This window comes from Dryobates pubescens, chromosome 26 (assembly GCF_014839835.1).
Source record: "Dryobates pubescens isolate bDryPub1 chromosome 26, bDryPub1.pri, whole genome shotgun sequence".
Taxonomy (NCBI): Eukaryota; Metazoa; Chordata; class Aves; order Piciformes; family Picidae; genus Dryobates; species Dryobates pubescens.
The window spans coordinates 7,184,001-7,472,358 of NC_071637.1; the positions used below are offsets into that span (position 1 = coordinate 7,184,001).

Here is a 288,358-nt window from a genome sequence, read left to right on the forward strand (position 1 = left end):
AAATCACTATTACTTACTTTATCAAAAAAATTTTCCCTGATTTTTTCTTTTTTTTTTTCTTCTTTTTACACTTGTGCTGATGGCAAACATGAATGATCACTGAAACACAGAGATTATGTTAAGACTCTTTTCTTTGAGATTTCTCGTTGCTGCTTTATGGCATCAGAAAGCCACAGACGGAGTCAGTATTTAAAGCTTATCTGATGGAAAGCCACTTTACTTTTTCTGTGATGATTCAATCTTAACTAGTATCTCAGCAACACATCGGTTCCTGTAAGTACACTTGTATTTACTATGGCCAAATCCTAAAGTCCTTCGCCAGGCAGAGATCCCACTCAGAGGAAGGGTGGTTTTAGCTGAGTGAAGGCAGAGTCAAAGCTAACAAACCTCAGGAATTGGCCCTATGTAAATACTCTGGAGGGTATCATCTGCATGCAGAGGTGCCTTGGACTTGTTTTGAGTCCCTCCCACGTCACTCTTTGCATGGCACGAGGTCTCTTTCTTTGCCGGTGGGCTAATTCATGAGGTGGTGGCTCAGGTCTTACTCACACCTTTCCCAGGGTCTGGCCTTGCTGGGATGCAAAGACCACTTCTGAGCGGGTACCTGGGGCTATGTCCCACCGACGGGGATAGGGTTGGCTGAGCAGAGCAAACTCCAACGCGTGTACAGTTTTGTGCCAAGGACAGACCTAACAAAGCTATCATTGTAACCCATAATAGTTCCTAAAACATATATGTGCTTATTGCTTTTGTCCGTACATGCTGCTGCATTCACTATTAGGGATTACAGACAGAAGTACTGCACAGCTCGGACGGACAGACATTTACATTCAGGACTAACCACCGGCTTGGTTTTTTACCATAGGAAGGAACAAAACGCAGCGGACTCGAGCGGCCTGGGGTCCTTCTCCCACCTGTGCTCCTCCACTCCCGTGTCCCGTGTCTCAACACGTCCCCAGACCCGCTGCCTGCACATCGTTACATGCCCCAGCAGGTGCTCAGAAATCGGCCAGGAAATGCTCGTTGACAGAGTTATTTACAATGGAGTTTTACAGTAGAAACAGAGACTGACATAAAGGATCATCAGCACAGGTAGCACAGGACAGGTTGTGACTTGCTACAGGCGTGTAACAAATCACGGTCACGACAGGAGGCACAAATCAAAATAGTGCTTGGTTAAAGTGCTTGATTGTTACACTCTGCTATCCTACTCCAGCATCGCAACAACAACAACAACAAAACGTCAACGGAAAGTGCTCTTCCCCGGCTCCGAGATTAAAAACCAAAGACAAATCATTTCCTACACAATTTGACATAACTTTATTGAAACAAGAATATTTTAAAAACCTAGGCTGGTGGCTGCTAGTTCTGGTCATTTAAAATGGTCAGATCTCTTTTTTTTTTCTTTTTTTTTTTCTTTTTCTTTCTCTTTTTTTTTAAATATTTTTTTCTTTTTTTTTTTAATTTTTTTTACTTTTTAAATTTTTTTGTTTTATTTTTTCCTTTAAAAATGAATGGATGTTACTAAAACATCAGGCCTGCTTCTCCTGCCTCTCGCAGCACTCTGCAGGAGCCACTCCTGCCCGACCTCCTGGCACAGAGAGCAGGGCCAGGCCGGGGCCGGGTCGCTAACGAATCCCTCTTTTTGCATATTTATGTAACACTTGCATATCTTTCACCGCCCCATGCGGGCACAAAAAGCTTCAGACCAACCGGTTCCTCTCCTACACCAAGGGTAAGACTTTGGCCGACACCAGGAACCGGTGTGCAGGCAGGAAGGGGAGGCCCTGGGAGCCATCCCGGTACCGCTGGCCCCTCAGGGGCCAGCCGCAGCACTGTCCCCGTGGGGCAGGGCAGTGAGCATTGCCCTTCTGCAGAAGGGTAGGGCGAGAGCCAAGCTCTCTTTCCAGCCCTGCGCTCCCTGGTACTGGCAAGGGGGTCTGGCTGCAATGCTTCCGGAGGGTCCTGCTTCTGCATGGCTCCTTCACACCTTCCCAGCATGGGCTGTGGATCCCCTGAGGGTCCACGCACTGGCCCTGGGGCAGGTATCGATTCTTAGCAGAGGGTAAGTGCAAGTTTCACTATGTCCTAGGGGATGTCTGGATTTAGATACAAGTGGTGCAACTCACCCTGCTGATATTTCAAAAGAAAACGTCAGGTCCTACGGGATATCGCATTGTTAAACACACACAGAGCGTTTTCCTAATTGGTTTCCCTAGACTGTTTTAAATGGTTTTTGCTTGGGTTTTCCAATAAAGCAAGTGTTCCCTGTTACCTTTAGCCATAATATCCATCAGAGAGAGCTGTAGATGGGGAACAGCTGCCCTGAAGCAGTAAGCATTGTGTTTTAGATAGCTTTATACCAACCCCAGCAATTTATTCCAGAGTTCAAATCTGGCTGCCTTGGCATCCTTTATGGAACTAACGCAAATCAGATGTTAATATTTCCAAAAGGAGCTCTAGCGTTCAAGGGGAATGGATGGATATTTGGTCACATTGGCTTCACTGGACAACATGAAAGGAGATCAATGTGTGATCATGATTTGCAATCCTTAATTTTTGACTGATGTGGGCAATGTCTTTAGAGTTGTTTCAGAGAAGGACATTTTCACAAACCCACACTGGACCTCCCCCAGACTTTTAGAAACAGGTGGCTTATTTCAGCCAAGTTCATGCCATGCAGAAGCTCTTTTTTGTGTTTTGTTTTTTTTTTTCATGTTTTTTTTTCATTTGTGTTGACTGTAAAGACATTCCTTTAAACTTTCAGTAAGTTCTTTTGGAGCCCATCTCAGATGCTTTGATCATGTGTGTTAGCATGTCCTCCGCTGCCTGGTAATACATGGACTTCTGGGGAAATGTGATTTTCTAGTCTGACAGTCTCCTGATTGCCCTGGGTTCTTCCAGTGATACCTTCCATAGAGTAAATGCAGTTTTGTCCTATCAGCTTAGGGGAGGTGGGTAAAGCAGCAGCTTCTAGATGGTTCTTCTCTGTTCTATAAACATTGTCCTTTTGCTTTAGATAGCCACTGCTTGTAACATTGTACTTGGGACTCAAATTTCCGGGCGGACTTGAATCATAAACCAGCTGACCTTCATCGTCAGTGTCAGCATCTATGTATTTGTGTATACCAGCATCATGGAAGTTGAAAGCTATGGCTGTCTGCGTCTCTGGTGACTTTGGGGGTGTTCTCGCACTCGCAGTTGTGTAGATGGAGGTTTCTGGGCTCATGAGAGATCTGTCAGAGAGTAAGGAAGTATCTGTGGCAGCAGCAGCAGCTCCTCTGCCCTTGAGAGGGTCTGAATATAGTCTCAGTACATTTGAGGCTGGTCCTAACGTGCTGGTGTCCTCTTCCATGAAGTTGACTTTCAGAGATCTTAGTTTTAAAGGGTTACTGGCCTTTATGGAGCTTTTGGGACTATCTATGAAAAAAGCAGAGCGGTGGCTGCCTTCGGAGCTTGGGTTCATTTCCACAAACCTGGCACCGCTTCCCTCTGGCCTGCTCTGCTCTTGAATCACGTTAATGCCACTTTTGCAGGGAAGGGTAGAGAGCGGGCTGTGGGAAAACCTCCCAGAGTCAGGGAACTCTGCTGCACAGCTTATGAAGCTGTCGATGCTGGACATGCTCCTCATGTCTATGATCCCATCAGTGTGAGTTGTCAGCAAGGGCACCATAGGGCCAGGAAGAGCTTCCATTTCTAGCTCTTCCTTTTGCTTTCCAGATTGACTTGATTCTTTAGTATTAAGGTTTGGCTGCGACTGAGTCTTTGCCATTTTGTTATACATGTCCTCTAGCTGTTGGACATTCAGGTGCTGGGGACTTGAGGATGACCTAGCTTTTTCTGGAGATCCTTGCTCCTTAGTTTCAAAAGATTTACTAGAGCTAGTTTCAGAAAGCGTTCTCTTGGTCCATTTCCATTTGCTGGGAGATAAATGATTGTCCTGAACTTTATCCTTTTTGGCTATGCTTTCTCCATTCTTCTCAACCACAATGTCCATGAGCTCTATACTACGGGCAAACGCGTCCTTCATGTTCATGGAAACAATGCTGCCATTTCGTTTTGCTCGTTCAAGAGCTTCCCTGCGCTTAATGGCTTTCTCTTGCCTTTTCTGCTCCTTGTAGAACTCAGAGAAATTATTGACAATAATTGGGATGGGAAGAGCAATCACCAGCACTCCAGCAATGCAGCACAGTCCTCCTACTATTTTACCTAAAAGTGTTTTGGGGTAGATGTCTCCATAGCCTACAGTTGTCATGGTGATCGTTGCCCACCAGAAAGAGGCTGGGATGCTCTTGAATTTTGTATCATCCTCATCCTTTTCTGCAAAAAACACTAAACTGGAAAAGATCATAATGCCCATGGCCAAAAACAGGATGAGTAATCCAAGCTCATTGTAACTCCTCCTCAGTGTAAACCCCAAGGACTGCAAACCCGTTGAGTGCCGGGCAAGCTTTAGAATCCGGAGTATCCTCATAATCCGAAATATTTGGACCACTCGTCGTACATTTTGGAACTGAAGTACACTTTTATTGGATTCTGTGAGGAAGATAGTGACATAGTATGGTAAGATAGCGAGCAAATCAATAGCATTCAGCGGGCCTTTGAAAAACTTCCATTTCTTAGGAGAGGATAGGAACCGCAAGAGGTATTCCATTGTAAACCATGCAATGCACACCGCTTCCACGTGGGCAAGTTGGGGGTTATCTGTGGTCTGCCCGAATTCATCCACGCCTTGTAGTTCAGGAAGTGTGTTAAGGGACAAGGCAATTGTAGATAGTACAATAAACATGATGGAAATGATTGCCAAAATCTGGAAAGGAAAGAGAAAACAGTGAGTTTGTCTCAGCATATATTCCACCATCTATCATCGCCATTCACGCATGGCTGTGCCTCCACTTCCACGTTTCACAACAAATTCTGCTCCTAGCACACAGGAGCCAGATAAACAGTGCATCCTGAGGTGATTTTATTTTGGAAGCTGCTTTATTTATGACAGATGCAGAGATGAAGCATCTACTTCAACTCCTGTGCCTTCATCTCTGTGTAGTCAAGGAACGTGTACCAAGCAGCTAGGATGGCAGGAAGGCTGTGAAGCAGTTCACAGCGGGAGCTTTTGATTAACTACTAATTAGGTGCCCGGCAAAGCCCATCTGGACAGCAGGCTCTGAAATCTAAGCAGGAGGGAATGCAATTGTGAATGCAAGATTCGATCAGAGCGATGTCCTCCATTTAATGCACAGTTACATTTGTAATTTGGGGTGTCTATGGCTAATTACAGAGACGTGTGTGTAATTCTACTACATGTAAGCCTACAAGTAATACGCTCTTTTTTAATGACTCATCTCTAATTTGAAACTTGGCAGCTGTGAAGCACATGAGAACTTCACCAAATCTTCTAAAATGTTTTGAGCTCTGAGCTAATCTGTATATGACCAACTGACCATCCCAGCTCCTCCTCACAGGGAAAGAGCAAACTCATCCAGGCAAATCAGGCTGCACAACACTAAGACAGTCACAGCAGGCACGTCCAACCACTGGAGACCTCATCCATCACCCGAAATCAGCGCTTGGGCTAAAGAGTGCAATGACAGCAGACAGGTCTGCAGTGAGCAGCCTCTCTGAAAACCCACATAAATCTCATCAGACCCTGGGCCACTGACTTTATGCAGAGCTAGAAAGCGTGACAGTCCCGATCAGTGTGTTTGCAGCTTTCAGATGGCGTAGGCAGGCTGTCCTTCCATACCTGTTTTATATAGACATTCGTGCTACCCTTTCCAGCTTTCCCTAATTGCATCCTCCTTTAAAGTCATGTTAGGGGTTTTTTAGAGCTGACAGACAATTAGAGGAGTGGTTGGGTTTTTTCCTGCTAGTGAATTCTTTCCCTAGTGTATTAATTGGGTGGGATTATATCTAGTCTCTTAGGCTACTGCCAAAACACAGCACTGATTTCAAAACAGGCGTACATGTGACTAATATTTTATGTATTCATTTCAGTGTGAGCTGGTCCCTTCTGTTTGCTTTTTTCCTGCTTGATAGAAAAGCAGCATGAAATCAATTGCAATGTATGTGCATGATGACTAGATACACAATATCAAACAATGAATTATCAAACGTATGACAAGAGTTCTACATCATGAACTGCAAATCTGACACACTCCCTCCTTGCCCCTATAACTAGATTTTAGATTTCCTCACAGTGACCTTTCTCAGCCAGCCTCACAGTACCAGAATATCCACAGTTATTGTGTGGGCTCCTGGAAAAATAAATTCCTGCAGGATTTCTCTTCAGCCAAGCCCAGCACAGATATCCTACTGGTAAAGAAATATCAGACTTCTGAACATTTATCCCTGCACAGACAGTCACTGTGGAACAAGCCTTGCTGCTGTAGAAAAAACATGCAGATCCAATGTGGTTCAGAAACACTGTGGTCTTCTCAAGAACAGCCTCACCTCTTCTCAAAAGCTAAAGGGCAGAAATAGTCTACAAAGGCTAGAAGCATCACTTGAAAGTAAATCTACATAGCAAGCTTAAGCTATGGCTTGGGGAGAAAAGCCCATGCACCTTCAAAACAACCTGAATGTAAGGCAAAAGTTTCAATCTTGAAATGTTGATTGCAAGAAGTGTTTTAAAATCCACTTGCTGTTAAGGAAATCCCAAATCAGTGGAATAAAAACCATTTACCCTTTAACTCACCAAAATATACCATGTACCTTTGATTTGTACATGGCACTGCAGACCTAGCAAATTAAGCTGAAGAGTGAGATTTGACTGGTAACAAAAGATACCTCCATTGAACATTCTGGTTTCATCTTCTAAATAGGATTAAATGGAAGAAGTGAAAGGTGTAAATAGCATCCAGGGCAGTGCTCTACTGCCTGCAGTTTTGGAATAGCCTCACTTCCAGTTACTAAATTCTTTCTAGGAAAATTGCTGGGAAGATTCCTTTTCCTTTTCAAACAGGTGGCCTAAAAAAAAAAAAGTTTGTTGTTTTCTGTGTTGTGCTGTGCACCCTTAGATCACTAGAGAACTTTTCACCTCCTCCTTATTACCTTCCTCTTCCATAAATTTGCTGCTGAAATATGAACAACCCCGCAACAACTTGTGCAATGGGGAATTCGACTCGTTGAGAGACTTCTCAGGTCAATGAGCCAAAGAAGCTGTGGGAAGGACTTGGGGGGTGCCAAAGTGTAGGAAGAACCACGGGATGAAGAGAAGCAGAGAGGGTTGCAACAAAAAGTGCTTGAACTGGTGGCTTCAAACTTAAAAGAATAAAACAGAAGTCAAATGTCTCACTGTGAAGTGGGGAGAAATTCTGAAGTTAACTGCTGCTGCCTGCTTGATTGTTTCAAAAGACCATCTCTGAAGACCAAGTAATACCCTTGAGAAGCATGGAGCCTGATTTCCTTTCCTAGAAAGCTATTTTAGTGGTTTTGCTATCGTTTCTTTGTTTACAACCCAACATTTCTGAAGGTGTTTGGGATGCTTTCAATGGTAATTTCAATTATTTTTCTTTTCTTCTTAGTTTTATCTCTGCCCACTATACACAGAAGGGCTTATTTGTAGACTTAGATGTACCTCATGTGTTTTATCTCCTTCACTTTCAGTGTAAATATTAACACTCCATCTTTATTCAGTGGATGGCATCCAGCAGCAGTAATTGGTGTCAAACCTTCTGTTTCCTTTGATATACCTTCCTGCTTTGAAGATCAAGGCAATGCCAGATGAGCATAAATTTTAAAACTGGGAGATCTGAGGGTAGAATTTGGTTTTGGTTTAGGAGATTTTAGCCATGGAGCTAAGCAATAAACAGAGAGAGACATTTATCATTTCTCCTGCAAGTTGCAGCAAGACGTCACCTGTGCTCCTGAGATACAGATTTTCCCCTTTATTGACCTACTGCAATCATACATCTTTGGCAATCTTGTCAGGCTAAGAAAAATGTCTGAATGTGAGTTGACTGTCCTCAGGTATTCAAAGCGCTTTTCAGTAGGAAAAGTGCAAATAACTGGGAGCTGAAATATCTCTAAAGTGTACCTTGTGCTGGTAGCATCCACCATCTATCAGGAAACAATCAAGGAATGGTTGTCCACAGCAAACTGGATCCAGCTGCTGCTGTCAGGCATTAGCACTGCATCCAGTAGCACAAGGCTCTGACCCAATGTATTTACAGTCTGGGATCTCAGATTATAGAAATCACTCTCTGTCTGTCTACTGAGGTTTCCTGTCTTGGCCTTATGGAACATCTAAGCTTGGCAGCTTTCATATTTTCCACTGTCATTAGTGAGAGACAGAAAGATGAAGGAAAGAAAGCCTCTAAAGATGCTCTGTGTGACAGGCAGTCTTTTCATTTGATTTTTGCCCATTTCATCTTCCTTTCTTCTTGAAGGCTCACCTCTCTTTAACAAGAAAAGCCAATGGGACAAGTTCAGACTTGAGCAAGAACTCCCTTTGCAGAGAATGAGGTTCCAGCTGCAGCAGGTCCTACAAAACACACAGCTAAAACAATGGACAAGCTTGTTGCCTAAATTTTGGAGGCGCAGGAAAAGATTTGGTGGAACAAAACGATGAAATGCCTGGCCTGAGGACAGACCTCGTTGGTGGCAGGGATAGGTGAGGGAACCTATGTCCTTCCAGTGCCACATCCATGACAGCCAGTCTCCACTGTCCTTATGTGTGGTCCATAAGAACTAATAACAGGACCCCAGAAGGTTAGGTCTTACTGGGCAGGTTTTCACAACAGAGCATCACAGACCCTCCTTAAACTACTCATGAAGCTGACACGGTCTAAGATTAGGTTTTCCTGGCAGAACATTCAGACCACTTCTACCAAGAGCTTGCATGAGAGATGCCCTGTAGTTCTCTTCCTCTTTGCTTTTGTATTTACACTTACATTTCACCTGTAGAAACACACCATAAATTGTGACATTGCCCACTAGCCCAGGTGTCTTGCAGAGGGTACTGGATGGACTCCTAATGGCAGCGCTGGCTTGTAGTGCAAGTCTCAGTATGTATGGGCAGGATTCCAGAAAATACTTCTCCTCCACTAAATGGACTGTTTCACAAAGATTTTTATTGAGTGAATCTCTGGATTGCTGCTCTGCTTCATTTGTGGAAGCTACATAACCCAAGGACAGGCAGGGCAAGGTCTGAATGAATTTAAAGCAGTGATTAGCATGATTGTACTTACATGCTGGTTATTATACATGCAAATGAGACAAGCAAGCTGATTATGTGAGTAAGTGTAGCCAGTTTGTGTGCAACTGCTGCTTTCTGAGGCAGGATGAATGTACCATGCTTGCAAGCCATTAATCCCCACCTCCTCCAAAATCTCACCAAAAACTAGGCAGGCCACCTCTACTTTTCAGGAGATATCTACCTGCACTTGGCCTGAATCTGCTCACTGGGTAAGAGTGGCCCCAGGGGTTCATCCTTTGTCTTAACAAAGTCTGTGCTCATCCTTGTGAAGAAGAGGGGTCTACAAAGGAGTTGGTCTGTTTGGAATTCTCCTGTCTCTCTCTTGAGCTTGTGGTAGCAGCAGTTTGTGACCTCAAAAATGTGCATGCCACCCCCTAGACACAATGAAGTTTGAGACAGCAGGGACTATAAGGACAAGTGCAGAGTCCTGCATCTGGGGAGGAATAAAACCAGGCTCCAGTACAGACTGGGGGTCATTTTGATGAAAAGCAGCCCCATAGAGAAAGACCTCGGAGTCCTAGAAGACAAGAAGTTCTCCATGGGAGAGCAATGTGCCCTTTTGACCAAGAGGGCCAACAGCATGCTGGGACGCATTAAGAAAAGTGTGTCCAGCAGGTCTGGGGAGGTTCTCCTTCCCCTCTGCCCTGGTGGGACCACACCTGAAGTACTGTGTCCAGTTTGGGGGTGTGCAATTCAAGAGAGACAGGGATCTGCTGGAGAGTCCCATGGAGAGCCACAAGGATGATTGTGGGACTTGAACATCTTTCCTTTGAAGAAAGACTGAGAGAACTGGGGCTGTTTAGTCTGGAGAGAAGGCGGCTGAGAGGAGATCTTATCAATGTCTATAAATATCTGAGGGGTGGGTGTCAGGATGAAAGCTGCCAGGCTCTTTTTGGTTGTGCCCAGTGATAGGACAAGGAACAACAGGTACAAGCTAGGATACAGGAGGTTCCACCTCAACATGGGAGACATCTCTTTAAAGTAAGGGTGATGGAGCTCTGGAACAGGCTGCCCAGGGAGGTTGTGGAGTCTCTTTCTCTGGAGACTTTCAAAACCCACCTGGATGTGTTTCTGTGCAGCCTGCCCTAGGTGATCCTGCTCTGGCAGGAGGGTTGGACTCAATGATCTCTGGGAGGTCCCTTCCAATCCCTAACATTTTGTGATTCTGTGATTTAAGTTTGGTGATATTTATTGCTTGATTATCTGTTCCTTGCACTGCTAAAGACCCTGACTAAGGTCAAGGCATAAGGCCAGAGGCTGTTAAAAGTAATGAGGACTGGCTGCCCAAATCCCATAGATGGCTCTAAAGTCTCAGGGTAAGCATCTGAGATCTATCTGCTCATGGCAACATGCCCTATACTTTTTCTGTCTTCATGCTCAGTAATGAAGCTGATATAGCAAGGAGAAGGGGTGGTGTGTGGGAGAGAGTAGGAGGGTGTTTGAATATAGATTCAATATTCTTGGAAATACGATGAGGAAATTGTTATGTAATCAAGAAGTTCAATAATGGTTTTGTCTAATGTGCTTTTTTAGCTCCATCAAGGCCTGCAAAATAAACTTGGCATCAGGACTAGGTTTCATTCATATGCTCCATTTACTAAGGGATTTTTCCTGCAGCCCCCCCCTACTTCCCCCAGCAAACAATATACTTTGAGTCAGACTGTCCAGCTCCACCCTGCCATGCCTATGCCAGCCTCTGTCTCCCCAGGCTCTGAGAAGCAGAGAGCCCAGTGTATTTTGAGCTATATCCCACGTGCTGCATGGTGCAGAAACAGATGGAGAGTTCCTTAATCTCCTCCCCATTTCATTCTGCACGGGAATAACATCTCCTGCTTATGGCAGCTATACATGTCTGTGGTATTTATTGACAGGGACCTGTTTAAGGAAACTTCTCTTCACTAGAAAATGTCTATTTATTCATCATCTGAAAGGGCTTGCAGAACGTGGTCACTTCTCATATGGTTCTGACCTTTTGGCTTGCAGGCTGCTTCTTGTAGAAACTGTTGAGGCTATAACGAAAGGTAACACAATGTTAAGGACAAATGTGGGGATAAGGTTGCAAGGAAAATACAGAGAACCTTTAATCTGCTTTTTTTTTATGTGGAAGGATGCTAAGATAAAATGTAAGACCTTGAACCTCCAAACCCCCTAAGTCCCACTGATTCCTATGAATTACAGAACTATGCTCAAGAGTTCCCCATGGTCTGGCACTTCTGCATCCTGCCCAAAAGGGGTCCTCGAGACTTGTTTGCACCAGGAGATCGGTGCTCTGGAGGGGTAGAACCCTGCACAGACCGGCTCGCTCACACCCCTGTGATGTCCCCAGTGACTGTGTCCATAGTCTGTGAGAATGTAAACTCCTGTGCTCTTTGTAAGAGCACTGCATGGTATAAAATCCACAAAACCAAAATAAAGATAAAAACATTTATATTTTGCTTTGGAAATACGTGAGATCATAATTTTGACATATCCTGGAAAAGCCCAGATGGAGTGATGGTTAATTATTTGATTTCAGTTATAGCTGCAATAATTGTATCTGTTGAGAGAGTAAGTCTATTTGGCTTAAAAGGGGATACAATACTTCTGCTGATTATCTGTCAGTGCTTAGTTTGCCTACAGGCACCCAGATAGCTGCAGCTACGACTGCTGCTGACTAAGCTGAAGTGGGCAGAAAAGTAGCCTTCAGGCATGGCTGCCTGTGAATTCCTTAATGCTGTTCAGAAGATGTTTAGCTGTCAGAGAGCTATCAGTCTGCATTAAATGATAAATGGTGTCAGTCTTCCTTCTGAGCAAAGCCCAGATGCAAATGGTGTGCTGGAAAAGAAAATTCTAAATGAATGAAAATACTGAAAAGGCAAACTTCAAAGGCATACACTGCCTTCAGACGTCAGCACAGTGAGAGTGCTCAAGAGAAGACAAGAGGGGAGCATCTGTCCTATTTCTGCTGCTGCTAGCATGGGGGAAATCAAAAAAGAAAACAAACACATGGCACATGGAAGCTCAAGATTCACATTTTTCCCCTGCCCTGGCCTTCTGCCCAGGGAGGCTGCTGCCCCAGCAAGCAGCACTGCTGTGAGGTATTCAGCCCTGTCAGCACCAGACAGACACAAACTGTTTGCTTGTCCTCCCTGTTTGGCTGTGCAGAGAAACCATACTGCTGTCCTCATGCTATGGCAGCATGCTCTGCTCAGGCTTCACATGTCAGAAGGTGATCTGTGCTCCCAAGCAAGGCTCCAGCCATCCTAGCACCTGCTCTCCCCAGCTCCCTGCTATTCTAGTCTTCCTTGTAAGCACTCCTCCCATCATCCTTCTCTTCTTTCCTGACCCACTACATCTCATCTTGCTTGCACATTCCTACCTTTTTTGTGGTGCAAATGCTGGTCTTGGAGCACAGAAGCTGGAATGGCAGTGCTGCACTCAAGAGCCTGGTCTTTCCCTGGCTGACAACTAAAGAGTTAGATCCCAATGGTGAACCTCCCACACAACACACAGAACATCCCACTTGCTCCTCAACCCTCTGCACTACAGCAAGTCATTAACTGTTACCAAGTCAGGCTCCAGACCACCTACACTGACAAAACCTTCCCATCAGCTCGCTGTTCCCCTTTCAGGTACCTGTCCCATTCCTGATATCTGCTTTGCTTTTGAGTAAACAATGGTTTGGATTCAGAAAGGAAAAGAGAGAGAAAAAAGGGGGGGAATGCCTCTTAACCCTCAGCACTGGTGAACAACTGAGAACTGCAAGATGCTTTTGTGTACCAGGGAAGAAAATGCTTGTGATCAATTCCCAGTGCCTCAAGCAGTCTGCTCTGCCTCAGACACTATTTACAGGGGATGCTGAGCTTAAAGTGTTGCTGTCTGCTGAAGTAGTTGTGGGAGGGGTTTTCTGTAATGGTTAAATTCAATCAGGAATGTGCCAAGATAGCATGAAATCAACTAAATGTAATTAAGCAAAAACTATTAGCTTGATTGCTAAACCAGCCTTTCTCTCATGAATATGCACAAAATAATTGATATTAATTCTTTTCAAATCTGAGGCACATTAGTCCTGCATATTATAGTGTGGAATTTTTTGGAAGACTAAACCAGTTCCACTGCTGCTTTCTCACCAGAAGGTAAGCTCAGTTTTGCTGCAGGGAGATTTACCTAGTCATTGATACCATACCAGGCTGCCACATAGTGAGGAAAGCAGAAGAGAGCTCAAGTGATGTTTTTGTCTGCAAAACTGGTGACCTGTTTAACATTTCTTCCAGAAATGTATTGGGAGAAGTGGCAAATCCAGCTACCAGCATCAGCCACACTAATGACATTATGAAGGGACAGGGAAACCTACAGGCACAGTAAATCCCTATAGATAGAGAGGCAGTGGCAGTATCCTCTACCTGCTAATGTGTTTGCTGCTAGCATGGTCCTTACCTGAGTGTCTGGGCATTTCAAGAGGCTGTTCCTTTGGGCTGACTCTAACTTACTGTGACTGTTGCACCTGGGTCCTTCTGCAGGTTACAGAAGGTTACTCTAATGTGTTTCAGAGGGATTTTTGTTCCATTCATGCTTGGAACTGGGAACAACGGCACAGATTTTGTGCTGACACATTTCTGCTGCCTCACAAGCTGGGGGAGATGTACTCCGTTAGGGAGACAAATCCTCCTGTTCCATGAGTGCAGCCTTTGTCTGGGCTGCACAGCCCCAGAGTTTGCCCATACCTTTCCGGCCTGTAAGAGGAGCTTTGCTGTCATGTGTTGCACTGCTGAGAAAGCCCTGGGCTCACACAAGGGATTACAGCTGTTAAATTTTTATTCCTTGCAAGTAGCCTGCAAAGAAATTTAATACCAGCACCCTTCTTATTACAAAAGTGACACATGAAGCCTGCAGGAAAAAATCTCTGCAAGATCCCTTCAAGCTCTCAGCACCTTCCCAGTTTTTAGTCCTTTATTCTTGCTAAAACTTCTTACTTTCCTGATCAGCTTCTCTGCTTTTCATCACACCCACGCTTGTCTTTGTGCTAGGGCAGGCAGACCTGGTATCAGACAGAAGGACTTTGATGCAGGGACATGTCCACACGTGGGTCCACCCTTCTGATGCCTGGGTTCCCAAGGCTTTTCTCTAACTACAGCAGAGCACAGAGCCCTTGCTGAGGGCTTTGGCACAAAGTGAATGAAGTGTTTTAATCTCAAGCACAGATGGTTCTTCCCTTTGTAAGCACTAAACACTGGATTAGATATCACATATTTAATAAATAGCAACAACTGTATACAAACTGTGTACAAAAGCAGCTAAAAGCTAATCCTTGGCAATTAATCATTCATATGAGGCCACAGTAAGCACTAAGCAGAGACAGTGGAGGGTGAATCTGTTTGAACACAAAAGAAAAGGCAGCTGTACATCAGCATTTCAACAAGAGAGTTTGATCTCAGCTCAGTAAGACAATTTTGACTATAAATATAGAGGATGAAACTCAAGTGTGGAGATGTGTGTTTGCTTCTTTGTTAGGGTTTGGGTCTTTTTTTTTTTTTTCCCTGGTTGTGTTTTGGTTTTGTTTATTTTTAAACTCTATTGAGCTCAGAAAAAGCTCAAGCTCTTTGAAGTGTGGGCTTGCAATCTGGGAACACTCACTCCCATGCTCACTGACTTCTGGACGTTGACACAGCCATAAACCTTTCCAAACTACAAGAAACAAATGCCTGTTCCAGATAGCCCTTGGCTTTCTGACAGCTTTGAAATCCCTTCTGATAGCCTTTCCTATGTCACTGCACCCCAGCATGCTCCCAGCAGACACTGCCCAGGCAGGACACCAATGAGATACACATCACACACTGAAGCTGCTTCCTTCTCTCATCCTCTCCTCAGCACAGACCTCTGAGATCACCCCACTACTGTCACCCTCCTTGGGTGGTCACAAGCAGCAGAGACTCATTTATGTTGTAGTACCTGAGAAGTACACTTGCAGCAAAAAAAAGAATAAAGTGAAAAACAAAACCACCACCACCAACGTAAAACACGCCCAAAAAAATCACCAACTGAAAAGAGGGGAATACAAATAAAGCCACTCGAGCCATTTCAACAGGGAGCAGATCTGTGTTTTGTACTGTTTCTTGATGAGTTTTGACTGCTAGGTTAGTTTTATTGTTTGCCTGATTGCTTTTGCCTTTTACCCTAATGAAAGTCAGCTGAAACTGATTGGAAAATGCAGGCGTGCTGCCTTTTAGTGAATGTTTATTGAGGAGAGAAGAGGGGAGGAAGGAAGCGTCCCTGTAAATGGCAGCTGAACGGTGCCAAGTGGTACATCATGTTTTAATCCATATGAAGAACAGCAATGACCAGCACTGAAAATTAGGGGAAATGACGGGCTTTAGCTCATTTTTGAGTTACCTTTTCTTCTGATTTGGGGTTTCTGCATTAATATAGGATGATACTATGCTATATACTGGCTGGCAGAAATTAATCTCATCACGATGTAGCTCTTTGAGAGGCTGAGCCTTCCTGAGCTCTTAATTTGAGCTGATTTGACTGCCTCATTATCATACCAGCAGATTTTGGAATAGCAAAGTTGAACCTTACTTGAACTTGTTGGCTGCATTAACTGTTTTTCTTTCTCCTCCCCACCTCCAGCCATGAATAATAATACCCTCTATCACTTTTTTTTTCCCCCTTATCCTACCGAGGCCTCCTAGTAACTGTTTGCTAAACAAACACACGTTAACGTGGTGCGTTGGGAGAGAAGCATATTAAAGAGCCCGAGTTTTGTTTGCCAAAGATAGAATGTGATGTGCTGGGAAACTCGGGGTTTTCTGCGAGGCACGTGGGGCTGTTATCTCACACGTGGAGCAGGCTGCGAGCACAGCTTTGGGGTTTGCAAAACACACACCGCCAGTGGACTGCAGCCAGGCCACTTTATTTTTGCGTGTCTCTGCTCTGAAATGTCACTGCAGTTCAGCAGAGCTCATCTGGGCTCGCTGGTTTGCTCTCAGAGCGTGGCTCTGCTCCACTCACCCTGCTGTAGTTCCCGAGGTGCAGCGAGGAAACAGCTCTGGTTTGGACGCGTCAGTTAAGGCTCTGCTTGGCCAGCAGAACCTGGCCCTCTAAAGACATCCTGGCTGTGGCACGTCTGACGGTCCCTGCAGCAGAGACATTCCTCCCTTCCATCTGCAAGGACTTTCTTTGGAAAGAGAGAGCGGGTCTGCAGAGGCCGTGCCCCGGGAACAGTCCGTGCAATGCAGTGCAAGGTCAGACGGAAGCCACCCCGTGGGTTCCTTTAGCCGCTGTCTCCCATCAGGCCGCATTATCCCTAACGAGCTCTGGCAGACGCTTCAGCTCTCTGCTCTTCCATCAAGACAAACTGGTAAGACCCACCTTCCTGAGGGCAGGGCTTAACCCTTTCCTCATTTACTCGCTTCCCCGTGGGGCAGCACAGATGTTAACTGGGACCTGAACACCGCGTACACATTGATCGCGGTACTGCGAAATGCTGATTGCTGAGCTGGGGGATTTAACCTTTTCCTATGGTCTGCTGGAGCTCTGCATGTCTGCAGAAATGGGCATCTCTTCCTGTGCTGCCTTTTGGCCTCAGCATGAGTGTAGCACAAAATGCCAAAAATCCCCAACAGAGTTAAGATTTGCAGAAGATCCCAGGCCCTTTCTAGATACCAAACCATGACTTTTCAATGCATGCAATATCCAGCATCTCTCAGTGACAACACTTGTGGCAATCATCTTCTGCCTGTTGCAAACTGCTGGACCTGATTTGGTAAGAAATTGCTCAGCACAGTTGGGAAGGAGACACAGGGGAAATCCAGCCCAAGGAGAAGGCCAATGCAGAGTGGGCAAAAAAAAATCCACCCTAAGCTGGGAGTCACTTAAAAAGGCAAAATACTAAGGTAAAAACCTCTCAGCATGCCAGGGCCATAAGTTTATAGGAATTACCAAGGGCTCTAGGAATAACCTTTCAGTGGTTGAAATGTAGCACAGATGTGAATGAGAGTCTCTGGCTGCTGAGGGCTCTCTGTGCACTCTGTGGAATGAGCTGGCAATTCCCAAGGCAGTTCCTAGTGGCCAGGCTCATCAGAGGAGCTCATATTGGGTTATTGTTTTCCTTCATTTCTTAGAGAGGAGAAGGCATCCTGAGGGTAGCAATACTGGAGCTGTGTGTCCCAATTAACCTGCTGCAGTTGGGGGTCAATCTGCTCTGTCCTGTATCTCCTTCTGAGGGCACAAAGCGTGTCTGTTCCCATGGCCACTCTCCCCTGGGAAAGAGGAAGGAATAAAGGTGCTGCTCTATTGATGAGACAGTCCTGCTTTATGGTGCTGCCCTTCCTGCAGCCTGCCTGAATGGGCTGTCCTTTTTTTTCCTCTTTCTCTCTCATTTTTCTGTCAATTGATTGCTCACAGCCAGAGGTTATTATTGGCTTCAAAAGCTTCATTTGCTCATTCCTGAACTGTTCATCTTCTGGCTTCTTTCTGCTTCTGGAGGCCAGATCTGAGTCCCACAGTCATTAGGCCATTTTGGGTTTGACCTTGAGAGCTTCCTTTGCTCACCCCATCACAGGAAAAGACCCTTTGATCACTCAGACACAACTTAAAAAAAAAAATCCAATGGCAGGAGATGATTATTTCAGTGGTAGGTAGAAATAAACTGGAACTAAACCATTTTCAGCCAGGTTTAAAGAATCCCAGTGCCTCGGCAGTGTCCTGCTCACTGCAGAGCTGGGGGGCTCTGGCAGCATCCTGGCATCCCTACACACACCAAAAACTTGCTTCAGTTCTGCAAAGGAGCGGCCATTGTGCACTGGTCACAGCTACGGAAGAATTCATGGGTTTCAAGAGGCAGTTGTATAATTTGCATGAAAACTACAGCCTGTTCCCAAAGAGTTTCCACCTGGACTGGAAAGTCCCCAAATGGTAACTTTCAGTGAGTGGCCACTGAAAGCACAAGGGGAGAAAAGTGGTGAATCCTGAGCTTCTGTACCATACTGTTCATCTTTGCCCTGCCCAGCTGGGTAGCCATGGGGAAGAAAGTGCAGTGGCAAAAATGCTTTACAGAAAACAATAATTTTCTTAATTTCACACCTTGGATTTACCTTCCTGCAATATTCCAGAGAATAAGCTTGTTCTCTGCAGAGGTTTCCTAACAAAGTCTCATGAGATTAAAATATTTGCTGTGAGATTTTTAGTGTCTTCAGGGCAGAAACATCTTTATGAGGCTATTAAATAGTTGGTGGGCTTGTTTTGGAAATGGATACTTAGAGTATAAGATCAGCAAGATAAGGAGCAGCCACTTGCCATGGGCAGGCAGGAAGCTGGACATAGGTTCTCCGTATTTCTGGGGTGTATAAGTCAAACTTGGCGCTGCTACTACTGTGGCTAAGCTTGACTGAAGATGTGTGACTTGGGTCTGTGAGTGGGTTAGCTCATTTCCTCTAAGGCTTTGTACCTTTGCAGAAGAAATAAATAATGCTCAGTTCTGGATGGTCTCATCCTGTGCTGCTGTAAATGTGCCAGCACAGGCTCCCAGCCAGAAGCTCTTAATGGGAGCCCCAGACAAACCAGGCTGTGTTGACTGTGCCTGCAGCCCCATGGAAGACATAGGTGAGAGACACACTCTGTGGAGGGCTGGACTTAAGCATCAGCCTCCCTGGTTTAGGACCAGCAATTACAGAGGCCAACTGAGGAAAAACACTGAGCAGAAACTAGAAGGCACAGAAAGAAGTTGTTCTCTTGTGGGACACGGGCAGGGACAGCTGTGTGAGATGGTGTTCTGAGGAAGAGCTGGTTTCTTCAGTCAGTCTCATTGATGAACTTTGTCAGGGAAGAGTTTGAAACTTCCCCCTTTTTAAAAGGTATTTTAAGGAAGGTTTAAGATATAAAATAAAAAAAAAAAGTTCAGGGTTAAAGAGATTGAAAGGAGAAGTCTTGGTAGAAATAATTAACATTTAAAATGAGAATGCAATGCAAAGAAGAAAAGAATGAAAAAGTAGCTTTGTTTCCCACCCTTCTATAAAAGCAGGCAGCTTCTGTGTGCTTTACAGTGTTTGTGTAGTGAGCCCCCACACATCACCTATTCATCTCCATGCACAGAGACATGTCTGGAGGAGAAATGCAGTTACAAGATCCTGCTGCTTGCTGAGGTCAGTGGCAGAAATCCCTTGTTTCAGTAGGACACTGCTACACCAAAGGTCTGTCCTTCCATGCTATTTGCCAAAATACAATATGAAGTCATCTTCTTACCAAGAGGGATGCAAACACTGCATCCTGCATTTGCCCACTGGTGAGGCAGCTGCTGCCTGCCCGCCTTGCTGCCGTGCTCTTGTTGCCAGCCCTGTGAAGGGAGGCTTGAAAGCTTCCCATTTAAATTCTGGCTTTGGGCAAGTTGGATACCAAAACAGACAAAAATTGGGCATTCTGGCTGAAATCTTGCTCCTGGAAGTGTGTATTAAAGCTGCACTAAGAGGTGACACTATTGAAAGCTAAATAAAACCCCCATGAACACTTTGTCAGCAGGGCAGGAGGCAGATGGCTCCTATTTAAAGATGTCCTAATCAAGCCCAGCACCTTCTACACCTCTCACTTTTGTCCCAAAATCCAGTTAAACCACTAAGCTAACAAGGATCCCAGTTACCAAAGAGAGAGGTAATGAAGATACAAAAGGAAGACAATTAGCTGGCAAGGCCATGCTCCTGGATTGTGTCAGAGCTCCATGGGGGAGCTCTGCAATGCCAACAGTTTACCTTTCAAATCTCTCAAACAAAACAGCTCTTGAAAATTGCTAAAATATTATTAACACAAACACAACACAGCAGCAGGGTCACTGCATCATGGTGACAGCAGTGGCTGAATCTCCCCTCTGACAGCAGCCTCTGACAGCTGCGCTGAAGGGTTTTACTCTGAGCACACCTGAGTGCAGAGTGTGGGACACTCCCCCCACCCCACCCCTCTTTCTCCACACCATCCTACTCCTATGAATAGAAGATCATCAGCCTTGCTCATACACTGAGCGTGCTGCTATCACAATCTCAGAAAAAGTCCCTTAAACAGAGGCTTTTCAAAGATGGTAATGTGATGACATGGACCCCTATCACTTAGTTGCAAACTCTCCTCTCTGCACCAAAAAATAATTCCCAAAGAAACAAGCTTGACTCTGGTGCGGGACCGTGCTCAGTCCCTATGAAAGGCAGCCAAGAAGGAGGGGTCTGCCTGGAAGGAAGGATCTATAGTGTCTGTTCCAGGGCTCAAGTGCTCCTTCCAAGACCTTTCCCTCCAGATTTGGATGCTCAAAGGAGTCCAGGTTGGACTCTACATCCTTCTCCAAAGTTGCTGTTTGCAAGAAGCAGTTGCAGCCAGGCTCCCTCTATGTGAAGATGGTGGAAAACACGGAAGAAGTAAGAAATGTGGAGGGAACTAAACAGTTACTCAAAGGAAAATATCAAGCATTCCCACTGAAGAAAATTCTACAGAAGGGAAAAACAACAATCACTAACTTTGTGTTTGCAGCACCATGCCTGCTGCTTTGAAACCAGGATCTAGCTGGTGTTATTTTTGGGAATTTAAACCAGATTCTTGCTATCACCATCTCAATGTTCTTGGCTTTGTTGCTATTCCTCTGTTTTATTATTCTGAATAAAATAAGTCTATTAGTGTTTGGTTTTTTTGGCAGGGAAATGGCTGCATGAGCATTGAGTGGATGGACTCCAGGTGGCACAGTGGCTCAATGCATGAGTCCCTTCCTTCCCCTAGCCAGGTTCAATGTCACAGGGATTTCCCTCCCACAGAACAGGAGTTTGATAGGCTCTCAGGGTGCATCCATGCATTAAGCACTGGTGCTGATCTCCAGGCCTGTGGTCAAATCCTGCTAAATGATTTGTGCAGCCTGGATGCAGTGCTGGGGCCAAGGAAAAGGGGTGCACATGTAAAGGCACCTAAATGCACATTCCAGCTGGCTCTGGTTTACCCCACCCCTACCTTCAAGAGTGTCTGTGGCATGAGATTTGGATTTCATTAAAAAAATACACCTTTTATTATACTGCCAAGGTTAAAACTTTCCCCAGCCTCCACATGCACTGCTGCTCTGGGTGAACAGATGTGCTTGGTGTAAAGAGACCTCAGCAGCAGATGTGACTATCCCAAACACAGGCTATGAACCAACCTAGCTTCAACAAGCTGTTCTTGGGATCACCTGGTAATATCCTGACAAGGAGCCAGGTAGATCCCCTCCCTCCTGATCACTTTCTTTGAAGCATTGATTAGTTACCTGCTGGCACAGCGAGGACTGGTGCTGTTCCACGCTTTGCTTCCCAGAACTCTGTAATTGCCCCTTGAAAACCCTACACTCAACAGGTACCCAGATCATTTACCAGCCGAGTTTTGATGCCTATATTTAAAAGGGTGACCCTCGTTTGAGAAAGCTTTTTGGGGGGTGGGGGGGCAATCTATAATTTGAAACAGTTTAAACATATTTTTAAGTAACCCTGTAAAATAACGTGCTGCCAGGCAAGAGCTTGGGGTTAAATTATACCCCTAGGAAAATCGCAGCATGCAAAGGCGGCTGCTAGAAGTTGACAGAACCTTAATTATGGCAGCCCAAGTAGGCAATATGGCAGCAGTACAATCAAGACTGGGAAAACCTGTGCTTCAAGCCCCCTGCTTAATCCTGCCTGCCTTGTGACTGTCCTGCTTCAGAGCTGTTCTGCTGGTGCGGGCTGCAAGCCCTGAACCACGTTTTCAAGGGAAACGGCTTCAGAATAACCAAGTGCCTGTGCTTGCTGGGGGAGGCTTCTGGGCTTTTTCTCTTCCTAGTTCAGGCTGCTTCAAAAAATAAACATAGAAACTGCTCTGCACAGTGTTTCCTGACACAAAGCCACCGCTCTGCTCTGTTGCTTTGCGACAGCGGCACCGTAAAATATACGTTCTTTGTGCTGCTCTCTTCTGACATCTGCGGCTTGCGACATAAAAGTCAACATATTCCCCCCCTCATCCCTCTCCCACATCATCTCCTACAGAGCCAGGAGTACAAAACCACTAAGCCTTGCTACTAATGGCCTAAACAAATGATTTAATCACAGTGATGTAAAAGGAGTGAGGAGACTGTAGGATGGAAAAAATGCTGGATAGACAGTAAGAGTAATGAGCTACTGAGTAAACGCAGGCGTTTGCTAACAGGCAGGACGTGGCAGAGCTGACATGTGTATTGAAAGGGACATAAAAACATAGACAAAACAATAGCCTGGGTTGGCCGTAGCTTCAATTACGCAGTGGAAACTTTTCCTCTCAAGGCAAAGGCAAAAAGCATAGAAGGCTCTGTGCTTGGTAGTACAGTCAGCATCGTGACTGAGGATGCAGAACGCCTGTACCCCAGCACGCCTGGCCCCTGCAGCTGTCGTGTCAGGCTGTCTCGTGAGCACTTTTGCAACAAGTTTCCCAGGGCTCTGTGAGATAAGCCAGAATCGCTGTTCACACAAGGGAAAGTGAGGGCAGACAATTTCTTAGACATCTCAGTGTGGCTGCTGGCACTGAAGCAGCAGGCTGGGTGCACAGGAGCCTGTCTGCATTGTTTGTGCTGGCCACTACTTGCAAGGTAGCTCTGAAAGCAAATTCAAGTTCCTCTGCAAATTGAAGCCCTACTTGAGCTATCTGTGTAAAGCAGAGGGTGCCCCTAATTCACAGCTCTGGCTGGCACATGGGACATACCTGTGTGAAGAAAAGCTCCCAACTCACACCATGGTGGAGTTAGGGTAGCATGAAGAAGTGGGTGCTGGGTGATGCTTCCAGGCACCACACCTGTCCCAAGGCTGGGATGAGACATCTGGTCCCTGAGCCAGGCTGGGTACCACTTGGTGAGAGTCAAGTGACACAGCTCCTGGGGCTGCTTAACATATGGTGTGTTCCAAGTGTGAGCACTGGGCGTTCTTCTTCAAAACACTAGCTGCTCCAGGTGAGAGCAGCAGTGCTGGGGAGGAGAGGGCAGCTCAGGGACATGAGCATGTGTGCCTGGTTTCACTCTGGAATGGCTAATGAGGAAAGTCTGCATTTTCGTCTGCCTGCTCTTACTGGAGAAACCTCTTGGAAATTCCTGGTGGTACATGCAGAAATTCATGAAGCAAAAAGACTGAGTCATCTGTTTCAAACTGTCATAGCAGCTTCCCCTGTCAATCTGTGGGACCCACTCAATTCTCATCAATTTTCTCCATTTTGGGGGAGTTGTGAAAAATAAATACAATCATTGTGGCTGTGTGGTTATAACATATACTCAAACTGCAGTTATTTGGCCAAATTCTTCTGTGCCTGTACCCCAAGTTGGGCTTTATATAATCCAGGCAGTAACCCCAGACGCAGTCAAAGAACTTGGTCTGATTGCATTGCTGCTATGCCCTGGACAGATTTACCACAGCTCAGTGCTCTGTAGTAGCTTAGCAGGGCTAACCCCCCCCAAGAATTTAGTTATTAATGTCATTTTCCATTGAGATAGTGTGTGAAATCAATCTATCATGCCAAATCTACAAGTTTCAAACTGTATACATAAGGTATATTAAGGGATTTGAAAAGCTTAGGAATAGCTCCTAAGTGTCTGTGTGTATGTATAAGCACTGATTGTTTTATCTGTGAATTACCTGCTGCTGTGCAGAAAAGGCAAAGATAAGGAAACCGGCCTGAATTGGCCTTGTGGGAACTGCAATAGTGGGATTTTTTGCAGCTGACTTCTGCCTCTGCTTCTCAGGGTGATGTGACAGTATCACAGAGGGTTGCTGCTCTCCAGAGCCAGGGAAGCCAGAGGAATACCCGTTGCCTTACACTAGCTGGCTTTTCTCTCCATGTTCAGCACTGTGCCTCTCAGGTCATTGCTCTTGGAATGTGCCTGGGCTGTGGCCAGGGCTAGGCTGTGTTCCCCCAGTGCTCCCAGCTCCTTGCATCAACCCTGCAGACACACTGCCATCCAGGAGCCTTGTTCCCTGTCCTGTCACACCCCGTGTCACCCAGCCAGCTGATGTCTCCTGGTAATCAAAGTGTCCCCAGCATTTCTGCTGCCTGCCTCCTCCTCTAAGCCCTCCCCGCAGCACTGGTCACCTCTGCATTACACAAATGCATTTAAAAAATACTGAGCTAAACTGCTGCAGTGACAGAGCCTGAGGGGAGAAGCTGTTTGCTTACAGTGGGAGCTAGGGGTGCTGTTGGTATGTCTGCTTCAGGTTGGTGCTGCTGGGGTGTTTGAGTGCAGGGGGATAGCCCTTCCTATGTCTTCAGCTCCATGGGCACAGCAACTCCAAAGAAGGATGAGGGCTGCAGAGCCAAGGGAAGCTCTTGGCTACCAGAGCCCACCTTGCCCACCATGCTGTAGCTCATCCAGCTGCTGGGGCTGCCATCTGCACGACCAGGCAGATGGGTTTCCTGACTGGCAGATCTTTTAAGAGTAATTTGAACAGCCTGAGTGAGAGGTCAGGACTGGGAGCTCTTAAAATCCATCTTGTATCAGTGCAGACTGCTCCTCCTTGTGTCATAGATAACCACCAGGGTTTGTAGCTGTTCCTGATCAGTGACAAAGTGTCAGACTCAGTGTGGCATCACTCCTGAAGGACCAGTGGGGCTCTGGCTCTCTTAGGCAGTAGCCCAGGAGTCTTGTCTCTGCTCCTGATAAGACCTGCTGAGGAATTAGCCATTCACACAGGAGCACAGCCCTGCTCTCCATGTGTGACTTGCTGAACATCCCACAGGACAGCAGCCATCCCAGCACCGCCGGGCAGCCGTGCTCCACGGTGCCACGTGAGCAGGCGAGGCTCAGCAGGGCATACCTGGCTGAAGGCACCTGGGCTTTAGTCCCAGGATTAGCATCAGGATGAGCACTAAGAAGGGAAGCAAGGGTTGCAAAGGCATGATCACTCCATTAGTGGCAAAGCACAGTGCTCCTGGCACAGCGAAACATGTGCTGCTGCAAAGTGTTTTCCTGGGCTGGTCCCAGCAAAGCCGCACAAAGAAGGAGACCTCTCCCCAAGCCCTCCTCGCGTGTGGAACTGGCAGGTTATAAAAAGCATCCTCTGAAAAGATTTTCCTGCCGGGTATAGGCCCATTACGAGGACTTCCTGGCTTACATGGCTGTATATAGCAGCAGCAATCCTATTATGCTTATCCTAAACTGTCCTCCACCGAGCAGTGAAATGAACTTTACAGAACACTGGAAGCTTAATTAAGCCTCCAAGCCTGCTGCGAGCAGCACAGCTCTGCCTCTCTGCAGCCACACCGCCCTGCTATCACAGAAAACACAAACACTACACCTGTACCACACACACAGCAAAGGCACCTTCCCATCTCCATTCAGCTTGTTCTCAGTAAATTCAAGGCAAGTTCTTTGTAGGAAGAGTTGTCCTACTAACTCTTTATCACTGAGAGCCCAAATCCATGACCGTGTACATATGGCAATAACTCTGCTCCTGCAAATAGCGGTGCTGAGGCTGAAGGCTGCTTGCTCATACACTTCTGTGTTTTCATTGCACAGCTGTGAGGATAAACAAGAATGGTCCTGATAAGCCAGGCCCTGAGCCTGGCCTTTCTGGAGGGGCTTTGCAGGTCTCTAAAGAAGCAATATTACACCTACAGCTAGAGAAAAGGGTTGCAGCAGCCCCAGTGGACCATTTTTGCTGATCATCATCATGAGCCTTCAGAGCACCCACACAGACTGGACAGCTGAACGGGCTGTGCCATGGGTGTTAAGGCAGGTTTGGATGGCCTAGCCTTTGTGTTTCAGCTGTATGAGGTTGGCTGGCAACATTCATGTTTCTCCCCTAACACTTTTTCACTCTGTTCACACTTGACAGTCTGAATTGCTTCGGAAAAAGCTGAATGCCAATGAAGCTCCTGGGCAGAAACCAAAGAGATGAGCAAGAGCTGCAGCTGGAAAAGGGCTGTATGAGTGATAATCCTGAAATCTTAATATTGCTAAATAATATCTTAAATATTGCTTTAAAAAGCCACACCACCACTCACAACCCAGCACACAGCACATCTCTGACTGCCAGAGCGTTCTGTCTGTGCAATGCCTGACCAGCCCTAAACAGGACAAGGCCTGACCCGAGGATGTCACAGCACATCACAGCACCTCACAAGAGGTGCTGGTATCACCCAGAGCATGGCCAGTGTGGCCACTAAACACATATTCCTGTGACCTTCTGAGACCTTCCTCATTCCTTTACCTAATTGGGGGGCACCTCTGAGGTTTAGCTCTAGAAATTAATATCTTCACATGCTTGCTTTTTTGGTGCAACAGACTGAGACAGGCTAAATATTTTGTGTTCTTGTCTTGCCCAGCTGGTAACCCAGATACTATTAGTGAAGCACAACTGGGTCATGTGAATTAATATTAGCATCTGCGTTAGCTGCTTTATTTACAGCACTGTAGCTGTCAAAAGTTGTAGGTAGCTTAAAAGGAATATGGTTTATTCATGTTGACACTAGCAGTAAAATAGCTAGATGAAGGAAGGCTGACTCCTCAGGACCATGAGGCCAGGCAGGGCCCGGGGCAAGCACATGGCCAAGGTGGGCAAATGCCCAGTGAGTGGTCTGCACAGTGTGGGGAAAGGGGGGCAGCTCATCCTGAGTCACACGGACCAGTAAAAATCTTGGCCACCAACCCAGCCAAACAGTGTCCACCTGTTTTCCATATTACCCAGAACCAGAGTTAAGTGCTGTTGGAAAAACAGAGGATGGAAGGACCCTGGTTTTCCAAAGATGCCTGCTTCAGGCTGGCCCTGTCAGCATCAGGGAAGGGATGGAAAGAGCTTGGGAACTACCAGGGCAGTGCAACATTGCAGCAAATATCTCCCTGAATTCCCTTAACTGTCATGGCTTATCAATGTACCACACAGCTCATACAGATCACTGCCTGTCCCAGCCACCTGCACCAGGAATGCAACTGCTGCCTGCTGAAGAGCCCAGTTATCAGTGAGCTAACCAAAGCGGAGATGACTTCCTCCCACACAGGCCTGAAGAAATTGTCTTAATCCCCTTACATTCCCCTCTCAGTTGCTATGTGGATAAATTCTTAAGCCATGGTATCACAATGAAGGCAACATCTCTTTTTTAAAAAAGTGAGCTAGTAAAAGCAGAGCTCCAGGAACCAGGTGGTCCTGGAGCCAGAGGTATTGTTCTCTGTTGGATTTTGATACTACCAGCTGCTGAGTTTCTCTTTGCCTTCAGGAAACATAAGCAGCCATCTGGAAGCTTCTTCAACACACCAAAACTGCAGCTACAGTTGTGCTCGATAAACAAGAGAAAGTAAAACTCTCCCTAGGATCAAGCACAGGAATGCTACCCTGAACCCATGGCAGGTCTAACCTCCCAGTAACCACCAGTATGCTGGTGAGAAGAGAAAGTGTGGCTGAAGCACACACTTTAGAATCAGAGGGCCAAGTCCTACTCACTGAGCATTGCTGGCTGTTGTCTGGCCCATGCACTGACCTCCAGCAGCCAGCTTCAGTGTAAACATTCCCAGAGTACAAACCCCAGTGAAAGACAGTAGCTTTCTCTGACTGTGTTGAACATGGTGGGATGTTGCTAGTGCTTTGGGTTATACTGGTCTAATTATGTTGATGATGAGCAGAGAAGAGGCAGGAGCAGTCTGTTCTTGGTCCCACCACTTGCCCCAACGTGGTGCTGTTCTGAGTAGCAGTGCCTGCCTGTCAATGCATGGACAGCACCGTGCACTCTGCATTTCCCTGAGGAAAGCACCCAGACCCAACCAAAGGGTGTCTGCTCTACCACCTCATCCCTGCTCAGACTTTCACCACCCAGAAGAGTCCACTGTGCATATCCAGTGGCAGGAATTTATCCCTAGAGGCTCTGAGCACCGAGACACATGGTAGAAGGTAATAGCTATTTGCACACAATCAAGAGTGATTAACTTTGAGAATACATCATACCCTGAAACCTCTGTGATTTTTCACCCAGAGCTGCAGAATGCTTTGTGTTTTCAGCTCAGCCTTCAGCTCCAGTCTAATTTTTAAGACTGATTCCCACCATCCTTCCCTGCCACACAAAACCCAGATGCTTTCAATCAGTGTGATTGCTCTGAACCTGACCAGGTCAGAAATATTACATCCACATTTGTGACAATGTGATCATTTATCAAAACAGAAACATTCTGGGAACAAGAGCTGGGTTCCTATGGGCTGTTTTAAAAAGTACCTGCATATTTTTTTGCATGTGCAGAGTGCTCCCTTTCAACAACATTTGATGAAATGCTCTCTTTTGAGCTCAAAATGCCTCCTTTCCTTAGGCTGGTTAATTAATTTTAAACAAAATAGGGGTGGTTTTGAAATATCCTGGTCTGAAATTACTAAGATAAAGTATCATGAATACTTAGGCACAAAATGTAGGAGCTGGGGCAAGAAAAATTTCAAAGTATTAAGAACTATTTCAGATAAGAAAACTATTTCCTGCACCTCCCCACTCTACTACCTGTGCCTTAAGGAGGTCTGGCTCATTCCCTGCTTGGAACTCCTCTGCTGGGTGGTTTGATACCCTTTCTAAAGGGACAAGACACTATCATTAATGTATCTAGAGATGCAACTTCTGGGATGACACCCAGCACATATCAGCTTTTCTTACTGCATTTGCTGATGAAAAGTCACATTTTTGCAAGCAGCCTTCAGGGACAGGAAAGAATTTCAATGAAACTTCTAAGTTTCACACAAATTAGCATCTCCCCCTTCAAACTCTGCAGCCTTATACCCAGATGTGTGACACCACACTGTGACAGACCTGCTGGGTTTTTACTAGAGCTCCATCCTCATCCCTGCTGTAGCATTTTCATGGAAGCCCACTGTCCTGGCCAGATGGTGTCTCATTTTTCCTTCAGTAATAGGAAAAGACAAGGCTTTTTTCTCTTAATCAGCTTCTGGCTCCATAGGTGTTCCCCCACCAGTTATTTCCAGCAGTAATCACAGCATTAGCCTCTTCTTGCCTCACACTAAATCTAGACAATTCCCTTCCAGGTCTGTATTAGCTTTGCTCTTTGATCTCCAAGGGAATCAAAAAATAATTATTAAATTGGTTGTGGGGGTTTTTTTTGCTGGCAGGTTTAACAACTCTCTGCCTGGCCCTTTAGATGCCATCCTGCCAGCTGTCAGTTACACTTTGCACAGGCAGATCCATAAATATTAACTCACCTTGTCTACAAATCTCACAAAGGAATTTTTAGGGGATGATTTGTTGGTGTGGGCTGCACAGCCCTTGCCAGCAAAGCCCTGTGAGCTGACTCTTGTACAGGTGGTTATAAAGACAGCTTCTGAGTTACCACCTTTATCTCTCATTGTAGCACTGACATTGCTTGGAAGAGGAAAGCCCAGTGATTCTGGAGTTAGTATGACTTGTGTTGTTTGTAGAAATACATCAGTGTAAGACACCCTGTAAACAACCTGCTCCTCATCTTCCCAGATATCCCACCCCAGGCCCCTCAGTCCTCTTCACACCAAACTGAATTTCCATGAATAAGAAAGGCTCCCAGAGACTGAGAAGTTGATGCTTCACTGAATCCCCTCTCACAAGCCCTCAAGATTACACAGACACTTATCCCAGCATTAAAATCTCCCAAGAATACAAAGTGAATGAATCTGCAAGATGGGAATAACAGCAAATACTTCTGATTGGAGCTGGATTGTTTTCTCTGCATTGCAGCTATGGGCTGCAATGGTTCACGGGCTGCTCTTCTTGTCCTGAGATCCATGGGAAGGGAAGTGCAGGGAGAAGAGAAAAATATATGAAGAACTGGTGGAAAAACAGTCACTCTAGCTGGTTATTTTTGACCAAGAGCTCTGAGCATCTGCTGGCTTTCTTTTTGCTAACTGTACTTTTTAATTTTGGCAGGGATGCCTGGAGCCCAGGAGAGGAATGCATGGTATATATAATTATAAATCAAAATATAATATAATAAGTAAAATGAGCAGGGAAAAACACCACTCATTAACTGCTTATGCCATCTACCTAATAGTTCCAGGTTGTGAGTCACCACTCGAATTAAAGAGGTGCAGCAAAGTGGCAGAGGGCCAGCTCTGCAAAGGTAGTTGTGCTCTGACTTCTGCCTTGGCACCTACCTCTTGGTGAAGTCCACGGCTCCCAGAGTTGGCTTAATCCCCCCAGGGACCCTGAGCTCAGCATTGTGGCTGGGCTTGCAGAAACCTCCGCGCTGGCCTGTACATCTCCTGCATTCTATAAGCAAAGAGTTAAATGCCTGAGAAATAGGATCACAGACCTGACTAGAGGTCAGCCTAAAAGAGCAAAAGCTACCCTGGGCTGGGGCAGCGCTAAACAACACCGTAAAAGGCGAATGGGAACTTTCAGGAGATGGACACCTACAGCAGGGCAGTTGTGTCCCATAGGAAAAACGTAAGAAAGAGGAGATACTGCTGTGGGACAGAGGAGCTAGTTCAAGCTGTACCCTATATGCTGCTGGGCTGGAGCAAGCCTTGCAGGAGGGAAACACTCTGATGGTGCTGCTGAGCTTTAGCTTTAGGAAGCTTCCAGGAGCAGAGTGGCTCTTCAGAAAAAACATGTGCCAGTGTTTTTTGTAAGTGACCACTTAAGGCACTAGAGAATGCATATGTGAGAGTGAGAGTGACAAGGATGCAGATGCAAGAGGTTCCTGCTGCTAACCTTAATGCCCTGAACACAGGACAAATTTGCATGAAGATAATGCAGAGGAACTTGGGTGTGGTCTTTCACATGTACAGCAGCAAATGTTACCCTACTTGCAGTTAAGTGCTCTCCTACCACATCTGCACACACACTTGCACACTGAGCTGCAACACCAATGCAAAGCCACCAGCCAAGGGCTCGACTTTCTCCAAGACCCCTGTGTCCCTGGAACACCCTCAAGAGGTGCTTATGAACTTTAAAAAACCCAGAAGTGCAAAATAATTTAGTGCTGCTTCACTAAGAGATGTCAGGATCCCATAATAATAACTCATGATGATTTCATAACAACTTTAAGCCAGACAGTTTCCATCCTGCTGTCAAGGCCATGTGTCCTTGGCTTTGAACCACCTTTTTCCCACTGGAATTTAGCCACCCCTGCACTGGGACACACTGGGTTTTTAATCCTGTAAATGACAGCATCAATCCTGGCCTCAGGGGCTTCCTGCAAGTGAGGGACTTGCTGCAGGATCTTTCAGTTCTGCTTCCAGACAATTAAATATTCCCAGCAAGCTGTTAAGTTTTGAAAAATGAGCTCTGCTTCGGTCATCATTACTTAAATGGAGTGGATGGCAGAAGGTAGGCACCTGAAACCTTACTAAAAACCCCAGCCAAAAGGTGTGAATATTTCATTCCTCTACTAGAGCAGCAGCTCCAGGGTGTGACAACATGCTGACCACATGTAGTCCTGCTGCCGTGACTGGCCAGAAACAGGAACAAAAGCCATTTTGTGGCACATCTTTCTTCATGGCACTCTAGAAAAGCTCTTGAGCTTTTTTGAAACACTAGCAACAGCCTGAGAAGACTTAAAATATGTCCTTCTCAGGGGTTTTTGTTCCTAAAGTGCTTCCCATTTCTTATGTTTGGGAATGGCAATAACAACGATTAAAGCCCGTAAATCTCGGGGCGAGGCTCTGAACCACCTTGCGTGTGGTTTAAATGAGGCAGATTTGTTTATGGTATATTAAGGGCACTGGGAGGTTGGAGCATTTTTACCAGCTGTTCCTTGTGTTTCTTTTTGGCAGCTCTTAAGGTGTCATTGTTATTCCCAAGATATCTTGAGATGGCTCTCGGAAGCCCAAGGAATGGCAGCCAGGCACTTGGGCAGCCTCCCGGGAGGGTTCATGTTGCCTTGAACACTCTGTTGTGTTTGCTAAAGGAAAATCCCCTCACTTTGCTGTGCCTAGGAGTTTGAGAAGTCTGCAGGTCAGGAAGTTCCTCTCATTGAATGCAAGATGCATAGATAAGGTGAAAGATCATTAAAAAAAATAATATTATTTTTATCATGTTAAAGCTTCTCACTAGAAGCTTTTGAATTGTTGAGACAAAGCTGTTAACTGTGATGCTGGAAATACAGCTCCTTGCCCTTGGGCTGATCCTGGACAGAAGATCTCACTCACAGCATACCTAGGTCATGATGATTGCCTTTTACAGTTTCTCTTTCTGATACTTTTATTCAATTTTGCTTTCCTCTGCAGGAAATTAGCTGCTAAGCTTCTTGGTCTCTCACTCCTTTTATCTGATGTGGGATGGACCTTTGTGGTCCTGAAGATATGCAGGTTGTAGTCTAGGTGTTTCCTTTCTTGCACACTAAATTAACTTCTGCAAAAAAAAAAAATGCTGGAGAGCTTTTTGTGGTTTGTTAATGTATTTGTTTTTTCTTGATTGATGATGCTTCCAGGGAATGGAATGGAATGGAATAGAATAGAATAGGAGTAGAGTAGAATAGAATAGAATAGAATAGAATAGAATAGGAGTAGAGTAGAATAGGAGTAGAGTAGAATAGAATAGAATAGAAGAATAGACTAGAATAGAATAGAATAGAATAGAATAGAATAGAATAGAATAGAATGGAATAGAATGGAATAGAATAGAATAAGCCAGGTTGGAAGAGAGCTTCAAGATAATTGCATCCAACCCATCATCCAACACCATCTAATGAACTAAACCATGGCACCAAGTGCCCCATCAAGTCTCCTCCTAAGCACCTCCAATGAATGTGATATGTTCACTTGCAAACCCTGTTAAGAAACGCCAAGGAGTTAAAATTAACTCAGGTACTGCTGATGATCCTGTTGAAGGAGTACCTGCTCTTGACACTTTCAAACTTGATGACAGGCAAAAGGGCCCTTTGCAAGGCACCAGGATAATCAGAGTTTTCATTACATTGATCAAGAGACTGGAAACCAAAAGTCTTTAGTGTGTCAATAGACGGAACTTATCTCAGCCACAATTTAGGTCGATGAAGTCATCAGTTCCACTACTTTACAGAACAAGATTTTTAAACCCTGTAATTATTAAAGGTTTTTTAAAATTTTGTTTTAAGCTGTAGTCTCTCAAGTGGCTCTTACCAAAGAAAATAGAGCACAAATTAGTATGAATTGGTGCCTTGACACAACTGTTTAATTTGCACTTAGACTGCTAAAGAGTCAGATGCAAATCTTACTTGGCCAGACATGGTGCTACATCCAGACTGACTAGTTCAGTGTGTACCAGATACTGCTGAGTCAGAACTGAAGATGTAGGATAGGTACCAAATGAGAGAGGGATCAGGGAAGGGGGGGCATCGATGGTGGTGTGCCCAAGGGGGATCAAGTCACAGCCAGGAGGGAAAAATGACACTTGCTGGTAAAGCACAAGAAGGGGAATTAGGCAGTCTGGGCCCTCTTCCTAATTATGGCACTTTGGATTTGTTCTGTGACCTTGGGTAAATAATTTATTCTCTTTGTGCACAGTTTCCCCATCTGTAAAAGAAGGTTAATAGCTTTTGCTCAAAAAGGTTGGCTTTTCTTGGCTTGAGAGAAGGTATGAGTCAGGGCAGTCTTCGACTCACAGCAAGCCTGTGATGTGCTAAGAGACACCACCCAGGTAAAAAGTGCAGACAATGACTATTGCTTTTACCTGAGCTTCCTGTTAACCACAGCTCTAGCAATGGTGCAAAGCTGACTGGGGGAGCTGCCCACACTGGGAGCAGCAGGAGCTGCCAGGGGTATGTCTCCGGGTCACACAGGGTGTGAGTGTAGACCAGTTAGCCCTGCTGTGGGTCTGGAGTTTTGTTTCACAGAAGAGCAATGTGAGGTGGAGCACAATGAGTTCTGACAGCTTTAGGAGCACAGGTTGAGGAACAGCTGCATCTTGCACTATGGGTGAGAAGCTGCAGCTTCCCCTGACTACCTGCACTTCCATCCCTCATCTTGAAATCCATACTGCTATGTTGGAAACCAAGCAGGAGGCACAATATTGTAATTCTTTTAGGTTTTTCCCAATCTGCCCAGAATGCATCGTAGAAACTTGCCTTGGAATCTTGCTACATGGCTGAGGGCCATGCAGGCACCCACCAAATACAGCAATTTGGGGCTGATCACGTTTCAATCCCTTTTTCTCCTGAGGCTGTCATTCCCAACGTACAACACTCCTTCCTAGTCTGAGCACCGCAGCTCCCTACAGAGCCTTCCTGTCTGCTTGAGAGCTTTGGTAAACCAGTACCTGAAATGGATTTGGCAAATCCACGAGCAGCCATTTTTACTGTACCCCAGCCCAGAGAAACTGCTCATCTCAGTAACACAAAAGTCATGCAGTGGCATGTGGGATATTGATACACATTCCAGTGACTTGCAGTTGAGGAATGAATTGAGCACATTTCTGTATTTCTATGAATACTCAGCATTTTCACCAGCAAGCCAGAAAAGAGAATTTATCTTCCAATAATAAGAAACTCTTTTATGACAAGCTATAACTGCTGACATTGTGTGCAACTTTGTATTCACCTCTTATCTCCCAGAACACTGGCAATGTACAGAGTCTTTTTCATAGTAAGTCCCAGCAGAACACTAACAACAAATTCACTGCACTACTTGCCCTGCTATTTCTTGGTAGTGTGAAAATGCAGAGCCCAACTCATTCACAGTGTGCTAGTGCTGACCTGAATCTCTGTGAAGTTGCTTACTTTCATTTCGGTGCTCAATAAAAGTCCACAAGCCCTAATGCTGTCGTGGCACAGAGTCATCAGCCTCTGGCATCCTTGCTCTCACTATACAGAGAAGTGGGACCCAGACGCAAGGGAGCTGTTCTGGTAGGGTCTGACAGCAGCAGGGGATCTGTCTCCAGTGCAGTGTTCTCTGTGCTCTGTTTGCTGAGTGTGATGAAATAACCGCTCTGTGTCCCTGGAGGCCATAGTTTTATGCACTGCTAAGGTGACTAATAAACCAGCCTGGAGAACAGATGGGTTCTCCTGGCCACATAACAATGAACAGCATCCACATATTTTTAGTGAATTGCTTAGATTTCTATATCTTTTATAAAAAAGAAGCTATGTGCTGCTATAAAGCAGCTCACATTTTAGGAATTTCCTCTCATAGATGTCATTCCCAATGGTTAATAACTCATCCAAGTGTGACTTGAGTAGCCCACATCATCAATATTAAATGTGACATTTACTATCAAGAGCAAAGTTTTGGGGTTGCTGCCAGCCCCACTCACTGTGCTGTAAATATTTTGATCATTGAACAGGAAGAAGAAGGAGCTGATCAGCCTGTGCTCACACCCAGCACCAGCGGGGAGTTAATGGCTGTTTTCACAGAGCCCCAAGTGGCTCAGCAATCGCAGCCTTGGCAGGAGCATCCTCAGGCTGGCGGAGCCAACAGTGAGTAACGAGCCTGTGACCCTCTGTCCAGGCTGGTGCCCTGTGCTGCGAGGCTGTGCTATTGCTGATGGGCACATGGGGGAGAGATGGAGACATTCCTCCTGGGCTTTAACTGTGCTGCAACAGTTCAGTCAGTCCTGCAAATGATTGCACTAAATGGAACACTGAGCACAACCTGGGAACCGAGGACTCCTAGTGCCCTGGGAAAGACCACATGGCCCACCACAGCATCCAGTTTCCAACAAGTCCCTTGAATGGGACCAGCAACACATCACCTTTCCTCCTGGAGACCAGCCAAAGTCTGGCAAATGATTCATACAATGATTTGACTGTCTCATGATGTTTTACACACATGGTTCTCTCCAGCCTGGAATGGCAGTTGTCTGGAATGTCTAGAACTCAGTTAAATCCTATGCATTCATTTCTGTCCACATCTGTTTACTATGCAATAGTGTTGCTATAGCTACTTTACAATTGGATCTGCTTGTTGCAGTGTGATCTCTGCTAAAGAGTACACAAAGGATACAAAACCAAGAAGCTGCTGTTGTTTAAAACATTTTGTGCTTATCCTTGTCCCACAGAAATGACACTGCAGAGTTTGAGAGAAGACCCTGGTGAAAGACATTCACATTAGAGGTTTGTCTTTGTATTTCACCCTTTCAAAGTAAAACTAAGCTGGGCGCTGATGAAGTGAGGACTACCCTATAGCTCCTTCTGCTGTAATGCAGTGAGGGGCTTGCTCTGTTTCTGCTGTGTCCACCACAAGGTTTAGGAAGACTTATAGAATCATAGAATGGTTTGGGTTGAAAATGACCTCCAAAGGTCATCTAGTCCAACCCCTGTGCAGTAAGCAGGGACATCTTCTATTAGATCAGAGCCCTGTTGAACCTTACCTTGAATATCTCCAAGGATGGGGCTTCAACCACTTCCCTGGGCAACCTGTTCCAGTGTTCCACTACCCTCATGGTAAAAAACTTTCTCCTAGTGTCCAACCTAAATCTCCTCTTCTGTAATTTAAAACCATTGCCCCTCATCCTATCACTACAGGTCTTTGTACAAACAGTCCCTTTCCAGCCTTCTTGTAGGCCCCCCTCAGGTACTGGAAGGCTGCTATTACGGCTGCAACCTCCCCTCAGATGCACCAACTCTGGTTATTAGCAGCACAGGCCTGGGGCCAGCCTATCCATTGCTGATGTGCTTCTCCTTTCCTGAGGAGCTGGGCAGAGAGGGATGGAAAGCTTTCCTGCAGTGAGGAGACATGAATCTCAGGCACTTAGGCAGCCCAGGGGTGCTACTGTACTGCAGCCCCTGCTTTTCCACTGTTCCTTAATTTAACAAAAACCCCAAACCAGTTATTTCTGCTTTTTCAGGTCAGAGCAAGGGCTGTGTCTTTTGTCTGCTGCCTGTCTTGTCCAGCTCCAGCAAACCTTAGGTAGGGCAGAGAAGCCCTTGTTCCGGTGGGGAGGTGTGGATGCAATGAGCCAATAATGGATCGTTCAGCTGTGAATGGGCTGGAAGTCTGAAAACCACAATTTTGACTTGACCCAAAATCTTTTTTTTTCTGCTCAAAAGAAAAAAATATGTGGTTTGCTCTGGGTTACCAAACTTAAGACTCTTTGAAAGACTTGTCCTCAGAAAAGTTATCCTGTCACTATTGCAGCAAAAAGAGGGGAACCATTTAATTTAGAGTATGTTGCAACAAACGAGTTCCTCTCAGAACAGCCCAAATGAAACATTTACCCATCCCTGAATCACACTTCTCATTGATGCAGCCTGAACTGTTCCCCATGGCTGCGAGTTGTGCAATGTCCCCTCACCGCCTGAGAAGGAATATTTTGGCAGCTACATTATTTGCTACAAAATACTTTGCTCAGCCACAGCAGCAAGGAAACACCAAGGAAATACTGGTAAAGAGTGTGGGGTTTTTCATAGAATCATAGAATCAATAAGGTTGGAAAAGACCTCAAAGATCATCAAGTCCAACCTGTCACCACAGACCTCATGACCATGGCACCAAGTGCCAGGTCCAATCCCCTCTTGAACACCTTCAGGGATGGTGACTCTACCACCTCCCTGGGCAGCACATTCCAATGCCTAACAACTCTCTCTGTGAAGAACTTTCTCCTCACCTCCAGCCTAAACTTCCCCTGGTGCAGCTTGAGACTGTGTCCTCTTGTTCTGGTGCTGGTTGCCTGGGAGAAGAGACCAGCCCCTGCCTGGCTACAACCTCCCTCAGGTAACTGTTGACAGCAATAAGGTCTCCCCTGAGCCTCCTCTTCTCCAGGCTAAACAATCCCAGCTCCCTCAGCCTCTCCTCATAGGGTTTATGCTCGAGGCCTCTCCCCAGCCTCGTTGCCCTTCTCTGGACACGTTCAAGAGTCTCTGTTGTTGTTTGGTTTGTTTGGGTTTGTTTGTTTGCTTGTTTGTTTTACTTTCAGAGTCCATTATTTCAAGAGGAATTTTTGGAAAAATACCAGCCATGTTTCCCTGAATGTGACCCTGTAACTAGACACAAGCAGTAAGTCTGGAAGGTCTCATTACTACGGAATGGCGCTGTATAATAAAGGCTGCAAATACCAGAGAGCTTCATTACTCCCATTATCATCTTCTATCATTGTTTAATTGTGTGTATCAATTTTTAATAAAGAAACTTCATGTGGTTATGAATTAGGCCACACTGAGAGGGACTTTCACTGATTGCAGAAACACAGCCAGGCCAGCTGGGTCATCCAGCTACAGAAGAAAGGTGGAGCAGGATTGAGGATCTGTGTTATTCTGGTCTGCATGATGAACACAAACACTTGTTAAACTTTACTCAGTGTCACTTAATGTTATTAGTCCTCCTGGACCAGAGTGGTTTTACTGCTCCTCCAAATAATGACGAATGGTGCAGCTGGACACAGCTGAGCTATTCACGCCAGTGATAATTGCTGCACAATGATATTAAAGAAGCATTCACCAAAAACTTCCCCAGTTAATGATGTTTAATTCATTATTAAATGCAGCTCATTACTGTTCGAAAGAAGGCCATTTAGCAGCCCTCAGCTTAGCTAATATTGCTGAATGTCTTGCAGTGGGCAGACAGCAGGGGGGAAGACACGTTTTAAGAATGCATTTTCACTTCAGGATAAACCCAGAAAATCTTCTGGCAGTGTTTTGAAAGAATGTTTGACACCATCCAAATCTCCTGTTTCCCTATGAAATTGGAGCAGTCACTTGTTTGTCCTTGGAACTAACATCTCCTTGATATGAGATGCTGGAGGTGTCATTTCATTGCAAGAAAGCCTCCTTACTCAGCCCTTGTTCCCCTCCTGCTTCCCACCGGCACTCCAGCTGCAGCATGTGAGCACCTTCTTCCTCGCCACTCATCTACCGGGGCTCTCCCAGCAGGCATCGATGCGCCTGCTCTCCTGGCTGCTCTTACCGAAAGGGCAGACCCAAGGAAGGTGCAGTCCCCACCCCGGGGGAGGTCTAAGCCTCTTATACAAGGCAGCCTGCCTGCTGCGCCTGGACTCGGGGTTGCAGGATGTTGGTATCATTGAGGTGCTGAAGGTGAGGCCAGATGGTGCTCCACTTTCGAAGCTCATTAGGGAAAGGTGTTTGGTGACTCATGTCTAATACTGTGTTAATGTTTCTCCAAACCCTCAGGTACAATTCCCAATGCCTCTCCCAGGTAGACCCTTTTGGTCTACAGACCTCATACTGCCCAGAGCAAGACTTGCGCTAGTAGGTCAGCCAGAGACCTCCTAAATAAGACCTGAAACTGGAGATAGAAAACATCAAGATGAGGGAAGGAAAGCTGTAAACTCCTTGAGTAATCTGTCCTGGAGTCTCTGTTGTCTCAAGGCACATCCCAATATCATAAAATGTCACTATCCATTAATCAGAGAATTGACTTAATGGTTGAGATTGCAGGAGGTACAAACCACCTTCTTGGGGTGACCTTCAGGGGCTCTTCTGACAAACAGATGTGCTAAGGGTGCTACCTCCCTTGCACAGCCCATCTCAAGATGCTTGCAGGCAAAGCATGGCCTCAAATCAGTTACTGCTGTAGAAGTAAACAGCAGCTTCCCCACCGATGCACGCCGAGCTGCACACCATATGTTTACCACAGAGCCTTTCCTAGATATTGTACAAACATTGCTTAATTAAACAGCAGATAATTCTCCTGAAAGGGCTGAACAGCACCATTCTCATCAACATTTACACACGCAGAACGAGGATGGGATGACTGGCCTGCGTTTGCACCAGGTTGTGTGTGCCCCTACTGATGCCCAACCCTGGGGATGGTGGGAATGGCACCTGGCTCCCAGCACCCTCTCCTGGCCACCTGCACCCTTACATCCCCTTCATTTAATTTTCCCCCTTCTGGAATTGGGAGCATTACCCAAGGACTTCCTGCATGACAAGATGAGACACCTGAGTAAGGAGATGCAAATGCTCCTACTCCAAGTGGTATGAAGGAACAGGAGAGCCATGGGCCCCACATGACCTGAAAAAAAAAAATGTTGGTTTGAATTATTTTCTCTCATTTTTTCCTTCTGATCCTCTCAGAACCAAGACTCTGGAAAGAACTAGTGTGAGGAAATGTCTAGCTCCAGTACAGAAAAGCTAAACCACTTTTATCCAGATAATAACATTACCAGGTCAGCAGCGAATCAGTGCTGAAAACATGAGCCTGTGTGGACCAGGAGCATGCCAGTCCTCTTCTCTGTAATGGCCCTCAGATGCCACATCACATAAAAGAGTATTTTGCTCAGAGGGGAATGGGGAGGAGGATTAATCAGTTCAAGGGACATTGCTTAGGACCTGCAAGTGGGACCAATTATTCTCCCTGTGATGCTCTTCAGCTGCTTGGACCTTGCTTTGCCCATGGCTTGGGGTGGAGCACGAGCTGTGCCTGGAGCATTACCCACAGATAATGTTCTTGCAAAGGCTGGAGTAAAAGCCACCACAAACCATCCCATCTACCACCTCTTGCTGGTGTTGCTCTCAGCTTTCTCACCAAACTCCTGGGTGCTGCAGTTGCTTTGGGAAGTAGAAACGCAGCTAAACCAAACAAAACAACTGCCAGCCAGTACCATGAACAGTGAATCAATTTAGACTAGGCTAGGCTAGACTAGAGGTAGATTGAGTGGTTTGTAAGACAATTACCCAAAACTGCTCTACAGGAGGACCAGAGACAGTGGGAAATAACTGGGCTGTATGGAAAAGACCATTTTACCTGGTGTGATCACAGAATCATAGAATCAATAAGGTTGGAAAAGACCTCAGAGATCATCAAATCCAACCTATTACCTAATACCTAACACTTCATGACTCACTAAAGCATGGCTTCAATGGCTCCAATCCCCTCTTGAACACCTCCAGGGACAGTGACTCCACCACCTCCCTGGGCAGCACATTCCAATGGCCAATTACTCTTTCTGTGAAGAACTTTCTCCTCACCTCCAGCCTAAACTTGAGACTGTGTCCTCGTTGCTGGTTGCCTGGGAGAAGAGACCAACCCCCTCCTGGCTACAACCTGCTTTCAGGTACTTGTAGACAGCAAGAAGGTCTCCCCTGAGCTTCCTCTTCTCCAGGCTAAACAATCCCAGCTCCCTCAGCCTCTCCTCATAGGGCTTGTGCTTGAGACCTCTCACCAGCCTCTTTGCTCTTCTCTGGACAGAGCACTCAGCTCAGTTTGTTACTCAACCCTCTTCAGATAACCACAAACCTGAAAGCCAAGGGAACCAAGGTGCCAAATTCCTCCAAGGAGATATCTCAGCTAAAAAAAAAATGAGCTAAAAAATTGTATAGGGTAATATCAGGTTATAAAACTGGCCCTTGATTTGCCCTGGTTTAATTAAGATAATGAGAAGTGTAGGATGATGAGCTATGGCTCCAGACAGGAGGGAAAAGAGGAAAAAAAAAGAAAGAAAAAGGCTGAAGAGCAATTACATTTGGAACAGAGAAGAGCCTACAGAGTTAGGGGCTTGGGAACAGGCTGTGACGAAGGGGATGTCTACAGGAGATTTATTGGTACCAAAAATAGAGCAAGGCAGGACTGGGTGGCTGGAGAAGTTCAGTGAAGCAGAGCCTTCTCTGTCCGGAAGGCAGGTGCCAGTCCAGCCTGCCAGTCCTCTCCAGTGCTGTCTGATGGGTGGAGGAAAGTCTAGCTGGCTCTCAGCATGTGTTGTGTCCTCACAAACACAATCACAAGCCTGACTGACCTGGCAGCCAGGTCTCTGCAGAAGGGCTGCTCCCCGTTTGCTAGCGCCAGGGCTGCTCGCAAACCTTCCCCAGTTTTAATGCTCAGTTTCCAGCAGTGGGGTTGCCAGCTGAAGGAAACCCCTGCGCACATGCTGCACGTTAGCAGTCCCATCAGTCTCTGACAAATAGCTAGAGCGTGTGTTTGAGTCTCACAGATTTCAGTGGGACTTCTGTGGACCCAAGCTGAAGCATCTGTTCCAAGTGCTTTGCTGAATTGAGCTGAGCCACTCCCCGTACCCAGACACATATGAGAACGTTTCTTCCTTAATGCAAAGTGCTGGGAAATCCTGGGTAAGAGTTGGTCTTACTGTGAGGCAATATTAGCTCTGCTAGCTCTGGATCAAACCCAGAAGAGGTTCAGTACTTTCTGGTTTAAATATAGTTTGTCCTTCCCTGAGTCTACCACTGTGTCTTATTTCTGTCTCATTTAGGAGCCCTCCATGATATAACTTGAATAAAAATGTCCATTAGAGAGAGCACTGAGTTCATTAGTGATGCTTCCTTCATAGCATTAATGATAATAACAATAGCAACAGTGACACCCACCACTACCACCCTGGCACCAGATCCTCTGTGTCTGGATTTACTGTTTTGCAGCAAATGCCTCATTTTTGCTTCTTCTCTACTCTCACTTCCACACCTTGCCTTGTAGAAAGAGACCCCTGAACCACAGAGCTGCCCTGTCCCTGCAGCATCGTTTTGACAGCAGCTGAAAACTGTATTGTAGGAAATCCAGATCCTGTGCTCAGTGGGACAGAGGGGAAGCTCCAAATGTGGTTTTGTGTGTATGCTATACAATTCACCAGCACCATAATTAACCTGGATCACTTAGTTTCACGAGAACTCCTTCAGCAGGGTAATTATGCTTAACAGTGATCAAATAGGGTCTGACTTCAGCATTAGATGAGCAGCCACAGAGAGAAGTGGCAGCAACAGGAGTGAAGAAGAGTTTAGGCTAGAGACAGCTGGTCAATATTTGGGTGACTTGAGACTCATTAGATACCTCCTTAATAAATATGTATTTAATTTTAATTCCATTGTGTCTAACCCACTTTTCTCTTGTATTCTAATGTGTTTCTAAGCAGTTTTTATAGGTTGAGTCCCAAGAGCCATCATTTATTGACATTACTTCATAAATCTTTAAAAGGGCAAGAGAGACAGACTTAATCAGAACGAATAATTTCCCCTTTGTTTGGACTTGTTTAAAATCAGTTGCTTGCTACTTGATGCAATTTAAGTGACTAATTATGACTTGATATTCTCCCCTCCCTATTCCTTTGATTCACAATCAGTGCTTTAGCTAAGGAATTTACCATGCTCAGAGTACCGCTAAAGACTTGGTCTTCTCTATGAATAGTCCTATTTATGCAAGTGCCCCATGGGCTTCAGAGAACATCAGACTGATGAATTCACAAATGATTTACCTGACAAATAGAATAGAATAGAATAGAATAGAATAGAATAGAATAGAATAGAGCAGGTTGGAAGAGACCTTCAAGATCATTGCATCCAACCTGTCATCCAACACCATCTAATCAACTAAACCATGCAACCAAGCACCCTATCAAGTCTCCTCCTAAACACCTCCAATGATGTTCACTCCACCACCTCCCTGGGCAGCCCATTCCAATGGGCAATCACTCTCTCTGTGTAGAATTTCTTCCTGACCTCCAGCCTAAACCTGCCCTGGTGCAACATGAGACTGTGTCCTCTTGTTCTGGTGCTGGTTGCCTGGGAGAAGAGACCAACCCCCCCTTGTCTACAACCTCCCTCCAGGTAGTTGCAGAGAGCAAGAAGGTCTCCCCTGAGCCTCCTCTTCTCCAGGCCAAGCAACCCCAGCTCCCTCAGCCTCTCCTCACAGGGCTTGTGCTTCAAACCCCTCACCAACTTTGCTGCCCTTCTCTGGACACCCTCTCCCTGCACCCCATCCTTGCAACCTGCCTGGGAGTCAATTAGAAATTTCTCACTTATTCATTATTCAGAATTACTTGCAAATTTTTCTCAGTAGATAGTTTTTGCCCTAAACACTGAGTAGCTGCAATGTGTGTGAGCACACTTTGTGCTCTCTTGGCCCAGCTTCTGGAGATATGTGGTTACTTTCAGCCTGTAAATGGAGTGATTTTTGTACCTAACCAGCACAGGAGCAATGGAGAATTTTACTTTCTGACATAGAAAATGACAGCTAATTCTGCATTATCTTCAATTATTTATCTAGGAGCCCACTTTGAAGTATTTTAGGCAAGGGTTACATAAGAGGGAAGTATTGTTATTCCTTCACGTGCCCTCCTTTTCCTGGGACAGTGCTCCTGGCTCCCGCCTGCTCAGCGACTGCAGGCGTAGGCAGCTATTTTAACTTCTGCTGCTCCTGGGCGCAGGGAGGGATCTGTGCTGCAGGAACAGTCCCAGATGCTGATGGGGAAGGAGGATTCACTTGAGTACAAAGTGCTTCTCTCCCCCTACCCTCTGCCTTTGCACCCTCTCACCGGGATACCCAGGACAGGGAAATTCCCCGGGCTTCCCTGCTCTGACAAGTTGACACAACAGATGCTGAGCTGCTCTGAGCACTGCTTTTAAATGGCAGTGAACTGAGCTTGTGGAGTTCTGTGACTCACAGCCTTGGGCAGGTACAGGGGCTGGTCATCCCCTGGGAAGAGTGATAGCCAAGGGTTGAGGTGCTCAGACATGCGCCAAGAATCTGGTGGTGTGGAGAGGTTGCAAGCAGCACCAGGGGCTGCACCAGCAAAGGCACCCAGCACCTGGTGGGGGCTTAAGGATACCCCAGAGAAGAGCCCAGTATCAGAGCGTGTGTGGGCAGGTGACAGTGCATCATGACTGCCCAGTGTTGCAATATCTGGGATGCTTGAACCCCAGCAAAGGCTCTACTGGAGCAAGCAGCTGCAAGCAGCTGTGAGGCCAAGGGAGATGCATATGTGAGTGGTGAAGAGAAGCTTTGTATTTGTCAGAAGATTGGATCATTATCTGACAATGAATTCTGGGCAGCTACTTACTCCTTTCTGTGGAGGGTTTTTCCACTCTTTGGGCTCAATGTTATATGTAAACAGAATTGATTTAGGTCCTGAGAAGTTCCTCAGCAAAGGAACAGAACAAAGCTCTGCAGAGGAAGGTTTGTCAGGACACATACTGGTTCTCCTTGAGCAAGGGACCCTTTTCATGGAGCTCTGGTGGCTAAGAGAGCTTCATCTAATTTAAATGAAATGACTCCCTCTTTTTCTCTCTCTGACCTCTGGTCCTTGCTGGTTGCCATGGAAAATGGGCAGATGAAACTGAGAAAGAATTTAAAGGAGAACTTAACTAGATAGAAATTGTAACCGTAGAGCCTTGTTCATCAGCTTAGTTCTTTGGTGGCCTGGCTATTAAATAATTGAACAGTGGTATTGATAAAGCATAGGTTACAAATCAACCTTAGCAATGGGTCAGGTGAAAGAAGGCAGCCTGGCAAATGGCACTTTGATCCATGACAGTATCCGCTCTGTGTGGAGATCAATGTGTCTCAGCCTGTGCTTAAAGGGGTGTCAGTGTCTTCTGGTTACATCCCCACCAGCCCTTCTGCTGTCACTTGTTCCTGCCAGATGAAAGGCTGGACTGAGGGTAGTGACAGCAATTTGAACCAGGTGAGCTGGGTGCCAGAGAAGAGGAAGGAGGTCTGGAGGACTTATTAACATGTGTATGGGGCTGGGAGTTTCCCTCTTCATTTTATGGCCTCTCTGACCCTATCTCCACTTAGCAACATCAGGAGGGGGAAAAAAAAAAAGGCAGCAAGCAAAGTAGGTATCTATTATGCATAAATAACCTTGTTGCCATGGCAGCACCAGTATCTGCAAGCATTGAGAGTATCGGGAGCTTGTAGGTAAATGAGAACTAACATGCCGCTCACAAAATAAATGTTCTGGGTTAACCAGGTGAAGAAGAGCTCAAGTCATCTGCCAAAGGGCAAGGGGCTGGACAGATGTGTTTTCTTTTTTAAAGAGATTTCTGAGCACAATAGCTGTTTCATCACTCTGCCTGTGGAAAGAAGCAGCCTCGGAGGCGCAGGCTCGGCTGTGGAGCAGGCAGGGTGCACGCAGCAGTGACAGAGCAGATGCAGCACGGTGCCATCCATCACCGTGCTTTGACTGTCTGCAGCTCACTGCAGTGCCTGTCATGTCCTGTCTCCGTGGCTGCTGTAGAGCTGGTCAGCAATCGAGGAGCTAATATTCCTGAAAGATTTGGCACATTTCCCAAGTGCCATTTTTGACTTTCATGAATGAACAGTGAATGGTGACTCACCCACACAGTGAGAGCCAAGCTGTAAGCACAGACCTGGGGGGGGTCAAGTTTGGCCCATACCAACAGAGATGGGTTACACAATGGATCATCCCAGTGGTCTAAATCATGATCCTCTCTTAGAAAAACAAGAAACAGATGAGGCCTTTAAATTTCTTCCTTTTGTTTGCAGTTAGCTGCCTCTTGCTTTTCAAGATCCCGTGGAAGGGGACAAAAGGGAGTGAGTGCTGTGAGAAAACAGGAGTGGAAGAACTGGATTTTTGCAGAATATTCATCTTTAAGAGAATTGCAAGGTGGAAGTTGTAGCTAGGTTTTGTGTGTATGTCTGTGTGCTTTATCAAATCCTAAACCTCCGAGCACCAAGACAGGCCAGGAGAACTCAGAAATGCTTCTCTGCCTGGTGCACAGCCTTGCTGAGTCCTGAGGTGCTTTCTTTGCACAGGTGATCCAGTGTTTTTAAAGTCTAATCAGCAATGATTTTGGATTAGGCTCTTCCAGCAAGTGGAGGTCCTCTGTCAGCTCAGGTGACAATTCAGCACCCAAACTACTCTGGGGTTAGGTTTCCTTTGTCTTCCATACACAGCCCTTCTCCAGACACATGCCTAATAAGCTTAATGTCCCAGGTGAATACTTCAAGAAACCTGATCAACCATTCCACTTTGGCAGCAATAGGTCTGGTATCAACCAAAACCTGGGAGACCTCCTTTCTCATAAATAATAAGCAAAAAAGCAAGGACAAAGCACAACAGAGGCTCCCCTTCATCTTTTAAGTATTGTTTCAGGGACTTCTTCTCTGGAGTATTTTTTGAGGAGGAGTTGCAAGTACTCAGTACAACTGAGATTAATGGCTTTGGTTTTATCCCAGAAATGTATTGCTCAACCTCAGGTTTGTGCTTCTGGAAAATTATTTCTCTATTAAGGAGATCTTTGTGACATGCCTTCCCCGTGCCCCTGCTCCCTGTTCTTGTGACTGTTTCTATGCCCATCATGTCCAGTACTGGTGAACTGGGCCAGTGCCTGCTTCCAAATTTACTTTTAAAAAGCATTTAGCTCTGCATGGTCACTGGTGCCAATGCAAATCTCTGCTGGTGCCAGATAGAGGAGAGAGGTGAAGAGGTCGTTCCTGTCCCAGATCTACCCCAGCCCCTTCCTGTGCTCACTTCACTGTGTCTCAAAAAATCCTTTGTGGGAGGGGAGCCTCCGTGTAAGCTGAGCCCTGAAAGTGACCCCTCTGATGTGAACTGATGACTCCAATTTTTCCATTTAGAGTACTGTGAAAGAAAAGTTCCCTCACTGCCTGCTTCTGCCCTCCAAGGAACAACTCCAAAAATGTTCCACAGACCCTCTGTAGATCCCACTTTGGGAGTTCCTAGTGTAACTAGGATATATCCCCAGGGAAAAAACAGAGGCTTTTTTGCTAAAACATTTTTTTCTCCTTACATAAAACTGCTTTGCTGCTGAAGTTTCAAACACAAAGTGAATCTATCTCTTAAGCCATTAACTCTTCCTTGCATCTCTTTATTTTTTCAACTCTCTCTTTAAAACCCAGATTCTGAAAGAAAGTTACCCCTTGGCCTAAAACCTTCTGGATTCAGAATCACTGATTCAGAGTCACAGTGTGCCTCAACAGCCAGGATGTGGACGTGTCTCCCGGCCACCCCTTACCATACCCAGGTTCCTGCCCAACCCACACTGAGACATATCCCCAAGACATAACCCCCAAGACATAACCCCCCACAACTCTCTGTCAGACAGAATGATTTTTGAATGCTACAGTGAATGAAGGGCTCTGCAAATCTTCCTGGAGATGACAGAGTGTATCACCCTGACTGAACAAGGCACTCAGACTTATCCATCCCATGGAGATGTTCTGCTCATTCCTTTTCCTTTCTGGAGGGTGGATCCTCACTCATAAACTACTAAGGAAACTTTCTATGTTCACCTATTTGAGACAGAAATAATTGCACTGACTTAATCATGAAATCTCCAGCGTGGTTTTTCCAACATCAATATCTCCTTATATAGTAACCTTATTATAGCCAGAGATAAGTGACCCACTGCAGTACTGGCCTTGTTTAGGTTTCTCAGTAAGTATAAGAAGATTACTATATACATCTTATTTCTGCTGAGATAAGCAGCTTAGACAATATGACTAAGGGTCACTCCATACAGTAGCTCTATGTAATTCTATACAATTTTCTGGTGTGCAATGAAGTGAGGTAAAGGTTTCCAGTATGCAGCTTCAAGTCTTTGCCATTAACTGAGCAGTTCCACACTAAGACTAGAGATGCTGAGAGGTATAAATTTTGTTTCCCATAGGAAATATGGACATTCTGACATTGGCTGCACAGATGGTGTTGGATGATGGGTTGGACATGATGATCTTGAAGGTCTCTTCCAACCTGGTCTGGTCTATTCTATTCTATTCTATTCTACTCTACTCTACTCTCTTCTGTTCTATTCTATTCTAATTTTTCTGAGAATGTAACAGTTTTCAGATCAATTAAAACATTGTAGGGAAACTGAAAAATTTGGTTCCACTCATGGCCTTAAACCCCACTGTGTTACCTGCATGACAGAAAATGAGATGGATCTTGGAAAGAAAATTAATTCCCAAACTCAAAGTTGTATCCTCTCAACTTCATCAAATGCAGTACCTCTCTTACTGTTTTCTTCTGCAACACACATCTCTGCTGATATCCTCTCTCTAGAACAGACAGGTTAAACATCTCATTGTCTAGGTAACTCAGTGCTCAGGCAGGGAGCAGTCCCCAGGATGGGCTGGCTCTCAAGCAAGCCTCTGTTTCCCAGCAGGGCTGGCCAAACTCAATATAGGCTAGCACTCTGTCAGCACACTGTGACTGCAGACCCAAAATGCCAGAGGTGTCAAGAATTTTAGCAAATGACAAGCTTCGGTGGAAATGACCTGGCCAGCTTGGAGAGTTTAGGTGGCAAGAACTGCTGATTCCCTGGTGGGTAGCTGCCAGTGTGACTAACCTATCTTGTGCCCCCATAATCCCACTTCATGGGGCTCTGTGGGGCTGTTGTGCTGGGTGTGAGATATGGCAGCCCCAGCACTGAGAGGTTGTGGGTGCAAAGCCCCATGGACTCGGACTTAGAGCAGACCTGAGACCTGCTTCTTTGTGAGCTACATCAGCCCAAACTATGCCCCAAGCATGGAACCACAAGACTTCACAAAAACAGTGCAAACCTTGCTCTTCACATAGAATCATAGAATCAATAAGGTTGGAAGAAACCTCAAAGATCATCAAGTCCAACCTGTCACCACAGACCTCATGACTACTAAACCATGGCACCAAGTGCCACATCCAATCCCCTCTTGAACACCTCCAGGGATGGTGACTCCACCACCTCCCTGGGCAGCACATTCCAATGCCTAACAACTCTCTCTGTGAAGAACTTTCTCCTCACCTCCAGCCTAAACTTCCCCTGGTGCAGCTTGAGACTGTCCTCTTATTCTGGTGCTGGTTGCCTGGGAGAAGAGACCAACCCCCTCCTGGCTACAACCTCCCTTCAGGTAGTTGTAGACAGCAATAAGATCTCCCCTGAGCCTCCTCTTCTCCAGGCTAAACAATCCCAGCTCACTCAGCCTCTCATTGTAGGGCTTGTGCTTCAGGCCTCTCACTTGCCTCCACAGGGTTGGCAGAGGCTGATGTTCAGCTGTTCACTGGAGCAGAAGGTCTGGGCAGGGAGTATGCCCTCCTCCACGCTCTCCAGAGTTCACCTGAAAAAGAGTAGCCACTAACTACTGCATTTCCCCTCCTTGACTGCGGTGTTAATGCTGCAGGTTTGAGAGTACTTCAGAGCTGTGCTTTTACCACCTGGTGAGGTTTCCAGTCTGCAGTCAAGAGGCATCAGAAACAGGTCATAATGCCATTTACTGCGTTCCCCAGGGGAAAAAACCACCACAATATTAAGGAATTCAATAACGCAGCTTGGGGCTGAAGCAAGGCTAACTCCCCTGTGGTCTGATTTTGTGGACACTTGAAAATGTCAAGGTTTGGGTTTCAAAAGGAGAGTCTGGGGTATTATTGTCCTAATTGAGGGATTCCCTCACATCCTTTAACTGAGGTAGAAGAGCCACAGAAGTGGTTTTGGTTATAATGGCTGCAACTATTGCGCTCCTCTCTACACACCTGTTCTGACCCTTGAAATCCACTGCACCCCCACATCCAGGCAAGTGCAGGTGTAAAGAGCAATACAGGTACTTAATGAACAGCCCAGTTCACAAGCCAGGCAACACCTATTCAATATGTAACCAGTTAAAAATGTACCCTAGGTCATACACAAACAGATACTGATGGGAAAAGCTGCATCTCCAGAAGCACAGAAGGAGAGTTTTCTTCTCTACTTCTCACTTGCTGTGTGCATGAAGACTGAACCAGGAGTACTGAACACTTGATCCCCAGCAGATTTTGGTTATGAAGAGTCTAGCTTGGTGAGCATCTGTAGGAGCCCAACAGAGATGCCTCCAAAAGAGCCCTTCCTTGCATTGCCTGAGGGTGTGCTGGTGAGACCAGAGCCATGATCTGCCAACACATAACATTTCCACTGGTCAGAAGTCCAAAATCTCTTCTGCCTGGAAATCTCTCCTTTACAGAGTGGAGCATGATGGAGCATTTCAGGGCCCTATGTTTGTGCTCCTCACTTGCCAGTGAATGAACTACCAGACATGCATTGCTACACCCAAAGGAGGAGATGACAATCCAGAGAAAGAAATGCAGAAACATATTAAGAGACATGATGCCAGAGAAGACCACCTCAGCACTATCAGTGTAAGAAACTTCCCCTCCAGCCCATGTTAAACTGCTGTCCCTGGCAAAGGTGCTGACCTGTCCCTAGGAAGAACTCATGCAGTCCTGTGGAGCCCTGGAAATCCCTCTGTCCCCTGGGCCAGCCAAGTTACAGAGAGTTCAAGCTGCAGAGTGCCAGGCAGGGGAAAATGTTTTGGGGCAAGCTAGTGGAATATTGAGATTTCTTCTGCTATTTATTAGCAGAAGGACAGCTCTCCCTCAACTCCCAGAAGCACAGCCTGATACAGTTCTGCCCTTCCAAAGATGCTTCTTTTTCCTGACAACAAAACAAAAATCCTTTGAGACATGAGCTTTCCTGTGGTCCTGAGAGAGAACTGCAGGTCAAGCGCAGATCTTATTTGGCCATTAAGATACTGATGTCCCATTGACTTTGCTGGCTGAGCTTCCTACAGAGAAAAGCCCTCCTCAGCTGGGTCCATCAGCAGATTCTGCCTCAGGGACATGGGCTAGGTGATCTTCCAAAGTGGCCATGACCTACAGGAAGGAAATGGTGTGGGTTTTTTCTGTGAGTTGAAGATGAGGTCTCCATCTGATTCTTTGCAACCCATTTCACACAAGCCCTTATACCACTTGCTCTAACTGTTTCCCATTAGCCTGCCACTTTTGCAGGGAGTAGATGTTGCCAAACAACAAGGACTGAGCAGATCAGACAGTCTGAACTCCTTGCTTATCCCCACGGCTCCTGTCAGCAGGATCTGGAAGCAGGATGCAAGCTGCCAATGCAGCCTTTGCAAGGCACAGGACACCTTTGGTGTCTCTCACAGTGAACATCTCTGCAGCTCAGTCAGTCCCCAGTATCAGTACACACATCATGTATCGTTCCAAACAGATTCCTTTTGAAGCCAAGAGCTTAATTGTGACCTACTTTTTTGTTACCAACTTACAGAAGTTTTTGCAAGGCCTTTGAAATCCAGGATGCTAAGTGGCTCCATGAAGGAGAAGGAAACACTTTTCTTCTTCCTCCCTTCCCTTGCCCCAAGGATGACTTTTATTCTAAGTGTTGTGTATATCAACATCTCCTTCCATAAATCAATTATTAATGCTGATCAGGCCTAACACACTTTGTCTCTTTGCAGCCTCGCTGAGTTGAGATGGGAATCACAGAGAGGTAGGAGCATTAGTAGTATGGATACATGTCAAATAGAGATCCACCTAAAATCACATAGCTTCAACTCTCAATCAGAAGAGATGGGGGGGAAGTGAAGGGGCCACAGCTCTCTCCTACTGTACACCTCTTTTCTGCACGTGTCTCTTAAAGGACCATCATCTGCCTCAAATTCTTCTGACCTGTTGATCGTTGGACATCCATAGTCAGCACCATGCCTGGGTTTGGGGAGGGAAAGCCCATGGCAGCTCATTCTTCATGGGAAGGGGTGGTTGTCATTGAAAGGGAGTAAGAAAGGGGAAAGGAGATCATGTTTTCTCAATGCTCTTATCTAAAACAAACCCTTAATAAGGATTGGGATGAGCCTGGATAGAAGGGAGGGTTACCTGCGATACAGTGAAAAGCTGGTGGCAGGTGGTGGGCTGCTGGAGATGGGGGCTCAGCTGTCCCTAGGCAGTGCTGACATGGGCCATCATCCTCTGTTCCAGAGAGCAGGCACATGTGCTTGCTGCCATGCCAGGCTGCCACTGCCAGCTGGTGTCTGCCTGGGCAGACAGTGCTAGCTGCCCTCTCTTAACCTTGTAGAAAAGGCTGGATAATTTACTTGGCTAATAATGACAAATATTGCTTTGGTCAAGCAGGGTCAGGGATTCAAGTGAACTCAAACCCCAAAGACAAGAACATGATGTAGTAGCACTCATCTGACACTTTCCTTCCCTGCTGGCCAGGACCCTCAGTTCACAGAATCACAGAATCACCAAGGTTGGAAGAGACCTCAAAGATCATCAAGTCCAGCCTGTCACCACAGACCTCATCCCACCACTGTCAGTCTTCTTATATTTGAGTTCCCATGGCTTGAAGGTTTTTTGGGAAAAGGTAAAAAATCCATCTTTTTTAGGTAGAAAGATGGCCTCCCTCCTTTCTCTAAAGAGAGCAAAGCCAGAGGACATTATAGCATGCTCTACTCTGCAGGAGAGCCCACGAAATGCAGGAGTGCTGGAAGACATCTCCATTGACAAAGTGTTTTCCTTACAAACAGTGTGGATGGGAGTGGGGATAGAGGAAATTTGCAGGTTACTCCACAGGGTGCCAGCCATTCTGGACCAAACCTATCCCTGAGCCTTGGATATATAATACCAGGGGTGTCAGGAGAAGGCACTGGGATGAAGTCTGTGTCCAGCACAAGAGGGTCAGATTTTTGTCTTCCACCTCTGCAATACTGATAGTTATGACTGACCTCAGCCAAACAGAGGTAGCTCTTTCAAAGGCTCCTGGGAAAAGCCATGCCATATCCAACACAAGAAAGAGAGAGAGGTTTACAGCACTGTTAGTGGGGCACAAATGAGAACTGTTATCCTCACCCCTTCCTCATATGCTCTCAAAGAAGCATAGAAATGGGGAATTAAAGGATTGAAAACTCACCAGGTATTAGGGCTACAAAAATACTGCTGGTGCATGTTGGTTTGCTGCAGGCTAGGTAAGAGTGGTCAGTGCAGGGCAATGGTGGAGCATGGAGTGGAGACCATCCCCTGGGCTCAGGGTCTATCAGCGATTCCAGCTTCCCAGGGAAGCTGCTATACTGACTGGAGCCCCAATATACCAGGAACCATCAGTCATGGCAGAAATTCCTCTCTGAGGGCTTGGAGAACTCAGAAGTGCCATTATTCCCTGCACTTAAAATGACTGGTAATCAAAAGCCTTGTTTGGAAAGTCCCATTTGTGCCTCACACAACCCTAGGCTCTGATGTATACTAAAATCTCACTTTAATTATGCATGAAATGTACGTCTTTGGCTTTTAGGGACAGAGGAAACAGTTTTGTCTTGGGAATAACTGAGAATTATTTTGGCCTGGAGTCAAGAACACACAGCTCAGTTTTTGTTCATTTCGGTTGGTTTTGGGTTACTTTCTGAGTGCAGGCAGCTGTTCGACGATGGCCCATTTCCTGCAGAAAAGAAAGTTACTGTGTTCTGGCAAATCCTCTCAATGCACCATTTCAAAAGCAAGCACTGGAATGCCCGTTTCCCCAGCCCCAGGGCTGCCCCTCGCAGGTCTCAGGTGACCACATAGTCCCTTTCTTAGCTGTGCTCCTCCCCTCTGCACCTGAAATCCCAGCTGTGAATCCTTCAACACTCCTAGACACCTAAGTAGCTTTTAAACAGTTGGCTAAGGAGCTTGGGAAAAGGTTGCAAATCACATAAGTACCTTAGAAAAATGTTGCTTCTCAGTTTCTGCTGGTGTGGGTGCCCTCGGCACTGACCTGCAAGCCCTGACTGACAGCGTGCCCCAGTACTTGCATATATTTGCAGAGCTGTTGTTTGAGCTGAGCTGAGCAGGGTGTCTGTCTGGGGACACAGCAGTTTCCTGCACTCACAGCTTAATTTCAGATGCTGCTGACTTCCCTCCTCACTCTGCACATCCAACCAGTGGGCATCAGACCTGCCTCTGAGATGCTGCCTCAGAGATACCCACCACCCAGCACAGAGACACGGAGCTCTTCCTCTGCCCTCAGACATATGGAAATTATGGAGGGAAAATCGCTAAACACATGGATTCAGATTCCAGCTTAATCCCATTCCTGCTCTCTCAGCTCCATGCTGGCTGCTTTACCTCTCCCTTTGGTCGTCCTCACAAAACCCAGCTGAGATGGATGTGTCTGCTCTCCCCTCATACTCCCTTTACTCTTTCTTTTCTTCTGTGGCATTCATCTCTCCCACACACTGCTCACTAATCCAAATCTGTGCTCACCCCTGTGCCTGTGAAGGCCAGTGCCTGACATGCCATGGCAGTTCTGAGATGTCTGTCCCTCAGAGAGCTGGCATTATCCCTTCTTGCAGGGCTAAGACACAGCACAGGGCTCAGCACTTCTGTCTGCCCCAGGTCACTCAGGTCAGTCTGTGTGTGTGCCAGCTCTGGGCTTCCCTCCTCACTGCTCTAGGTGACAAAAAGGGCATTTGGTGACCTTTTGGTTCATGCCAGCTTTTTACGGAGGAAAAATTTTGGCCTCTTCTAAACCTCCCTCCTCTTGCAGGGGGCCCAAAGCACAGCTGGTGTCTCAAACCCACAGTCTGGCTGACTGTGTTCATGGATAATTTGGGGAATGTGGCCGGAGATGAGGTCTTTTCCGCTGCCTGCAGTGCCTGGCAGGGCAGGCAGTTGGGCTGAATGTGGCACTGGGAGGGCTGTGGAGCAATGTGGCGTGATGAGGATGGGGAATACAGAGCTGGGAGGGGTGCTGGGTGTGCATGGCCATGGATTCATCCCAGCTCTGTTTCTGATGGATGACATTCCAGTTTCCTAGCCTTTAACATGTGGCAAGAAGGAACTGCATGCAGCACAGCACTGAGGGAGAGATATGCCCCCTCTCAGGCACTGGGCTCTAGTGTGGATTTTGCTTTTCCCCTAACTCTACAGTGCAGTCTCTTAAGAGGGGAACACTAAAAATCATAATAATTGTTATAGCCCAGGGCCCTTGTAATCATGTGGCTGCATTCTGATCCCTCCCTCCATCCCAGGCAGCATCTGGACAATTCCTGAGGGTTTTGGTGAGAGGTGACTCAGAGTGGGGTGCTTCTTCCTCAAAACCTAGCCCCGAGCAAGCGGGCAGCCATGCCGCAAGACCCCATCCTGCTCTTGGAGCAGGCTGAACAGAGCCCAAGTGCCGCTGTGCTCTGCGGCAGGCATCTTGCTCACGATCTTGCTCTCGACTCCAGGAGTATCCCAAGAGCTGCCTATTTCCAGATTATGCTTCCAAGGAAGAGCAAACAATGCAGAGCTGCCATGATATATTTAACGATGAATCACTCTCTTAAAAATTATCAGCTGTGAAAGGCTTTCACCACTCTGGGGATAATGCAATGATGTATTTCATGTGAATCAGTGCGGAGCGTATCCATAGCAACCCCATCCTTGCAGTTTGCCAACAGTTGGGGTAACCAGCCTGGAAGAGTTGCAGAAAATAAACCTGCATTTGATGAGTTTTTAAAGGAAAAATCAGGCCTGCTTTGCATCACAAGTGGCTCGTCTGTATGCTCAGCTTAGGCTTGGTTGGTTGGTATGTCGCGAGGCCTTCAGCGGGCGCCACTACCCCAGGAGCTAACTTAGCGTCTCCCTGCAGCATCCTTCCTCCTTCCTTGGCAGCCCTGACTCCTCACACACATGGCTGAATGGCCAAGGGCTGGACCCAGGGCCTGCAGCAGCCACAGGCACACGGGGACAGGCACAGGCGTGTGAGCCAGGCGTGATGCTCAGAAATCAGCTCCTGATTTAGCAGCCTGCCTCCTCCTCTCAGCAGAGGCACAGGCACCGCAGGGCACACACTCATAAGGCTACAGGCAGCCAAGCAGGCAAACAGACACTAAACCCACCCTGCGGGCATTGATGAAGGCAATGCAGATCCCACCACAGGTGCAGCATTTCTGCCTCTTAGTGATTTGAAAGCATCTGAAATGCATGAGATGTGCTCAGAGCCTTGTTTCCAGTGGGTGCTCTGGAACCTCAGGCATTTGGGAAGAGAGCAGGAAGCACCTGTATCACCATGGGGATTTGATCCCCAGGATGCTTTTTTACAGCAGGCTCAGCAAATGCCCTATCATGTTCCCCAGACTGCTGTGAGATCCAAGAGGGTGGTTCATGAAAAAACACTGTCCCTGCCTGCCAGAAGCATCAGGGCAAGACAGAAATGCCCCATACAAATGTGAAGTTATAACAAGCAGCCTCTTGCATTGCTCAGGAGTTGAATTTTGAAGACCATAAAGTGCTGGGGAAGTCTCAAAGGAAAAATATATCCCAGTTTGCTCTATGAGTGTAGCACAGGTGTTAGGCTGTTCCTGGTTCAGTATGAACCCTATGGAAAGGGGAAAAGTGTAATTGGTCCATATGATAGCAGGATTTTAATGAAGTTGCCTCCTGCAAAGGGGTGCCAAGGCCTTTTCCACACTCATCAGGTCACTCTGGGGTCTGCGTCTGTCTCAAGGAACAAAAAAGTAGAGAAGGGCAAGTTCCTTTAGGGAATAGAATAGAATAGAATAGAATAGAATAGAATAGAATAGAATAGACCAGGTTGGAAAAGACCTTTGAGATCATCAAGTCCAACCTATCACCCAACACCATCTAATCAACTAAACCATGACACCAAGCACCCCATCCAGTCTCTTCTTAAACACTTCCAGTGATGGTGACTCCACCACCTCCCTGGGCAGCCCATTCCAATGGCCAATCTCTCTTTCTGTGAAGAACTTCTTCCTAACATCCAGCCTAAACCTCCCCTGATGCAGTTTGAGACTGTGTCCTCTTGTTCTGATGCTGGTTGCCTGGGAGAAGAGATCAACCCCCACCTAGCTACAACCACCCTTCAGGTAGTTGTAGACAGCAATAAGGTCTCCTCTGAGCCTCCTCCTCTCCAGGCTAAGCAACCCCAGCTCCCTCTGGTGCAGATCTCTGGGTGCTAGTGGTCTGTGTTGGAAGTGCCTCTCTTTGAATTCAGATCAGGACTGCTCAGGAATGGGGGAGCAGCAGGGCTAGACCACCTCCATGGAACGCTCAGCCCACCTTTCAAGCCCAGCCCATTCCTGGTTTTCTGGAGCCCTGGGGACATGTGAACTCTGCTGAGATTTGCTCAGTCTGGATACCTAGTGGGTTTTATGCCTGGTGTTTGAGGCCTGAAAACCTAGCCTGAGGCAGCACAAAGCACGATTTCCCCCTCTGTATTATATGGTAAGTGACTCCAGCCTGTCGTTATTTTCCTCTAAAGTATTATGAAAGACTAAACACTCCAAGCAAATGGCATCCATTCACTGCACACCAAAGGCCACCAGCAGTGCTAATAAAAATTCTAATTGCAAGAGGATAGCTATCAATCTCTCTGACTCATGCTAAGGAAGATGCTGAAATGGCACTCATTCCCATCTCCCCAGCACTCTCCTGCAACCATAGTGCTTTATGATAACAGCTATAAAGCACATGCAGTTCCTCATATGTTTTCTAATTCCACTGAAATTTTCCTATAAAAAACAAGGAGAAAACAAAGGGGGAAAGGATGTAAGGATGAAAAATGGCAGAGACAAAAAAAAAGAGAGAAAATTGGGTAAGGGAAGGAAGGGAAAGAATTTGGCTTCTGCCACCTAAGACTTTCCAGTCTTCCAATGAATTAGAAGCAAGTGTTTATCCCTTTCTCCATGTTTCATCTCTCCAGAACTCCACCACCATGTCCCTAGATCAGCCCAGTTGCCATGCCTAGCCCCTCTCCTGGAGGCCACCTCTGCCTACTCAGCAGACACAAGCCACTCGGCTACAAGCAGTGCTCAGGAGAACCAGTCTTTGTGCCACGAGGAGAATTTCCATGATGCTGGGATATATCCCAAAAAACACCAACCCAGCTCAGGGAAGTAAATTTAAGGATGTATCCATTATCATATTAATCCTCTTACTAACTTCCAGCCCAAAGAGTTTTGTCTTGGCTCAGAGCTCATGAGCCCATTCCCTTCATCAGCAGCGCTACCTTGCTCTTGGCCAGGATGAGACAGTACAGCCTCAGAGAACAAATGTGCGCAAAATCCAATTTTCTGCTGGATCAACCTTAATTGCAAATCAATAGTTGATTTCTGTATTGTTTTGTAGGGAACTTAGACACTGACTAGGATGAAGTTATGTACAAGTCATGGTGCTGATGGTGATGGGAGCCTGCTGGGTCAGGAGGGCTGAATGGGTCCAGGTACTCAAAGGTGTGAAACACTTTCTATGGGCAGTCACTGACACTCCTGCTGCAACTCGAGTATGGAGATGATTAATTACCCTGCAGTACCACAGAGAGGTTGGTTGTAACTGAAATATGTGAAATGACACTGAGATTTACTGGGAAGCACAGATCCATCTATCCCCTCAACCACCTGCCTGCCCCTGGTAGCTCACCTAGTAAACTGGTTAGTTGTCAGCAGTGCCTGGACTAGCAGTGTTTGTCTAGAGAAGGGAGAGGTTGTAAGTATTCAGACGAACCTGGGTGATGCTTGTTTCACAGAATCATATAATAGAGTCAGAGAACCATTAAGGCTGGAAAAGAAGACTAAGATCACCAAGTCCAACAGTCAAACCAACATCACCAGTCACACTAAACTATGTACCCAATCACAGAACCACAGAACCATTCAGGCTGGAAAACACCCTTGGGATTATCAAGTCTTATTTATAACCCTACTCTACAAAGTTCACCCCTAAACTACATACCCAAGCACCACATCTAAATGACCTTTAAACACATCCAAGGCTGGTGACTCAACCACCTCCCTGGGCAGCTCATTCCAGTGCCTGACCACTCTTCATGTGAAAAAAACCTTTCCTAATGTCCAGTCTAAACCTACCCAATTGCAGCTGGAGGCTGCTCCTTCTTGTTGTCTCACTAATTACCTGTGAGAAGAGACCAGCACCAACCTCTCCACAATGTCCTTTCAGGTAGTTGGAGAGAGTTCCATGTCTACATATTTTTGGAACACCTCCAGGAATGGTGACTCCATATAGGACTAAGATGACATCTCTGCACTCTCCTGTAACTGCATGTTGGCCAAGGAACCTGCAGCCTCTAGGTAGGCTGTGGAGAAGTTCCTTCATACCCGCTGCCTGCCTCATGCTGGGCGAGGTTGTGGGCTCCTCTTCCTCCCAGATGTTTCAGCCTGCCAGTTCCCATCTGTTCTCCCTCCCAGTAAGACCTGAGTATCAGCATCTCTCTGCTGTTGCCCATGTTTTATTGATAAAAACTTTGCTGCTCCCTTTGGCAGATGCCTCTAGAAGCTTGGCTCACAAAGAAGTGTCTCACTGTTCTTAGTTTCATTTCAACCTGGTTTCTGTCCATATCATCTCCATGCAAGCCCACTGCATCCTGAGCTGGCCTTTGTCTGCCAGCTGGGATTGGTTATACTAATGCCCACCATCTAGATCCACTGAAATCACTCTTAATTAACAGGCTCTGCAAAGCACTGCCTCTTGTTAGCGTCCTGCAAACGCACAATGTCCCTCATGTCCAAAAGGATGTATTTTCCTTACCTACATCTGCCAAGAACTATTTCAGACTTCTTTGAAGAAAAAAATAAATCTTGATGTATAATACAGGCCCAGACACCCAAGCTCATACGAAGCAATAAAACTTCCCCATCCTCCCCTAGAGCAGCAGCCCTTTCCTGAAGAGGCAGGAAATGCCTCACGCTGCAATGCACATGTGCTTAACAGGGGTAAGATCAATGGATCTCTACCATGCACAGTAGAATGAACAGAGGCTTCTTTCAGAGGCCAAGACAAATGTGTACTTTCTGAGGCCCCAGCCTGCCATTAGGCTGGCTAGTACAGCTGATATCAGCAATAAAATAAGATTTGACTGATTTTAAGCAGACTCAGCAAAGCACATCACAGTGCAATATTGAGACCTGAGATGCTATTTTCAGTGGTGTGTTCTTCTCCTATTCATGCCATCAGTGAATATGCAGCATGCAACCAGGCAAGCCACAGAGGGGAGGTTAAAAATACTTTTTCTGAATACATAGCCCTAAACAGTGGAAACTGAATTTCATCCTCTCTGGAGAAATTCTGATAACAGGATTTTCAGGAGGGGACTCTTCCTTTGGAAGCTGCTACCCATTGTCCAGGTCTTACCTTTCATTGCTTGCATTTTGCAGCACCAAGAGGCATCTGTGGCAAATAAAAATTGACCATTGCCCCAGTTATATCCATGACATTTTATCTTCCAGCAGTTAAATTACTTTATTAATGTCCTATTAATAAATAATCCATTACTCTTGACTGTCTGCTTTCTTCTAGATACCCTGAAATCTGTACTTTTACCTTGGCTGAGAACAGACTCCTCATGTTCTCAATTCTTGGCCACCTGGTTAAGCCCTCAGCCTCCTATTAGAGTAGATGTGACATCAGCTAACAGAAAAGCTCAACAATATCCTCTTACTGCATTGCCTTAGTGGTCTGCACTGATGGCTGCCAAAGACAGTCATGGATAAATCCCAAATGATCACTTTTCTTTAAAATCCCTCTGATTTTATTTCTTTCCTGGACTGTGTATGCAGCAGCATGTTCTGGTGTAGTTTTTAAGATGGCTTTTGCAATCAGTCTTAGTTTCTGCTATGGACCAGTTGGGAACAGCTGACCAGAGCCTGAGGATGCTCTGAAGGAATACAACCTGGGGATCCTCTCCCTCGTTGTCATTGTCATCTAAAGCCAACATTCTCACAACTTTTCTAAATCCTTATTCTGCTAGAGGTCTGGCAGCTACAGAATTATCCATTTCCTTGAAAACCAATTTAGGAAGGGAACGATTGTGATAGGCGACAGGATAATATTGTCCTGGTTTGTTGGGATTTATGTTTGGAAGCGATAGGAGCTGAGTTACAAACAAGGTAAAGCAGAAAACCAGAAAGAAATGTGAACATAAATTTACATGGTTGGTATGACAACAGGGATGTTTTGTTTAGATAAGGCTGAAGGGCCTTGAGGGGAGAATGAAAGAAAACACACAGTCTGAAAAAATGCAAATCTGGAATGGCTTCCCCAAGATAGATGAGGACTTATTAATAATTTACTTCAGAGAGGAGATGAGGTTGGCACACAGGAGAATTAACCTGAGAATCATAGTTCTCAGTGAGCTGAAATCAAATGGTAAACACACATCATGATTACATCACAGCTCCAGCTGGGAGGGGTATTTAATTATTAATTGTTCATCATATGAACAAGTAAATTTACTCTGCCTTCCTTAACAGTGTTTGAGAGATGAAGATCTACAGTCCCTCAGCATCATTTACACTCAGTCCTGAAAGTTCTCCCCAGGTCCATCTTCAAGTCTGTATCTGCCAAGAACCTTCAGGAAACCCCATCTTTGTGTGAAAAGCTTTGGAGCTCTCCTGTTTGTCCCAGAGGGGCACAAACTGAGGGGAAACTCACTGCAGCCCCAGTCCCACCCTGGCAGCGCAAGACAAAAATTTGGTTTATTATTTATGGTGACTTCTGTTTGAAAGCTCCTGCAGACATAAAGCAGCAGGACTCCCCAGGAGCAGCTGCCATCTTCCAACAGGGTACTTTCTTGATGAGAAATCCCTGTTCCCTGCCCAGAATACAAGCAACTGAGTCTGGTGGGGTGGTGGAGAAAGCCATGAGAGCAAAGTCAGCCTGGCATGGCTAGGCTCAGCTGCAATAAACCCAACATGGAAGTGAACACTCCCTTTTCCTCCTCAACTGCAGCACTCTCTGGCTTGTGTCTCCCTCAAACAACCAAGCCAGTTATAAGGTCGCTGCACACTCAGCCCTTTAATGTGTTATATGAACTGCTTGGAAACAGTGCAGGAGCCGTTATCCTCTCCCCTGACTGCAGACACAAAGTCAGATGGAGCTGTCACTGCAGGAGTGCCCCTGCACCCCATGAGCTGGGCTGTCCCACAGCAATCCAGATGGGGACTGGAAACCTCCACAAGGCAATGGAGCTGTACAGAGCAGACAGCAGCTGGGAAAAGTGATTAGCAGAGATCTGTGGAGCATGTGAAGTGGAAATAATAGCACATAGCAGTTCAGCTTGAACCAAGAGCCAGCCAGTGGCAGCATTGAAAATGCATTTCCAAGATTGTTCAGTGTTTCTATGCACAGTGAAGGAAACACAACCACCTAGGTATGCGCCGATAAGCCCTGCCAGTGTTCCTCCCAAAGGCTCTTCTGATGGGGGTAAGAGGGACAAACAGCAACAGAGAAAATCTGCACATTTCCCACTCAGATACTCCCTAGTTTTATACACAACAGAGAGCATTCAGGTCTCCAAACTCAACAGGCAGGGTGCTGCATTTGTCTTTACCTTAGCAAAGCCAATAAGAACAAATCTGGTTTATGGAAACTTGTGAGAGTCTGGAGAGCTGCTGGGTTTGTTTTCTTTGGAGCAACAGAAAAGGGACTGTGAGATAATGTGCCTCGATAATGTTGAATTGTTTCAGTTTGATGCTTTGTTCTAAAGCTGCAATCCACTGTTAAAGACTCAACAGCAGATGTACCTTATACTCTTCTACACTCACATTTTGTAGCTTGCGTTTTCATCTAACTCGGAAGCCAAAATGACACAAATTGAAATGATCAAATCAAAGGGAAACATTTTTACCTTAGCAAAATGAAACACCTTTGATGTTATTGAAACTAAACAAGAAAGTCAAAATGATTTGACATTTCCCATGAAACACTTAGTCAGTACTGACGTGCTTCTGCAAAACATTTCTAATTGGAGGAGGAGGGTCTGGGGAAGCCCCTCACCACCCCAGCTTCAACTTTCCCATTGCTTCAGCACCAGCTCCTGCCTCCTGCTCCCTTTCTGGGTGCAGCTGCTTGCTGGAAAACCATCATGATGGTGCAAAATGGCTCAGGTTTGCCAGCCAGGACTGATTCTGGAGGTCATGTAGGGCTGTCTGTCATTCCTCCAAGGGTGCTTTAGCTCCCAAAGACCTTGCAGAGGAGGAGGGTGTGTGGCCAGTGCAGCTCAGGGAATTCCACAGACCTGAACTACCAGCGGGAAGGTAGCACATGGGTTTGGGAGGTTGGGGTTTGCATGACCCTGGTCCAAGCTCCACTGAGGAGCAGGATGTCTCTGTGGACATCGATGCTCTCTCTATTGGCACAAACAGGCACTCAAGTGTCTCAGCACTTTCCCATTTTCCCACTTTCCCTTTTCATGCTCTGCCCCATCTACCCCTCAACAGAAGTCTCTTAGATACCTGTAGGGATGAATTGGGGATTAATCACTTCCATTGCTACAGGCATCATCTGGAGAGGTTGCAGGCATTAATAGAAAGCTTACAGAGACCTTTATGCAGTGACTTATATGATTCAACTCAGAATTACCCTTCATCTATATCATCACATACTCTGGTTTAAGAAAGAACATTATCCTTTGTAAAATCCTACAAGGGTTTTATATGAGAGACTTAAGAAAGGACACAAAGAACTGCATATTCCACCTGATTCATTCAGTACTTGATAATTGCCTTAATAAAAAAATCACAAAACAAGAGAATAAAGTCCAAAGTGGAAAATACTAAAAGTATTCTAAGGAGGAGAACTCTTAAACCATGGGTTTTGTGGTTGGACTTCAGGGAACATGTGTTTACCACCTGTTTGCAGAGCAGTGTCTGAGCCAACCAATTATTTAAATATCAAAACAGAGACATCATCTGTGACTCAATTAAACTGTTGCTCTACCTTTGCAACCTGACACAATCTCCCACTTGCTCTGGGGCTCTTTCTCTATCTGGCTGCTAAAGAAACAGCCCAGCCAAAAGTAATTTGCTGTGTCCCTTCCAGCCAATTCACCCACAGGAGAGGAAAATCTGTTTAATCACAATCCTTTCACACAGCCTGCAGTGTCTGTCTGGAGCCACCCCAGGGTCCAGCTTGGCCATGCTCAGGTGTTGGAGGACAACAGCAGTGACAGAGGACATCACAATGCCAGCCGGTGACAACCTCTGCATCCCAGTGGGACACAGCAGGGTTCAAGGTCTGTTTTCTGTTCCTGCCAGCTGCTTGCTGCACAGCAAGTCCAAGCAATGGAGGCCACAGCTCTCCTCCTCACAGATAACAGGAGCTCCCCATCTCCCTCTTCTCCTGGGCAGGATACAGCATTAAAATTGCATCTCATTCCATACATAGAAGCAGAAAGACCCAAAAATGTCACCCACTTGAGCACACAGCCTTTGCAAACTCATCTGGCAGGTTCCTGGTTTATCAAAGCTCTCATTCCCTCTGCCCTTGCAGCAATTAAACAGGCTAAGCCCACAGAGCCTTAACTAATAGACCAGAGAGCCTGGTGACATTGTCTGGGTCAGGAGCAGAGGACAGCAGCTCTAGCAGCACAGGAAGTGAAGCAGTGATGGTGTGAGAAGAGAAGGTCTGAGTGCTTGCTCAATGGAGGTGGTTATGTCTGGTGCAGAGAGGCCAGAGATGCTGGTACCTCACTTCAGATGGCTGGAAGAACCTCCCTCTGCCCAAAGCAGAACTGCAAGTTTGTGCTGAGGTGGGGCTTTGTACCTAGGTAGGAGTCAACTCCGAAATGTCCTTCACAAAGATGAGTTCCTGATGTGAACAGGCAAAATAGTTCACACCTGTGCTCAGGTGTCACAGGCTTCATAGGGCAGACGTAGAGAACGGACCAGGAGCAGGTTTCTCTTGTTCCAGCAGTTTCTAGGCCTAATGAAGCCTTGGACATGTCAGTAGCAGCCATGGTAAGGTTAAATAAGGACCTGTCTCACTGTTGACTTGAAAAGAGAGCTTTCAGACTACTGCTTTGACATGGTAATGACACATCAATATTACAACACTGTTTGTTTGAGGATACACATGAGACAATATGATCTCAGGAGCTAACATTAGCTTGTAATAGAAGCTAACCTGAAGCTATAAAACCATGTGACAAAACAATGTCTCAAAATAAAATAGAAGACCTCTATGAAAACAAGCAAACTTTTGAACAATAGGACCATGGTTTCCCAATGAAAGCACAGTAAGTGCATGGAAAGGCTCAGCTGCTGGAGGGGTACAGGGCAAACTGCCCATGCTGAATTTCCTAAGCTTTACCATCAGCCTTCTGAAGACACAAATTGTCCACCATCCTCATGTTGGATGCAGCAAGAGCAAAGTTTGAAGGGTAGAAGGAGGCAGACTCTTCTCTGCAGAGCAGCATCATCTGAATTCACTAAAAGTGCTGAGTGGGAGACAAAACCACATCAACAGTCACCATATAACGCCATTTGATAGACTGTGGGAAGGAGACCTGACCCAAGAGTCTCAAATATTTATGGCATGGATCTATTCAGCATTCAGACCCAAACGACCAACCTTCAGCTTAGTACCTCCTGTGCACTTATTTTTATCATGTTTGTTCTGATTGTTTCCTCACTGCCAAGTATTTGCTGGGGGCAAATAGCTATTTATTCCTCTTTACTGCCACCAGGACCTAATCTATACCTTAGCAGTTTCCTCCCAGCTCTTGTATCAAGAGATGCAGCTTAGTCACTGAGATCCTCAGGTTTGTCTGGGTTTGCAGGTGCCTCAATGCATTGCAACTCAGATTTATCTAGACTTACTGCTTTGAGGAAAGCAGAGCATTTTGTGCCTGACAGATTCATCTGAGTTTTTACTTCAAACATTTTGCAGGATAAACTCATGGCAGACTTGGATTATACAACTAGAAACACAGTCAGAGGAAGAGCCTACAAATATTAAACACGTCTGGATCTAATCCCTTCTTTAGAGCATTATTCTGGGCTCTAAAACAGCCCTTGGAAGGACCTGAAAAGGGTCAAGCCCTTCTTCGTCCCCTCTTGTGGGTCTCCTTACTCCAGTTGTCCCTGAGAAGCAGGGTGTAAGGGTGGGGAAGGGGTCAGGGTCAGACCTGCCCTTCCTTGCATGCCTGCAGCTGAACAGCTCAAGGAAGCATCACATTTGTGACTTGATTTTGCAGTGGGTGTCTGAGAGACTGTCAGGGTTTGGTGTGCCCAGGGCCTTCACAATATATTGACTTCTTCCATCAGACCCACTCTCCTGCTAAGGAAGTTGACTAAATTGGGATTTTTCTGATTCTTCCTTTCTCAGAGAGCATGCCTCAGGTTTTTAATGTCTTCAGAGGTCCAGAGGAACTTCTCATACCCATAGTTTCCCCATCTGTAGAAAATGATGATAGCTGTCCTGTCTGAAAGCCTGATGGGATTCCCTGAAGGCTGCATGTGCAGGACTAACCCCCACTGACTGATGCAACACTTCAGGATCCTCAGCCCCCTCCCTCAAACATATTAATCAGAATTAGAACCACAAGCTGCTGTAGTGCTCCTGGTTATGATTAATGACTTCTGTAGCACTTCTCATTTCTAATGCCAAAATACTGCAGAGGGGACTAGGGGAAGTTCAATTTGACAGAAAGAGAATTCTATCCTGTAGCACAGGAGCTGCACAGCAATTAGGACACAGGTTAAAACCCCCAACTTTCACAACTTGATTCCTAGGGACTTTGGCACTGTCTCATATTACTTGTCCATGGATCAAGTAATTTGGCAATAAACCAGTCCCTTCTAACTAAATCAAAAGTGTGCTGATGTTTGGAAAAAGTTCAAGGGGGAGGGAGTGGGGCAATGCCTACAACCATTATTTTTCAAATCCCTTTGTCCTGCAGAACTGGCTGATCTGAACTGAGTCACTATACTTATACATGTTGTTCTCAAAGCTTTTCAGAGCTGTGATTGAAAAATAGGAACACTGGAAACCTTGTGGGGGAAAAAAAAATGATATTCCCTATTTGAAGAGACCATTTTAGACAGGTTTAAAAGAGGAAAAAAAAAGAAGGTGATGATCTATTGGGCATCTTTCTAAAAGGAACTGTTAAATGCTGGAGCTAAGAGCCTGGCTCCAGACCACTTAAGGTAGTTGAAAGCAAATTCACTACAGAGCTTGGGATAAGGTCTGAAGTGATTCTCTTATTTCCACGAGACCAAATGGGACCAACTGTACTGCAGTCAACAGATAAAGGGTAGAGCAAATGGGTATGAGATTGAGGTCAGAGTCAGCCCCTAAAAATCATTGTTAGGTAACAAGCCATGCTGGTTTTGGTACTTCATTTAACGATACATGAACTATGGGGGTGTGGGAGTAGCAAATGAGTATCTGAAAAAGCCAATATTCAAATGAAAACATTTCACAAAGATAAAGATTCTTTTCCTTTCTTTGAGAAAGCTAAAAAAAAACAACAAAAAAGAACAGGGAAATATCCAGAATAATTAGCCCAAACAATGCCATTGATTCTAAGCAGAAAAAGAGACTTATTTTGCTTGGATCCCTGGAGTAGGATGAGAACATTTTATCCTGTGCAGTATAGAGATTTTCCTTGTTTACATGTTGCACATTGTATGCTCCTCTCCTAACAAGCAGCAGTCATGCCAGTCCTTCAGCAGAGCCTAGCCCAAGCGTTCATATTCTATTCAGCACTGTTTTAGAGCCAAAATGCTGTAAATAATCTACCACTCAAACTTATTATTATCCTGACTGCCAAAACCAGCTGCTTTTGCTGCTTAGCATCCCCTCACAAAGGAAACACATTGTTTCTCCCAGTTTTAGGTCCCCTCTCATACACTGGTGAAAGCAGGAATAGCTCTTCTGAAGCTAGTGGAGCAGTAGAGATGTAAGCTTGGGGCATGTAAGAGGAAATTTATTGCTGTCATGTTGTATCTGTTTCCATAACTCCCCCAGCCCCTCAACCAAATATGTGCTCCACTTGTGCTGAGAGCTGTACAACGTGTAATCCTTGCAGCATCCTGACTCAAGACTAGCCTGTTTTGTTTTCTCTTTGGTTTATTCTGCTTATGTGGGAGCTCCTGTGAAGCCGGGGGCATGAATACATTGCACGATGCTACTCAGACCTTGAGGAATGACTTGGGCTTGGAAAAGATGATGAAGAGCCAGGCTGTCTGAAATAGGATGCTTTTTATTATCTTGTTAGCTGCTGGCATGATCAACTCGCCCTCAGACAGAAGGTGAGGAGATGAGATTTACCTCTTTAAAAGAAGATTTGTGTCTTATCCAAAAATCTGCAGTGCAATATCTGTTGTATTCAAGAGCTCGATATTTCATGCACCTTGCAAAAGAGAGGTGGATACAATATGTGGGGAGTGGAGAGCACGCTGCAAGCTCCTTTCCACACAAAGTTGGGTGGGTTTTTTTTTTCATCGGCTCAGCTTTGCCTGCTCTTCACGCATGACAACTGTTCACAAAACAACAGGGTCCTGGGTAACAGGATTAGAAACTGGAAGCTGTGAGATGAGCTAAGCTTCAGCCTTGCTGCATGAAAACAGTCTCTGAGCTCAGAAGAAGACTGGCTGGAGTAGGAGGAAGAGACAACTTTTGGAGAAATGCAGGGGAAGTCCTGGAGGGCCTGCGCCCTGAGGAGACAGGAGATGGGGCTTTATTTCTTGCAGGCTTTGAAGACCTAGTGAATGGCCCCTATTGGTTGGCATTTTCATGTCTTACTGGGGAACCTCACTGAACAGGCTGCTGGGTGACAGGGCATGGTCAGGCTGGTTGCCACTGAAAGGAACACCGTGCTGTGGGTCACTCTGAGAGTGCCCATGGTATCTGTTCGTGCCACACAGGCAATGTGATCTGTCAGTTGTGACTGCTGGGAAGAGTGGCATGAGAAGCTCTGCAGAGCTGAGGATGGAAGGTGAGTGTGGTGCCTGAGCAAACCCAATCCAGGTGTGCCAGACCCACCCACCAGACCATATGACAGGTCAGCATGCAGCACTGTCCCTCTGTTACATCCAGAACACATTTGGTTTGGGAGGCTCCCAGAGCTCCAGCAGCTTTTGCACTGAGTGATGAGATATTAAATTTATCAACAGAGGGAGAGGAAGTGCTGGCATCCTTTCAGTCTGCCTGCCTCTCTCTACTGCAGTGATGCTCTCTTGCAGAACATGAGCAGCTTCTCACACCTGCTGCTTAATGCATTTTCCACGTGTGTTTATCATACTGATTGCCATTTATGTGCCTGAAATGCAAGAATTTTTGCTTTCTCAACTATTTATCTCACTTCAGAATGCCTGGAGGTAGTCCCCCAGGCACATACACAACACTGGTCACATGCTGTGTCAACTGGACATTTAAAAGATACAGGGCAAGATCTGTTAGACAAGCAAGGATTGTTTTTCTGTAGCATCAGCTCCTCACTTCAAACAGAGGTAGAAACAGGGGGATTAATGCTTGACAACATCAGTTCACCTGTGTTCTGATCAGAAGAGCTACTATAAGGTCACAAACCAGGTCTAACACCCTATATTGTTCCTAGAAATGATGGAAGGTAACATATAGATGGTATTCATCTAGCTCACCAAAGCGCACCTGGAACACACCCATGTAACACCACAACCAAGGGTGTCTGTAGCAATGCCTCTTTACTGTGCTCATTCATTCTCACCTCCATTAAGAAGTAATTTTGCTTATTTGATGGCTTTCCAGCCATACCAGAGCTCTTCATGTGAGAACACAGTTCCAGCCATTAAGTAGGATTTTAGCAGAGGTTTTAAATGGGACCTCCTGAATATATTGCTGTTTTCACAAATTTTACTTAGACTAGAATAGAATAGAATGGAATAGAATGGAATAGAATAGAATAGAATAGAATTGAATTGAATTGAATTAACCAGGTTGGAAAAGACCTTTGAGATCATTGAGTCCAACCCGTCACCCAGCACCATCTAATCAACTAAACCATGGCACCAAGTGCCTCATCCAGTCTCTTCTTAAACACCTCCAGTGATGGTGACTCCACCACCTCCCTGGGCAGCACATTCCAATAGCCAAACCCTCTTTCTATGAAGAACTTCTTCCTAACATCCAGCCTAGACCTCCCCTGGCACAGCTTGAGACTGTGTCCGCTGGCTAACCTGACACACCTAGGCTGGTAGAGCTCAGAACATCTAGAGTGCTTAGACAGAGCCTGGAGGCTCTTGGTTCATACCTGTGAAAGCAATCACAGCACAGCATCAGCAGATGAAAAACAACTCTCCCTGGTGACCTTTTGGCATTGCTGCCTATTTGTTGCATCCTTCGAATGATAACCCTTGCAGTATTTGCTGCTGTGCTGGTTTTCCTGGGTTTTGAAATGCAACCCTGAAAGCTGCCAGGGATCCCTCTCCAGACTTGCCCTTTGCATAAGCAGCAGCAGCAGGCAGGGAAACAGCCCCAACACAGTGCACCCACCCACGGAGGCACAGGTTGGAAGTCTGCTCTGCAGTATCTTCATTGCCTTTATTATCCACATTAACTACATTGAAGAGAAGCCTAAGCCATGCTGCGGTCCCCATGGAAACAGGTCCGAAGAGCTTTGGTTGATTATTAATCAAGGTATATGAACACCCTCTCTCTTCCAAAGGTCCTGAGCCCCGGGAGCAGATGAACCTACAGCAAGACACATCCCCAGGATGGTGTAGCCTGGGGCTGTCATGGGATGTTACTTGCTTTTCCCACAAGGGATGGAAAACAGGAAACCTCCTCAAGTCTGCATCAAGCTCCTACTCTTTTTATACCACCTTATGCCATAATGAGATTGTTTAGAGACATTGTCTCCTTGGTATTGGTCCTTGAAGGCCAGTGGTGGCACTTCCAAGGCTGGTATTTGGGATGACAAAGTACTTGCAAACAGGGGTGAATCATTTCCCTAAGGACACCTTCAGACTTGCTGCAATGTATTCAGAGGGAGAAAATGTTCTGCCTTTGACCTTGACAGTCTTTTAGCATCCCTGAAGTTCACCCATAAGACATGCAGACAAACAAGGCAGTTCTACTTGCATCCTTTGCTCTAGCAGTTACTAATGCTCACAGTACAAAGCAAACAAAAATCCTAGTGCAAATGGCCTGCACATGAAGAGTTGGGGGTCTGTGTGAAAGCACAATGAGGAAGGGGCTTTAGAAGACTCAGAGCCCCTTATCTTTGAAGTAGATGACAACCACCAAGGAACTGCACTGGTGGGAAACAGATGCCCCCCTCCTCCACCCTCACCCAGTTCCTGGACTAAATTTGCACAGGAGAGCGATGGGAAAGTTATTTCCAAATTAGAAGATAAAAGTAAAAGAATTAAAAACTTCCTAGAAGCAGGACAATTCAATTCATGTCTAGAACTCAAGAATACATTGTTCAGTTTAAAAATGTGTTAACTTGTAATATTAATTTTTATCACACATGTAGTTGAAGTTTCATTACGAAAGTTGGTTTGAATCCCACAGAAAGATCTCACTGCAAAGCTTCTCTTAAACTCCTGTTTCAAACTTGCTTCAAAGAAGAAAGCCCTGAAAACTGACACTTTCCTGTATGCAGCTTTTGCAGTCAGCTTCTAACATAAATATTTTGCCAGGAAGTTCACAAACAGCATTTCTACAGCATCAGATTGTTCCCAGATCTTAAAATAGGAGACTTTGGGGTTATCAATCCCAAAGTCTTTCTTGGCCATGAACTCGTTTTTTCTTAAAGGAAAAGGAGACTGCCATCCCCATGAGCACTTTCCCTCTGTGGTGACCTAGCTCTGAGCTCATGTTGAGCAGTGGGAGCCTTTGCTCTCTCTTCTTCAGGAATTGTGGTGTTGGACTCTCTTCCATGGGAACAGAGAAAAGCAGCCACTGTCCTCTAGGATCCATCACTCACCAAAGAGAAAGGTGCTGCAGCCAGGAGGTGACAGCCACTTCCAGGGTGCCACACATGCCACCACACAGCCACGTTGCTCCCTGCATGGGTCCTTACTCTCCAGCACAGCTGTGTGGGAAGGCACTTCTAAACTTCCCAGACAAATGCTTTCTCTCATGGGAACCCTCCACCTTCAGCAACAGGCAGGACCAGCAAGTGTGCAGTGGCCTCAGTGCTGCTGGGAAACATTTGCCACTTGCTGTCTGCTCTGCCAGAGGTTCTCTAGTATGGGAACTGAAAATCATAGGGCTCAACACCAGTAGAGATGGAACTGGAAGCTTTTTGCCAGTTCTGTCCATTTAAAAATGGAGAGCTTCCTCTCCAGGCATGGCAGTGTCTGTCTGGAACCCCTGATTCCCTGAGGTCTCTTCCTATCTACCATATTTGTGAGCCAAGGAACTAAATGGTCTCTCTAGCATGCCCTTCTAAAAGTGAAAGCAGTAGATTTTCCTTCTCCATTGTCCCATATTTCTTCTCTCTCAACACAAAGGTTGCTCTGACATCAGCTCCTTCTTCCCTCTGTCACTTTTGGGACTAGCTACAATCAGTTATGCTCACGAGATGCCACAAACTGTATACACAAGCTGCCACAGAAATATGCAGTTAGAGTAGATCTACACCATACATGGTTATGAGCCCTGGCAGTTACAGGACAGGGAAGCTTCTGAACTCAAACCCAGGTCATGGGCAGAAGAACTGAAAGAGGAGCACAGAGCAGCCAGGCAGCACCAAAACAGCAGAGCCCAGTGTGCTCTCTGCCAAGGCAGCAGACAAGGACTTTGAATGGCTTGGGAACGCGGTGGGATCTCATTGTTAGCTTGCAGTTCTGTTCTTTTGTGTCTTTGGGGACCCTAAATGTTACAAGATGGCAAAGTCACTGATCACATTCCTCCCCTGGGAGTTTCACAAGCTTTAAATGTCTAAAGCAAACAATACAAATGGAGCAGCAATTATCTGCTGGAAGTTTCCTTTTCTGTCTTGCATTAAACAAACTCTTTTTTCTTTCCATCTGTTCCGGAAGATTCAGGCTCTCCAGACTGCACTGGAGAGAGCTGCATCCCTCCACCCACAGCTGCATCATGGCCACTAAGTGATGTAACCATGGTGTCACATGGAGCCCTGGAGCAGCCACCATAATGTTGCACAATGAACAACAGGATTGGGATTTAAGACCTAAAATTTCCCTCCAAAGTCTTCCCAGCAACACAAACAACTTCTCTGAGCCACTGTAAGTTCTTTAAGCAATGACACTGAAATTAAGACCATGACAGGACACTTAAAAGAAAAAAAATATCAGTTAATTCCTAGGAGTTAGAGCTTCTCCCTCAAGCTCAAAAATGCCTGCTCAGAATTAAAAGCACAGTTCCTGGATCTGTCCTGCAGCCAAACTCAAACAGAAATTTCTTGACTTCTGAACAGTGACTTTGTTTTGCACAGGTTCTAGTGAAAGTCTGAGTTAGGGGCATTTTGACAAAGAAAAGAAAAAGACCTTCATCATCCCCTTCTGGGCCACATATGGAAACCTGAGTGGGTTTGTGTGCATGCTAAGATCAGGGTCAGAACAGGTCTGTCTGAGTTTTCTATTTTTAGTCAAAAGCTTTACAAAATAACTCGGTGCCAGCAACTCCCATAGCCTTCTTTGCATGGAAAGGCCAATGACCTCTTAGCCAGCTGGAAAATGAAAACATCTAGGGTCCTTCTGACCTCATTCTTCTCTGGCAGAAGAAAAAAGGCAGAGGAGAGGAGAGGAGAGGAGATGTAAACCAATGACTGAGGATGCCCTCTCTCAGCAGCCCTACCCTCTTTCCAAACAGCTCCTGACTTCAGCCAGGCTCCAGCTCTTCACAGCAGCTTCAGCACAACGTGAAATACCAGGCTTAATCCTCAGAGACAGCAGCTGAAATAACTGGAGGTCAGAAAGCTCAATCCTGCTAGTATGTTTTAGTCTTTCAGAGGATTAGGAAGTTTTCCATAGAAAGAAAAGGTTATGCATGAGCTCCTGTTTCGGCCCAAATCAAGGTGCCCTGGTTCCTCCTCACCATCCTCTGCTCTGCTCCGCAGGGAGCCACGATCAAACACACAAGCCAAGAAACAACAAAATATCCAGACACTTAATTTCTAGTTGGACTAATAGATATGGGCTGTTAGGCATTTGCATCTGAATTAGGAACCTCGGAGCCTTTGGAAACTGGACTGAAGTTTTTGTTTTCTCCTTAACGAAGCAGAAAGCCCGTGGCATCATCACAAGAACAAATCACGTGGAGGCTGGCTATTTTCCACATCGCTGCCTTATCCCTTGGGCACTAACAACTTTGAAAATTCATGGGAAAACACACACACACAAGATGACTTGAGGCTAAAATCTCTGGCCTGAAAGAAAACACAGTGGTGAATGATGATCTCAACATGAAATTAATGACCTGAGAATATTTTTGACTTTTCTTGCCATGATGATGAATTTGTAGAAGAACTAATAAAGATAGTGAATAAGTGGTTAATGTTCCCCTGCAGATGATCACAGTCTATTACTATTATTACTATGTTATTATCATAACGATTCAGAGACTGGCAGGGAAAAATCTGATTAGCAGCCCCAAATCTCTTGGAGGTGAACGTCACTTTTGTGTTCCTCTGGAAGTGTCTCGTCTTTGGAGTCCTCTCACAGTGACTGCTGCCCGAGAGCGTCTCCAAAAAAGCACCCCTTCTCGTTTGCCTGTGTTGCCTTGAGAAAACAAAAATAGGCATTTCTGTGGGCAGCTTCCCTTCTGAGGAGGCACAAGCCCACAGGCTCTTGCCAGGGCACGTTGGGAAGCTGTGGTGGTGCTTTTCAGCCCTATACATCGGGGAAGGAGAGCCTCTTTGCACCTACCAGGATTTTAAGTGGGAAGTGGGACTAAAATGCTTCATAGCAGCAAAGTTTCCAGAACTTGACTCCTAGCTCAGAACCTTCCTCAGCACAGCTCAGCTGTCCTTCCCAAAATACAGTGTGTGTAGAGCACACTTTGCTCTGTCTGAACAGCTTCACTGCTCTGTTTTTCCTTCTAAAACATGCACAGTCTAAGGTCATTTTTCTTTAAATACCTCAGCCTGTTCTGGGAGGGATGCAAGGCAGACACAGAGGCCAGTTCTCTTCTCACCTTTTTGCCATGATAGCGTTCAGTCTGCTGTTGAGTGGGACTCTTTCAGGTTAGGCATTAACCATGCCAGTATCTGAGTTTTGCACATGTGGGAACTGATGCACAGGATGATTACTTTCTAAAACAATATAGTCAGTTTTGTGCAGAATGACAAGAATTTTGTTGAATGTGATCTTGAGTCTCTTAGATCAATGCCTTGGCTGACATCTCCTTCCCTGGCTTTTCCTGTCCTCACATAGCCTCTCCACCAGCCTTGCTTACTCAAATTGGAGCAACCAAGAGAGATGCATCCAGAAGCCTCTGTGTATTCAAACAGGTAATCCAATGGCCAGGGCAGACAGAAAATATTTCCACTGCTGCCAACAGCCAGAAGAGCACAAGGGAACTGAGAGCTGCAGAGAGCCAAAAGCGGCAGGGTCCCCAGGGAGGCACAACTGTCCTCTGACTTCACAGCTCTCAGTGTTGGATGGGATAGACTTGATCACCACACACAAAACTACAGACATGAAGCACATTGAAGTAAAGGCTCTGATACCGCTGCCTTAATTTCTCCTGCTCCATTACCCTCCCATTAAACCCAAATGGTGTCTGACACATCTCTCTGCAGCCCGTGTCCCCACACAGCTGGCCAGCCTGTCTTGTGTAAGTGAGCAGATGGACTCTTGCTTTATACTGCTTGACTTACTCAATGACCAGAGATGTATTTGCTATATTGTCCCCAGGACTCTGTTTGTTACATTAAAACCAAGCAAGAAATAATACTCGCAGCAAAATAAAACACAGCTGATCTTTGGTGCTCCAGAGATTTTAACTCAGTGGGACTGTCTACAACAGCTGACCATAAAATGTTACATTAAAATCAGATTATATTACAAGACTGCATGCTACAGGCCTAAGAGCAAGAGATAAAAAGGCAGCTGTAATTTTAGCAATCTTGTCCATAAGGTTAAAGCACACACCAGCGCTCCACAGGCTCTGGCTGAGCATGATGCATATTTTACAGCCATCTTTTTATTGACTGTAATTTATACCCTGAAGCATTATTGCCTCTGTATGAAAAGAGCAATTTTGTTTTCCAGTGAGCAAACAGCTATCCAGAAGGCACCCAAGTCCTCCAGAGAGAGGCTCAGGCAACAAAAATATTTAACACAGAATAAAGAATTGCTGCTGGGCCAACACAGACGATGACCACTCTTGCCAGGGACCTTTACTGGGCAACATAAATGAGATGTTTCAGTCTGATGTAGCAACCTGACAGCCTGCTGCTTGAATGTGTCCTGTCTGAGGGGACAGAAATCTCACTTTCCTTGTAAAAAAGGATGCATTCTCTACAAAGCATTAGCTCTGCACTGCTGCTGGCTGCCATGTAGGATGGCAGACCTGCAAACAGTCACACTTGCTGTCCTGAGAAAGCCCCTGGCAGGCCAGGAGTGCTGCTTCCCTTCTCTTCCTCCTCCCTCTTCCCACCCAAGACATCCTTTGACCACACACAGGGCTCAGGCTCCACACTATTTCCCATAAGTCTTGTGAAGCAAGGTGGAAATCAATCTCTTGTGTATATAACCACCACAGGGTGACAGGAGAACATCTGTAAGGGGATTCTCACCATGTTTCCAAATGATAACTTTGGTGGCAGTGAAAGGTAACAGAATTCTGCAGAACCCAAGTCAACCTTTCTTTGCCCCCTAAGGCCCCACATAAAATTGGATTTGTCCAGCCCTAAGAAGCCATCTGAGCTTTTACTAATAAAGAGGTGAAGAACTTTCTTTCCAAACACTCTTTCACCAAAATGTGCCTAATTTATCCACATTTTACTGCTGCAGTTGCAGAACAGAATAGCCTTTGCCTGTGCATTGCCAGTAATTGCATAGGAACATTAGCATAGTCTATGCATTAAAGAACATCTTAATATTTAGTGGTAAAAATAGTATCAGCTCTGTGGCTGGTACAAATGAATGGCTGCAGAGCTCTCACAGTTTACTTCCAGGAAGGTTAGGTCTGTAATTTCTAACCAATCAACATCTTTTCAGTTGACAAATGTGAGCTGATCTGTATCATGGTGCCTGGGGAGGCTGAAAATAGATTTTGCAAATATGTTTCTGGGTGCGGAGGTGGTTCATGCAAGTGAAGCAAGAGATAGGGAGAGAAAAGATGGACACATTTTGGTTCCCAGGGCTGCATTTGAGTCTCTCTCTCTCTCTCATCTGCCTATGCTCATTAATCGGTCCAGAAAGGAAACTCTGATCCTATTCACAGAGTGCACAACTTGTACAGAGAACAGAGGACGGAGTCTGTGAGTGACAGTGCTCCAAATCCATGCAAAAGAATACAGCAGAAACACTACCTCAAGTGTCCTACTATGTGACACCATCAGATAAAAGAGCAGGCACTTGTGCCAGATTCTTATTTCTAATGGAGCCTATGTGATTTTCCAAGCTGCATTGACTATGTTTTTCAGTCTAGAGGCTAGCAGAGGGAAATGGTTAGGAAAAAAAATTGGCATCGATTCTTGTATTTATAAATGTGGAAAAGGTAGAGAAGAGCACTGCTTAGGTTCCATACACACTCCAAAACTAGGCTTAGTCAGATTCTTGTGGTCTGGCTAACCACAGGTCTTCATTCTGGCTCAAAACACTGGGTCCTGGAGAGCCAGAGCTTGTGATGTCTACAGGCACAGGGATGAGAAGAAGGCTTTACCTCCTGTGGTATCTGATCACCAGCACCACAGCAGAGCTTCTCAAGGCAGGACAAACGCCACCCTTGGGAGAATGAGGATGGAGAGCCCAAATGCAGGCCACAGTCAGTTACCAATTCAGTGTCCAGTTGCAGCCCTGTATTTAATGCATATCTCAAATCTGCTGCTCTTAAAATCTGGCATTAAAAGTAGCCTAACCTTCACCCAACTCAAATGGAAATTGGAAGTTGGATTGTTTTTCAGTTGGAAGACAGTTTGAGGATGTTAATCTCTACTGCCACTTAATACTTCTGTTATTCTCAGTGTTTTCAGTTCTTATAAAGAAAAACAGACACTTCACTGACTTGCTCATTCATTGCAGGAAGAACAATATCTGAGAGCTCAGAAAAATGTTCAAGAGCAGCTTACACAAAGAGCTGTAACAGCTGGAGTGAAACCATTACTTGTCCAAAACTAGAATTTGCTACAACTGTAAGGTTTTTCTTTCTGGCAAACTATAGTAAAATCATTGCATAATAAATTACTTACAACTGACCTATTTTTATTTAGAGCAAGCAGAGGAAAATTATCTGCAAATGAGCTGGAGGAGGGGCTCAGAGGATGTCTAATACAGCTACAGAAAGCTGAGCCCATTGAAGAAGAGATACAGGAGGAGGATGGTTAGCCTGTGTCTCAGGGATGGAGACAGTCTTCACTTCAGAAGGAAGAGGAGGAGGATCTGAGGATATAATTTCACAAACAATGGCATGAAAAGAACCTAACTGAGTAGAGTTTGCATGGAAGAATTAGGTTGTCCTGTGCACAGCTTTGATTTGTTGAAATTTCAGTGGGTGGCTTCCAACTCTCCAGTCCATGGACCCATAAATGAAAGGGCAATGTCATGTGTCTGTAAGTCCTATAAAGCAGGCACAAAAAGGTTCTGAGAGGGCCTGGACCCTTGGCTGGAAATGCAATGGAAATCATTGGGTGAGCAAGGCAGGAAGCTGTTGGTGAAGCACACGCTACTATGACCTGCCCGGGCTCCCCAGGGATGGCTTACATGCAGTGAGGAGAGGACTCAGGGCAGTGAGGAGATGCTTTCCTGGGGGGTAGTGAGCAGGTCTGTCTCTAGCCAGCACCCTCCATACATGCCATGAAGGTCAGTGGATGACAAGACAGCAGGTGCACTGCGTGTTACAGACTGCTGCCCTCATGCCACCATCTAGGTGAATCAGAGCCTGAGGGACCCACTAAACACTCAGATCATGAGACTGGTACAAACACAGTTTTCTCAGGATCTTTATCTGCTTTCTGCTTTTTTAACCTTCAGATTTTGCAACTTAAGACTTTTTTTTTTTCCCTGAATGCAGGACCTTAGACTCTTTTCTTCTTTTAAATGAAGCTGAAACCACTATGTACTCCCAGCTTTCGCATGGGAGGCTGTAAAGAGAGCATGACCAAGGGACCAGACAGATTGCCCTGAAGTACTTAGTCCATCTGTACACAGCCACTCTAGTGTAAAGTGTTTGTTTGGCACAGTTCAATAGATTATTCCTTAGCTGTAAAGTACCCACCTACTTGCTGCTGAAATTATGCAGAGAGAAGCAAGCTGAAACAGGTTCTGGAGTTATCTGCCAGGGACATCCATGCAAGTTTATAAGTTTTATGATCCTAAACGACCGCAGACTGTTCTGTCTCTAAAGGACATCTACAGAGTGAATCACAGTATGTTCTCAAAGAAAGCAGAAATTTTGTGCCTGTTTTTTCCTGCTACTTGAACTAATATAGAATCTGAATGAACTTTTGACAAGTATCTTAAAATTGCTGTGTTATGCACCAGCATCCACTGCTGCCTTCTAACTTGGCTTTCCTCAAACTCAAAGTTGCAATCCCGTTAAAGTCAAGGTAAAAATCCCCACTTCAAAGACAGGCCTTGCATCCTTTGGACTCATTCTGCTAATGTGATAGAAACAGATGCAATAGGAGAGGGCAGGAAATATTTTGCTCCAAGAAATACATCCCAATGGGAAATATCCTTTTCAAATACTGAAATCCTCCAAGAAGTAAAAAATTCTATCCAAACCTTGTCCCTTGCAAAACCCTCCTGTTTCATGGTTGCAGCTACTTACCTGACATGCCTCCAGTTCCCTTTGAGTTTTTGTTGTGAGCAAAGTTTTCTAGAAAACCCTTTTCCCGTGGAAGCACTGCAGTTTTGAGGGTTTGTTTTGTTTTTTTTTTTTTCTGATTGATGATAGACATGCATAAAGGGGGAAGGCAGGAGAGCAGGCAAATGCATTTCCATTCCCTCCATTGCCACATAGCCACGTGCTCCCATGCGCCAAGGCTGTGGCCATGTTAACAGCAAGGGATTAACTCACACAACGAGAAGCAGCAGAACACAAGCTGTAGTATCTGACAGAAGATGACAGAAGATGACACAGGTTGTCACAAGAAGGCTATATCAAACAGCCAGAGAAAAGAAATAACAAGAGACACTTTACAGCTGTCCAGACCGAGGTTTGGAGGCATAGCTGTTTGTGCATTGTAGAGGCAAAAGCTCTTCATCAGGTCTTGTGCAGAATGCATATCCTTCTGTTAAGGCAAAACTGCACCAGAATTAGATGTGTTCTTCTCTGGAGCGTCTTTCTGCTCCTGTGTATTTATAGCCTCTTTCAATCCAGATAACGTGGCTGACAAAGCAGGACTGATTTGATTAGCATGTAAATAAAGGCTCATTGCTGCTCCTAGCTTGTCTGTCATGGTTATGTTTTGATGGGATTTCTGTCTGCCTTTCCTATTTACATCTACGTCCTGTTTGCTGAGATCCTGAGCCTGAGTCTTGGGAAGGCCTCAGGTCTCCAGGAGCTGCTGGCTGGAGCCTCCTCAGGTGGCAGCACCATAAGGCACACTTTGAACCATCTAAGTAGAGATCCAGGACCAAGTTCCCAGTGGTCCATTATCAGCATCAAGCGTGTGGTTGTGCTCAGCATTTCCCCATGTTGGTCTTAATTAGCCTGGTGGAGACTAGGCAGGGATTGGCCAAGCCAAAAGAATTGCATGGAAACTAAGTGCTCCAGGACACAGTCAGGTTTAGGAATCTCCTGAAAGGATACTAAATCCCTTGGCTTATTTTACCCAGGTACCTGTGAACACCTGGGCACCACAGAGGCAGCCAGCTCTCAAAGGTGCATCTAACCAAGCTGGTCTCAGCAAGGAGTGACTAAGGAAATGTCTTTCTGACATGGAGGTATGCCTTGGCTTTCAGACCACAAGACCATAAACTACTGAATAATCTACTGCCTGCTACCCATAAGGCTGGTTTGATAGTATCTGTGTGCTGCAGCTGATGTTGAAACAGCCTAAAAGCCAGCTGTGTCCCAGCTCAGTCAGTCCCATCCACAAAAAGCTGGTGAACAGCTCCAGCTGGTCATGCCCAGTTTATGCTGGGGACATGCAGTGACTTCTGGCCATGCTTTCCCTTCCACTGGCAGGCAAGATCTCTCTGTTCTTTTGCTCAGCCTCAGTTCTGAGTAGAATTCCTCAGCAAAGAGCAAAAGGTCCCAGCTGGAGCATTTGGCAATTGATTCTGACCTGGCTGTAGGAACAGGGTCCCATCAAAGCCATTCTGCATCTCCCTCCTCATCAAGGAGCTGCAAATCCTGGTATATTTGAATCTAATTTTCAAGCAAAGCTTATGGGAGAAGGGAAGAATCCAACCACATTCCACTGAATGCTGGCCATGCAATTGCATGTGTCTCTGGGAACAGAGCAATAGAAGCCACAGATGGAGAGGTGCCAGATTGAACAGTTCAAGTAATGGTTAAATACAGGCTCCCTAGAATTAAACAAACAAATGCACTTTCCAAATCAATTCTACCACTCCCATGTCACTTGCAGAGAGGGGGCTGCTCTCAGCCACTTGAGTGAGGAAGGACAAATCTGCAGGATTTTGTTCTAAAGGTAACAGCAACAGGACTGAATCCTGACAGTGAAAGATGGTTCACAATAACATGTTAACAGGAGACATCTTCCCAGTAAATAGAAGTGGCAGAAATCCACAATACCAAGTAACAGACTGCAAGCTAAAATTGATCATCAGACAAATTGCTACTATCAAAACAGGACTTAAAAATAAACAGAGAAACTGCCTTGCAAAACTAACAAAAGAGTTACTTGGTGAAGGGTTTGGTTTGTATGTGTAGGGTTGTGTATGTAGGCATTAATATGTGCACTCATGTGGGCAGGAGACCCTGTGTGTGCAGACATGCCCACATCTTCACAAGCACAGGTGGAGCAGGTTGCCCAGAGAAGCTGTGGACACTTCATCCCTGGAAGTATTCAAGACCAGGCTGGGTGAGGATTTGAGCAACCTGGTCTAGTCAGAGGCGTCCCTGTCCATGGAAGGGGCATTGAAAACAGATGATTTATAAGGTCCCTTCCAGCTCAAGCCATGATTGATTGTATGTACATGTATTGATGGATTAGAGATCTTCTGCTTTCCTCAAAATAACCATACCCTCAGGGGTGTGCAGGGATGCTCACACAAACCTCCAGCAGCACAGTCTCTAAGAGAGCCTCAGGCCCAGTGTTGGACTGAACAGAAGGTGTCATGCCATGTCCCCAGGAGGATGGACAGCGCTGCCCTCTGCTAGGACAAACCCTGCTTTCCACAGAGAGGATGCAGGAGATACAACAGGGATTCCTTGTCTTTCCTCTGCTCAGAGTAGACCACATTTTTGCCATGCCATGTGGCTGCTCATAGGGTGCTCCCTTTGCTTCTTGAGCTGAAAATCTCTGTTCCGCCTATAAAAGCCCAGGGAACTCAGGTGGCTGGTCTGGAAGGCTCAGCCCCAGCAGAGCCCTGCTGGGCCCCTTGAGTCCAAAATCTGAAAGTACCTTTGTCTAGCTGTGCCAGGCAAGGAGAATAATTACAGTTGTATGCTGCTAAGAGAGGTCTCTATCTCTCAGCCAAGACACCACACTGATGGGCTCCCTGGAATTGGATGTGTACTCAGTCATCAGAGCAAAGAGGCAGATTAGGAAGAACAGAACTTCTGATCCAAACAGAAAGGAGGAAGTTACATTTTTGAAGTTTGCCACAAACCAAAAATGCAGAAAGGTTTTGATAGAGCAATGCAAAAGCAGCTTGTGTCACTGTCTTGGAGCAGCCAAGGGAATACACATGCTGCACGTTCACACCCCTCGCCTCTGAAAACACAGCAGAAAGGACTCATCCTTGTGCAGAGAAGAAAGAAGAAAGTTCAAAAAACATCAGTTTAAATGATGTCTCACTAAAATCTCACAAAGCTGTGAGATGGAAGAGTATTCTGCATTTGAAAATGACTGCTTTACCATCCCTGAGGAGGACCCAGTGTTGGGGTACCCCTGGCCCTTCTGTGCACTGCTGACTCCTCAGGTGGCCTTGGCAAAGCAGTCACTGGGTGCCCAGTCCCCACCCCGAGGTGGGATTATGGCATTTCTGCAGATAAACAGGTTCCATCACAGGCAGCTGGCAGTAACCACACTCATGGACAGGGATCAGGAGCCACCCTGCCCTGCCTTCCTCAGCTGCTGAAGGTTGCTCTGGCTGTATTTGCATTTTAACCTACTTGGAGAACTTCCTCATTGTTATTACTGTCAACCAAGCAAAGATGGCACCTTGGAGGCACACTCTGTGGAAATTTATGGGATTTTTAATCTCTGAATGGAAGCAGAGCAAAGGCAGCAAGTGTCTCTTTTGGGACTGCTCCCTGCCTGGGTGCAGGATTGGAGCTGTGCCTTGCACCCTGCTGTGGATGAATGCTTCTGCTTCAGCAGGTTTCAGCACTGAGGCTCCTGCAGCACGAGCCCTTCGAAACTCTAGATGCCAACAAATTTTATTATGAGATAAATGCCAATGTATCCAATGAATCTCTCTGTTTGTGGCAGTGGGGTTAGGCTGCAGGCTGACAGCCTGCACGCTTGGATTGTATTATCCAAAGGAAGCACCAGCCAAAGACTGTCTAATGTCATTTTCCCTCATTAGGAGGTTATTAGTAATTCCACTCGCAGGGCTGTACTGCCTGCTGCATCCTGACACTCAGCAGCATTTCAGGGGATGGCATTTTCTACTCTTGTTTATAGGAAAAGGGGAAAGATAAGGATCACAAGATAAAGAGCACAAATGCAACCTGTGGTCTGGGCAGGGGAGCGTTCATGTCTGCGTTTCTCATGTGGTGCTTGAATCAAGGTTTCATGATGGTATGACTTCATCAACAGGTATGCCTCTGCTTTGGGGGTGGATGTATAGAGGTGAGGGGAGGAATCACACACACATACCTCTAGCTGTCAGTGACTGCCCCTACACAGCACTGGCATGCAGCACACCAGGGTTATCATTCCTGAATCACAGAATTGCCTTGGCTGGAAAAGACCTTTAAGACCAGAGTTCAACCATTATTGAGCTACCAGGTCTGGTGCTAAACCATGTCCCTCAGGACCACATCTCTGTGTCTTCTAAACACCTCCAGGGATGGGGATTCAACTCCCTCCCTCCCTGTGGAGTCTCTTCCAGTAGTTGAGAACCCTTTCAGTGAAGAAGTTTCTTCTAATTTCCAACCTAAACCTCCTCTGGTGCAACTTGAGTGATGTGAAGGCACTGAGCCCCAGCAGTAACACCTCTGAATGCAGAGAAGTGCATGTGTCTCCGTGGTGGAGTATGTCCCCTGAGCTCAGCAGGACTCAGTCCTGCCCACCCCACTCTGTCCCAGTTGGCAGTGCCAGCAGCACCAGCACAACACTGCAGCTGCCCAAACAGCCCCTGAAAAGCAACAGGGGCATGACTGCAGCTGGGGACCGACAGAGCCATGTGGGCAGGAACCAGAATTGCCAGCTGCAGGAAATCCTGATTATTATAGGTTTAGATAATAAAATCCTTCTGCCTTGCAAGAAAAGGGAAAAAAAGCCTGGCTTCTTGAGATTTCCTATGGAATGAAGTTCAAGAGAAAGCTGACTCACTGAAACACTGTGCTTAAACAAGATTGATCCATATGATATGAATATTAACTCTAATAAGGAAATTACAGTTAAATATAACATCTGTATTTAACATTAAACAAAACAAGACCATTAGTTCATTTGGGCTATTCCAGGGGGGAATTCAGACAAAATTAACATGGCCCACAAAGCATCTTAATTTCAACATGACTGAACTGTTGTGGCTCTGCTAGCAGATTTCTGAACAAAACCAAAGTTTACAGCCCAAGTTACATGACTTCAACAGTAAAATCATTTCTCCAGGGGCACAGCCCCGCACTAACAAAACCCTGGACAAGATCCGAGCAGCTCTGAAGCCCGGGGCTGTTCCCAGCCAGCGGAGCACAGTTCCTGCTCCTGCTTTGCTGCCCTGCAGCCTCCTGCTGACTTGAAAGCATGTAGCAAACCACCATTTTAAGGCAAACATCATCCAAGTTGTCTCAAGAATCTTTCTTTTTGCTCTCTTCTCAAGGGACCAGCATCGCTAATGACTTTGGTGTTTTGAAACCCTCCTTTCAAATGCCACCTCTTCTTCCCCTCAGCAGAGATCTGACAGAGCTGCTGCAAACATCACAGGACACAAAGCAGGACAGTGATTCTTTGGGCAGACACGCCTCAGTCTCTCTTATAACATATTAGCTATTTTTATCCATTACAGAGGGCTAAAAAAAGATTATTTTTTTTTTCTTAAGAAGTACTTCAGGGAAAACAAGGCTCTGCACTGAAACCTTCAGTAATTTCTGAGCAGTTCATCCCCCACAAGTGCTCAACACCCACTAGCTCCTTCCCCTTGCCTGCCCCCTACCACCATTAGCGGGGAGAAGCGGGGGGACAGCTAGTGGGTGTCTATTTGCCTGTCCCCACACCTCAGGGCTGCTCCTCTAGCCACTGCACTACCAGTGTGCCCCAGTGCTGCTTGCCATTTTTGGCAGTCAAGCCCAGAAATATGCAGCAGACATAAATAATTCCTTTTTTGAATTTGGTCAAGAGGACAGAGTGCTGGCTGCTGCCAGCAGCACCGTGCTTAGCTGGCTGGGGCACGGGCAGGCAGGGGCTGATGGGCACCCCCGGGCTGCAGGGCACAAGGGCACCCTGCTGCCCTCACCCCCAAAAGCAGAGGGGTTCTCCTGAGCTGTCAACTACCCACCCTTTCAAGGACAAAGGAGAGGAAAGCAGAGATCTGGTGGCAGCCCTGAGACAGGACATGCCTTTAATACTAATGAGGCAGGATCTCACTGTAGTTCATGCAGGGGAAGTTTTTAATGGAGGGTTCTGGACCCTGGAGTACCTGGTGACTGTCTCAGGGTGGCTGCTGAGGAGCTTGGCCCTGCCAGGTCTCCCCATGTGCTGCTGGTAGTACACCTGTTCTCTGCAATGCGTGCTGGACAGCAAGGGCCCTGCTTCTGCTCAACCTTTTCCTGAAAGCCAACAGTCTGTGTGAAATGCACTGCCTGATCTGTTCATTTCTTACAGAAAGCCAGGTGAAAGTGTGGACTGGAAGGTCCTGTGCAGAGCAGCACCACCAGGACAGGAGCCGCTCCCCAGCTGTCTCCTGTACTCTGCCCAGGCTGCCCAGAGGGGTGGTGTGCTGGAAAAGTGCCCAAAGAGAGTGAATTCCTCTTGCCCCAATCCAACATGTATTATGCACCTGGATGCTGCCATCCACTTGGTCCTTGGCTTCTCCACTGCTGCTGCCTGCCAAGAGGCTGAAGATTACAGGCAGAGACTCACTTAGGGAAATAACCATTCCTCATACACGTAATGACATGGCTGACTCTCAGAGTGGCATTTAAAAGCACTCTCAGGCTCTAAGCTTCTGCAAGACACATTCCCCCTTTCCAAGACTGCTGATGCTCTTCCCCAAACAGCTCTAAACCCTATGAGCTTGGTCCTCCTTGGCCCCTTACAACTCCCCATGCCCATCAGAAAATGCCAACACACGAAACAGATCCCCTCTCCCAGGGCTCTCAGTCCAGAGAATCCTGACTCAGCCACACAGCACCAGGACAGGATGATAATGAGGTGCTGGCACTGCATTTCATAACTCATAACAGTGTTAGAGTGACAGATAATTGCAACACATCTGATTCTGCCTTCCTTCAGCATGTCCCAGTTGGGCTGATTTTACTCTGACCAGGACTTACAGGCTCTTGTCCAACAGCAGGAACCCTAAAACAATGCTCTGAAAAGTTCCCATTGTGTGTCTGGTATCAAAATCCCTGGTAACATCTTTGCTTTTGCCAGCCAGACTGGCTTGGTATGAGAGCAGCTGCTTGCATAGATGGAAGGCAACAGTGTCTGACGTGACACTGATTCTTAACCCAGGATCTGTCACATCCAGACTGAACAGAGAAATCACAAAAATAGGGGGAAAAGCAAGCAGGAGACGTGTTTTCAGGTCAGGATGCCTGTTCTCATGATCAGTGGACACAGCCCCACTTGGTGAATCAGGGCACCAATATGATGTGAAGATCTGTCACCAGAAAAGAGAATAGTCCAGTGCTGGTCTTTGCTGTGTTAAGGACAATGCTTATATACGTTCAGATCCTCCCTGTCTGCTCATTTACTCACTTCTCTAGACTCTTGTAGACAGTCATCTCACCAGACCTGACAGCCCTGTGCACTTTCTCCCTACCCCATTTCAAATCCACTGACAACTGCCCCATGTCCAGACTGTGACCAGCCATCCACACCAAACAAGCACCTCCTACGGTAGAAGAAAAGGATGGTAAACCTCAAAGCCCATTCCAATTCCCTTCCCAATTAAGCAGATCCCTGTAGTGAGTCAAGGTAGCTTCATTCCCCATATCTACTTCATGACTGCAAAGCAAATCCATGCACTGAGCAATCCATTAAAACTGAGGAATGCTGTAGGCTGGGCAAAACTACCCTTGAACAGGGTTCAAGGAAGTGTTTACAACATGCAAGGCACTCTGCCCTCTTGGCCAGGAGGACAGGGACACCTGGCAGCCTTGGTTAGGGGGCAGCTTTCGCAGGAGGTCCTCTGCCCACTGCCAGGGTTCCACAGCCCAGCAGGGCTGTGCCACCAGTAAAGAGCTTACAGGATCCTGGTCTTGCATCAGAAAGGTCTTAACCTGAGTCTTTAAAACTGGCCTGTGACCATGTCTCATAGTGAGAAATAGCCTGCCCTCTTGAAATGCCTCAGGATTTCATTAGTTGACTAAAAGCCTGTCCAGCAGAGCCCTTAGCACTGAGACAGCTGCTTTATGCCAGTATTTACTGCAGCTCTCCAACTGCAAGAAAAACAAAGCAAAACAAAAAGCTGAAATATTCTCCTGGTGCCCTGAAAACAAAACACTCCAGAGTTTTGGCACCACAGGCTGATCCTTAGTAGGTGGAGATTTGCATTGACTCCAGCTGAGCTTTGCTCTTTGACATCAGCACAAGAACTCGCCTGCGTCTGCAAATACCATGCTTATGCAATGCCACTAAATACATTCCCTTGCTGCTACTCACACCAGCTTGTAAATACAGCCCTGCACACCACGGGGCTTGCACAAATGCTCTCCGTGAGGGAGCAGGGATGTGCTGGAGAAGCAGGATCCCTTTTGTTTGGTCCAACAGCACTGTGCATATTGACAGATGGGAGTCCCTGCAATTTTGCTCCCGTAATAAACAGTGTGGCCCATTCTCTGCAACAGGACTCAAGAGGGTTTTTCTGCCTCCCAGCTGGCAATTTTTGATGAGCTGCAGGTCTCCTCTGCCTGAGGAGGGGCTGAGCTTTCCCCTGTACCAGCCCTCAGGGAAAAATCTCAAGTTTACTCACTGTGGGTGGAAAAATATTTACTGGAGGGCCCGGTTTAATGAATAATGAGGGGATAAAAGGGCTGCAGCAACCCCAGTAAATCTGTTCCATGCTCAGCACTTCCTCTTTTCATGGTAATCTCTGCTGGCGCTGGGTGCCAGTGGCACTGTCACACTGCTTTGCCTTCCGTGCAAAGCACACGTGATGTGTGGGCTGCCTCTGCAATAGAGGGGATCATTCAGAGCTGCTGGAGGGGAGGGATGCTCACAGCCCCTTCCACCACCACGCAGACTGGGGCTTTCCCAGCCATGGGGTCCAGCCCAACTTCTCTCCAAAGGGAGCGATGGCCTCACATAGCTCAGTGTGACAGCTGCATCCCCAGCCCTTTCCAGCCCCTGCCTGCTGATAGCTCTGAAAACTGAAGCTGGCAGATAGCCACAAACAAAATAGGGTCCACTAACTGCCCTGCAGGCTTTGCAGGCTCTAAATGAGCGAGGTGTCTGGATTTTCCTTCTTGTGCTTTTAAAGTGTCCCCAGTCACAGCTTGCAGTTCCAGCAGAGGGAATCAGCTGCCATGGAAACCTTGCAAATGCCCTTTTCTACCAGTGCTGCCTAACACACAGCTGAAGAGCCTTCCCTCCCCAAGACACACAACTCTGAAATTACCCCTGCTCTCCCTCGTGGGATCCTCTGCGCTCCTGCAATGGAAAGATAAATAGTTTGGAAACCTGTTGTGAGCAAATTCACTGCAAATGAGGCTGGGCACAGAAGGATCATAAGCCAGAAATTCAAAGAAATCCAGACATATGCTGCTGTGTTTCAACGTTGTCCTGGGCTAACAAATTTCCTTCAATGACATCTGCTGCCACAAAGGTATTTCCTGGCGCTATGAGTCTTGCAGGGACAAAAGCAACATTTCCATCTCTTTGCAGTTAGACCACGGTTCAAATAATCTCCCACCCACACCTCTCATTAGGGCATCACAAAGCACTGTCAGTAAGTCACCAGTTGCTCAGCTGAATAAGGCCAATGGGCAAAGGGAGGCATGAGATTGTGCTCAGAAAGTGCAGACCAAAGCAGTGGGAGGCAGGAGCCCTCAAAGCCTAAAGCTTCTTTGCTGCTGGTGACAGCATGGGCTTGAAAGAGTTTGGAGAGCACCCTGAAACACAAGGGCAAGAGAAACCCAACATGCTACCCAGTCTTGCTGAAAATGCTCACGTTAATGATGCAGCTTGACACGTACTGGCCCGTGAACATCACTGAAGAAAAATCAGTAAATGCTTAATCTGCCTGAGGTCCTAGGGAAAGTCACCAAGTGAATACCTTTTGGTACCCAGAAGCTTTTCAGAATCTGACCCAGGGCTAGGACCTCAGCTTGCCAACAACAGAGGTGCCATCCTGTCTTCCCATCGCCTGCTCTAGGCATACAAAACAGTTCTCTCAAGGTGTGGGAAAGGGAGTCCGAAATGCAAACACCCAAACCTTCTCTTGGGCCCTGGAAGAACCTCCTGATGGAATCTTTGCTGCCAGAACCACGCTCTCACACTAGCCACCCTGACTTGTACACTGAATGTCGCAGCTTATTTGTGGGTTTAACAAGTTTCGCAGGGGCATGAAGGAAGGAGAGCAGATAAGGTCTGTGCAAGTTAACTGAAACAGCCATCAAGGGAAATTTTGACAGACTGATAGCAACTAAATGCAATTCTTGCCACAAGAGTTATCAGACAGCTTAAAGATTAATGAACAGTACCAGCCTCTGGGAACAAGGCCTCCAGAGCTGTAGAACTCTCCCAGAAGACAGTGTGCCATGTCCAAGGTGTGCCCAGACAGCAAAACCCAGGGCATAGGTGGGAAAGGAGCAATGGCTACAAAAATACCCTACGAGTCATTCACTGCATGGCTTAGCTTGAGGTTTCTTCTACTTGATATTCTGGTCATTTGACTTGCCTGCTTCCTTGATGAGAGGAGGGAGGATTGCACAAGCCAGCTAGAAATTATTTTGACTGAACAACGCATCAGTGTTGCCAGAGCACATTGCAGGCAAAGATGAGAGGGCTGGAAAGGAGAGGACCAGATTTCATGTTTTGAGGATAGGTGATCAATTTGGATTTTAGCATTTAGCTACAGGGCCACATAGTGCTCTCCATTTACCTTCATCTCACCGCACCAAGGGACCTCACATCTGTGCTCAAACAGCAGTTCAACCCTGACCATCAGAATCATAGAATCATAGAATCAGTCAGGGTTAGAAGGGACCACAAGGATCATCTAGTTCCAACCCCCCTGCCATGGGCAGGGACACCCCACACTAGATCAGGCTGGCCAGAGCCTCGTCCAGCCTGGCCTTAAACACCTCCAGGGACGGCGCCCCAACCACCTCCCTGGACAACCCATTCCAGGGCTTCACCACTCTCATAGTGAAGAACTTCCTCCTCACCTCCAGCCTGAATCTCCCCACCTCCAGCTTCATTCCATTCCCCCTAGTCCTATCACTACCTGAGATCCTGAGAAGTCCCTCCCCAGCCTTCTTGTAAGCCCCCTTCAGATACTGGAGGTAGAAGAAGGAATCCTGCATCATCAACGCATCAGCTTGGGGTACACCTTGTCATCCACTGCTTTGTTCACTTGTTGTGCTTGGTTAATCTGTCTTTAATCACTGAAATTATCCAGCATCCAAGGGAGATGCCATTTATATGCTTTAATTGCCAAGATCCTACCAGTATTTGTGGCTGCAAAACTCCTGTGCTGTCAGTCAGGGATGGTTCCTTGTTGCAAGATAACAACATGAAATTTTGCTATACAGAAAGAGAAACCTGGTATAAGATTGGCATCTAATTACCAGGAGAAATCAAGAAGCTGCTACTATCTTTATCAAAACACAGTACAACATGTCTGAGTGATACCACTGACATATAGAATAACCAAGTCTTAGTGCCCAGGTTTGCCCTAGTGCTCCCTGGCATTTTGCCTAATTATCACAGCATGGCCCAAGTTTGCATGTCCTGGAAATCTGCTCAGCTACAAGGAATCGTTTCCCTTTCTGTACCTGAGAAAAGCAATTAGCAGCATCTCCCATCCCACCTCCCACAGGCAGCACTCCACCCAAAATCTCTCTGTCTCTCAGAGCAGAGCCCATTCATATGTTTTCTTAGGTTTCTATCCTTTCCCCTGCAGATTTTTCCATGCAGTAGGCTGCAGTACCCTCCCTCTCTGTCTCCATGGCTGCTGAAGAACTGAAGGCTGCCTCAGGGCTCAGCTCCTCTTGCTGTCAGGAGAGGGGCACCCCTGCTCTGATCAGATCCCACATGGTCCCGGGTTATTTTGGCCTCTCAATGTGCAAGCCAAACCTACCAAACATCTTCAGGGCTGGTCAAATGAGAAGCCATTTGGGAAACCCTTGTGGGCACCTAGAAATATCAGGAATTCGGGTGGGCTTGCTTTTCTGCCTTTTTCTAACCTTCAAATCTTTGTGTTTAATCAGTTGTGATCCCAGCACTGCATGACCAGCAGACCTGGGTCACCATCACCCATGGCTGTAAATGGCTTCAACATTCACCTTCCAGCCAGCAGTGTGCTCACTGAGCTTGAACTGAGTAAATAAGGCCCCTCAGGAATGTATCCTTTTTCCTCACAAGGATTGCTTGAATGGACATAGTTTGACCTCTCTCCTTAAGGCCTCCGTGTGTTGGCAGTAAAGAAAATTGCAACAAATCCATGGCCTGAAGTTAGACTTCTTCTAGACTCAGTTTCAGCCAGGGACTGATTTCTGTCTCTTTTCTTTCTCTTTTGTAGGTGCCTTTTTAGTTCCTTCACTTCACACTGTAGCTCCTCTTGGTTAGCAAGCTCTAAATGGCCAAAGGTCTCTTGCCTCTCCAGTTCTAGGGGAAAGTCTGCCACAACTGCCTCTGCTTTAGGCACTGCTGGGAAGCTTTGTACTCCTCTCCCCAGCACAAACTTCATCTCTGCCTGCAAGACATCTTTCAGCCTCTCTGTGAATCTTCCAGATGCTCCTTTAGCTCTTTTTCTTTTTCTTTTTTTTCTTTTCCTTTTAGTACTTTGTCTTTTTATTAGAATTTGCTCTAATCTTATTTTAATTCCTTTTTGCAAAGTCTCTAGCTGCTTTGTGTCAACTTTAATTCCTTTTGCAAGATCTCCAACTCTTGCTTTAAGCCTTCACTTTGTCTCCTGCCCTACAGTCCTGGGTTCTGTGCATGGCTTGGTTATTTGCTCCTTCAGATTCAGCGGTGATATCAGCTCACAGCTTCTTCCTTTGAAACTGGCTCCTGCTTCTGATAGCCACTTTTATCCCCATTTGGGTTGGGGCCCCACTAGATCACGCAATTAATAGGAAAAATTTACACAGGGTTTGGGCATTTCTCTGATGAAATCCTACTTGTTTATGCAGAATGAACAGCCCTGGCTCCCTGAAAAGAAACAGGAGTGAAGTTCCCTTTCTTTTAACTCCAGGCACATGTCAGCCAAGATTTAATCCTGCTAACTGCTCCTTTTAAACTTTTCTGGGATAAGCGACCCCAGGATGCCTCTCCAGTTTTCTTCCCCTTCCTGACTCTGTTTCTCCAGCCTTTATTCTCTTCTTGCCCAGACTGATAAAAAATCATCAAACAGCTGCCTGGAGGTCCTTTCCTCAAGCACTACCAGATGAAGCAAGAAGATGAGGAGCAGATTTTAGAGGCAGAAAATCATGAGGTCAGATCCTACTGACCCTGCAGATCCCACTAGTCTGGGGTGAGTCACTTCTTCCTTTTGAATCATATTTCTCCCATCTCCAAAACAAGGGTATGACAAAGCCTCATTTTGCTCCAGTTTGGATGGAAATCACAGCCTTTGTAAAGGAAGAACCTGCTTAGCATGTACAGTTGGCTGTGCTGGAGCATGTCTGGTCCACATGTGGACCATTCCCATCCACTGTCAAGATCTTGAGATCTTTCTCTAAAGCCAGGATCTCCAAACAACATCCCAGGTTGCCTCTGCTCCCTTTACCTTGGAAATGGCTGGGGGTGTGCTATCAGCCATTCTATAACTTTCTGAGGTTTGTGAGGGGGAAACAGGAGAGGAGGAGAGAGCTTGTTTTTCTGCTTGTCAAGTTTTGGAACTGAAACCAGCAGTAATAAGAATCGCACTGTCTGAAGGAAAGACAAGTTTCCACTGTTGATAAGACCTTAAAAGACAATTGTTTATTCAAAGTAACTCAAGGTCACAGAGATGTCCAGCTTGAGAGGACTAATATTTTTCTTCCCCTTCAGGATTTTGCATCTGAAGTTGCTCAAAGAAATGAAGCAGGACGGTATGTGCACGTGGCTCCTGCTGATAGTGGGAGGGCCAAGGAGGGCTGGGGTCTGAAGAAAAGCAGAAGCTTTCTGTGAAAGACTACAGATTCGGGTAGCACAGAAAGGTCAGCCCTCCCTCCCAGCAAGAGCAAACCTCAGAGGCAGCCAGAGGATTTCACAGTCTCTTCTAGTTTGGGGGAAAATTCTATCTCTACCTTTTGAGTAAGGAGGATTTAAAGGCTGGGTTTTCCTCACTCCCAACAGTGTATGTCCCAGGATCCTCACAGTGGCAGGTGGCTGGGCACTGCCATTCCTGCCAGGGCTGGACATGGCCAGGGTGAGGAAGGAATGCTCTACAGTCCTCAGAAGAATTTCTGAGCAGCCAGGAACACATTGTTCTTGTGAGCTCATGTTTTGCCCATTTGCATTTAGGACATGAATACTCAGGTAGATTCTTTGCACAAGCTGCTCCACTGATCTCCACTATTTGATGCTCTTTTGGAAGATGCAGAGTGTTCCTCCCACCCCTGCCTGCCCTGGCACTGAACACAGCTCTGCCAAGCCATTTGTGCTGACAGCTCCAACTGGGTCCCACATCTAGTTTGACAAGAGAGGCTTTTGAAGGTCTGTAAAAGTCCCACATCTACAAAGCTGGCACCTCCGTGGCAGGAGGGAGAAACGTTGAAGAAGTCATGTGGCAAAAAGAAAGTCTGAGCCTTTTTATTGGAGGAGACTCTGCCTGAAGCATTGGAATGAGAAGGTGCTTGGAGAGAGCTTTGAAATTCAGAAGTTGATTGTTAGCACAAGCAGAGTGAATTCTCATGTTGTAATTGAAAAGGCAAATCTGTCAAATCTCTTTGGATTTATGGCTGCTGGAAACCACCTCCCAACTATTTTCTAAATTGATTATCACCAAAGTCAAAAGAAAGCTCTCTCTGCAGAGACTTTGCTGTAGAAGAAAAGCACAGGACTTGGAATTCAATTTTGCTTTTGTTTTCTCAGGGATTATGTGACTAATATTTTTTTTTTGCCTAGTCTGGTACAACAGAAATTGACTGAAACCAATGCCATGGGAAACAGAAGAATCAGGCTTGTAGAGGTTAACTTATAATCTTCCATTGTTCTTTCCTTCATGCATTTGCAGGCTTCTGATCATGTGCTCAACAGACCCATGACTTAGTAATTTCTCAGAGCCTTCTTTGCAGATTAAATACCTTTTCAATTCAGCCTTTCCATGATGCAGAAAGAAACTCTTGAAAAAACTGGCACAAACCAAGCAGCCTGATGCAGTGAGCAGATGAGATTCCTAACTCCCCTTGGGGACCTCCATGCACAGGCTGCCCATGGTGCCTCCCAATCCCACAGCAGCCTGCTGAGCCCAAGGATATGCCTCTGGGAACACACACTGGCTGTGTTTGGCTCTGCTTTTTTTTGAGTGTGCAGATCTGATCACTCAACCTGTGTTGATTTTCATTGGGAAGGACATGACCCCAGCACAGGGCTGTTACTTCAAGCATGTCAGTCAAAGGCAGAAAAGAACCATTCTGTGACAGGTCCCCAGTTGTTGGATGATAATTGAGAGTGATAATTAAAAATTATGGAGCAATGCAGTCTCTCAGAGGTGTTGCATATGTTTGTTGAATGACTCCAGACTGGAAATAGTGCTGTATTCTCTTGCCAAAAAACATTTGTGATTTTGGAGCTGGCTTTTGGCTATGACTGGTCAAATACCCATATCCATATAAATCTGTGCTTGCAGCTCCAAACAGCTCTATGCAGGCACAGTAGGAACAGTCTAGTTTATGAAGAGAGCCCATATGCTAGGAACTGGTCAGCAAGTATCTGACACCAAAACCATACACTCAAACCCATATATGCACTATGTGGTTATGACATTAGGCACCACCACAAAACATTTCCCTTTCTAAAATGCTTAGAAGATGACCAAAAGAACCCAAATTCAAATGACTTGAAACTTAAGGATGGTAGAATTGCACAGAAGGGAATGCACAAACATTTTCTTCTGAGTTCATGATGCTTTGTACTCTGAAGCCTCAGGGTGGCAGGGTCTAATGGAGAGGGACCTTTGTTGTCAGGTATGTCAAGAGGACATACATCACCATGGTCATTGAAGACCACCCACTCCCAGCCAGAGCATCTTACTCATCCTAACACACACTTGGCACAACACTGCATGCTACCCACAGGCCCAGAAGCACAGCTCATCCCTGACTGTGCCTTTCTGGAGGAGGCTGGGGACCTGGACCGTGGCTGGTGCTAGTCATAGGGTGCCAAGATCCTGTCCTGCCACCTCCAGACAGCTGCAGACCAGGGCTGCCCCCAAGGCTGCCAGCACAGCCTCAGCCACAGTCTTCCATTTTGGTGCATGAGGGGGAATTAGAAAACCTTGCAGATGACACGAGTGTGGTTTGCATCTCTGTTCTATCATATCCAGTGCTGTCTGGAGATATCAAAAATGTGTTCATGGCACATTCTAGCCTGGAAACAGCAACTGCTTCATTTTCCAGCTCTAACAGCTTTGACCTCTCCCAGCCCTTCATACACTCCTGAGACTCATACTTTCCTTGGGATCACAGTGGGCTTGTGCTTTTCAGCCTCATGTGATTAATAAATTATGCCCTACAGATATTTAAGCAGCTCATGTTTATTTTTCCATCAATAGAAAGAGAATGTTTATTTAATCTGGGAGCCCTATTTTCCATTGTGTGAATTTAACATTCAAAACAAAAATTTTAGATATTAGGTGATTTATTAGCCTCTGCTAAAAATAGCTCAGCCCATTCTCACCAGCAAACTTCTAGTTTTGCTCTTAGCAGCATCATAGAATACATATAGAATACATAGAATAAACCAGGTTGGAAGAGACCTTCAAGATCACCGCGTCCAACCCATCAACCAATCAAACACCACCCAAACAACTAACCCACGGCACCAAGCACCCCATCAAGTCTCCTCCTGAAAACCTCCAGTGATGGCGACTCCACCACCTCTCCAGGTAGCCCATTCCATTGTGCAATCACTCTTTCTGTATAGAACTTTTTCCTAACATCTAGCCAGCAAAGCAATGGTTGAAAGAGGAATCAAAGCCAGTGGTTACTGGCAAACACACTTGTGAACATTTAGGCACCTTGACATTATGTCCAACTCTGCTCTGATGTGGCACTGTGAATGCTGTGGACCTCCCAGGCACCAAGACTGCCACAGAAACATGAACCATTTTTTGTTCAGGCTGTACTAACTTGCAGCACAAGGTGTCTAACTCCAGCTACTGCTAAGTTTGGTGCACACACCTCCTAACTGGACCTTCATTTCTGGACCACAGCTTCTGAACAAACTTAACTTACTACATGGTTTCCTCCCTTCACAAATCTATAAGGTGCATCACAGAAACTGTATCCTGTCCTAGCCGCTCAGAGCAGCAGTAAGAATAAGGATACAAAGCACTGAGCTACAGCTCCTGTGAACCCCTGCAAAAGCATTTCCAAATTATTGCAAACCTCCCAAACCAACCAAAAAACCCAAAACAAAATGCAACTAAACAACAAAGCAACCCACACCCAGCAAAACATCCTGCTTTTTACTGAAATGCAGTTTTTAGTTGGAAAATGGCTTTGCAGCTGTAGCTAGGGAGCCAGCGATGCTTCCAGGGGCCCTGGGAAAGGACGGCACTGGAATAGCTGATGAGATGCTCTGCTGCCAGCCGGAGGGAACCGTAGGTAAAAGCCCTCTGTGCCGTGTGGAGAAGCTCCCAGCTGCGGGTCCTGCTCTCCTTTAGGCTCAGGGTTCATTTGACAGGGCTCTCTGTGAGCCTGAGCGAGGAGCCCGGCGTCCCTCCTCCTCCTCGGAAGGTTCTGGGAGCCCATGTGCGAGGCAACCCCTCTGCGCTGGGGTGGCTGGGGAGTGTGGTTCCCACCTCTATATAAAGCCTCCGGTTTCCTGTGATGCCGAGCGTGTGGGTGTCAGTGAAATGGATGTTTTCTGTCAGGGATGACAGTACCGGGGTGAGCGTCTGCTTCCCGCAGCGTGGCAGCGCCGCGACGGTGGAGCTGCTCTTGCTGCTGTGCCGCCGGGAGATCCCTTGGGAAGGGATTTGCTTTCCCCTGGCCTGCCGCTGCGCTGTCCCCCTGCTTCCCCCCGAAACGCTGAAGTTGCGTTTCAGCTTAATGAAATGACCCAATTCATGCCGTGCCCCTCTGGTCTTGTTGGCAGAGGCAGGGCAGGGGCAGGGCAGGGGCTTGGCAGGGGCTTGTGTAGCAGCCCGCAGCTGCCCGGCCCTAGGGAGCACAGTGCAAATAGCAATGTCTCCTCAGCACCCACCTGGCCCCGCATCACACATCCTTGCACCATTGCTCTGGATAAAGAGCAAAACACAACTGGTATTTACAAGGCAAGGAAAGTCTCTAAGGTTAAGGCTTAGGGGATAAACCACAAAAAGCAAATAAGCCAGTCTGCTGGCAGGCTGGGCAGAGCCCAAAGCAGGGAGAAAGAACCTCAGCTCTACCTCACAGCAGCCTCAAACTCAACAGGAGGGTCCTAAAAAAAAAGAAAAAAATCCATTTGTTTGGGTGCCTAGGTGAGGGAAATGGGTGGCAGGCTCCTCTCAGGGCTGTTCATCTGTGATTAACCTGTCTGGACACTAATGGCTCCCATCCTGCTACCTCCAAAAATCCACCTCCACTGACACTGGCTCCATTTGCCTGACCATATCAGTGGCAGAGCCTCCTTCCCACAGAGGACAGGGCAGGGTCTGTTCCCTCTCCACCGCGCTGTGACATGCCGAGTCAGACCCTGTGAGGGGAGGGGACTACAGGCCAGGGCCATCCCATCACCCTGCACAAGGACCCTCCTGAGGTGGGCAACTCGAGCGCACAGACTCTCTCAATCCCTGCCTTCCGGAATACGTCAGAAAAGTATAATTAAGGAGCCCTCCCCTTCTGGTGGAAGTCTGCTTGTGTCAACAGAGAGACGGGAGTATTTAGCAGACTTCTTTTTCCGTCCTGCTAATTTTAGTCCCTTATATAACATTTCTTTTCAATACAACCCAGTTTCTGTATCCCACTGACGGAACGGCACTTTGCATTTGTCTTACACCAGTGCCTAAAATACTCCCCAGAGCCCCAGGGCTGGCTCTGTGCTCCCCACCAGACACACGGCCAGCTCTGCCCACAGCAGTCTGAGATTTAAATAGATCAGCATGCAGGGGGATGTGAAGGCAAAAGGGGCAATGATGCTCTAGTTGAGCACCAGCAAAGGAAGGCGTAAAAGTCAGCTCCCCCCCCATGCAATCCTGGGATCCTGACTCCAGGCACCCCATACAAAAACCAGCAGAGCAGAGGGTTGCTAGTGTGACACCTCCCCAGCCTCCACATGCTAATGCCTGAACCTCACAGAGCGGCAGGGGTTGGAAGGGACCGCTGGAGATCTAGTCCAACCCCCTGCTAAAGCCTCCCGGTGAGCCCTGAAGCTCCACGTGTAGACTCTTCAGCTTTTAGCCCTTAGTGCAAATTCTCTCAGCCTCTTTTCCTCCTCTGCCTCCAGCTGTCATCTTTGACAGGAAGTGGTTCTTACCTTCCGAAGTAAACCTCAAAGTTTCATTATGAAGCTCCAGAGCACATCAAAAATACATCAAAATGACTCAAACACCCTTTGACGGACCACATAAAGTTTGCAATTAGCATTTCAAAGCCACGATCAGGCATGGAAGGCAAAAGCAAACAAGGCAGCAGCAGACACCCAAACCTGTCAGTTATCCAACTGAATTTTTTTTTGCAGAGAGCTGGGAGAGCTGCAGACAAAACTGCCCAGAGCCAAACTCATCCCTGCTGTGACACTGTTGAACTCAGTGGTTTTGCACATGTGACAAGTTTTGACTTCTCTACACAGTTTTTCATGTGAAAAGGTTGATCACCCAGCGCTGCACTGCTGGGCAGCCTTGGAGCGTGTTGGTGGTACGCAGCTGCCAGGTCAGCGGTGGTTGGGTCAGTTGACTGGTTAGAAAGTTAGCTCTCACTACTACTAAGGGAAAAACAAGGAGCTGCCTGCAAGCACAGAGAATTCTACGGAGATGCCACTGAAATGACATGTGTAAAAAAGAGTGTCAGCAGTGGGAGCAAAGCGTGGTGATTCCCTGCGCGAGCAGGCTCTTCCCACACTGCGGGTGTGGATCTGTCCCGCAGCTGAGCTGCTCTCCGTGTGAGGAAGCTGCTGGGTTCCCTTTCCCTTCAGCTCCAAATTAGCACGGAGGAAAACGTGGTTATTTACACACACACACCCCTGCATGGCTTTGTCCTTCCCTCTGTATCCAGTCAGGCCTCTGAGCTCAGTAGCCACCAAGGATTTCTAGTGAGGCTTTGAATAGAATCATAGAATCAACAAGGTTGGAAAAGACCTCAAAGATCATCCAGTCCAACCTGTCACCCAAAACCTCATGACTACTAAGCCATGGCTTCAAGTGCCACATCCAAGCCTTTCTTGAACACCTCCAGGGATGGTGACTCCACCACCTCCCTGGGCAGCACATTCCAATGGCCAATTACTCTTTCTGTGAAGAACTTTCTCCTCACCTTCAGCCTAAACTTCCCCTGGCACAGCTTGAGACTGTGTCCTCTTGTTCTGGTGTTGCTTGCCTAGGAGAAGAGACCAACCCCCACCTGGCTACAACCTCCCTTCCGGTAGTTGTAGACAGCAAAAAGGTCTCCCCTGAGCCTCCTCTTCTCCAGGCTAAGCAACCCCAGCTCCCTCAGCCTCTCCTCACAGGGCTGTGCCCCAGACCCTTCCCCAGCCTCGTTGCCCTTCTCTGGACACATTCAAGTGTCTCAATGCCCTTCGTAAATTGAGGAGCCCAGAACTGGGACTCAAGGTGTGGTCTAACCAGTGCTGAGCACAGGGCAGAAGGAATTCCCTGCTCCTGCTGGCCATACTGTTACTGATCCAGGCCAGGATGCCATTGGCCTTCTTGGCCACCTGGGCACACTGCTGGCTCATGTTCAGCTGGCTGTCAACCAGCACCCCCAGGTCCCCAGAAAGAAAGTTCTCTTGTGCACTGCATGGCTATTTCACTTTACAGTAACTAATCTAGGGGACAAGGCGCTAATTTCTGAGTGCTGGGGGCATTTATTTTTTCTTCAGAATAGAAGTTTTGCTGTGAAAACTTCACTCTAATCCAATAGAAAAACAAATCCCTGTGCTCATCCTATTCTAGTGACTGGTTTTAGCACCAGTCGAGAGAGGAAATATTTTCTCTGCAGCACAGTGGTGCGCTCCTCTCCCCTATTTAGGAAAGTAAAATCCTTCTCTCGTTCCCAGCACCTCCTGCAAAGACTTGGCAAGAAGACAGTGTTACCCAGTCTTCATGGAGGTGACCCCTGCCTTTCCTTCTCTTTTCTCCTAAAAGCAACAGTAAAGCTTTGGGCCAGGGTGCCTGAGCAGCACCTCACGAAGTGGGCTCCTACCTTAAAAACTGCCCTAACACAAATAAATTATTCACAGAGTCTAACACTGACCTTGGCAACTGATCCTCTGAACAAAGATGGTGAGTAAAGCCCCGAAGAGGTGGAACCAGCCGTGGTCTTGGTGATCGCATTAGTCAGCGTGAAGGAAATCATCACAATTGCTCCGAGGTGTGAATTCAGCAGAGCTGATTTAAGTGTTGGCAGAAGATTGTTTTCATCATGATCCCGAACCATTTGGCCTTCCCATTGAAAAAATGATACCAAAGAGCATTTTTCTTGCCAGCTACCTGAGTGTCAGCATGCAGTGCCACATCCTGAGCTGGCACCAACCAGCCTAAACCCACCATGCACCACAGGAGTGGAACCACTCCCACCAGCTGAGAAGCTGCACAACAGGTAAAGAGTAAAATGGGGTGGGAAAAAAGGATTAAACAATAATAAGTGCCAAGGTAGTCTTTTTCTTTCACAGTAGCCTACACTTTTGGATTAAAATTATGGATAACATGTTACATATTGCTGTTAGCAACTATAATATTACCACATAAACACTGTAATCCCTAGGTAATCAGCTAGTGGTGGCTCAAGAGGAGTTGGAATGGTTTATAACAGTTTGGGATGACACCAGAGGTCTCTCCAGGAAGAGTCTGAACAGAGTAGTGCCAGCAGCTCAAAACCTATAAGCCATGGAGTAGGAATACAGGCAGCAAATTGGGCATCAGAAGCACTGAGGGAGCTCTTCTCCCTGACCGTGGTGGAAGTACCAGGGTTATTTGGGATGCAGGGCCAGTCTCTGCTCATACAGATGCAAGCCCACAGAGCACTGGAGCACTGCCCCAACCTCCCTCTGTAAGGCTGTCCTTAAGGCCATGGGAATATTAATGATAAGTGCATCATGCCAGTGATTGTGGATTTATCAGCAAGGGCCATTAGCATAAATCTGAAGTTTCCTGACAGACCCTGCCATCACTCCTTCCTGCTCCCATGCTTAAACAGTGAGGATTTGGGAAGCAGTCAATGTTTGCAGGACAGCTTTCCTCAAAACATCTGCTCCTAGCCAACATCAGAAATATCCCTTGGACTCTGGTATGACAATATTTATATTTCTTAAAATCTGCATCTTTAGTTCTTTAAGCCAAAAGTACTTTTGGTGCACAGAGAGTCTCTCCTGTAAAGGCAATCCCCCCTTGTTGCCACCAGCATGATGGAGGGGGTGGACAACAGCATCAAGCTTGCTCCTCACCACAGAGCTGTACTCCAAACATGCTTAAAGTGGATGCCTGGGGGTCACAGGTGGCAGGGACATCCACTCCCCATGCACATCAGCACCATTGCCCAGGTTACACTGCATGTTGCAGTGTCATCACAAACACTTCTGCTGGGCATCTCAGTGCCAGGCAATCTAGCAAGCAGCAGGGCAAAGAGCAGCAGAGGAGCCATGGTGATTTGTTTCTCAGCTGAGAGGTTCTTATTGTGACAACTGAAACACCAGAAATGAATATGACACAGACAGTGTAGTAAACTTAACAGAAAGACTATATCCCTCTGGATATATGTCGTATTTTGAGAGTAATGGTCTAGTCATGAAGTCTGTGGTGACAGGTTGGACTCAATGATCTTTGAGGTCTCTTCCAACCTTGGTGATACTGTGATACTGCAATAAACTGAAGAACGAGGCATTCCTCAGTTTAATTTATCTCCTGTGTTTGCCTGGGGTAGAAATACAAACCCCACAAGCTTTGTTTTCTCATTACCATGTAACCTGCTTCTATGAGAGTTGAGACTGAGGCAGCCCTTGATAACCTTGGTCCCTCAGAAATTTTCAGAAGTACAGACTGTCCACACTTGTTTTCTTCTCTGCCTCTTCAAAGAGATCTCTTGGGAGGGATGAAAGGCCCAAACTGATGCCAGCAAGCTGGTAGTGCCACAAGTGCCCCTCATCTGAAGTTCCCTTACCATGCAGTGACCAATGCACTTGGTTTGCAGATCCTGATTTTTTTAACAAGGATAATACAAGGTTGACCCCAACTCTGATGCTGTTTCTGAGGACTGGAGAGTTAAGTTCCTCCTTCCAACTTTGAGAGGACTCTGGGACACAGTGATTGTGCTGACATCTATCTGATGCTACATGTATCTGTGTTTGCTGAAAGCACCACTTATACCTTAAAGAAAAAGCCAAATGAAGTCCAAGATGCATAGGAGAAAGACTAAGATGTGGTAAAAACAAATCTATAGACAGCCCTTCTGAAACCAGAACTCACATGCTTTCTGAACAAGGCTGTCCTATTCATAACTGTGCTCATTTCCAACTAAAACATCCAGAAATTATGTAGCCCCAAGTGAATGCTTTTGCCAAAATGTTTCAGCTGTTTTCTAACAAACTGATTCTGGGTTCCCTAGGCTCTACTGGTCAGTGCACACAGGCAATCAAACCTCTGTGAGGAACCTGGTTTAAAGTCAGCCTGAGCTGGTAGGGAAGCAAACTCCCTTGCCTGTGGTTTTGAATGAATATTGTCACCTTCTCCCTTTCCTGCTAACACGAAGTTATGAAATCCAAGGCTGTGATGTCAGGATCCCACAGGTTGCAGGGGGAAAACAGCCCATTGACTGACAAAGACTGAAGAATAGGACTGCAGGGCAGAAAAACAGAAAGAGGACAATTTCACAGCAAATGTTTCCAGATTCATGGTTGCAGCCAAACCATTTGTAGGGTGTGTGTGCCTATGCGTGAGGTGTCAGAACTCCCTTGCACTTCCTTGGCTGAGGGAGGAAAATGCAAGCCTGAACACAGCAGTTCGGTATTATGGGGGCTTTATGGGAGCTGACTTCCAGCCTCATGGCTCCTCCAGCCTCTCAGCTAATATTTATAAAGCTCAATTCTTGTGCAGTGATGTGAGAGAGGAGGAATATTAAGCAGAAAGTCCAGAGGAGGGTGGTCCAGAAGAGCAGATCTTACTCGAGGCTAGACATTGGCCACCTTCCCAGCTGCAGTGGGGCACTTGATACAACACAGACAATGAGAGAATCAGAGGCAAAGTTTTAGGCATTAGTTAGGCCACACCTTGAGTTCTGTATCCAGTTCTGGGCTCCTCAATTTAAGAAGGACATTGAGACACTCGAACATGTCCAGAGAAGGGCAATGAGGCTGGGGAGAAGCCTCGAGCACAGCCCTATGAGGAGAGGCTGAGGGAGCTGGGATTGTTTAGCCTGGAGAAGAAGAGGCTCAGGGGAGACCTTTTTGCTCTCTACAACTACCTGAAAGGAGGTTGTAGACAGGTGGTGGTTGGTCTCTTCTCCCAGGCACCCAGCACCAGAACAAGAGGACACAGTCTCAAGCTGTGCCAGGGGAAGTTTAGGCTGGAGGTGAGGAGAAAGTTCTTCACAGAGAGAGTTGTTGGCCATTGGAATGTGCTGCCCAGGGAGGTGGTGGAGTCACCATCCCTGGAGGTGTTCAAAAAAGGCTTGGATGTGGCACTTGGAGCCATGGTTTAGTTAGTCAGGAGGTGTTGGCTGACAGGTTGGACGCGATGATCTCTGAGTTCTTTTCCAACCTTGTTGATTCTATGATTTAATTCAGGCCCTGCATGCAAGTGTGTCTGCAGAGACAGAGAGCAGCCAGGACAAATCCCAGGGCACAGTGGCTGAACTGCCAAACCCGAGTTAAACACTGCCACGTTCTTAGTACTGAAATACTTGGAAACCAAGCCAAGAAAGTGGACTTTAGGGACAGATCAAAGGATAAGGGCATCTCACTCACTTGTTTGCTTTATGGTTTTAGGGGTTTTCCTGCAACCCTGCTAGGAATTGCAGGAGTGGAGTTGTGTTTTAAAGAGGTGAGGACAGGCTGCCCCTCTGGAGGACTCTCCCCTGCTCTGCCTGGAGCCGTATTAACTCTGTCTAAAAGAAGTAGCCGCGTCATGACTCATACTTTCCACTCCCCGTAATCCTTTCTCAGCAGGGTGTCGACTTAAGAGTTTTCCTCTGACTTCACTTTTTATTATAATTTATGCACCTGCTTTGAAAGAGCCTTGAAAAATCTGACAGTGGAGGAAAAAGAAGCCTGTTTCATCTGCCTGATGGACAGCCTGAAACCCCCCCCCCTCCCCCCACCGCCGTGGAATTCTGCATCACCAGGAAAAGAACATCTTCATCTATAGCTTTCTACCAGGCTGTTAGTAATCAAAAATAAACTACTAGAAATCCTTGCTCTGAAGAAAGGCAGAGCTGAAGGGGAAGAAGCAGCGGTTCAGTGGACTCAGAAGCATGCAGCTGACACAAGACAGAGCAGATGCCTTTTTGGAAAGCATGCCAATGAATTATGCACAAGCTCATGCTCTAGGGCCCAGTTCTCATGCCCAGCTCCCAGTAACACCAGCAGCAGCTGTGCTGGGTCCCACATGCTTCCCAGGCCTCCAGAGCCAAGCATGAGGCAGTAGGTACTTCTGTAAAAGGATTTCCATGGGGTTTTGGAAAGGTCAGCAGCTAAACTCTGCATTTTGACATGCCTGTTCTTTTAGGAAAAGTGGCTTTCCCCTTCCCCACAGTCTCTGGGTCTGAACTGGTGAATTCCACCTCTTTAAAGCCACTTGGAGTTGCAGTTTTATTCATAACAGACTATGTCATTGAATCTAAAAATTTGCAGGTGACAGTCTGTAAAACTCTCCATCCAGCCCAGATGGCTCCCCAGATCCACAGTCAATGTGCTTTATGCCTCATAACCTCTCTGCAGCCTGTCCTCAACACCACAATTCAATCTGATCCTCCCTGCCAGTCACCTGCTTTCAGCTGAGTGGTTTCCTCTGCCTGCCTTTTGTTGACACTGGCCACCAACACCTTGTGAAACCAGCATAAAGAATCGTTCCTGGGCTTGACCACCTCCCGCTCTATTTCCAGCTTCCTGCTCTGCTTATTACTGCAGAAGGGAAAATATGAACTGCATCTCCTCACTGGTTTCTGTGAAAGCTCAGTTCATCTCAAAGCACAGCTCTCACTACTCCCATCCCACAACAAAGAGTTTCCAATGAGAGCTACCTCTGTGTGTTCCCACCTGGCTCCACACCAAGCTGATGCCCTCTCCGCTGAGATGCACCCAACCTTCTGTGCAACACTGCCCAGCACATCCCCCTCAAAGAAAATCCTGTTCTAGAACCTTTCCTGCCTCACACAAGACACAGCTGTAAGCTAGGAAGATTTCCTGGGGTTGCTGCTCAGCATTGGTTTGCAGCTCTGTTGGTCAAGCTGTATATTTTCACCATCTCACAGATCACTCCATCAAGAGAAAGAGCAGCAAGTGCACGATGTGCTGGAAAACCAAACAGTTCTGCTGGCTTTCTGGAAGCTTTTCGTAAATAGCTGCATCTGGTTCTAAGTGTACTTTGGTTTACAGTGGTGATAGTATTTACCTGCCTGATGTGGGGCTCTCTGAGGTTGTTAATTAAGACAACATTGATTATGACTGACAGTGCATTTGGGGCTGTTTTGAACATGCGACTGAGCAGTGCCTCTGGGGAAAACTGTTATTTCTCCAGGAATGCAAAGCTAACAAATACATCAATAATAAAGACAGGCCCCCCCTTTTAAAAAAAGCTCAGTTTATCCAATTCATTTCTAGAAAGCCATCTTACCCAGCTGGAAGTATTATAAATGATTCAAAATCGCCAGGGTGTTAAGCTATTTTGGGATATTCCAAACCCAAGTGATAATATCTTGGTACTCCTGTGATGGATTTCTTAAGTGCTAATCCTCCTGCATACCCTCTCATTCTGCAGTCAATGAGTAGCTCTCCTCAGAAAAGCTCAGGAGCCTTTATCATCCATCACCTTGATGGCTGCAAATATCTTTTTAATAGTGCAAACCCCAGGAAATTATTTGCACCTATATAAGAGCATGAAATTTTAAGGATACTCCTTTTCCTGGAACTTCCCTGAATATTAATTACTGGAAGGGGACATGAGGACAGTGGGAAGAGATTTATAAGTTTGCCAGTCAACATTAAGTAATGTCTCCAGGTTACCTTTGACCTTCACCATTCTCAGTTCTGCTGATACAAACACCTTACTCCATAGACATCATCTTGTATCATTGAACAAATGTAAAAGGAGCAGATTTGGTAGTATCTGCACTTCTGTTCCCTTCCCCCAGCTGTGGGGGAAGCATTCACTTGGAAGTCTCAATTATCACCCAGCTGTCAGTGCTATAATTAGACCAGTTAGGTCATTGTGGTGTGTTATTCACCTCAAGTAACAAATAACCTGCCGCTCCACCTACACTGTGTGCACCTTTCCAACAGCTTCCAAGTACGCATGCAGGCTGGCTGCCTGTGCTGTACCACGCAATGAACCTCTGCTGCTTTGAAAAGCCTGGTGTGGACACCAATTGTGGGCTCAGCCTGGGCAGAAGCTCATACCTTCTGCCAAGGGTAAAGGAGAGAGCTTGCTTTGGTTGTTTTTCCTGTAACACAAACCTCAAATTAAAGGCTTCGCTCAAATGCTGCCAAAACTGCTAGCAGTGCTGGGAAGTGGCTCTGTAGGGATGAAGAGATGAAGATAGCCATCAATGTAGAGTTTCCTTAGGCCTTTGCCAGCATGTGAAATGCTGTTTATCAGCCCAGAGCTCTGGACCAGCCCAGCACATGGTTGCTTCTTATATTGTCACATGAGATGCCATAAACCACCAAAGAGCTCTGTAAATGGCAGGAGAAAAACAAACAAGACCAAACCACATGTCTTAGCATTAATTGTGGTATGACATTGATTTCTGAACCCAAAGAACCTTTCTTTTATTGGAGATATCATCATAGGATCATATAATCATAGAATGGACTGGGCTGGAAAAGACTTCCAAAAGTCATCTAGTCCAACCCCCTCCACAGTAAGCAGGGGCATCCTCAACTAGATCAGGTTGCCCCGAGCCCTGTCGAGCCTCACTTTGAGTAAGTGGCAATCAGCCTTGCAGAGCAGCTGTATTGATCAATACAGCTTAAGTCATTCATCAGAAAACCAGATCCCTTTACCTAACTTACTTCTTTACAAAGAAGTCATCTGGCCCATATATCTGCTGTAAAAGTGCCATGTGGCCATGTTATTTTGGGTTAATGTGCAGCAAGGTCCCAGAGCACCTGTGATGGAATCATTTGCTGCAGAGTGCTTCTATTAAGCTTTCGGTCACAAACGCAAGGTAGCCTTTGCTGTCCCCAGTCTCCATGGCGTCAAATGCACAGTTGAGTAAACTGTCTTCCGCAGAGTGCACACAAACACAGCACACTGGGGAGTTAGTGCAGAGCTGCTGTATGGCAAACCCGAGCCCTGGCTTCTTGCAGCCCAATTTCCACACCCAGGCAAGCCTCAGCAAGCTCCCAGCTAAGCCCTTCTCCCTGCCTGAGGTGAGGCAGCCACTTGCTGTTGAGAAAATAACATAATTGCACACCAGGCATTAAGTCTAATGAAACCATATTGATTTTGTTGTTAAGGCCCATGTTTCTAGGAATGCTGGTCTACCAAGATGTGTTTTCCAAACTGTACAGAGGCAGAAATGCAGAAAAATCTCATTAATGATTAAACATATGGCCCAGCAACACAACAGTGTTTGTTCCAAATTCAGATCCTAAAGGTAACATATTTTCATGTGCTCAGCACCTTGCCTCCTACTTGGTGATGAACAGTTTTGAATGGCAGTGGGTCACTGGCCACTAGATGCATCTTTTCTCCTGTACCTCTCCTAACAAAGGTGGGGGAGACAGCTTGCAGTGCCAAAACTCCTCAGTACATGAGCGCTCAGACTGAATGCCTACAGAAAATGGGAAAGGATACTGAGGAGGGAACAGCTGTTGTGTGAGAAGAAGGAAAATTGCTTTATTGTGAGTGGTTTCTGGCTATAGAGCTGAATGATGCTGAGCAGGGGTTTTGTACATGTAGGACTGCCCAAGTGGAAAATCTGTGCCCAAACCCAGCGCTGAAATGATGGCCCCTAGCATCACACCAAATAATTTTCTCTCCCATTCCTGCCTTTTTCTTTAATTCCTTCATTATATTTCAAAGGTTTTTGAAGTGCAGAGTTGCAAAGGAATGCCTAAGAGATGACCAGAGGGTGAGTGATGAGAAATGCCAAGTTTGGGCAGCTTGGAGGGGTGGTAACTCCTGTGGCCACATCTGGATATGAACATCTGGAAGAGGAGGACAACAGAAAATACATCAAGAAGAGAGAATGAAATGGTGGCTTCACTCAGCATTTGAAGACAGGAGATACATAATGGGGCAATAGAATTTATCTTCATCTACTCTCCTGCCTTTTCATAAGCCAAATGTGGCCTTGCTGCCATTTCTGTTGCTAGGAGAGTTTGCCGGTGATAAATCTCTCCCTGACGTTCTTGCCTTTCTGTGTTACCACAGTGCTCTAGATTGCCTCAATCTAGACATCCAGCTCTTCTGTGGCACTGCTCTGCTTCAGAGAGAGCATGAGCACACTTTTAGTCAGCTTTGGTGGGATGTACACATGTTATGAAAGCACACACAGAGAGTGAATCCTACATGTACATGCTTTGCTGAATTCGACTGGAATAAATTAGCAGCAGAGAAATTGTATTCAAAGATCTGGTGTGGGTATTTGCACCTAGACACTACTGTTGTTTCCCATAAATCCCTCACAGATGGGCAGAGAGTAGGAGTCCACTGTCCAATGTCAACAGACAGTGTGGTTTCTCCAGCAACCTCTTCATCTCAGTGTAGGCAGAAACCATGGCAAACATTGACTCTCTTTATGATAATCACTGCACAAAGACTCAGTGCCAGCTACCTAGAGAGGCTTTAGGCATGCTGGGGAGGTGCTGCTCTCCCAAATTTGGCCATTCACTGTCTTTCACTTCCATGCAATCTGCAGGGCAATAGCTTTCCAGCACAGCCTCCCCAGGAAAGCCTCTTTCTCAGAAGACAGCAGACTTTCATGCTTATGGTCTAAAACACAAGCACGCAAGAGTACACTGTCCAGAAGGAAAACAGACCCTAGGATACATATTAATTCCCGGTGGCATGAAGCCCAGGCAAGGTTGCTGCTCCACAGTCAAGCTATAAATCTGTCCAAATAGGATTCTGACTGCATCTGCCTTGTTTATATTACAAAATTTTATGGCCATGTGATTCTTCACCTGGAGAGGAATAGTATCCCTGTACAGCCAGCTAAGGATTGAGATTTATTAGCCGGCGAAAGAGACCTCAATGTTCTCCGCGGGCTGGAGAGCATCTGTGTGTGCTGGCTGCTGGCTGAAGTGCTCCTGGGGCTGGGGGCTTTCCCTGGGGGCACTGCTCAGCTGCTGCCCCAACAGCAGGATCCTGCTCAGGAGCTGCTTTAAAGTTCCTGTAAAATTTTGATCCCTTTCTTTTTCTGGGGAAAAAAATAAAAAGGCTACAGAATAACAGAACAGTTTAAGCTGCCCTGCCTCTACCAGCCTATTGATCTAACTGAGCTTCTGCAAGGGCATCCTGCTCCTTCACCCTGGTGAGAAACCTGGCCCATTGCAAAGCTGCTGTTACATGGATTTCTGCTCTGAGAGGGCTTTTGCTATACAGCTGGGGAGGATATTTCCAAAAAGAGGTTCTCCCTGCTCCATCCCACTCCTTTCCAGCAAGACTGGCTCTGCAGTGCTGCCAGGAGAGAGAATCCAAGTGCTGTGTTCACCAGGGAGAGGAAAGGACTTGATCTGAGTGTGGAATGAAGACAGATGGCTGAATCGGAGAAAATACAGATTCCTTTGCCCGCTACAGCCACAGCTCACAGCTCCTGGGCCCAGCACTGTCTCAGTTAGAGCCACAAAAAGCAAATGAGACTTTAATGGTCACAGAGGATGCTAGGGCTCAGGCTCACGAGGTGCTGCACTGTGGCTTACCAGGTTAGGATGCCAGCTGAAGGAGGTAGCCATCTTTCACCTGCTCTGAGCCCTGGCCAAGTGGGTACAGCACACATCAGATGGGCACCAGCCTGGCTGGGTGGTTTGGCACTGCCTGCATGGGAGGTTTGGTGTGGGAAACCCTTGCCTGTGGCTCAAACCTGACCTGGGAGTTAGGAAAACTACTAGTGTCTCAGCATGCCTCAGTTTCCCTGCCTGCAAAGTGGGCTTAGGCAGACTCCTGCAGAGTGCTCTGGGATCTCCTCAGGGCAAGCACCACAGAAACTGACCAGGGCAGAGAACAGCATCCCCTGGAGATAGGAAGGATCCAATTTCTGCAAGCAGAAGCAAGAAAGCATCCAAAATGACAAGGGGTGGAAAAAAAATGCAAAATGCAGATTGTTGAACATCTGTTCCACAGAAACAATCTCTCCAGGCCTCGTGGATATTGCAGATGCCACATTAACCTCAAGCACTGAAGGATTTTAATTGGAGGAGGAAAATGTCCTTATTATCATAAAAACTTAGCCAGCACACACTGCTGCCCTCCTCGACAAAATGGTCCTTTAATTGCACCACAACTTGCTCCCTCTCTGCTACGTGCTTAACATTGAGCAGATGCTTAAGACATGTTGACTTCAAGGAGACTACTCACATGCTGAATGTTATGTATGTGCTGTTTTCTCACTCTTAGCAAGGTTTTCATTTCACTTCTGTCCAGATCCAATCAAAGGGTCATCTGGATTTGAGCATCACCTATGCCCTATGCAGTGTGGGAGAATCTGTTCTGGTGCTCACTCATAAGAGAGACCTTAAAACAAGGGCAGGGGAAGGCATTCTCCATTCCTTGTTATTATGTGAACGTATAGCTCCAAAAATCTCCATTATGTACTGAGTCCCAAAGGGAAATATTTGAAATAATCCATATTCATTAGAGTTTTTAATCCCTCACACACTAGAATTCAGTGGGCTGCTAATGAAGATGACAATTAGACAGCACTTCACACAAAAAGCAAACCAGAACAGGTGCAGAGGCTGGAGAGCTGCCATACTTGCTCTCTGTTCGTTGGCACAGGGCATCGTTGCTTTACTTAAAATGTACTGAAACAGCCCAATAGTTTAAAGAGTCAGTCTGAAGGGAAAAGAGGTGACATTTAAGATTAATCATTAGCTGTTGACCACCTCAGATACTAAATCAAAAAGGTGACAGCTGGCCAAACTCAGCTTTATCTCTGTTCCTTCTGAAGAACACAAGCAGAAATGATGCTGTACCAGCAGGGCAGTGAAAAGACAGACTGTGTTTGTTTTGCCCCTTGAATGTACAACTACAAGGCAAAGAAGTGATGTCCAAAGGATTTATGTCCTACCAAGATAAGACTGGAAAAAGCAAAGAGAGATTTTGCATCTTTTGCAGACATTGGTCAGAGGCATAAGAGAGGAAAATCCCCTTTTGGAGTCTGTGCAGAAAACTCCCAGCCAGGTCATGACCCCTGATCTGCCAGTATCAGCCATGTCACTGCCCAAGAGACCATCAACTCAGTTTGGAGTTTAATCTCACCTGCGTGGAGGGAAAACAAAGTAGGACAGTATGACACTATGGGGTCATACATTCCATTCAAGGACATCAGGCTAGCTTCTGACTCACTGGACACACCAGAAACACTTTGAGAAGGACTGCAGCAAGGAGGTCAAAGGTAAAGGACTTTTACTGAAAGAAACAGGCTTTTAAAGAAGGGGTTGCAATGTAGAAGGTCATGGGCAGGAAGAGAGAGCCTTTTAACCAGCTTTATGGTCAATTTCCCCCAAAAAAAATGCCAAGGAAAAGAAATATTCCAGCAAGAAGGAGATCAAGTATCAAACAAGGGAGTCACCATCACTGGAAGTGTTTAAGAAGAGACTGGATGGGGTGCTTGGTGCCGTGGTTCAGTTGATTAGATAGTGTTGGGTGATGGGTTGGACTTGATGATCTCAAAGGTCTTTTCCAACCTGGTTAATTATTCTATTCTATTCTATTCTATTCTATTCTATTCTATTCTATTCTATTCTGATAGCAGAGGTTTGAACCGATTGAGGACCTGGTAGAAAAGGATAAAAAAGAAAGAATAAAATTAGGAAGAGACTTGGTGCTTAGTTTCCCTTTGGATAGAGAGTCATTAATTACTGATGAAAAGGACTTGATTTGCTGACCATTTGCTGACACAACTGCACAGTATGCAGTGATACGTCTAAGTTGCACACAATTACCCTGTTTTTCCACACACAGATTAAGTAATTGCTTCCATAAACTGCAAGACACATTTGCGTATCCCAGCTACCTGATTTGCATGCGAAATCACAGCAACTGCCTGTGCCGTCTAGCTCTTCGGCCTGCCTTAGCACACACGTGCCTGCCAAGGTCTGCTCCGCTCGAGACCACAGATTACCTCTGGGTGGAAAGCATCAGCAAGGCACTGATGCACTGCAACTGGCACGGAGTTCCCGGGGGAATGCTTCCCAGCTGCTTTAGGGTTAGTTTATAGCAACAAAATCTGTGATGCAACCAGTGTGGGTGAATTCAGCAGGGACGGCCCAAGCAGTAACTTTCTCTCTACAGCTGCCCCACTCAGTGTTTTGGAGATCACAGTTTCTGTGCAAGAGGAGGATGACCAAACAGATCCTTCAATCTCACACTGCTTTGCACAGCTCAGAGTCCTGCTGAAAAGTGGGATCTCAGTTTAAGTGAACAAGTGGTGGTGAGGGGAGCTGCACTGTTGAGGAGCAGGCAGAGGCATGCCATCCTTCTGCCACTCCTCTTCAGGAAGCAGGACAGTGTGGTTGTGGGCTTAATAATTATAGAAACTAACCCCATACCTTTCTACAGCAGTTTTTGTTTTCTCTGTGAAACATCTTTATTGCTTGTTTTGAGGTAGCATACATAAGCTGTGAGTCAGGACAGTGTCACACTTAGTGCTAGATAAACACCAAACCAAGAGGTGGAACTTCCTACAAAGAGTTTATGAATTAAATAAAGAACATCCATAACTCCTGGAAGTGGCATCCCCATGCCCAAGTTCTCTGGACCATGCAGCAAGTTTTCCAGGAGGCAGGGCAAACTGAACTATTTCACAGTCACTTTACAAGGAGCTCTTAAGAGCATCTTTAAAATAACTACTAAGACAAGTGGGTTTTATTCATGGCCACTCATTCATAGCCATAAACTTTATCAAATTCCTTTAGCTTAATGGACATGAAAAAATAATGAAGTTGCACCTGCCACAGTGTTCAGGGAGGAAAGAGAGACTAGATCTCACCCTAGTGGGGCCTGATGTGCTTTCCCACCATGATGAAAGTCTCATGTTTCAGTAGGTAGGTGGCATATGTGAATACTGGCCTTGGCCAGGGTTGCAGGTGTTAAATGAGACCTTTCCTGGGATTGCTGGAAGTCTAAAGTTACTCCTATAGAATAACGCTGTGTGTAAACACAGACAGAGAGCACAAACACATCAATTAGCAAAGTGAAGTCTGATATCTGACATGATCTACAATGCAGCACATCTTGTGTTTGGTGGAAATATCTCTTTACTAGGACAGCCCCAAACTGTTCTGTCCTATCCTGCTGAGCTGCATACAGGAACTTGGGGTCAGGAAGGAATCAAAACACATACAGTGACTGTTGGCTGTGTCAGTACCTTGGATGCTGCGAAGGATGTGAGGTTCTTGCTCCTGAAAAGCTCCCTTTGATAAGATCTGCTTCTGTCAAGGCAGAGCTAGCAGACTCCAGACCAGTAAGAATCAATCAAATTTCATGCACACCACATCTCATCTGCTTCAAATTTACCTTGAGGGTTCAAAATAACACTAAGCAGGACCCAATACACCTAGAGTCAGCTATAAGCTCAACACTTTGTCAAAATAAGGCACAAGTAAACATCAGTCAGGACATTCTGCATCTCCTCCAGAAGGCAAAAATAGAGGTTGACATATATGAGAGCTCTTATGATACCAGAGGGTCTTCAACACTCCTGGGAAACTGGGGCTAAACCACCTTCTTATAGTCCCTCCCTGCCAACAGTGACAGAACCTGTTCAATACATCACAAAAGCTGGCAGGTGTTGAACACTGTAACCCAAAACTGCTGCTGCATGAGCCTGCCTTCCCTGTAGTAACAGGTTATGCATTTAAGGGGCATGGCTTTTCTCAGCTAAATGCTGCAAAACCTGCTGAGATCAATCACATTCTTACCTGGGGAAGATTAGAGGCTAAGAATAACCACGTGTCAACTAAACTTTAATTCAGCTCACTGGCAATAAGCTGTAAAGCGAGTGGGCATCTGCTGCCAGAACACTGGTATTTACTTGGTTTTGATCTCTGTTCTACCCTAACAAAAGCTATGCTGAGACCAAACCCAGTCCTAATTGACATCAGTCAAGGTAATAGATGCTCCTGCAACTTAGTCCAAGGGCTGAGGTGAAAGACCTAAGGCGAGCTCTGCAGTCCACCCTGTGCAGGACTTCCTGAAGCTTTATGCGTGAGAGCTACATTAGCTCCTTCCCTTGCCAAAACACTCAGACTGGGAGCATCTCTGCAGTGGCCCCCTATGGAATGGGAGAAGGCAGGAGAGTAGTCAGATCAAAACTGTGCAGATCACCACATCCTACATGGTGACCCCTTGGCAGAACTGGCTGTGCTGACACCAGATGGATGCAAACTCTAGGCACTGGAAGAGACCTCATTGCTGTGACAGCCATAGTGGTTAGCTGGGTCTGCTGAGGGTTAAAGAAACCCTTCATAGTGTCACCAATAGGACACTACATACACTTGATGGGCTGCATCTCAGGGACCCCTCCTACAAAGGATAACAAACAAAAGCTCTCCTGTAGCAAGGATTTGTAAACCCCACTGCTGAGGCTGCTTTACAGAGAGCCCTCTGCCACCAGCTGCCCTGTTTTCAACCAGGGACACTAGTTCTGCTGCCAGTTGAAACTCTCCCCTTGCCAGCAGAGGTGATATGGTGTTGGTCTGAAAAAAATCTCCTAACTGCTGTCTTCAGCCTGTGTCCAGCACCAGTCAGCTTCAGATGCAACAGCACAGATACAATGACATGCAGGAGGATGGATTCACTTACAAAAGACAGCTACAAGATGCTGACATCTGCTCCAGCTTAGCAGACCTTCCTAGACCAGGTTTGCTCTTGCCTGTATCTGGAAGATTTTCTTATTTACTATTTCTTCTGCACTGCCACATTTCAGTGTGGATCGATAATAATAGTTACTGCACGAGGCAGTCACAAGGATTACTTAATTAATGTTTGTGAAGTACTTGAAGATCTTCAGATGAAAGGAGCTAAGAAATGCAATGTATAATTATTATGTATTATTAATAAACTTCTGGCATATTGACAGGAGAGGAGATGCCACTTTTCTCTCTTTTTTTTTTTCCCTTTTATAGTCTGCAAAGACTTAACTTTTGTGTTATGAAAGACAGATTTACCAAAAATACACAAATAAGTCAACAAGGAGTGAAAGCTTCCTGTTCCACCACTGAGGCTGGGTTCTTCTGAGAGCAGACAGCAAACATTGCCTCAGAAAGTGAGTTATGTTCCTTGTCTGTGCAGACACCTGAGGAACTCTGTTTGAAATGGCCAGGTATGGAGAAGCCCAGGGATGTTACAGCAGTCAGAATAGAATAGAATTGAGAAAAGAATTAACCAGGTTGGAAGAGACCTTCAAGATCATCGTGTCCAACCTATCATCCAACACCATCCAATCAACTAAACCATGGCACCAAGCACCCCATCAAGTCTCCTCCTAAACACCTCCAGTGATGGAGACTCCACCACCTCCCCGGGCAGCCCATTCCAATGGGCAATCACTCTCTCTATGAAGAATTTCTTCCTAGCATGCAGTCTAAACCTTCCCTGGCACAGCTTGAGACTGTGTCCTCTTGTTCTGGCACTGCTTGCCTGGGAGAAGAGACCAGCCCCTGCCTCTCTACAACCTCCCTTCAGGTAGTTGTAGGCAGCAATAAGGTCTCCCCTGAGCCTCCTCCAGGCTTATCAACCCCAGCTCCCTCAGCCTCTCCTCATAGGGCTTGTGTTCCAAACCCCTCCCCTGCTTTGTTGCCCTTCTCTGGACACGTTCCAGCAAGTCAACATCCTTCCTAAACTGTGGTGCCCAGAACTGGACACAGTACTCAAGGTGCGGCCTAACCAGTGCGGTGCACAGGGGCAGAATGACCTCCCTGCTCCCGCTGGCCACACTGTTCCTCATACAGCCTTCTTGGCTGCCTGGGCACACTGCTGGCTCATGTTCAGCCTACTGTCAACCAGTGTCCCCAAGTCCCTTTCTACCTGGCCGCCCTACAGCCACTCTAACCCCAGCCTGTAGTTAATGGAAGCGGTCAAGCGCAGCAGCTGTGTTTAATGTGCGATCATGGCGGGCGATAAAAGCATGCAACACAAAATAAGTTGTGCAGAGCAAGAAATGGACAGTTTGAAAAGCAGCAAAAGTACAGCAACCTGTGTGAAGTTTTTTTCAGAGCTAAGAATGTACCAGATGCAAACAAGCTTCCCAGAAAGATGAGGAAACCCAATGTGAGATGGATTCCCGGGCAGTTTCACAGAAGCATGAAACTCTCGTGCGTTACAGCTGCCTCTTGAATACTTATGGCCAGAACCCAGCTGCGCCAGAGAAAAAGTGGCCCAGGGATTAGGGGTGGATTATAACTCTATTCCTTGCTCCGTCACAGACTCTGAGAAGCCAGTTAGTCCCATTGTAACCTCTCCAGTTAATCCCATTGTAACCTCTCCAAGTACATCAGCATAGTTGCACCGCTGTCCTTCTCAAGACACCTGGGAGGACAAATATGTTACAATGCACTCAATGCCAGGCTAGAGAAAGCCAGGGACAAGCAGATGCTCAGTTGCTGCAGGAAAGGTTAGGCTTGGAAACAGTCATATAAAGGGGTCATTGGAACCTAGGAGTTGTGCTAGGTGTTTTGTGCCACATCATTTCTGTGTCCAGTTCTGGGTCCCTCAATTTAAGAAGGACATTGAGACTCTTGAATGTGTCCAGAGAAGGGCAATGAGGCTGGGGAGAGGTCTCGAGCACAGCCCTACGAGGAGAGGCTGAGGGAGCTGGGGTTGTTTAGCATGGAAAAGAGAAGGCTCAAGGGAGACCTTATTGCTCTCTACAACTACCTGAAGGGTGGTTGTAGCCAGGAGGGGGTTGGTCTCTTCTCCCAGGCAACCAGCACCAGAACAAGAGGACACAGTATTAAGCTGTGCCAGGGGAAGTTTAGGCTCAAGGTGAGGAGAAAGTTCTTCACAGAGATAGTTAGCCATTGGAATGTGCTGCCCAGGGAGGTGGTGGAGTCACCATCCCTGGAGGTGTTCAAGAGGGGATTGGACACTTGGTGCCATGATTTAGTAGTCATGATGTCTGTGGTGACAGGTTGGACTTGATGATCTTTGAGGTCTCTTCCAACCTTATTGATTCTATGATTTTTCCCTTCCCAGGTTACATTACTATCAGATACCATTGATACCAGCCAAGCAAAGCATGCCTGGCACATGGAAGAGATTTCTTGTATCATGGGAAGGGTGCTTACCACACTTCCTCCCCCTACAAAAGAGTTTAAGTAGTGAGACTGAGACAGTCCTCTTTGCTTACATCTTCCATTGATTCTGTTTGAGCCTTTTAAAAAGATACTCACAAGGAATCTTATGTATAAAACAGAATTTAAGTGTAATCATGTTTCAGAAATGTCCATCAGTACCAGTGAGAGAGCATTTCTGGTATTTATGCTGTTTATGCACTTAAATGAGATTTACAGCTCCAATTTGTTCAAAAATAAGCAAGAGCAAATGGACTTAAATAAAACAAAACTAATCTGTGCTTTTGGCTAGGGACTGCATGAATCCTAGTCCAAACAGCCCTGGATAAGGTCAGCTCATAATAACTGCAACTGATTATGTACTGCAGAAAACCTGAACTTTAAAATTAATTGCTCTTCCCATTTGTTTTGACTGTTCACCCAGCTCGTGATGCTGACATCAGGGGTTTTTTATCATGAGAGGGATGCCTGATAGATGTTGTCGAGATGAGATTCAGGTACCACAAGTACTTCAGGTTTTGCTTGGTGATCAGTTTCTCTTATCCAAACCCAGGTTTCAGACACATGAGCAAGAAGCAGAGTGGGGAGTTAAGGCCACCTTCCCCACACTGCAGTGCCAGCATCTCAGGGTATGAGTCACTAAGCATTCACAGCCCTTGGACCAACAGTCCACGTTGCAGGACCAGAATAGCTGCAAACTTCACCAAAAACACACACAGGAATTACAACAGTTCTGTGAGAGAATTGTGAATGGGGAAAGGGCAACGTTCCTGAAGCTCTCAATACATCTTCAAGGGCAGGCTGAAGGGAACCTCCAAACTACCAAGAAGCTCCTACTCTGATCCTGGCATTCACACAGATAATGTTATCATCAAAGATGGCAATTGCTTTGAGGAGATACTTCTCCTGTTGAGTAATGTTCAAGTTGTTCATTATGTTTGCTGCGCCCAAAGAGGAGCTGATTGCTAGGATTAGTTCTTAACTGAGAATAAATATCTTCCTTGCAGAGGTTCATTTTGGTGCAAAGGAATTCCCACATGGAGGGACAAGTTTAATGCAGTGCATGTGCATCCATATCAATGCAGACTGCATGGGCTATGTATTGGGATTTGACATTTGGCAGTACAGATTTTTGCACGCAGTCTAACATCTGTACTCGTGCTATTCAAAACATTTCATGATGTCCCCTCTCTAAAGCCAGAACTGCACCAGAGAGCACTGAAAATGCCCCAGCACAGACTTTCTACTTTTACACTTGCTAGAGGAAACCTTGCCGTTTTCCTGTACCCACTCATTCCTCAACCATGACAAAGTTTTCTGGGCCATTCCCATGCAGGTTACCCTCACTTACATAGGAATGCCTGTGCTGTAACAAGGAGAAGTTCCATTTCTCACGCTTTCCCCCTAGAAAAGCTGTCAGAGCGTTGCCAGCACCTTTCCCTGTGAAATACCTCACTGTAGGCAGCTGGCAGGGGTTGCTGGAAGCTCATCTAGACCATTAAAGTGTACTGGCAACATGGACGGGGGAAGCTAGGGTCTCCCCACAGCCCAGCCCTATCCTTCCTCACTGACCTTGGGCAATGATCACCACGTTAAGATGCAGATAATACATATATCAGAGGTTTGTCCTGGCCTTAACTAATCCATCTTTTCAAAGCACTTTGAGAGCTTTGCTTGATGAGCACTGACATTGTAATAGTCACCTGTTCCCATTACATTCAATGGGATTTTTACCCTCAACAGAAACGGGATGGGGCTGCTGGCGTTATTGGGGGACCCAGAAAATAAAGGTACTTGAGATATTTAAGTTATAATGTTTTGGGAGGCGTTATAGCAGGTACAAAGGCATGGTGCTTGCCTAGGGATGCTCAACACTTTTCCAGGCTTGCTCTGGAACAAGGAGTAGAATTTTTTCATTAAAAATGAGAAAGAGATCTCCCTGAGTGCTACTGGTGAACATGTTCAGCTAGTGTCAGGTTGTAAAGCAGACAGGGGAGGCCAAGAAAAGCTAGGACAGCAGAGAAACAACAGAGAGCAGGCAAACGCACAGGGGAATCTTCCTACAAGGTTTACTTTTGCTGTATTGAGAACACCAGGAGGTGAATTTGTAGCTACTGCCCCAGGGACTAAACTTAGGGCAAGGTCATCTTAAGGATAAAGAGTGGCAACGCTAAAGCAGCTCAGGCATGACAGTTAAGTGATGAGGTGTGGGGCAGGGCTCCCTGAGCTGTTGCCAGCTCATTGGTCCATGGCACAGAGCAATGCAGAGCCGATTTACTCACTCAGCCCTTGAAGCAGTTTTGCCCCACAAGGACAGCAACCTCTGAACCTGAACTCAGCTCTTGCTGCACCAGAGTGCTGGTGCTCCCAGTCCTATCACAACACCTGGGAAGCCAGGTGATGGTACTGAGCCTCTATATCTTCAAAAGAAACTGGGAAACCACCGTAACAGTAAGGGTCTGATCCTCATCCGTCCTAATGTAGTAGAAGCAGTGACAACATATATCTTCCATGTATAGCTGCTTCAGCTGTCCTAGTAATGACTTGCTCACATTCATTGGCCACATTGTGCCTCGTCTGTTGTTGCCAGACATCACCAAGGAGTAAATCATATTGACTGTGTTTATTATAAGAACTAAGTGATCAGCTGTGAACTTTCTTTGACATAAATATTTTGCCATTAGCAATGATAAATAGCAGCATTCATGTTGTAAAAGTAACACTGGATTGTTCCTCTCCGTGAGGGCATTTACGTCAAGGGAAATCAGGCGAAAATTGTGATCTTCAGGATCAAGAGGAACAGGCAGAAGCAGGAACGTGATGGTGAAGCTATTTATCCCACTCTGTAAGAAGAGTTTAAAGAAGAAAATATCTTAAAAAAAAGATTGAGTGAATTGATTTTTTTTCCACCCAGCTTAGGAGTGCCTCTGCACAGCCAGCTCTGAGCACCACCGCAGTCAGAGCTCACCCATTGGGCACAACGAGCTCGGCTCGGAAGCGAGTGAGTGCTTTGCACAGGTAGCAGCCAAAGCTGCACCCACACTTTGTGAGCATTACACCATGCTGGCATTTCCTGGGAGGAACAGGCCCAGCACACTTCTTCTAAATCTCATTATTGCTAAACCTCTGTATTTACAGCTGAGCAAAACACAGACTTTCCATTCTTGTGAGATTTCCTGCCTTTTTGACTGGAGATGTTGGCACCTTAAACCATGTCTGCTCACAGGCTGAGCAGGGTGGGAGAGCACTGAGCAGCAAGGGGAATTAATTTCTCCGAGAGATTTTTTTTCAAAGGTACAAATGAGAGCTGGGGCTTTAAAAATAGCATCAACTATACTTCTATAGCACAGATCCTCTAAGGAATTCAGCCTGAGCATGTAAGCTTGTCACTTCCCTCCTGAGGCAGGCAGGTAGTCTCACATAGATGTAGATGTTTAGGCTCAGGGAGGGCCACAAACCTGCTTCAGGCTCTCCTAGCAGAAAATAACAGGAAAGTGAAAAATCCAGAGTTGTGCCTACATGTAAGTGTTCATGCTCATTATACTTCATGGACTGTATGGTGAGTACATCAGAATAACTACTTAAGCTAACAACTTTAACTTTCCTTTTTATAAAATCATTCAGAGACTGCAGACCTGCAGGCTTGGACTGCAAACTGTAGAACCCAAACCATTTTCAGGTAGGAAATGGTAGGCAGCTGCCTGCCTGGATCCAAGAGCTGCTCAGGGCTGCAGTAACAGGTCTGGAGAAAGGATCACCTTTGAAAGGTGAGGATTTAATCTGGTGAGGTTAGCACAAGCTTCTTGGCAGATGCTTCCCACCCAAGAAATAACATGCAATGTTGCACTAAGGATGTCAGAGATTAACAAGCCAAAGTCATGGCAAGGATGTCTCCTATGTTGTAGGGACTCCCAGTAACATCCTTTAGAATCCAGGAAAGAATCACCAGACCTAATTACCAGCCTGGCAATATTTTCCCTCTCCCTCTTAAACTGGGAGGCTGTAATGCAGAGGAGTTTTGGGAAGTGGCAGCACAGGAATACATTGTGGAAAGGTCATCAGTGGGAGGCAGAGGACACATTGCAGGGAAGTGAGCATAGGAATTAGGGCTTCCCAAACAAAAGATTTAAGAAATCCCCTGGAAGGACTAACACCCAGAAAGGAGCTGCAAAAAGACTGATACAGAACCACAATTGTTTATGGGTCCACAAGACAGTGCTGTGCGGGAAACCCAGCAATAAACTACAGATCAAAGTGGCAAATCCCTGAACCCAGGGGAAAGACTTTGGAATGAGGCTCTACTTTTGAGACTCTCCAAAGGCAAGAGTTTACTTTGGATGAAGTGAAAGAGGCTCCTACCTATATACAGCAGGAAAGCCAAAGCGGTAGCTGCATCAGAAAAAGGAGACTCACAAATGCAAGTAAAATATGGGCAATCTGACTTTACAAAGTCAACATTTGCCCTGTGATAGAGGTCTGAGAGACAGACAAGACATGGCTAAGATCTGAGCCCTTCAGTTAGGGAGAGAGGTTTCCTCTGCTGAATGCTAAATTCAGGCAGGTTTAGAGATGAATGAAAACTGCATGCCATAAGGGAGGGCCAGGAATAGAAAGCCCATGTGGGGGAAGAACGCTCTAGATGTAGCGAATGCATCTCCAAGAGGCTTTATCATTCTTATTTTGTCACTACTATCAACAATAATAAGGAAAAAAGCTTACAGAGCAACCTCCCCAATCCCTGAGCAATGCATCCAGAGATTAGCAGCAGAGAGCAGTGGGCAGCTCGGGAAAAGCTGTTCAACAAATGTAGAGGCATGCATAATAAGATTACCGAATTGGAGATGCATGTTTTCAAGGATAAAAGAGATATTATTGCACTGGCAAAGACATAGTAGGAACAGGGGAAAGGATGAGAAATAGCCTGCCAGAACAGAGGGATTGCTGCAGCTGAGCTCCCAACAGGACAGGGACAAGTGGGAAGTGGAGGCAGAGAGGAGGAGAGGAAGTGCACATCCTATTTGACATGCAGATATGCAGAGAAGCTTTTTGCAAAGTGGGTGATGTCATCGTGTTTTTCTCAGCCTTCAGGACAGCAAGAGAAAAATAGATGAAACCAGCACATGCAGAGGAGTCTGTAAGACAAGCAGACTTCCCCCCTCCCCCCATGCAACACTAATTGCTCAAATATTGATCAGGGAAATAATTTGTAAGGGCTAAAAAAGGAAAGGGTTTCTTTTCCTCCTAAGAGGCAAAAAGGGCAATGATCTTGCAGAGTTGCTGGAAAGGCCCAGGTGATCAGAGGATTTCCAAGACCATAGAAGTTAATTAAGATGTTCAGTTGGTCTAATTTATTATTTGTTTATTCTGGACAACATGGAACAACTGCAGTCTGTGATTTTTCAGGATGCCATGAAGCCTAGTTGGATTTCCTGCTAGGCTGGCTCTCCCAAGGGGTAGGAATGTCTCATCAGGCAGGTAGATCCACATGGCTCTAGAAAAAAACAACCACTACAGGCTCTGCTTTTGAGAATCTTCAAAGGTTTTCTTTGGATGAAGGGGAAAGACCCTTACACATAGCAGAAAAGCCAAGTAGCTGCATCAGAAAAATGAGTCACAGATACAAGCAAAACATGGGCTTTGTAAACCCAGGGCTGCTAGCTGGGTTGTGGGTGACAGAAACCAGCTGCCCAGGCTTAGCACTGGCCAAGGAAAGAGTAATTAAGATTAAAAGCCCAAACCCAAGTGCCGGAGAACTGCTAGTCACTACTGCCCTGACATGGACACTAAGTCCCAAAAGAAAAACAGCAGTTGCTGTTGGCTTCTGGAGAGCTGCTTTACTTTTATGAGGAAAACTACCACACAATAAAATGTAATAGCTGCTCCAGAAAATACCTGCACCTCGTCTTCGTCCAGGGTAAACCCAGACAGAAGCGAGCACCAGAGTCATCTATGGTTAAAAATGGATGTTGTGAGTACACCAAAGTACAGGAGGAAAGCTATTTAAAAAAAACCACCACACAAAACCCAACCACCAAACTGCTGAGGGAGACTGGGAGAATGATAAAAATAAGCAGGAATATGCAAAAGCAGTGACTGAAGGAAGAGGAGGAAGCATCCACAAAGACTGCAGTGAGTATTTCTCGGGGATATTCAGGCATGTAAAGTCACAGGAATCAGGAGAAACTGAGCCTTTAAAGTATCTTGTAAGGCTGGAGAGAGAGAAATGAAGAGCTTTATGAAATAACTGCCTGTTAGGTTTTTTGGCTTTTTTTTTCCATTTGTGAGAGTCTCTCAGTCCTCAGTTCTGTGCATAGGGGTTTTCCCATTAGGCAATGTGAACACAGAGGAGTATGACACAAGCAAGTGACTCTGACTTCAGTGGACTAGTGGGCAAAATTGTTTGGGTGCCTGTTGCACAGTCTGACCATGGGGAAGGGCTGGGATGCCACCCCAACACCTTCACGGCACCTCACACAAGGATGGTGCAGCTCTGGTTACAGCTACAATGGACTGCAGCATCGTAGGAAAGGAACACACACCCCTCTCTGGTGCTGGGAACCAACAAGGCAGCAAGCAGGGGCATCAACAGTTGTCTAATCATACAGAATCACCAAGGTTGCAAGAGACCTCAAAGATCATCAAGTCCTACCCGTCACCACAGACCTCATGACTAAACCATGGCACCAAGTGCCACATCCAATCCCCTTTTGAACACCTCCAGGGATGGTGACTCTACCACCTCCCTGGGCAGCCCATTCCAATGGCTAATTACTATTTCAGTGAAGAACTTTCTCTTCACCTTGAGCCTAAACTTCCCCTGGTGCAGCTTGAGACTGTGTCCTCTTGTTCCTCACTGTAGAAATCTGGAAGCTCTCAAAGAGTGGGTATGATAAAATCTGTCTTCTTTCCAGTCATGTAGAGGGAGAGGCACCACACATAAAGGAGACACTGCTTGCCATGAGGTGGTTTAAAACCCAAACAAATCAGTCAAGAGATATGGGCAAATCCCCAGGAGATAAAAGAACAACAAAAATTAAGGTCTAAGAGATTGTTTGTCTCTCATTTGAATGATGCTCTCCACCCTGAGGTGCATCACATACAATTTCTTTAATTATTTTTGTTTTCTTTTAAATGCCAACCACAAAGAGAAAACAAATTGCTCTCAGGGTTTAACTGGTCCCAGTATAACCGTGAGAAGTTCTACAGTAAGCTGTTATGGAAGGGTCAGGTCAGGTGTTGTGCAAAAATGTTGAATTGCAAACAGGAATAGCAGGAAGGACACCACACTGGAGTAGAAGTTAGATGACAGGGCACGGCTTACAGAGGGGCTGTGATGAGTTTGGGTGAGAACCTGCACTTGTGGCCATTTCCCAGACTTCTTAAAGAAAACATGAAAGGAGAATGTGTTTGTTACATTTGAATGGAAAAAAGCTTTACACTGAGTGGCACGAGCCTGAAGAAAAAGAATAAACAAAAGTAATACAGATTTTCCCAGCAGTGCTTTCAGGTCCTTCAGAGACAGTCATTAAACCGCAGAATAGTTTACTTTGTTCCCTTTCTAGAGGAACAGTTTGAGCTCCCAGACCTGGCAAGGCAGACAGAGTCTGGCTTTAGGAAAGGTGACAGTAGTTCCTGGAGGCTCATGGCCTCAGCGAAAGTGCTCCGCTGAGCAGACAGCTGAGGAAAGCTGGCCAGGAGCTATCGGGCAGAGACTCAGATTTAGAAAATGCAGCCTGAAACAAAGTCTGGGCACAGCTGGGTAGGTCAGATAACAGGTCAGGCTGCCAAGTCCTTCTCCCATGTCCTTCCATCAAAAGTTGAAGACTATGTCCAGCCTATCCAATATGTGCAATAAATTCTCATGAAGGTGATCAGAGCAAAGGGCATACTCCAGCATGAGAGAAAAGCTATCCACCAGCAGGGAGAAAATGGGATAAAAAATAGGCTTAGCAGCTCTTCTGTCCCTGCCTGGTAAGCTAATTGTTCATCATGCCCATTTTCCTTGCTGCACTTGCAATGAGTAGCAAACTGTGTTTGGGAACTGCTGGAATATTTGAGGTCTGAAAACACAGAATCCCATTTTCATTACCGTAACGAAGTTACAGAACGGTAGCTTTAAATGGGAAGGATAACAACACATTGCCTTTTACTTTCAATTAATCCAGAGCCCACAATGCTGAATGCACTTACTCTGAGAATTTTCCCAGAAAATGAAGCTGGAGCATATTTCATTTATAAATCACAAAAGACACTTATTTGGCAAGAATGACCCCTGCTCATATACAATAAATCATGAACATCAACAGTCTCTAATGGATTTTGAGTCAGTGCCACAGACAGCAAAGCCCAGGGCCTGTGTTTCAGGATTCCAGGACTGTGCCAAAGGAGCCTTATAAATGATTAATGCGTACAGCACACTGTCATCTGTGCCATTGGAGAGAAAAAGACATTCTGGGGCTCCATTTGTCATTAAAGAAGTGATAATCGGTTCAGCAGCTGACCATGCCTCTCCCTTCCCCTGCCAAAATGAGCCATTTAGCTCCACACTTCATAAAATCTCTTCCCCAAACTTTTAGGCATGATTTTGGTTCATAATGGGCAACATTATGAACCAGGAGTGGGAAAGAAGTAGCTTGCTTTCACCGAAGTCCTATGGGATGGAGATAAGGCAAATGTGTGTGCAACAGGGATGTGATATTAGAAATAGCTTCTTTGCCATACAATGAGAACACCAGTGCATAGAAAATTCAAGTTTTGGTTCCTACTGCTCAGTCTCTAATGCTTTTCAGTTATTCATCCCACAGTTTCAACCTCTTCCCCTTCACTTTTGTCCCCATGGTTACTGAATCACTGTGTTCATCGAGATTTTCCTCACTAAAGAATGTGACTAACATGAGACAGCTAAATTGTCAGAGCCAACTCTGACACTGGTTTCTCCTAACATGGATCTTATCTTCCCAATGTCTCCAAATAGAACTGTTGCACTGGCACCAACTTAAGAGTAAGCAGCACTTCAACTATTGACAGAGACAGAGCTGCAGTAGTAATGCATGGGAAGACTCAATATAGGCTAGAATCAGGTAAAGGATTAAACTCCAACACCAGCTTCAGCAAACCCACAGCCTAGGACTGCACAATACAAACAACTAGGAGATGCCATCAAATTTTACATTAAGCCCTAGAAGGGAAGGCATTGTTTGCTGACTGATCCTAGAGTTAGAGTAGATTTCCACTTCTTAAAAGCCACAGGAGACACACATTGTAAACCAAAAAAAAAATGTTACAAAATGCACCAAGACATACCATTGGATAACAAGTTTACAACCTCCAGCCACGCGAATCAGGGTATGCTGACCCACACTGAGCATCCTTGGCTGCCACAGGGAAGCTCAAACCAGATCCCTATCAAACTACTGACAAAAGATACACTAAAACTTACGTGCATCCCAGGTTTTCTACACTTCATTCACAGCATCCATCCAGCCACAAGTGCCTAAACACTAAATCAAGTACAGCAGAGCAACACCTCCTGCAAATGTCACCAGTCATAAGCCAACATAGACAAGACTTGAGAAGAAATGTAGGGATCTTACCTTGGCCGCTACGGAGGAGTTGGGTTTCTCCAGGAGGTCCCAGAGCTTTTTCCTTTTTTCAGCACAGCAAGTGTTATCAAATTCCTCCCCTTCCCTTTCCCTCAGAGTCTCAGCTTCTCTCTTCAGCTCTTCATTCATCTGCTCCTTCTTCTGATGGTAGCGGGCCTGGCAGCAGGACTCCAGGTAGATCTCGTCCACCCCCCAGTAGTCTAGCTCCTGGCTGAAGGACAAGGCGCACATCTCCTCCATCATGTGCAGCTTGCCAGTACGGTAGAAGTTCAAGATTGAGGTGAATGCCCCGGGATGCCTATCAAAGAAGTACTCATTCTCCTCCAGGTTGTAGTCATCACAGATCTCCATAAGGGAGTCGTGTGTGTTGCAGTCTCTGAGCTTACCCAGCCTGGTCCGTGGCAACCTGTCCAAGGTCCGCCAGAGAACCTCGTGGGCCAGCCCCCCCACGTTGAGCTTGACCCTTCGGGAGCAGGCCTTGCTCCTGACGATCTCTGTGGGGTCCGGAGGCAAAGAGGTAGTAGAGCGAGATCCATGCTTATTCATCCCCAGAGGCATCGCTGGTCCCCCTCCGTCTGGACGCTCCAAAGTACGGCGTGGGGCAGGGCACTGGGGGGCCGGCTCTGCTCACCTCTCCTTGCCCTCCATGCCCCAGAGCTGCAAAAGAGGCCAACCATGGGTCCCGCTGCACCCGGCCGGCGCCCCGCGCCCCACGGCCTGATCCGCTCCCGGCCCCACTAATCGGCTCAGGGGGCGGCGGCGCCGTCCGCCTGGCGGTGCTGAACCGCGCCTCGGCGCTCGCTGTCCGCGGTGCTGAAGGCCTCCCGCTCCCACGTGTCGGCCCCGCGCTGCCGCCGAGCTCCCCCGGGCGGCGGCCGGGTGTCCCCCTGCTCTGCCCCGGCAGGATCCCCTGCACGCCCCGGCCGGGGGAGCTGGGAGGCTGGGGCCTCTGCTAGCAAAGGGCTCGGAAGTGCTGATTGACAGAGCAGAACACAGAGATACCCCGACGGCCGCTCACACCCGGGCTGCTAGGCAGTGGCGGGAGACCACGCTGTCTCCAACCCCGAGGCGCACTGGCCCCGCCACCGCCGTCCCCTGCGCGTCCGGCCCCGCTGAGGAACCCTGCCGGACCGCAGACCCCGGAGTATCCCTACGACCCAGATGGGGCAACCTCCGCTTCTCGGAGCCGGCGGTACCTCTCGCCCTGCCCAGCCGTGGAGGCTGCAGGGAGAGGCGGAGGCTTTCTCTAACTCCTGTTCTGCAAATTTCCCCGAGGAAAGAGGTGGGGAAGGGAAGAGGGGGCATTTCCAGTCACTCCTACGATACGCTCTTCCTGGCTGCCCAGGGACGCCTCTCCACACACCCCACGCCGACCACTGCATGAACGGGGAAATCATCGAAAATCGAAATTAGGCAAAGCCCAGAGCCTTCCTTGCAGAGCCGGGTGGCTTGTGACAGCCCTGAGCACTGTTGCTTACACAAGATGGCACGAAGAAAAACCCCGGCACGGAAAGGAACGGCTTCTCCATGCCCAACCGGCACAGCTCCGGGAGCTCGGCCCCTCTCCCTGCCAATTCAGGTCCCCCCCAGCCCCCAAACTGAAACACCCACACTGCCTCCGGGCCACCGCCGCACACGGGGAAAGGCTCCCCTCCCTCGGCCCGAACCCGGCCCGCACCTACCTCCTCCTGCGGGATCCCAGCGAGGCGGTGCGGGGCTGTGCGGGGCCGAGGGCGGCTACATCCTGCGGCGGGGCGGGCAGCAGGGGCGGCCCCGCTCGCATCCCCTCGCGGACAGCCTCAAGGCGGAGGGATGGCGGCGGCGCTCCCGGCTGTCCACGGAGCTCAGGGGGAGGGGAAGGGAAACGAGGTAAATCGGATCCCTCGGCAGGAAGCTTTCCAAGGCCTTCGCTCAGCGGCAGCTCCTTGCTCCTGCCTACAGTCAACGCCGAAGCTGCAGCTGCCCCCGCCCCCCCAGCCCTCTCTCCGGGCAGACACAAAGGAAAGCTCCGGTACTTCCTTCTGCTGCCTCGGAACGGAGATCAACAAGTCTAGTCTGAGCTTCCAGCTTTTCCCTGCAATTCTGTCCCGGAGTTGTTTGGAGTGAATTGGAAGTTGGGGGTGGAAGAGAGGAAGGCAGCTCCACCGTGAGCTGGGATGCAGCATTGCAGGGCAGGTTAACGCTTTCCTAGCCGGGCCCCGTCTTCCCAGGGCTGATTTACAGCGGGGGAGGCGCCTGGAACAGACCTAACACCTGGGGGAGAGCGGCAGCATCCCTCCTTAGGAGGAATGGGGCTATTCCCACCATCCTCCAGCTTCTGCCGATACCACCCGTGAAAAGAGGAGCAGAGATTGGTGCCAGAAAAGAAATGATGAGCAGAGAATGAGAATAAGCTCAGCAGGGCCCCTGCTGCCTCCCAGGCCTGACTTGCTGAGCCAGGAGCAGCTGAGCTCAATAAGGCTGCTCCACACTCCGTGTGAGGAGTGAAGCTGGCCCTCGTCATCAGCCCATCAGCCCCCATCAAAGGAAAGGGCCCTTTCTCAGGATAGTTGCATATGTTTGCAGATTCAGATAGAAGGAATAGCAAGAGATTTTTCCATTTTTTGTTTGTGTCTGACTTCATGATACTGTCTAGGGAAAAAGAGGCTCAGTGCTGCTTTCCTGCACTTTCTATATTTCTCTCCCTAGCTCCCACCTGGCTCCCATTGCCCAGTGCACATAATGTCAGTGCTATGTCCAACCTGTTTGAGGTGAACCTGCTTTGGCAGGGAGTTTGGACTAGATGATCTCCAAAGGTCCCTTCCAACCCCTATTATCCTGTAAAGCTATTATATTTGGTGCTTGAATGTCTGCACCTTTCTTAGAGGTAGCTTTCTGAAATCCCAAACAGTGTTTGTTTCTTTCCAGTACCTCTCACAATGGTGTATCTTCTATATATTTCATGATTTCTGACAAAAAAAGGGGGTCACTACCTTTCTTTTGCAAAGAGGAAATTAAAAGAGGAAATTAAGATCACCTTGAAGGGAGGTGGAAGGAAGAAATGAGAATAAAACCTTCTGACTACCTAGATCCTATTCTAGTTCTCCTTCACTGAAGTAGCTCTCCCTTCCCAATGAATCCTACAGGCAGTATCCAGGGCACTTCAGTTCTCCTTGTGCTTTCTCATCATTTCACCTGCAGGCCCTACTTTACTCCTCTTACAGCAGAGGTGGAACCCCCTGCTCAGGCCTAGGAAGTCAAAACTGTTAATGATTACAAAGTGCTTTGAAACTTCCAGCTGGCAGGAGAATAAGTAGCCTAATGCAGGGAGATTCAACACAGTTCAATCAATGGGAGAGAAGCAGCTTGGCTTTATTAGCAAGTCACTTGTATCTTTCTGCATCACTTTTGCTACTCTGCCAATGTCATTCACCTGGTGGAGAACCAGCCTTAGAGGAGGGCACATGAAGGAGCAGCATGGAAGCACAGATTCCTCTGCTGCTGCATGCTCACCCTTCCACACACACCTTCTGTCCAGCACTGAAAAATCACACTGGAGTCTCAGGTGGAAGCTGTGAGAGGGAGCTCTGCCCAGGGCAGACCCTCCAGCTGGCTGTGCATGGGGAGGTGCAGGACTCTGGGAAAAGCAGAGGACATCTCTGCACCCTGCACATCTGCTCCCTGCAGCATTTCTTGTCCCACAAAAGAAAGTTTGTCAGTGAGGGGCAGTGCAGGCCTGAGGATGCAGAAATGGTCAGCCTGCACACTCTCCCCTAGGGTTACCTGACCCACTCTTGGTTTGGACATTCCTTTCAGCGGGTATTTCTGTGCCCTGAGCTTCTGCAAACTTAGTTTATGGTTTGTTATTTCCACAGTCTATGGAACCAGCCAAATACTTGAATGCAGTCTGTGGCAAACTGTGTTCCTTTCCAGGTGTTGCAGCAGCTATTGACAAGGAAACGCCTTAAACCTCAAGTGCTTCAGAGGAAATGTGCAGAGTATGGCAAATGCATGTTTTCCTGGGCTGGCAGTCAGTGGTATGCACATATCTGCATCTTACTTGCCATGCAGAGAAGAACTGTAAGACAGTGTTCGCTGAGCATGACAAGGGAATAGGCTGAGCCAAAATGTGGAAATATCCCTCTGCTGCTCTGCAGGGACTCCTCTGCCTGCACAGGGAAAAGTATCACGTCTTTGCAAACACCCACGCCTATACAACAGTCTGGCATCTTCCTGTCCATCCTGTGAAGCAAGAGGGGAAGCTGATTTGCATCATTTTACTGGTCATGGGAAAACAAAGGGCTGCGAGGAAGGGAAGGCTCCTCACCCTTAAACCATATCCCAGCCTCGAACAGCAATGCTGTGTGGAATGTGTAACAATAGGTTTCCAGCAGAGATGGGCACAGCAGCTTTGGTGGCCCACGAGTTTTGGCTGGTTCTTGATGCTGAGGGGATGTTGGGTTTCATATTCTAAAATGAGCTATAAGATGTAACAATAACCTGCATTGTTCTTGCAGCCCAAGGGCCTTGTACTTGTCCTCATGAGTGGGAAAGGCAGTCACACACAATAGGCTGTCTATTACAGCGTGTTTCCTATTATCTCCCTTTAAGGATTCCCTTCGTTTCCAGGGATTTTCTTTCCACACCAGAAACACTTTAGGTACAATGGAAATTTTCTTTTATAGTCAAAAATCCTTTTCCTTAAATGGGGAAAAGAAGTATCAGGTTTCTTAGCAGAGATCTGTAACACTCGTTTAGAAGCCACAAAGGGCTGAGACACACGGAGTGGAGTTCCTTGTGCTACCGAGAGCCCAGGAGCATGGAAATACTGGAATGACAGGGGAAAATACTAGAGGCAGAGAGCAAAATACAATCCAAAAATGAAACACAAAGAGGCGAGGCTCTCCTTGAAAAACCCAGGCAGAGCTTGGATGGTGATGTCAGCAGCAGCTGGGCTTCATCATCATGCTCTCCCTTGCTGAAAGCCCCTTTGGAGGGCAGCTGTAACTGCCAACCTGTGCTGCCATGGGGGAGCAGCTCTGTGGACAAGGGGGAAGCCTTGGTAGCCACAGCTTTCCTGGCCCCTGGCCTGTCACCCCAGCAGGCTCTACCACTCATTCCAGCCCTCTGCCTCCTCTCACCATGGTAAAAGAAGGCCTTTCCAAAACTGTTTATCTTTGCTTTTAAGTCCAAACCAGCTTGCTGGTCCAGAAAGCAGAACCTGACCTCTGCCACACTCCCTGGGTGCACCAAAGTATCTAGGAGGGCTAAGCCGCTGGACTGGAAATCTGTAAAAACAGGAGATGACGAGAGGAAGAGCAGAGAGGTCTCATCAGAGAGCAAGAGAGCAAATGCCCCTTGGCAGAGGGCAAAGTCTCTGCAGACTGTTTCAGCTATGGAAGAGAGAAGACAGGTGAGGGCAGCCCTTTCTCATCTTTGGGAGGACAGCAGCCTCATGATGACCCTGTCCTGGAAAGAGTTGACATTTTCAGCTTACCTAAAGTTTTCAGATGCATATTGAAGTCTCCAGAGTGCCCCAAGTTCTCTCCATTACAGGAAGCTTCTCTCCTTTCCGCCACCTCAAGGAGGGTCAGACCAGAGCTGCATTACCACTTTCCTGGCACTGCAAATGGCTCTTGGTACTTAGTCAGCCTTGGGCTCCTTTAGCCTTTGGGAAGAGGGCAGGAAATACACCAGTGCCAACTGGTTATCAGAGAAGCTTCTGGTTCAGGTTCCCACAAAAAGTGCTCAGAGCCATTCCCCTTGGCTCCAGCTTTCTACCCTTTCCAGGATGTGCATTTCCTTTCCCATATCTATTAAGTCTTCTCTCTGCTCTCACTGACCACAAGTACACACCCTCTTCCCAAGGATGGCTCCATCAGACCCACCTTGCCACTCTCATCTTGATAAGGATGAGTCTGGGAGACTGACTGAAAGCTAACGAAGCACCAACCTGCTCCCTACGGTGGTTGGATGTGTAAAACATCATCCATGGGATGCATCTGTCTTGTTCAAATCAGGTCTGAAACTAAATACAGATTCAGGGAGGAAAAATGCACAAACATTTCTGCTGGCTGAGGTATGAAAAGCCCCCAGTGGAGTACTTTGTCCCTGTTACCCATCTGCTGAGGAATTTACAAAATGAGCTGAGAAATGTATTTTGTCCTACCTCTCAATACAGTAGGCCAAATCCTTGGGGCCCCAGGTCCTTATCCTGCCCAGGAAGGACTGGTAAGATCAGGATTTCACCAGCCCCTGCACCCCAGGAAGGGCCCAAGGAGATGTTTCATTCTCCTGGTCTGTGCTGCTCAGGCAGGGTTGAGCAGGCAAGGGAAAGCCAGCAGCCTATAATACTAGCATTTCTCTCTAAGCACTGAGCCCTGCAAAGCAGCTTGACTTGTTATTTACCAACTGTGAGTTTGTGAGCTCCTGTGAAGAGCTGGAAGCTAACATTAGTCACCTTGGCACCAGTCAGGAGAGAGGGCAGCTGAGCTAGAGGGGTCAGACAGAGATGTAACCTCTCTCTTGCAGGGGTGATCAAGTGCCAGTCTATCCAGGCCACTTTCTGCCTAGCTGCTGAGGACTGCAAATGGCCCTGCAGCTGTTCACACTCTTCAGGGACTGTGGCACACCAGCTCCATGCTGACTGCCAACAAACTGGGCAGTCTTTTGGAGAACCTGGGCCCAGGACCTAGCATCATTGCCAGGAATTCATGGGCAGCAGGTGGTGTCTGCACTCCCTAAGCTCCCCCAGTGGTTGAAATCCCTGTGGAAGCTGGGGGAGGCAGCCTAGCTGGGATCCCAGCCATGGGGGAAGCTGGCATGTGGGGAAACTCCCTTGCACATCCAGGCAAGGAGCTGCAGATGCCATAGGGCAGCTGCTGCTGAAGGTAGGAAGGTGAAGCTCCAACACTGAAGACATAAAGAGGGATATAACAGGAACTAGATCAATAAAATTGACCCTGGTGTGTTTGCAACCAACCCTGTGTGAGAGAAACAAAAATCTCTGATTCAGAGGCAGTGGGTACTGTTTCTCTCCCTGAGTTGGAGGAAGCCTGACTGCTTTAACCAGCATTTGGAGAGCCAGGCTGCTCAAAGCATGGCACAACAGGCGGTGGGGAGCCCTCTCCTGCTACAAAGAGCAGGAGTGCTGAGAAAGAGCAGCAGGGGAATGACAAGTCCACCTTCCCCTAATAAGGAATATGCTGGCTTGACAACAAGGCTTTTGGCAATAGGACTCCAAGGAGCAGAACTAGCAGTCAGGTCTGCTAAAGAAGTCCCCTTTCCTGGCACCAGCTTCCCCATGCAATTGGAGCAAACACAAATGACACCTCAAAGCAACTGAGGCTCTGAAGGGGCCTCCAGGAAGGGCAATCCAGGCTCAAAATGTCCTTGCAGCAGAGGAGACGAAATCAGGCCTCCTCCCCAAACAACTTCCACCTAAGCCTGGAGACAAAATTTCCTGAGAAACACCTGGGAAGGTGGCAACAGGTAGTCATGATTTGAACATGTTCCTGCTAGGATTCACTCCTGCCCCACAGCTGACCAGTTCCCAACCTGGTTTCTCTCACGCAGCCTCTCTTTAACAAACACAGGCTGAGGGTTCAGCCTTAGAGGCAAAGCAAACATGTAACTCAGCCAAGAGATGAAATCCTCTTCAGGGCCTAATGCTGGAAAAATGCCATCACTTGAATGTCCTGAAGCATGGTGAGTTCTCAGGATAATGAGCAAGAAGTGTTCCATTCTTGCATATGCAGATCCTAAAAGGACTCCACAGTCACAGAGCAATTTCAGAAAGTTCCTGCCAGGAAAGTACCATAATATCCTCTTTCAGACTGAGGGAAATTAAGACAGAAAAGGAAGTGACCTGCCAAAAGCCACATGGGGCAGCTGAATGTACTTAGGAAGATATCCTTTAGTGATTCCTCCCAAGACTCTTTGCCTTGTCCCTGTTATTGCAGCTAACAGGGAGCACATCTGTCAGAGGTTTCTCCATCGAGGGCAGAAATTTCTACAAGAGTTGCATGTCTCCATGAGAACAAGGCTGATGGGGACACCCAACAGTTTAGGGGTTTTATTGCTCATCTTTTATGAGGAACTGGCAGAAAATAGGCAGGTTTGGAAAAACTTGCATGAGCCCAACCCTTCTTGGCCATTCCCTCTTCTCATTTGCCCCAGACTTTAACTGCAACTCCTCCTCCTCCCCCTCCTTTATGCCATTCAACAGTCAAAAGTGAAGATGCTTTGGAGTCAGGAAGCCTCATGCTGATAGCTGTGAAGTGACATGGGGGAGGTCAAATCTAATTTCAAGCAACTACTTCATGTTATTCATAGAATCATAGAGTCAATAAGGTTGGAAAAGAGCTCAAACATCCTCAAGTCCAACCTTTCACCCAAGACCTCATGACTACTAAGTCATGGCACCAAGTGCGACATCCAATCCCCTCTTGAACACCTCCAGGGATGGTGACTCCACCACCTCCCTGGGCAGCACATTCCAATGGCTAACAACTCTTTCTGTGAAGAACTTTCTCCTCACCTCGAGCCTAAACTTCCCCTGGTGCAGCTTGAGACTGTGTCCTCTTGTTCTGGTGCTGGTTGCCTGGGATAAGAGACCAACCCCCTCCTGGCTACAACCACCTTCCAGGTAGTTGCAGAGAGCAATAAGGTCTCCCCTGAGCCTCCTCTTATTTCTAGTACTAAGGAGCCTAGCTTCCCTGAGGGTGAGCCCTGAAGAAAAGACTGGGCATCTTGTGCCACTGATGGGACTGGCTTCTTGCTGGGGGCAGAGCTTTGATTTCAGTGACATCCATTCACAGCTGCGGCAACAGCATAAATTGTCTCTGGGAAGGGTCTCTTCCAGCCTTTCTTGGGTTATTTTGCTTCTGTGACTTGTCTTTAATCAAATACATTTTAATTTGCAGGATTATGAAGATCATTTTAAGGCAGCTTATCTAACACTCTGTTCTCCTTCCCTGTTTTTCCCCAAAGCACTTGTGGGTGATGCAGAAGGCTGCAATAAGCCATTCTTGAAGGCTGCCTCAGATTAAACTTCTTCACATGGGACAGCGTTACTCCCCATGAATTTTAATGACCTCTTCTAAACATGCCCTTTTTACTGTATGCATGGTTTCTGCAGGGGAGTAATACCCAGCACCAGCTAACCAAAAAGAGCAAATTGGATGTAATTGTACAAACTGAAAACACTGCAGAGACCTACTGAAAGTGCAGCCCTGCTCCTGAATCTCAGCAGGAGCATAGGATGCTGAGAACAGAGTGAGCATTGCTGCAGTGCCCAGCTCTGAGAGTGCTGTGGGTCTGGATTTGGAGACCAGGCTACTGCACACTGCCCATGGGGTAGAGTGGTAAACCAGGATTGCAAAGAGTCAGTAATGGAGCCAGGAGTTATCTGGAGCTGAGCAGGAGGAAAACCAGAGTATGGAGCCATCTTAAGATCACAGTTTTTGATACTTGTGTGGCGCCTCTCTGAAGGTGCCAGGAACATTTCTCCTTCCCTATAGGATGTTCAGCCTGAGACTGAAGGAGTCTGCATCTTTCAGCATGCTGCTTACTGATCACTTTAGTTTTCAAAGATGCAGCTGGGAAAAGTGGAAGCAAAGCAGATTTTCAGTTTCTTAGAAATACCCTGGCAATGAGCACTTGTCCAGAGAGCAGAGCCCTCTGCTCAAATCCTTCAGCACCACGAGGCTCAAACTGCCCGAAGTGCTTTAGCTTTAAGTGCCAAAACTCCAACCAGCCTTGCAGCAAAACCTTTACCCCAACATCTGACCCAACCATCCTTGCCCTGTTGAGATTCTTTTCCAGCATGACTAAACATCTAAAAACGTCACCAGCTTAGAAATCTCTATCATCTCTGAACTCCCAGCACAGGAGTGCTCTCAAACCCCTTTTGCTGTCCAAACTCCTCCTGATAACACAGAATTAAGACTTCCAGTGAATACCTCTTTCCTGCAAAAAGCAGTTGCAATGCAGCCTTTCTGCAAGGCACATCAGGGTGCTTTTGCACGAAGGACAGAGGATTTGGCAAGAAGGCTTTTGAAATCCTTGCCTGTGCTCTGTCCAGAGGTGTTCAGCAAAACTCAGATCCACCCTGGAAGACAGAAATCATTGTCACTTGGTTTGAAGCAGATGAAAAGAGATGGTCTGGATAAACTCCTGCAGCTGTGCATGTAGTAAGTGCCTCCAGAGAGCAGCAATCCTTGAGTGGTCCCACCCACATGCTCCTGATATCTCTGATGGCTGGGAAAGGTAAGGATGCAAAGGGAAGAAAAAGGCCCAGGGTAAAAGCAGCAGCATTACCCCAACCTTGGAAAGCCTTGCTCCATGCAGTGGCACAGCGGTCACAGGTGCCCTGCAGAGGATGTTGGACCCATGGGGCAGGGGCAACCAGCCCAGGAGTGTGAGTCTTCAGCCCAGAGTCACATCATGGAGAACTGGTTTAAGTACAGTGATGATACATGAAGATTTGACACAGTCACAGCCTTCACTACTTGGCAACAAACTCCCATAGTCACATCCTGCCTGTCATTCAGACTGCTTCTAACCTTGCCCCAAACGTTCACAAGGGACTTCCCTCCCTGCTGCCAGCATTTAGATTCTGATGTTCCAGTACCCAAAGCAATAACAATGGCAGAGATTCCTCAGGATTATCATAACAGAGACTTTTATTTTGAGAGAGTTGCCAGTTACCTGCCTTTGTCTTTTTCCATACATTAAATATTAAAACCCCAGCCAATGTAATGCAAAATTTAAAAGGCTCTCAATTCAAGCAGTTACACTCCAGTAATCAGGAAATCCCAGCAAACTCCTGAACTTCTCACCCACCATTATGTTTGAAGAGCAAGCAGATGTTTCAGTGTTTCACAATTGTTCTCCAAAATCCTTTGATGACCTTTCAAGCTCAAGCTTAGCCATTCGACCTCTTTTCAACCTACTTCCTCACTCCTGATGGGTTGTGGAACAAGGTAGACCTCACAGGCATCTACTGGCCCTTGGGGCAGTGCTGAGGGTTGACCCCCTCATACCTCCTCGTTGAGGATCACTACAGGAGGAAGCACTGACATCCTCTGCCCTGGCAGCTGATGTGAGGGGATCTCAACCTTTCTGTCCAATTTCCATCTGCTCAGAGGACATTGCTCACTTGCTGGAAGGAGCAGGGTGTTTCTCCACCCCTCATACACCTCCTGTATTACCCTGAGTGCCAGGGCAACATAAGGAATGTGAGGATCTTCTCTAGCTTTCCTCAGCTTCCTCACCCATTCTCTGTTTTCTGGCATGCTCATAAAGGTCAACCACAATCTCACCACTGGAAAATCAGAGGTGAATGAACCAAGCCTATCCCATCACTCGCTTGGCTGTCTTACAGATGGCTGCTCTTTAGACAGTCGTTTTTGTTCTTGCACATAAAAAGTGAAGGTGGTTCTCCATCAAAATCAATAGAGGAGGTTAATTAAATACCTCTGCTCAGCAGCACATCAAAGCCTCCTCCTCAAGCTCATCGCGAGTGCAGGTGATCTTTGCCTGCCTTGCCCTGACCAATCCCTTTGATATGGGAAGTGTTGTGCAGGGAGGATTTAGTCAAGCCAAGCAGCAATTCAGCTCTTCTGCTTACCAAGGGCAACACAAGTATTTCAGTAGATCTTAAACTCCACAAAGCAGCTACAATTTATTCCTAGCCCAAAGCTATTTGTCCTACCTGAATGTTTTTTCTGCAGAAAACAGTCCTGGTAAGATGTGAACCAACTTTTAGGGTGCCACATGTGGCTGCACAAACCTTTCCTGCTCTGGTCTTTGCTCTTCTGCACCCCATTTTCAAATGAAAGGAGGATGGAAGATGGCTGGCAGCAGTTTGGAGACTGATATGAGCTGAGTGAATCCCAAGGGCTGGAGGCTGCAGGGGAACATGCTGCCTCTGAGAGCAAATGCCCAGGGTCCCAGCAGCTGCTTTTCCAGTTAAAGCAACTAATAGCCCCCAGGAATGCCACAAACAAGGGAATTCAATTAAGAGGCATTGCAACAAGCACAATTTTTGAGTTGCATAGTTCCTTCTGTGTAAGAAATGTAAGTATTTTATTCTCTAATAAAAACTAGATTTGCTTGAAGCTTGAGGATAGCTCAGCTCTTCTATTTCCCCAGCACTGGGTGCTAGCAGCTCTTCTCCACCTCACTTCTATGGCTGCTGAGATGACGTTGGCCACCCACCAGTGGGGCCTTTAAGTTCAGCATCCATCTTCATTGATTTTAATTGACTAAACCAAGAAAGACCAGCTCAATTTTGCAAGAAATTGACTAAACCAAGTTTCCCCTGTGGAAAAAAAGTTGATTAGTATAGGAACAAGCACAAACAAGCAGCAATGTCTGGGGAACCATCTCAGGAACTTCAGTGGTTTGCTTTACAAGTCTTTGCAGTGCAATCTGAGACCTGATCTCCCAACAATTTGCTCGATCAGGAGAAATATGATGCTCCAGCCCTAATATGGACTGAAGCACATTTTAGGGGGAGGTGACTTTGTAAACGGAAACAAATCCTTTGGCCTGCTCACAGTTTGCAGGTTTAATTGCAGTCTTTCCAGACACTGAAGGGGCACCTCCAAAAGACAGCAGGAGACTGTCTCAGCACTGAGCAGCTGGAAAGCTGCAGCCTGGGAAATGTACAGCAATGCCTGGCAGGAAGGCACGTATACACAATATTCACAGGCAAAGTAAGCCCTAGTCCTTCAGTGCTTTTTTGCTAGCTACCATCAGGCTTACCAAAGGCACTGGAAGGTCCTGCTTGGTCCTCAGAGAGAAGTAGATCTCCCCAGGTTTGGGAGAAAGGGTCATAAAATCAGCTGTCACCTCCCATTCCTTGCTTCAAACATAACTCGTGTATGGGGGAAAGGTGCATGGGGTAGCAGCTCCCTGGTGTTGTGAGAAGACACTACAGCAGCTCTGAGCCAGGCAGGTTGTGCTGAGCAGCTCCAGCCCTTGGGGAACACCAACACAGCTAAAACATCCAAACTCCCATCTGAGCATCTGCTGTACAGCCCTGCTGTGTGAAGGTCTTCTGAGCCACCATTGCTTGGGTTGGGAACATAAACTCAAGCAGGGCTTTTTTTCCCAGCTGTTAAATATTGCACTTTATACATACTGGCACGGTGCTGAGTCACTCCAGAGCATCATCCCTCCGGTTCTCACTTGTTATGTTGCTGTCAAGGAACATCAAGCCTCTACCTGGACCCTGCGGCTGGCTGTAGAAATAAAAGCACAGCGTTGTGTGTACTTGAGCTCATGAGTCCATTAGCTATATTTAGTTCTCATCCACCCAAGGATTTGCAAGAAAATGGATGAATGTGCAAACTTAATTGCAAGTTACATCCTATAGATTCTGACAGTTAGGTTTTCCTTGAAATGTGCCTTGAGGATGCAGTTCTTTCTGAGTGTATCTCAGTAACTCTTTGAGTTACTCAAAGTGACTGTGCAGCATACTGGAACCCCCCCAAGCACCCTCAGACACTCAGCATCAAAGCTGCAGTCTCACAGCCACAAAGCCAATGTACAGCAGTGGTATTTTGCCAGTGCATTCTTTTATTCCCTACAAGTTCTTCAACCCAATGGACTAGTCAAGTGTTAACTTATTAACACTAGCTGTGTTAATAAGCAGCACAGTTACAATTCTCAACAGACAGAGAAGTGGAAGAAAATGACCACCTGAGGGATGGAAGTCAAGCCCTGGCTGCTTTACTCTTTTTTGTCAATTTATATTGAACCCTGATGTCTTTTTCTGTCTGTGACACCCCAAAGCAGCACCTTTTATTTTAAACCCTGGTACTTGTGACCTGATGCCTTTCAACTCCATTTTAGAAGAGGCTAACAGGAGGAGAATGTATCTAAAATGCTAAACCAGTCGATTGAGGAGAGCTGCCTCCTACTGCTGCATTTGGAAGATACCTGCTTGACCCACCAGAGTTATTCTGTATTCAGTTACTTGTAACTGTGCCAACACTAAAACTGCTCAGGATGGAAATTTCCACACCATTTGGTGGTCTCTAGTAGGAATCAAAGGCCATTTCAGGAAAATTAGCTATTCTCAACAACCAGATAAGGGGAAATTACACTGCATTAACAGGGGTGAGATTGCTATTAGAAGGGGGGGAGGGGGGAAAGAGTCATCTGATATTTGCAGGTTGCAACTCTCTGTAGCTCAACAAGGGAGAGGAATTGGGATTTTGTGGGAAAACCTTAACTTTAGGGTTTCACATTAATCAGCTATTTGAATTTGCAATCCAAGTAGCCTTCTAACAAATTAAGAGAATGAAATTGCATTAACAGAATGACATCAGCACTACAGTGGAGTCAGAATCCTGGGAGCTCTCCCACTGTATTGCACCAGTAAGTAATTCCCACAGTTTGGGACTCTTCCTGAGCTATCCTATGAAGCCCAATATTTAATTAAAAAGATAACTATGGATTTCTAAAAGCAACTATACAGTTTGCTGAGGAACAACCCCTAATTTAACAGATGGTTTTGCTGCGTAATCATGCTCTGGAGATACCAAAGGCATCCAGGGAATGTTCTATGTGACGATCTTTGTCCCAAGCTAAGGAATTTCAGATGGATTTGCTATCATCACCATCACCCAGAGCATGCTGTGGAGGAGAGCTGTGTTCTGCACCCTCACTGCAAGGTCACTGCTTGATGCTACTCGCTGCCCGTGGCTGTGCAACACCCCTGCTCACTGCTGCTCCCCACGGCACACTGCAGCACTGAGCCTTCCCTCAGAAATCTTTCTTGGTGTTGTCTGCATTGGAGAATCTGCTGGATGGATGTCAGTTCCTCAGAGATAATAATGCCACATCTGAGCTGCTGGATCTGTTCCTAATGCAACCAGTTCATGCTTGACATGTGGTGCCTGCCCACTGAAACTCTGCAGTCTCCTGATGCTCATGGGAATGGGATAGCAGCTGGGGTCACAAGGAAGAAGACATGGAGGTGACAGCTCTCTGGACAGCATTTGCTAAGATAAAAATACCAAGGTAGCTCACAAAACCAGGGCAGCTCCTTCAGTGAAGCCCCTGTACAGGGCAAGCTTGATGTGATGCTCTGGTGTGGTTTGTCCCTATCCTTGCCTAGCTCTACCCCTCGCCCAGCCCCAAAGCAGCAATGGTCCACTCACACCCACCAGGGAAGAAGCTGCTTCAGCAGTTTGTTTTTCACTCTTGTTACAGGATTTTTTTCTTTCATTTCAGCCTGTCCAAGGATTTTCACTGAGCTACACCAGTTCTTGGACCCCCTCCCCCACCAAATGTCTGAATGGAGCGGAACTGTCAAACTTGTTCCCAGTGGGTCTCTTGATCTTACACACTGCGCTTACCAGGGTTTGCACTGTCACAGGGTCGGCCTCATTTCTGACGTCTCTGACTCTAACAGGTTGCAGCAAGAAGGAAGCTCCTGTGTTACAGAAGAAAGGACAGAGGGGGGCTATGGGGTAAAACCAGTTCTGCCTGATCAGGTTGTTATAGCAACAGGAATTCCAGCCACCACCGTGGGCTCCTCCGAACGCCTCCCCACCATCCTCTGCAGAGCCCAACTTTGCATCACTCACCAGCCTCCTGCCTAACACTTGGGCTGAAGGGGAGGCAAAAAATGTGCAATTCATCTTTTCTCAGAAAGCTTTTTCCTCCAGAAGTGGAAAGCAAATGGGAAGAGCAGCTTAAATAAATGTGCCTACAGATACAAGCACTGAAAGCCAAGTCTGGCAGCAGAAAGGCTCAGACCCTCTCAGCTCATGGAGCCTAGAGGGGCTGGGACCCAGCAGCATGAAAAAATCTACCTGGTACATGTCCAGGAGGGACAAACACACAGCTCCTGATGTGGATGAGGTTCTTATGGGATGCCCACCATTGGGATGAGGATGAAGCCCTCCTTTCACACTCACCGCTGGTCCTCACCAGGGCAGACCTGAAGCTTGCACATATGCTAGCAGCAGTCTGCCCTTGGGGAGGCCACTTTCCCAAGCTCAGTTCCTTTTGTCTGTCTGGTTAAAGCCTGCATTTAATCCATGCATCTATCTGTGTACTTATATGGTCCTCATCTCCACCATGCCCAAATCTCAAGGGCCACAAGGATGTTGTTTGCCTTTTTTTTTTCCCTTCAGCTATCATGCTGGAATTCAACAGAAAAGCTTATGAGAGACACATGAAGTAAACCTTCCCCTCCCCATTACTAAAGACTCAGTTGGAGTCCTGCTCCAAGTTTGGGCACTACTCATCAAGAAAGACAGGCCCCAGCTGGCAAGAGGCCAGAGGACAGCAATGGGAGTGACCAGAGATGTGGAAAACAGCCCCAAGGAGAAAAGGAGGGGCATGGGTCAACTAATGCATGAAAATGGAAGGCAGAGCAGAAGTGGGATAACAGTTTTCATAAAGAGAGCAATGACTTGCTTTCCATATCTGCTGAGAGTCAGACACACACAAAAAACGATAGAATGGGAGAATCAGGACAGCTGTTGGAAAAACTTTCAAAGCTGAAGTGCAGCAAAGCCCTGGCAGACTGCTCCAGGAGACTGGAGGGTGGAGATACCTTTAAGATTTGAAAAAGAAGAAGGAAAAAGGTGCATAAACATCTCTCAGGGATGGTCTAGACATATTGATCTTGGTTTGGTACAGGAGGATGGATTAGAAAGCATCTTCATGTCCCCTCTTGCCACACACAGCAGTGATTTGCTATGAGAGACTCACCTGTACATTACAATTCCACACTGATCTTACACACCCTTCAGCAGCCTTCTACAGCTACCAGAGTCTTCTTGGTTGTGGTGACTGGAATTAGGTCTGGTGTATCAGAAGGCAGCTAAGGTTTTCAGTGTCACCCCTGAAACCACTCAGGAATATTCAGCTTGACTTTTCATGGCCACTCCATCCCAGAAGCTCGGTGTCCCCAGCATTTGAAGGTCTCTCTGCTCTGTTTCCTCTCCCCAGTGTCATTTTCCCAGCAAAAGCCTGTTACTAATCTATCAAACACGGCACTGAGAAACGGCTGCAGTGTGTTAGCACCTTTCCTGCAGCCCATCAGCTCCTGGTTTTCTAAGCTGCTTCTGCTGAGCAGTCTTGCCTGCTCCAGAATTAGCAGGAGCTCATTGCACCTTACCAAGAGTCAGAACTCCTTTGCTTTCTAAGTGAGCACAGAAAAGAAGTCGGGAGATTGCACTGAGCATCCTTGTGTGATTCCTGGTGGGGTGTGGTACCACATTAACACCCACACAGCAATCCCAATGGGGCTGCTGCTTGAGGAAGGGGGCAGCTTGAATCCCAACTGATTTGAATTGCAAATGCAAAAAAAATCCAACAACTGATAGTGGAAACAGAGAGAAGATGAAGGGGAGAATGGAGATTGAAATGAAACACTTTTAAATTACCACAAGAAAGTAGTTTCTGACCTTGTCTGGAATAACTCTGGTAACTTTGCAGATTCATTCCAAATGGAATTAAAGGAAGATTAAATTATATCAAAGCCCCAAAGTTTGCTTCTACCCAGCTCCATCAAAAACCTTCTGCTCTGTATCAAAATCAGATCCAAACAGCCCTTAACATGCAGCTATGGCTTCTTGGTCTGTGACCCAGCTGGGGAGATAGCAGCTCAACATCCCCAGTGCTGCCCCTCCTCCAGGCAAGCCTCCAGCAAACACCGTTCATTAAATCTGTGCAGTGATGCCAGGAGAGTGTGCAGCGAGTGCAGGAGGGCTCTGTACTGGAAAGGACAATTTATGGGTTAGATCAGCCAGGAAAGGGGCAAGTTGCACCTGACAGATCTCCACAGCTGCTGCAGGGAAAACGGAGCTGATGCTCCCACAGCTGTCTCTGAGCTCTGACTTCATCCCATGAGAACTGTTGTGCAAACCTCTACACCTGGTACCCCGCAGCAGTTCTGTGTGCAGTGAGACTGCTGTGCAAACTGTGCAGTGGCTGCAAACCACGGGCACAGGACAGCACCCAGTCCCCTTCAGCAGTCTCATGAGTTGTCCAAAAGTTTTCTTTCCTGGTAAATTCAATTCTAGGCAAGTAAAGCTCAGAGTTATTGGCAACTGAAACATGCACCAGCCCAGAAGAGCCATGTCATCCAGCATCTCCTGGATACATCCACATATAAGCTTTGCTGCTTGTCCTCTGCTTATAGCTACTTCTTCCAAGTCACCTTGAACTGGTGCCACAGCTGCAGGATGCTTTAGGAGAAATAGGAGAAGTCAGAAAACCATGTTACCCTAACAATTCTATTCTTATTTTGTAACCCTAAATGTCATGAAAACAGTGAGTAGATGCACTGGAACCAGCAGAGCCCCCTAAAGCACAGACACAAACCAGCGTCAGCAAGATTGTGGTGGCAAATGCCGCCGTGGTGACAAACACCACTTTCCTGGTTCACAAATGTCACCCAGCACCACAGCAGGCTATGAAACAGCCTCTTTACAGCAAAACCACAATTACTATGACATAAGCCTGGGAGGGAACACAGCCCATCAGTGGCACAGTGAAGGATCAGATGGGCCAGTGTTGGGTGTTTTAGTCCTTGTTAATAAATAAATAAATGAAATGGTGATGATTAAGTGGAAGCAAACCAGCACTGCTATCAATGTGAGTGCCTATGCAGCACATTAAACCCAAGCAATTTAAAGAGCAGAGCATATCATGTAAATAATTCATTCTGTTGTGGTAAGAACAATGCCACTTTAGCTGCCTAAATTTTCAGGGAGGGGAGTGCTCTTTAATTAAAAAGTAGGCATTTAGAAGTGCACGTGGGCCTTTAATCATTTATGTTTGAAGCCAGCTGACTTGGTCATGCATTAGAAAGCATACAGTGGCTTTCATCTTTCTGTAGCTCACACCCAACAAACTGTTGGGGCTGGGCTGGGCTGAGGCAGCTTGCCTTGTGATGAGAGTGCAGTTTGGTCCCCTGCACAGCACAAAGTCATCTGGGAAGCTGCACTTGCTGAGGCCAAACAGAAAAAAAGAACAAAGTGCTGGAGAGCCAACGCCGTGCAGAATCAATCTGCCTCCATGCCTGTCTTAAAGTGGGTTCTCCCCAGCAATTAGGGATATTACAAAGGCAAATAACCAGAGTGCAGCTGATTTCAAAGGATTTAATTGCTCTCTTCCTAATGACACTGCAGGCAACAGCGCTCTTCCCCGGATCTCTGTCTCCACAGAAGCTTCTCATCTCGTTTGTAGGGTCTGCATCTGGCCTTAGAGAAAGGCAGCACTGTGGGAATCTCAGCCCTGCTCTGAGCAGTAACTTCCACAAAACACATTACAGCCCACAACAAAACTACTGCTCAGGAAGGAAATACTCACTACTCATTATTTTGAAACCCTTGGATCTTTATTCTAAACTGATGAGTCTTGAGAGCCTGGTACCATGAAGCCAGCACTTCCCTGCAGAGTGTTGTGAGACATGAGTCTGTGCATGGATCCTGGGCTGCTCTGCCCCAACCTGCTCCAATGGCTTGCAGCAGCAAAGGATCAAGTCCATGGGTTTTGTATACACCAAGTGATTTAAGCCTGCCTCAGAGCACATAAATTATAGTATTTCAGTAAAAATTAAGAAAGGAATATTGAGGTAAAAACAGCCATCTGCCCATAAACTGCTCTGCTGGCAATCTGCAGCCCACAGGGAGGTGAAAGCAAAGAAGGGGTCTGCAGCTGAGATTCTGCACTGACGACTGTGAGCTGCCTGGGGAGAGGCTGCAGCTGAACCTGGTGGAACCAAGCAGCAGGGGAGGACCTCTGCCCAGCTGAGCATATCTACTTGCATGGACCAGAGTTGCAGCTCTGCCCCACAGCTCCCATCTGACTCCCAGCTTCTCCAGGCAGCTCCTGGCTGCTTTTCTGCTCTGGCTTTTCACATACACAAGTTTCCAGAGATGCTGTTTGTTGCTGACTGCTGCCTTCTGCACTGCATGGAAACAAAAGAAGAAAGACAGGTGCTAGCATAAAGTCTTGGTGCAGCAGAAATTTGACTAGAAATGCAGAGACTTGCTGCAGACCCTTTACACCTGATGTGTCCAATTTTTGTATCTGCAGCTCAAACACCAAATCTGAACTAATGTGGCCATGCATGCCAGGAGCCATCCCTGAGACCCAGCCCTGCTCAACCCCAGCAAAGCAGTGGCCTTCAGGCCATGGTACAGTGGGCAGAGGCTCCAGCCTGTCCCAGCAGTGCCATCTATTGCCACTCTGCTCCTTTGCAGAGGGCCAGCTCTAGAAAGGGAAAAGAGAGAAAAGGTAAATTTCCACCAGAGGGGAGAAATGTCAGCTCCACCTTGGAAAAAAAAGGTTAATGTTTACAATATCTGCATGTCAGACCACACTAATCCCACAAACAGGGATACCTGAAAGCTGTGTTCCCCATCAGAGCTTGGGATCAGAGGTTTCTTCACCCTCCTTGGGCCACAGCTTGGCTCTGCCCTTGCTTGTACACATCTCCCACCTGGAAAGGCACAAAGCCAGGGTGTGAAGCCTGGCACGCCGGTACCAGAATCAGCTCTATGCTGATTTGGCAATAAAGAAGGACCATTGGTAATGCTGATTTCTTGTTATATCCTACCCAGCCAAATAAAACTCTCCCTGCTCCATGCACATAGACTCATGACTGCCTCAGGCAGAGAGTGGAGGAAAACCAGGCTCTAGGGAAGGAGAGAGGAAGACACCATATGCTGTTGGCTAACAAGGCTGTCACAGCTCTCACAGAGTAACACCTTGAGCAAGGGTGAGGAGAGCAAGGACCACAGGACCCCTTTGCTGTCCATTTCCCTGTGTTCCCATTCTAGCTAAAGTCATTTGGAGCTGAAAACTTATGAAATCAAATCACTATTAGGAGACATTTTTGTAGAGCACAAGCTGCCCTCCCAGGGTCAGTGGCTGAGCCACATAGTGATGGGATATGAACAGTCACTGTGGAGCGGAGGCCTGGACCCAGGTGTTTCTGAGCCACAGCTGGGACATCAGACCTTCAGGCTGCAAAATGTCTTGGTGAGTTCAACCATCATGTATCAGGGAAGAGAATATTCAGCAGCTAAGCCATTTGCTGATGAGTACTGCAGACCCTGAAGATGTTCTTGCCTGGGTGCTGCAGTCATAAAATATCTTACTTTGAAAGGGGCCCATAAGGATCATCAAATCCACCTCCATCAAGTCCCAACAGGAGAAACAGTTGTCCCTGGATCATTGGAAAGAACCCAAGAAAATCACTTTTAATCAGTTGTCATAGCTCATCCAAGTTGCAGCAGTCGGTGTGAAGGTGCTAACCGAAGTGCAGCACCATGCTTAGGGCTTTGCACTTCAAGATTCCCAAGCAGAATATCCATAACCATGTTGTGCACTCAAGATATCTTAAAGAAGGGGGGGAAAAAGAAAACCAGAAACAATACAATTCAAACAGACCAGCTGAGTTTCAGAAGGGGCTTACCTGTCACTCACTGCCAAAGGCTGTTTGAACACATCCCGAAACATAACCAGGAGCTGGCAGAGGCAGCTGGCAATGAGTGACCTCCCCACCCTGCTGCTGGAGCTGGGCTCAAACAAAGAACAGCATTCCAGTTTGTAACTTGACTTTAGTCAAACATTTCAGCAGATTGTCTTTCCCCTGACACATCTAGAAACATTTTGTCAGCATAAACCGACTCTGGTTTACATTAACTAAAACCTTCTCTCATTCAATATCTGGTTTGAAAAACGTTGGCAGCAATCATTAATTCAAAGTAAATTTATACCCACAGACTGTGCTAGAGTGCTGGGGTAAGTTTCCCAAAACATGAACCTAAGTTTACCAAATAAGAACATGAAAAACCCAAAGAACTGATTCACATCATCTAACTTACACAAGATAGATACATGAGGGCAGCGGGAGTCTGCCAACGTAAACCGCTGTCAGACCTTGCAATATTAGTGTATACTTAAGAAAAACATCAGCTGCAGCAGCTCAGGGGGAGACAGGACTTGAAAGGACTCCAGCCTTTGGTTTAAAAATTCACCACATCCTTAACAGCACCTAGCAGGAACCAGTGCTCCTGGAGCTGGGGCAGGAGATGTCTCCAGGGAAGTGGCTGCTGTCATTGGCTTGCTCAAGGCTTGGGAGCAGGGGTGTGTGAGTTAAGCCTTTGAGACATCTTACTTTTCCAAGAGACATTTTGACCCCTGAAAACTTTCCCCAGGGGAAAAAACACCTCTCAAGATAGACTCATGGGATGTGCAGAAAGCATCTGCCTCCTTTTCCAAATGCCCTCCCAAATTGTCCCTGCTTACAGCCCAAGCTTCTGTGATAGTCAGACTCACAAATCTGCTCACACCATCAGCAGAGACCCTATAGACATGGAGGACCCAGCTCCCCATGTTCTCTCTTCAAAAGCCAAACCATTTATCCAAAGAAAGTCAGAGCATGTGGATCTTTGGCTCCCTTCTAGGCTTGGCCAGCTCTCTGCTGTGGGTCTGAAGCCCTAGAGTGCCACGGCAGTTCCTGAAGGCATGTGGGAAAATGCTGCACTCCCCCAAAACTCAGAGGAAGGAGCACTCCTGTGCTGGTGGCAAAGGAAGTGACACACAGCTGTGCAAGGCTGGTGTGATGAGCAGGGCAGGGAAACCTAGACTTGATGAAGCCCAGCAACAGAATCAGGATGCCAGGAGAGGTGCTTTACTGCAAAAGCACTTGGGTTTCTAAGCTCATCCCTGAGAAGGAATAGCAGCTTCACCTCCCTCTGCCCATTTCCTGACAGAAGGAGGACCTTGCAGCTTTCCATTTCAGGAGGCTGACAGCATCCCAGTTGGGCACATTTAAGGTGATGTTTCTAGACAACAATATGTTTCAAAATCAGGTTGTACTTTGAGCTGAAAGAGGCAGGGAAGGAGGAAAGGGGGAGCTGAAAACCATCCAAACTTAAAAAAAAACCCCACGTTCTACTCCTTTTTTTCTTCAAAGGAAAACTTTGATATTGTTTAAAAAGGAGGAAATGTTTCACTGGTAAATTCCAATAGAGACAAGGATTAAACAGAAATTTAAAATAGCATGAACATGAAACATCATATCTGAGTTTGAGGACTTTCCCTGGTTTTGGTTATGGGACAAGAAAGTCCACCAGTCCTGCTCAGCAGAGGGGCAATGGTCTTCACTGGTGATGCCTGTGGCTGGGCGTTATGTATGAAAGAGCAATTAAGCAACTGAAAACCGGTTAAAATTATTTATTCTTGGTAGTGGCAGCTGCAAGAGCAGGAAGAACTCGGCCAGAGAAATTGGGAAAGTGTCACAAGGATGTCCAGGAGTACCTTCAAGGATAGACTCTATCTCACACCAGGGAAGCAAGAGTCAACAGCTGCTCACCAACTGGCAGCTTCCTCGGGTGCTTTGAGACTTGCTCTTGGTTTTCACTCGGCGTTATCAAATATCCCTGCAAACCTGGGATCTCTCCCCCTCCTGCACGAACTGGAGCCAGTTTTTCCCCAAGCTATTTTTCATTTTGTCCACTTGGCATCATTGCCCTGAGCAGCAAATGTCGGGCTGAAAATTTTTGCTCCCACAACGCCTGCCTTTCCCTCCCTTTCCCCTTCCTCGGGCCGCCCCCAGCCCCATCCCCTCACACCTCTGAAGTCCTTTCTCCACGGGCTCTCTCAGCTTTCTTCCTTTCAAGCTCATTGTTTCGCACAATGCAACTCCAGCCCGGCGTCACCGGGACCGGCAATGCCTCGGTACGAGCACGCCCCACGGGGCTGGCTCCGGGCACGGCTGGGCAATGCTGCTGCGAATGAACCAGGTGGTCCTGAAGCCATCCTTGCTCCTGGGGCTGCATGGAAAGGGACCCTGCGACCCAAGCACAGGGAGTGCCGCGGACTTTTGCCCTGCGTGTCGGTGGGGAAACGCGTGGGCTTGGGGTGTCCCCAGCCCCGGGACCGGGCTGGCTTCCTGCCGCCGCCCGCCGCAAGGTGGGGCTTTGGGACCGCGCACCGCCACCGACGGGACCTGCACCGGGGACCCAGCCCCCCTCGCCCCGCGGGAGCATCCCCTTGTCCCTCACAGAGACACGGCCTACACCACGCTGGGCTCCCCAGCTCTATGGGCTCAGCTCTTGGCAGAGCATATCCTGATCCCTTCTCTGAGAGCCCCTGGGCTTCCGGGGGAAGATCGGCCCCTCCTGCCCCGAGTCCTGCCTGCCTCGACGTCCAGAGCCCAATCAGCATCCCACCAGAGCAGGTGATGCAGGACAAGGGAACAAGGTAAGACTGTGGTGGAGGCCTGCCTCATCCACTTCCCCTATGGGCAGGATGGCACCTGTGGGCACAGCTGCTCATCAAGGTGCAGTCACTAATTCTTCTCCCCAGCTCCACAAGGCTGGGTTCACAGCCTGCTGGAATAAGGGCTGCTGCTGGGTGTGGGACGTGGGGGCTGCTGTCCTCACCTTCCCCACAGCCTGGTTTGGGGTTGAAGCTGCATCCCTGCAGCTTTTTCTTTTTGCCCTCTCCCAGGGTACCAGGTGGTCTGACTGACAGGGGTCTGGGTAGGAGGGTAGGAGTTGCAGCCACCCTGTACTTGCTCCCTAGCTGGGGTGCACTCCTCTTCTGCAGTGGAGCCAAGCAGAGAGAGCAGTTTGTCAGGTACTCACTTGGGCAAAACCTGACCTGTGTTCAGATAACCATTCTGCTCCCCCAAAGCAGAGAGGTCCAAGCTGTCCAAGCTCCACCCATGCCTACTGCCAGAAAGAACTTCTGACCACTGAGCTGTTGTAAACCCTGTCTCTGGCTCATTTCAATCCCCTCTACACGGGCTCCAAACCCCAACAGGAATAAGCTTTGTTGAAGACAGTGAATCCTGTCCCCTCTCCTGCCCTGAGCTGGCTGCTGAGGCTGTGGCACCTCCAGGTCACTCAGTCACCTGTGAAAAGTTTCCAGCTCCAGAAGCAGCTCTGAATTATGAATGAATTTTCTTTGTCAGACGAAGGTCTCAGCTCAGGCTCAGGGATTAGGTCTCAGCCATATGCTGGAGACAGTTATTGATACCAAAGCCCCTGGCACACAAGTATCCTGGGCCATAGCCCTCATAACATCAGCTGCTTTAATGCCCTCAGAGGGGGAGCAGTGTTAGGGAGAGAGTGGGGAGGCAGGAGCCTGGATGCTTGGAGTAACTCCAAGGCTGGCTGCATTTGCCCTTGGGTGAATATGAACTGCTGCAGGGCCAATATGTGACCGTTGGGAGGCTGCTGGTTTTACTCAGACACTCCCAGGGAGCCATTACCTGTCCTCAACACCTCCACAACACCTCCCAGGGCAAAGCAGGGGAGGGAGTATCACCTGGTCCCAGAGCAGGTCACGAGGCTCAGGCAGGGCTGCCACTGGCTCTGCAGCGAGGCACTTATGGCACAGTGACTGGTGGGTTTATGGCCAAGGTGGCATTCCCGTCCCTGGGAACCCACCACTCCGCTGAACTGCATGTCCTGGCAACACAGGAGGTTGTGCAAGAGAGTCCTGAATGTGCCACTGGATTCATGGCCTCCAGAGACTGCCCTGCTGCCTGCTGTCCCTGAGGCTCCAGGCAGTGCAGAGGGAGCTGATTTCTTAATGGGGTGTCCAAGCACCCTGCAGTTCTCCCTGGATGACCAGCTCTGCTTGTTTGGCACAGCCACCACAGCATACCTACTCACCCACTCATCTTGCATCCCTGCCAGTGCCAGGGGTGGTGGCATCTCCTGTGTCAATGGGGATAAAGGACCAGCCTGAGCCCCAACCACTCACAGGGGATTGTTTGCTCTTGCTTCACCCAGGTGGTATCAAATGAGTTATTAGTTCTCCCTTTTTTTTTCTGTTTTCTTAGCCAAAAGCAATTTTGCAGGTATGCAGTGCTAGAGAGCCTGGGAGCCATGACACAAACTGGTGCCCATGGCCCTGCTCCTTACTCCCCAGACAGTGCAGCCTACAAGGCCAGATCAGTGTTACTGAGCCCTGGTTTGACACCCTGTGGCAGCCAAGCTGCTGCCCAGGAGGGCAGTGCCCATGGCTGGGTGCTCTCTTCTCTCCCAAAGGAGCACAGGAGGCGCTAGCACTGCTCAGGAGGTGCCCAAAATCCCTGGAGGAACATCACTGAGGTTCCTTGCTCTAGTGCGCATTGCTGGGGGCTCAGCAGGGCATGAGCAGAGTGCCAGTCCATGAAGAGGGCACCCAAGGTGATGGGAGAGGAGATGCTAAGTGCAGGCAGCAGGGTAGCAGCCTTTGCTGTGGGGCTGAGCTATTGGTACTGACTGTGGGAGGGGGGTGGGGGGCTGCTGGCAGGCCTTGGCTGTGTACCTGGGAGGGTCTGTCAAAGGAAAGGGTTTTTTTGGGAAGTCCTCCCCAGGAGGATTTATTAAGAGCAGCTGCCTGAGAGTTGTGTTTAATCCTCCATGACCCTGCTGCTCTTGTTCACTTCTCCCTTCACCCCCTGACTACCAAGAGCCCTTCTTAAGTAACAGTCAATATTGTCCTACTGCTTGCCCAAGGGAAGAATAAACATCCAGGACACATTGCCCTTCCCGTGGGAAGGGCATCTGGAGCAGCAAACCTGCAGGCCTGGGGGGGCTAGAGAGACTTGTGGCTCTGTGGGTGCACAGAGATCAACCCAAGAACCATGCACACCAGCACTAAGGCCTGGCTCAGCTGGTGACCATGGCACTGCCTTCCAACACAGGGAGGAAATTAGTAATACAAAAGGGGAAGAAAATTGCTGCAACCAGAAGCTTTTAACCAAAAATGTCTTCCTAGGGGTGGAGGAGCCTCTAAAACCATACTGGAGTTTTCCCAGGGCAATTATCTCACATAGGAGCCTGGCTAATACCAGAGAATGCACCAATGCCACATGCCAGCAGCAAGGTTGTGCCACTGGACAAACAGCCTGGCCACATCCTTCTGGGGCAGATGCTGTCAGCACTCACCAGTCCCATTCATGTACAGATGGAGTAACTCACATCCATCTGCTTGACAAGAGGGGCTACATCATTTACGTGGTCCTGTCTTAAGCTAAATGGGCACAGCTACCCCAGTCTGGTGCCTACAAAGAGCAGAAAAAGGCTGCACTGCACAAATCTTTGTGGAAGAAACATTATTGCAGCTTTGTGTGGTGATTATGAAATATTCAGAAAAAGCCTGATGTGCAGAGCAGGTGCTGCACAGGGTAATGAGTAGATGAAGAGCATTGTTAGCTTTGCACTTCCACTTTGTGGTCATTGCAGTGCAGGGACCAGCACCCTGCCTCTCATCAGCCCATGCTCAAGCCTCCAGCCTGCTGGGGCTTGCCATGAAAATACCCATGAAGTGGCCTGAAAGCTCAGCCCCAAGCTCCTGCTCAGCCTTTCCACCCACCAGGGTCTCCAGGCTGTGCTGGGCAGGAAGGGTGCCTCAGGACACGTGCTCCAGCTGCCAGCTCAGACCATGCTGGACAGATTCATTGTGGCACATGGAGATGAAGGGGGAAAAGAAGTGGGAGAAACCACCCTGCTTTGGTAGTTGAGGTTTTCTATGCAGTGCAGAAAAGCTGGAGGCTTTTGCAGTGCAGAAGGCTGAGTGATATTCCAGCCTGAGCAGGGAACGCTCTCCCCCGCAGGCGTGGGCTGCTGGAGAGGGAAGCCTCACTCTGTGGTTGCTGCTTTGCACCATGCTGGAGCTGCCATGCCAGTCCCTCACAAGGCTACCCTCTTCAGCACCCTCCTGGCACAGCCCAAACAGAAAGGGGTTTGCTCCCAGATCTTCTTTTGTAGCTGGCTGGGGTGAAGGGGGTTCCCCCCAACACACACCCCTGGGATGTGGCTTGGAGGCTTTCCTGCCCTTCTAGTTTTTCCTGTATGGGTCAACCCCAAATTTCCACATGTGCATCCATCCATCTCCTCCAGTCCCTGCCCAGCCCACCTGCTGCAGCAGTGATGCAGGCAGTGAAACACCCACAGCCAGGGTATCCAAGGAGAGACATGGTCCTGGGGATCCCCCCAGACTGAGGTTGGGCACTCCCACTACAGCACAGCCAGGAGCGAGACGGGCTCCCACCCTCACCGCTCCAAGTAGAGGAGGTGGCCAGGCCATCACCCCCAGGCGGCTGGCAGTGGCTGGAAGGAGCTTGCCACCCTGTTGGCTCCAGCCAAGCGCTGTGGGTGGGAGGAAGCTTCCCAGAAGATGAAGAGCTAAATAAAGGCAAGGCCTGGAACAACCCGGGGCTGCCAGCTATTTATTCTAGCGTGCCTGTACGCTGCCGAGCAAAAGAAAGATATTTTAAAGCTGCTGCAAAGTAAGCTTGTCTGTCTGCCTGTTGATCAAAAAGCTAATTACCAACTGCAGAATAATGACTGGAGGTGTCTTGGAAATCAGTTGTATGAAAGGTATAGCATTGTTCACATTAAGGAGAAGTATAATACTGAAGAAGCTTCCAGGGCAGAGTGCAGCTGGAATGCAAGGAATCCATTCCACGGTGGTTCCCTGAGCAACATAGCCTGCAAACAGCACAGAGGGTGGAGCGGAGTGGACACTGCAGCCAGGCTCTGTGATATCACCGCAGGGATGGGAACCTGGTGTTACTTTGGAACTGATAAGCTGCATATCTGCTACCCTGGCCAAGAGACTGTCTTTTTATTATTTTTTTTGACAAAATGCTGCACTTGGTGTGAACTTTGCTCATTATAATCTAATACCAAAACACACCTCCTTCCCTAAAGCTACCTGCTTCCAAGGTGGGGCCATCCCTCACTGAGCTTCCGCTGTGAGTCTTTCTTAGCACAAACCTTTAAAAGCAAAGTCAACAGAATTTTTACACCAATCATAATAAAAGATATGTAAGGTATGTGTAAGTAGTGTCATGCAAGAGTCATCTGAAAAGCAAAAATCATATGGAAGAGTCAAGAGAAGGGAAAGGTGAGGGATACCAGCAGGGACACCATTGCAGAGCACCTGCAACTTCTGGCTGGAGGCAAGGAGAAAGTTCTTCACAGAGAGAGTTGTTAGCCATTGGAATGTGCTGCCCAAGGAGGTGGTGAAGTCACTGTCCCTGGAGGTGCTCAAGAGGGGATTGGACATGGCACTTGATGTCATGGTCTAGTAGCCATGAGGTCTTGGGTGACAGGTTGGACTTGATGATCTTTGAGGTGTTTTTCAACCTTGTTGATTCTATGATTCTGGAATTGGTCTTTGGGCTAAGACTCTCTTCCTCCATAGGGAGACCTTTGGGTAAGACTCAGACTCCAAGTTATACTGAGTGCCACCTCAGGGAAATTCAGAGCTGTCTGGAGTTGTTCCTTGACTTTGCACATTTGGAGCCAGGCTGTTATTCATACTTTTAACACCTGCAGGTGCTTTGCAGACAGTGTATTTACCACCAGCAGTCCATAAGAACCTGTACTCCTGTCGCTTCAATGAGCTGCATTTTCATGAAGAGTGATAGAAGTTGCTCACTGAATGTAGCCAAACTCCTTAAGCCTGGCTGTGCAAGTTCCCGAGATGTGACTGGTCTGCAGGTGCAGCATGCCACCAGCACACCCAGAATCATTACAGCTCAATGCATTCACAGTGCTGAACTGGGCATTGCTCAATCTAAGCCTACGCCCCCAGCTCCACTGAGGACAAACTAGAACACAAAGGGCTTTCTTTTCTGCCAAATTACTTTATCTTTTAATGTGATACCAACCCTCCCCCCCAACATCTCCAACCCTCCACCACCTTCAGCCAAGTATCTTCCCAAACCCATCACCCCAAAGCAGCCAGCCCCTCTATCAGTATTACTCTGAAGCAGATGCTTGGAAAGAAAGCCTTTAGCATACAGAGAGCTGTAAGAGCTCGAGGAGCATCCCCCAATCCCATACTCTACTTGTGGCCATCCCTAATGAGAAATTTCTAAACAGCTTTTAGCATCCTGGGCTCACCCTTCATCCCTTAAACTCTCACAAGCACTTACCCCTCTGGGCTTACACGTCTCACCTCCTGTTAAACAAACAAACACGCAAACAAACCCCACAAAACAAACACAACCTCCAGCCTCCTGTAAGAAAGCAACCACTGCAACCTTTGTTCTTGAATATGTATTTTTTACTGAAAAAATCATTCATAAATTAACAAATACAAAAATGTACAAACACATGGGTAAATAAATGTAATGACACAAAGGATTGCTTTGCTGAGAAGTGTGTGTGTGTTTTAAAACACTAGTCTTCAGTGCAAAAACGTCCCCCCTGGCACCTCTTAAAAACATAACAGTAAGCTCACAAGCCATGATGATGGAAAGCTACTTCAGAGTTTCAAGCCACTTCTGATGATGAGCGACCCGGAGCACGTGGCTGTTGCTCAGATGGTACCTCCCTTAGAGAAGCAGAGCTTTACAGGTAATCAGCTGTCAATAAATAGTTCTGCAAATAAAACCCACGTGGTTCATTTAAAACCAAAAAAAAGAAGAGATCAGCATGGAACAGGACCTGCCCTCCAGCAGGGCTGAGCGACAGTGTTGACAGGCAAGGGGCAAACAAGTGGCCTCGTTGAACTTCAGCTGCCAACATATGTACAAGTTCTCCTTAACACGAGAGATTTTACACCATAACAGCACATGCGCTTGACAGTATGTTTTTAACAGTTACATTTACTATACAGTATTTGACAGAGCTGATAAGATTAACAGTGCACATTTTCAGGTAATCCACATCTTCCAAAAGGGAAAACAAAACAAAACAAAAACAAAACCCCAAACCAAAAGCAAACCCAAACAATTCAACATGATTAGAACAAAGGAACTATGAAGAGGGACGTTGCTGAGAGGGGGATGGACCCTTTCTGTGCCAACCGTTGAGTGCATTTCTGAGCAGAGGTAACAGCTTTTTGTTCAACACAAGGTGCGATGGGTGTCAGGTACACATCGAAGGCTGAGGATCCCGACTAAGGTAGTTTAACACCTACTCACACACACATGCATGACTCCTGGGGTAGTGAACTTGGACTAGTAGAAATACATTCCTTGTTTGAAGCACCATTAAGCAAAGACAGATTTCTAGCAAGGTCTCAAGATGAAAGAAGAAAGGGGCAGGACAATGTGGGTTCAGCATCTGAAAAGGGTCCACGTGAATCAGAGATCAAGATTCAGAAGCGAAAGTCTTTATTGCTATATGTGCCATAAAAAGCAAATCCTCACCTCTGCCTATAAATAACCAGGTTGAATCCCCTTGGGAAGCAAGTTTGAAGCACATGTAAGTTCAAAGACTTTAAACCTAAGTGACAAAGTTACCAGCGCTTTTCAAGGGCAGGCTCGCTGTCCTCTCATACCAGCTGGTAAGATCCACAAGAAGTCGTGTTTTATAAACTAACATTTTCTGGATACAGGTTAGGAATGCCCTGGGCAGTCACACCCACAACAGATGCGTATGGGGATCATACGTCCATGGAACCGAGAGAACAATGTAAACCATGAGAAGTTAAGGAAACCGAAGGCAAACAACGCAATAAAAAGAAAGTTAAAGTACTCTGGAGCTTAAGTACCCACAATTGTTATGTATCAATACAAACTAAAGAGGAAACCCCAGCGTATTTACTTTTAAGTCAGAGAGGTCCAGTAAAAGTGCCTGTGTCAGTGCTGTGTCAGGACTGGATTGAGTGTCCATGGGAGGAGAGCCCAGAGCCCAGCCTGCCCACAGGGGCTGTGGGAACGAGGGCATGGCAGCTGGGAGAAGGGATGGCTGGCTGAAGGGAGTGTCAGACCAAGCTCTCTGGTTCCCGGTCCTCACATTTTCATGAGCTTGATTCACCTGTTCTTCATGTCCCTCACTCACTGGCCTACAACACCCTGCCCCACCAGCTGTGCCCATGCAAACACTGCCAGGTGCCAACAGAGATAACCAAGTGCAGTGTCTGGTTCCCACAGCACTTCAGCATGCTGCTAGATTTACACCCTCAACACAAACTAATAACCACCTCCTACACCATATTGTCCTGTTACAGGGGTGACAGCAGGGCATGGTTGGTCCCAGGTGGCCTTGATGGGGCCAGCTGTCCCTTCCAAAGGGCAGCTCATGTGCAGGAGCAGCCATCCTGGGGGCTGTGGCCCCAGCAGCAGCATGGGTGCAAGCTCTTTAGCAAGCGCCACGCTCATGCTTGCCATCAGCGGGACAGACAGCAGCAGGCAAGGGATTTTATTCCCTATGGCTTTTGGATTCATTTGCACATCATGCTGCAAAAGTGACAGAAAGGGGAGTATTTATGAAAAAACTCCCATTTCCTCACTCTCCCTGGAAAAAGTCACCCCTGTGGTTTCTGGAACGAGCAATGACATGGCTGTATTGCTCATCTGCTACACTGCAAAGCTTAGGGCCCTGTCCCACGAACATTTCTGCATATGCACAGCTATATCATGCAAGCAGTCTCACTGGCTTAAAAGGGAACACCTTGCACAAGTACAGTGATGCACACACAAGTGTTTACAGAATTCAGGACTAAAATGAGTGACCGTATGTAAACCTCTAGCTTGGATTTGAGCCATAGGAGAACAAATAAAAAGGGGCGCTTTACACAGCCTATTTACACTTACACTTCTTTAAGAAGCGATTCTGTTGTATAGACTTCAAGCAGGTCATTTAAAAAACCGCACAGACGTAGAAGAACGGCATCAGAAGTCGTCTCCTCTCCCACCAGGGCAGTTGCCGACTGAATCGCTCCTGACGATCGCCGCCGAGAAGCCGGAGTCCCTCAGCTGAGCTGCTTCCTGGAGGAGAAAGCGCACCCAAGGCGAGTCCCAGTGCCGAAGACTGCTGGAGGAGGAATGTGGAGATGAGAGCAGCAGGTTGAACTGTCGTCCTGAAACCCAGAAAGCAGGTGGCAGAAAAAAGAAAGAGACTGCTGAGCTCGCCACACGAGCGTTGGGCTGGATTGGTACAGCTAGGGCAATTTGTGCGTGCACTTTCAGCCTTATTCTCCAAAATACTGTGATCCTTCATTAGACAAAGTGTTGCTTGTCCTCGATAACCCTTGGGAAAGAAAGTCTAGCGTGGTGCTTTCTTGGTGAAGGGCAGGGCAAAGTTATTTTCTCCACTTAATATTCGGTCACCAGAGCCAGCTCCGGTGTCAGGTTAACAGTGATGTTCTTATACAAGGCGTCATACGTGACGTTTGGAAAGTAGTTCAAGTTATTGAGGCCGTCCAGGGCTTGCCTTTCTTTTGACTTCCTCAGCAAGGCGTACCTGTGCAAGGAGAACCAGAGGCCAGAGTCACTTCTACGTAGCCCAGAGTCCTGAACTGCACCCCCCCAGCCCATGCTACCAAAACACCCTTAAAGCAGCAAGTCCCAGCAGCAGCCATAAACTGACGCATTTCTGAGTCCTTAACAATTGTTGCACTTCCTGTATTCTACATTAGCAAATATCCCAAACTTTAGAAAAATCCCAGTCCAACACTTGAGCAAAATGCTCTGCGCCACCAGCAAGCACTCAGCTGTTCAAACAACCTGAAACTGCTGCCCAGAGCCTTCAGGTCCTACTCCCAGGAGGAGGCTGAGCTCAGGGGTCCCTGCTAATGGCCTCACCAGTCAAAGCATCCAAGAGAAAAGCAGCTGGGTGTTGATGTGGTCCTTTCCTTTTCTAAGAAACTGGACCACAAACAAGAGCAGAACTAAATGGGTTGACTCTGAGGGATGGGTGACAAGGAAGTAAAACTAGAGTAACGATGGGGAAGGAAACTGCAGCAGGTACACAAAACCAGCCTCAACTAAATTTAGGCCCAGCATGATGAGATATAAGGGCTAAGGCGGGGGAGAGTAAAAATAAGCAGAAACATCTCAGCATGACAGGACACTGACTTTCTGCACTGCAGTCTTGGGAGCCTGGCAACACCCAGGAGTAAGAGCTAGGCTGAGACATGGGGACAGAAAAAGCATCAGGGAAAAGATGTGTCAGGAGGAAGAGAAAGATGCTAGGTGAGAGTGAAGAACCAAAGTTGATTTCAAAGCAGGTACAGCACCAGACACTGGCAGGACACTTAGTGTCTTGATTAACATTTTCCTTGTCCAGTGAGAAGTGTTGGGTCCCCCTGATCAGGTGGGAGAAGCAGCAGGGCTTTCAGATGCCTGCAGTTTGTACTTGCCTGCAGGTAGGTGCAGAGCAGAGAGAAGCAGAGACTATAGAGGATGTCACTGCTAAACCTCACCTAGGCTGGCAGTCAGGGAGGGACCACTGCCTTGCCCATCCTCACTACAGATTCCCCTCCTCTCACACCACTGACCCACAGCCCCTGTGGACCTTGAACTAGGGCTCCTTGCTAGGCATAGGAAGAGACCAGGGAAAAGTCAGGAAGAGCAGTACTGCACTGCTGGCCTTTCACATTTTCAGTGTGACTAAATATGGCTTCTTAAGCCAAAGCCAACCTCTCATTTTTCATGAGTGAAACTAGAGAAGCACCTCTTACTGCCTTTCTGTCTTACCAACAGAGAAAAGAAAACTAGGGCTAAAGATGATAAAACCTCAAATGGAAACTCCTCCAGAAATTGGTCTGCTGTAACAAGAGATCAGCAGATAGCTCAAATGTTAGCTACAACACAAACCCTCTTGGCTGCCTCTTCTGCCAGCAGCAGCCAGAACAGAGCTTGGGCTGCCCAGCAGCTGTCAGCTACAAGTGTTAATTCCTGCAACAGTATGAAAAAGGCATTTCTCTGGTTTTCTATTGCATAGTTTTCAGAAGACTCAAATCCCACCAAGGTCCCCAGGCAAAAGCAGTCATTCAAACAAACCCTGTACTGTCAGGAACAACCCTGGCTCCTTGACAGAAAGGTCACAGCTCTCCTGGAAACCTCCAGGGAGGATTTAGCTTTTTGAGAAAAAAAGACAACACAATTCACACAGTACTTGTGCTCCTTAGGTACAGGGGACAGTCACTGCTCCTGATGGATGCCTGAAGTCTCACCAAAAAAAGCAAAGCTCTGTATACCCAACCCACTTGGGGTCAAGAGGCAGGGACAGAAGAATGGAGAGGAATGAGTTGCTCAGTCTCAGCACTGTGCTGAAAGTGTACTTGGAGTTGCTGCCCTTTCTCTGTTAGCATGCACCACCATGGGATGAAACTAGTGAGTGTCACCCTCTTAACTAGAAACCCTGAACTCTGTCCACTACCAAAGAGTACCACTGCAGGGAGTCATTGCTTCTGCAACAGCATCTGCCTTTGCAGTGCAAAGCCAGGGTGCTGTCGCTGGACTTGGTTAGTGTTCCCAGGGACAGATGATGCTTTAGCAACCACACAACATCAGAGTCCCTGCTCTCTGCTTTCTGCAGGCTGAGCAATGTCTCCTCTAACACTTGGACCAGGCTCATCTAGAAACACAGAAGCTTCTCTGACAGCTGGCATTAAGCCACTGCTTTAGCTACATCCTCCTGGAGATACAGGACAGGTCCTCAGCCTGCCATGCTGACAACTCTCTCTTTTGAATAGCATCCAAGCAGCTACAACCACAAACCTCACTGCAGAGATGTGGGCTATAGAATGTAGGGATGGAAGGATCCAGGTAACAGCAGAGGCAGAGCACTGGTTTCCTTCAAGAGTTAAGGCTGCTACTGCCTTCAAACAGCTCCAGGGAGCCTTGGTACATCGCAGACTCTGTGAGAAAGGCAATGGGATTCTTAAACAGAATGAACTTGCCTTCCTAGGAACTGCACTTCTCCCCGATGATGGTGAGGAATTGATTTGTATTTCCCTGTGTCTCCTTCTGGTCGAGTCACTGAGTAGCCTGCATACTGCACCCTGTGTCAGTAAGAAGAGACACAAAATCAACAACCACATGAAAACCAAATCATCGCATTTGCTGTGCCCTCATCGCTTGCCAGGACAGCAGGCAGTGCGCTTGGGGCTGTGACCGCAGCTTTGCCTTTGCAGCCAGCAGATAAGCTCTGCAAACCTCCCCTCTCCAGCCTGGGCTCCGGGCAAGTCACACAGCACTTGGCACCTCAAGGCTGCAGCCCAGCCAAGATCAGTCTGACCTCAGCAGCATGGGATATTGCGCACACAGCCAGCAATTTCCCAACCAGCACTTTTTTGTTTGCTTCCCATCCACTGCCTGTGCAGGCAGGCTGGAGTGGTCTCCGTTCCCACAGAGCCACCGCTGCCAGGCTGGCAGCCTGGGTGAATTGGGCACAGCAAGCCCAGTGCTGGCTGCAGAGGTGACCCAGGCTTCTCTCCACAGCATGGACAAAACTTGGCTTACAGAACCACCATCAGAAGCGGAATTCAGGGAGGCCAACTGAGCCCATACCTGTTCCAGAGGTCATCGTCTTCACCACCCCAGCCCCAGAAGGCGTTAGGAAAACCATTGATCTTCTGAAACTGCTCAACAGTCAGACCACTCACTCCACCAAAGAACTCATTGTAAGGAAGCCTAAGTGAAAAAGAAGGGGTTGGGGCAGAGCCTGTCAGTACTGCAGTTCTGAGCTGTGAGGATGCTTTTGCCAAGTCCCCTCTAACATTCACTTTGCACAAAGCCTGAGAAGCAAACCAAGATTCATCTCCACCCCCTTTTAAAAGCAGTAAAACCTGACACTGACTCCTTAGCTATTAAGGCAGTGTGGAAGAAGAACAGTGCTTACAGATACATGTACTTATCCAGCTTGGCTGCAAAGTGCCTCGGCATCTGCCCACACCCGTAATAGTTACGGTCATTTTCTGGTATGTGGTCCACATCGTGAAAGATGAGGCAGTCCCAGTCCAAGTCCTTCATTGCTTCCCGAAAGCCAACATTGAAGAGCATGGCACGGTTGAAGGGTTGGTTTCCAGCCTAGGAGAGAGAAAGCACCTTCTCAAGGGGAGCCCTGTGCAATCTGAGCTCCACACATGCATAGAGAACTGCAGAGGGCAACCAGCTCCCACATTGGTGCCACGCAGGGAAATGACGTATTGGAACAGACAGACTGGTGACATCACCCAAGACTTAAATATGCATTTTATACTGTGCAGGAGTAAAAATAAAAATGCTGAAGTCTTATTACTCAGACACTTGAGGGAAAAAAAGAAGAAAAAAAAAAACACAACAAATTTTGATCAATCTTTTGAGACAGAGCTAAATACAGAGTTGTATTAGCTGGGTGGATGAAGTCAGACAGCTAAAGTGACAGCTTCACGGGCACATCAAATGACACAGTCTTATGTTTTATATTCATGACAATTGTCCAGATAGTGCCAGAACAAGAAACACAGAACTCTGGTCAGACCATTCCTCTATTTAGGGGATGTTGCCCAGAACTGCTACAGAGATAGACACAAGTAATGCAGCATTATTTAAACTGCAAATACCTGCTTCAAAGTTTAAAAAAAAAAAAAAAAAAAGATAAAGTATCTCCTCCAATACAGGATTTCAATTAAAAAACAGCCACCCAACAAAACAAAAGGCACCAAAAAAGCCCCCTGAATCTCTACTTTTTTTTCCAGATAAAACCAAGTATTTTGGGGCACGCCACTTAGCTGCGTCACTTTCAGGCAGAATGGGACAGTTTACACATTGCAACATGTACACTGCACTGGTTAGGCCACACCTTGAGTACTGTGTCCAGTTCTGGGCCCCTCAGTTTAGGAAGGATGTTGACTTGCTGGAATGTGTCCAGAGAAGGGCAACAAAGTTGGTGAGGGGCTGGAACACAAGCCCTATGAGGAGAGACTGAGGGAGCTGGGGGTGCTTAGGCTGGAGAAGAGGAGGCTCAAGGGAGACCTTACTGCTCTCTACAACTACCTGAAGGGAGGTTGTAGACAGGCAGAGGTTGGTCTCTTCTTCCAGGCAGCCAGCACCAGAACATGAGGACACAGTCTCAAGCTGTGCCAGGGGACATTTAGGCTGGATGTTAGGAAGAAATTCCACACAGAGTGATTGCCCATTGGAATGGGCTGCCCGGGGAGGTGGTGGAGTCACCATCACTGGAGGTGTTTAGGAGGAGACTTGATGGGGTGCTTGGTGCCACGGTTTAGTTGATTAGGTGGTGTTGGATAATAGGTTGGACATGGTGATCTCCAAGGTCTCTTCCAACCTGGTTTATTCTATCTATCTATTCTATGAACCCAAAACCTGCCAAAGGTTAATGATGTGACATGGCAGGGGAAGTCCTCAGGACAGAGGGCAGAGCTGCACTCGCAGCTTTGGCAGACATGTCCCTAGCACAGCAGGTCTCTGCCCCAACCATTGCTGCCCTCAGGACACACTCACTTGTTCCACGACGTAGAAGGCAAACTGTAAACGTTGTCGCTGCAGCATGGGAATAAGGTGTCTGAAGAGGACAGGAAGATGCTCATACCGATTGCGGAATGGGATCAGGATCGCTACCTGGCAGGGAGAGGACATGGGTCTTACTGGACCGCACCAACAGCTCCTGCCACAGACCTGCCCCAGGATGGGAAGAGGGACTGACCAGCGGGGTGGGAGGGGGAACAGCACTAAATGTGATGTTATCAGCTCCTATCTGAAGGGCTGAGCAGTCTGAAACCCCTTCAGCCCCCACATCACCAATTGCCTATTTGCTTTTTGGGGAATTGTTGCTGTGGGGGAAATTCAGTGCAATCTCAGGTGGGATAAGGACCTACAGCCCTCCCCTTTCACTGCTTCTGCCCAGTGCTCAGATCAGCAGGACTGAGGCCAGGAAAATGCTACCATGTTGCTCTAAGCCACTTCCTTCTGGGAATGGGAGTCCCCAGCAGTGTCACCTTACCTTTCCAGGTCATATCCTACCCCACAGAGGGCAGTGGGAGAATTGGTAGGCTCAGCAGTTGGGAAGCTCTCTGCCTCAGCAATCCATGCAGAAGCTCAGAGCTGATTCACACATCACTAAAGCAGCCCTCGAGCTCAGCATTTCTCCTCTAGCCACTGCGGCCCCACACTTCAGAGATCATTATACTCATTACTCTGGAGCTGCAGCACATCAAAGACGTTCCTGGTTACCTTCCAGCGAGGCAGGCAGTCGCTTGGCTTCCAGTGGCCTCCCCGCTTGATGGAAGGGTCTTTTGAGAAGAACTGGTGGATATCCTCCATCGTGATCTCACTCATATTTACATCGATGGGGCCCTCTGTGGAGACAGCAAGGAGAAGCAGAGGAGGGGGGTCAGGAACTGCTGTTGTCCTGAGGCAGCTGGGTGCCTACTCAGGGCAGTGCTCTGCTGCATCCCTGCTCTTTGCCCCCAAAAAAACAATTAGGAAACACTGCTAGCATGACTTGTGACACCTCCATCTCCTCAGCAGCTGGACTCCATTCAGGTTTGATGCAGCTCTCCATCAGAGACCCACACCAGCCAGGGCACCATTCGACTCCTCCATACAGGTTTCCAGAAGACACAAACCCCCATACCTCAGCAGAGAGCATTTTCCCCCTTTCAGGAAACATTTAGCCCCAAAAGCCCTGCTTTCCACTGCAGTATCACTTTGGTGGAAGCATTTCTCCCAGCTGTGGCTCTTTTGGGGAGTATCCAGCCTGTCTCTCTCACCAGCCCCTGCCCAGCTGTACCCAGTACAGCTCGGGACTGGGATCGGCAGCGCTGCCAAGGGGTGAGAAAGCCATCCCACTGCCACTGCCCCGGAAAAGGACTGGCTGAGCCTTTTCACCAGCTCCCAGTACACAATCCCTCTTTTGTTTGCATTAGCCAAGTGATGTGCTCCTGCTTCAGCAGGGAGGTGAGGCTCTGACATAGCAGGGATTAATTCCTGTGAGTAGGCAAACAATGATTTCCCAGGCGGGGAGCAGGCTTCAGACAGTGCTTCCATTCATCCCCAGGTGCCCAGCAGGGAAAGGTGCAACACCAGCAAGCCAGAGAATGCCATCACATGTCTTCAGAGCCACAGAGAGCAGGAGAGGGGCAGGGAGTTATTAGGATGTCAGGATGCTACTCACTCATAGAAGGGAGCCTTTCGGGACAGGTGTGGTTGGGGAAGTAGGTAAAGTCTTCAGGAAGAAACGTTGTGGCTTGCAGAAAGGTGTCATTGTGGTTGAGATCAAAAGGATAATCTAGGGAATGGAAAGAAAAGAGAAGAATTTAGACATGAGCTGCAGGTCTTTGCTATTTCCAGCCACCTTGCTGTGCACTGTGAAAAGACTCCAAAGCCATCCATGGCTGTAAGATGCCCTCAATGGCATAGCAGTGTCCACACATGGCATGAGCTCTAGATGTGCAACCCAGCTGGGTGTTCACCCCTATCCTGGGGCAGGTGGCTGCAGAAGCCCTAGTTGCATTAGACAACACCACTGGTCAGAGGAAGAATTTTGAATATCTCCTTTAAGTATCACAACAGCTGAAAGCAAAGGAGCACATGGCACTGGAAAGGAAAACCTACTCAGCACCTTATCCCTGAAGCACCACAGCACAGTGAGGCAGGACATGCTCCTCCAGCAGGTCCCTTCCTAATGGGGTCAGGGAGGGAAGTCCCCAGGCAGGTCCCAAAGCCAGCAAGGACTGTCAGAACAGCAGCTTGCACAGGGAAATCCTGCCTTGTGTCCTCCTGAAAGGATCAATAAAAACTATCATATTACACACAGCCTTTCTGCCCGTTCATGTCATGCAAGAGCAGAGGAGCCCTTGTGCCTCAGCAGTCACAGCAGTGCCAATCACAGGATGTTTCTCCAGCCCCCCCTCCCATTCCCCTGCATCCTTTTACCTTCTGGGCAAAACCCCTCCAGCCTGCTACACCTGCAGATGTTTTAAGGAGATTTTCACATTACTATAGAAAGCAGACGTTCACGGTTAAGTCACCATCTTTGCATAAGGCATCTTCAGCCAAGCATGACCTTTATTTTAGACACTAGCAAAGTTCCCTGCCTGCACTTAAGGCATCAGCTGCTGCAGGAGGATGCTGCCTCCACACATCTGTGAGCATCAGATGCTTGGCAGAGGGTTGGCTTTAGATTCAACGGCACCCAAGACACCAGCACCAAGCTTACACCCCACAGAAGACCTGGAAAGTTATCCTTTAGGCTGAGCCACATAGTCCCATTACAGGCAGCCCTTGGACCTGCCAGGATGAGAAAGCCTCGTCCTTTCCAGTTACCTTCTCATGAATGGGCAATCCTGAAGCAGCCAGCTGCAGAAGCACACCATGGGGCTGACATCCACCATGCTGATTCAAAGCAAGAGCAGCCCTGGGTTTCTCATGTGCACAATACAAACCAGCTGGTGTTCAGGCACCCAAAGACAAAAGAAAGTCTGCTGTCCCACTTGCACCCTCCAAAAGCTATCTAAGCAGCTTGGGACACAAGGGTTGCAAGTGATCCATCAGCAAACACTCCATTTAGAGTAGGAAGCCAGATATTTTAATTATTTTACTGAATCTAGTGTGAAATTCAGATTATTCTCAGCCAGCAGCTACAACCTTTCAAATTAAGCACACGTGTAGTTTCAAGACCATACTGACAGCAAAAAAGTTTCACACCTTTTACCCTGAGAGAAATATAATAAACCCAGAATTATCATGTAGTGGAGTGAGTGAATCAGCAAAGAGCTAAGAAGCTAAGTCATATTTGAGAACATATTAGATAATTGCAGAAGCAAAGTGTGATTTTTCCTACCAGAAATATTGCATCAAATAACCAGATTAATGGCATATCAAGAAAAAAGAATCTAGTAACAATTTAATCTTTTGAAGCAAAGCAGGGAGAGTTACTTTCACCTACAAGGTCAAAAGCTTTCATTTAAATCAACTGGGACAAGTCACCACTGGCTGGATACTTCAGCTTGCTTTCTTGTGTTAGTACTTAGGGCCCCATCATTAGAGCTGTTTAACCACTCTAATAAGTAGTACCCAAACAATTTCAGACTCAGGATGGACTTGTAAACAGAACCTAAGGGCTTTTAAAGTATGACAGATATTATTTTGGAGACTTGATAGTGCTCTAAATCTTAATAATGAGATTCCCATTAAACTCCCTCAATTCGAGGCATACTCTCAATACTTAGTCTAGCTGAGAGCACATGGTGAAGCTCAACTCCCCTCTTTGGCACAAAGGGTTGCCTTTTTTGCTTGTGGAAGCACAGAAGGGACCCCTCTTGGCTCACTGAACAGGGAACCTATTATTGCATCTATTAGCAAATGCTGAAAAAGTTATAAATTACTTCCTCATTTTAATACAAGAGCAAAAAAGCAAAGGGCAAATTAAAAATGCAGGTGGATGGGGACAAGCACACTGCTTGCAGCAGATCACACTGTGCTTGGTCACCTTTCCATTCAAGGGTGGGAAGTTCAAGCCCCAGATCCCAGAAGGACACACACACAAGGCAGCACTGCACAAAGAACTGCTCCTTGTCCAGCTTCTTGCTAGGACAAGCATGATGCAAAGAAGAGGTTGCAGCTCTGGAAACATCACCAGCCTCCTGCTTCCCAGTACTCCTGTGAGGCTGCAGCAGGGCCAACCAGAGAGGGACCACAGGGTCTTCTACTGCCAAAACTGTTTTGTGACCTGTGCCAGCTCACCCGAGGCAGCAGCATGCCTGCCCCTGTTCCACACACCTCTCCCAAGAAGGAAAGAGATGCAGGGATGGGCAGGTGACTCCCACCGCTGCCTGCAGGGTAGGACAGGGTCGGGAGAGCCTGGGAGCTGCAGCCAGCAGCTCTGAGTCACCATGAGAATGGTCAAGTCCCTTTGCTGGGTCCTTCCCTGCAGTCATACCAGGTGGGTTGGCTCTCTCAGATGTCACATTTCCACTGTGGTGTGGGGAGGATGCACTAACCAGGTAGTGTCACCCACCCAGGTCCCACCAAGGCACCTGAAAACAGAGTTGGGGAGGGAAGATACTGATCCTGTTAATAGAATCCTTGGGGTGACACTGCCATGTGCCTTCCAGATGTCACTGCCATCCATCACATGTCTGCTCTGACCTGCCTGCCAGCAAAGGTCGCCCAAGGACAGTGCACAGCACTTGTGTATGTCAAAAATGTCCTCAGAGCAGGAGAGTATCGGCCCATGCCTATGGAGCTGGGATGGACATGAGGCCCAAGCAAAGCCTTATTTCAGTAGCAGCAGTACTGGCATCACTGACACTAACACAGTAACCATTATCCTGTCTGCTTCAGGCAGCAGGGGCACACAGCAAGCTTTTGGAGGTCTTAGAGCCTGAGGACCATGACTGCAGTGAGACAGAGGCTCTCATCACTGCAAGCAGCAGCAGTGGAGCTCTTAACCCTCCTCCCCTTGGGGATCAGCCACTTCCTCACCCTGCATCTGCTTTACTTGATGTTTCCAGTCTTAAAAATAGCCCAGGCTGGCAGCTTCAGCAGGGAGAGAAGACAACCCAGGGTGTCAATCTCTTGCACAAGTTGATAAATCCCCTCCCGCACCCATTCCTGGTCAGAGTACAACTAAACTGGTGGCCACATCACCTGCTCTGCAGCAGGCTGGGCAGCCAGGACATGGCTTGTTTTTTTCATTGATAAGGAAGTAATCTTGCCTTGTAACACTATCAGCTCCTGCTGATGAACCCTCACTGTGAAGCAGCCGAGCTGAGCTCCCCAGCACCACAGCAGCCTGATGCCAACGACAGGAGCATGAGGCATGGGTGACATATCAGCAGGGAAGGTACACACTTGGTGCCACACCAGCCCAAAAGCATTGCCTCACTCCAGCTTACACACAGCCACTGTACCACACTTACACCAAAACTTGTAACCCTGTTATCAGCTATGCATTACAGATGATGAGCAGCCTGGGAGTGGGAGCCTGCGACTCTGCTCCCCACACTCTGCACAAAGTTCAATGTATTATTTGTGGCAGATCTCCAGCCAAGTCATCTCAGCTCATCCTTGCATGGGAAGAGTGAAGCATATGAGCACAGGCTCCTCCACGTGCTTGGGGCCAGGGCTCTGCACACATGCTCCTGGGAAGTTATTTTTTAAACATGAAATCTGATCCCTGCACTGAATTTGAACGCGTTTACCCTCAGACCGGTTGAAGCTAACAAGTTCGATTCCTGGAAAGCAAAGAGTTTTTCAGCTCAACATCCCCATCATTTCAGACCTTTCAAGACTTCTTCACCTCTTGGACAACTTAGAAGCATCTGAATATTTTTTAATATAAAGAAATGAATGTAATTTACCTAGAATGTAAACACAGGCAGTAATTCTTTGTATCAGATGCATTTTTATGTCTTACATAATAGGTATTTATATACATAGGCATAAATAAAGCCCTTAAGAAATCAAAGTTCCCGCCCTACATTTACCAGCATAAGCTCATTCCTTTGAGAATGGTGCAGATCAACTTGATTTCCAATGGAAATGGAACCTTTGATTAAAATTACTCAAGAAATACCTGAGTCATTCAGGCTGCTGTTCCTCTTGGCATAGGCACTGCGGACCACCTGCTCGTACACCTGAGCTCCTATTGTTCGCATGTTTTCACGGATCATGATGCCTTGGGCTTGCATCATGAAGAGGTAGGTGTTCACTGCAGGGGAGAAAAAAAGAAGGTATTTCCATGAGGACCAGCTTTTGTAGGAAAGAAATAGGAGTCTTTTGGAACCATTCCCAGCCTTCTGCTTGGTTTCAGCTCCCTCCTGCCAGGAGCATCCCCAGGTCGCACGTGCCTGGGTTGCCTGATGGGAGCTGGGAAGGGCATGGAGTCAGGAAGCGGAGGCGTAAGGCACATTTGGAAACCCAGCTGGTTAATAAGGGGAGTGCACCCAGCTAGGCCTGATAATGCAGACTGTGACACAGCATCACAGCTTAAACACCACTATCTTTTGCTGCCTAAGCAGGGGACTTTAATTAGGAGATATCATTCTAACAGGAAGCTAAGCTGCACACCTGGAGAGGGCATTCGTTCCTAGACTGCAGCAATAAGGACTGAGACACTGGCATGGCAGAGGTACCTCAGTGGGGGCATCACGAAATACACCCCAGAGCCACCAGCAACGTGTATGTTCCTAAGCAGGTAACACTTTGCATCAAAAGCCCCTTGGGACCCCAGGGCCAGCATCCCCCAGGCAGGCTTCTTCCCTTCCTCTTTTCCCACTGACCCTGTGCCCTGGCACCATTTGTGCTGAGGCTGCTTAGGTTTCAGTTTCAGCTGACACTCAGCACTGACAGGCACAGCCTGGCGTCACCAGCAACACCCATGGGACAGCAGGACGGCCACCTATGGAGGTGGCAGGACCACCACCATGGACACCACAGCACCCCTCTGCATTGCAGTGCCAGCTACAACCCCACTGCAGTGAAATTTTAGGCTTAACAATGAAGGGAAAAATAAACAACCTTGATTTGAAAATAGGGAGGAAGGGAGCTCTAGAAGGCAAATTCTGCAACAGTCATAAAATAAACAGGTCAGAAGACACTCCAGGAGGGATGGAGAGGGCTCCAGGCCAAGGAAACAACAGAGACTGCCTAGAGGGGGGCAGCAACTGATAAAATGTCACCAGGAAACATCCGTAACAGACAGGTCATTTCTGCAGCAGGCATAGCAGAAGCTGTAATAGCCTGAAACCAGTGGCTGCCAGTGCCAGCAAGGTACAGTCAGCACTGCAGTCACCAGCAACACAGACGAAATATGGCACAGAGGTGGCACCACTATCAGAGAGAGAGGGTCCCCCCAGACACTGCCCATACTGATGTGCTGGCCCAAATCTCCCTGCCCTGCCTTCTCCTCTTACACTCACAAACAGAAGCACTTCCCACTCCCAGCTATGCTGTGTTTTCACACAGCTACGGAAATATTTGGAAGGATGATGAAGACCCCACACCATGCCCAGAGCCCCCATGCCACACCCAGCTGCTGCCTGTGCTCAGCCTGTCTCAGAGCCATGAGGAATCACCAGATTTGCAGCAAGAAGAGGGTCGGCTGCATTAATTCTTGGCAACTAAATGGCTTTAAATGAAATTTAAATGCTTATTTCCAGCCTCTCCCTTCCCATGTGTGTACTCTATGTGGTAGAACCAGCAATGGCACCTTAAAGCCAGCAGTTAAACCAGCAACAAACAGGAGCTGCCTCAGCCAAAGCTGCATCCAAGCCTCACCCACCTCCTCTGGTCCAGCCCTGCAAACCAGAGCAAGCACTAGGTCAGCGTGATGGCTACAAAACCTGTGCTCTGATGCGGTTTCCTGGCAAGATACTTGTGATGCAAAGACGGCAAGAGGCAGCGAGGGCTGCTCCTGCTCTCAAAGTCAGGGAATTTGCTCTAGCAGATCCCCAGGGGGTAGGGCTCATGGAAAAGCTGGCATTTTGATGTGGTACCACAGGCCAGGAACAAACGTAGCTGAAACATGCAAAGCTTCACACTCAGCCCAATACCTTCATACGCCCACACGTGTACCCATCTCCAGCTCAGAGCTCAGCGCTAAACCACAACACAGTCTCACAGTGTATCACAGTATCACTAAAGTTGGAAGACACCTCAAAGATCATCGAGTCCAACCTGTCACCACAGACCTCATGACTAGACCATGGCACCAAGTGCCACGTCCAATCTCCTCTTGAACACCTCTAGGGATGGTGACTCCACCACCTCCCTGGGCAGCACATTCCAATGACGAATGACTCTCTCCGTGAATAACTTTCTCCTCACCTCGAGCCTAAACTTCCCCTGGCGCAGCTTGAGACTGTGTCCTCTTGTTTTGGTGCTGGTTGCTAGAGAGAAGAGACCAACCCCTTCCTGGCTACAACCACCTTTCAGGTAGTTGTAGAGAGCAATGAGGTCACCCCTGAGCCTTCCCTTCTCCAGGCTACACAACCCCAGCTCCCTCAGCCTCTCCTCACAGGGCTGTGCTCAAGGCCTCTCACCAGCCTTGTTGACCTTCTCTGGACACGTTCAAGTGTCTCGATGTCCTTCTTAAACTGAGGGGCCCAGAACTGGACACAGGACTCAAGGTGTGGCCTAACCAATGCAGAGTACAGGGGCACAATGACTTCCCTGCTCCTGCTGGCCACACTATTCCTAATGCAGGCCAGGATGCCAGTGGCCCTCTTGGCCACCTGGGCACACTGCTGGCTCGTGTTTAGGCAGCTGTCAATCAGCACCCCCAGGTCCCTCTCTGTTTGGCAGTTCTCCAGCCACTCTGACCCCAGCCTGTAGCTCTGCATGGGGTTGCCGTGGCCAAAGCGCAGCACCTGGCACTTGGACTTGTTGAATGCCATCCCATTGGACTCCGCCCATCTGCCCAGTCGGTCGAGGTCCCTCTGCAGAGCCCTCCCAGCACTCGCAGTCCAGCCCCAGAAATCCTCCCTCCCTGTCACAGCCCCAGCCTGGGCAGGCAGCTGCCAACCAGAATTTACGGAAATGGGAGTCCCTGGGGAAAAAAATGTTCTTGGAGATGGGCTATTGAGGGTTAGTGGTGAATAAGCAAACGGTGCAGTCAGGCTGGCCTGGCTTTGGGATCTAGGGTAGGATTCACAGGGCAGCTCTGGCCCAAGTTGCCCATGCAGTCCAGGAAGCGGGCAGGCCTCCCAGATGACAAAAAGAAGATACGGAGGTTGGGCAACTTCCCCTTCAGCTCACCAGCCCACATCCCAGCTTCATCTCAGTTGCAAAGGTGACATATTAGGGGTCTATGCCTGGGGAATAAAGCTCCTATTACCTAACATCATGCTCCTATGACTGCATCCACACCAAGCTGCAAGCAGAAGCACAAGGCTCTACCAGGAAGCAGCACAAACCAACACATCCAGTTGAAAGGAATAGCATCCTCCAAAGCCAAGCACAGCAGAGCATGGACTCAAAAGGGAGAGCATCACTGTACACTGGCTCTGAGCAGATAGTGAGGGTTAGAGACTGCCCAGATCTTTTTCTGAGCCCCTCTGCACAGAGCAAAAGGTAGCTGAGGCCACTGGAGCTGAGATGTTTAGCAGGACAAGGCTGTTGATAAGGAAAGGGGAGGCAGCAAGCTTGCACCTTCCAGCTCATGTGGAGTTTGAGTCAGCAGCAAGGCACAACTCACTGAAGCTGAACAACTGATTCAGATTCCTACTTTGTTATGCCTTCTACTGACTGGATAAAGCAGATCAGGTTTGGTGAAGCATGAAAGAATAGGAGAGCCAAATCAGCATCCAAGCCCTGCTTAATTTCAGGCTGAGGGAGGTTTGCTGGGGCAGTGAAAGCGCTGTTTGTTCACACTGCCTCGGCAGGCAGACGGAGCAGGGCCTCGCCACAGCCACATGACACGGCTCGCTGGGTCGGAGTCGCACGGAGCTGCAGTGGGAATCCTGAACAGACTGTTACAGCAGCCACCCTCCCAGGGGAGCGCCAGCACAAACAACACCAGCTTTGTTTAAGGCAGCAGTTGCCTTTTCTGATATTAACCCCTTTACTCTGACGATCAAGGAGATACCTGGCCATGGACGAGCTGTGCCATCAACAAGCCACACACCCACACCAAGAACCCCCCCATAACCGTACTGACCCCAGCCCAGGGATGAAAGCCCCTGCTTCTGCCCCCACAATGACCTATCACCACGAGATAAGCTTCACAAAGCCCACACTTATCCAGAACACGCAAAACATTCAGCTCAGAAAATCGGATTTAAAACACATCATTGAAACGCTCCACTTTAAAAACCTGCATGGTGCTGAATTAGCTCCGTGGGGCTGCGATGGCCAGGGCTGGGTTTAGACCAACATTTGGGAATTGATGAACTCAAACCTTGCTCCTGGTTTTACTTTCCTTTTGATGAGCAAATTAGCCACCTTTTAAATTGATGAAGCCTGACCTGGCAGACTCCACAGAGCCCAGGGCCCCTGCACCTGAGAGGTGGCATTTCCCCGAGCCGTAGCAGCAGAGCCATTCCGAGCGGAGGAAGGCGATGATGAGCATCTGGCTGTGCCTTCCCGCCGCGCGTTCCTGCCGCTGCCCTCTGCCAGGGAGGAACGCGTGCTCGGCCTGAACCAGGGTTCAGCCAGAAAGCAATTCTGCGTGTTGTGAGATATTGCTAATCTAATCACATAGGATGATCTCGAAAATTACATTGGCCTTCTGCCTTTGTTCCAGTTGAGCACGCAGCACTTGAGAACACACACAGTGATAACAGCCCAGCTACCCCTGCTGAGCAGCAGGACAAGGACTGGGGAGGAACTTCAGCTGCTGTCAGGTTTGGGGGCAAAATACCCCTTTTCCTACAAATTCCCAACAAACCCTCACTGCCCATACAGAAAAAGAAACTTAAGAATCCATTTGCCCAAATGCTGCCTTAAGATGTTCTTGTTTGTATGCCAGTCAGCCCCGCTGGGATTCAAACACGTGGAAACCACGATACCAGACCTGCACATTGCCAACAGCTGGAGCAGAGGCACACGGCTACACCCCAGGGCCAGCACACCCCTCAGGATGCTGAGCCCCGAGGCCAGCACACCCCAACCTCCATCCTCACAAGCAACAGGGAGGGCAAGTGTTCATCCAAGCCAGAAGCAGATGCAACAACTTCAGCCACGGAGGTAGTGTCCAATTATATAAACGAGCACTGAAGCCTTCCTGTAATCATTTCTCTGTTGGTATTTTCGGAGCACTTCTAATCAAGAAACAGCTGACTCTCTCATGGAAAATTAATTTCACCATGATGATATGTACCAGATGAGGCAGCAGGGTAATTTGCAGCCTGACAGTTGATTCAGAAGAGGTCTGATCCATGCCAGTTACCAACACAGGAAGGGGACAGACAACACGTCTTGCTCCTGACCCCAACACGCTTCCGCTGCCTGTGGAAAGGATCTTCCTCCTGTATCCCCCAGCACAGGGGACAGAGCAAGCACCCCAAGCCCCATACTGAGAGAGACAATCACTGGATCTGGGGGCAGGAAGAGAGGTCAGGTGGTTTACAGCAGCCCTGCATGTCTGCAGCAGTATCAGTGCCCAGCATGGTGGCCAGGCTTTCCTGAGGAAAGATCAGTTCTTCCTCTTCTTTGAGATTTAGGGCTTTCTGTCACATTCAGCATTTTTCTTGGTTCATTAGTCCATCAGCGCTGCAAAAGCATAGAGAGGCTGTTTGTGACTTCATTATGAGCTCACTGGAACATGCAGCCTTCTTCCAGCACCTGGGGCTCTGGAGCAGCTGGGCCCTATCCTAGGAAGGGTGGGCAGCCACTGCAAGCCCCTTCCCCGGGAGTACACATCTCAACCACCACAGCCATAAACTAACATCCTGCCAGGGGAACTGCTGCTGAAAAAGCCACTTTGCCAGGCATTGCAGCAGGTATGAAGCACTCAGCAGAGCTTGCAGGAAACCTGCACGAGGGAGATACAACAGAGACTTGGAAGGAGTGAAGGTCCTGCAGGCAGCAGGGATGGGTGCTCAGGTCACAGCCAGCACCCTGCCAGGGCTGGGAGATCCTGACTGCTGCAAACACCTCCCATGGGGCCCAGAGACAGCAAAACCAGCAGAGTCATGTCTGTCTAAAGCCTTTTGTTAAGCTCTCCCAGCAGATCCCCAGCACCAATTTGGCTCTATTAGCATTAGCAATACAAAGGGGTTGAGTCAAGCTCAGGGTAGACTAAGACTCCAAGACAGATAGACAGCTACCATAGTCATAAACAAGCTAACAAGGAAATTTAGCAGCATCCCATCACTAACACACAAGAACTCTGTGTCCATTAGCCTTCCAGTGGCACCATACTCCCCAGATGTACAGAGTGTGAGAACAATTAAATAAGAGGCTCCTGTTAGTTTCAGAGATTTTAATATTAATATCATCATTCTAGCCTTTCACCTATAAATAGCACAGGAAAGAATAATTTGATACGTTAAGTGGTCTAAGAATTAGCAGCGCAGCAACAGCAGCACTGAGCTGGTAATTACAAACCACCCATCCCCAAACTTGGCAAGTTCACAGCCTGCACGTGCATGAAGTAAGAAGGGAAGACAGGAGACTACAAGCAATGCTTGACCAAAACCAGAGTATGGGGAGTTTGCATCTGAACTCTTACAGAAAAATGACCCAGAGGAAGTTTCAGCAAGGGAGAAGGAAATTCAGATTATTCTAATAGTCCCTGCATTTTTAAATGTACACATTTAAGATGGCAACTTTCAGTTGCAATCCCACAGCTGGCTGAGCCGAGCTGCTTCTGCAACACACTCTGAAGGACACTGCAACAGATTTTAGGATACCCAGCAAGAGGAGTACAACACACTTTGCACACATGGGAAAACTCAGAAGGCCAAGGGACCTCACAGAGTGTTTGCAGCATCAAAGCACCTGGAAGGGGGCCTGCACCCCAACAGCAGTTTGGGTTGATGTGGGATTAAACCCATTCCTCCAGGCGCAGACACACCCACCAGGACAGAGAGCAGCCCAGGGCTGGAGCACACAGTACCCGGCTCCTCCAACAGGATGCTGAGGGTGGGGAAAGCAGGGGACAGAGTTTATCCATGCGGACGGACAATAATGCCAAGGATGGCTGGAAGATCAGACAAGGCTTTGCAAATCCCAAGAGCAGCTCAACTCCCAGGCTGTGCTGCAATTCCTCCTTGCAGGGAAGGGCGTAGCGACATGTGCAGGCTGGAGCATAGAGCATAACAAGCATTTGCCCAAGTTAAATATTACCCTTCCTAGCGAGATTCGGACTCTCCTACTTTAATTGCTGTTCAGGAGATGCAATTGCACATGACTGCATCTCCTGTTTATTTTCCATCCCTCCTTAGCAGCGATGGGCAGCTCTCTCCATCTCCAGCCAGCCTGCCCTCCCCATCGCGCTCCCTTTGCCAGGGTCAGCACAAATGCTTCCAAGGAGAAAAAAGAGCATCAGCTGCCAGCAGATTTCTCTGCATTCAGAGCATAAAAGCACAGCTCTGGCTGGGCACTTGTGGGCACTGCACAGTTAAATGCACAATAAAAGGCTCTTCAGCAGGCAAAGTGAAATGGTTGCTAACCTCTCGGGCTGGCAGCACTGGCAGGCTGCTGCTGGCCACCAACAGCAAACATTTACAGCTCAGTGTTTGCTCCTTAAGAGACAAATGGTAGAAATTCCTGCATCCTGGACACCATCTTGAAGTGGCAAGAATCCTGATCCCTAAGCCTGATGCTCATGTAGGAGTGAGAAGAGGACACAGAGGGAGAGTTTTGGTTGGGGGAAAGAAAAAAAAGGCATGAAAATAAGAATTAAGTGAATAGTTGGGCAAGCAAGATAAAGAAAGTGCAGGCAGATACTCTCCAGTGCTGCCCCTGAAGCAAGAGGGCAGAGAAGGATGTGAGCTGCTCAGGACAACTCCTCATCTCCTGGGTCATGGGAATTGGCAGGGCTGAAGGAGAGAAAGGAAATCCTCTGCTGCAGACACCCCCCTGCAGCAACCTGGGCATCCTACTCAAATAAGGAACTCAGGATGTCCAGGAAAAGGGGGATGTGGGGTGGTACTGCCCAAAGAAATGCATTCAACAGCGAGTTTTCATCAGAGCAGTCCTGCACCAGTTGAAGCAATCTCGAATACAGCCACAGCACAGCAGAGAAGACAGGCTGCATTTGGATTTTAAACTTCTGTACACAACGTGCACCATTTAAGTAGATTTTGAAATCACTGGTTTGTTAGTCTTCCAAATTAGGAGATTAACTATACCCATTGGGGAGTATAAAATAGTCAAGATAAAAATGACTTAAGAGTCACGGATTTACTGCCTCAGTTCACAGAGAACAAGCTCCATGGTCCGAAGCTTTAACAATGTAGGTTCAATGGAGGAAAACACAACAGGGCTGTTGTTTAGGATACTCAAAAAGCCCCAAACACAACACCACCCAAAGACCTGATTTTTCAAGCATGTTTTACAAGGTCAGTATGGCTGAACAAAAAGGGTTATCACATGGACAGCCTCATGCTTGCTGCAACTGAACTGTTCCAAAGGCGGGGGGGGGGGGGGGGGGGGGGGGCATGTGTGGGGGGGTGGGTCTGAGATGTTTCTGGTCAGTGGTTTGCCTCTTACACCAGGCTGGACCATCCCAGTTAACACACGTGGAACAATACACTTTTCCAGCTGTCATGCTTAAATGTGGTCACAGGATTTCTGGTTACAGCCTGCAGGATGGCATTTGCTCTTCACTCAATTCAACATGACCCATGGCACATCTTCCACAGCCATTTCTGGCTAAGGCATGGTGCAGCTCCTATTTGCATCTTCTTTCTCTCAGAAAAAAAAATAAAACTTACCAAAGGGAAATCCTGCTCCCTGCCTAGCTTGCCTGTGAGGCACACATGCCACAGGACTCACTTCTTGCCTCAGAATGGTGAAACCCAAGGCAGGTAGGCCATGCCGAGCTGCTGGCTGCTTCATGTCTCTACCTCAAAAGGGCAGGATGCGCTGTTGGGGACATCCATGAATCAGCCCCACAGGGCAGGTTGTAGACTGCAACTCTCAGCCCACACAAGAGTGTTTACCCTGTTAATACTCAAGCACCACAATGACTACTTGACTACTACTATCAGCAGGGCAATGGCCATCATCAGAAGCTGCAGGCTGTCATCTGGCCAGACACTGGGGCTAAGAAGCTCAGAGCATGCACTGGACTACTGCAGGCAGGACCTGCTATTGAAAATAGAGTCCTGTAACTGCTTCAGTCCTGAAAGGATCAGGGCTGCTTTGCAGCATGCCTGATTTTACCATGTAGACTGCACCTGAAAAGAGAGACCCCTCTGTAGCAATACCCCAAGACTATCCCCATTGTGTGGTTTCTTTTCCATGTATTTCCAGCTCCTGGGAAACCAGTTGTTTCAGCAGCCAGGGCAGGAGCATTGTCACAGCCCCACCTCCACACTACCAAACAGCTTGGCTCCTCTGCTGGAGAGCTCTCGTCAGCCCTTTCAACTCCAAAAAAATTCTCCAAGCTGAAATTCTTCAATCACATGGGGTTATTGTTGTCCAAGATTTCAGAAGGCAGCAGCCTGGAGCTCCCTGCCAAGGGTACTTCCACCGTACAGTGCCATTAAGATCCACAGCAGCTTGGCCTCTGCAGCAAGATTACAGTTGGTTTTGTCTGCAATAATTAAAGACTGAGCTGCAAACAGTCAGTGCAGTTGCTGTGTTTTTCTAGAACACACACCAAAAAAAAGCTACCAAATAAAGGCTGCAACTTTAAAGTTCCAACATACAGACCATTACCTACAGGGTTTTGTAAGGACTCTGATGCCCTCAGACATTTATTAGCTTTGCTGTAAGCTATGTAGCTTTGGAATACCTAACATTTTAAATATGGTTCTCCTCCACCTGCCAAACAAGTGTAATACAGCTGCTGCAAGTTAACCAATTCCATTATCAGAGCAGGGAATGACTTCACTGGGAATAATTCATCCCTCTATGAACTTATTTAGCACTTAACTAAGAGACTACAAATCACATCACAGCCTGTGGGATGCCTTCCTGTGCGTCAGCAGAAAAGCAACGGCACTAGAGTCTGTTTGGGATGCCCTGAATAGGGGGCAAGGGAAAAGCTTTTCCCTCCTCATTCCTCACCACAGATCTCTGCCATGGACTTTTGTACCAGACCCTGGGGCTTGCCATGCACCCCCAGGATCACCCTTCTCTCCTTCCTCTGTTGATTTCTCCCTCCTGCCCAACCATGGCAAACACTGATTAACAGCACTGCCACCCTGGCACTGGCTGTACAAACCCCCTAAACCTTATCACAGGAAGGAGACAAAGTGCCCTGGTATCAGAAACCAGACTCACACTGCCCTTCACCACAAGCAGCATGCTGGCAGAGCTGTGCTTCTCTAATACACCACCAGTAAGTTACACATTAATCCCAGATAAGCAGAAACAAGGCTGTTGAGTGAGTGAGCTCAGCAAGGGATAAGAGCATCCACAGCCCCATGCTGTAACCAGAGGTCAGGATCCAGCACAGGGCAATGGGGACATCACCAGTGGGAACAGGAAGCCTGCAGCCACCAGACTCTTCACCTCACCAGGTTTTGTTTGGTTCATAGAAACAGGGGGAAAACCCAATGCAAATTGAGTAGAACAGGCTGTCCATGGGCAGGCTGTGGGGGTGGGGTGCTGAGCCTGGCTGCCCACAGCCTCCCAGCAACACACAGTGCCCTGCCTGTCCCACCATAGGCAGGAGGCAACCATCACTGCTGCCTTCTGCGTCTGGTCACCAGCCCTCGTCTCTGTGGTGGCTCTGCAATCATGTGGGGACATCCCAGCTGAAATTCTGCCGTATCACCCCACCTCACAAGCCCTGGAGATGGACAAGCACACATGGCAGGCACATCAGGGAGCCCCTTCATTCCACTCCCCCACAGAAACACCTTCAAGTCTCTCTCACACAGCAGCAGACGAAGTTTCTTAAGGAGCTGTGTGTTGACTGAGGGATCTGACCCCTTGAGCACCAATATGAGCAAAAAAATAAACTGATCAATTCCAGCCTGCTTGTGCCCAGCAGACAAGCTCTGCAAACAAGAGGCAGACATTCAGCTACCATGGAAAAGATAAACATGCTGGGAAGGAGAGGCCAGCACTGCCCAGGTTGAGCAGTCCACTGCAGTCCTGTGCAGATGCCATGCAGGACCCCTGCCATGCCCAGCTTGCCCACTGCACAAATTTCTTAGGATATGGAGCAGCTGCACTTGGCAAGTGAGGAGGAGAATTATTTCTAGCAGGCAGGCACATCCCTTGGTTTGGGATCAGGAGCAGGGTTTAGATACAGCAGCTCCAGAAGTCCTTCGGGAGGTGGGGGGGGTGTAGGTGTTGGGGGGGTGGCTAGCACAGGTGCAGCACCCAAAGCCTGCTCCAGCCTCTACCACAGCCTGCAAGTAGGACCTGGCCTGCAAGTAGGACCAGGGGAGGCACAAGCAAGGCAGAACGAGAGCCAGAACCAGGAAGTAGCTTGGTGCTTTGCCACCACAGCACAAGGGTGAGCTCTGGGACAGCTGGGAGCACACTGGCACCCTCCTGCACAACCAAACCCCAGGGAGAGGCAGAGTGAGACACTGCAGACCACAGGGATGCTCAGCTTGCAAACAGGGAGGGTGGAATGGCTCAGAAATACTAGAAGCAAACATTGGCCACCTCCAGCACCAGGGCAGTGCCAGTCCCTGTGGCATCTCCCTGTCCTGGACTTTCAGAAACAGAGAAGTCTTTGTGATACTGGCATGAGCTTCCCTGCCCTTCCCCAAGCAACTCCCCAGGATTGTACACAGAGTTCAGATGTATCAGCTTCTGATTTCTGTCCCCTCTCACACCCAGCTTTCATTTAAGATCTCCTTGGCTTCCATTCCCCATGTAGCTAGTGGGAAGCTAAACTCACAAGTGCATCAAGAGTGTTTTTAGGTCTTGAGGATGCCTCATCTGCTTTGCATCCTAAAAATACCACACCAAACCACCATATGTCTCAACATGCACCTCATGAAGATGCACCAGAGAAGCTCCCCAGTGGGTTTGGGGCCAGGGTGGGTTTGGGCAGCATGCCACTGCCCTGCCAAGTACTAGGAGAGCTCCATACAGGACAGCTAGAAGCAAATGCAGCTTCAGCAGAGGCTTAATAACCTTCTCTTCTCCCTCTGAAAACATCCTTTCACTTCAAATAGGCAGGGCTGGCTATTGCAGACACCCCCAGGTTTGGGAGCACCTGGGAGGAACTAAGTAGGTGGCAAGGGCAGGAATCCCTGTGGGCCAGAGCAACCCAAGGGGCTGTGGGGAAGACGCCAACCAAGCATCCCATGGACCCTACCCACAACAGCCACTCCAACCCACTGAGCATGGCACCAGCCCACAACAATGCAACAGCCTATCCCTCCTCCTCCTGGCCAAGGCAGCAGCCCTTCCCTCCACACCAAATAAAACTATTTTAGATGACACTGATTTATCCACTCAAGTTACCCAATTTATCCAGGTTGTGTTTGCTTCTCCAGGGTATTACAGCTACCCACCACCCTCCTCTGCTCCCTCACCCTCTGTGCAGTCGAGCCCTTGGCAGTGCTCTGCAAACACAGCCCTACGAACACAGTGTTGCTCTTCAGCAACATCCTGCAACTGGGGGGATTTCCAGACAGAGATTCAGTGCCCCACACACAGAGGGGGAGGCAGCTGGGGGAAGCAGCACGGGGAGGGGGAAAGGTTTGGTGTCAGCACTCACCACGAGCCCTGCTTTGCTCTCAGCTTTCTGCAGTGCAGCAGCAAAGCAGACAATTCCTGTGTACAATGCCTGTGTTGACTGGTGTTTTCCCTTTTTGAATTGGGTGACAGCAGGGTTAAATTGGAGTGCCCTGAAGCAGGACAGCGTCCCCTCCCCATCCCCCCAGCACAGCTCTTCATCTGCTCTGGCCCTCTGGACCTTCCCAACCCAACGCACAGAACTAGCAACCCTGGAGCTGTTCAGCAGGGCCAAGTACCAGCAGACATCCCAGTGCTGCAGCCTAGGAACTGTAAGACCATTTGATACGACCCAAGACACCAGAAAGCCAGCACTGAAGGATGATTGCGAGCTAGCAAGTCTGGTGAGGCCTCTGGAACACAAAAAGAAGCTTGACCAATCCATGTCTGTAATTACAAATGCAAGTTGGGGCAGGAGGACACATAATGGGCGTGGGCTGGAGGAGAACCAAGGCAAAGCCTCATTTGCTGGTTTGATAAGCAATAAATTAAACATGGGGACACTTTGCATGCAGCTGTCACAAGAAGCTGGGCCAGTACTACACAAAGGCTCATGCCACAGGCAAGAGAAATGGGGCAGCCAGGGAGACTCATGCCTGCAGCACAGGTGGGAAGGACATGGCTGAATTTATCTCCCTGCATTTACTCCAAGGTTCTCTCTGCAGCAGCACACAGTGAGGCAAAACCACCAGGAGGTCTGAGAATCCAAGGGGAGAGATGTTTGCAAAGCTCCACCATCACTGCTTTAAGTGAAAGGGAAGGAGCAGCAACCCACGACCTGATAACTGCACAGGTTGGTTCACCTCAAAGCAGAAGTCACCATTATCTGTCCTCCAGCAGTCTCCTCCAGACAAGCCATTTGGTCAGGGTATTTTCTGCTCTGCAGGCAGTGCCAACAGTCACGTCCATGGAGCAGGGGAGCTGCAAGCTGCAGCTGCCCTCTTTATGTCAAATGGCAGTGAGATGGAAGGCAGTTACTGGAATAAACTTCACTTTTTGAGGAAGAGAAAAGGTGGTTTGGATAGCTGGTGTATTTTCAACAGCTTGCCCAGCCCAGTTGGGACAGCTTGTCACACAGCAGTGAAGTAGCACAGAGCATGCTCACAACATGCTGACCACAGACATGGGGACAGGACACCCACAAGCACCAACACCTCTCACAGCAAAATGCCCCTGAACTTGAAGGAAGGAGACAGCTGTGCACCCTGGACACCCTTGCCCTATCACTGCAGGCAGACCCTGGCAAAGCACATCCCCAGGTGGACACTGGGCTGTTACCCATTGAGCACACTCAGCTCTTAAGGGGAAAGTCATTTGAACTTGCCTCAATATCTGCTTACAGCAACAGCTCCTTCCACCTGCCTTGGCACACAGTAGGTCTGCTGCACATCTACCACCGGTCCCCTCTCACCCCATGCATTGCTCCTGGGGCCAGGTCTGGGTGCAGGCAGAGTGCCAGACCCCTCCTGGCCCCACAGCAAGACAACTTGCAGGCAGGGCAGTGCCTGCTGCTACCAAGTCAAGCTGGAGTCCCACAGCTGACAACCTGCTGCCCTGTGAAATAGGAGAGCTGTTCCTGCTGCAAGACTTGGGCTCCTACCCACAACAAGCACCAGAGCAAGGAGCTATCTTCTCTAGGGAAGAAGAGCAGCAAGCTCATCGTCTGCTTTATTCCTCTGCAACCAAGCATGGGCTTCTTTATTGTCACAGCCAAATTCCACAGGGTGCCAGCACAACACTGCTGTGGGGAAGAGGAAAAAGTAAGATGAGATCCTTATGAATTCCAGCACTGCTGATGGCCACTGAAAGGGTATGTGGGGCTCCCTGCAAAGGCACTGGAGAATCTGGTCCCTGCTGCAGAGCCACCCATGCCCACACAGAAGACAACTGCTTTTCTAGGAGGTGAAAGCCTGACTGCCAAAGGCCAGAGCACCTCCCCTACCTGCCAGCAAGGAAAGACTGTTGCAAAGAAAGCTAGAGAAGGAAGCCTTTTTGCCCCCAAATCCTCTGGGAAGCTGAATGAACATTTGCATGCTTCTACCTCCTCATAGCTTCAGACTTCCCACCTGGTTTTGCTTTTGGTCCCTGTTCAGGTCCAAATGCACGCCTGCTAAACTACCAAGCTTCTTCGAAAGCAAGCCTCACCACACATAAGCTGAGTAATATTCTCACTCCGTAGCTGGTCTCCAGGCTGGCATTTTCAAGGGCTTTGATCCATTTCAAATAAGGCAATGAGCTTAGCCCTTGATTAAATACAGAGCATAATCCACCTAAATCTTGTTAGCCGAGAAGCAAGTCGCTCGTCTCGCTGTTGTGGGTGGTGATGGTGTTTTGCTGCCAGGCAAGCAGGGTGCCCGCAGTGTGAAGGTGCCCCTTGAGTGCAGGCAGAAGCACTGGGGCAGCTGCCTGTTGCAGCAAGAAGGCAACTTCTTGCCACCACCACTCTGGCAAGCCTGTATGGACTCAAGGCACAGAAGTCCAGGACATCCTTCTGCAAAGCTCCATCCTGTAACAGGCAAAAGCCATCCAGAGAAAGCTTGCCCAGAGGGCACAGAGATGGTACCTCCAGGCTTGCCCTGTGGCCAGGGCAGTGGGCACCTGAGAAACAGCAAAGCCCTAAAACAGTCCACAGCAGGAGAAATCACTGACCCTGAGCAAAGGAGCCAGGCTGCAGGGTGGAAGGAGGATACACTGCAGCTTTGGGGGAATTTCTAACATACTCGCCTTGGTTCCCCTTCCTCAGGAGGAATGAATCAGTAGCACAGTGTTTGTAGAGCCTTAGCAGAAAGGCCTGTGAGCTGAGAGGGAAGCATGCCATGCCAAAGACAGCTATTCCCACTGCTGGACAGGCAACAGCCAGGCATTGGGTGAGATGGAGGTGACCAGCCAGGGTCAGAGTGGCTTTGGCCGAGACGGAGGTGGGCAGCCAGGGTCAGAGTGGCTTTGGCCGAGATGGAGGTGGGCAGCCAGGGTCAGAGTGGCCTTGGCCGAGATGGAGGTGGGCAGCCAGGGTCAGCCTCACATGCATACTCCACTCCCAAGGGTGAGAACACCATCCGGTCAGCAGCTCTAACCAGCTGTGACAAGGAAGGGCAACATCACTTCCCTCCCAGGTCCCAGACTGCCTCTCTCCATCCTCTGCACTTCCCAACACAGATGCCAGCACAAGCACACACATGCTGTGCCACCCCAACAGTAGGACATGGGAATGAGGCAGTTTGAGTCAAAAAAGGAAACAACTCTCTTCTCCAGGTGAGCCCTGCTCCTCTCCTGCTTGGCTCTTGGGTAACTCTATAAATTTACAGGAGAGTCTTTTAAAATACACTGTGGCAGAAGACTATGGGGATGCTGTTTCCCAGGCCCAAGGATCCTCCTTACCAGTCTGAGGCTCTGTGACCCTGCTCCCCACCAGTGATTCTCCCTGCAGCCACTTCCACCCAAACAAAAAAAAGTCACACTCCTATGTAGGACAAGAGAGATCTGCTCCCTGTGACTCTGGCATATTTATTATTTGAGTCACTAGAAGACAAATTCCCTGAAAAGCACTATTGCTCCTTATTTCCCTCCAGGTTTCAGACCCAACTCTGCAGGGAGGTGACTCTCCAGGGCTTGATCCCAACCCAAAGGCAGGAGCCCTGCAAATCCCTGTTCCATGCTGCATTAAGCAGCTTCTAGGCTTCCCATAGCAGCCAGGCACGTTTCACCAGCCACTGGAAGGATTTTAAGTTAATTTAACCATGTTAACACGTTATGTGGCTTCTGTCATATCAATTACCTTAAAAAGCCCAGGCACAGATCTCGGGAGGAGTGCAGGGAAGGAGGAAAGGAATTGATTCAAGAATTAGTAAGGAGAAAGGGAGAAAAAAAACAAATCTTGGCCACAATCCCAAAGCAGTCTCAGGGGAAAAAAAAAAAAAACTTCACAGGATTTCAAACCCAAAAACCAGCAAAGGTGGTATCTGCTTTAATCAAACACTACCCAGGAAGGCTCAGTGCAGCAGATCTCGCCAGTCACCAGCTGGCGCAGCAGGAATCAGGCTTTTGGCATTGGTATCCTCACCCAGCGCTGGGCAAGGGAAAGGGCTGCCCGCAGAGGAGCCAGGATGATAAATGACAGCAGTTGAGCATTGCAGGGGCATTTCACCACTTCAGAGGTTGCTGCTATAACAATCTTCTCTGACTCAGCAGCTGAAAGGGATGCTGGGAAGGAAACACCATTTAAAAAAAAAAAAAAAGGAAAGAAAAAAAAGTCATGCATTATTAATATGGACTCTGGCAGCAAGACATGAGTTGGAAAAACACTGAGGGGGAAAAAAAATATGACTGCAGAGTAAGAGTGAGCTGCATGTGTGGAAGCATTTCACACTCCCGCGGGAGCCGGCTGCACTTGCAGGGCTGCTGCAGACAGGTGCCACCCTGTAGCCCTCCCTGCTCCAAGGAACCCCACTTTTGCCACAGGAACTTAAACCTCCACCATTTTCTCCCTGAATGCAGGTTGCTGCAGCCCTAGTGCAGAAAACACTGCACGCCTTGAGCGTGGCCCACACTTGTTTCAAGCTACGACAGCTCTGGGCTTTCCTGCCGTGGAACACAGCCATCTCAGCTGCTTTATCTACTGGCTGGTCCATGCATCAGTTTCCAGCTCCCAGCAGCTTCCCCACTTTGCTTCCCTTGCCACACAGCCCCCAGCCACCTGGCTGGGTGTTTTAGCAAGAGCAGCCATTGCACAAGGTGCCACAGCCTGCAGCCTGCTGCCAGCGCTGACGCAGACAGAGGGCACAAAAAGCAGGAACTGCACTGAATGGCTTTCCTTTTCCTGCCAACTAGGTGAGGAAAATCAAAATATATCAGGTAGCACTAAACTGCCTGGTGCACTGCAGTGTTTGCTTTCCTCTCTTATTCGGTATGCTTTGTACATTTGGGGTTTAGAGGTGAGAATTCGTGCAGCCATCTTCACCACTTTGCATCCAAAATCCTTGTTCAAGAGGCAGCCTCTCCCAACCTGCTGGCTGAGGGGAGACACCAGGAGTGACGAGCGTGTGCTCCTCTGTTGCAAGCACCACACAGACCTTCGCCAGCTTGTCCTCCTCATTACAGGGTAACCCTCTGATCCTGGTGCAGGAGCCTTTTGGCAGCATGTCAGCATATTTAAAGTTTCAGCACAGCTTGGTCCCCAGCCTCTCCAACGCAAAGGAGGTGGTGAATGCAGCGCCAGGATTCGAGAGGTTCCTTTGATTGTTTGTATGGCAACAGCATTCAAGTAAACCAGATCCATTATTGTGCCATAAAACTCCCTAGATATGCAAACACTGGCTGAAGACTGCTTAGTCCAACTCACAGCTGTGCAGGGTGGTGTTTTGCCTGGATTTGTTTTCTTCCATTACATTTGCAGTGGCATCCTCCATAGAGGAAAAATTCCCAAGCTTTACCTTTCAGATCAGAAAGGCACAGGGAGGGAACAGCTTTGCAGGCACGGGCTGGGAGCACACAGCTCAGGCAAGCATCACAGAGACCGGTACCTGCTCATCAGGGCAGAAGAGCAGCAACTTTCTAACACAGCAAGCCACCACAGAGCTCAGAAACTGAGGCACAACCCAGTGAAAAAACCCACAGTCCTATTTGAACCCACATCCCCTGGAGGCAGCCACATCCCTGCAGCAAGTGCCAGGGGGCCAGGGATGGATGCCCTGGCCAGGGTTCTCTCAGATGCAAAGGGCACTGGGCAGCACCCCCACAGCATCTTCAGAGGGGCTCCAGGATGAGTGCTTTGGAGGGATTTGTGTCACCCAGGGGATGTAACACACAACAACAGGCTTGTAAAGAGATGAGCCCATTGGCTTTGTACCTCAAACCCAAAAATCTAGAAATAAGTAAGTCTCACACAGGGTAGTCACATGCATTCAAACAAACCTCCTCATCAGCCCCATGTAACCAGGAGTGAGGCAGGAGCTCAAACTGAGCTTCTTGCTCCCTGACGTAATATTTATATGCCTTAGAAAAACAAAGTCTCGAGATGCACTAAAGCTTGTGGCTTCATACAAAACAGCTGCAGTGACCAGAGAGCACAAGGGACCCCTCCAAATCTGCCTGCCTCCCAGACACAGCTCCTTCACTTTCTTTGAACAAGATCAGCAAGTCCCAGAAAACTATTTTTGCAATGGGAAAAGGGCACCACCACCCTGCTCACCACACTCCACACCACTGCTGCATCCACAAGGATGCTTCTCACCAGGATGGAGGTCACGCTTGCTGTCCCTCTGTCACCCCTGGGGCCCTTCCAAGCAGCAGATGAGGATGGCCAAGAGAGGTTTTCCTGCCAGGCACTGACATCACCCCTCAGCTTTTCATTCCACCTTGCCTTTCAAAATAATAGCAGTTCTGGATTAAGGCTAAAAGCCCTGGCCTTTTTAACACTCTCCATTTCACATTCTCAAAAAAAACCCTAAACCCACACCCACAAACATCTCTCAAAAATGTCTGAGTTGGGCTGGGGGGTTTTTGCATTTCAACAGCACAGTCCACCAGACATTTTCTGCTCCATCTCTCAGGACAGGACTAGTACCCACGGTATTTACAGCAGATGCCAAAAAAGCCAACCAAATACACACCAACCCTCCTAATGCACCAGTGTTCAAAATGCTGTCAGACAAATCATGGTCAGAACAATACTCCAAATGCAAAGAAGGAAGAGAAAAAGACAGTATGAGAAGAAACATTACTAAAATAACCCGGCAAAGGTTTTGTCAAAGTAAGCACATATTATAGTGTAACAATGATGCTTTAAAAATAAAGCTGTTCAGGCAAAGATTTTCTGGCTCTGTAGAGCTCCCCATCAGTTTCTCTTTGAGGCTGTGCATCCCTCGGTGCTGGCACAGGGAGATCGGAGGGCTCTGCAGAGCCTTACCCAGCCAACAACGCATCAGCCAGCACCACCGGTGTCACCTGTGTGAGGCTCCCCAGAAGTCTCAAGTAAATTAAGCACTCTATGCACTGCCTCCATATTAAAATCCACCAAGAGTAACAGCATTCAAATAAGAACAAGTGTAAACATAGAGCTCCCCACACTGCTCATCTCCATTCCCCCAGGGTGTTCATCATACCCTGCAGAGCAGATGCTGCCCGAGTTAATGCAATTAATGAGTCCACCTGGAAAAGGGGCAGATGATCAGCCCAGGAAACAAAGCAGCAATGTCAGAGCCCTTATCTCCACCAGAAACAGCAGCCACATGAAGTGCCCAAGCACCTCCTGAAGCCCTGGCTTTCCATGGCCTCCCAAGCCCATGAAGATCAGGTGTCCCAGAGGTCTGGGCTCTCAGCAGCAACGGTTTTGCTTTGAGGTTTGGTCCATTGCAGACCACTGAGGTTTTGGAGTACTTAATTTGCAGGAATGAACTGGCACTTCGAAGCTTTGGGGACCTGCTCAGCTTCCACAAGCCAGGCCTTTCCGAGACAGACAGATGAAACCTGAACTCTTCACATGTTCTCTCAGTTGCAACACTCAGCAAGCCACCAGCAAAATAACCCAAACCAGATGTGCCTGACAGACAACACGGGTGCTTACAGGTGAAGAAAACTTACTAATGCAACTGCCCCCAAAGAAACCTTGTGATTTGTTAGCCTTGATCAAAAGGTGGTCTCCAACCAAGGCCTTGGCATCACCAGCACTTTGTTTGCTCAGAAGCAACTCTTGCAGGCACAGCTTCAGCCATTCTGCTTGCATGTGCCCTTTAGGGACTCAGTGCTGGAGGAAAGTGGTACTACCACAGGAGCTATTTCCCACAACCACCACCAGTCTCCTTCCACACATGGCACAGGAGATCCTGAACTCAAGTTCTTGTATGGAGGAACACTCACTTGAGGATTTCTAACAACCTGTCATTTCCAATAACTGCAAAAACCTCAATGGGATATGCTGAGGAACTGGGCTCTTCCTTCCTTAGGATGTGAAATGCTGCTTGGCAGATCTTTCAAGGAGAAGAGGGTGAAGAAGGGCAGCAGTGACAGTGTTTCATAGTAAAATACCACACTCCCTTGCACTGCAGAGGGAAGACCTAGAAGATGAAAACCAGAACCACAACAGCACAAACATCATTCTGTAATTCCAAGCTGCACTTTCACCTTCTGTCCCTGCTCAGGCAGTGCCCAGCCACCCAGAAAATTGCCAGCCCAAAAGGGCATCTGCACCCAAACTCTGCCTGCCCAAGCCAAGGCCACACAGCCCACCACTCTACTCCTCAGATGAGCTGGCCACCAGTATCCTGACAGGGATGGCATCTCGCCCCTTCTGCCATCCTCACAGCATGAAGGAACAGCATTTCAAAGCACTCCTGCCTGATCAAAATCAAGTTCTTGTGCCACAAATCTAATTCAGGGCTAACACTGCTACCTCATGTCCTGTACAACCGGTCAGGAGCAATTCCTGATAAGTTTTGAGGAAGTAAAGCCCAAGTGAATTGCAGCTCTCACAAAGGTAACAATCTCTCACCCAGTAATTTAAATTCCCTGCATTATTTTTCTACATCAGATCCAAGTAAGACTCCTGTGCAAGCCTAAGTTTAAAAAAATACAATAAAATAACAAGGCTCCAACATCTGGAGAGACACCAAGGAAAACGCCAAGAGCAGCTACCCAAGCATTAGGGAAGGCCTTTGGTCTCCCTCCTCCCAGCCACGCAGCAGCCACCCTCTCCACAAGGACCAAGTCCAAGGTCTAAGAAATTCCTACTATTGCAGCAAGAGTTATCAAGATGAAACAGCAACTTGCAGTGCAAGCAGCTTGTGAAAGCATTACTGTTTTCAGCTGAGGAAAGGAATTCCCTTGATTTCCCAGGCTCTGTTAACAGAGCACAAAACCAGCAAGACAAGACATTTTCTGAGACTGTAGCTTAGCTCCTTGGAGGACCCTTGCACCAACACCAGGGTCCAGGTATTGACAGGATAACTCTGACAAGCCCTTTTCTACACAGCCCCTCTGGAGAAATGAGGAGCTCAGAGAGCAGTTGTCCTGGGATGGCAAAAGTTTCAGTGCCAGGAATGAGCCTTGTGAAAAGATTCCAGATCAGGACAAAATAGTTCAACCCCTGCCAAATTCTGCTTATTCCAAAGACCAGGTCAGTGCAATTGCACATAATGAAAGCACAGCCTGCCCCGCAATCCTCTACTCTGCCACTGCTCGCAAGATCTCCAAGCAAGGTAACAAGCGAAGGCAACGTCCCGACCTGTGCAAGCATAGCCCCTGTACCTGCTGCCTCGCAGGGCTTCCCTGACAGGCAGCAGGGACCCGTGCAGATATGAGGGCATCTCCTGGAGCTTCCAGCCGCTGCCTCTCCACCAGCCCCGCCGTGCCCCGGCCCCAGCTCACCGCCAAGCAGAACAATCGGCTGCCTCATCCAGCACACAATGGCTACATGAGACAGACCCACATCATCACCCCAGCCACCGCAGGGACAAAAGCGAGCAGACGCCAGGGAACAACAGCAAATAAAATGAGAGCTTGCTGTATTTGTGCCATCAGCTCCGTCTCTGGCAATTTACTTTCCAAGGTGGCTTTGGGAGCCCAAGGATATAAACTGTTTGAGTAGTGTGCTAGGAGGACACACGGGTACTGGATGTGAGCACTGGCAATGAGGTGGCACTGGCTGTTTACATTGGATCGCTCTGCACAAACTTGGGGACAGAAGAAAACGTCAGTTTCATTGGAGGAAACCTTGGTGAAGGACAGAAGTGAGGAGCTACCTCAGGCATCGCATAAACCAGGGCAGAACGCAAACATAAGCCCCAAGGGCTCTGGGCTCTCAGTGGGTACCAAGCGTGGCAAGTTGCTGACAGTAAACATGAATTCTTCCTGCATTTCCGTCTCCAGCAGACCAAGGGCACGCTGGCATGACCTAGGCTGCAAAGAGCCAACACAATAGCCAGCTACGCAACCAGCCAGCACTGGGCCAGGCAACCCAGAGCCTGGGCTGGGCTGGGCTCTCCTCCTCTGTCTCCAAAGGGCAGCAGGAGCAGTTTCCTAGCCAGCAAGCACACTAGCTCCACACCAATGTGCTGAGAGAGCACCCAGAAGTGCAACTGTCCCAGTTTTCTTCTAATACTAGCACACAACTGCTCAAATACAACAAGCCTTGGCAACACCAACGAAATTTTTCCCCTCACCATCTCTCACCTCCAAAAAGGGTCTTAAGGACAGTCTCAGCCTAGCTCTGCCCTCCATCATAGTGACAGCACACTGCCATGGGGATGCTCAGATCTTCACTGACATTCTACAGTGGGGCTGTTCCCAACCTAGAGGGGCTGACACTGCCCAGGCAGGGCAGGCTGGCTCCAGCCCTGGCACCACTGGCTGCTGACCCCAACAAGCAGAGATTTGCTGTAAGAACCCCTTCCCTGCAGCACCAAGCAGATGAAAATCCTTCCAGGCCCAGGCTCCTGCTAGCTCAAGCTTGCTTGCAGCTTCAGGTATCTTTTCTTTGGACATTTTTAAATTAGGGTGCAATCAAGGAATAGATTAATCACTCTTCTGCCTGTGGTTTAGCTAATGAGATACAAGTCTTCCTTTAGCTGTTTCTTCACCACATCCTGCAAGGGACAGTTTTAGGGCAGGGGCTTCTTCAGGGCCTTTAGCAGCTAGAGAAAACCAGCCCAGCCCAACCACACCACACAAGGCGGTGCTGGGCAGGCTAAAGGCTCCAAGAACACCCAGCTGACAGCATCTCTTCATCACACAGCACATGGTTGATTTGTTAATTCCCAGCTCTGCTCATCTCCTGTCTCACTCCTCTTCCAAGCTTCTCCTTACCACTCTGGTCTCCCTCCAAGCTGGATGAGACCAACTGCCCTGGGAATGCTGGGCTGGGTTTTTTGGCTGAAAAAGGGAGTTAAAAAAAAAAAAAAAAAAAAAAAAGAAGAAGAAGAAGGGGAAGGGGCAGCAAATCTTCTGTCACCTGATGGGGAAATGACTCAGAACATCACTGACATCCATGGGTGGGTGGGGACAGAGACCACCTTCACCTCTCTGCCTTCTCTTCCAGCATGGCAGACAGCAAGAACTTTGGGTAGGACATGACTGTATTAGCTGAGGTCGTATAAGAAAAGGCCTCTGGGCAAAGTGTTGGTCTTGAAGAGCAATTTATACCCTACAGCAGCATCTCCAGCACCTCTAGACTGGTGATCATAGAAAAGCACCATAAAATTAATTAGACTATTCCAATAAAGGCACAAAACCATCCTTGAGTTTTCTCCTTATACTGTACATTCCCCTGGGCCTGAGAAAGCCTGTCCACAGCCAGGCCACAGCTCTTGGAGAAGACTTCCTTCATGCCAGCCCTGCAAAGGGCTGCAAGATGCATCAGATCAAACGATTGCTGGCCCCATGGCAGTACAGGAATGAGACGAGTCAGGAGCTTTGTTTATGGAGGGAGCAGGCAGTGGCTATGCCACCCATTGGCACTAGTGTGAAACTGGCTTCCAACAGATGCAAGACAGCAGCGTGGCCAGGAGCTCGGTGGCTTGCCCATCACAACAACAAAGCCCTGGAACACCAGGACCCTGGCCCAGGAGGCCCAGGATGTGCAGCCTCACTTGGGCTGTGGCCAGGACATGAGCAGGGCTTCACACACCAGTCAACCCCTACTTAGCCCCAGAAAAGGCTCCCAAAGACCAGTGGCAGCCATTGGACATCATCTGTAAATGAAAACCCAGAGAAGTCACCTTGAAAAGCACAGAAAGGTCTCCTTGGGATGTCTAAACCAGGAATGGCATGAGCAATACCAATGACATTTCAAGGAGAAACTCATTTGCAAGATTTCTTTGGAAATGCTTTTTTAATAGAAATAAACAGTTGCCGAAGTTCAGCTGAAGGCCAGATTAAGCCAAGGCTTATGGAAAGGCTGGGCTGGTTCTCCGAACAGAACATTTTTGGCACCATTTCTGCTCCTTGCAGAAATGAGATACACCCTGTGAAGACAACAGCTGCTTTCCGAGGCACGAGTCTGCCTGCATCTCACAGAAGGTGGGCGCACAGCCCCACTGGCACCGGCAATAGGTGCCAGCCGCTTGGGTACGCGGCTCCTTCAAGCCCCCTGCGAAGCACACCTCGGAAGAGATGGGAACGTGTCCGCTCTCCTCCTAAAGCACGCACTCCTCATCTCATCACTTGACAAAAAGAGCAGGATTTTCGCCAGAGAGCGAGTTTAGACCACAAGCACTTGGACAACACTCCACGGCTTCAAAACAAACTCTCCGGCGGCAGGCTCGCTGCCCCCGGCTCGGCTCCGCACCGCTCGGGCCCCACCAGCCCGGGGCAGCACCGCGGGCAGCGCGGCCGCCACCTCCCGCGGCCCCTCCGCGCAGCGAGGACCGCCACCCCGCCGTGTGTCCACCCCGAGCGGCACAAGCGGGCACCACACACCCTGCGGGGGAAGCCTCTCTACCCCGGCTGTGGGCTCTCCCCGGCGCCGGCGGGAGGCGAGGTAGAGCTGCCCAGTCCCGAGCCCCGGCGCACCGCGAAGCCGCAGCCCAGGGGCGCCGGGCCCTGGCTGACCCTCTCCAGTCAGCGGCCGCCGGGGATGCCGCGGTCCCCCGGGGATGCCGCGGTCCCCCGATGCGGCCGGGAGCAGATTACTCAGCGTTTCTAGTGCAAGAACAGCGTGCTCCCGCCCCGCGCCCCGGGCCTCGGCCCGCCGCTTACCGATGCCCGGCGCCACATAGACGAAGTAGAGAAAGGAGGAGGAGAGCGAGAAGAGGAAAAGCGCGGCCAGCAGCGAGCGCCGGGGCAGCAGCCGCCAGGCGCCGCGGGGGCCGCGGGGCCACCGCATGGCCGATCCGCCGCCGCCGCCGCTGCTGCCGCCGCTCACATGCGCCGAGGCCCGGCGGAAGGCGCCGCGCCGGGGCCGCTCCGAGCCGCCGCCCGCGCCCAGTGCCGCCGCATGAATGGGCGGGGCGGGGCGGGAGGCGCGGGGCGGGGCGTCGCGGGGACCGGCTGGAAAAGTGCCGCCGCTGCTGAGGCGCTCCTAGTAGAGACTGACCCGCGCCCGGTGGCCCTGGCGCTCCCGGCCGTTGACCTGGGCACCGCTGTAGGTCCCAGCACACCGGGCACTGACTCAGGATCACCGGTCATGGGCCTGAGCACTGCTGATATCGTGATGGGCAGTGACCTCGGGACACTGGGTCGTGCTTCTGGGACGGCCAGCAATGGTCCTGGGACACCCCAGCAATGACATTAGGGCACCCAGCCACTGACGTGGGGCACCACTGACATCCGTGGGACACTGGACAATGACCCAGGGGCAACCAACCATGGATTTGGACTCCACTGATGGCCCCGGCACATCTGGCAGTGGCCTCAGGACACCCGACCGTGGTCCTAGGGCACCCAGCAAATACATAAGGGCATCCAGCCATGGATCTGCGGTACCACTGACGGCCTCGAAATACCAGGCAAAGGTCCTTGGGCACCCAGCCATGGTCCTTACACACCTGGTAATGAACCTGGGACACCCAGCACAAGGAGAACAAGGCCTGAACCCACTCCAGCTCCCAGCCCACCAGACAGCAGGGTTCTGTTTGGAGAAGTGCTGGGTGCCCCCCAAACATTGCACGGGAAGAGGCACAGCCTGGGAGTAGATGATGGGCACAGATGGGTGGAAGTGAAGAGGGGGCGAAGTCAGCACGGTCGGCACAATAATCAGCACTGGCAGCAGTCAGCAGCCCAGTCGGTTAAAGAGTAATTAAGTATTTTTGCACATGTTTGTGGGCAGTCCCTCTGTCATGTGTGGGAGGAGTTGGAAGGAGAAATGGAGATGCCTGAAAATGAAAAAAATGGGAGAGAAGAAAAGCCATCCCCATCAGTGGAGCCAGAAGAAGTATCTGCAGAGCAGCCCATAGAGTCCAGCCCACAAAGCTGCTTTATTTTTTTTTTTGGCCTCATTTATGATTCTGCAAGCTGTGCAACTCAGACTTTGTTCAAGGGAGGACAAAAGGAGAGGTCATTCCTTGTTTCATCAACAGATAGAGCTGAACAGACCAAGTCCAGGTCTCAGGATCACGGTGGGAAGTGGGGCTTTGAGCCAGGTGTGGGGCAGAGGCCAGTTGCCTCCACATGCAGTAGGCAACAAAGGCAGTGGCATCCCCATGGTCAGTGGGTAGAAGGTGGTGACAGACCGTCTGCCAGGAAGTGTCCGCTGTGTCCCTGACTGTCTCCACATCCCAGGGGTGAGCCTCTCCCTGGCAGGGAAAGAGTCATTGCTCAATTCAAACTTCTGACCCAGCCTGTCTGGGGGTGCCCAGCACCAGTCCCACATCAGCCCAAGGCCAGACAACGGGATAAAGGGCTCTCCAGGTAGAGCTCTGTATCTCAGTAATCTAAGGAAAGATTAGCTGCCTTTCCATCCTGGATGCAGTAAGGGCAAATAAAGAAAACAACGCCCACATTCAACAAATGGGCAACAAATATACTCTTGTTAGAAATGAAGATAAAGTAAAAAAGAGCAGAGATCAGCAGAAAAATGGAAATCCCTCTTTAAAAGGTAAGGTACTAATTTTCTTAATGTGCCATGGTACAGAAGGATCTTGATGACAGGGAATCCTCAAGAGCCAGGAGGCTGAGGAGGAAAGCAGGGATTTCCCTGGGGAGACTCCATGAGCTGCATCAGCTTCAGGAACAAGGAAACTGGTACTAGTTCTTGTTTTCCAGGGTTGCCACTCCACTGACACCTTCACTGAAATAAGTAAATCCTGAGCCTTTTTAACTTCTGGGAGCCCACATTATTCCAGCAGAATTGCATGGTCAAGTGGTGGCTGGATTTGCTGTTGGCAAAATAACTTTTATCCAACTCCTAAAAGGATGCCTTGGGCAAGGAAACCCAAGAATATCTCTTGCTTGGTTTGTGATTTGTTTGATGCAGACATGGTCAAAGGTGAGAGACATTGTCGCAACCAGTAATCTAACCTTTTGAACATATTTAATTAGCAATGACATTGCTGGAGGAGCCACCCAGAAACTCACTCCCAGGCCTGGGCCATGCCAATGGGGACTGTCATGGAGGAGTGAAGTCAGGGAAGCCCTGAAGCCAGGCTGGGACATGCCTGTCCCTCTGCCCTGGCTCTGACTCACCTTCCCTCTCTCTCTCTCTCTGTCCCAGGGCTCAGCTCAGCCACAGTCAACCCACTTCACTTTCCCCCTTCTTTTATGCTTACTAACTTCCCCTCTTCTCCCTGCTCTGACTCTCTGCTGCAACCCAGGTAAAGGATTAGAGACACTGGCCAAACCCACTCTCCCTCCAATTAAAAAACAAAAACAAAATCAGGAAGAGAGATTTGAAAGTCTTGGATGATTCCATAGGGCCAGGTTAGGACTTGAGGGTGGGACCACTTCCAAGCTGGGCTGTTGCAGAGAGCATGTGGGTGGTTCATGCCAAAGGAGTCCTGGCACCTGCTGTGCTCCAACCTGCACCACCTACTCCAGCCCTCTCAGTATGGGGCAGATAAGCAAAGTCCTACTTTCTGCAGAGTTTAGTGTACCAGCGGTGCTTGTGTGGGCAGCTTTGCCAGCAGCCTGAAGGGGAAGATAAGGTCTGTTGGTGCGTGGCCATGAACAGGAATGGTGGGACAGGTCCTGCCGGCGCACCTACACTCACAAGAAGATGGAGCTGCACCCTTAGAGCATGTCTCTGCATAAAAAGGCATTCTGCATCACTGGAGGGACAGCTCTGTTTTGATGGCTTAGGGGTGCCCCAGTGCGAGTGCAGTGCTCAGAGGGAGGTCATGGATACTGTTGCACCACATGCTGTCTGGAGAGGTCGGCGCTGCATATTGACAGTGGCAACAACCCAGTTGCTCAAGTGCTGTGAGTGGGAGACCAACCTGGCAGCTGTCATTGCTTGTTCCTGATGAATGCTGGCACAGTCAGGCTGGGCAAATGTCTGGCATTTTGGACCCTGAACCCAGCCATCAGAGTGCTGGAGCCATGGGAGAGGATGGTGAGAAGTTGCCTCACACCGTGCAAGGAGCAAACCCAGCTGCCCAGGAAGCACCCCAAGGTCTCAAATCTCTGACAGGTAGTGTCACATATTCCAGAGGCCAGTGGGGAGTAGACAGGGTTGGGGAGTGCTGCCCAGAGGGGTTGGCAGCAGAGCCTTACACAGGAGCTGACCCTAGAGCAGGCAGTCAGGTAAAAAGAATTGCTGTGGGGAACATAATCCTCATTTGGGGGGTTTGAAATGGTCAGCTTCACTCTGACTGCACATCTCTGATTATCACTTTACACAGAGGCTCAACCTGGACTGTCTAATCTGGGAGGATAATAATTGTTCTGCCACTTCAGTGAAGGATGGATTTGTGCAAGGATGTCACAGCTCTCACTAATGTTTCACGGTCTTTGGAGTTTATGGCACCTTCAGCCCCAATGGTAGAGACTTTCCAGAACAGACTCAATCCTGTGATTAGGAAAATGCCTCCATTTATAAAGGTGAGGACAGTCAGCATCACACCTTGTCACTCCTCCAGATGCTCAGCAATGCTGTTTGCTTTGGATCTTCTTTGGAGTTTCTGCTGACAGATTGTGAGCAAAGTGGGAACCTGAGCTGTGTTGCTCAGACACTTGGGGTGAACTGGATGTTGACCAGCTCTCAGATTTGCAAAAGCAATGTGTTCCCTCTCTTTCTTACTAAAAGTTTCCTTGCAATATGGGGCTTGCTCCAGCTCCATTTAAAGCCAACACAGTGTCATCACCAGCTTTGAGGAGGAGCAGGACACAGAGGAGGCATGCATAGCAGGAACTTCAATATTTTCTACATGCACACCCACAGAGACAGCATAGGCAATAAAAAGTCACTCCACAGATCATTCACTGTGTGCCAGATCATAAGCATAATTATTGATGCAGCAGGTTTTCAGAAAGACACAACAGGGTGTGTACTTAATTTGGCAATGAGAGCACACCTAAGTGGCCCTGGCATTTTCGACCACCCACAGGCACTGCTGGTTTATCTCACACCAATGTGTCGGCAGCACCAGAAAGGCAACCAAAGGCAGATATTTGTTTATTGAGATGGAAAAACGCCACCGAATGCTACAAGGTGCTCCCTGCAAGCAGGATTGCTGTAGACCAGTTCTCAAGATTATGCCACCCACACTACACTTTCTAACAAGGCTATTAGGGCTCTGATCTTACTAGCACCTGTACGTGTGCCTAACCACAGGGATGGCTCATTCTGCCACAGTCAACAGATGTGTCATAGATCCCAAAAGGAGGCAATATCAACAGGAGTGATTTGCAGAGCTCCACATTCACTAGAAAGGTGGCTGTCATCAGAAAAATGAGCTAAAATATTAAGCCTGTCATGGCACTCTGCAGACATCCAGTTGATTTCATTGCCTCTGTTTGCGTCAGCCCACCTCTGAAGGCTGATGATCTATCCCAGTCCAAATGGACTTGCGCAAACACTCATAAAATGCCTTTGAGCTCTAAATCTCCTGTCGAGGAAATACATCAGGCTGTGCTCTCCAAAATTTTCCAAGGAAGGAAACTTCAGCATACGAGAGATAAAATCTTTGTGCAAAAGTCCCTGTGATTTATCCAGATTTTAAAATACCACTTAACAAAGTCCTTCTCAGAAGGCTGTGGTGATGGCTGGGCTGAAATGCTGTCAAACGGCACAAACTGCCTGAGAGAAAATAAACAGGCTATTTTCAGCACACCAGGAGGTCAAGATGGGGATGCCAGAAAATTCTCCATTGGGGCCAGCCTTGCTCTTCCCTGGTCTGCAAGGGATTGCAAGGACATCAGCTAAAAGCAGATGAAAAGGCAGTGCAGGCAAAGGTGAAAACCTGCCCAACTCCTGGCAGGTGAAAGGGATGGAAAAGAAACATTTGGACTACTCAGACACAGCTGGATTTCAAAACTAACAGTGGAGACAAGAAAATGGGATGGAATTCTGCCTTTATTGAAGCCACCTGTGAAAAAAAGACTTCAGAACTTCACACCAGGTAGAAATGTGACTGCCTTCCAGAAATCCAGGGACAAGCACAACCAGGAACAATAGAACATTTTGGAGGAAATTGCTTTCTATTAACTCATAATTACATAATGCAGAATTAACTTGCAAAGGCCAACAGCTTAATTGGATTCCCAAGTGGGGAAGACAGTTGTGTGGTGAACATGAACTTTCCACAAGCTACATTCAATATGGTGTTTCAAACACAGCATATAAATTCTTCTGCTGCACAGCAAAAAATGTCCATTCAATAGCTACAATCAAGGGGATTTTAATCACTTCCACTCAGTCACTGACCAGTGACAAACTACCCAAGTGGCCCTACAAAATGGCTTCATTCTGGACACCTCCTTATGCTTCCAACCACAAAGCTGAATACTAATTAATTCTGTGAATATATCTGGATGTTTTGCTGGAGTAAAGTAGAAAGGCTTCCAGCCCTCTTAACCTATTTACCAGCTTGGATTCTGACTAACTACAATAGATATTTAATTAGAAAGGCAAAGAGCTGAACCTCTTGACCATCCAGGCATCGCCTCTGTAGTCACTGCCTTTTGATGTACAAGGAAAGGGCTTGTAGGACTTTCTTACATGTGCAGCTTTCCATTTGTCTTAAAATTGTAGCAAGGTTGGACTCTGTTTTGGGCTTTGTCACTCAGAAGCAGTACAGTGAAAACCGCACAAAGTGATTCCTGCTCATCTTGGTCTGATGAGGGGAGGCTTGCTTTGTCCTTTGCAACTAGCAGGAGCTTGAGCACTTCTTTTCCATCTCCCCATGTCACTCATGTCCCCATGAAAACCATACGGCTGGAAAGCTGGCCCTGCTGCCCCATGCTTGCCAGCATGCTGCTGGCTCCCACAGCAATCCCCAAGCAGCAACTGCCTGGCTATGTGTTTGCTGTGCTGAGCTGTAATGTAACCATGGGAAGAGCTCTCAGTCATGGCCTCTGCACAGCTCCACCAGGCAGGACCATTCTCTGCATGTTTTCCTCTTGTGTAGAGAAGTGATACAGTGCTGACATGAGCTGGGCAACATCAACACACTGAATGTCAGGCTGCACATTGGTGCTAATACCAGGTGAGAAAGGCACCCATTGCAGCCATGCTCCCTGTTCCCTCCTTGAAACCTGCAATTCAACATCGCACTCAAATACCTGCTTGGAAGTCATCGACTTCAGCAGGGCTTAGGCATTTGCTGATTCAAGGCTTAGGAAGCAGCTCAGCCTGAGAGAGTGATCTGCTAGAACCATCAACGCCTCCCTTTCAGGTTCCCTCTCCTCTTGGCTTAATTACTGCCTGCTTTTGGCACTGGCACCATTTGTGCTGTATGCTTTTATTTTCCCCCGAAGGAGCATTTGCACCTTTACTATATTTATTTTATCCTGAGGAAATCCTAATGATTTGCTTTCATGCTTGATTTTGTCCCTGTTTGCAGTGGAACCCTGCTGTCGGTCTATAAATATCTGACTCTGAAGTCTTTGCAGAGCAAGCACAACTGAGAGCAGAAAAGGTAAAGTCAAGCTAAAGAGACCTTTACCACCTCTAAAAACAGCTGCTACTGCTCTTGTTGCTTTAACTGATTTATACCTCATCTGGAGAACCTCAGTTCAGCACCCAGAATCATTGCCTCAAATGATTTATTTGGTTGTATTGGAGTTTGGCGACGTGCTAGATAATGTTTTTTGCTTCAAAGTGTCACTCTGAGGGAGGTTTAATTGCTTTCAATGTGGATGGGATAAGAATGCCTTGGAAAAGCTATTTACATATTGTTTCTTGAATGCCAACTGTGTAACTTCCTCCACGCTCAGGCAGTCTGAGTCTCCTTCCCTGCATTACTCAGCTTCGCTGAGTGCCTCTGAAAAATTAACAACCAAAAATTCCTCAGCAGGGAGCAGAAAGTGGAACACAGAGTGAGATAGTTTGAAAGGAGGATTATTTGTAACAGCTAAACCAGAAGGACTCTGCATATTGGGGTGCAAGCTATAAGCATAGACCTCCCCAGTCCCGCAGCATTCAGACAACACAGACTGCAGAAGTCCAAGGTGAAGTGAGGGCAAGTGCTTGGCACTGCCTGTTCCCAGGGCATTGGCTTGACTTGCTGAGCAAAAGAAAGCCAGTGAGTGAGTGATTTCAACAGTCTAGGGCCAGTGTCAAAGAGCTGAGGTGCCACCAAGGGCAGGGCACACACCTGCACAATGCAGCACCCACACTGTCGCCCACACACTGTCTTCACAGGACTGATTCTGGGACATGCTCACCAGAGTCATCCCTCTGATGACCTTCATGCAGGGCCAGGAGATGGCCATGCACAAATCCCTTGTCCTTCTTTCTCCACCGAACTCAAGGGCAAAGCATCTCACAAGTGGTGTCAGATGTTTGCACAGCATCAGTTACAACAATCTAGTCTAAATAGATCCTTACTCCACCACACATCTCACTCTACAGGGCAGTTCATTTTTGTAATTACTCAATGCTTTGCAGTATCAGCTGTTGACGTAAGCAGGACCCTGCCTATAGGCATTTGATTTAATGCCCTCGGTGCAAAGGCACTTGGAAGTGACTTATTTTTGAACTGCAGCCATGCCCCTAGGTGAGCTTGCTGCCTGCCTGCATTTCCCCAGATAGATGCTCTTTTTCATCCCAGATGTTGTACCTGGAGAGAAGAGAAGACTTATTTACAGCAGTCTAGGATTTGCAGGCTGGTTGGTAGTGCAGTACAGCAGCCCTAGCAGTGCTGCCACACGCGGCAAAAATCAGGGAGGAGAACTACAGCATTTTTCTGCGTGTCACAGTGAATGTGCCGCAAGATCAACACCTTCTGGAAGCATCAGATTTGTTGTGGAGGTGCTGTGCAGCTGAGTACATGTGTGTGATAGATCAGCACCTTTTGAGCACGATGGATTTGCTGAGCATGCACAAACCATCTGGCCAGGAAAGCCACAAAGAAGGACACCAGCCCTGGTCCCACGCACAGGAAGGCAGCAGTCCTGTTTGCTCAGAGAGAAGGACAGCAGGCATGCCAGGGTGGACCTCAAAAGAGGCAGAGAGTTTCCTGATGGTTACCACATTTCTGGTGTGACAGGGTTGTTTGTGCTGAACTGGATACTATGGCATGGCACCATTCGTACTGCCTGCAAAAATTGGGGTTGCTTTGGTTTTTGCTCTGTGTGCCATGTATCCACCCGAACAACAGGACCGTGGGCTGTGAGCCACCATCAGGCTGAGCCTGCTCTGATAGTTCCTCTGGGGAGCTCAAGATCCAAGCCCACGGCTAGGGTCTGCAGCTGCCAGAGCAGAACGCCAGAAGCAGGGCAGGAAAGGCAAAGCACCACCGGCTAGGACAGAAACGGTGGAAACTGTAGCAAAGCAGAATACAATCACCTAAACTGAAGACAGTTTAATGAAGACACCAAGGCTTGTTACGAACAACTTGCCTGACTACACGACACAGCCGCAGCCAGAAATATCCCAATTAAAAGTCAGGCTGAATTTTCTAAGAGCAAAAGTGGAAGTTGAGGTTGCTCCCTTTTTGCTGTCACCCAGCTAGGGAAGTGTAATTCTCTGGAATTTATGTCTCAGCCGTACATCCTACCCTCCTGAAACACAAGCTGTGGGGTTCATTACAGGGCTTTACAGATGATACTATGTGCCCTGTGATACAGAGGCGGCGAGCCATGATGACCTAATGGGTCTGCTGTCTCTAACTGCTCTTTGTCCCCAGACAATCACCACCTCATGATTCACGGAGAAGAAAGGTGCTCCCTGCACTACCAGCACGACAGCTGGTTTCAGCCAGGTTCACAGTTTCTCATCTTATGCAACCTCCATTAGCTATTCACAACAGCTGACTGCAGCTAGCAGGCCAGTTTGCTAAGAACAGTGCCTAGTTACAACAACAAACCAGCCCTGGCTTTGCCATGGACATATTTTTATTAGAGAAACCAAGAAGAAGCTGTTTTTTTTACAGTGTGCAGTTCATTGTACACAACCTGGATTTAAACTGTTTAGTTTGTAAGGGTATTTTAAACTAAACAAACAGCTTTTTGTTAGCATTTTCACTGGCGCTGCAGATTTCTAGGTTTAGAATAGCACTGATCACTTTGAGCCAGTTCTGCTTTGCTGGGATGCAGGGATGAGATGTTCTACATCCCAGTCAAAACTCTGACACAGTACAACCATTTTTCTGGCAGTGTCCCTTGGAATGAACTGAAGTGTCAGCAGGAGGTCTAACCCTTGGCTCTTGCTCTTTTTCACCAGACTCTCCTCCTCCAGTGCTGCCAGACTGGGTCTGGCTGGGGCAGAGAGGAGTTTCTTCAGAGGCACTGGTTGGGTGCAATGTTTTGGATTTGTGACTAAATCAGTGTTGATAACACCCTGGTGTTCTATCTGCTGCTGAGCAGGACTGGCACAGCATCAATGCCTTTTCTTTTTCCCACTCTGCCCCCACAGCAAGGAGCTGGGGAAGAGGTGGGGGTGGCAGTGTGAGAAGCTCAGGAAAACACACATCCAGGACAGCTGATCTCAGTGACCAAAGAGATGATTCCATAGGATGTCATGCTCAGCAATTCAGGCTCATGGACAGGAGGAGGGAGGGGAGATGTTTGATGTTATGGCATCTGTCTTCCACAATAACTCCCATGTGCTTCCATTGAAACAGCCAAATACCCACCTGCTGATGGGAAGTGATGAATTAATTCCTTATCCGCAACAATTCTTAATGTTTGCTTTGCTTCACTTATTAAACTGTCTTTATCTTAAACCACTAGTTTTCTCTCACTTTTTCCCTTCTGATTCTCTCCCCCACCCCACTGGAAGGGAGCAAGTGACTGAGTGGGTGTTTATCAGCCAACCACAGCTAGACAGGTTTCCTCCCATTCACCCTCTGTGCTTCTTTTGTTATATATCCCTTCTTTCTCACGAGACAGTTTCCACTCTTGCCAGCATTAAATCTTTTTCATTGCTGCTTTTTCACTTTATCTCTCTTAAATATGTATTTCTCCCATTATTTCTGCTCCAGGCTGCAGGAGCACTCTTGCTTTAGTCAGGGAAAGACAGGCCATATGGCCATGGGAAGGAACACCCCTCTCTGTGATATGGGACCAGTATGTTGTGTGTCAAAAGTGATTTGTGGAGTAGGTGTGAACAGGAACTGTTTATCAACAAAGCAATTGTTGTCCTGATGAGGGATTAGAGAGATAGCAGAAGAAGCAGAACATACTTCTAGGGAGACACTTCAGAGGAACGCCCATAAAAAAACACCACCAGCTGCCCCTGAAGGAAAGAAGACGTGAGAGAAAGTATGGCCTACTAGTCAGAGCAGCAGTCAGCACATTCAGATTATTACTTTCCTCTCTGCTATCACTTTGCTGGATACTGAACTGCATGTCTGCATCATTTCAGCTGTGACACTCCTCTCTCCTGGCGGAGGGACCATGGCCAGGGTTACAGAGCCTACCAAAATACCTAGGTCCTACCGCTTGGATTCACAATGATCTGCTAAACAGCACTGGGCAGAGATCTTGGTCTTTCCCTCTGTATCAGGGCTACTGAACAGAAGCAGACTGGAGGCTGGAAAGACACAGATGGTGGGAAATCTGTGTGCAAACTGTCAGTAAATCACACTTTGTAGAGCCCACCCCAGAAGCCTCCCCATGTCCCAGCTGCATTTGCCATGCCAGCTCACTACTGGCCGAGGAGAAAGAACACTGGCATCCTTGGAAGGGCCCTGCATCACCTCCTGCAAGGGCTCACAGGTTTCAGAGGCAGCTTGAGAGCAAGCAGCTCAAGAGCAGGCTGCTCATGGAAGCATGAGGTGACAAGCCCTGGGAGTGCCCAGCAGCTCCAGGCTACCTCTGTGAATGAGAAATGCAGTTGTTTGTACAGTTGTTCTCTTTCCCCATTGCCATTTGTTTGTAGACATGTCACAGCAGATGCTTCTCACCAGTACAACGGATATTTGGGGCTGGTACCAGTAACCGTAATCCAGCTAACAAAACACTCTATCAAAGTTGTCACAAAGATTTGTTAAGTCTCACTGACAGAGGACTTTCAGGATAGTCTGTAATAAGGAAGTAGCAAGAACTTTTCATTTATATGCCAGCGAGAACATAATTCAGAGAATACCTAAACACTGCACTCAACAAAAAGGTATTCAGCATTAAAAACAACCCCCTGGGGAGGGGTAGGCAGTGAAGGACTGCTTGGGGAAGGAAGGAAAGCAGGGGACAGGCAAGGCCAAGCTTCCTGCAGCTGGTATTTGGGTTTCACCTTCCAGGTTGCCTGGCCACCATGGGCAAAGGTCAACAAAACAGTCATCGTCCCCCACCAGTGCATGGGTCTGCATCCATGGAAGCTGGTGGCAGCCAGGTACAGAACAGAAAAGGTGGCTCTGCTCACAGCTCATTGATGCAAACAGGGGACTGGCTGGCAAAGCAACCTGAAGACCCTCTAAGTTTCCATGATTTCAATATACTGAAGAGTGGCTGGAGAGGCTCTCAGGAGCAGGACTGCATCTGCTTGTCCTGCTCTTTGTCTCTCTAGATGCTTACAGCCTCTGCTGGCTTTTTGCAGGGGAAGGGGGAGGGTTTGATTATTAAAATTCTAATTCTAGCCTAACCATAATTGATTTTTCCATTCTTGGTCACTTACTTTGTTTTTCTGAATTTATATATGGTGTTTCCACTGTCATTCCTTCTATGCATGCACACATGCAAAGTGCCATCACATTCTGGGATGGATACATATGCACCAAATATATTGATGCACTCCAGAAACACACCTGTGGCAGGGTGCAGGAGGCTTGAACTTGCAATGCTTCTTTGAAATTAAGTATTACCCAACCCTTTAAAGAAGAAGCTAGATTGACTTGAGGAAGACATTCAGGAAGAAATGGAAAAGCACAGTACTTGATCATTGCTGCCTTTTCTCATCTCATTTTCTGACTGTGCAAAAGCCTTTGGGGGCCACTGCTGGAAGGAAGACCCAGAGCCTGCAGCACCTGCTGGCCTAGTGCTGTGTGGCTGCATCCCTGGCCCTGACAGAAGACACAACTCTGGAACTGCATCCTGCTGGGCTCCAGTTTGTTGTGCAGTCAACCCATGTGGCTGATTGCCTGCAGCGGCCAGAAAGAACAGATAAGCAAGTGGTGTTAGGGAGTGCAGTCTGTGCTTCTGTGTTTCTGTAAGCCAACAGAAACCTGTTTACTGGAGGATTAGAGTGAAAAAAATAGGAGCGGATTTTCCCTGTCTTTGGGGATCTCAAGACAAAACACCAGTCAGAGGGCCTGGCTTCTCAACTCACCCATTTCAGAGCTGTTACCCCAGCCTCTTTGTGCCTCAGTTTAGACATTTGTGAAACAGCAACTGCCTCCTGCCGAAGCCTGTCACTAAGCATAGCCCATTCATGGTGGGAGAGTCACGTCTTGAGACAGAAGGCACATCACACACTGCTGCCAGAGCCACTCAGATGAGTCACAGCAGAACAAGCAGAGCACCAGCTCTACAATGCCTGAAATGCCTGAGTTTTCAGTCCAAACCAGTCAACTGTTTAACAGCAAAACTGAGGGAAGACAACTCCCCTCTGTTCCCGGGGCAGCAGCTCCTGGCCCCATGTGGGAGTTGAGCCATTTACCCAGCAGAGCCTGTCTGTTGGGAGGCCAGCAAGCTCTGTGGATGGCAACAGTCCTCTGTGTCTGCCTACCTGGCAGAGCAGTTGTTGGGGTTTGGCAGAGCACAAACCAGCATGAATGAACATCCAGTGCTGGAAATGAGGTTGGTGTTAGGAGGGCTGCATTTCCCTGAAGGGCAAGCAGGGCTGGAGAAGTCAACCATTGCTTTTCAACAAGGCATTTCTCACCTCATCCCCATGTAGAGGGCAAGGCAGGAGCTCAGTCTCCCCAGCCATGGACTCAGCTACTTGACTAGCAGTGCAAGCAGGTGACCTGACACTGTCCTTAGGAACATTCCCCTCAACTGTTCCTTGGGTCCTCATTTCCAAGGGCTGATTCCATTTGTTACATTGCATATGAATCACAACCTTTGGCGACTAACTATAGCCATGCAATGGGCTTCCCCCCTGTCACTGCCTTCTCCTGGATGAACTCCAGATTTAGCATGTCAAAACTAGACAAAACATGAAATAAAAAGCAAACAAACCAAGCATCCAACAGTTTCAAACAACAAACACCAAAGCAACAGGAGAGGCATTATTTGCTGAGAACTTGTGCCTGGAATTTGCCTCTACATACATTTGTTTATATTTATAGACAGAAGCGTGTGGATATGTATGCACATAGGCATATGCCTACTGCACATACCTAGAGAAGGAGAGAATGAGACATTACCTATATTAAGACACATTAAGAAGGCATAAAGCCAAATCTGTATAGTGAAGGATTTAAATCAATTTTCAACATTTCATCAGCCAGTCTAAAAGAATCCTTCTCACCAGCCCAAAAGTAATAAAGCAAGCAAATTACACATCTGACCCTTTCTCTGCCTTCTTAACATCACCTTTAACCTTTGCCTGTATAAGAAATAAATGTCCTGAGCTTGATAACAAAGATCATTCATTCTTACTCTTATAGTACAATCAGTTCTCTCTTTCTTAGTCTTGTACTGGAGTGCAGGAAAATTGAAAGAAGGCGGTGGGGCGGAGATGATCTTTTTGCACAGGGGTTGTTTCCAGACCAGAGCAGCTCCCCAGCATTGATCCCAGCCTGACAGCATTTTCAGGGGTTGTGGAGGAGCTGATCCTGGCAGGTGATGAAGCCCCTAAAAATCAGGTCTTTCTTAAGAAGTGCATGCCCTGTTGTGACTCTGATGCCACTCTAAGGCCACTGCTGATTTTGGTATTGTTGATATTGCTGATTTTGCCTGATGTGTTTGAAATCCCAGGCTCATCTTGTTGTATTCCATGCCCGAGTCAGAACCTGGGTTTAGGTGAAATTAGAGCTGAATCCCTCTCCACACTCTGATAAATATTTTCACTATAAAGCCAAGCTATGAAGGTGGTTGAAATATCTAAATACTACAGCAAATCCAGGTGAAGCATCTGGCAGCCTCCTCCCACTTTCTGTAGCCAGTGCTACAGGAGCAAGTTCAGTGCTCCCTATTTCACATGAACTTCAGCCAGGAGTGGCTGTTCAACCCACCTGACATCACAGCAGTTATAGATAATCTAGCCAGTCAGCCCAGATCTCTCCAAGGGCAAAGACTGCCATAATTTCTAAACCTACTTTCTAGAGTAAACCTGGCATGTCCTTGCTGTTTAGAGCCCACAGCCTTCACTTGCAAGAGAGAACAAAGTCCTGTGCCACAGATTAGCACCTTCCCCTACATTCCCAGCACAAGGTTACAGCTGGTCATTTACTCATCTGTGTCTGCCCTCAGTGTTCCACATAGCTATCTATTTAGGCTACTCTGCATAATTTAAGAATGAAAACTAAACACTATGTTACCTACAGCCACATCATCTTAGATGAGCTTAAACAACTGTGAAATTACTGGGATCTATTAAAAGCAACATTCAACACACACACACTAATCAACAGGTGTTCAGTAGCTGTGCTTCTGAAAACCACAAGCAAAAAGCAGGCTGAAAGGGCTCCTGCCAGAATGATTACTTTGTGCTGCAACCAAGTCCTTGGAAAACCATCTGTACAGTGATACTAGACTGGTGTTTGGTTCAGGAGATATCTGTGGTGATAAATCCAACTTACCTCTTCTCAGTGGCAGCAACAGGTCAAGAAAGCAGTGGTATTTCCTGCTGGTGAGTCAGAGACGAGACATGAAAACCACCGTCTCTTCATACGGAGCATTTCAGACATTGTAATTTGGTATCATCTGTGGTTACTTCACTGACAGTGTCCTGCTCAGAGGGAGATACTTCATTTTGGTGAAAATGTGACAATTCACTTGACCAACTGCACCTTCTGGTACCTGTGGTATCCTGTTCTCACACAGTCACTTGATTCAGCAGCTCTTGTTCCCTCCAGTTGGTCTTATAATCCCCTCTCCTACAGAGGTGCTTGGGATCTTTGTCCTCCTACTTTTTTCATTTTTGAGGTTTCCTGGATTACCTTCCATTCAGATCCTGGATTTTTGTGTGATGCTCAGTCCTGGTTTTGTGTTTCTCCCAGACTTTTTTCTCCTGGGTTACTTCTGCTTCCTTCCACATCCCATCCTGAACCCTTCTCATGGCCCCAAACATTGATCTGGGGTTCCCCTTTGGCCAGGGCCAGCAGGCACAGCAAGGAGAAGGTCAGTTCACATCCTGAAGAGTTACATCCTTTTTCTGCATCAGTCTCTCATGAGTAAAAGCACATGACAGTTACAAGGCCAGTGAAACAAAACAACTGTGGAGTTTCCTGATCACACCATCTGAAAGATTTAAAGACAACCGAAAAAAACCGAGATCAAGGCCAAAACCAAAACAAAAGCAAAGAAAAAGGGAAACAGCTAAAATTTCTGGCCTTTGTTTCTAGGCCAGATGACCTAGTTTCATGCCAAGCAAAACTCAAGTGATTAGGAAAGGTACTTTTAAGATTTTCTTTATTCTGCACCAGGCTGGTACAGAACTGAACTGGTGACAACTGCAAGAGCCCATTGCTACAGGTGAAGATCACTTTAGCCATGCCTTTTTCCCTGACTGACACTGCTCCAATGGCTCTACTACATCTGAGCCATCTGCTGATTTGCTTCTAAGAAAACTTTGCCCTTGCAGATGGATACAGCTGCTCCTTAGCAGCACAGGCACAGCTGCAAGATATGGAGGAAGGAGGTTTGCAGGGAAGAGCAGCAGACTCATGCTAGAGCTCACAACAATACAGGCACCAGTTATGAAGTGCAACAAGGGGGCTTCAAGCTGCACAACAGGGAAACAGTTCACCCTGAGAGTGGTGCAGCACAGGAACAGGTCTCCCAGAGTAGCTGGGGACTCTATATCCTTAGAGAGTTTCAAAATTTCCCTACAAGGAAATTTCCTTTCTTGCTACAAAGCCCTAAGTAGTTTCTTCTAACTTTGAAGCTGGCCCTGCTTTGACAAGAGGTTGGACTGGAGCTCTCCAGAAGAGCCTTTTAATGATTTCTTTTTTCTTTTTTTTAAATCTGATTTCTATGTGGACAGGATAAGGAAGGGAGGACTGTGATGCACAGCAAGAGAGCTTCTTCCTGTTTGTGACCCACGGCATGAGCCATACTGCTCAGAGGCCAGATGCACATGACCCCACCATCCTCTGTCACATTCCCACCTGTTCTTCCTCAAGCCTTTTCAGTTTAGCTTTTTGTGTTTTTTACTAGAGATCCCAGAAAAGCCAAAGAAATATCCCAAAAAGTTGTTATGAGCTAAAAACATGCAAATTTGCAGATCAATGTATTTTTAGAGATATTACCTTTTAGAGACCAGTTACTTCCAGCTAACTAGAGTGACTTGCAACAGTCTGTTTGTATTGAAGTGACCTTCCATATCCTTCCTGTGCACATTTGGAGCCCTTCACAAACACTGAAATCGACCAAGGCTTGGCAAACTTAGAATTTTAATTTTTGCACAAAAAGCAAGCAAGCATTCACAAGGAAATTTCCTGTGGTCAGCTTAAGCGTAACACGCCCTGGATCATGCTTCATTATTTATGGATGAAGTGCTGTTCATCAACTCCACTCCAGAGCACAGTGAAAACTGAGAACAAAGAGCAGAAGTACCTGAGCTTCTGAAAGGTTGGAGGCCCATAGTGCCCCCCGCCTCCAGTTTCCCAGTGGAGTAAGATGTGCACATCACCTCCGGCCACTAACTTGTACCACCTTGCAAAGTACTGTTTTCATTCTTTTCTGACACCAGTGAGCTTTAAGTGTACCACATCACATGTGCCTAATCTGAAGTCACGCACTCTAAGCTGTCCCAGCCACAAATGGGATGGGGAGAATGAGTTAAAGCAGATGAAGATGAGTGAACTGCAGATGGTTGGAAATTAGCCAATGTGAAACAAAAAAACACTGATAAAAACAAAGTCATTTCTAACTGTAGTAAGACTAACCACATCAGAAGATGCAAGAAAAAGATGAAAGTGTGGGTTCAGCCTCCTTACAGGAAACCAAGGTTCGTCAGCACTTTCCCACCACTGACACAAAAAGAGAACAGCTGCTAAGCAAATCTCTCTGTTTTTTTGAAAGTCATAGTATCATAGTATCAGTCAGGGTTGGAAGGGACCACAAGGATCATCTACTTCCAACCCCTCTGCCATGGGCAGGGACACCCCACACTAGATCAGGCTGGCCAGAGCCTCATCCAGCCTGGTCTTAAACACCTCCAGGGACAGGGCCTCAACCACCTACCTGAACAACCCGTTCCAGGGCCTCACCACTCTCATGGGGAAGAACTTCCTCCTCACCTCCAGCCTGAATCTCCCCACCTCCAGCTTCATTCCATTCCCCCTAGTCAAATCACTACCTGATATCCCGAGAAGTCCCTCCCCAGCCTTCTTGTAGCCCCCCCTCAGATACTGAAAGGCCACAATTAGGTCACCTTGGAGCCTTCTCTTCTCTAGACTGAACAGCTCCAACTCTTTCAGTCTGTCCTCATAGGAGAGGAGCTCCAGCCCTCTGATCATCCTCGTGGCCCTTCTCTGGACACCTTCCAGCACCTCCATATCCCTCTTGTAATAGGGGCTCCAGAACTGGACATAGTACTCCAGGTGGGGTCTCACCAGAGCTGAGTAGAGGGGGAGAATCACCTCCCTTGACCTGCTGGCCACACTTCTCTTGATGCAGCCCAGGATCTGATTGGCTTTCTGGGCTGCAAGTGCACATTGAGAGCTCATGTTGAGCTTCTCCTCCCCCAGCACCCCCAAGTCTCTCTCCTCAGGGCTGCTTTCCAGCCAGTCACTGCCTAGCCTGTATTTGTGCCTGGGATTGCCTAGGATTGTCACACTTTCCCCCCTCCTGTTTGAATGGCATTCACTTTCTTGTGATTGTGAGAGTGTCAGTGTCTCTGTGCCATGAAGCTACGATTTCACTTTGCTTAACTTGCATAGCTGATACTCTAAAGGGCCTTCAAAATGATCTGAAGTGTGCACACCAGTATGTCCACATGAGCAAACCCTGTTTGTTGTGGGGGGTTTGTGGGTTTGGGGTTTGTTTGGGTGTTTTGGGTTTTTTTTTTGTTGGTTTGGTTTTCCTGAGGAAGTCAAATCAGAAATGAACAGAAATACATGTGATGCTGTTGCATTATTTGTTTTCACAGTGCCACTCACCCCAGGATCTCAGCCTTGCACAGACTGGATGCATACATGTCCATGATGGGCTTTGTAAGCTGGGAGGTGCTAGTTAGCCCCATTTTCCAGATAAAAACTGGTGTGTGGGAGAGCTTAGAGACCCAAGACACAGCAGCAGCCTGTGCCAGAGGAAAGCATTTAAAACACACCAGATAGGATTGACAACTTGACGACATTTTAATCCAAGAGCATTTTGACACTGATTTTGAAGCAGTGGCTTTCTGCCTTAGCTCGATGGTGACTGGATAGACACAAATTTGACACTTCATTTTGGTTTTTTCCTATAAAATGAGGTTCTCACTCTGTGGCTGAACAGTGGAAGATGACCATGGGTCACCTGTACACTTCCCCAGGTCTGCTCTGCTAGCAGGACAGGGTTAGGGCAGCTGCAGGTTGAACATGTCTTATCTGAAAGTCAGGATCCATTTCCTGCTTTTAGGCATCACAGAGTATTTTGATGCAATGCTTCACCACACTTCTACAGCCATTACACCGAGGTTCCCAGTGCACCTTCTGAAACAATAACCCTGTATCACTATCGCCTCACTCTCCGTTTCAGCACTAGGAGCCACCAGACAATGACAGCTGAGGGACAAGGAGCTGCTAAGCAATGGCAGCTCAGGGAAAAGGGAGTCAAGCAATGCCGTCGAGGAAGAGCTGCCAGGTAACAACGACTAAGGGATGAGAAGCCACTGAGTGATTGCAGATGGCGAACGTAGAGTTGCCAAGCAATGGTGGCTGAGGGATGAGGAGCCACTGGGCGATGGCAGATCCAAAGGACACTGCACCAGGCAGCGATGGCTGAGGGCTGTGAACGAGCTCCGCAAGCAGCCTGACATCACACCACAGCACCAGCCCATGACGTCACGGCATCGCCACGAGACCGCGCACCCGCCCCCATTCTCACGTGACAGAACCCCCGCCCGATCACGCGCTCGCTGGACGGACGCCGGCGCACGCAGCCGCGTGAACGCATGCGCGCTCTCGCCCCCGCGACCCTCACCCCTCCTACCATAGAGACAGCGGGCGCGCTCCCCAGAGCGTCGCCCGGAAGCGGCTGCGTGCGGGGCGGCCCCACAGGAGCGCGGTGGGAGGTTTAAGCCGGTGGCCGGCAAGATGGCGGAGTGAGTGTGGTGGCGGGCGGGCCGCGGGCGGCGAGGGCGGGAAGGGTCAGTCAGCTTTCCCCGGGCCCTCCTGGTGGGAGATCGTCGCCTCCGGGACATCCCTGGCTGCCGTGTGCCCCGTGTCCTTCCCCTCAGCAGGGCCTTTGTGGGCTCCTCGATGCTGGCGCCTCCACTCAGTACGGCAGCTGTGAGCTGCAGGGCAGTCCGGGGAGGCCGGCTCTGAATCGGCCCTGCGCTGCAGGGAAGGCGGTGGGAACTGGCAAAGACAGTCCCGCAGTCCCTGCGGGTGCCGTTGGTCTGACACAGCGGGTTTGTTACACTCGACAGCCTAACTGGGCTAGTTGGCTCTCTGCGTCAGGCTTTCACCTGCATCCCGAGCTGCAGTGTAGAGTATTTGGTGGCAGCAGTTCACGAAGGAAAGCAGCTATCATCAGCTCCATGAATATTAACTCCCAGTATTTCTCAGTGATCAGAAACCACTTCTAAAAAGCAACTTTAACGTGTGGGTCGCTAGTACAAATTCAATATGATTTGGTGTTTGCTTCATGTGTGCATGTCTTTAGCAGACTGAGTCTTTATCACACTCTTCCCACCCAGTATAATCATGCATTATATTATCCTGACAGGTTTGCAAATGCCACCCATGAAGTCATCAATGTCACCCTCCATACTACGCTGGCTGCTACTACCAAACTGGTGGTACCTACACCTGCTAAACCTATCCTTCCAGTTCAGACCGGAGTCCAAGCACAGCAAGAGGAGCAATCTAGTGGCATGACAATATTTTTTAGTCTTCTTGTTTTAGGTGAATGATGAAAGTCTTTTAATCTCTGTTATCTGTACTCTGTATCTGAGGATGATAGGTCAGCTTTCAGAACTACAGCATTTTATTTCTCCTCTAGTTTTGTTTCTGGGAAGTGGAATATTGTACAGACACAGGGAGTTAGGAAGTTGCATATATAATTGCCTGAAACTGTCCAGCACTGTGGAAAGCTGAAGACTGTTGCAAACCCTTTCACCATGACCTCAAAATGCAAGCAGCATGTTTAATTGCCTTCACCTTCTTTACCAAGCACACGGCACATCCTCATGTATGAAAAAGACACTGTCAGAATTGCCCATGGTGCTTGCAGCTGTCTTTGAGGACTAATTCCCTAACTTCTGGACAGCCCTCAGACAGTTTGTTATATGAGCCAATAGAAAGCTGCCAGATTTTTATGCATAAGCACTGAAGTTCAGTATCTTTTTCTGCCTCTCCTTACTTTCTTACATTCCTACAGGATGATAATAACTTACAAGTTGTCATAATACTACATTTATGGGTGTTTTGAATGGCAGATGCACTTCCAGCTTTTCTGTGAGTCTGGGCTGTTCTCATTCTTTAATAGAATATAGTTAGCTCTCACCATCAGCTTAGAACAGTGCTGTAGTCAAAACTGCTAACAATAACATTTTCATGGTGAGTTAAGAGATTGTCTGCTTTCCCTTGGGTGTTTGTGTGCTTGATTCCTCTAAAGTAAGCTACACTGACTTTCCTGTGAACCCAGTATTCTCTGGCAGTACAAAATGGAAAGAAGAATAGATCTGAAGTTGACAGCAACTCATGCAAACAATCAAGTGCAGCAAAAAGTGGAAGGCTTGTGCTGATTTCTAGGGTATTTATTTGCCTCCAAAGATGGTTAATGTTTTCCCAGAGGTCAGAATCGTGTTAGAATTTGAACAGAAACAAAAGCAAAATGCAGTAGATCAGAAGACTTCCAGGATTAAAATAAAACTTCTGAATGTCTGTCTCATGGATTTTAAAAGGGCCATTCATGGTAAAATTGCATTCCTAGGTCTTAAGAACAGAGCTATGGTTTTTATATTTTTTTTTGGCTGTGTTCCAGCCTATTTATGCCAGTCTGATAACTTAATGGATCTTAGAAGCATCACCCTCAGGACAGAGGAGTTCCCTGAACTAAGTAAATCCAGTATAAAAGCTTAGTGTTATTGCCATTCATCTTTGATTTGAAAGTGTAGGATGGGTGAAAGGAATGTGTGCACCAGTCTGGATGTTGTGAGCTGTAAAATGGTCTTCTTAACATTCTAAACCAGAATGGATGCAGAAGCAGATCTGAGCTGTTTGGTGTCATAGCCAAGCCCTGAATTTAAGGTTGCTGTAGTAGCATGTTAGTCTCTGACCCCATTTTTCTGTGGCTTAGTTACCTTGCTCAGGCACCATTTCAGTTTCAAATCGTACCTCTGTTCTGCCATGTTCACATGATCTATGAATTCCCTTCTGTTACATTACATGCTTTTACTGTGATCTTCCTTAAGGGGACACTCAAATATTCTTTAGCCTGTCCAGAGCACTGCTTTTCCTAGCCTCTTTGCCTGATTGTTATACTTCTGCTATGTGCAAGTGCCTGGAGCAGTTGATAAGCTGCCAGACACAAACCAAACAGTCTCACAAAGAACGGCTGACCAACAGCTAAAGAATATACCAGGCTGCCATAATGCATGGTGGTGGGAGTCACTTCTTACACTATGGTTGCTTTTTATTTTATTGCCAAAGCAAAGCAGTCAAAAGCAGGTAGAAAGGAATTGGTGATTAGATCTCTAAATAGAAAGTGTGTTTGGACTTATATTGGAGTTTGCTGGATATCTCTGACATCCAGATGCCATTATGGATCTATCCCAAAGACCAATATAGAATACTTCTAATGCAGTAATCCTAGATGTCTTTGCTGGATGCCTGTTTTCATGTTTAACAGGCAGGAATTTGATACAGAACTCACTGACAGGTGAAGAAAGATTGCTTGGGATGCATGAAGTTTTTGCTCCCATAGTGTTTGCCAGTTGACAGCCGGATGTCTGAGTTCCTTGTTAATCAGCTTCTGAACTGCAGGATTTTAAAGTAAATGCTGGGTTGAGTTGGCATTCAGGTGTTGTAAACTCAGGTGTTTTGAGGAGTGATTGACCAATGTCATAAAGATGAAAGTGTGGTAAATATGTGGGGAAGGGAGCTCTGCCAGTCTTTGTGGGTGGGAGCCATGCCTGCTCATCAGTGAACCCACAGCTTTGTCCCTGAACAAATTACATACCAGTAACTGAGCAACTGTTTCTGTTTTCCATGAGTCCTTGCTCAGTTCCTAAGACCATCCATCTATTCATGTGCCCATCAGTGAAGTGCTCACCATGTTGTGTGTGGACTGGATGGACAAGGGAACAAGAAGAAGAACGCAGGCATCAGTGTGATACCCATTCCTTAGCACCCTTCTAGAGAGTAGGATGATGAAAAGTGCTGTTTGTAGTAGTGAGGTTTGTACTTCTTGTGACACTATAGGAAGTGTAGATCGTGTTGTAGATCCCAGGAGTTCACATGTGGTCTAACCCAGCAAACCATATCAGTGCCTAGAACTTCCTGTGAACTGTTTCTCATCCTTTTGGGGCTGTAAATTGAAAGCACTCTTCTGAACCACCTGTATGTGGCTCTTTGGGTTCTAGCTAAGAAGGAGCTGCTCTTAGAAGCACTAAGAGCAGTTTTGAGAAACTCTTTCATTCCTGAGTTCAAAATAGGTACTGTTGTGTGGCCTGGCATTGTGTTACCTACTTGAAATAGGCTGACAGACACAGAACCAGTAAGGAGAATGAGGATTCCCATTGATGTTATGACAAGGTTTGCCAAATACACCATTTAAAACAGTCTCTGCTGCAATTAAGAGGCCGCTCTTTTACTCCAGTAGATAGAATGCTGCTGACTGTACCTGAACTTCAGTTGCTTTCTGGCAGAACATGAGCCACAATGAGCACTGCAGAGAGATTTCTCAGCAAATAGAGCAAAATACACAAAGTACTGACAGGCTGGCCAGATGATATTTCTTTGACCCTGAACCATTAAAATGGGAGAAGAATTGTGGTACTTTCAGTGTAGACAATATTTAGAACAAATTGTTAGGCATGAATAATCCAGAATTATTTAATTCTTGTAGATAGGTTTCCTGTCTGCAGCACTTCTGAGAGTCAAGTGGCATCTTCCAACTGTGGACGGTGCCCAGATAGGCTATAGATCCTTTCTAGTTTGCCTTAACCATTGGCATATAGGCTGTGATGGGATTTTCATATTACTGTAAACTTCATTTTTGTGGTGAAACACAGCCTTTCTCCTGCTGGGTGAAGTTCATTATATATTAGAGTACAAAATTGAGGGTTTTTTTCTGAGGTGCACAAGAGAACAAGCAGCACCAGTCACAACTTGCAGCAAGGAAAACATGGTGATGACCTCGAGAGATCCCTTCCAGTGTAATTGTTTTGATTCTGTGGTTTTCCATGTGGGTAAAGCCCATCTGCTCAGAGGGACTCAGATGTGTATGTCTGTAGTGTTACAACTGCAATTGAGGCCATGTGTGCATGTATGTTCTCTTTGGAAAATACAAACTTCATGAAAACTGAATTCTGTATTTTTTGGAGGTACTGCTAAGGAAATGTTTTCTTGTAAGCTGAATCAGGCTCTAAAAGCAGTAATACTAGTCATTGTAGGAGATTATTTTAAGTCCAAACGTTTGCCTTATTTATTTTCTGTAGATCCCTTCAGTGAAAATTATGTTTGAACCAAAATCTTGATTGCTTGCATTAGTGGATTTCTACTAAATCATTAGAAGTTTTGCTGCATGTGTATTTTGAAATGCTGTTTAGAAGCCTACTTTATACTTTTGTAAACTTACAATTTCTTTATTTTGGTTTTTCTTCACAGCTATCTGCATCATATTGGTGCATTTACTGATAAAATACAGACTTCATTTTTTACCAGAGAGTGTGGCTGTTGTTTCTTTAGGTGAGTAACTGTGACATTTTTGTATTGAATTCGTGTTAGTTCAGAGACTCTTAGTAGCATCTGCTTGAAATAGTGCTGTGTTGTGTGTTAACCATCACTAGAAAAATGCAGCAAACTGGATTCAGTGAAGAAGGCTGAGGGAACTGGGGTTGTTTAGCCTGGAGAAGAGGAGGCTCAGGAGAGACCTTATTGCTCTCTGCAACTACCTGAAGGGAGGTTGTAGTCAGGTGGGGGTTGGTCTCTTCTCGCAGGCAACCATCAACAGAACAAGAGGACACAGTCTCAAGCTCCACCAGGGGAGGTTTAGGCTGGATGTTAGGAAGAAGTTCTTCCCAGAAAGAGAGATTGGCCATTGGAATTGGCTGCTCAGGGAGGTGGTGGAGTCACCATCGCTGGAGGTGTTTAGGAAGAGACTGGATGGGGCGCTTGCTGCCATGGTTTAGTTGATTAGATAGTGTTGTATAATAGGTTGGACTTGGTGATCTCAAAGGTCTTTTCCAACCTGGTTTATTCTATTCTATCCCCTCCCATTCTATCCTATCCCCTCCCATTCTATCCTATCCCCTCCCATTCTATTCTATCCCCTCCCATTCTATTCTATCCCCTCCCATCCTATTCTATCCCCTCCCATTCTATTCTATCCCCTCCCATTCTATTCTATCCCCTCCCATTCTATTCTATCCCCTCCCATTCTATTCTATCCCCTCCCATTCTATCCCCTCCCATTCTATCCCCTCCCATTCTATCCCCTTCCATTCTATCCCCTCCCATTCTATCCCCTCCCATTCTATCCCATCCCATTCTATTCTATGAAAACAATCAATTAATAGAATTCAGTTCATGGCAGCAGTAGAGAAATGAGAGTATGTGCAGAGACTGGGCCAGTCTGACAGATAAAGGCACTATAGGCATGTCACTACCTAAGTACTTTGGCAGCTTCCTCTTTTTTTGCATCTGCACTGTAGCACAAGATACTGCAGCACTCCCTGGCAGTGAGACTCTGGCCTGCCCTTTGAAGTGGTACACATTGGTAGAATTATGTCTGCATATGTGATTTTAATCTCGCTGGGGACTGTGACTGTATCCTGAAAACTTGTCTGGACTGCCAGATACATCCCTGTAGTGCCACAACAAGGGCTTTTCCTGTGACTTGAATGCCACCATTAATAAAGATCAAGTGCTTGCTTAATTTGAATTAAATGGGGAGTATTGCTAAGCCTGTGGTGTTATGTTAGGGTGGTTTATTTGTACACTGTTACTCCTGAGGTAAATGTGTAAATGAAGAGGAAATCAGGCTAATGTACATTATTGTCTCTGCACAAGGTGTAGCAATATTTAAAGAACCTGGTCTAACCCCAGCAACAGTGTTTCAGCTGTCTTTGTAATTTCTTTACAAGAATCTGTGATCCTTTTGCTTCTGTTACTAGTGACACTTCCACTGACAGCTCTTCTAAAAAGACAACAAAAAGAGAAAGATACTTAGCTATGATCTTAGCATGGAGGAGTGCTACTTGTTGAGCAGGTAGAATTTGGACTTTCTCCTGGGCTTTTCTGGTGCATCCTTCTCCCATATTTTGAACTGTATTTTCACACTGTTTCCCAATGGAGAAAGGTGCTTATGTTTTCTGGAAAGCAGGGATCTTCTTTCATCTTGGCTGCTAGATTGACAAAATCATAGAGCTGTTACTTAGCAGAAAGAAAAATGTTTTCCTGCAGCTGTGACTCCCTGAATTTTTAGGTAACTGTATGTGTTGCAGACCACATGACATCTTTAGCCTAGCAGAAGGTATTGAATCTTAAGGAGATGTTCATATGCAAGGCCCTGTTTGAGTTTTGAGATTTCTGTGCAGCTGAAAAGCAGACAGACCTGTAAGCAGTCTGTCATAGTGCTGGTGTGGATAGGTGGTGCATGCACCACTCACATTCATGACAGCACCATCCATAAGACTTTGTATGTTTATCCTTCAGTCTGCTATAGTGTGACAGAGAGACCAAAGCTGCTGCAGATTATCCTGACTTACTGTCATCTCTGTAGAAACCATGCAGTGCTTTATTCACTACTGAAACACTTCTCTTTCCTTCCCTTCTTGCATTACTGCTCTGGACAGGTGAGATGTCCTGTGTAGTACCTCATCCAGCATCATGACAGGTTCCAAAAGCACATTGCTATCCCCTTAGTATCCTTCCTCTTTGTACACAAAAATCCAGGTGAAAGGTCTTAATCTGGCTTTTAATCAGGTTAGTAACCATTGTTATTAAACAGTGAGTCTAAACTTAAGCACAATCTGCAATTTTAAATGCAGCAGTATACTGAGTGCTCTTGCTGACCTAGGCTTGGATTTTCTTTACTCTCATCCCTTATATTCTGCCCCAGCCAACTACTGGGCAATGCTAAGCTGTTAAGCAAGCTTGTGTCTCTGCTGGGCTTTGCAGAGAGCAGTAGAGACACAGACATACTTCTCTTTCTGTTTCTTCTTGTTGGCATCTCAGCAGCAGGACAAGGATTTTAGCTGTGCTGGTATGTTCTGTGCTTCTGTCAGTCCCAACAAAAGCTTGTTGATGAAACTGTTAAGTTTTCTTGCTGGGGCTGTCACTGTGCTCAAGATGCATAAGAAGGAGGAGCAACGCAGCTCTTGTAGCCACGCAGCAAGCTTGCACAGTTGAGATTTTGGTGTGAAGCACAGTGTAGTCTGTCACCTCAGCAACATAAGATGATACCATCAAATGCAATTTCACCAAGTTGAGAGGGTGTTATACCTAGCAGCAATGCAGGTAACAGATGTCCTGTGTCACTGAAACCTTCTTTATTTAGTTTATTGACTCAGTCGTATTTCAACTGTCAGCTCTGTGGACAGGATGTGACATCTGTATAATCGTGGAATTGTCACCTAATTGCTGGTCAGTGAACCTCTGTTACTGGTAATGATCTACACAGCTGCAAGAGCACAGTGTTGAGTTTCAAGTATCCAGTTTTGCTAGCAGTGCCAGAAGTGAGGTGTGTCCTATTTTGATTTGTAAATTAAGCAGATGTCCTCAGGAAGTTACTGAAGGCTAATAAAAATGGCAGCAGAGAAGATAAGCACAATTTTCACAGCTGTTTTTCCTCCCATTGTTTAAGCTGGCTCAGAAGCCTCTGGTTTACAATTTCTAGGGAATGTTACTCTGCTGGCAGACAGGGCAGGAGTGCATTCTCACTCTCTGAGACTGGATTTTGTCCTGTGTCCTTAAAAGTTACTGGAATTTTATTGGTAAAAATAGTTGCCATAAAAGTTTTTCTCTTTGGTTTGTTACTGAGTTTTAACATGTTCTCAGGAAAAGTAAAGGTTGGTTGTAACATGATAATTCCTTAGCTTTCCAGTGAGCCCCTTGACAAAATGGACCCTACCTGATTTAATAGATGGAAGCAGCTGAACAAAACCTGTGTTCATTAATCTAGTAGTTAAGAAAGAGCAGTTGTAAAGATGTGTGGGACAGATTTTGAAGACCAGCATCAAAACTGATTCTGCTGCTGTTAAACCCTCTTGGGGGATGCATTATTTTGTGCAACTGTTTTTGTAACTTGGCTTAGTGTAGTCTTAGTGGTTCTGTAGTGTGCAAATATGCAGCTAGTTGTAAGCTGTATGATTTGGACTCTTTCTTTTCCCTTAACCTCTGCTGTTGCTTTACATTTATATTGTTCATTTAACTTTTGATACCATGAAAGAACCTCATCCCTCCATGACACTGTCAGGGCTAGTTTGTGACTAGCTCTTCCTCTAAAAAAAGAGATTGAAACTGGCCTCTTACTTAAGCCTCTTGATTGAGCTCATAGGATAGTGGTGTCCAACTTGTAGCCCACAGGCCATGTCTGGCCCACTCACAGGGGTTCTGTTTCAGAGTCATGCTGGAGCCCTTTCACTTCAGAAGTGAGTTTAGGGATTCTCTTTTCTTTTAAATCCCCTCTAAATTAGAACTGAGGGCTCTCAGTTCTGGTTCATAAAGTACTGGAAGTTTGTTTAGGAAGCACACTGACTGAAGTTTGTGCCTGCAGATCTATAGCTCTGGTTGCTCTGGTTTGGTTTTTCCCCTCATAAACATCTGTTAAGTGATCTAAGTCCTGCCTGGACTGACAGTGTTGCTGCTGTGTGAGAGCTAGAATGTTCTAGTCCTGGGCTTCTGACACTGCCTCCATTCCAGACTGGAAAGCATGACTGGTAGTACAGAGAACTATGATTATACACCATATGAATGGCTGTATCTGCATTCTGTCCTCCTTCAAAGAACAGCAGACCTTTGATGTTCCTTCATTAGTCTTCTGTTCTTCCTTTCCATATAAACCATTTAATAGAACAACTATTTCTACCCTCTGGGACCAATGCCTTCACATATTTTTTTATAAAGAAGGCTTAAGCCTCATGGCTTTGTGTGTATGACACATCCATCAGGAGTAATGCATGTGATGCTATTTTTAAGACTCTTGATAGCTGCAGCATGAGAGGATAAAAGCACACGAGTTATAGGATGACTTTAAGCTTCTCAGCCACTTTTTACCTTTCATTCAGTGTATTTCACTTCTCCAGTGTGTGACTATTGAGTCTCCATTCTGCAAATAGTTAAATAAACTATGCAGAAGCAGACCTGAAGTCTAAAGACTGTTTCCTCCTAATTCTTTGAAAGCAATTAATGTCAGTTGATAATTATCGTCATCTTGTTAGTGTGGAATTTTCTCTCTTTGAAGATGTGGAGAAGGAAAGAGCACGATAATCTTTGACTGTTGAGTTTGCAGCACCCTTGATTAAGGTCTTTTATACTCAAATTAGTATTTCTACATGACCTAAAAGATGTGTAATGCATTTGGGAAATGGCTCTGACAGTGTCTCCACCCTGATGAGATTTTGTTGCCTACTTCATTGCCAGTAAGAGCTATGATTTCATGGAGACAAAATTCACTTCTGTGGAGAAGACTGATTTCACTTAGGCTGTGTCAGCACTACAAATAGCACTGGAGTGACAGGAAGGTTTATTGTACCATCACAGAGATATCCAACTCCTAACACCCCAATTCTCTACCAAGGAAGGTAGAAATTTATTTAAATGCAGCTTGGATGAGAAGCATTTTCTGTGTAGTTAAATATGTGACCTTTAGGAACCAAGGAGCACAGCACTCTCAGTATGCACATTCAGTATTTGCATGCCTCAAGTGTCAGTGTTGGTGTAGGAAGCTCTGCAGTTAGGTCATCTATTGCAAACTGTCATATATGGGACCCAAAACCACTTTGTGTTTTTGTGATGTAGGAATGAAAGAGCTTGCCTTGGTTTTGCTTTTAAAACATTGATGACTGCATGTCCGTGAAACAGTCAATGGAAACAGTGATGAGTTTTGTGGCTATTTCAGAATGTTTTCTCCTTCTCTCCTAGGTATCCTTATGGGAGCTTTTATAAAAATCATAGAGGCTCAAAAGCTGGCCAACTGGAAGGTATCTTTGAATCAATTGATTTTTAATTGTAGACCACTAGTTAAAATTCATTCCTTTAGACATAATTTGCAGAAACTTATGCACCTTATGCATAATGCCAAAGTTTGGGGTTTTTTTTTAGTATTAACACAACCAATTTCAGGTTCTGTTCCTGCTGAACATTTTCTACAAAATATCTTTTTTTCCCTAAGTAAACTTTTTTTTGTGGTACCAAATCTGTTCTTCTTAGATACATGGCAGAATAATACATTGGGCATCTTTGGGATCAGTTACAGTAAAAAATGGAGCAATCCACTTATTTGTCTTATATACTTTTGGACTGTATTTAGGCTTCTTCCTCCTTTTGGAGTTAATTTTGTGGGTGTTTTTCACAGAAAAAAAATGTGATTTGATAGCTTGTAAAGTCACATGTTTTGCTTGAAGATGTTAACATAGATTTCACAGAGGTAAAAAAGGAGCACTTCTTCAGAACAGTGCTAAAAGTCATGGTACTTACTTGCTTACTTCTACTTAAAGCTGCAACAAACCATGGTGCTAACAGCAGACAGTTCACAGATCAATCCATTCAGCATGATGTGTTTCTTGGGTATTCCATTGCTTCTTGTGGAAAGACTGTCAAAACCAGTGTGCCTGAAGCAGCAGCTGGCTGGGACAATGGAAACATCACCTGAGCTTTATTTCCAGCAGTATATACAGGCAAAGCTTCTGTGCAGAAGGTTGTCATTGTCCAGTGCTTTACAGAATTAGAAGGAAACCGAATGGGTTTTGGTGATGGCAGCCAAACAGGAGAATAAGTGACCAGAGAGTCTGTGGGTCATCCACAAAGCTATTCAAAACTTGTCAAGATAAAGCCTTGAGCAGCTGAAGTTGCTCTCACTTGTCCCTTCTTTAAGCAGGAGGGATATCTCCAGAGGTCCCTTCCGACCTGAGTTAGTGTGTGATGTTGTCAGGCCTTGCCTGTGGTTGTATGGAGTTAGGCTTTCTCAGGGTGAGAGAATCCTGGCAGAAATGTCTCCAGGAGTTGACATCTACAGTGAAGCAAGGGGTTTGCCTCCTACAATTTCATCAAAGCAATCAACTCTTCACTAGTCCTTCTGAAGTATTTACATTGTGATTTATTTTCATAGGATCAAGCAGTTTATTAGGATTAGATCAGTGAACTGATTGAAATCAGTGATTTGAATCACCAGTTTTAAACAGGATTTATATTAGCAAGCTGAAAAGCTTGGTCTGAGTAGTGGATTTTAATCCTAGCTTGCAGCTATTTCCCTAAAGGAAGATTATTCTGTTTCTCTGTGGCTGAAATACATCAAAATGCATAGATTTTTCAATCAGATACAGCTTTTTAATTACATAGTAGACTTCTTTTTTTTGTCAACTAACTACACTAATTCTGTGGTATATTCATTTGAGCACCTGCAAAGCTCGAGAGTCAGGCTATAATATTTCACTTTTATGTATCTACTTATTAGAAACAGTGGGTGGTGCACTAGTTAGTGTGTTTTCATTGCTGAGATGTGTCAACTGGATTTAACTTAAAATTGGAAGTCAGGTAAACAGCTACAAAATCATCAATTTCAAATAGCTTCTTACTTGTTAAAATAATTTGGAGAAGGTCACATATGAAGTGTGCTCTGATTTGAGCATTGATTCTGGAAACACAGCAAACAGTGATCATAGCTAGTGAACAACTTAGCTTATTTCTGGTCATACCATGGAGAGGGACTGGAAGTAGTGTGTCTAGTTGCTTCTCTTATCAGCTAAGGTAAAGAGTCACAGATACCACATCGTTGTTATTATTATTCACTTACCTAATTTACTTTCACCATATTAAAGCTTAGGTTTTAGCATAGGCTGTCATAGGTTTCGATGTGAAATGTTCTAATCAATAGTTTTTGTCTACTCTATGAAATGATTTAAACCAGGTTTAAATTTGCCAGAGAATTTGTGTTTATCTGATATGGAAAAAAAGAACAGAATATTTAACTGCAGGCTCTATCCATGTACAAAGGAAATCTTGGTCATACTCCTGCCCTAACACTCGTGCCATACCAAGTCCTAATGTTTTACTTCCCTGGGCTCTGCTTCACTGCAGTGCAAATGCAGTCCTTCCTTTTCATTATTTCCTGCCTCCTTGTCCAGCTATGCTTTCAGGGGCCTTGAAACAGTGTGATTAATTAGGTATGAGGTGTTAGATGATCTCCAGAGGTCCCTTCCAACCCCTGCCATTCTGTGATTCTGGATTTTATTCTAGCACCGTTAAAGGATTGACAGCATCTAGGTAGTGCCAGCCATCAGTGCACGCAGTTGTGCCTGCGGAACAAGAGACTGGAGCATTGCAGTCTAAAGGATGAGTTTTGTTTTCTAAGTCCCCCAAATCCTTTAAGATGATTATCACTGGTACAGAGCAGAATGAGACTTTAAAGGGATGAGTACTTCTTTTTTGGAAGCTGGTGTTTTAACAGAGCAGTAAATCAGCTGTTTACCCTGGATTTAAACAAATTCGCAATCGTTGTAATCATTGCTTACAAAAGGGCCAAGTTTTGCTGTTCTCAGAACTGTGGGGACCAGGAGAGAGAGAGAGGCACATTCAGCTGTGATTAATTTGCCAGCAGAAAAAAAAGATCAGGGTGCCAGTTTGGGGGTGTAACTCCATAAAGCTGTGGTAGCCATATGACAAGGTGGGTGACGAAGAGTAAGGTCACCACAAAACAGCATCTTGCTCCGTGGCAGGTTTCATTGACAGACTGTGATGGTAAGAAGGAGCCATCAGAATAGTACCATTAAATTACAGGCTTAAATTACATTTGCCAAGAAGAATCAAGTCTCAGCTCCTGAATGTATCTTGAGCTTGTTCACTTGCAAGTGTATTAAGATGATGATAGTCTGAGTTTTTCTTGTCATCTGATGGGCATTCTAGTGAAACTGTATTTGGTCACAGTTAACCAAGATTACAGTCAAACCATTGGCCAAGAGGTCACCATTCCAGAATACTTTTTGTGGAAGCACACTTTTCCTCTGCCATAAATAACCTGTTCTCTGTGCAGCTTATTTGGAGGCAGTAATTTAAAATAAGTAACCCCTAGATCTCTGTCACTGGATGAGAAACCCTACAGAAATAGCAGGCCAGTAGTAGCTGACTATTCTTCAGTCTTTTATTTTGTGATAAGAAAGGGGAAAGAATAATGCCATTTTTCATTTTCCAGCATGTTGAGGTTTTTCCCTTTTGGAAGATTTGATGTTATTTCAATCATTATGATGCCCTTGAAGTTAACACTGCATTTTTGTTTGGCAGGAAGAAGAAATGTTTCGTCCAAATATGTTTTTTCTGCTTTTGCTTCCACCTATTATATTTGAATCTGGATATTCATTGCACAAGGTCAGTCCCTGCCAGACACTCATTTTACATGTTGAGGTTTTGTTTGGAACACACTCTGCTTTAGGTTATTTTCATTAAGTTTAGGATAGTTACATTAAATCCCATCATATTAATCATTGGGTAATTGAGAATGGAAAATGTAAGGCTCTTCAACTCAGAATCTGGGGAATGTAGCTTGACACTGTTAACTGAGTGTTGGCAAGGCTTTAGGTCCTGTGCAGAGGTTGTTTTCCTTGGCTGGAGAGGTTTCTTATCAGAGCTGTACAAGAGCTGATGTGAAGGATGCAAAAGGGGAAGGAGTGGGATGAAAAGTGGGAAAGGTGGAGTCGTTCCATAGCTAGGGAAGAAGAAAGTGTTTACAAGGGATCTGGAAGCTTTTGCCTGGGACCCTGCATTTCTGTGAATGTTCCTCACAGCACCAGTCCTGGCTGAAGTGGTTCTGGACCTTTCTGTGTGCTGCCTTTCTACTTGAACTGAGCTGCAGGAGAGGGAGTGAGTGATGGGCAGCAGCAATATTGTGAATTGGGACAAACACTGAAGAGGTTTTCATACAGAATCACAACCTAAAAATGGAGCAGCAACTGGGAAGCCTCCAAGCCTTTTTCACCTGCCCAGTGTACAACAGATGGATTGATTCAGAGGTCTCTCAAGGAGGAGAATGTGTCAAAAGTGGTAGTGAATTCCAGCTGTTTGTTGGAGGTGTGGTTTGTTGTTAGGGTACTGGACTGACATCTTGTCCTGGGTGTCAGGGGCACTCGCTGCTGGCCTCGAGAGCAGGCTCTTCAAGCAGTCAGTGTGGGTATATGCCCTGGGGTCCTGGAACCAAACTAAGGAAGGTTTATTATCAGAAAGTCAGTTGTGAATCAGAATCTAAGTGAGATGCAAACCCAAACATGAGTTTTCTCTCAGGTGATTTTCAGTAATTTACTTTGTTCCTGTGTTCCAGGGTAATTTTTTTCAGAACATTGGTTCCATCACTCTGTTTTCGGTTTTTGGCACTGCAATATCAGCTTTCATTGTAGGTGGAGGAATTTATTTCCTGGGCCAGGTAAGAACAACTGCTTTGGAGCACTTAAGTTTATCTGTCTTGCTCTTTGAATGTCCATTTTTCAAGAGCAGACAAACAGCAGTGAAAGTGAATTCCTGAGTCACAGTGTCCAGTTCTCTGCTATCTGCTATCACAGAGGTGATGTTAGATAACCCCTTCCCTAGATCCAGCATGCTCCATGTTAAGGGCAATTAAGACCTCAGTTGAGTTGTAATGGTTTTTCATTTAATCTTCCTGTCAGAAGGCAGTTCTAGACCCAGTATTCTCTAGAGCCACTTTCTGATCTTCAGTATTAAATTCATTTGGTTTTCCATCTTTTTTTTTCCCACTTCTCCGCTTCAGTGTTTCCCCATTGATTAGATAGAAATGAAGATAATTACATTTTCTTTCAGACTTCATTCTGGTAGGCCAAACAATCCCTACTATTCTCTCTGCCCCTCGGATTTCCATTCCTTTGAGTGCCAGAGTTACTCTACTTGATTGTGTCTGCTCGGTTTCACCTGGTCTTCCCTAATTTTGAGTGATCAGGATCGTAGAGGTAGACCACTTGTGGAGGGCAGTGTTAGGCTGGGTAGCATCACTACTGCGATTTATCTCATGATTACAAACTTAGGATTTGATGAATCATTTCATTTGTGAAAAACAGCAGAAAAAGCACAGTTGATTTTGATTCCTTCTTTTTTTTTTTTTTAATGTTTTACCTATTCTTTCAGGCTGATGTAATTTATAAACTCAACATGACAGACAGGTAAGCTCCTGGGGAAATGGTGTAGTGTGTGAAATGAAGCATTAAGCAGGATAAATGTATGAGGAATGCACTGTAGTTGGCCAGCTCTTCTGATTATTGGTTAGATTGTTTACATTCAGTGTGGTGTGTGACACTAAAAGATGGATTGAACACTTCTGAACTCTATTTGTTACACCCTTATTTCTGAACAGTGGTATGTGCTCAGTGAATTTTCCTAGACAGAAAAGATAACTGAGTAGTTTAATCAAGCTTTACATTAAAAATATTTGAACTTTGATTAGTTGCTATTATTCATATGTATGATAAGGGCATAGCTTCCTTGTCCAAATCTCCCCTGAGAAGAAAGAATGTGGTTTTCAGTGTCAATAATGTAGATTTTTCACAAACTTGGCAAAGGACCCACTCAGTTTTTCAGGAGTACACCAGCATAGCATTAAATAAAGCTCATTCCTGGTTTATTTGGGATTTGTGTTTGTTTACTGTATGGCAAATGGAGACATTTTGTGTTAACATCCATAAATAAATAGGGTGGCAAGCCAGAAACATGGTTTGGGCTGTGTCTGTAAAGATGACTGGTTTCCCATCCCTCTGAATTTTTGTTATCTAGTTGGAGTAAGACATTGACACAGTTGTTTGAGCTGGGAGGTAGGTATTTCCCCAACATCTCTTCCAGCTGAACAACAACTTTTCTCTGTGGTGTATCAGTGAATGAAAACAAAAACCATCCCTTTTGTCGCTTGTGAATGGGAAGAGAGCATAACTTTTCACTGGGTAGGAACTGTAACAAATAATGTCTTTCCTGCCAGCTGTTGATACAGGTTTGCTGGCTGCCGTTTGTTTTTCATCCAGTTTTCCTTTTTGTTTTGTGTTCTCCCAGTTTTGCCTTCGGCTCTTTAATATCTGCAGTTGACCCTGTGGCTACTATTGCCATTTTCAATGCCCTCAATGTGGATCCTGTACTAAACATGTTGGTTTTTGGAGAAAGCATTCTCAATGATGCAGTCTCTATTGTCTTGACCAAGTAAGTGCATTTGAACTCCTCGGAAACAGCAACCACCTTATGTTCTGTTGATTGATTCTGCAGATGTGCAATCATTCTTCCATCTCCATTTGGAGCAAATCATGTGTTTCTGGTGTCAAAAGGAACACTAGTTAGAATCCATGTCTCCTTGGCATGGAATTCTATGAAATACATTCCTGAAATTCACAGAGGTTTCTCCCCTTTCCTTCCAAGAGCTCCTTTGGGTTTTTTCAGTGACCTTCTTGTCTCTCATCCACACCTAAATATTTGATGAGAGCTCTTCCTGTTCATTTGTTGTTCCCTGAGGATCACATGATCCATCTCTTTTCTTTTTCATGCCCTGAGTTTTTGTCACTGCAAAATGAGGGAGTTTTGTGGTGTTTTGGGTGGGGTTTTTTTAACCTTTTCAAAGTTTGAGAATTGTTTTGTAATAGTTGGCATTACCTTAGCCTATTTATGCCATTCTGGGGATTCTTCAGAAGAGCAATGCTGAATTTCCAGATTTTTAGCAGAATTAGGTTTCCCTTTGGGGATTCCACTAGGGCTTGATTTAACATCTTTTGACATTCCTCTTGTTATATATATCAGAGTAAAAGCCTTTTAAGAGCGGTAGCAACAAAGAAATGGAAGTCGTCTTTGTTGTCGTTCTCAAAAGATGTTGGTATTTTTGGATCCAGGCTTAGAATGTATAACCATTTCTTTTTTCTTTTCATTCTATCTAGCACAGCAGAAGGTTTGACAAGAGAAAATATGTCAGATGTAAGTGGATGGCAAACCTTTCTCCAGGCACTGGGATACTTTCTGAAGATGTTCTTTGGCTCTGCAGCACTTGGCACACTTACTGGTCTTATTTCTGCCGTGATATCCTTTTGGAATGGAATGGAATGGAATGGAATGGAATGGAATGGAATGGAATGGAATGGAATGGAATGGAATGGAATAGAAAAGACCAGACCAGACCAGACCAGGTTGGAAGAGACCTTCAAGATCATTGTGTCCAACCTATTATCCAACACCACCTAATCAACTAAACCATGCAACCAAGCACCCTATCAAGTCTCCTCCTGAACACCTCCAGGGATGGTGACTCCACCACCTCCCCGGGCAGCCCATTCCAATGGGCAATCACTCTCTCTGTGTAGAGCTTCTTCCTAACCTCCAGCCTAAACGACCCCTGGCGCAGCTTGAGACTGTGTCCTCTTGTTCTGGTGCTGGTTGCCTGGGAGAAGAGACCAACCTCTGCCTGTCTACAGCCTCCCTTAAGGTAGCTGTAGAGAGCAATGAGGTCACCCCTGAGTCTCCTCTTCTCCAGGCTAAGCAACCCCAGCTCCCTCAGTCTCTCCTCATAGGGCTTGTGCTCCAAACCCCTTACCAACTTCGTTGCCCTTCTCTGGACACGCTCCAGCAAGTCAACATCCTTCCTGTATAAACTGATGAACTTCAACATTCTAATGGTATTTTTCTTTCTCATCTTCTCCAGCATTTCTTAGGGAACATTTCTTATTAGACATCATTTGGTTGGCTGAGGATTTTCTCCTCATTTTGGTTTTATGTTCATGTTCATTTAAACGGTTACATCAGATTTTGATGAACATAATGAAGGTCTGAAATGCAGTATAGTAGCTTACATTATGTGCATTGGAGAGGTAGAATGTATGGTAATTGTTCTGTAAATTCCAAATAGATTCATTCCATTTCAATACTGATCCATTTTTAAAAGCACATGGCTCATTTTTCACATATATAAACCAGTTAATTAGAAAGAAAAAGCTGCTTTTCCTGAGGGCTTTTGAGTCAGACCAGCTCATTTGTCCCTCTCTATCACATTCAGGCAGCTGAATACAGATCCTGTCCTGTTTAGATTTATGTTGAGTTATATTTTTCCTCTTACACTTGCATGAATTGGTTGCTAAACAACCCAGAATCTTCTCTGCTGAGATAAGGAAGGATGTTTGTTGTAAGCCTTTGCTACTTTTCAGAGCTTGTTTAACGTTAACACTGACTTCACTGCAAGTAACCTTTTGTGCTAGGCTTGCACAGCAGTTACTCATGGCATCTGAGACATACTGTTAGGCACTTTGTTTGTAAATAACAAGAGCAGAGTGTTTGATTAAATAGGGACATAATTCCTTGCTTGGTTCATTAACCTGATTCCATGAACTTTTAAATGATTTGTTGGACGCGATGATCTTGAAGGTCTCTTCCAACCTGGTTTATTCTATGTATTCTATGTATTAATCACAACAAAAGAGGGAGGCAGGTGTTCAACATTTCTCACTGATACCTAAATGATATAGTTTAGTAGTCATGGTAGTTGGGTTATGGTTGGACTTCATGATCTTAAAGGTCTCTTTCAACCTTAATGATTCTGTGACTCTATGATAATAAAACACAGAAAATCAGTTTCTTTTCCCTATTACAGTTATCTGTGCCTCAAAGTCTTTCATTTACCCTCACTGAGCATGCAACATATCAGTGCAGCAAAGGGCATCTCTTAGTAACTGCCAGCAGAAAAATATAGCTGAAGGTTGTTGCTGGAAGAATGTGAATTTCCGCATCGCAGGCATCCAATCCTCTGAATTTTAACAAAGATGGTAGGTAGGGTATTTTAAGTATTAAGGCAAGGATGTGTAACATTCTCACTGTTAATGTTACTGAAAATCTGCTATATCTGTTTGAAAGTAACTTTAAGCCTAGGACTGAACAGAGGAGTTTACTTGCACACTTAGTGTGGCAAATATTGGTGTCTGAGGCAAAATCTGCTTCTACATGGCAGCTGTGCTGCAGAACCCTGCATGACATGCAAAGCAGAGCTTGCAGTCCTTGACAAATGTCTGTATTTATGACTACAAATATAAAGTAAGTTTTCAATATCTTATAAGGACATTATTTTTGTTAAAACATAAATGAGAGCTATTTTACTTTCAATGTGCTATTTCATAGCTCTTGTCTGGTTTTAGAAAAGCCTTTACTATTTAATGATTCTCTGTGGATTTTCTGCAGTAGCTTTGGAGCAGAGATTTCCAAGACTGAATGTGCAGGCAAAAGGTCCTTCTAGACCCACACCATCAGTTTGGCCTGTTGTTATCAGCACTGTGTAGATACTTCAGCCACAGATCTTTTCATTCAGTAGGTCTGTCCCTTCTGATAAACTTCTACCGGTAGTGGCTTCTAAAAGAAACACACCTTATAAAATAAGGAACCTTTGATCTGCTTTCCAATACCTGAAGGGATCCAAGAGGAAGGCTATAAAGGGACTTTTTGTAAGGGTATCTAGCAATAGCACAAGGAAAAATGGTTTTAAGCTGAGGAAGAGCAGCTTTAGACTGGATCTTAGGAAAAAGTTCTTCAGTACAAGGTGGTGAGACTGGAAGAGATTGCTCAAAGAGGTTGTGGGTGCCTCCTCCCTAGGGGTGTTTAAGGCCAAGCTGGATGAAGTCTTGAGCAGCTGAGTCTAGTTGAGAGATCTCCAAGTTGATCTAGTTGATGATCTCTTGATGAAAGCTGATGAAGGTCCCTTCCAACTTGTGCCATTCTCTGATGGCATGGAAGCACTAATCTTTCCACACTTGAGTCAAAGGCCACTACGTAGAATTCATTCAGCAGATAAGTAATCACAGGCAATAAGTAATCACAAGCAAAGACACAGATGTAAATTTTTCTCTCATATTTTAATTTACATTTTTCCCTAACATCTTCATGTGTACGTGCTGAAGCACATTGATTTAAGGAAGACACCCTCCCTAGAGTTTGGGATGATGATTATCTTTGCTTACCTTCCTTATGGACTTGCAGAAGGTATCTCACTCTCAGGTGAGTAGCAAACTAAGCATGTGCTGGTTTCTCTGATAAATTTACAGAGTAGGCATTATTTGTGTCTAAGAGGGCCCCTGGTTTTTCAATTTTTCTTGTTTAACCTGGGCCTTAACTTTTAACTTCAAAGAAATTCTTATTCTCTACCTCATGTTCTAATAGTACAATAAAGGTAGTTACACTTTTCATAAGCATTCCTTAACCAACATAAATACTTACATTCTCCCCAGTTACCTCTGGCTAACACTGAATTAAAGTTTCAGCTGCACACTGAAATGTTCAGCTTGCTACCCTGCAGCCATTTTCCTGCCTGTCCTTCAGTTCCATTGGGCAGCTCAGGAGAGACTGCTGAGTCTTTTGTATATCTGAATACTTGATAGAAGTTTTGCTGAGGACCACAAAAAGAGGTTCATAGGTCTACTTATTCCATCATTCTGCAGATTCAGGTACAAATACAGGGTCCAGTCCTGTTGGCTGCCCAATGTCTCTGACTTTTGCTAATTTAAGTGAGGTGTTTTAAAGGCTGTCAGTTTCTTGTCTCATTTCTCAAAGCAGGAAGGAATGCAACACTTTGTATAATGCAAATAGCTGGAGAAACTCCTTGGTTCTGGTTTTATTTTTTTTCTTGGGTTGTTTGTTGTTTGGGGTTTTTATTAAGTGCATTAAAAGATAGATGTGCTCTACAGTTGGGACTGCATAAGAAGGTTGTGAGGAATAGATTGCTTGTAAATGAGCTACAGGTATGAAATCAGACTTTCTGAAAATACACCTGTGAGCTAATGAAAATATTTTGGAATGGATCTGCAGCAGCTCTTATCAGTATAGCTTCCCTGATGGCAGTGGGGTTGTATTTTTTCACAGGTATGAAGATGTGGCCCTTTAATCATGGTAGTTTCACAGTCAGGATGTGTAATCCTAATGTAAACATTCCATTCTGCTCACTTGCATCCAGAACTACTCTTGTGTTTATATAGGCCAACACATATGTAGGGGAATTAAATTATATGAGACCTCAGTAAGCAATTTGATATGTTAAAATATTTGTATTGCTGTCAAACCAAGCTTTGCCTTGTGATGAGATCGTTCTGGAGGGTCTCAGCACTTGGGCTTTTCTATTTCCAATTTCTATTGGTTATTGATATAAAATCATAAGAAAATATTACAGAATGCCAGTGCCATTGCATTGTATAACCAACACATCTGTGTGTTGCTATGCACTGAAAGAGCATTTACAGTAAGATTCCTAGTTAGCTGCTCTCAGGATGATCGAGATTCTTTGTTGGTTTCTTTATAAAGACAGCTTCTCTGTTTTGCTCAAGTGCTTTCAAGAGTGACTTCTCCAGAAATACAAACTTTGCATGACCTTAGTCAGGTTACCTGTGTTTCAAACAAAGGATTTGCTTTACCTCACCTATACTAATCCTTCCAGTTGTGCCCATCAGGGCCACTCCTGGGCATGTAGCTGCAAATACTTCTAGTCTTTTAAACCTCCCTTGTTTGGGGCAAAGCAGGCATACTCCCACATGTCATCCTGTCCTTCAGCTCTGCATTGCAATTGATTTCTTCTGTCAGTTGTCAGTATATGTTGTCAGTTTTGGTGAGTTGCTTCCTCACAAGGAGTACTGTAGTTGTTCCTCAAGTGGACTGCTAAATGTTTCTATAATCTTAACCATCATCTCAAGTGACATCCTGCACAGGTGTACATCTATGCAGTATCCATGCAAGTGCTTAGAACTTCCTTTAAGATGCACAGCTCCTTAGGAACAGTGACTAATTGACAGTGTTTGTGGTATGTCTTGAGCAATTAGCAAAAGAGGTTGAAATTCTGATTCTTCTCACAAATGACCAAGAGCTGAGAAGCAAGGTAGATGGGGGGGAAAAAACCTTATACAAATCAGGGCTTTGTGCAATACAGTGGCCTTGGTTAGCAATTGCTGTACCTCTGCTTAAGCTGTGGATGTTGCTAGAGCAACTAAACTCTATAGTGGAAGATGTGGTGGCTTTTCCTGTAGCTGATAGTTGAGATTAGTCTCTGTAGTAACAGATGGTGAGTGACCCTTTCTGCTGGAGGCTAGGGGCATTCTGCACAGTAGCATTCTTTGCAGACCCTTTGTGGACCAGTGGAACTAGACCAGTATGAGTAACAATGGCACTAGAAACCACACTTAGTGCTTCATAAGCTTTGGTGTTCCTAGGGCTATAAACAAATACTTGCAGAGTTCAAGCTGTTGTTCTTCTGTTGACTGCCTCATTTTTATCTGCAGGTATCATGGCAATCCTCTTCTCTGGCATCGTGATGTCTCACTACACACACCACAACTTGTCCCCAGTCACACAGATTCTAATGCAGCAGACTCTGAGAACTGTTGCTTTTATGTGTGGTAGGTGCTACCTACTATTAATATCTAATACTAATAGTTCAAAATTGTGTTTGCCTGAAATGGTGATTCTGATGGGAGCAGCAGAGGTGTGAATTCTCTTCAAGCTATTTGTATGTCAGTGGTACATGTCTCTAAAAGAAGAATTCCTTATAGTGGAGGCTGGCAGGCAGTTGAAAGTCACCTTTCCTGCCATGCTGGATAAAACATGCAGCAAATCTCTCTCTCCCCTCCTGCAGGCTTCTGCTAAGATTTGCCACAAGACTGATAACTGAATAGATATTTTTGACTCCTGCATTCCTCTGGTCTATTTTTAGTTTTGAGATGGATTTTTATCAGTATTTTGTATCTAGAGAGCTACTTGCAAAAACCAAGAGCTTCACAAATAGAGAAGGTTTTGGGAGTAGTCCAGTAGCCTATGTCCTTTTACAAGCCAAACTCTCAAAGAAATTACATGCTTCTGTATTAGAAATGCATCCCTTGTTTTTAGGAGGTGGCATGCATATGTTCTGTATTGCAGGAAGATGCATTTGGATCATGGCTGTGCAGTGGCCTTGCTACACGCTAAACAGAATCACAGAATCACCAAGGTTGGAAGATCATCAAGTCCAACCTGTCACCACAGACCTCATGACTAAACCATGGCACCAAATGCCACATCCAATCCCCTCTTGAACACCTCCAGGGATGGTGACTCCACCACCTCCCACTCATTACCCAAACACCAGTAGCTCATCAGGGTTTGGCCTTAAATCTATTACAAATGCTACCCACCTCCCCACCACCCCCCCAAAGTGTTCATTGAGGTCACTGTAAAGTTATTTAAGATGCTGTCCAAATTCATACACATTTGCAGCAGGTTTTGAACCTGCAAGTGTAAGTAGCCAAAGCATGACCCAATGGCATCTTCCACTGCACTAACTCAAGCATTGCTGCTGTCTATCCAAAACTGGCCTGTTTTTAACTGCCTTTATGATAAGGAACCTACCTTGCTAGAACAGCAGCGGCCTGATGAAACATCTTGACTCAGCAGATCTCTGCTGCCAATGGGTTTGTTCTGTGGAAATAAAATGTTTGGATTGCTGTAGTCATTGTGCCGTGGTGGTTCTGCTGCAGCTTTGCAAACATCACTTCTAGAGGTTATTAGAGTACACAAGGGATGTTGGACCATACAGTGCAGTAGTTCATTACAAAGCAAGCCATGAACTGCTGCCATTTCTGAAAATGGAATGAACTGAATGCTTTATAATAGCATTCAAGTTGCAATATGTGAGATTGTGCCTGACATTTCGGTTTCATGGGGAGCCTGATTCAGAGCTACAGAAACCGTTAGCAGTCACTCCTGTAGGTTGTGTTCTGCAGCTTGTCCTATATTCCTCAAGTAAAAAATTCCTCCATCTAGAACCAGGATTTGCCAGCTTTGTTCACAGCCATCACTAATTTACAGCTGAAAAAAGCCTACATGCCGACTAAGGTGCTCTTCACTGACAGCAAGAGTGTAGGAATCCAGCCTTTCACGCCTATTTTGTGCTTTCAGAAATCAGGCAATACCATTTCATGTCCTTGTGTAGTGACTTACAATAGGATGAGAGAAGGCTTTACAGAACTGGATCTCTAAGATGTGATTTCTCTTTTTCAGAAACCTGTGTTTTTGCATTTCTCGGCCTGTCCATTTTTAGTTTCCCTCACAAGTTTGAGATGTCCTTTGTCATCTGGTGCATAGTAGGTATCTGCTTTCTTCTGTACTTGTTGGGATGTGGGTTTGGTACTGGGGAGGAGGGGGAATCACCTTACAGTTAAAATGTTTTAGGATACTTATATTTCACAGGTTGGGAAAATACTTTTTTACATTGCACAAAGTTAGGTCTCACTGTTAGCATGAAATGCTCTCAGCACTTTGGTGTACAAATACATCAGCCTTCTTTTAGGAATTCCAGCTTGCTGTTACTTTGGAACCATCCTAAGATTATTAAAAGCAAGGAGAGGACTCTTGCTTGTGTTTACCCTGTTAGATTGATTAAAATAAATCTCATAAGATGTTGAGGTTGTACATGCCACTTCCAGAAGTTATTTTACCAGGAAGCAGTCCTGAGTTTTTATGTATGTGAGAATGGGCAGCTCAGAGAATAGAATAGAATAGAATAGAATAGAATAGAATAGAATAGAATAGAATAGAATTGAATTGAATTGAATTGAATTGAATTGAATTGAATTGAATTGACCAGGTTGGAAAAGACCTTTTTGATCATCGAGTCCAACCTATCATCCAACACTCACTAATCAACTAAACCATGGCACCAAGTGCCCTATCTAGTCTCTTCCTAAACACCTCCAGTGATGGTGATTCCACCACCTCCCTGGGCAGCCCATTCCAACGGCCAATCTCTCTTTCTGTGAAGAACTTCTTCCTAACATCCAGCCTAAACCTCCCCTGGTGCAACTTGAGACTGTGTCCTCTTGTTCTGGTGCTGGCCAACCAGGAGAAGAGACCAACCCCCCCACCTGGCTACAACCTCCCTTCAAGAAGCTTCAGAGCAAAGCAGTATCAAACTCTGCTCCATCTCTTCAGGATTACAGCTTTTGAGGCTGTCTCCTGTGTCACTGTAGTTTGTTTACATGAAACAACTTAGCCCATACATTGGTTTTTCACTCTGAGCTCACCTTCGAAGTCCTTACTCGGACCCTCTTCAATGGGTATTTGTTAATTGACTCCACTCTTAATTCTTCCTTTTCTTTGGTTCTTTATTTCAGTGTAGTTGTGTGTAGTGGCATTTGGAAGTGTGTTTCAGGTGGAGGTTACCTACATCTGTTGCTGTTGTAACTATTCAAGTTATGAGAGTCAAGAGAGAGCACTGTGAATCCTGTTTCCAGTTGCACACAGTGATGTATCCTAGCACAGTTTAGTCTGTGGTTCAAGGGAAGAATTATCTGCAATTTACAGATAGTGCTATCAGCATGGGGAACTGCTCTCACTGCATTACACCCAACTTCCTTATCTAATGTATATCTAAGGTGTGACACTTCCTTCTGGGTAACATTCTCCTCACAGGCATAATGTAAATTGCGTAATTTGGGGGTGATTCATAAAGAAAAACAGCACAGCCCTTCAAGGATCCTGCTGACTAATTCTAGGATATTTACCTTATCAAGGTCTGTTTATGGTGGAGCTTAAAAGCAATGGCATTGTGAAAACCTTTGCTTTTCTAAGTTAGAGTTTTCCCTGTGTTTGTTCATTGTTTGCCATTAAATCAATTGTGCTTTTTTTTTTTTTCCTTTTTATTTTCCTCTCAAAGTGTTGCTTCAGTGTGTGGTGTGTTTTATAACCATACCCAGGGAAGTGGGGAACTGGATTACATGCTGTGTATTTGGCTTCTGGCCTTTTTCTCTGAGGAACTAGTCCATGGGGAGACAATAGAAATATCTTACTGCCTCTTAGCTGCTGTGCCAAGGGAATGATTAAAGGAGCTGAACTGAGGAGAACTTTTACCCAAAGCAATTCTGGGTCTCCCTGGAACGCCTCTTGGGTTTAATTTATTTACTATAAGTAAAGTAGTGTCTGCTCCCTGTCATTGACAAGTCTGGTGTAGTTTCAGCTAAGCAAAATGTTTAAAAAGTTAAATTTCACATTTTCCTCTGCAGAGAGATTTCTTCAGGTGAGTTTAGCAGCAGAACCTTCTTGCAAAACTCAGGAGTGAAAAAAGCATACTCACCTTGCCCTGTACAGAGCAGATGCAGCTGGGTCCTGTGAGAACCCAACACATCAATGGTCTCTTGCTTTTGTTTCTGTTTTTCAGGTACTTGTTCTGTTTGGTAGAGCAGTGAATATTTTCCCACTCTCCTACCTACTCAACTTCTTCCGTGATCACAAAATCACCCCCAAGATGATGTTTATCATGTGGTTTAGTGGTGAGTTGAAGCTCAAAGTAGGGAAGAACTGGGAAAAGGTTTTCTCTTTTTCATTGTGTAAGCTGCTCTGGGAAGAATTTGGTTTCCATGTGTTGAGCAAAACTCAGCTGACCATTTGCACTGTTCTCTAAACCCAAGTGCAACAGGTCTGTTCTCTTTCCCCTTTGGCTGGAGGCCTACGCAGCGGTGATGCCCTCTGAAGCTTTTCCGCAGGGTCTGCTTTTCTTTCCAGGTCTAACAGTTTACAGTTTGAACAACAGTTATCTGGAGAGCTCAGATGCACTTAAGATAAAGGGACATAGTATGGGATTGTAAAAATCTTTTTAAAGATAGGGAATTCCTCCTGAGTTATCAGGGTGCTGAGGACCATTGTAGCTGCTGAGTCAATCTTTGGTTTACTGTTCTCCCTGATAAGGTTTGCGTGGCGCAATTCCCTACGCCCTCAGCCTCCACTTGGGCTTGGAACCAATTGAGAAGCGACAGCTCATTGGGACAACAACAATCATCATAGTGCTGTTCACAATTCTGCTGCTGGGAGGAGGAACCATGCCCCTCATCAGACTGATTGATATTGAGGACTCCAAAGCACGCAAGAGAAACAAGAAGGACATTAATCTCAGCAAGACAGAGAAGATGGTTGGTTTGGGGGTTTTGTTCAGGGGATCACTGTCGGGCTTGGGGTTTTTTTATGTTGTTTGCTTTGTTGGGTTTTGGGGGTTTTTTCTTTGTACTTTTGACATTTTCCAAGACTAGTACATTATTTTTCACTAAAAAGTGAAGTGAAAGCTGTGGGAGAAGCCAAGGTGGAAGGGAAAAGCCAAGGTGGAAGGGAAAAGCCAAGGTGGAAGGGAAAAGCCAAGGTGGAAGGGAAAAGCCAAGGTGGAAGGGAAAAGCCAAGGTGGAAGGGAAAAGCCAAGGTATATAATTTTCAGGTATCCCAAAGGCAGAGCTTAGTTAATGTTTACACAAAATAATTGTTTGGACAAAGGGAGGAGAAACAGTCTCTTAACTCAGTCTAATTATAAACTGATCCATACAAATGGAAGTAACCCCTGCAAAAGCATAAAGCAGATGATACAGGACTGAGTCATATACAGAGGGAAAGCAGCTAGTGCAGTGTGAGTCATGAATTAATCATAAAAGGCAGATGGGAATTATTTTGAAAAAGTCAAAGCAAAAGCCATGAGAAGGTGGTAACAGCAGCACCCCTCTGACTGGGTTTTATTTTAAAGCTAAGCAAGAGTACTGAAGAAAATGTGACAGCTAGTCTGAACCCTTGTGTGCAAAAGGCTGGAGTACAGAAACTATCACAAGGCATTTACCTGCTTCCCCTCAAAGAATACCTGCAGGGTATCGTTCTCTGGGGTCTGAAGAGCAGCTCCTTTTGGTGTGAGGTTTCCAAAAGCTTGCAGGATTGAGATTTACGGTACTCTGTCCAGGTAGGGAGATGTGTACAGGAAGGGCAGAGGGATAGGGTGTGTTTTGATACACAGCTCTGTTCTGACATTGGTGTTGCTAGCTGGATAAAATCATCACCCAGCTCACAAGAGAAAGCCTGCACACCAGAAATCTGATCTCAGCAATAGTAACAGTACAAAACATGGAGGTCTTTCACCTTTCAGCACGAAGAGGGAAGCGAAGTGTAGCTCTGGGTGTCAACAGCTGGACAGATTGATACAGCCTACCAGGATGCGGTGATAATTTCCATGTCATTCTAGCATGGGAATTGGTTGTGAGGAGTGAGAGCACAGAGCAAAGCACTGAAGCAAGCTGGAGGGGTGGCTGCCACATTTCTCAGGTTACTCTGATGTTTGTGATCTTTCTAGGGAAATACCATAGAATCTGAACATTTGTCAGAGCTCACAGAGGAGGAGTATGAAGCCCAGTACATAAAACGCCAGGACCTCAAAGGTTTTATGTGGTTTGATGCCAAGTATTTGAATCCTTTCTTCACCAGGAGACTCACACAAGAAGTAAGTCTTTCTTGTTTTCTTGAAGGAAAGAAACTGTTGTAGAATAAGTTATCACTTCACTCTGTACCATTCAGGGCTCCTAGTGTAGCCATGCAGCTTCTACATTAAGAACAGTGAGCCAGCTAATGGGTTACTTGTTCATATGTAGAACAGCTGCAATGAAAAGCTGCACTGTGAAATCACAGGTTGGATTAAGTGAGCATCTCTCAGGCCTGCCACAACTTTAGAAAGAGTATGGATTTATTGAACTGACCTCTAATCTTTCAAGTATCAGGAGTGATTGCTGTTGCTAGAAAAGCTGCTGCCACTCCCACAGAGTTTGTTCAAAGTGCTATCACACAAAGTTCCTGCTTTCTACTGTACATGGCCCTGTGAATTCTGGAGCTGCCTTTCTTCTGTAGAGTGAAGTTTTTACCTTGGAAATACAATACCAGCATTGCAGCCTTCACTTCTGAAACTTCTTCACTGGGAGACCAAGACTCTGAAGCTGTAAATGCAAAATGACACCTGACTGAATGTGTCACTTAACACCGAGTGGCTCAGGGAGGTGTAAATACTATGCCATTTGCACTCCCATGCCTCAGAAACCTGAGACTCCTTAGCTACACAATTTGCTGTTTTTCCAGTTTGCCACAGAATTAAGCATTCCTGCTGTGGAATTGATAGTTTTGTGTAAAGCCTGCACATTCCATCTTCCTAGCCTGCTCAAACATGCTATTTTTCCTCATTTTGTTTTGTTTCTTGTCAAAAGAATGTTTTCATCACTTACCCACAAAAGCCAAAGGCTTTTTTTTTTTGTGCAAAACCAACAAGGAATCCAGAAGCCAGAGCAAGCATCTGATTTGTAGTTGGTAGCCAAAAGCACAGGCTGCCATCCAGATTTCAACCAGAGGCTGGAAAAATAAGCATGTGAATCACCAAAGCAGGCCACAAGTGTCCCACTGTCCCTGGGTACACGTAGGGAAGAGTGAGATTCAAAGCCAGGCCATCCAGACAGCATTGAGATTGCTGAAAGCCACAGAGCAGGACTGTCTAGAAAACAGGTAAAAATACCTGCACCAGAAACACTCTCTGTGGAAGTAATTACTGGCTGAACGTTTTCTGGCGGAAAACAGGATCGCTTTGGGTGCTTAGAGGCCAGGAGTAGATTATTTCCCAAGGAGTATGCTAAATGAGTCTTTAACACACAAGTGGTGATGCAGAGAAGTAACAAACTGTTCTGATTTGCTTTTGCCCTAGGACTTGCATAATGGGCGCATACAGATGAAAACCCTCACAAACAAATGGTACGAGGAGGTACGGCAAGGACCCTCGGGATCCGAAGATGATGAGCAAGAGCTGCTATAGCAGACCAGGGCAGGAGTGCAATGAAGTTGTCAGTGGAAAGAGGATTTAAGTATCAAGAGTGAGACTGCACAAAAGCTGGAAAGCTAAGAATGTACTTTGATTTCAGACAAGTCTGCTACATGTTTAGGTATAAAACCGCAGATCTGCTGTGCTTGGTATTACTGGTCAGCGATGGAAAGCCTGGAGTGTCAGAGACTGGACTGAATGAAGACCCTTTCATGCAGATTTCACAGCATAGCAAACTTCATCCAGCCTGTTGAAAAGCAGAAACATCTGCCATGAAATGATGACAATATTTAAAGGGGGGAGGTCTTCTTCCTATTATGAAATCTGCTGTAAACATATGTTGAGTACAGAGCCACTCTGTGACTCTGCAAAACAGAAGGAATTGCACTTTACTCTTTTTTGTTTTTTAATGATTATTGTTTTATAGATAGATAGATTCACAGCATGGAGACTCTTGACAGTTGATACTGTGAATTTGTTTCAGCACTAGTAAGGGAATCTGACTGGAATCAATCTATGGTTTATGGGATTTGCATGTTACGAGCCCAGAGAAGATGCCTACCTTGAGAGAAAGCAGATGTTGCACATACAAGGAAGCACCTCTGAGAACTGCTGGTTTTGTCATTTAAAAAAAAATGTCTTGATTTCTATTTTATGGGATTATTTTATTTTTATACTGAGGTATTTCACCCACAGTACTGATTATATTATGGGCTGGGGGAGTGGGGGACTTGTATGACACAGTACAGGACCGCATCTGAAATTGTCATTTTTAATGTGGGTTTTTCTTCAGCTAAAGCCACTTGCAGCTGGGTTTGTGTTGCTCCTTGCTGAGACTTTGGCTTCAAATCTTAGAAAACAGCAGCTTTTGTTTTGCCTAATTGATGAAGTGCCCTTAACTCTCCAGAATTCACTAGTAGAATTTTTGAGTTCTAGTGGAAGCAAGAGCAGTGTGTGCATGAGGAAGAAGAGCCCACACAGTCTGACCCATGTGCAGAAAGGTTAACATCGCACATTGCTGAAGCAGTCTCAGTTGGGTTGTGCCAAACAGCTTCCATTAAGCTGTCCTGCTTGCTAATGTGATTTTTCTCTTCTGCCTACACTGGTTGAAAAATCAGCAGTTTCATTTCACTTCCACATGGCCCTGTCCACGAGCTCAGTTTGCATTCACCTAAACAGACCTGCAGTGTTTGTTGCACCTTTGCCGTAGTTACACAGGCAGCGCTTTGCCGTGGCTGCCAACCCAAATTCCTCCCTAGTCAGTTGCATATTCACTGTGGCAGTGTGACTTTAGTTCTGCACGTAAATCTGACAAAAAACCCACATGCTTGCTTCTGAAGGTGTAAGGCTTACATTTTTGGTCTGGTTTAGCTACTAAGGTTTTTGATCAGCTGCTTACCTGCTGGGAGGAATAAAAGTTGAAGAATGTATATGGAATCCTAAACCTGTTGTCTGAGCAGTCTTTTTCCCAAAACAACACATCCTGCTACAGCATTCCTTGTTCCCCTCCCTGCTAGTTCAAGGATCTTCTCTCTGCTACTTCCAGAGCTGAAACACACTGGTTGAAGTTGGAGTGGGGTGTGAACTCAACTTCTGGTGTTGACTGGAACACAGTTAGTGCTTGCTTTATCCTGAGGAGAGCATCTATGTAAAAATCAGGCTTTCTTTACCCTTCTAGACAACAGTAAGCTTACTTAAACTTCATTACCTGTCAGCCTTACTTGATTTCTCCAACTTGAACACCTAAGCCCAGGGGGTGGGTAGAATAGAATAGAATAGAATAGAATAGAATAGAATAGAATAGAATAGAATAGAATAGAATAGAATAGAATAGAATGGACCAGACCAGGTTGGAAAAGACCTTTGAGATCATCAAGTTCAACCTGTCACCCAACACCATCTAATCAACTAAAGAATGGCACCAAGCGCCCCATCCAGTCTCTTCCTGAATACCTCCAGTGATGGCAACTCCACCACCTCCCTGGGCAGCCCATTCCAATGGCCAGTCACTTTCTATGAAGAGCTTCTTCCTAACATCCAGCCTAAACCCCTCCTGGCACAGCTTGAGACTGTGTCCTCTTGTTCTGGTGCTGGCTGCCTGGGAGACCAACCCCCACCTGTCTACAGCCTCCCTTCAGGTGGTTGTAGAGAGCAATAAGGTCTCCCCTGAACCTTCTCTTCTCCAGGCTAAGCAACCCCAGCTCCCTCAGCCTCACCTCACAGGGGTTGTGCTCCAAACCCTGAAGAAGCTGTGGGAGTTTCTCCTGTCCGTGGAAGGTGTACAGAGATGCTGTTACAGTATCACAGTATCACAGTATAACTAAGGTTGGAAGAGACCCCAGGGATCATCAAGTCCAACCTGTCACCACAGACCTCACGACTAGACCACGGCACCAAGTGCCACATCCAGTCTCCTCTTAAACGCCTCCAGGGACGGCGACTCCACCACCTCCCTGGGCAGCACATTGCAATGACGAACGACTCACTCAGTGAAGAACTTAATCCTCACTTCGAGTCTAAACCTCCCCTGGCGCAGCTTGAGACTGTGTCCCCTTGTTCTGGTGCTGGTTGCCTGGGAGAAGAGACCAACCCCTTCCTGGCTACAACCACCTTTCAGGTAGTTGTAGAGGGCAATGAGGTCATTCCCGAGCCTTCTCTTCTCCAGACTAAACAATCCCAGCTCCCTCAGCCTCTCCTCATAGGGCTTGTGCTCAAGGCCTCTCACCAGCCCTTGTTGCCCTTGTTACGCGGGGCTTAGTGGTATTTCATGGTCATGCGAAATACAAAATGGCCTCTAATTTCTATCATCAGTGCACCTGCGACCTATTTGTACGCGGAGCAGCCCTTCGAAAACCTCCTTGCAAGGTGCGCCGGTCGTTTCCTGCCCTCTGCTGGCAGCTGGGGGGAGCGCGCCCATGTCCGCTGAGAGCCATTGCTAGCAATCATTTCACAAATTAAATGGAAGCAATTAACTGATACAGCCAGAGCTAATGAAATCACTTTGCAGTAATTAAAGTGAGGAGAACGTGGAGGGTTTAATTTAAAAGGGACCATTCTAAAACTCAGGAAAATACTGCATTTGTTAACACTTTTGAGGAAGAGAGCTCTGTTCTCTCCCAAAATCGGCACTAACTTCCTTCTTGTGGAACTAGTAGGTCAAGTTTTTAACCAATATTTCAATGGCCAATTTTCATACTCATTTATCAATATATTGGGTTCTCTGTGACAGTCAGTTCCTAGTTTGGATTTCTTCACTGAAAGTTATGTCTTAACAAAGAAAAACCTGACTTCTTCTTGGCTTGCCCTGCAGTTGCTTTCAATCACTTCCTGTTTTATCAAACCAGTATTAAGTTCTGATCCTGTTTCCACAAGTACTAACAGCCCCATCCTAATGTGGTGTCATCTGCAAACATGTGCAAGTGTAAATCTGATTATTCTTTTTCCTGCTGTCTTAAACATGGAACCACCAGGAAGTACCATTCTGATGTTCCTAATTACAGAGCCTCGAAATTCTTCCAGACAGCAAACCCAGTGGCTGTTTCTCTCGACGACATCAGGAGCCATGCAAAGGAGAGGCAGGGGAAACCCAGAGCACAGCTTTTGGCAGCTCAGAGCCTCCCAGAAGTTATTTTTCCCTCTTCCAACCTGTCCTACAGCCCTGTATTAGCTTGTGACAAGATGCCTTGAGTGCTGATGACAAAATGCATCATCCACAGTGGGAGCAGCAATGGCACCCAGAAGCTCCCACTGCTGTGAGCAAGGAGCCAGGACACCCTGCAGAGCTTCCTCCCTAGGACAGCAGGGGCTTTCACCAGACTTCACCCTGCTGCTCAAGGGAACAGCAAACACACTCGACCTCATCACCACCCTTGGCTCTGCTCCTCAGTCACTCCACTAGTCAAAATCCCCCTTGCAAAGGCCCCTCAGAGCTGCTTGATTCTTGTGGCTGCTAATGCTACAACCAGACTGACCAGCCTGACAGCAACCCATGTGCCAGGCAGGCAGGGAGGGGATGCCCCTGCCTGCCCTCCTCCCTTGCACCCCCATTGGGATGGCTGCACCAAGTGTGGCCATGCCAGCAGGCTTAGGACAGAAGCCAGCCACCCCCACCCTGCCACAGGCCACCAGCCAGGGAAAGCTCCCAGGTCTCACCCATAAAACATGATGGAGCATGTGATAGGACTCCAGCATGTCCTTCTTGCAGGCACACCACCACCACTCCTGGCCCCCACAGAATGGCATCCATTTCTGGGGGCACCCTGCATCCTGACACAGCTGTGTGGCAGTCACAGATGAAGTGATTGTTACCATAGGGACTGATTTACACACAACTTGCACTGTCTCTGAGCCTCACCTCTGCCCTGGGTGCCCAGGAGCCAGACCCCGGCCCCCAGCCTGCATGTGATTCACCAGCTGAATGCAAGCAAACACCTCCAGCTTTCCCTGCCTTGGTTTCATCATGCTGAAGATGCTATTTTTAACTCAACCACAGCAAGAGACACTCATTTATTTTAAACATTAAAGCACCTACCGGCTGTTTCTGCAGCCTCATCTACAGGCTGCCACAAAAGGATCAACAGCAACACTCATTACCTGCCATTCAGGAGCTTAACCTTTGGAATTACAGACCAGGGCTCTGAGCTTAGTTGTTAAACACTCTGCCTTTTCCCAGAGACTGCAGTCTGGAGGTGAGGTCACCCACCCCAGGAGGGAGGTTTCCACCCTCGGGGCTGTGTTTAAAAGTCAGTGGCACAGACTACAGCTGAAGACTGCACGATCTTTGAGAAGAATGGGCCACAGGAGACCATGCAGCCAGGGCACAGGCACCAGAGAGGGACAAGCACCCATCAGCTTTGTGCAACCCTTGATGTTGGAGGCACCGGGGGCCTGCATACAAAGGGTACCCGGGCATTACTTGGAATGGTGGTGCAGGCTGAGTGCAGCTCTGATGTGAGCTGTTGAGATCTCCATCAGTGATTCCCATTTGAATGTGTCCTGGAGTTGAATGAACTTGTGTGGCACCTGCTAGAAGGGCTCAGCTGCCGGGGAGGCTGGTCCTGCTGCCAGTTCTGCTGGTGGGGAGGCTGGCAGCAGCACAACAGCCAAGAGGCAGTGGCTGGAAAGGTTTGATACATTCAATTCACCACCACAGCCAGAAGTAATGAAATCACTGAAGCAATTAAGCCTGGGGAATGTTGGAGTGGGTGTATTTAAAGAGCAACCTCACTAAAACTTCAGGAGGCACCCACTACACTTGTCACAACGTCGAGTCAAGGCTTTGTCTTCCCTCAAACTACATATTAACCTCCACAGTTCCAAATCACTGGGAAAAGGCACAAGTGCTGGCACTCAGCCAGCTCCAACTGGGAAATGTAGCTAGCACAGCAGACAGGTACCAAACCCACAGCCAGACAGTCCTGGCTTGCTCCCTGCACCAGGACCAGGCTCTCACCAAGCACCCAACACAGCCCCCAGCCCCTCTTCTCAGCCAGCTCAGAGCTGGATACCAGACTACAGCAGCACCCAAAGCTGAAGAAATCAGCTCTCACACCCAGACCTACCCAAACCCTGCCCAACCACAGCACCCAGCACAGAACTCACCTAAGCTGCCATCCTCCCTGCAGCCCCACACTTGCCCCAGCAGCAGCCACCCCAGGAGCTGCCCTTGCAGTGAGCAGGTGGCTCTCATCCTCAGGTAGTTAGTAGAAATTGGTTTCACCAGCACCAGCAGGGGACACTGATGGAATCAGCACCAGCTGGGCCATGCTCCACCTCAAGGGTCTGGCCCTGCAGGTGGCAGTATCCAGGTAAGGGCAGCCACAGGAGATGCAGGGGAGAGACCCTAGTCCTGCTGTTTGGCCTGGCCACAGGTGCATGGAGTTAATGGCACTGAGTGGGATTTTGGCAAGTGGCTGCAGTGGGCTGCAGACCCCAGCAGCCTCAGTGTCTCTGTGCACAGCCAGTGCAAGGCACTCCTGGTGTTCTGTGTTCTCACCACACTGAAGATGGAGATGCTGAGCTGGGATGTTGCTGGAATAAGGAAGAACTTGAGGGATTTGGCTTTTCTTTCTTTTTTTTTCCTCCTGTCTTCTTTAGGTGATTTGTGTGGATTTTTTTATTTCACATGAGACAAAGCAGTGGGGGTTGGGGGCAGCTGGAAAGCGAATCAGGGACCCTGTGCTGTATCAGTAGCTGAATCAAGCCCAGTCCCCGAGCCCATCACAGCCTGAAGCCTCAATGTAGCTGGGGGGGTTACATCCTTGGCCCTCCAATGATCCTACAGTGGCCATGCCCTGAGAGCCCCCAGGAGATGGCAGCAGCCCTTCGTGTTCATGTCCTCTGATGGAAAATCAGCCCTTGGCTAACTTTCTGGAGTCTCCTTTCCTCGCAGGGTGGCCACAGGCAGCAGGTACGGGGGCTTGGCTGAGCCCCAACTCACAGCAGTGTGGCAGGAACCTGTCCCCACCAGCCACACCATTGCTGCTTCATCCCACAGGAGGCAGGTTGGTGCTGGGGCAGGAGGGGCTTGCTTGCCCCGGGGGTCTGTCCCCTGGCCGATGGCTCCCTCACCAACCTGCCCACACTCCCCACACCACACAGCACAGCCACATTCCCATCTGTCCTGAAGCACGGCTGCTGACACAGAACCCAACCAAGTCCAAGACCACTTTTGCATGAGGTAATTTACTTCAGAGATGTACAGCTTCTGGAACACAATGACTGCTCAGCAGAGACACTTGAGTGTTTGTGATTCCCTCGTGTGCCAGGGTGCCTGGGGTGAGGCATGGGGAGCAGCACCCTGAGCTGTTGTGGGGGACAGGGCCAGACATCTGTGACCCAGGCCAGGGGGTGACTGACCCTTCTAGAAATCTGCACCTGCATGTCCCCTCTCTTCACTGGCTGCTTGATTTTTCTTGGCTTGTTTGTAGCACTTTGCAAATCCTGCACATCTCTGGGCTGGGTGGGGGCTCTTTGCATAGCAGGAGTGGGAAGAGAAGGTGGCAGCATCACTCCCCACATGGCCTTTCAGTTATGGGCATGAACCCTGCTCTGCCCCAACCCTCTGCATCTGCAGGTAGCACACACAGGCAAAACCATCCCAGGAAGATGCAAGCGCACCCCAGAGGTATCAATAACCCTCCCTTGTCACAGGCCAGTCAAAGCAGCTATGTGGAGATATCTAAGGGGCAAAAGCAAGTGACACGACTGCCGTGCTGTCGTGCTAATGAGGGCTGGGGCTAATGAGGGCTGGGCAGCAGCAGGCGGTAACCATGATGCAGGGCAAGCAAAGGAAGGGCCCCACCCACGCCCACCACCCTTTGCTACTTTGCAGCAGCCACCTTCCTCACCACAGAGCTCACACCAGCCCCACTGCCACCCATGCTGGAGCTGGACCATGACAGCAAGGCCAAAACACTCCAGTATTTTTAATGCCTATGTTAGGTGGTACCAAGCTTGCATCTTGCATGGGATGGTCATGGGCACCTTCTGCCTGCCCCTGAGAACACACCTCTGGATCTCTGCACAGCCCTGCAGCAGGAGGGCCTTTGTCAATGCTGGATGCCCTGGGTAGAGAAGAGGCTGCTTTATCTCTGTTAAGAAAAGGCAGTTCTGGGAGTGACTGCTAAAAATAGCCTTTTCTGTAGCTGGAGAGTGGAGAGAACAGGGAGAGCATGGGGTCAGCTTACAGGCAGGGCTGGCAGGGCTGGCAGAGCTGGCAGGGCTGGCAAGCAGAGCTGGCAGGCAGAACTATAGGCAGATCACAGGCAGTGGTGGCACTGGGAGCAGCATCTGTTTCCCAGCACTTGGTGCAGAAAATGGTTTGCTCTTCCCATTTGGCACATCCATGATTTCATGTTGAAGCCCTGGGATGGTTTGTGGTATGGGGTTTTTTATTACTCAGTGACAATGTAAAACACTTCCACAAGTAACTGGCTAGATGCCAGCGGGCAGCCAGTTCCCACATCTGCTACTGAGTCTTCTTGCCACCTTGAATGTATCTTCTCATTTTGGGGGGGATAACCAGCCCCCTCCCTTCAGCACTCCCTGGCTGTGCTATTCAGTCCCTGCAAAGCGAAACGAGTTCCTGCCATGCCTGAGGCTGGTCACACGAGCAGCTTGGTGGTAGGAGTGGGACAGGGAGCCCCTGACCTTAGCCCCAGTTAAGCTTTACCCCAGGGCTGCCAGCTTGCTATGGGAGAGAGATGGCTGCAAGCCTGCCCTGCACCTGCCACAGTGAGCAAGGGGACATGGGGACTCTCCTGTCGGTGGCTCTGCATCAGGCCCTCTCACATCCTCTTGGCCCTTTTCATCCCTGACTCTTCCTGTGGGTTACCCACACTGATCTCTAAATGGTTGTAGGTGACCATAAGCCTGCAGGATTCTGTTGGCCAGGCAGCTGCTCCCTGCATAGCAGTGTGATGGCAGGAGCTGCCCTGTCACCCTTGTCACCCTGTGGCCACAGCTCTGGCTGCAGGATGGTGCTCAGCCACAGATCCACCAGGAGACCGCAGCCTGGGACTGCTCTTACTCGCAGCAGGGTTACTTTAACCCCAAATTCTCACTCTAAAGACAAGCTCCCATTTTGATCTACAGGACAGGTTTGTGTTCAAATTGAGGGAGTGGGGTAACGCAGCCTGCACAGACAGCAGGCTCCAGAGGTATCTAGAGATGCTTCATAACCCCAAGTGAGGTAGCTGAGTGGAGCGGTCCTGTGCCCCGGTGGGAAAGGACACAATTGGCAGGGGCTGTAGGAGCTGGTGTAGGGAGCAGGATGCCTCTAGGGGCCTCCTGGCCCACAGCCCTCCCTGCCAGGCACAGTTTCTTAAGACAACCAAGTTCCTACTTGGTCATCAGAGCACCAGGATGGGAAAAAAAAGGCCAAGGGCCCAGAGTGCAAGCTGAAGGAGAAATTACACCATGGACTTGCACCCTGGGCAGATTTCAGGCACTGGGGGTCTATTAGGGTGGCTTCTTTTTCAAGTGCAAAGACTAGGCTAAGAGTCACAAGAGCCAGACTAGAGTGGGAGGCAAAGTTGGTCTTAAATCTTCATGTCATGTCATCTGCAGAAGATGCTGGAGACTCATTGGATATGTAGGTGAGAGAAATGTTGCATGTGGGTTCATCTTCCAGTGTGCTGGCAGGACACAGCCAAGCACAGCTGGGCTCAGAGAAGGTCTTTCATGATATCTGATGGCAGGGTTTCCCCCACCACATTGGCAGTGCCCAGGCCTGACCTTTTCCGTGTGACAAGCACCATCACCTGCACCGTCCTCTTCAGGGCAGGCTGGCGAGCAGCTCCGTCCGCCAGGAGAGCCAGGGGAGCACGCTGGGGTGAGCTGCTGGGCACCTGGGGGAGTTTGTAGCACTTGGGGTAGTTACTGAAACACTCAAAAGCATCGTTGCAGTTTCTGCAAGCCACGGGACGGTCATCAAAGCCTGGGGATGGGAGAGACTGGAGCGCAGCGCTGGGGCAGCCACAGCAAAGGAGGGTGCGGATGGCCTGGAGGAGCACCATGTCCCTGGAGAGGAACTTCTGGAAGTTGGGCTTGAAGAGCAGGTATACCAGGGGGTTGTAGAGTGTTGAGGACTTGGCAAAGGCAGCTGACAGCACAAAGGCCAGAGCCGGCACCTGGCTAGCGTCGCCAAGGACTGCCCACAGGGCAACGATGGCGTAAGGGGTCCAGGCAGCCAGAAAGCCCAGGCACACAGCAACACTCAGCTGGAAGAGAAGGAGATGGAGACAGCAGTACCATGAGCCTCCTGTGGCACATGCAGAATTCTGACCCCCACCCCAGTACTCAGCCATGTGCAACAGGACCCTGGGCGGTCAGTCACAGTCCCAGGGAAAGGTGCTCAGCCTTCTGGACCCATGGCACTGGGTGTCAGACAGCAGGGCAGCAGCTCAGCACATCCCAGTGTGGGCACAAACCCCTGCACTCTCTGCAGGTGACTCACAGCCCAACCCATCTGGGAAACTCAGGGATTGCCTCAGCTCACCACAGCAGATGAGTACAAAGCACCCAGTGAGCCAGCTGTGACCAGGTCAGCATTGAACCTTTCGGCATCAAATCCCTCCAGTGCCCCCTGTGCCAGTGTGCAGACCAACTGAGAGGCTCTGCAGACCACCCTGCTCTAAGCAAACACCAAGGTTTCTTTCAAGGCCAGGTTAGCAAGCTGGTTGTGTTCATGTTTGGGTTGTTTTAAAGGGTATTCACTTCTTTTTTTCACATCTCCTTGGGAAGTGATAGCATTAGCTCACGGTCTGGGGAACAATGACTCATGCAAGCTCCTTTAAAGATCTTTGCCTATGTCATTTGAAATGAAAACTCCTCCACCCGATGGCTTTCAGCAGGGGAGATGTGTTGTTACTCACACTGATACCAACACCTGGAGACTTCATCAGGTGCAGCAGACACCCTGGCAGGAGGGGTCCTGCCGTGTTCACCTGCCCACGGGGCGGTGGCCTGGGGGCACTGTGGTACCCCGCAGTACCCCAAGTCCTTCCCTACCTTCACCACCAGGCTGTGCACGCTGCGGGCTCTGCGCTGGGGGGAGGTGTGCTGCCTGACGGCTCGCCGGGACACCCGCACTGTCCACAGGATCAGCGAGTAGGAGACCAGGATGAGGAGGCAGGGGAGAAGGTAGCAGAAGATGACGAGGGCGAGAATGTAGAGCGTGGCCTCCCTGTTGGAGGCTTTCCAGGTGATGCAGCAGGCTGTCCCGTAGGGCTCGGGGCCGTAGCTGCCCCACTCAGCCAAGGGGGCCGTGGCAAACATCAGGGCATATGCCCAGATGCACAGCAGCAGCACTCCAGCGTGGCACGGTGAGAACTTGTTGCCTGTGGCAAAGGGATCAGGATGAGGATGATTTTCCGTGGGCAAGAGAGAGTAGAGAGAGGGGCTGCCACCCCAAGCTGCTTGCTCCTTCAAGTACTGGGGGAGAGACCACCCACCCTGGGACATGGCCAGAGCTGCCTGGGCAGGACAGGAGCTGTTGCACACAGCGTGGCAGCACTGCAGCCATGGAGTGGGCAGAACCATGCCAACACTCACCCCTTGCCCTGGGACACACAGATATCCTCTTGTCCACTTTGGGGGGCAGTCAGAGGAGGGAGCCTAGTGAAACACAGGGATTTGCCCCAGCCTGGGCAGCCATGTGTAGGATCAGCAATGACTTCAGGAGGAGATGCTGGGAGGTCATGTGGCTGCTGGTGGCATGGAGTGGGACACTGAACCCACAGCCCTGTGGGCAGCTTGGAAAGAGGCATCCTGGCTGCATCAGGATGTAGGGACTACTTGAAGCTACCTCAGACACTGTCATTTGAAGGACCTGTTCCTCTCTAGCAGACTTGAAGCCCTGGGTGAGGCAGCTTTTTTCCTTTCTGTCCCATTGCTCTTCAGATCTTGAACTCCCTGATCTAAGAGCTCAGTATAAAGTGCTAATTCTTCAGCCACACAGCAGAGCAACAGTTTTCTTTGGAACTAAGCAATTAAAAGTACACTGAAACTAGCCATTTCCTCAGGGAAAATGGGCTGGGATGTCACAGGGAGATAAGGCACATGTGCCAGGCTGCCTAGTTCTGGCTCCTCTCAAGAGCAGACCTGTGCAGGGAAAAGCCACTGGTACCTAAGATGCCTTTTAACAGACAGCTTTTGTCTTTATCTTTCCTTCCACCTTTGTAGTGATCTCCTGAGGTGGTGTGCCAACCCGGGTGACTCTGCTCCAGCAATGTCCTTGCACCTCTGTGAGCTGATGGGGACAAAGCATGTGGCAACAGCCACAGGCTGTGGGCAGATGGGCAATAAGTGGTGGGAGAAAGGGTGAAGGTGCACCCTGGGGTGCTGCTCTGCAAAACAAACTAAGATCTTTGATTTCCCATTTTATTTCGATTTTTGGGCTTTAATCCAAAATCTGATATGAGATACCCACTAGCTGGAAGGTGAGCAGCTGAGATGAGGAAATGAAGTGTCATCTCCACACAGGAGGACCTTAAAATGTGTTTGGGACACCCCTGGATCCCCTTTCTTCCTCAGGTGCTCTCTGCGCTGCATGCCCTCAGCAAAGAGCTGTGCCCACACTGCAAGCTGCAAGCACCCACATTACCTCTGTGGAGGAAATCCTGGTGAAAACAGCTACAGAAGAGAGCTATGACACTGCACACCCAGCCCCCCTGTATTAATTATGTCAGTGAATTAAATACATTTGGCCTATGGCTCTCCCACCAGGGATCAGGGAAAGCATCTCTTCCTTGTGCTGACAGAGCTTGTGGCTTCCCAGAAGCAGAGTCTGCTCTGGCCTAAGCTCAGGTCTGTGTGTGGATGTTCAAAACTCTGCACCCTGCTGTGATACAGCAGCTGGGATTTTTCTACAGAGGGAGGACTACCCTCCTGACACTTTCTGGATGATGCTCCTGAACTCTAAAGTGAAGCAGGAGACAGCTGAGATGCATGCACAGGACACAGGCACAGGGTGCTGGGGCTCCACAGCCCCACGCAGGTGGTGGGAAACGAAAGCACAAGTGATAAAAGCCTGCAGAGTCTGCTGCATCAGTGCACTGACTGGGCTAGGATCCCTGGGCCAAAGCTTTCCCAGAGGGGGTGGATCTGGCCCATAAAACCCAAGGGTTATGTTAGCCAAGAGGGGTGCAAGTACAGATCAGATGACACATCCCAGCACCTACCATATGCTGGGTAACAGACCTTCAGGCAGCAAACCGTGCTGAGCACCGTCAGGCTGGTGAGGCTGCACAGCCCGAACAGGACCCCACAGAAGGCGTAGAGGGTGCAAACTGCCCGGTTGAAGAGCCACCTGCAAGGGAAAGCCTGTGGGCAAGGACAGCCCTCTGCTTGCCTGGGGCAGCTGGCTCACAACCCCTGCCATGGGGCTGGGTGAGAATCTTCTCCATGGGCCCTGTTCCAGAGGGAGGTGGGGTGTTTCCCAGATGCTCTCATGGCACTGGAGCCTCAGCTGCTGGTCCCACAACAAAACCAAAGCTGGCCATGCATGGGGTGGCTGCAGTGGGCTGCACAGGGTCCTGCACCTGATTGCCCAAGAAAAGACATTTATTCTCTGCACATCCCAGTGACAGGCAGTGGTGGAGCCATGGGTGCAGGGGCTGCCCTGATGCACAGCAGTGTACACTGCTCCAGTGCCTATGCCATGCAAGTGCCAGCTTGGAAACCAACTAGCAGACCTTTTTTACAGCAAGCCTGCATCATAACCTGGAGGATCAGGGAACAACAAAGAACCTGCTGTGGGATGGATGTCTGTGAGCTACACAGTGCCCCAGTGCCACCAGACTGACTGCTTGGGTCCCTCCACACCCCCTGTCAAGGATCTCCCCATTTCAAAACAAGGTTTGCAGACTGTACTCAGGGCTGTTGGCCAGTGCAGAACTGCTTCCACAAGGTACCTGTGTGCAAAGAAGGAAGGAGTGGCCAAGGGAAAGAGTGTCACCGTCATGCTCAGGTCACTGATGGCTAGGTTGACGATGAAGAACTCAGCAGGCTTCAGCATGGACCTCTTCTGATAGGCCACCAGCAGGAGCAGTGAGTTCCCAGAGAGGGACATGATGCCTGTGGAGAAGGCAGAGGAATAGTGCTGTATGTAACAGAGCTGGGAAAGGAGGCAGGATCATCTTGAGATGTTCGGAAGCAGACACCGGAGATGTCCACAGAGGATGGCAAAGGCTCCAGACTTCCCTCTCCAGAGTGGGTTGAGCAGGGGAGCCTGTGGGATCTGCAGAGCTGCGTGAGCACATCTGGAGCTGCTTTACATTGAATTTGATCCCTTCCCCTTCCTGACATCCTACAGAGGCGTTGGGTAGGAGGGCAGTGATGGGGTGAGACTGCAATGGGCTGCGGGTGGAGGATCTGGCCAGCATCACTTCTTCCAGCTGGAAGGAGCAAGGGGGGCACTTCCTTCCAGCTAGATAAATAACTGCAGCTTTGTACAACTGCTCTTCTGATGTGAGGCCAAGTTGCTGGGCCCCTTTGCCTTTTTAATTTCTTCCTGGCAGTGTCACTCCTGTGACTCTGTGCTGTCCAATATCATGGTAACAAAATAAACAAGAAGAAAGGCATTATGAAGATCAAGGAAAATCCAGACTAAACAAAAGGAGGCTCTTCATTTGCTATTAGTGTACTTAAAACAACAGTGGCAATTACAATTTTATAAGAAGGGCTTTCTCCTTTTTTCTCCTTTTTTCCCTTTTATTGCATGATTTTGCTTTCATTGAAGAGGTTTCAGTGTCCTCAGAAGGGGAATCTCTCCTGGTCTTGGGACAGGTCAGGTAGGACAAGAGTTTCTCCCTAATGGATTAAGCTCTAAATTAAATACTGTGGTAAGAATCAGCTTCCAAAACTGCTGCATGGCCAATGCTGAAGTTCCCCTCAGGAACAGGATTCCCATGCAGGATGGCCAAATTCAGGGCTTTGGAGGATTTGGAGCTGCTGGAGGGTAGATTAAGATGTTTGTCCTCCTTCCCAGGCTCACAAGACATTTTTCCCACAGAGCTACCCTCATGTCTGTACTAAGTACATTTTTATTGGCTTTACTAACTCCTAGGAGCTGCAGGGTGCTGGCAGCCCCAGTGGTGTGAGCATGCCTTGGGTTCCCCATCATCACAGCCATGAAAAACTCTTCTAGAGTTTGGGAGAAAACTTGCTCAGGGCTCAGAAAACTGGAAGATTTTTATTTGCTGATTGTTTACTTGTGGCCCATACTCACCAGGGCTAGATCCCCTCAGAGCACATCCCAGCCCCTCAGTTTCGCTTGCTGGCTTTTCAGTGCAACTAACTCCAAATCATAAGACATTCAACAGCATCTTCTGCTGAAAGCAAGGGCTAGCTGGAGGCCTAAATCACCTCCAGCAGTCATGAAGCGGGCAATGCTAACAGAAATTGCCTGTCTCACATCAGGAGGCTGCAGTAGGAGTTGCAGCACGTTCCTCAAAGGTTGTCCTTCAGCTCTCCAAATGTTTAAAAACATACTGGTGCTTGCAATTCCCCTGAGAGGGAAATGCAGCCACCAAGCTTTTGAGTGCTGTGGGGAGGGCTAATGTGGGAAAGGCCAGTTTGGTAATGCTGCTAAGGACTGAACACTCCTGGAAATACCAGTGACTGCAAAAGGTCTGAAACATCTCTGGCAGGCAGGCACCTGGGATGCCTGCACCAGGGACACAGGTATTCTGGGCTGTCTTTCCTTACCAAAGACCAAATAGAGCGTGCCAAAAATCAGGTCTTCTCTCTCTGATAAGGTGGAGGTGAACACAGAGGTGTTGGATGCATTTCCCATCTGCAAAGCAAGATACAAGTGAGGGTGAATTTTGGCTAGTGAAGGAGTGCTAAGCTTCCTCAGTTCCTGGATAAAACAGCTCTGTGATATACTCCTGGCACCCTGCTACAACCAAGCCAGTGGTGTGCAACATCCCCCTGCCCCTACCACTGTGGGTTGCACTGATCTGAGAGCTGGGCAGGGGGCCAGTAAGAGGATCAGGCTGGTAACCTCACTTGTTCACCATTTCTTCAATTACAGACTTTATTGATTAGCATCAGCCTTAGGATCTACATTTTCTTTGCAAGCCTAAGCCAAGTGCTTACTGCGGCAGGCTGTGAGTGTGGGGACTGGCTGCTCAGGGCTGGAGGCTTCATGTTCTGCAATGTCTCCAGCCTCCTCCAGACTTGCCCTGTCCTTCACCTGCCTCTGCCTGTCCTTGAGTCCACATCAGCAGAGAGACTTGGCCCAAGCTCTCTTTGTGATGCATTCATGTGCCATCCAGCAGCATATTAATTGCTTCTACTGTGAGGCATGCACTGTGTGTGCCCAGAAGGACCTGTCTAGACAAGGAGACCCACAACAAGCTGCTCATCAAACCCTACAGAGATCCCACAGTTGGAGACTGAAGGGAATTGTCACCCCAATCTTCACTGCTCCTGGCTGGCACCTCCCTTCTTCAGCTGTAAATAAGCTGACCTATGGTGCCAGCAGCACAGGCAGTGAGGAACTTCAGGATGAGCACAAGTATTGATAAAGAAAATATTAGTTAGAAACCATTCCCTTTCTCAGGGTGCCCGACTCAATCATGGAGTTTTATCGACCTAATTAGTTTCCCTGCTATTTTGGGCAGCTGAGCCATAGGCTCCCAAGTGCTGGGGGAGTTAATAGGGGGTAGTAGAGCAGAACAGCAGACACGTTGCAGTAAATTCACTCTCTTCACTGATAACAAATAAATGGGAAAATATTTGGTTCAGGTGAAGGGAAAAAAAGGGAGAAAAGAGAGGGGCTGAGAGAAAATAATGGTTTAATTATGTTCCAATAGCTGTTAGCTTGCTTGCTGGGGTGTTTAATGCATGCACTACTTCTGCCTTCTCCCCCAAGGCCTCCACCTGCATGCTGCACAAAAACTGCAAGTGGTGCCCTACCCAGGAAGCAGGGGCTGGAGAGAAGAGGGCAGCTGGGGCCAGCCATGGCACAGCTCAAGCCTCACAAGTGACAACAGGCTGCTTGCCCAGTAGCCTAGTCTTCACAAGGCCTTGCTGCTAGCTGGAACAGGGAACAGCTGTGGCATTACAGGAAAAAGGGTAAAACCCAGTAGTATCCCATCACAGATCCCTACCTGATCTCTAAGTGCTGTGAGGCAGCTTGGGAGCTATCACATGGGCCAGGAGCTGTGGTGGGTGGAGCATTTCCTTCCATGAGTTTTGCTGACATGGATTGCACAACCAGAGGGTTCCCCTTGTTACCTATACCCAGGTGAAAATGTCCACCTCACACCCAAGGCTGCATACAGGCAGATGGAGCTAATTTCTTGAAGTAAGGAGTAAATTGGCTTTGAGTGTAAATGTATTAGAAGACACTGATTGGTGTTAAACTGCCAAGAGATCCTTCCAACAGTTTTTCACCCCCTTGAGTTACAAGCCCATACAGCCAATACCAAGGGATGGTTCCTCTCACCTACTTCATGGCTTTCTTAGGTTAGGTGAGCACACAACCTATAGGATGCTTACAGCTCAGATAAGCTCACTGAAAAGTAGGAAGTGGGACTATCTTGAGCATCTGATGTTAAGCAATCATGTACTTTTATGGTCAGTACCTACATACCACAAGTATGAGGCAGTTGGCTCTGCAGGCTAGGCAGGATGCTGGATTAATGAGCCTAGTTAATGAGAGTTGCAACAGTCACCCATGGCTCTTGATTCACTCTGCTGAACTTCTGGCCTCTACAGATGGTTCCTGCTGCCCTTATGAACAGAGGCAAAGGAAAGCAAAAGAGCTGGCGTGTGCTGCACAGAAAGAGCTGTCCTGCACTGAAGGCAGGAGAGGCAGCAAACCAGATTTTGGCTCACTTGCTCCAGTAGTCATGGCTAAAGCCCTTGTGCTGCTGGCAGACTCCCACATCTTTGAGACATGTTTTGCCCAGGCTACTGGTTTGACAGCCTGATGCAAATGTGACCTTAATTTAAGCTCTATTTACATCATCCAGCTAAACTGACAGAGGCTCTCAGAAAGATAAGCAGCACACCTTCCTCCTTCCTCAAATCATTTACTGGCTTTTGGTGATGAGGAGGACACAGCACTAGTTTTAAAAGCCCCATCCTCCTTCCTGGGTCTGGAAAGTCTGGTCTGTATGGACATCATAAAGGCAAACATGGACAGCTAGGAGGTCTAAACACTTCTGAGTTTCCTAGTACTAAAGAGCTTCCTGCCACAATCTCACTTTGGAGAGCTGACCACCAGACCTGGTATTTGTCCAGTCTTTTGCTGTGCAGAACAAAGCATTCATCTAACAACAGTGTGTGCTTTACCAAGGAACTAAACTCCAGCTACTATCTGTCTGCTTGGAAGATGCTGCTAGGCCTTGGGGTTTGATATGTGAGCATCTATAGGAAAAAGCACCAAGCAGTGTGACTGCCAGGCAGGCTGATGGCTGCACAGCTAGTCTGCTACTTGAACAGTTCAAGTGTCCCCTGCCTGGCTACCAGTGCAGCAACTCCTCAGACATCAGCACTTGTATTTATGTGCATGCAGTTTCAATGTTCAGCCTTATAAATTCATTACCTTTCAGTAATAGCATGCTGAAACACATAAGGAAAATACTAGCATTTGCATCTTAGAGGCTTCCTGCCTTAAATAGTGTTGGTGTCAGAGCAGCAGCTTGACTTGGAGGACTTCACCTTGCCAGCCCAGCACACGCTTTGCAGGTGCACACTCCCCTGACCTGCTTTTCCTTCTGCTCTCCTGGCCAGTGGACATTGCTGTCTCAGTTCTGCTTTTGTACCAGGGCAGCCTTGGACCACTCTAACACATCTGAGCATCCTCATTTGCATGGTAAAGTTCATCTGCATCCATTTGCTCTGCTTGGCTAATGTAATTCACAAGGTGTTTGGTTTGTAGCCTCTCCTGTTCTACCCCTGTTCATCTTGCCTGGTGGCAATGCAGAGGACCAAGTGCTGGCAGTGTGGCCCCACAGCACCAAATGCTGCTCATGAGAAGGTTATGGGAAGTCAGTGGAACCTCCATCATTTGGGCTTTCTAGCTGCTCTGGGTAGAATGCAAACTCTCTGGCCAGCCCTGTAAATGCCTGCACAATGTCATTACCAGGGCATGCAAAGCTGGATTCTGAGCAGCAATGGGCCAAGATCCACCTTGAGCTCTGCTTAGAGAGAAAAGAATTTAGTCCAGCAGTTATCCCAACTAGTATTACCTTGGAAAACTGCTCTCCAGTCCTCAGCTTGCACTAGACACACAGGGAAGCAATCCACTGCCTGATCATTCTGCACTTGCACCACACTAAAAGCATCTCAGTAACAGTTTGCTCACCTCACCACCTGCTTGCAGGCTTCCACTTACAGGCTTATGCTGAAGGTGACTGTTCCCTCATTGTGTCCTCAGCATGACTGATGGCACCTGCAGACCCAGGAAGCTCCTCCCTGCCTGCCTGGCTGAGCCACTGGGACGTGCCAGTGCCCAGCTGGAGTGGTTTTTCCTGTTTGCTCCCTGGGAGCTTAGAGAATGAAATCGACAGGAATCCTGAGCAGAGCCCATGAACCCCAGCCAGAGACCCCAGCACAGAATTGACTTCAGGCAGCTTTAAGCTGTTCCTCCTGGCCCTGGTCTGTGTTGAGCTCATCTTTCAGCAGCTATTAAAGCAACAGCAAAACTATTGTTCCCTGTTCTGGAGCTGGGCAGCCCCAGGGCCCTTCCTGTGCTTTCTGGAGGAACCAGCCCAACTGCTGCATCCCTGTGAGGTCACACCCCAGTGCAAGCCAGGCTCTGGGCATGGAGTACACTCTGCCTGGTTGCAGAAAGACCACAACATCATTGAGGAGAGAAATATAGAGGCTCCAGGGTGGGCAATGACTGTTTTCTCCCCTTACAAGATCATCATTGCAGTAAAAGGATGTTCCTGGATACCTGGCACTGCCCCTGCCACATGAGCCCTGTGCAAGCACTCCAGGTGCTTTCACAACCAGGCTTTGAGCTGAATCTCTCCTGTTGTTGACTGTTCAGTGGAGACTTAGGCTTTCCCCTGGGATTTTCATGGACAATCCCAACTTGCTGGACACAAGTGCTGGAAATTCCTAGTAGGAATAAGGGAAATATTTCCCAACCTTTCTTAGCCTGCCCTGTGCAAATCTTGTCCCTAGCCTCAAATCCTCACCACACCACCCAGTGACTCATAGAGAATATCAAAATGAATGAGACTTGTGTTCAGGTTTTGGTTATAATGCTGTGATCTCAGGAGAAAAACAGCAATAGCAAATTTGGGCTTCTGTGGAAAATGGATAGCTGGCTGCAAGACAATTAGGAGATCTGAGGCTTTAACTGAAGGGGGTTGATAGAACTGATGGGACACTGCAGAGAGGCTCTCTGATGACATCTCTCCATCAAAAGGAAACAGCAAAAAAAACCATCAGAAAAAATAATTTCTTCCTTTTCCAGGCCACCCTGTAAAAGGTTTGTGAGGAAATGGGCTTTCCTCCTCACCAGCAAATGCAGGAATAAGCAAGGAAGGGCAAGAACATCACTCTGATGCATACTCACAATTGTCAGGGTGAAAAAGCTATTTTAGAGTATTTAATTTCACAGCTAATGAAAATCCAGTCTCAATGTGCTTTCTATGATGAATGTCCTTAGGAGCCCACCTCTCCTTTCCTTGTCTGCCAAAGCATTTTAATTGATGCTGAGGTTAAATTTATTAGAAAGCCACCAAGTTATTAGACCCACAGTATGGCACTGTGGATATGGAAAGGGAAGGAGGGAGGAGGTTTTGCTACATGTTCATCAGCTTCTCAATTTCTTGAGAAAGTGACTCTTCACCATTAACCACAACCAGATGAAAAAGGACAGAGCTCCCAAAGGCACACTCTAAGTGTGTGCACTAAGATAGGAGCCTATGCCTTTGGGGTAAATGTCAAGCAGGAATGGCTCTGTCTGGAGCACGGAGTTACAGCACAAGTGCCTTCAGTGCTGCTTGTTGCTCTGACCATCCCTATATGCAACAGACTGCAAGGAAGGGGGCTGCAATTTCAAGCCCTGTGACAGTCCAAACTGGGTGAGACCCAACTGAGGGTCAGAGTGCTGGAGTGATGTCACAGGCTGCAGAGTGACACCTAGGAATGGGACTGGGAGTCACTCATCCTAGGAACAAACTTGGTGCAGAGAAGAGTGAATCCAGGAGAGGAGGATGTGGAGGTGAGGGAGGCGAGGATGTGGAGGTGAGGGAGATTGGCAGTGCCCTTGGGTGGGCAGGAGGATGTAACACTGGTGGTGAAGTGGGACTGCTGGGTTCATCTTTTCCACGGTGCATGTGAGAAGCTAAATGCTTACAGCCCAGTGAAAATAATTTCCCTTCCTCTCCTGTATTCTTTGGAGAGTAAAGAATGTCCATGTACAGCGACAGGTGATTTATACCTCCTTGTACCAGACTGAGCGACTGTGGCCGTGAGAAGGATGTCCTTCATTAACCTAATTGGAAACAACCTTCATATAGGGCTGAGTAAATCATTCCTGAAATTCTCATAATGCACAGCTCTCCCCTAGGCCATGCTTCATCCTTCCTCAAGAGCCCCTGGAAGCAGACATGTTGCTCACAGCACACACACATCACCTCCCCAGAACGCTCTAGCAAAGCATATGTGCTAAGAACATGGAGCCTAGGAGAAAGGAGAGACCATGGTCACACAGCTGCACTGGTGATGAGACAGGGCAAGGCCCAGCATAAACAGTCTGGAAAGAATTGTTCCTGCTCCTCAGCATGCACACACACACAGAGCAAAGGAAGGAGAGAACTGGCAAAGCTTGCAGGACTTTATTTCCGTCAGCTCCCTGGCAGGTCTCCATCCTGCAGTACATCAGGGGAGCTACAAGTGTCCTGTGAGATCAAGCTGGCAGAAAGTAATAATAATCCAGGGGAGAGGAACTTCTATTTCTGGCAAATTACTTGGGATTTGCCTTATTTTTATGGTTGTGCTTGAGCTGTTGCAAAGCACACATCTCTCATTATAATACAGGAAAGGCTAAAGTGCATCCCTTGCTCTGATGGATATGCTGATGTCATTGACACATGGCAATAAATCAGTTTTGTAGAAATATGGAGAGCTATCATTCTTGTGTCTGAAGGTAAATCATAAACTAGATCCTGTAAGCTTGCCATAGCCATAGGCAGTGCAAAGGCAAGCAAAGCTAGGATCAGTACAGCAACTATCACAAAACCTGCTGCTTTCACTGGGGGTCTGTAAAGCCTTCCCCCTCCCAGATGAATGAGAAGGTGGAGCATTGTCAGAGCTCCTCTGTGAGGGGGATGCTGGCAGCAGGCCCCAGGAGGTGCTCACATGGTGTTTGCCCTTGTAGAAACAAGACAGTGAGTAACCTGCTTCCCTGCCATTTGCGAACCTGTTCTGGTTCTGCTTGCCTGCCCGAAGGCCACCTCTCCCTGAGCTGCTTCCTCAGGTGAGCACACAACAGGGAAGAAGCCTACACAAGCCTCCCTCTCTGCTGTCATGGTTGGGGGGGGGTGTGCGTGTGTGTGTGTCACAGGCTGCAGAAGCATCAGTGCAGGTACTAAACACATTCACACTCATTTCTGACAGAAACAGCTGCTGGAGTGTTCTTCCAACTCAAAAACATTTCAAAAACATGCCTATGCTCAATCAAGGCTAAATCTGTAACACCTCTGGGGGGGATTTTAGATGAGGATGCCTCATCAGGGGCTACCCAGCCAGCACAAAATCAAGCTGCATGTTCATGCAGTCTTTGGGCACACAAAGCTGCTGTTGAATTTGATTTAAGCTCCATTGTTCTGAGTCTGTTCTGAGAAGAGACAGACGGTGAAAGCTTCTTTCCCCTCAATTTAATCAGACTTCAAAATGAGATGAAGTTTTCCGAGCAGCTGCTGCCACAGGTACATTACCAGGAAACCCTCACGTTCTGCATCACAGACCCTATTCTTGAGTTCCTGGGGAAGAATCCTACCTAAACCTACACCTGGAAGGACACTGGCGTAGCTGGACTGGTCTGATCACATGCACTCTAACTGGAAACCCATACATTTTATTTCGGGTGACTGTTCGTGTTGGCCTTTTCCTCTCCAGACTTGGGCAGCTGCTTTTCCTCAGCCAATGTGCCACAAAGACAGAGACTTTCTTGAGAGGAGAAGGAAACCTGATAAGCCTGGAAAGTCAGTTGACCTCCAGTCTCTTTCAATAGTAAATAGCAAGAATCGATTTCTGCAGCTGCTAGCACAGGGGAAGCTCAGACACTGCTGCCTCCCTAGCAAATAAAGCAAGCCTGAAAAAGTCATGGAAGAGCAAAGACCAGAGCTGAGTGACAGCTCGGTACTGGAAGGACAAACTGCAGTGCAAGAAAGGGTAGCCCCCAGTCCCCCACCCCAAATTACTTGGTAGGTGACAGAGGTGTCCTGTGCCAGGGCTGCCTGTCCCTACTGGTTACCAACAAAACAAGCCTGCTTTCTGCCTCCCCCTGTTAGCCACCCAGGTCTCTTGCAAGCCCCTGTAAGAAGGGGATGCACCCGTGCACCCTAAAGTCCTCAAGCGTGCTGTGCCACTCACACGCGGCACCCGGGGCTGCCCAGGTGGGGAGCAGAGGTGGCAACCAGAGCTGGCACTGCCGGTCTCCGGTGCTCACCGCGGGGCACACACTGCCCAGGGCTGTACTCCATCAAACGCGAGGGGACCCGCGGTGACTGGGCTCCTTGGTACGCAGAACCTGGGGACACCCCTGAAGACACTCGGAGGGCCATGTGCTCCACATTCCCAGTCCCGGGGACGCTCGGGGGCACCGTGTCCCACCCGGAATGCCCGGGGCAGCACCTTACCTTACCGCGGCTGGCCCCCTCTTACCTTTTCCGGAGGAGCCCCCGGGGTCAGCCCGCTCCGTTCTCCGTCGCCAGAAACTTGCCGGGGCTCCCGCGGCAGCTTCGCGGGGCGGCGGTGGCGGCCGCGGGAGGTGCGCGCAGGTTCCGCGCCCGCAGGAGCGCGGCCGCTCTCACCGCAGCTCAGCACCGCCAGCGGCGGACAGCTCCGCGCCCGCACCGCGCTCTGCCCGCACCGTGCCCGGCCCGCCAGCACTAGGCTCTGCGCCACCTCCGCCCGGCTGAGGAGTCCGGGGGTCGCCGTCCCCGCAGCCCGGGCAGCGGTTGTGCGGCACACAGGCACGGCCAGCTCAGCCCCGGGCACTCTGCTCCCCGGGGGTCAACCCCCTGCCAAGCTGCACCTCACCAACGACTGGCCTCGGAGACGCTGTTTGCATAGCTAGAGAAACTGAGGCACAGAGAATGAAGCTTAAAGCTGTGCTCCGTGGCCGCGGCATCTCCAGGCATCACTTTGTCTCCCCTTGGTTACCTCCTCTCACCCCCCTCAGCAGAGGCACACTGGTTATTCACTCACCTCTCCCTGAAGATCTGCTGGGCCACTTGGCATGACCCCATGCTGTGCTGTGAGGTGCTCCAAGGACATGCTCAGAGTGACAGAGGAGGCAAGGAGGTGGAGATCACTGTGCTGAGCCTGTTGCCAATTGCAGCTGGGTTGTTTTCCACCCAAATTAATCTGACCTGCCTCTGCTTGGCAAAACAGGAGTCATGGCCATCACTTAACCATGTCTCGTTAATTCTCTCCACACCAGGAGTTTTCACTTGGCTGCCAGTTTGAGATGGGAACAATATCAAAAACCCCTAATGCTCATTCCTAGAGCTCCAGATAACATCAGGGCTGCTGGTCAGCTTGGACTCAGGGGCTTGAATTTGCTTCAGAAAGGAATCTTGAAGCTGAAGAAATGGACAGCAATAGCACAGCAATAGCCTTATGTACTCTACGTGCTTTGGAAAGAGCCTTCATGAGAAACATCCATGGACTAAACAGCTATGTAAATAGATACATACTGAGGTTATTACAAACTGGAAGTGAGTTTTTGTTTGTGTTCCAGGAACAAAAAGGCCTCAGCCAAGTTTGAGGCCCTGTTGTGCAGCCCCCTCCACAAAGCCAGAGTTAATGCAAAAAGCCTGGCGCCTACCAGGGAACATGCCCCAGTTTCTCCCTTTCACCTGGGATGGATCTGAGGCATGATGCCCAGTGACACACCACAGGACACAGTGTCTTCAGCAGAGTCACAAGCTCAAGTCAGAGCAGCAGCACTTCTGTCTCCTCACCACGCTGCACACAGGCACACAGGCGCACAGTTACTGAACTCCGTGCATGTTCGCACGCTTGCATGATCTCTGCAGGATAGCTTCCTTGGGACACAGACCTTGTCTCAGTCTGCCTTTTCTCAGCAGCACCACTGCTCCCCAGTCCCACTCGTCAGCCATTCTCACCCGGATTGAGAAGAGAGTCTGAACTCTTCTAGATAATTAGCTCCCACTTGGTTTGTGCAGTGGGGAAAGACCCAAAGGAGCTGTTGGAGGAGGTGAGGAAGGCCAGCAGAGATGCCATGAACAGGCAGCTGATGGAGCAGCACCCACAGACCCCTGCTTGCCGCCTCCCTTCTTGCCTGCAAAAGATTTCAAGGGAGATGCAGGAGCCAGGGTTTACAGAGCTGACAGGGAAGAAAACCAAACCTGCAAGAAACCAGGTATCATAATGTCAGCTGTTCATGGAACCCCTTCTTTTTCTAAGCCTAAGCACAAGGGAACCATGCTTGAACCCAGACCTGCTACACTCTTTCAATACTGCTTCTTTATAGCAATGGTCAAGGCACAGAGCAAGTTGTTACAGTACTCTGAATTAGGATTTAACCAACAGGTTGATTTCTAGATATCAATATTGTCCTGAAGCACAATCCTTTGCTGTGAACCCTGGAGATTTCCATACAGCCTGTGTTACATCAACCATCTACTTTTGGTTATTAAGCTCTCCCTGCCCTTCAATGGTTGGACTCAATGATCTTAAAGGTCTTTTCCAGTCAAAACAATTCTATGGTTCTTCGTCCTCCCTTTTCCCCACAAAAACAACCAGAAAGAAAAAAAATGAATATTCAAGCAACCAGTTCTCCAAAGGAACAAGAGCCCCATCAACAGAAAAGGACCACAGGATGCTGGCAGCATTCCAAGGACAACAGAACAGGTATGTCAAACTTACACAATGTCACTTGTCCCAGACAATATTTTTGGCTGCCAGCCAGTAGAGTCTGCAGTGTACAAGGCTTGCCAAGCAGGTTATAGCCTGTCATTAGGCAGCAAACTCAGAAAGCCCCATTCCCTTCTCAACACCAACGTCAATCACAGCACTGGGACTGCGATCCTGTCTCGTTTTTCTCTCCCTCCTTCTCTGCCCTTGTGGGTCACAGGTGAAGGCCAACCAGAAGGTTTTTATTCCATCCTGAAGACATCTACACTGTCTGTTGAATCTTTATGCTCTTGGTGTGTACTTGGGTTTGCTCCTCATCCACTGGAGCCCATTTGCAGGAGCTAAGGTGGCTTTGTACAGTAGATCCTGCAGGTCTAAGATGCCTATTCCATCTATGCCTTCAGAATAGACCAGGGTTTAACTCCCTAACTGCCTGTTTCACCCTGTTCTCCAGTCTAAACCAGCTTCTGCTGTGGGAAGATACTTTCTCTGGATGCTTTTGTCTATCAGTGCTAATCAAACCAAACAATGTCTCTCATGTAATTAAGCATTTAGGGAGTTAAGTATTACAATGCAGGATTTGCAGCATAACTGCAGAAACTGCAGGGAATGGCAGTGAGCCCGGGGACATGGGAACTCACTGCTCACAGGGGAGCCAGGAAGACGTTGTAGCAGCTGATGGAACCTGCCCTTTAACAATGCTAGCCTCCAGACCTTGGAGCAAGCATTCCATATTCCACCTTTGGAACAAAACTTATGAAAGCTTTTTGTTACAAAGAGCTTGAAAATCAAAGCAAACAAACAAACCCACCCCAACCAACCAAAATCAAATTACTCTGCCTTTTTAAAAACAGGTGTCTGGGTCCTGCTTCAGCCAAAAGAAGCTGGGAAGGGAAGAAAATGCATAAGCAAACACATGTGCACATGCTACAACTTTCTTCTCAGAGGAATCCTGTAAGTCATGTTACAGCCAAAGAACATCGCCACTCACCTTCTAAAGCTTTCAAGCAACTCTACACCTAGTGACAAAAATCCACCAGGGTTACTTTGTTTTGTTGCTGCACTAACAAACTGTTATGCTCCCTGCAGCTTGTTCATGCATTCAGGCTTTCAGGGCAGGTCATTGCTCCTCTCCCCTCGGGCACTGGCTCTCCTGCTCCCCAGCTGTCCCAGCAAGATGGTGGGTATCAGTTTTGCACCAGGTGAAGAAGGGACAGTGCAGTCCAGCTGCCATCCATCAATGGTGCTTTGCAGTGCCCTGTGCTTGCCCACATTCAGCTTAGCACTTCTGCAGTCCAGATGGTGGGAAGTAACCTGAAACTCATATCCCTCTGCCTTAGAAACTACCAGCTCACCACCAGACACAGGACCCTTTCCTGAGAGCACCCCAGTAAAGTGCTGGTGCCCCAACTCTAACAGCATTGGAGTAAAGGAGGGGAAGAGAGTTTAGAAACCATTAGTCTGGCTGATTCGGACTTCCTTCCATGCAGCTCTGCCCTGCACTGGAAGACACCAACTGCAAGAATTAGTGAGTATACCAGAGTGCTCAGCCATTGCACCTACCTAATGGTGCACAAAACCTTTTTCATGCCAGCAGGGCATCTGGACACACAAGCATTCATTATGGAGATGTGGGTTTGCAGTCAATTTACTTGTGTAACAGTTGTGCATGGAAAATAGACACCCAGGCATGGCTCTCTTCTGCTCATCAACCCTGACACCAACCATTCCCCAGCAGCAAGCTCCAGCGGGACCTCACATCCTCACTGCAGCATGTGCTCACTGATAGTGAGCAGGGAAAGCTGGTTTTAAGAGGCCAAGGACAAGAGGATACAGAGCCATAGACAGTGTTGCCAGGTGCTCAGCTCTCTGGATGTTTCCTCCATCTCTGGCCATTATTTTGCACTGATGGTGAAATGAAAAAGCATTCCTTGGGGTACCAGAGGGACACAGCACAGCATCTGCTTTCTGAGACAAAGCAGGAGGAATGCTGCTGCCCAGCAAAAGATAGCAAGCCAGCCCATCAGTTCTGTAAAGAGGTAACTTAGATAAGGACAAGACAAACAAACATCATCTGGGGATAGGAATATCCTGGGAGAAACAGTTGAAGTTCCTCAATACCAGCAGACTGAAATGACTCAAAGAGGGAAGGGGGGGGGGGAGGAGGGGAGGAGAGGAGGGGAGAGAAGGAAAGAAACAGATTGGTGTGGTGGAGAGTTAATTCCCATGCTTGCTCTACTGTGGAACAGGTGTCAGAGGGACCATTCAGCTCCAGCATCCAGAAAATTCCAGCATAATATATAAGACATTCTAATTGCTACAGCTAATTATGAGGACGAGTAAATCACCATGAAAAAATTATCTGTCAAACAGAGTAGGAACACGTAACTGACAATCAAGCTGAGGGCTGCCACCCATCCTCAGAGGCTGCTGCTGTGTGTAAGAAGACATCACTTGTTGAAGAGGAGAGCAGAAGAGTGCTTCTGGAGTGACTGCGAAGCCCTATTAAATATTTACAGAAACTTGATCCAAAAATGAAAACTTTCTTAAGTATATTTGCTCAGAGTGAAGACCAGTAGGACTCTGCTTTATCCAACTGGAGTTTGCTATGGCAGCTGGGCAAATGTTTGTGACAGTGCTTTGTGAAACATCTGGTACTAATCTAACAAAAGAACTTTTAATTGCCATTCATTTCCTCAGTAACAGGGAAGCCTAGATCACCTGCTGTGACCACAGACAGGTCTAACTAAGCCAGGCTCCCTCAGAAGGCAGCATGAACTGTGCACCTAGCTCCTAAAGCTCAACATTTTATACCTTTACCTGTATCTTACTCAGGAAATCCCAGGCAGCTCCTTAGGTCCGTGCCACTGGTGAGCATGAACATCTGCCATTCAGTGGCCAAACCAGCCTGTGTCCCACAGCAAGATGGTTGTGTTGGCACTGGTGACAGGTTTGAGAGCTGTAGCCAGACAGGCTCCTTTATAGGCTGTGCTGCTCAGAGAGTGAAGCAAGCAGCTCTTCCAGCCTGTGATGATTGCTTTAATGACCAAGGCTGAGATTTTGACTTTTTTCCTGTTGAACAGAAAGCTCTGTAGCTGTGCTACACACATCCATGAACTGCTTCAGCTGTATCAAAATGCTGTGAGGCTTTTCCTTACTACTGATCCATCAGTGCCACTTTCATCACACAGACCTCCTACGCTCCCAAACTGTTGCCAGTCCTTTCTGGTGTATTTCTCAATTTTGTTTTTATGAAGTGGGCTTCAGATTCCCATTTAGGACTTTCACAGCACTCTGACTGGGAGGTCATTTGCAAGCTTATTGGATTCTAGTGCTTTTACAAGGGGTTTATTTTAAACTAGATGGGGTTATCCAGTGTCCTCTGAACACTTCCATCACTGAGAAAAGCACTGGCAGACTAGGAGGCAGGATGGACTCTACATTGCTGCAGTCAACCATGAGACTGAGACTATTGTGAAATCCAAGGATTTTCAGGGTCTGGGGAATTTTATACGTGGCCTGTTCCTGATTAGCAATGACATTTAATTCATCTCTGCTTACCTCCTTGGCTGGAGTTGTCTTGAACCACAATTTTCAGCTCTCAATCTTCAGCTGTGGTGTTTCTCTTCCTTTTTATGACAACAGACATGGTTATACCCATGTTGAAGGTGTCTGGCAATGGCAGCACTGAACACAGTATCAACACAGGGAATTACTCAGGTAAAATGTTCATGAAATCTATATTGTTGGCAGATAATGTTGCTTGCAAAGAGCCATTCCTACTTACAGCAGTGACCTTTACAGGCAATGAAAGATGCACCCATACAACTCTCCTAATCACATCTTTTGGTTTAAAAAGGGACAGGCATTTCTGCTAGCAGACTGCAAGGAGACAGCACTTACCTCAGTGGGTCACTTGCTAGCATCCAGGATCATTACAAACTCAGGTATTGAGTAGCACATGAAAATAGCACTCCCCTTCAGCATAACATTCTTGACTTTAAACTCTGACATCATTGTAGCTCACTGAGCACTGATGTCAGCAGTAGGTAATTGTGCACATGCATCACTTGCACATAGCACAGCAGCAGTGGCACAGACATTTAATTCCAATTGCAACAGACTCTACGAATAGAGACTTACAGAAACATCTTGAGCGGGAAGACCCTCAGTGCAAAGCCAAGAAAGAAGAAATTCTACCACACTGGAAGCATTTCTTTGCAAAATCAGGTGTTTCAGCTAAAACCAGGCTTCTCATGGAGCCTGAGGCTGGGACTGGAGAGACAGAGTACAGGAGTGTGCTGCTTCCTGCAGGCTGCTGCAGTGATGTTCGTGTCCAGCAGAGGAGCGGAGCAGTCACAGGTGGGATTGCCTTCAATCACAACTCGATTTTCCAGGGCTTTCAACTGGTGCCCTTGGTAACTCAGACCAGTCCCTGTCTGGAACACAAAGATGGGACCATGCCCACTGACCCTACACTGGCAGCAGCAGATGTGCTTTCAGCATTAGGACTTCTTTGGTCACCTCTGGCTGCCTCAGTTGCCCTACTCAAAAGAAAGCAGGCTGCAGGGATGCTATGAGGCATAATTTAAACCTGCAGAACACGTTGACATCACTACCCAGAGATCTCTTCTGAAAGTTTAACTTTTATTTATCACAGCTTAATCAGAAAATCAGTCAACAGCACACAAATTAAAACTGAGCCATTAGAGGAGCCTGCAAGAGAAGCAATGTTTAGCTTTTTCATTAAGTAGCAGTGACAGATACAGATTGGGAACATGTTCCATAGCATGAACATGGAGCCAGGCTGCAGCCTGGGGCATAGTGAAGCCTGGAAGAACCACAGTTGTTTGTAGGCAAATGACAGAGCTGTCCACAGAACCATGACTCAATGCCAGGACATGTGTGCAGAGGTTGGGAAGCACATTGCTCAATCTTCTACAAAGAGGATGGGAATATTTTTCTCTCTTGCACACCTAGCTGCCTCCTGCTGAATAAAGCAGCACATACTGCAAATTGCTCTCATCAATAATCAAGCCAGGAGAGGGGAAAACAAAGTGACAGGGAGCAGGGATTCAGGGCTCAGATGACAAAACAGCTCTGAGGAACCTGTGCTCAAAAACGTGGTATCAAAACTATTCACGTGAGAGAGAGTCTGGAATAATCACTTGGTCAGGGAAGACTCTGGAGGTGGCCTTGCCCTTCACGGTGTTTCAGACACAAGTCCTTTCCATCCTCTTCCAAGCAGGTGAGCAGCAGATAGAGAGGAAGAATTAGAGCTACTATGCTCCACAGTCACTCACCTGTGGATCAGGAGGCTTGGGGAGTCAGCACAAGGAGGCAGAGAACACATGCAGGAGCAGGCAGCCCTGGCAGGCCACTGCCCACATCAGCAGGAGATAGAAAGCCAAACTCCTGTGTCAAAGGGAACACAATCACAAATCTTTGAGCAACCAGAAATAGCACAGCCCTGTGAAAGGGTCTCATTGCCAGGACAGGGGAGGTCATAAGGAATACGAGTCAGCCAGCTGCACTGTGCTGCCCAAGCCAAATGCTGCTGTCCTGCATTGTCAGGGAGCTGAAAGGAGCCTCATCCTTCAGCTGAATGAAAAATTAGTCCTGAAAGGAGCCTCATCCTTCAGCCAAATGAAAAATTCATCCATGGGTGTATTCATGGAGCAAGGGAGCACAGCAACAATTGGGAGGAAACTATCTTGATACTTGTCTGCATTTATGACTCAGAGAACTGTCCAAACAGCTGTGCCAGATACCAGGGATATCTGCAGGCAGCAAAAGGCTGTGTACCAGATGCAGACATTATCTCCACAACACAGGCCAGCACTAGTGTCTCAAGAAAGGGAGGATCCCTAAGAGACAGCTCTGTTTTGAGCATGAGGAGCAGCAGCCAAATGGCCATGGTAGAAAGAAAGGTCTTGATGTGGAGATGGGCGTACTTATCTGCTTTGCCAGTCAGATACAGAGCACAGCACCAGAACCAAAGGATGAATTCTGCACCATGTTCTTGCTAGGGATTCACTTCTGTCCTGGTCTGACGCTCTCTGTACATGGCCATCAGCATAACTGCAGCTTAAATCTGTATGAGCTAATGAAGAGGCTTCACGTGGGAGCCAAAGGTGAAAATATCCCTAGGAGGACTTCCTCTTTTGATGGCATTTTGTATGAACAAATAAAAAAGGCCACATGAGACTAAATAAGCCATTGTAAACAATTATTTACCTACCCACAGGGTGTTCCTGTGGTGCAACCCAAAGAAATGCCTGTCCTGATCAAATCCAAACAACAACGGCTGGCAGTGGGTATACTGTGAGGCAGCTGGCTTAGACCTGTGAAAGTCCAAGCTCCTAGATGCTTCTTCCAGTCTCTAGACAAATTGCATCCTTAAAGCACCCTGTCTTAAAGGACAGTTAAAAGTTGTTTATTTTTCCAGGCACAGAAATCCACAGAGATCAGACAGTGGGCAGCACTGCCCACCAGCCAAAGCCAAGGTGAAGCCTTCATTTCTGAAGCTCTATGAGCACAGAACCAGTCTTGACATTGATTTCCCTCAGAACTCTCAGTCAGAGGTTGCACTACATCAGATTCCCACCAACATTTATCACTGCCACAAAACTATTGGATAAATAATTTTTCAGGAATTCTTCAGTGTTGGGAACTCATTTTCCTAAACTTCTCCCAGCTGCCTTCTTCCAGCCTTTGTATTGTGCTGCCCATCGCATGGCAAGCTACACACCCCACAGGAACAGCTCCAGGCTCTGCTACTGAACTGCTCTGTGACTGCATGCAAGGAACTGAAACTGCCTTATTACCTCCATCATGCAACACTGACAGTGCACTGCCTGCAGGTCTTGGGCTGATATGAAGCTTTGGTGATCATAATTGAGCTGAAGAGTTAGGTTGGTAGAAATCCTCACACATGCTTCCTTACACAGAGATAAAATTTTTCACTGACAGAGTTGGCACTGAACCTCTTGTGGAAAGCCTGCTATTAAACCCATTTCCTGGTAGGTACTCAGCAGGACAGGTAACACTAACATGACTTGCCTGCAGTCCATGACTGGCCCAGGAATGTGAAAGCCCAAAGTCAGGTTTGCTACAGGACAGTTTAAGGGAATATTGGCAGTTGCCAGGCAAAATTCATTCAGGACAATCCACTTATTGTAAAGAAAATTCATTTTAAAAGATATTTATAGTCTTCAGTAGGGGATAGACTCACAGAATAATCAAGTATATTATAAGGAAAGGTCTCTAAAAATAAGGAGTGGTGAGTTAAAAGGGAGATTTGCCAAGGAATAGAGCCCATGAAGGACAATTTGGGGATTATTTCAGCTAAAAACAGGGATCAACAAATAGATTAATTTTAAATACAGTGGAGTACACAGAACTGATCCACTAAACAAAAAGTGTGGATCTGAAGAGAGGGCTTTGGACTCTGCTCAAGTGGCTGTTTTATGCCTCTTACAGAGAGGCTTAAAGAGACTAAACACAGCAGAGACTTTGTAAGTCACTTCCCAGCACTACTGCCATGCATGAGCAAGGCATCTTAGTGAAGCATCACCATCCCCACTTGGCAGAAAATGTGTGAAGACCAGTCAAGAGGTCTCCAAGCCAGGCAGCTGCAGCTGAAGTGCTGCATACTACCACTCTTGGCTTCCACTCAGACCACAAGAGCATTTCATTTTAGAGAGCAAACAGAGAGCAGAGACTAAAAGCGCTGACTTCAGTTGCGTTCATAAGCAGTCCTAAGCTTTAGAAAAGACAGAGCTGCAACACAATCAGTGAGGTCAAAGACATTCCCCTAAAAGCATGTTCCTAATATTTGACCTCAATAACGGCAGATTGAAAGATTAGTTCTCTTTCAAGACCATAAATAGGCACAAAAGAAAACTGTAAAGCAAAATTGCCTGAATGTAGTGAGCTCTCTGTAAAGTCTTGTCCCCTCTCTCAGAAGCCCACAAATATTTGGCTAGAGCAGGGAAGTACCAAAACAGTCACAGTACATCAAACTAATGAAATTCATCTGGAAACCATTACTTCCAGTTCCATTGCTTTCCCCTTTGGTGAATCAGGTCATCTCACCGGGCCTCTGTTTCCCCACCTGCAAACAGAACTAATGGCATTTATGAGATTCTGCTTATTAGCTGTCTGTGCACGGCTCTGAAATCTGCATGCCATCAGTTTTTCAGCATGCCACTCACATTTGCTCCTTTGGTATCTCCCAGGCACCTTTTGCACCTACTAACCCTACCCATCAGTCTGCTGTGCCTCGCTGTGTCAAGTGTCTTACAGAGGTCTGTCCCATTGCTTCCCGTGTATGACTCCGCTCACTACATCATCACCTTTAAAAGGGGGGGGGCAGAAACCCCACTAAGATTGTCTGAGCAGACTTACCCACACTGGCTGATTTTCATCAGCTCCTATTTCTCTCACTGCTTTGTGTTCTCATCTCATTTTGCAGTCAGTAGATTTGTACCCAGCCTGGCCGAGGTCAAGATTCTCTGCCCTAGAATTTCCTGAGCATTTCTGTGCTGAAGAGGCAGCTCAGCATCTTTGCAAGTGGGTTAGCATTGGGTTAGGGATGGATTTGAAGGGTAACATTTTGTGAGAAACAACACTAGGTGATGGCATTTGTTTAAGACAGATCTATGCTATGAGCTGCACATGCTGTTGCCCAACTTCCTACCATCTGTACACCAAACTTCCAGCCTTATATTAAACAGACATTAATCCCATGCTTGTATACTTAGATGGAGGCATGAGATAACACATATGTTGTTCTTGAGATGCACTTCCCCCCGTCACAGGTTGTGCTTGTGACTATAATGGAAATATATATCAAAATGTATGTTTCTGTTCTTGTATTTGGCTTTTCAGTGCCACCCACAATTCCCAATGCCTGCACATTCTGGCTTCTCACATCCCACTTGTCCGCTGTGCTTTGAATGTTGTCTGCTACTTAAAGTCCAACTGGACAGAGTTTAATCCTTGAAAATTCTCTCCCAAGCTGTCCCTATGTCAGTCCTGCTCAGCTCCACAGCCCCAGACAGGATACTGCGAAGCATTCTCGGGAGCACTTTGGGGGCTGGATCTCACCTGCTGCCAGCGCTGCCAGCAGGAAACAGCCAACACAGAAACCAACCTGCTCCCCCCTCCACCTTCCCCTGTCAGGAAGAGCTCATCTGACCCCTTGCCATAGCTTCTCAGCAGTCAAACTTTAGTGAAGAGACCAAATCAGAGAGGAGTAGGGCAAATATATGTGGAGCAGCAAGCTAAAGGTCCTGGAGCAGGCTCTGATACTGGGAGCACATGCCTTGGGTTTACTCTCCTAGGATCAGGCAAAAGCCTGGAAATGAAAGGGCATGAAACCCACAGGTAAGTAGGTATCACCCATAACAGCTAAGAATGATCCACAGGCTGCAGTTAGCCCATCACAAAGGGAGATACCTGGCAGTTGCCTTTAAACATCAGCACAGAGAAAACTCTTCCAGCTCATGCCTACTTCATGGCACCAACCAGGGCTGAGATGTGGGGATGCTGCAAAGGGTCTGTGTGCTTCGTGGAGCTGTCTCAAAGGGAACAGATGTACTGAGATCAAAGAAATCAAAGAGCAGTTACTAGCTCAGCCATTCCTTGTGTCCCCTTTATGCCACATTCCTGCCTGCTTTCCCCAACAAAACTGGCACGCTTTCAGGCTCCTGTGACACATGAATGCATTAGGCCTGCAAGCCTCATTTTCTGTGAAATCTGCACACATGCAGAGCCATTACCATTCCCCATGTTTGTCACTTGCATTGCAAAGCAGAACTGATTTAACTGGTGCACCCAGCACTGCCAGACCGGTGCACACCTCGGGGACTTCAACACAGCCACACACAGCAGCCAGATCCTACTGGCACCCAGGTGCACCAGTGCCAAGAATTTGGGTTTGGCCCAAGAGAAGAAAAATTGAGTATTTTAAAACCCTGTTAGGTCTGCTACTTCACTAAACTACTCTGCTAGGCTCTCTGTTTCATCAACAACTCCCAAGGCTGATTTGCTCAATGTTTTCAGCTCTTCCAGAGGTCACCAAGGGACCGTGGGGGCTCAGTTGCACAGGGATGCTGTACATCATGCTTCAGTCTGCAAATGCTGTGTGGCCATATGACAAAACAAGCAGGTTCCAACATACACAAATAGAAGCACATTGAGATCTCTGTGCTGTGGTTTTGTAAAAGGCTCCACATGTGAAATGACCTGACAAGAAATATAACCCCTGGAGTGGTGAATAAGGCTTCATCCTTAGGAATTATGGACTGGATTCTCAACTGGCATAAATCAAATATGGCTCTAAGTGACACCAAAGGAACAATAAGCAGCTGCTGACAAAGTGCTGTAACATGAAACCAAAGAAACAGGCAAACATGTAAAAAAAACCCTCAACCCAAAGGTTATTGTTCAATCTCCTTCCTTCCCAGCCACATATCACATACAGATGCCCCAAATATCATCTCCTCTCTTCTCAAAAAGCCACATATTTGTGTACTTCTCAGCCCTACCTGTTCCTCCTTCAGGAACTGGAAGATAGCTGCCAGTGTAACAGCAGCACTGCAAAGTACCACCCTCCTTAGCACACAGCTTGTGTTAACTGGTATCTTAACAAGCTACAACAGAATCAGTATCTTGTGGCTCAAAACATCATGGAAAGACAGGAAAACCTGCATCAGCCCCTCCTGTGTGTCTCCTAGCCCCAAGAGCAGCACTGCTGGGAAGGGCTGCATGTCAAGCTCTGGCACAGGCAAGGCCACCCAGCCCCACAGCAGGCACCAGGCAAGATCAGCCACTTCCTACTCCAGACTGAATTCCTTTCATTCTTGCTTGATTCTTTCCTAGGGTTCAAAGTCTACTTTGAACACATGCAGACTTAGTACCCATGTTATCAAGTTATTTTATTTTGGGAAAACATGTGGCAGATTAATTTCCATTAGAAATGCATTAATTTTAATCAGTCTTTGGCTGGAGTTTCAAGTTGTTCCTCATTAATATTCCCTTTGAAATCTATCAACTTCCTTTGCTACCACCTAGCTTTTCTGCATTAGAACATGAAAGTAGTATCTCAAGGAAAAGTCACTTTTGCATGTAGAGTTATTAGAAACCACTTCATTATCAGGCTCGATTTTTAAGCCATTTTTTTCTCCCCCTCTCTGAAGTACTGTCAGGCCAATAACTTCTTCTCTTATCTTCCTACTCACACTGCTCTTTGGCACTGCTGTCATTTCCTTCCCACATTTCTTTGCTCCATGACTGGATAGTTATTAATGAGCCTTTCACACCTGTGGTTTTATCTAGCATTAATTCTGTACCTTCCTTTCCTCATCAGGTTCACATTGGAACCAGGGGTCCTTCAGTAGCCCCAAACCAGCACAAAGATGGTGGTGCCAGGCTTTCCTTTCAATGTAAAGCTGGCAGCCACAATTCAAAGACAGTGCAGTGCCTTGGTGACTACTGCATAAACCATTTCAGTGTCTCTGTCAGGTTTCTAGCAGGCAACTTTCCCTACCCACAAACCCACTTACAAACCTCTTTGTTTGCTGGTGGTGACAGAGCTGTTGACTGAACAGAACTGGAAACTTGGTTCCCCTTCACAAAGCTGCTGCTGGGGCAAAGCTGCCAGGTATCAGGACATTAGTGCACCAGGGAGAAAAAGAAAAACTAACTTTTCAGCTTCACCCCATCAGGGAGCTGTGTGGAATCTGGACATCCCCAGGGGCTGAGCTGGTGCTCTTCACAAGCACCAGGGAGTGCAAATGGAGAAACTGGGACATGACTTTCAGTTTGACAGGGAAGGTGTCTGCTGACAGCGAACGAACCTCCCTGCGACTTCGAGCTTTCTTGAGGGGGGAAAGGACAAATTTGAAGTGTGGTGGAAATAAAAATATCCCATCATTTGCTGTTACCCTGTCACTCTGAACAAATGCAGTGCTTGTTTTTAAGACCACTTTTCAGATAGCCACATGATTTCTGAACAGAAAATCCAGTGCCGAGCTCTGACAGAAAAATCACTGCCCCTAGCTATTATCTAGTCATATGGAAAATATTTGACTGAGGAAATGAAGTCCTTCATTGGAGAGCTTGAGTGATAAGCTGCAGGCAGAAAAAGCAGAATCAAATCAGTGTCAAACCTACATTCACTCACAAGACATGTGAGCATCTTATTGAGCTCAGTAAGAGTCATTTTGCCAACAGGCTCTGAGCCTGTTGAAAAGAAGGAGGAAGTACAATGAAAGGAAAATGGGGATTATTTTTTTTAAATCAAGCTCTGAAAAGTACCACAAGATGCCTACAACCTGCCCTGAGACCACAAACATGGGAACAGCCAGGAAGCAAAACACGATGATTCCACTCCAGGCTTGTACTACAAGGAATATGTGAGTTTAATCGTTCCTAGCAGGCAGAGTTCTTGGTGGCAAAGTCCTGTAGGTACTGCACTTCTGCAAGCATCTGTTGCTTCCTAGGATCTCTCATGTTTCTTTCCCCCAAATCTTGTTTATAGATCCCATAGAGGTTTAACAGATCTCAAATATGACTTCACAGAAAATAGGCTGGTTATTTTCCCCAGCTTCCCACTGTATTGTAGCTAAATCCAGGTAGAGAAATGGCTACCCACCACCTCTTCATGTCTCAACCCCACTTCTGCTTACCAAACTCCCTGCAGAGCAAGACCAGACAGACACAAGATTCCAAAGGTATCTAGACCATTGCAACATTTAGCAGGCTGTATTTTAAGCAGTGAGCACTGAAGCAAGAAGAATTTAACTCCATCTGCAGGCAGCAGAACTACACTAAAGTCAAATTTGTGCCTTAAGTGTGAGCTACGAGTGCATTAATGCTGCACCTTCCATCTGTCATTATGAAAGGAAGTTCTTGGTCAAGACTATCAGTTTATTAAGCAGCACAGAATGCTCACTGTAGCAGATGCAGCAGCACAGTTATCATGCTCTGTTTCACAGCATTAAAAGGAGCTATTCTCCAAGCAGAAGAATTCTTCTTATCAAAGATTCAAACACCATGGGCTTTGATGCTGCCAGAATTCTTTTAAATTTTGATGTGCCTCTAAATAGTCCAAGACTTTACAAGTCACAATGGAAACTGAATCAGACTTTGATTCCTGAAACAGGCAGGAGTCACTAAAGGAGTCCAACTGAACAGCAGTTTTGAAAACCTCACCATGGCAGGCTTCGGAGAGCCCAGCAGTGAGCTCTGCAGTAGAGAATGCATTTGAAATGAATCGGTGCTTCTCTAGCTGAATATTGAAATGCAGGAACAAGAAAGGGAAAGAAAAGGATCCCCAAGACTAACTGTGCACATAAAGCATCTTTCAGGTTTGAGCAAAGTCCAAAGATGTAAGACAAAGGCCAGACACAAGCACCCACCTCTACCCTCAAGTACTCACCCATTCTAAACCTTATTGCTGTTACTGATTTACATGATGGGGTTTTGTGCTTCCAGGCTGAAATTCTCCACTGTAGACCTAGGAGTGGGAGACATTCTAGCAGCATCCTCTGCTTAGCTAATACTTCCCCAGTTCTGTCATGGAGAAGCACATGCAGTGCAGCCCATCCCTTTGGTGCTGGAGGGCATCAGTCTCCAGCACTGGTTCCAGGGCATGGAAAGCCTGGGCAAACACCAAATAAAACATCAAAGTTTCCTTAAATCTTTACCAATGCAAGACCCAAAACATCAGATGATCAACATGGAAGCACAGTACATAAAAATCTGGATTGCAGGAAACAGTATTCCCACAACATGATACTTTCCTGCCATTAGGCTTCACCTGATTCCTTGAACTTAATTTCTACCTTTCCTACCCTCAACTTTGCCTTGCTCACACTGTGTACTTGCTGCATAAGCTTTACATAAATCTTCCCTAAGAAGCTGGCCAGATTGATCTTATTCTCCCAAGACTGTCTCATTGTGCTCTGTCCTCTCCACACAGAAGTGGCTAGGCACAAGCAGTACCCAATACCAGAGTGCCATCTATAGCTATTCCACACGACTTTGCAGCAAAGCAGAGTAGAAAATGTACACACAGGCTCGCTCCCTGGCATGAGGAATATCTCTCAGAGAAACCTGTCATTAAGGTCTGGAGAATAAGGGAATTTAATCATAGCAGAAGCTGTAATAGTAGCTGCCTCAAGAGGGGCTTTACTTCTCCCAGAGTAAGAGGCGGAGTGTGGGGAACAAAGCCCCTCTCCCCACTCTCCCCAAAAGAGGAGAGGCAGAGCATATGCACACAGCCCACTGCTTTCTGCTGAGGTGGCCCAAAGCCAGCTTATAAAACAGGCTTGTTACAGCCATAAGAATCCACCTTCTCGTTTAATACTGTGTGAAAAGATGCTCAAGCAGGTTTGCATTTGTAGGGCCAGGCACCAGGCATAAAGCAAGAGATGGAGATGGCATCCTCCTGCCAGCACACGTGCCAGGACTGACAGCAGCCGCCCCTAGCAGCTCTTTGAGGGAACCTGAGCTTCAGGGGAGGTGCTGAACTGGCCCCTCCAGAAAATCTTATGGCTAATCCTAGCAATGCAGCCTGAGGAAGCAGGTTGTGAACAGGTGATGTGGCAGATGGCATCCTTGTCCCCTTCTGCTTCTGCCACTGAGTGAGCTCCTGGAAGCTGTGGCCAGTAAATCCACACAGCCATCCTCCTCCTTGGGCACACCCAAGCACTCGTGCTGCCAGGCACGGCGACAGCCAGCAGTGGCACTCTACCAACTCCTTCCACCATCTCTTTGGGGTCACAACACAGCCCTCCCTGTGTCAGTAATTAGAGGCTCCACTACATGCTTGGCTGTAATGGAGAATATGGCCAACAGCCCAGCCAAACAACCCCCCT

The 288,358-nt window shown here is 47.3% G+C and overlaps 4 protein-coding genes across 4 annotated transcripts; 1 reads left to right on the forward strand and 3 right to left on the reverse strand.

Moving 5' to 3' along the window:
* Nucleotides 1-1,847: 1,847 nt before the first annotated feature.
* KCNB1 (potassium voltage-gated channel subfamily B member 1) lies at nucleotides 1,848-130,762 on the reverse strand. The gene is made up of 3 exons (XM_054173656.1): nucleotides 130,315-130,762; nucleotides 128,624-129,289; nucleotides 1,848-4,810 (listed from the first exon to the last, which is right to left on the reverse strand). The coding sequence occupies exons 2-3, from the start codon at nucleotides 129,188-129,190 to the stop codon at nucleotides 2,789-2,791; spliced, it is 2,589 nt and encodes an 862-aa protein (XP_054029631.1). The 5' UTR covers nucleotides 129,191-129,289; nucleotides 130,315-130,762; the 3' UTR covers nucleotides 1,848-2,788.
* A 27,905-nt stretch (nucleotides 130,763-158,667) lies between these two features.
* B4GALT5 (beta-1,4-galactosyltransferase 5) lies at nucleotides 158,668-198,517 on the reverse strand. Its single transcript, XM_054173490.1, has 9 exons — nucleotides 198,306-198,517; nucleotides 172,873-173,007; nucleotides 168,469-168,582; nucleotides 167,526-167,650; nucleotides 166,797-166,913; nucleotides 165,193-165,380; nucleotides 164,862-164,984; nucleotides 164,252-164,353; nucleotides 158,668-161,808 (listed from the first exon to the last, which is right to left on the reverse strand). Exons 1-9 carry the CDS (start codon nucleotides 198,430-198,432, stop codon nucleotides 161,661-161,663), a joined length of 1,179 nt encoding a protein of 392 aa, XP_054029465.1. The 5' UTR covers nucleotides 198,433-198,517; the 3' UTR covers nucleotides 158,668-161,660.
* Nucleotides 198,518-217,821: 19,304 nt separating this feature from the next.
* SLC9A8 (solute carrier family 9 member A8) lies at nucleotides 217,822-249,320 on the forward strand. Its single transcript, XM_054173529.1, has 16 exons — nucleotides 217,822-217,998; nucleotides 218,625-218,803; nucleotides 222,731-222,811; nucleotides 228,209-228,267; nucleotides 231,563-231,646; nucleotides 232,593-232,694; nucleotides 233,408-233,442; nucleotides 234,320-234,463; nucleotides 235,186-235,324; nucleotides 238,171-238,276; nucleotides 240,541-240,657; nucleotides 242,294-242,376; nucleotides 244,449-244,560; nucleotides 244,976-245,196; nucleotides 246,387-246,533; nucleotides 247,773-249,320. Exons 1-16 carry the CDS (start codon nucleotides 217,991-217,993, stop codon nucleotides 247,878-247,880), a joined length of 1,725 nt encoding a protein of 574 aa, XP_054029504.1. The 5' UTR covers nucleotides 217,822-217,990; the 3' UTR covers nucleotides 247,881-249,320.
* Nucleotides 249,321-256,421: 7,101 nt separating this feature from the next.
* LOC104302699 (opsin-5-like) lies at nucleotides 256,422-271,843 on the reverse strand. Its single transcript, XM_009903232.2, has 6 exons — nucleotides 271,797-271,843; nucleotides 263,097-263,184; nucleotides 261,302-261,464; nucleotides 260,570-260,697; nucleotides 258,399-258,727; nucleotides 256,422-257,608 (listed from the first exon to the last, which is right to left on the reverse strand). The coding sequence occupies exons 1-6, from the start codon at nucleotides 271,827-271,829 to the stop codon at nucleotides 257,054-257,056; spliced, it is 1,296 nt and encodes a 431-aa protein (XP_009901534.2). The 5' UTR covers nucleotides 271,830-271,843; the 3' UTR covers nucleotides 256,422-257,053.
* Nucleotides 271,844-288,358: the final 16,515 nt, after the last annotated feature.

Coding starts and splice junctions, on each gene's coding strand:
- LOC104302699 (XM_009903232.2), bottom strand. CDS start 271,829: ATGCCAAGTGGCCCAGCAGATCTTCAGGGAGAG. Junction 260,698..261,301: donor CCTTCCTTCTTTGCACACAG/GTACCTTGTGGA, acceptor TTTCCCTTGCAG/GTGGCTCTTCAACCGGGCAG. Junction 258,728..260,569: donor GGTCTGTTACCCAGCATATG/GTAGGTGCTGGG, acceptor CCTTTGCCACAG/GCAACAAGTTCTCACCGTGC.
- KCNB1 (XM_054173656.1), bottom strand. CDS start 129,190: ATGCCTCTGGGGATGAATAAGCATGGATCTCGCTCTACTACCTCTTTG. Junction 4,811..128,623: donor ACTCCTCCGTAGCGGCCAAG/GTAAGATCCCTA, acceptor TTTCCTTTCCAG/ATTTTGGCAATCATTTCCAT.
- B4GALT5 (XM_054173490.1), bottom strand. CDS start 198,432: ATGCGGTGGCCCCGCGGCCCCCGCGGCGCCTGGCGGCTGCTGCCCCGG. Junction 164,985..165,192: donor CTGGATAAGTACATGTATCT/GTAAGCACTGTT, acceptor TTTTTCACTTAG/GCTTCCTTACAATGAGTTCT. Junction 164,354..164,861: donor GACGATGACCTCTGGAACAG/GTATGGGCTCAG, acceptor TTACTGACACAG/GGTGCAGTATGCAGGCTACT.
- SLC9A8 (XM_054173529.1), top strand. Junction 235,325..238,170: donor CTGGTCTTATTTCTGCCGTG/ATATCCTTTTGG, acceptor CTTCATGTGTAC/GTGCTGAAGCACATTGATTT. Junction 246,534..247,772: donor CCAGGAGACTCACACAAGAA/GTAAGTCTTTCT, acceptor CTTTTGCCCTAG/GACTTGCATAATGGGCGCAT.